Consider the following 288,358-nt stretch of genomic DNA (forward strand, 5'->3'; position numbering starts at 1 on the left):
AGGCCTTGGGATTTGCAGAATGTTTGGCCTATTCTTCTTCTTCATGGTTTGTTGTATCTTGGAGAGCAGGAATAGGTGACTCCAACTTGAACGCGAATGGGCAGTTGCCTCTACTCAATATGGAAACAGAAGATAGCGTTGGACCTTCTGTTGATGAGGAGCTTGATACACTTCTTGCATTTGAGAGGCCAGATGGGTATGCTCTTTATGATGAAAGGGCCCACTCGGGCAGTATTCAGCTAGATCAAGTTGGCCATTCAGGGGGTTTAGAGGTGATATTTGGGCAGAATGCAAATGTTGATTTCGACCAACTTGCAGCGATGAGTGGTCTTGGCAACATATCGGAGCTTGGTGATTGTGCATGGAACTGCATGCCAGGTGCTCTTTAAGGTGGGAGGTCTCTTCATGGCAAATGATCGAATGACAAATGTGCGAGCATGTTCTATGATGGATTATAAGCTAATATCACTTCTGACATTCATGACAGGATGCAATTGTTGACATTGGCGGTGTCGCAGATATTTCAGCAGGGAATTATAACATTGGGTGTTGTAAGCTAAGGGCATGCATGACTGGTAAATCTGTGGTTTTGCATTCATGTAGGTGCACAACAGGTCCTCCCTCACAGGTTGCCCTGCTATTTGTTATGCCTGTAGAATTTGTTTCTTGTTTACAGACATTCTGAGAATGCCTGGTGTTCTACTATGTACTGACTTCGAAGCTTGTGAAATTAAGTATGATTTTCTTTTTGTATAATTATTGTCTGCTCTTTTTTTCTTCACGTGGTGTATATGTCTGCTGCAATAGGGAGAGATTGAAATAAAGCTGTTTTAATCTGCATGGTATGTTTCTTTGGTGTCCAGGGAAGAGGGTTTATGTGTTCTTTCATGTTGATGACATGAGGGGCCTTGTGATTCAGAATGTTGATACTTGAGGTTAATCAGTATCGAAGGAATTTGTTCTTCATGTTGCACGATAATTGTTTGGTCAATGAGGTACATATTAGAATCAGGGGGCCATTATGTCTATAGTGCACCCCACTGGGAAGGATTCAATGGATTGTTGATCTGATTGCCATGATAGAGCTTGATCTGATAGAGCTTAAGAGCTTGTTCGTATGATCAGCTTGGCTGTTTGGTTGTGGGTGATAGGGTGCAGATTTGTCAGCTTTGAAATCTAGTAAGAGTTATTTTTCTTACTTGGGTCAAAGGGTCCTTAGCTTCCATTAGCAGCCAAGCAAGAACAAAGAACCCAAATCAGGACGCACTAAGAAACTAAAAAAAATCATTAGCACGTAAACCTTTATGGGATTTTTGAATATTCCTCCCTTTGAGGAAAAGATAGGAATTGACCTCGTAAGTGTTTTGGAGGTGTAGCTGAGCTCGATAGCCTAGAATTGCAAGTTGTTTTCTGCAAGTTGATTGAGGCATCCCCAAGTGAAAAAGTTGGAGCCCCTCCCATTCAGCAGATCTCCCTCGTCAGCCTGTGCGGCATCTGATCTTTGAGGGCTTTTGGAGGGCCTATGGGGAGGGCTCCCTCATAAGCCCTGCAGATTGGAGGGCTCTTTACATTATGTAGGGCCCTCTGAGTTTGAAGCAGAGCCTCATCTGCCACTGGAAGCCAGAGAGTTAACCTGTGTAGTAGCCAGTTAACTGTGCCATTTCTGTGATGTAAGATGTGTGATATGCTGGAGGCTACCTGCTCCTGCCTGTGAAAAAGCGATTCTCAAATGTAGGGGGTGCTTGCAGCGATATGAAGGTGTATGGGGCTTCGGTTATCTGCTATGAGGGCCCTCCAAAGGCTCCTTCGGAGGGCCTATCGGGGAGGCCTCTTACTTACGCCTAGAGCCAAAGTGTTCATAACTTGTGTATCCCTCCCCTCTCCTGCATCCTTTTCCCCTTCAAAAAACACAGAAGTCTGTCTGAATAGAGCTCATAAAGTGGAGAGTGTGCATGTGCATGTGCATGCTCTTCAACAGTGTAAACTATAGTTGTACTTGATATTTGGGCATGCATGCTTATTTATTCCCCTATGATCTGATGGTCCATGGCGTTTGGAAGATAGTGATGTTATTAGAAGGCTTTGCATTTGTTACTTGGGTGTACATAATTAACTAACCTTAGAAGGCGGTGTCATCACAGATTTCTCATTTGCCTGACGGGGTTTTGGCTGACAGTAGCGATTGCAATGCAATTAGCAACGATTGAGAATGGAAATGAGGAAGAGTAGAGAGGTAGCTTGTACAAGCTTAGAAGGGAGCTCGCTCTATATTAAGTATATCACCATGTGCTTGAATGAGAATATGTTGATGTCAACCTACAGAATTAACAAGGTAGATAAAGAGAGTCCATCCATTGAGGTTGTATTGATGAGGATTCTTGGAGTAGGAAAGGTTATGGAAAGCTTCAGGTTCTTAACCAGATTATGTCCCAAATTGCAGTGCATTCTTAATTTAAAGAAATCCAAATTATGTCCCAAATTGCAGTGCAGGCTATCTCTATGTTGGCAGTCAGTGACAAATAAGTAGTCTTCTATTTCTCCAAGTAATGCGCTACTCCGATTTAGCTGTGTGTATGGTGCTTTAAACCTATGACTGCCCTTGGACATAATGCCTTGCGAAGGTGATTTGGTCTGAGCAAGGATGAAATTGCTGGGATCAGCAGATCAATTTGATTTGCTAATCAGTGGAGACACCTGAGCAAGTCAATATCCCAATGGTAGCACATGACTGACAGAATCATGGTTTATGCATTGTGCCTGAGCTTTGCTTTGTAAGGTCTCAAAATTATGGTACTCCAGTTGTGGTGCGCCTCTTGCTTGAAGTTGCTTGCTTTTTAATGTCCCCTATTGAAACCAAACTCACATAGAGCCTCGATGCTTTTAAATGGGTAGCTTCATTGTTTGAAAAAATGTGTTTTGGTGTCCAATGCAAACGTTTGTTTTTCAGTGATTGTGTGTCATTTTTCTTGTAAAACATTGTCAATGATGATAATTCCTCACAATTCTCCTCTGTACTGAGGGGATTAAAGCCTTATGAAGGTGGTATACTCTTTTGCACGTGCATTGTTGTGATCGATGACTCCTTGTGCATTGTAGATACCATGAATGAGTGTATCAGACCCATCAAGCATGATGTCCTCGTGGTTGAAAATGAGGGACATGAGCTATCATTAACTCGCAAGGATTAGTAATTATAGATGAATCTTTTGACTAAAATGGTCCTTTATAGTAGTTATAGATGGCTAGGCAAATATAAATTACCCACAAACCTATATAGGTACAAGGTTTGGGATGAATCTCTTTATGCAAGTGGTCCTTTGTAGTGTGTTTATTTAACGAATAAAATCATTTAACGCTAGAAATTTTTTTGACAAATACAATTTGAAGAGTAGCCAATAATCATGAACACTCTTCAAAATAGTCTTTGGGTACTAGATAATCCCTATTTGCCCCCCCCTTGGATGAGCCCCAAAATGTATGGTTGATTTGGACTTAATGTATAGTGGAGTCCACATTGTTCAAACAGTGCCACTAATGTAGGCATGTTCGCTTAGTCTCAACATGAATTGAATCACATGCTACAAAATCTTGCTTTGAATTTTTTTTAGAGCATAGGAAAAAGATACTTGATTTGAAAATTGAGAAGCTATTTTGAATGTGCTACAATTTGGGAAATCTTCAAGCATATCATGCTTTGGAATTCTCACAATGTGCGCGTTTGAAGACCATATTTAATGATGGGAATGCAAATAATCCAAATTGAGTGCCAAACAAAAGCAATTCACAACCACTCGAGGTAAGACTCTCCCAAGCACCCAAGTGTAATTGTCTTGAGATAATTTTTTTCCCTCAGCAAGTGTAACTGTAGCTGAATACTCAAAAGTTGTGATGTGGATCGTGGCATCAAGCAAGTGTGCATGATGCCCCTTGTTATGAGCGCATCATATGTATCAAAATCTACATCCTACACTTTAACCACATAAATTGTTTCCACATTTTGTGCTTTGATGTCTTGCATAATCAAATCAAGAATTATTTATTGCAATTGTGGAAAGCAAAGCAAAACTTGAACATGAATATAACAACACAAAATACATCTTGGTTTATTGGCATTGCCCTTCAAGAGAATGGGAGGGTTGAAGTAAAGGTTTTCCGAGCCCTTGTAAAAAGGGCATGTTTTTTTCAAACCTTGCCATGTGAGTGGAAGAATTAGTAAGAGGTTGTTGAAACATGAAGATAGAGGAGATGTAGAGACAAGCAAAACGCCATGTATGCTCTAAATGAGTGAATCTACTTGATCACAAGTCCAGTAGATACAGGTGAGACTTAGTCTAGTTAGGGCGGGATATATATAGCTCCAACACCTCCATGCAAGCAAAGATCTTTAGTGGTGGATGAAAAACGCCTTGGAAGTACAAGGAAAGAATTTGAGCCCCCATATACAAACACGTATAAGGATAATGAAGAAGGACTATGGTGCATGTGTGAAGTGAATATACATATATTTATAAAATGACCAAGAGATCGGAGTGTGGACGTGCATATATGAGGTGTATAGTGCCTACAAAATTACAATGATACTGAATAGTTTAATCTCCAAAGAGTGAATCAACCCTAAGATATGAGCATAAGAGATTGAATCATCATTCACTAACTCCTTTGGTGAAGATATCTACAAGCATCTTATCACTGGGAAAATGTTCAATCATGATTGTGTCTTTTTCACTCATATCGTAGATAATGATAATGCACTGTAATATGTATCAACTGGTTGTCTTGAACATAGTTTTTAGCAGGATTGATGGCACTTTGATTATCACACCGAAGTGATGTATTTGATAGTGAAGGATGACTAATATCTACAAGAATTTTTCGTAGCCATACCAACTCTCAAGATGCTAAAGATGTAGCTACATACTCAGCCTCTTTGGTAGAAATTTCTACACAAAAAGTTGTTTCTTATTAGTTCAAAACACAAAATGACCATTTGATAAAGATGAAAATGACCTTCACATTAGTGTTTCTTGAAAAATGACCATTTCACATGTAGAATCAAATGAGAACTTTCCCAATTTGCATCTCCATATCCCAAAAGATGAAGTGAGCTCATAGACTTGGAGTTTTGTTGTGTCGATAAACCAAATCAAAATCTGCAGTGCCTTTCAAATACTTCAAAACCTGCTCTGTTGCATATCAATGCTGAAGAGATGGAGATGTGAGATGTTGTCTAAGAAAATTTGCAATAAAAGGAATACTAAGACAAGTATTTAATCCAACAGATTGGAGATATCCAACAAGAGTTAGTATAAGGTTGATGTGATGCCAACTCTCTATCTTTTGCACAAATTGAGAGTCTTTCTTAGAACTCACAAGATAAGGAGTATTAGCAAAATGTACAAAGATCAAGCCAAATTTTTCGAACAATGTTCTGAATGAAGTTTGTCTGACGGAGTAACAAAACGCACTTCTCATGATACCACTGGATTTGAATACCAAGGCATGAGTGTATGTTTCCCAAATCCGCCATATGAAATGCGGAAGACAAAACCTTCTTTACTTGTTGAAGAAAATGATAATTGTTGGAAACAAGTATGGTGCCATCCACATATAGATAATGAAGAACAAACGATCATTTCGACATTTGAAATATAAGTTAGAATCCAAGATAAAACCTTCAGATTGAGAAAAAGATCAATCTTTTGATACCAGGGCCCTGAAGCTTATTTGAAACTAGAAAGTGCTTGATGAAGTAAACATACTAAATCTTCCTTACCTTTGGATGTTAGACCTAATTTTCGCCATGAACCTCCAAATCAAACTCGACAATAAATACTAATAAAATCCTAATACTAATAATACGAACAACATGTGAAAGTCTCGTGATAATCAACTCCTGCAATTTGTGTGAAACTTTTGGTATTTTTCCATAACTGAGTTTTGAACTTGTCAAAGGTTTCATCCGCTTTAGTTTTGGTTTTGCAAACCTATTTGCATTTAATAAGAGTATATCTATGTGAAAGCTCTATAAAAATACAAGTATCTTTGGAGAGAAGAGACTCATATTTAGCTTTCATAGCCTCTTGCCATTGATCCTGTTGTGGAGTCTATATTGCATCGCTATAATTGATAGGATCCTCAAACATAGTGAGATCAATATTAAGAACATCATCATCATAAATACGAAATACGATAGGTACCATGCTTGGTATTAATAGGAAAATCAACATAAATATAAACACTTAATATCATCCTCAACCATAATACATGTTTGATGTATATTAACATTTGAAAAGTCAGTATTATCCTTCAAAAAAGCTCACATCACACAAAAGGAAAGCAGCGACTAACAATGACATGGTATCATGAAAAAAATCTATATTCCATGTCTTTCTAGCATTTTCTATAAATCAAGTACTTCCTATGAGTTGTTCATTGAAAATATCATCACAACTTACTATAATCTTTTTTGAAGATAGACCATAAAACTTGTATCGTTTATAATTATTTGAATATTAAATAAAATAACTTTCAAATTTAGGTACATGGATATAAGCAATACACCCAAAGGTACGAAAATGTGAGACAAAAAGAGTTTCACTAGTCCACAGAGTAATCGATATTTTATCAAAAGGAGCAATTATAGGAAGATGATTTTGCACAAATAATGCCATCAAAACTATGTCAGCTCAAAAACATCGAGACAATCTAGAGTAAATGAGCATACACCACGTGGCATTAAGGATAGTGAGATTCTTGCATTTGTGATGCTATTCTATTGAGGAGAATAGGGAATAACATGCTTCTTGATGGATGCTTTGGTCAATACAATATTCTTTGGTCAATACAATATTCATAGAGCTTATTGAAAATATTATCTCCACCATTGTTGCTGAGAAGTTTCTTTACATGATGATCAATATGATATTTTGCAATTTTTTGATATTTCTTGAAAACTGATAAAGCGTCTGATTTATGTTGAAAGAGGAAAACAATGGCAAATTTTAAAAACTCTACAAGCCATAAAATATCAATAATGAGATTTGGTTGGAGGAAAGAGTCCACAAATGTCCATATGAATAATTGCAAGCAATGCTTTCTAATGAGTTCTAGTAGAAATTGGAAAAGGTTTTTGAGAATGCTTATTAGGTACACATAACTCACATATCCCCATATGAGGATGACCTTTAAACTCCATGCCTTGTACACAATCACGCTAATAAATATCAAATAATTTGAAACATTTGAATGCACAAAACGATGATGCCATTTTCGAGAATTAAGATCCCCTCAAACTGTAACAACACTTGCAACATCCTCATTCAAAGATAGTTCAAATAGATTCCTATTCTGGGGAATAACAGCTATAATATGACTGTTTTCGTTGATGTGATACTTTGTATGATCAAAGGTAATAAAGAGGCCAATATTAACGAGCTTTATAACCAAAAGAAATTTCCTTAGAAGATTTTGTAACACTTCACAAAGTTTTAATAAAAAATAAAGTACCCAAATACAAATCACAAATACTTTTAACTTGACATGTTGTGTCATCAACAAAGTAAACCAATTTTATAAATAGGAAGAGGATATAATCATATAACCATTAAAATTGATATGTTATGTTTTGCGTAGCACAAGAATGTTGGAATTAGGGTTGCAGAGAAACGCACACAGCTTGGAGAAGACGAAGGAAGCTCGAGGCACACAATAGAGAGTGTGTTACTTAGTGTGCAATGGAAAGATAGATAGCCCTAGAGTGATGGGCATATATACAATGCTCGGGGGAAAAAACCTCCTAAAGAGGGAAAAAATGCCCCGACGATCCTAGTATGTTCACACACATCACTACCACATGTATATGGTAACAAATCTCCCCTGGAGTGATGCGGTGAACGAGGGCTGGCACATGAGTAAAGGGAAGTGCCATGCCCTGAGGACACGATCAGTCCACAAAGGGGAGTAAGCCCAAAGCTTTGCGGAAAGCTTCAAGCTTCTCACAAGACAATGCCTTTGTGAAAAGATCTGCAAGGGTGTCTTGTGTTGGCACATAAGCCAAGCTGATCTTTCCCGCTAAGATCCTCTCCTTGACATAGTGGTAATGCACCTCAATGTGCTTTGTGCGAGCATGAAAAACTGGGTTCCTCGCAACTACCAATGTGCTCTGACTGTCAGTGTCCATAAGGCGTCTGAGCCATACACACTCAACCGTAGCTGTGAAGACTGTCCTATACTCAACCTCACAACTTGAAGTGGCCATAGTAGGTTGCTTCTTGCTCAACCATGATATACATGAACTCCCAAGCATGAAACAAAAACCACTTGTGGACACTCGCGTGTCAAAACAACCAGCCCAATCTGAGTCCGGAAAAGCATGTAAGTCTGGCGGCAATGATCCCCCCTTGGGATAAAACAAGCCAAGATGTAAAGTGCCACTCAAGTAGCGAAAAATCCTCTTGACAGCCCGTCACAATGCTTTGACCCTGGGCTATGCATAAATCTGTTGACTTGTGAGACTGCAAACTGAATATCCGGCCTCGTGTTGCATACATAAATGAGACAGCCAACAACAGTTTGATAAAGAGTGACATCAGCAGGATCGCCATCATCATGTAGACTCAACTTCAAACCTGTTTCCATGGGAGTGGCAATAGGTTTGCAATCCTCAAGTCCAAACTTACATAGCAATGTCTCTATGTAACTTTCTAACACAAGGAAATACCACCATCACACTGCTTAAACTGTATACCCAAGTAATGATGCAACAGCCCCAAATCTTTCATCTTGAAATTAGCATTCAAATCAGCCTTAAATTCAGCAATATGTCTCTCATTTGGTCCAGTGATCAGCCAATCGACATAAAGAACCACAATGAGAAGTACATCACCCTCACGCTTTACATACAATGTGCTTTCTGTTGGACTGTTACGAAAGCCTCGTTTGACGAAATGAGTGTCAGCTTTCTCATACCAAGCACGAGGATATTGCTTCAATCCATACAAAGCCTTCTTACATCTACACACTTTGTCCTCTTGTCCTTTTATGACAAAACCGCGAGGCTGTGTTACATAAACTTCCTCAAATATGTCACCATTCAAGAAAGCAATAACAATGTCTGATTGATGTACATCCCAACCAAAATGAGCTGCCACTGCACATAGAAAACGCACAGTAGTCATACGACAGTGGGAGCAAAAGTTTCTGCATAATCTATGCCTTTTTGCTGTGCATAACCCTTTGAAACAAGTCGAGCCTTATGGCGATGGATCTCACCATCCGGCTTGCGTTTCAAATTGTAAACCCACTTCGTAGCAATGGCCTTTTTACCAGGAGGCAAATCACATAAAGTCCATGTGTCATTTTATATAAGTGCATCATATTCTGATTGCATGGCAACCATCCAATTTTTTGAATTTTGTGCTTCATCAAAAGACAGAGGTTCCTCAACATCATGTAACCTAGACACAGCCAAAGCATAACAACCTGATGCATAAGATGCATGGTAAGAGCCCGAACGAGTACGATTAGACAAAGGTGCATCCAATTTACTGTCACGCAAAGTGTGCACTAGCCATTTTGGCATACCTCTAGCCTGCTCATTTTCAGCCCTTTCCTCATCAAGTACATCATGTACATCTGCATCAGTAATAGGCTGATTTGTAACATTTTTAGAAACCCCCATAGGCTGTACATTTGCCTCATTGGAACTTACATTCGTATTTCCACCACCAAAAAGGGGCAACAAAGTGTCATACATGTCCTGTAATCTTATATTACTGTCTCTAGTACATGACAACAAGGGTTGAACAAAATCTTCCACAAACACTACATCCCGTGAAACCAGAATACGTTTTGTTTTTGGATGATACAGCCTGTACCCTTTGCTTTAAGCACTATAACCAACAAAAATACATTTGACAGCCTTATCATCCAATTTTCTACGCTGTGTTTGTGGCACCAAAGCATATGCCAAACAGCCAAAAACACGCATGTGCTCAATAGAAGGCTTTGTATAGTGCCATGCTTCATATGGACTAATAGAGTGCAAAGCTTTTGTAGGACACCTGTTTAGTACATAAGTGGCACACATGATGGCCTCAAGCCAAAAAGAATGCGGCAAAGGTTGACTTTTGACCATACATCCTGCCATTTTCGTAAGTGACCTGTTTTTCCTCTTAGCAACACCATTTTGCTGAGGTGTATAAGGCACTGTACATTGGTGTTTTATCCCACAACTAGCCATAAATGCATTGAATCCATGAGACATATACTCCCCCCCTCGATCGGAACGGAGGGTGTCCATAATACATTTTGAGACATTTTCAGCCATAGCCAAAAATTGTTTGAAGCACATAAAAACTTCCGACTTCGCTTTAAGCGGAAATACCCATGCATGCCTGGAGTAATCATCAATGAAAGTCACGAAGTAAAGGTAATTGCCCAAGGACGGAGTTTGCATGGGCCCACAAACATCACTATGCACAAGCTGCAACCTGCATGTGGCCCGAACTGAACCATCCTTTGGAAACTTAGAATGCTGCATCTTGCCCAAATACAGCCTTCACAAACATGTTTGACAGGTGCTTCAAGAGGCGGCAAAGAAGCAACCATATCATATTTCTGCAAACGTAGCAAACTGGCAAATCAGATGACCAAAACGTGCATGCCAAAGTTTTGCATCTGAAATAGCCCTTGAATCTGCAACTGTATCTGCAAAATTTTGTCCACACTTGTCATACAAAATGAGCTTATACAGCCCACGGCACAAAAGCCCCGATGCAACGATTTCATCACCAAAATTGAGATCATGGAGTGTACATTTGTCATCCACAAATTTGACTACAAGTCCAAGTCTAGCAAGTGCAGATACAGACAAAAGATTCTTCTTGATCACAGGTACATAAAGTGCATCAACAAGTGTGAAAGAACTGCCATTAGCAGCAGTAAGCACATTTTTTCCAACTCCCTGAACTGGATAAGAGGCATTGTTGGCACAAGTGACATAATTCCCATGAGGGACAGACTCGAGAGAGGTGAACTATTCACGATGTGAGGTAATGTGCTTTGTAGCACCACTATCGAAATACCACACATGTGAATCTGCAGCAAGTGACAAGCATGCATCATGGACAACAAGAGTGTAAGTGCACTCTGCACTAAAAGTCCATTCTGCATTGACATCAACATCACAGTCTCCTTTCACAGAAGACTCAACAATGGCTGTGGAACCAACATTTACAGTGGAACCACACTCTTTCTTCTTAGCCTCTTTGGCCTTCAACTTAGGACACTGCTTGACCAAGTGATCATTAGCTTTACAATAATGGCAACACATCTTCTTTTTGCCCTTATCACCAGAATTGCCAGACGAGGTGCTGCCAGTAGAAGCATTAGGAACAGAATTTTTGCCACTCGGCAGGCAGAACCATAAGAAGTGGATGCATTGTTGTTACCACCCTTCCTTTGAGAAGCAATAAAAGCCTGTTCAACTGCAGGCTGTCTAGTCCTATTTTTTCTGGAAAGTGACTCTTGCAACAGCAATGTGCATAACGCATCAAACTTGACAACTACTGGATTTCCTTGGGTCATAAGTCTCCAAGTACTAGCAAAAGTCTGGTAAGAATCTGGTAAGGCATCAAGAACAGTCTGCACAAGGGAGCTGTCTGAAATGACTTCACCTGCAGCAATAAGTTGCTCATTGATATCCTTGACACTAGCAAGGAAAGTGTCCATATTATCTTCCTCATGCATAATCTTCGACTCCAGCTCTTTACGCAACAAAGCAATTTTAGCCTCATTGCGGCTTGCATAAAGACCAGCCAAAATATCCCAAGCCTGTTTTGCAGATTTTGCTGAACGGATGTGAGGAACAATGGTGCACTTCACAGACAATGCAATCAATGCATGAGCCTGCGCATCCTTTACATCCCAATGAGCTTGTTATTCCGTAGGCAAAACAACTCTAATAGCAGCAATCCTTGCAGCATCCTCCACATCACCTACATCCTCAAAACCAAGACGTACATCAATGCCCTGCACAATATTCAAGACGCCCTTTGACATAAGAACGTGTTGCATCATATAAGCCCACATAGGGTAATTGTCCCCATCCAACCTGTCCTCAACAACAAATATCTTAAAGACATCTGTGTTGTTGTCAGCCATGGTAATTGCTGCACCTGATGTGAAAACTGCCCAAAAATAGGAGAAACAGAGTGGGATCAACACATGCTATTGTAGAGAAACGCACACAGCTTGGAGAAGACGAAGAAGCTCGAGGCACACAATAGAGAGTGTGTTACTTAGTGTGCAATGGAAAGATAGATAGCCCTAGAGTGATGGGGGTATATACAATGCTCGGGGGAAAAAACCTCCTAAAGAGGGGAAAAAGGCCCCGACGGTTCTACTGTGTTCAAACACATCACTACCACATGTATATGGTAATAAAGAATAATAATAAATAGAGATTCATCACGAACATGAAGTATCCTTTTCAGGGAGGTTGAATAAAGAACACCATTTATTTTTGAAACAAAGTTATCATGTTGAATAGAATTTGCTCTATTACAATTCAGATCCAGTTTTAAAAAAAAAACATTCATGAGTTGTATGATGAGCTTTTCCATAATAGTCACAAAGAGAAGAATTTTGGATAAACGTGGCTATTTGTCCACATGCAATACCATATTCTTTGTCATATTGCTTTGCTCAACAATCATTTTATAGTGTGTCTATTTCTATCATAATAAGAGCAATTTCTATTAGAAAATTTGAAAAAAAAAAGTTACCAGTACGACGACCTTTATGATTAAAGTATGAAAAGAAACATCTTCGAGCAAGTAAAGCTTGTTCTAAATCTTTCTCTGCTTGTGAGATCATAACCGGTTCTTGATTTACATGATGTCATTCATGTTTTTGAAAATACTCAATCAAGGAAATGCAAGCATGATCTGAATCTATATCCACATGTGAGATCATAAATGTTTCTTGATTTGTATGATATCATTCATGTCTTTGAGAACACTCAACCAAGAAAATGCAAGCAGGATCAAAATTAATCCCATCCTTGTTAAACAAGGTGGTAATAATATTATCATAAGAAAAATCTTTTAAATGTAAGTTGTATGACCAATTGTTTGCATATAATAGCATCATCAATAATAGCCAGTTGATTGACAATATTCTTGAATGATTCGTTATGCATTGACATGAGAGTTCTAATGTTGTATTGTAATTTAGTGAATAGACTAAGAAAATAAAGTACTTCTATAACTGACTTTTTTTATAAAATTTTCTAACAAATATACTCATATAGCTTGTGAAGTTGAAAATTCATAGACATCAAGCATAAGAGATTTTTGAAAAGAAAAAAGGATGTATTGACAAGCGGCTTTATCACGTCGAACCCAATTGTTATAGTTGGTCTACCATTTTTCAAAGATAGCTTCTTCAATCATAGGAGTGTTGTTTTTGTTTGCACGAAGAGATTAAGAATGGCATTCATGATTACCAAGAACAAAGGTCATCTCCCTCAAGAATTAGTAGCATTTTTACCTTCCATCCAAGAAATCCTTGTCCTTGAAAGTGATGAACAATTTTTTGTCCAAAAGAAAAACTTTTGACAATACAATTTGAGAGAATATGTTACAATATGAAATCACATAATTTTCACACCATACACGAGATGATGAGATAGTAAGACAGTCAAGTTGTCTTCAAAATGAGTATCAAAACTACAAATATCAATGCTTTGATTATAAAATACTCAAAATCAAGTGAAACACATACAATCCAAAATATGCAAAAAGTAAACACACCATACAAGAGATAATGAGATAGTAGGAGAATTGAGTTGTCTTCAGGATGAGTATCATAAATACAAATATCAATGCTTCAGTTATAATATACTCAACTTCAAATGAAACACGTACAACAAAAAATAAAGCGGTCCAAAAAAAAAAAAAACATATGACAAACGAACAAAATCTATTGCTTTGCTTCTTATGGAAAAAAATGGACGAAGAATTGTCTGATTTTGGCGAAACAACTCAAAAGAGAGTGGTCATGACAAAACCCGTGTCAAAGAAATCTACACAAAAAACAACATAACTTATAGCTCCGAACTCCGTTTTTTACAAATTTGGAATCAAATCGAAAAGCGCAACTAGCTCAAGAATTTTTGACACATGAGATTAACGTAACATGAACTACAATTAATCTTGACCATTTTGAATTTTTGGCACAAGAGATTAATGTAACGGGAGTACCATTGATCTCGACTACTCTACCAAATTATATGAAGAACACTTCAAAAAATTGATTGGAAGTTACGAGTGTCCAAAAACCATTACACATGCACAACGACAATACAACCTGACTACAATCCAATTAGAATGATGACTGAGCAGGGATATTCAAAGCTTGAAATCTATCATATAATATTCTATACATGCACAGTACATAAAACATAAACGTGAGAATTATTATAGAAATCATGAGCATGACAATGACTATGCGTGTATACTTCTTTTTGTCTGCATCATGAGATTGATCATAGTAATTTTGTGGTACCTCTAATACCACTCTGAAATGTAAAAATAGAGGAGATGTAGAGAATTGAGATAATCAAGACATCATGCACAATCCAAAAAACTGAATCATATTGATCACAAGTAATCTATATACAGGTGAAACCTAATCTATTGATCACAAGTCATGTATATACAGGTGAAACCTAATCTAATTAGGGAAAGCTATATATAGCTTCAACAAAGGCATCTCTCTCTCTCTCTCTCTCTCTCTCTCTCTCTCTCTCTCTCTCGTTCATTGAAAGGCAGCGCCATAGTCTATAGAGGCACATGGCTCGTTGGATATTCTTGCAAGAAAAAGAGATTAATATTTATGTCAAGGTCATTTTCTCTAAAAGGACAATGCCATGAAAGAAAACAATCAAAACAAGTACAATTACCAAAACTTGGGTATCCCTTGATGGTAGATGTATCGGCTAATTAATGGATTCTTGAGCTCATGAATAAAATACATCAGAAGTTAGCAAAATGGCACTATAGTGATGAGTGGTCAATTCATACCACGTTGAAAATAATTCAAAATTTTTTGACTTCTCTATAATATCATGTAGTATCGCTATTACTTGATTTCTCTATGATAATGTACTATCACTATTACTTGATTGGAAGAAGTCTCATCTCCAAGTTTTTACTTCTGTGCTTATTAGTTTTATTGGGGCTCGTGTAGCAGGCCATGTGCATTCATTTAGTTATAGTGATGGGGCCTGGGAATTTCATAGTTGCATTCTCGTACTTTGGCTAGAAGATATCCTTTACTCAAAACTTTTTCAAGGGAAATTCGGGCTGATTGTGTTGATAGTTCATTGAAGATGTTGGTGTGTTTGTGGCTAGTGGGTGATGAATAGTAGATGGCTCAAACTATTTTCATATGCATCTCTTTAGCTTTGAACAAGTGAAACTTGAGGGCTTCCCCTACTTATTCTAACATGTATATTGGCCTCATCAAAGTTTGAAATGGAAGTGTGCAAGTGTTTCTTAATCTCATGAAAATATGGATTTTACCTCACACATATATCTTTGTAGTCAAAATCCAAGTTTAAAAATGAACTCAAACCATTGTTGTGAATGCAAAGAATCACTCGAAAGCAAGTGAGCATCTTGGTATGAAGAGTGAAATAAGGTGGGGGTGGGGATAAGCCAAACTCTAAGATTAGCTATCTGGAATAGGACTTGATCCAAAAAAACAAAGGAAAATGGGTGAAGCTAACGAAAAGGGAAATAGACTAAGAACATAAAATTCTAGAATTTACTGGAGAAGCAAGCAAGAACTCCAATCTTGGTAATTACACAACGCTTTTTTGAAGCTGCTAGAAATTATTTAAAGAATTTGGGCATGTTTTTTTGTTATCAAATTGATCTAGAACTAACCTTGAGTATTGTGAATGCAAGAAGCTAGTCAAAAGTAAGGGTATACGTGATGTCGAAGGATGAGATAAGATAGAGATGCTGTTACAAAAAATACTCCCCAGTCCTTAAGTAAGCTGTATGAAGTAGGGTTTGATACACAAAAAAGGGAGATGGGGTGGTGATATGGATTATCACTAATTGCGGTTAAACTAGATTAGATTTAAACTAGAACTTAATTAAGATCCATTGCACAAAGTAAAGAAGGCTACAAAAAGTAGCTTGATTATCATGCATAAAAGTGCATAGCTTGTGCATTCTTGTATAATTAATTTTAAATATTTATTTATGCTCTTGAGAAAGTTGATTACATCTTCAATTTTAGGCATGGTGCTCTTCTCTTTGAGCCATTAGGGTATTTCGGAGGTCTTTTAGAGGGCCTTGTAAGGGGAGAGAATGGACATGTGAAAGAAAGAGAGAGAGAGTTTTCTCAACCAACCAACTTGGAAATGCATTAGATGATTATACAATGGGGGCAAAGGTGTACCTTTATACCTACTTGGGGCTCAAGTTTCCCCATCAACAATTCCCCCTCAACAAATTTCCCGACACAAGATTATGTCAAATCAGTAAAATAAATACATAAAAGACATAATATTTACAATGGGACCACCTAAAGTATTCACTTGAGATGCATAAACTTTAACACACCATAGCATGCATGCACACATATACCCATAATTTTAGAGAGATAATTGTACCTAATCTCCTTTGTTTCTAGAGTTCGGGGTCTCTAAATGGAGCTTGAGTAGAGGGCTACTACAACTCACACTTGGATAGTTGTAATGAAGCGCTAAATTTTTTTTCAATGCGTGTCGTTTTCAAATGCAATGTATAGGAATTTAAAGTTGCAATCACAATGGCTACAAAGTGCCAATGTAAGGAGAATACCAAAGATCTAATTAGAATAGGATTTCTAATTTACCATACTCTCGATACCAATTCATATGCACTAGGGTGGATAGACCAATGATGCATTCATAACTTAATTATAATAGATTAGAGTTACTAGAACTTAGGGCCAATGCACAAAGTGTATATGGTTGCAAAAATAGCTTGCTTATTATGCATAAAAATGTGTACAACGTGTGCTCTTTTGTAGAGCTAGAGGGGGTGGTATAGCTATCACAAATGCAAGCACAGAAGGTGGCTCATTCTAAGCCTTACGTATGATTGGGTTGTTTGGAATTTCCAAAGCACATTTCACATAGCACACATCACATGGATATTTCCTACTAGGCTTACATGTAAGCACATGAGGTGAAGAGAGGTGGGAAATCCCAAAAGGGGCTATATCTCCACATTCATACACCCATGCTTTGGACTCTCCCACCCCCTCCTAGAAAATCAAAGTTATTAAATAAAAAAAGGTGGGAAAAGTTGTGCTCACTAAATCGGTCATATCTCTCTCATAAAGGCTAGATTGAAAAGTAGTGCTCACTAAATTGGTCATATATCTCTCATATAAGGCTAAATTGCAAAATGTTTTTTGAATCAACATCTAGCTCTTTTCAAATTTGTAGAAGAAGTTGAGAGCTAATTCTAAGACTACAAAGGCCATCTTACGAGATTATTCCTTTTCTCTGTAATATACTTGTATTGATTATTCATTGATGCTTTGAAGATGAAGAGAATGACATATGATGATCAAGGAAGCAGCTAAGTTGCTTGGTTCATGGAGATCTTAGCTTCCATGTTCTTATGGATACTCAAGCTTCTCTTTGTTGTAAAGATCTCCAAGAGCATGAATAATGAAAGGCCTTATGAATTCCAACCTTCAATCTTGTGTCATCTCATGTTCATAATTATCTCCTTAATTTTGGTTATGAGTATGATAGTTTGAATACATATGTGGAAATAATGCTAGTTATGTACCCAAAAATGTAATCTATGGGGTCATTCTTATGAAATACGGCCTTCAATCTTGTGTCATCTCATGTTAATAACTTTATCCTTAATTTTGGTTATGAGCATGCTAGCTTGAATATATATGGGAAAATGATGCTGGACATGCGCAAAAAAATTATAGTCTATGATAAGGTGAATTTTTACCTAAAGTAAGCCAAAGCTAATCAAGATTACATTGGTATAAAAAACATGGTTCTTACCACAAGGACTCCTCCTCAAGAACAAGGTTCTCCACAAGGGAGTGAGCATGTTGAGAGGCTTGCTAAATAGAGAGACCTCTTTCTCAAGAAGGACATTTTAATTGCTCTCCTAGCTGTAATGTGAAGAGACAAAGATCTACTTCAAGCGACGACTCTTCTTCCAAGAGTGGGAGAAGTAAAATAGTTCAATTCCATCAAAGGAGGAGAGGATCTCCCTTGCCATCACCAAGTCCTCATTTTGACTCCCTTTTTACCGCCCCAAGAAGCTAGCTCTCATGAAGATAGGTCAAGCACGATGAAACGTCCTTCATAACCATGCAAAATGACGTTTGTGAAAGTAAGATTTTTTTTTTTCAAAAGTTCAAGGAAAGGGTAAGAGAATCACCTTCCTTCCTTTTTATTGGTTTTATGGCCATACAAATAAGGTGCTCAACTTTGTCCAACAGTTTGATGCAGCCTTTGGAGGTGACAGATTCACTCAGAAATCCAAGCCATGCCTTGTAGCTATGTACCTCCAAAAATGTGCTTATAAATGGTGGGCTAGTATGTAAACCCAAGGGACTGACCCAAAGTGCTAGATAGAATGTAGAATTGCTATTATACAACAAAAGTTAGGTGGACAAATCCAAAGGAGATGTGCTTACATTGGGCACGATCTTAAGTTCAAGAAGGGGGAGTCAATTTAAAAGTATGTAAGCAAGTTTTGAGAACGCCATCTCAAAACCACTATCTTCAAAAGAATCCACGTCTTAGAGAAAAAGCAAAAATATTGTGCATGGATTTTTGAGGATATGCACACAAATGTTAATTTGCAAAAGCCTAAGAAAATCTTAGAAGTCATCGACCACTCCATGGTTACTACTACCAATATATTCTTTCCCAACAAGATGTTTTATAAAGATAAGGCATATAGGAAGGGTGAGAAGGCTCCCTAAAATGAGCCCATCCCTCAAGATTGCAGGGTCAACAAAAAGAAGACAGAAAATGGTGTATATAGTGGGCAAAACAATCTCTCACCCAAAGAGCTTGAGAGATGTAAGAAGGAGAATCAATGTTTTATATGTGGAAACCAAGGGTACACCTATTATGAATGTCCCACGAGGAATACCAAGAATGACTCTTGCTATGTTATCCATGTCTCTTGTCCCATAGAGGTCAATCAAGAAGCTACTCAACTATGTTATGCATGGGGTAGCAGGTTATAGATCATAGTGTTTTCATACTTTTTGATCTTTGATCTAGTCGTAAACTTATCTTAGTTGGATTAGCTCCAAAGTTGGGCATAATCATTGAAGAATTGAAACTGGAAATTGATGCATTTGGAGCCTTTAAAGAGCAGCAATTTTTAGTCACACGAAGCTATTCCTCCATGTGCAGGACTACATAGACTAAGACGAATCCTTTTGATCTCCTTTGCTTGACAAGGATGTAATTCTAAGAGCACCATGGTTTATTGCATGGTTGTTCAACTTAAGTTTCTTGATAAAGTCATAAGTTTTCATCATAGAGGTGGAGCTATGAGTCTTAGTCAGAAAAGAAGGTGGGATTCTTAGCTTGAATCATTTCAAAAAAGATTAGGTAGGAAATTAAAGGACGAAATTACGAAGTAGCAGTTGTCATGGGCTTGAGGATGAAATTCTTGAAGTAGAAATTATCACAGGCTGTCATCACAGGTTTGCCACCAATAGTTGAGGGGATAGATTAAGGAGAAACCAACCATACAAGGGGAAGCCTAGAATAGGAGAGAGGGGAGATTTTTTCACCCAAGATAGCAGAAGTTCTGGAAAGAACCCCACAAGTTCTTGAAAGGGTGATCCACCAATTGGTTGGATTTCAAGAAGTCCACCAATTTTTGAGGGCAAAAAGACAATTGCAGTTCACACAACTCGAAGTACCATTACCACCACTAATATCTAGTCCATTAGGAGGTCCATTACCGCCTAAACCACCACCAATGGCTCAACCGCCATCACCACCAAACCCTATAGTAGGGGCATCCAAATTTGGTGGGAAAGAATATCGGGATGCTAAGAGGAATGTGGGGAAATTTGAAACCAGATGGTCTGCAAGTGGGTATGATGTATTGAATAATGATGCTATTAAGAAGGAGCACTTTGCAGCAACATTGGAGGGCAAAGAAATGGCATGACTTATGCAATCTGGCATAGCAACCTTTGAAGATGATGATAATTTAAAACAAATTTATGGAAAGATACAAGGCAAAAAAGACACCTAAAGATGTACTAAAGAAGATCAAGAAAATTAAACAAAAGAAAGTGTTGGTAGAATATTATGCTCAATAATTTAGGAACCTATTGAATAGATTACAAGAAAACGAAAGGCCCTCTTGGGAGTAGCCTAGTGATTAGTTTTGCAAGGGATTGAGAAAGCAATTGAGGAGTGCTGTTGCTGCAGGCCATGCACCTCTAGCTCAACCCCAAGATTTTGGCAACTTGGTAGATATAGCCACGTGATAGATCAGAGAATTTATGGAACAAGTAAATAAAAGAGAAGCAAGAAGAAGAAATCCAAGGAAACTTTGGATTTTGAAGATGAGAAATCTGATGTGATGGCAAAGAGGAAGATTTAGATATTGAAGAATCCTATATTGATGAAGACGAGGAGGATGCATGGAGTGCAAAGAACAAGAAGAAGAGTAAAAAGGACAACAAGTCAAAGAAATAGAAGAGCAAGGGAAGGAAGAAGAGCATGAAATCATGCCTCTTGTATCAAAAAATTGACTCTAGAAAAGTTGAAGAAGGTTCAACCTTCACCATTCACAAATGATTCCAAACCACCATATTGCTAGGTATTCGATATAAATGGGCATGACTATTGTAATTGTTATTATAACCCTAATTTTAGGGGGAGGAGACTACCACACATTTTGGCCAAGATGGAATCAAGAGCAAATGTTGTGGCACCACAAACTTTCACGACGACCATATTTTAGGATACACGTCCACCAAGGACACCTCAACAAGGAGATTGGCTGAACGTACAAAGATATCCACAACAAAACATCCCACGTCAACCATGCACCTATTGTGTCACTTTAGGACATAGGCAAGGGCCTACATGTGAATTATGGTGCAAGCATAGGAATGAAAGAGGCATTCGAATAGTTAATCTTACACCTTGCAATGCAGGAGTCAGTTCCTCCAATGATGGAAGGATGAAACCACTCGCTTACTTAAATACAATGCTTTTGGAGGAATTACTCTCTAAAACCAAAGACTAGAAGAAGCATGTCAAAGGAAAACATCACAAGCAAAAGCTTGAAACCGGACAAGGAAATTTGAAGCAAGAAGAAAGTAGGGATAATCTAAATTCCTTTCAATGTGATTATTCTAAGTGCATTTAAGTAGAAGAGATCCCCAAAAAACCACTAGAAATGGAGATATTGGAAATTACCAAAGCTAAAACAAAGGCTAAAGACAAGCAAGAGGACCAAGACCATGCATTTGAAGGACCTCTTGATTGGGAAGCCCAAGATAGAGCAATGATGGGAGTACTGAAGGATATTGAAACAAAGAAAAGTCTTGCTAAGACCACAAGTCCATGGACATCAAAACAAATGAAGGAGATGTCGAGTAATTTGAGGAAACATACTTAGGAGCCCAAATTTGCAATTCCTTGAAAGGGAACAACAAAAAATAGAATCAATGGCTAGATATTGAGGTTAAGTTTTTGAATCCAAATGGATGTGAAATTGGCTTTCCTTCATGGGGATCTAGAAGAAGATGTCTACATGAAACAACGAGAGGGTTTGGAAGTTAAACCTAAAAAGCCTATGAGGGAAGAATTGGTGTGTAAACTATGTAAGGCATTGTATGGCCTAAAGAAAGGCTCAAAGAAGTGTCACTAAAAATTTGACAAGTATATGTAGTCCCAAGGTTATGTACGGAGCCAAGAAGATCACGGATTGTATACGAAGTTGAATGATGATTCACCTATCATCTTGATACTTTGTGTCGATAATATGCTAATTGCTAGAAATTCTAAAGACAAGATTTTCATCTTGAAGAAGTCACTTAGCACGTATTTTGCTCTGAAATATTTAAGAGATGCAAGTCACTTTCTTGGTATGTGTATCAAGAGGGATACGAAACATGGAATACTAGAGTTATCTCAAGAAATATATATCCATAATGTCTTGAAACATTTCAATATGCAAGGGGGAAGGCTACATTGAGTACCCCAATGCAATCACATGCAAAAATTAGCAAGAATAATGGTCCCAAATTTGATGTTGAGAAAGCAAAAATGGTTAATGTGCCATATTGTTAAGTAGTAAGCAGTCTTATGTACACTATGGTAGCCACCAAACTAGACATTTCTTTTAAAGTGGAAGCAGTTAATATATTTATGGAAAATCTTGGTAGAAAACACTGGGAAGTAGTGAAGCACATTTCGAGATACCTTAAGGGTATAACAAGCATGTGCTTACATTTTGGGAACAATGATACGTCCATAGTGGCTTACACGGATGCGGAGTATGTGGATAACTGAAGATCTATGTGTGTCCATGTATTCCTATTTGGTGGAGCAGTCTTGTCTCCAAGATTTTACTTCATCTTCTACCACAGAGGTAGAGTACATGGCAGTTTGTGGTGCTAGCAAGGAAGCTATATGGTTAGCTCATCTAATGGGAGACCTTGGCATTCATCAGAATCCACTGGTGAATTGTGATAGACAGAGTGCTATTATGTGAGCAAAGAACCTCGTGTTTTACTCCAAGTCAAAACACATGGAGGCTAGGTCTCATGTGATACAAAACATATTGGCTAGCAAGCCCATCAAAATAGTCAAGGTTCATACGGATGTCAACCCCGTAGATGCTCTTAAGAAGAGTTTAGCCTCAGAGCAATTTGCACCTTGCACTGAGATGATGGGTGTAGGGTGAAGCCATTGGAATGCTTCACGGTTGTACATACATAGACCACTTGGGCCATGTTGGCCTTGAAATGGGAGATTGTTGGGATTCAAGCCAACTGGTCGGATGTTTGTTACTAACCCATCATTACTAACTCATTTATTCTTTTACTTGAATATAGAATAAGGAGCGTGAGAGGATGATATACTAAGCTCCACCTACATTGTGTATCTACTCCTCTCCTCCCTTGCACTCTACACACACCGTGTACTCTTCAGGAACTAACACCTTTTAAGGTCAAAATGGCTAACCAAAGGAGGGTACAACATTTGGGAATTCTTGGAAACCAATAAATCAGGATGTCTCAATTGACATTTGTGGTCAATTTGGTAATCTTGAATGAGAGAACACCTCCCTAGGATTTTATGCAAGAATTATACAATTTATAAGTCTATAACAATTTCAATATATATTCAGAATACAGAAGCAATAACATAGGGGAGGAATTCTGAAGGCCCAACCTAGCATGGAGTTCAAGCCATGAGCTAGATTGCATCTAAAGGTACCTAGCAGCTAGTACTACCCCTAAATGTGTATGAATGAAAGTGTTCTCAAGAAAATGACCAAGTGTGGAGGGTGAATATATGTGCATACCATATTGCACGCTTGCGCACGCGCACGCGTACACGTGAGAGAGAGAGAGAGAGAGAGAGAGAGAGAGAGAGAGAGAGAGAGAGAGAGAGAGAGAGAGAGAGAGAGAGAGAGAGAGAGAGTTGGAGGGTGAAATAGAGTGTATAGATGACACAAAAGAATAAAAAAAGAGAGTATGCTTTATCTAAATGAAATAGGAAAATCATGAATTTATGCTATCAAAAAATTGGGTATACCATTATATTAAAATCATAAAACCGGATATACCATAGTATTAAAATCATAAATGACAAGTAGAAGCACTTGACCTTGTGTGGATCAACTGGTCCACCCATTTGTTGGAATTGGGACTGCAAGTATGCATACACAAGTTGGAGAAGATGAAGAGTCTCAAGGCACACAATAGAGGGTGTATTGCTTAGTTCGCGAATAGAGAGATAAATTTGCCCTAGAATGATGGGTGTATATACAATGTAGGGGGAAAAAACCTCCTAGGGAAGGAAAAAATGTCTCATAAATCCTAAGTGTGTTCACACATCACTACCATATAGATGGAAACAAATCCCCCCTAGGAGTGATGCAGTGAATGAGAGATGGCACATAGTGTATAGGGAAATGCCATGCCCTAAGGACACAGTCAATCCACAAAGGGAAGCAAGCCCAAAGCTTTGTGGAAACTCCAATCCAATTGCATGAACCTGAGCATAGTCTTGACTATCATGATCTATGTACATGTCATTGTGTGCATCGCCAAGCATTAGTCAAGCGGAAAGACAAACCTGAGGAAGGTGCCACTTGAAAAAACATTAGTGTTCTTAGGAAGAAAATTCCACTTTTGTTTTTGAGGACAAAAATTCTTCTCAAAAGGGGGAGTAATGTGAGGCCAATGGCTTAGAGGGTAGGAGCTGGTCTGAACCAAGCTTGAGGTTTTGCTTATATAAGGGGCAAGAGGCTAAGACCCCGGGGGATTCATCATGGAAAACTTACCGCACCACGTAAGTGCAGGGGAGGGGGGGTTTTTTTACAAGTTACACAAGTGTATAAGTTAGGGATAGGCCCCCAATAATTTATATCCCAACTTAAAAATAAGGGAGGGGGTATCGTATTTATGGGGTGGGGGGGGGGGAAGAAGCGAGAAAAGGAAAAAATGAGAGGAATCTTTTGTGTTTCAAAATCATGGCTTTCCAAAAGAGTCTACCCTCAAACTTATGAGTCAATAGCTACAAAGATACATGCAAGAACTAACATTTCTTTGAATCAATGGCTTGTTTTGTGATTATAGTTCATTTGTTGAGGGATGAAATCTATTTATAGATGCAAGTTCACATGAAGAACCTAACGCAACTTTATAACCATGTTGCTTAAGTAATTTAGATGGGTCAAAATTGGAGAAATAGCTAAAGTGTAGGCTAAATGGGTACATGGTTTGAAAGTCAAGTGAAGACACATTGAGGATACATCTAATTATCAGCAAAAGTGGTTCCCTAGTACATTGCTAGTCACTATGCTACATGCTTTTTGACTAGTTTCACTCAATTAGATAAGTAAGATAAGGATATGATAGTTTTCTGCATTGATTGTCGTATAAGCGTAGAAAGGGGGGTCATATTCCCTAATATGAATCATATATAGGAGTTTTATCAAAGTTGTCCGCTCGCAGGTGGCGTCTTGTTTTGTATTGTGCATGTATGTCGCACGTGTCAATGCAAGGAACTTGCCGATACACCGTGTGCGAGCCACAAATGGCTCCAAGCACACAACAAGCCTAAACTAGTAAGCTCAAAGAAGGCGATGGTGTGTCACTCACCGCTCTACGCTTGCTTCGTGGAGGATTCCTCGCTATGAAGAAGAAGGAGACGTCGCTACGCCGCGCTCAACCGCTTCACCGCCGTCGTGCCTTCGTAATGCTCGATCGTCCACACACACTCTCTCTCTCTCTCTCTCTCTCACACACACACACACACACACACACACACACACACACACACAAAGAGGTGAAGAAGAAGAAGATGGAGATGGAGATGGAGCAAGAGCACTCTTCTATTGCACAAATGAGAGAATGGGTGAATTTTAAGTTTAGTTGACTTTTATATGAGCTCGTCCCATTCACACTTGGGCGCCCATGCTTAGCCAACTAATCCCTTGAATGTTCCAGTTAGAGTGCGCCTCTCATCGGCGATCACTCTTACCCTTTTCCTATTGGACCGACAAGCCCGGTACCTGACTCTACCAATAAATAATACGATGTCTGCCGTAGGTTACAACGTCCGTCTCGTAGGTGATAGGGTGTCCATGAGCCGTGAGGGTTAACATGCCCCCCTTCCTGATGTAGATTCTGTCCTCGGAAGCTATTGAAGCTCGCTCGTCGAGGTGGAAGAGTATTTGAGATGAATGTCCTTAGCCTTCTTCAGTCACTGCAAAATCAAACAACATTGGCACAGTAATTGCATTCTCATAAGTGATTAAAAAGCATATGCAGTTTTAGGTAGACAAATTGATTGGTAACAGAATTTTAAACAATTTGTCAGCAATAACCATTAAATTGAAATATAATCAAATGCATAAACAAATGTAAAGATAAAAAATTAAACAAGTCTGGGGTCGCTAATTTAACGATCGAAAGGCACTAGAGATCGACTATTAATACCATGGGTAAGCTTCTTAATTTTCTCTGGTCAATTAAGTTGTTTAATCGCGAGAGCCAAGTATTTCATGTTCGAGAGCTGACTAGAGGCTATACCTAGAAGACCTTGTAGTTAAGCTACGATAAAAGGAATTTCTCATGAAATCATCGCCTGACTGATTACCTTTCCTTTGACTCCCCAAAGTCTTTTCACAGTGATTCAATTTTGATGTGTGTGCTTATTTTGTATGCCTTGGGTTTTTTGCTTTTCAAGGAAAAGCGCCCACCTTGGGAACCTCTAGCTGGGCTCTAGTACCATAGGCTATACATGTGAGTGAAGTACCCAATCAAGCTGAGATTTCTCTTCCTGCTTAAGATTTTACATTGTGGCACTTTGATTTTTTGTTTGTTCGTTTTCAACATTTTAATTTTGTAACTTTGGGGGGTCATATAACACTGATACACCTCCCCAGGCTCATCACAAAAGTAAACTCCCTTTATAATACTTAAGTTAAAGGTCAATAGGGACTAAGCCCACTAGAAAGCCCTAGTAAATTTCACACAATGCTGCCTAAATCGGATTAAGAACCTATGTAACCATTGATTATTAGGAAGGCATTCCCCATGGTATTAAGAGAAGATTTGTAACACCTAACTTGGTCAAACTAGCTTAGTCGGACTGCTTGATTTTTAAATCTAGACAAGTGATTATGACAAAAAATGACATTGAATTAAATGTTTGATACTAAGCAAATGTGCTGGATATTATGCTACCAATCACAATCAAAGCAGACAATCATGGATGCAAAAAGATAAGGGGCAATGCTAATGGACAAGAAACACCTGTTTGTGTTGATGGTCGCGCTTGATTTGAAGAGTGAGTCGAGATAAAGATTCCATGAAGGTCCAAATCCTAACAACAGCAACACGCTCCTGTACACACTAGGAAACACAAACAATACCTCTAGGAGGCACATTAGTGGGAAAAAGGAACTTTGCTAATCACTCAACTCTAAAACAAAAACACTCCTATCGTACTAATCTTACCTACTCTCCATCACGCGAGTGATGAGTATCAAAGGTGTTTTATGGCATAGGTTTCTGTTTTAGTGTACCGGATGCGAATGTGTAGGTCTGAGTCAATGTTTTGACTTTTATTGTGCATACTTGTTTGCTAATTGCTCTTGCTCTTTATTATTTTTGTTTTTTGTGAGTATAAGTCTTTATATGTACATTCCCTAAGATTGGGAGATTGAGAGGTCAGGGAGGAAGGTTGAGATGGAAGCAAGTGAATGATGGATGTCAGCAAACACTCCCCCCTTCCTACCGTTTGAAATGAGCTTGTCACCCTTTGAAACCAATTGTTCCAGTTGGTAATAGGTGGGGATTTTTGCCAGTAGTTTTCTATTACCTTAGGTGCCTCGTCGAGTTGCAAGGGTGGTAAGGTACTCTCCCAGGATCGAACTTGAAGTGGTTCATTAGGTGATTCTTGAACACTGGGAGGTGTGGATTCCTTTGTAGCTTCATGGAGGTCCACTATTGTAGGTGGAGGCTGTGTAGAAGCTTTTACCTCTATGGATGTATTACATGAGGAGCTAGAAGCTTTATCCGTTTTTTCTATGGTTGAGTTGAGCAAAACAAGCCTTTCTCGCTTGGGAACCCATACTAGCTCCGGATCCGGTGTATAGTGTTCTGTGATTTTCCCTTTCCCACGATCTTTCATCGGCTTTGTGATCACGGGGTTTGACTCACATGGGTCACATGACAGGTAAGAACACAATCTACGTTTTGGCACCCAGATTTGATCATTTCCTTGATAGTAGCCTTGGGCTTCCAGAAGTCGTTTAGGTATCCACCGCCACGTTTTCTTACATTTCTTGGAGCGTGTGGGACGTTTCTTACAAGGCTTTTGTTTTTTAGCACTAGCTATGGTCGCTAAAGAGGCTTTAGGGACCCACTTGTATGTTTTCTTCGTTCTTTTAGGATGAGTCTTGTCAGAAGCTATATGCATTGCTTGTAGCATATTTAAGGGTACAGGCATTTCATCCCCCTCAGGTGTTACCCAGGTCGTCCCCCTATTTCTCCAAGTGTCTATGGTTGCTGCTAGGTGGACCCAATCCACATTGTCCGACTCAGTCATCCCAGGTAGTACATCCATATAAGGAGAATCTTCCTCAACATCAGTGTCCGCTTTACACGTGTAACAATACTGCAATGGGGTCGAAGGAACTGTGGTGTCAGATCTATGATCGATTATAAACCTGTTTCCTAGAGGATGTGCTCGACCCGTCACAAGATCCACTCGAATGACAAAATCTTGGAACTGCAAGTAGACATGGTTTTTAGACCAGTCATGCACCATTTTTGCTTCCCTCATGAAAGGACGTCCTAAGATCATCTCAAATGCCATAGTGTGTTTGGAGAAATCCATAACAATGAAGGTAACTCTTATTTTATGTCCGAAGACCTTGATCTTGAGATCTTATAGCATCCCAATAGGTTTAACGATAGACCCATTGGCCATCTTCACTACTATGGTTGTGGTCGCAAGGTGAGGTCTTCCCATAGTTTCCCAGAAATTTTTAGTCACAATGCTAACCCCAGCCCCACCATCAAGGATTCCCTTCACAGTTAATCCCTTAGTAGTGATTGGTATAGTCGCATTAGGTTCATCACCCTCAAAGTATTGTCCCAACTTGTTAACAAGTATTTCTATAACAAGGTTCTCATCTAGGTTGGGTTGTGGATCTAAGTGTTCCTCCTCTATTGGCATCTCCCCAGCTCCATCCATCTGTGCAAATTGTGGTAGCCCAAACTTCAGTTCTCCATTGAGGAAGGCTCGAAGAGCTGAGACTAGCTCAGGGTCTTTGTATAGTTTGGACATGATGGTGGTTCTAACTTCTGAAGACATGAAATCCATCAATTTGGCAATGTTTAACGACACCTTTTGGCCTTGAGTCCCTTGACGTGGGGAAGATGGGATCTCTATTTCTTCGATAGGATCAGGTAGTTCCTCTGTAAACATTCTTTCCATCAAGAAATGAGTACGCCCACTTTCCCATGACTTTAAGTCACTTTCTTCTTGGATGACACTAAACATGTCCAAGGGTCTATGGACTTGGTGAGGTTGTTGTTGCGTAGGGAACACGGTGTCTGTAATCTGGATCTTCCTAGGTGCTGGTTCTAGATCCCTTTGGGTACCTTCTACCAAACTCCTTAATTGCTTGACTCGCTCAATCTCCTCTGTAGGGTTTGGGTAAGTTTCTATCTTCTTTTTGGATCCTGGCCATTGTGGCTCATGAAGATCTTCCTTGTTGGTTTCTATGTTAGTGGTCGTTTTGGTCTCCATGGTTTCACCTGAATCAGAATCTTCTTCAGCGTCGTTCATATATACGGGGTCATCACTAGTCCCTATGTTGGTCTTTGAAATGGGGTCTGCCTTCGCTGCTGTTTGCGTTCTCTTTCTTCGTGTTTTCTTCTTTTTGTGAGATTGGAAAATTGATGCCGTGTCTCCTTCCTCAAGAATATAATTTTGTTTTTGGAGCATCGATCGTGTGAGTACGTTTACTGGTACCACGGGTGTACTTGGTGATGGCTCCTCCGTAACTTCAATCAAGTTTAATGGCATGATCTTCGGTGCATTTGGATTATTTGGATATTGGGCAATCAAATGATCTATGCCACATCGATTACACATGAGTATCGGCATTGTAGACGTGCTCGCTTGATTGGTTTGCATTAGTGTGGAGTTCTTTTGTAGCCTAATAGAACACTCGACTACACGATGTGGACCTCCACACTCATAGCATTGAAGAGGTGGTCTCTTAGTGGTGTAATCGATATTTTGGCCTCTTGCCGCAAGAGCAGCTACTTGATATACAGGTTTGACTTGTCCCCAATAGTCCTCCATGTAGTATTGTGGACTTTCTTCAAGCACATCCATCCCATAGGCGATATTAGGATCTATATCTTCCTCATATCCTTCCAAACAAGAAATAGATGACTCACAACCCACTTGATTCACAGAAGTGATTCTCGGATGTGGTGGTTGCGGTCCTACTACTGGAGGTGGTAAGGGTGTTGTTTGAACAACATTTTTGGCCCTAGGGACCATGTGTTGTGCTGTTTGTTCAAGAGGTGGAGCCGGCATCAATGCAGGCACTCGAGGTGTGTTTGTCCATGCTAAGGTTGGTCTATTGGCCATTGCACACTTAAATACTATGCAATCCTTAGCTTGATGACCATACCTCCAACATGCATTGCAGTTCCCATTGAATTTTACTCTAAAAGTAGGGCATTCACTGGTACTATGTGGTCCATAGCATACTGAGCACCATTGTTGCTCCCTTCTTGGATACATATGATTGTTTTGTGGAGCACGATTGTCTCTAAGACTCTCTTGAATAGCCTTGGTGAGATCTGCTAAAGTCATCTCAGATATCTTTGGCTCCTTAGCAATAGGCTTTAGGGTCATTGGCTGATGCCCCGATGCTTGTGAGCTAATAGATTTAGGCTCAACAGACACTCTTTCTCCTTGAATCATTAAATTATCCTCCAATTGGATCGCATTGGTGGTGACTGCTTCCCAAGTGGTGATACCTCTAATGACTAGGCCATTGTAGATATCCTCATGTCGTAATCCCTTAATGAATCTATCAAGAAATTGGTTATTGTTGAAGTGCTCATTTTGATTACAACGAGAATTCAAATGCTTCAAGCGACTTATAAAGTCTCTCACCGACTCTCCTTCCTCTCGTTGGGCTTTCTGGAGCTGAGAGGCTACACCCCAAAGCACTGTTGAGATGTCGAGCTCTACATCTTGAGCTGGCATCCACTACGGGTCTTGGCCGCTTATGACATTTACTCACTGGCGCGTTAGGTGACCAACACGGAGGATCTCTGCCAGTGATTCTACAGCTGGACTACACTTATAATACCAGCCTAGTACGCTTCTAGCGAGTTCACACTTAGTGACCGCATGTACATATGTGCTACTTTTCAGCTTGACTATCATGAGGCCAGACTTGAGCTACACAGTAGGCTTGGAGAGTCAGTTCATGCAGCTTTCGAGGAAGCCACATTTGGATGGAGTACGACGCACACTTAGGTATATGCAAGGGACTCTTGACTACGCATTGTTCTATGCAGCAGATGCACCATTAGCATTGTATGGGTATACAGATGCAGATTGGGCAGGTAGCATTGTTGATAGGAGATCTACGAGTGGCTTCATATTCTCTTTTGGGAGTGCTGCTGTTACTTGGAGTAGCAAAAAGCACCCTACAGTTGCTTTATCGAGCACAAAGGCCGAGTACAGAGGTGCAGCAATTGCGGCGTGCGAGGTAGCTTGGCTACGCACATTACTTGAGGACTTGGGAGTGCAGGTGGACCAGCACATTGTCATTCATTGTGACAACCTCAGCAGCATGCAGTTGGCTAGGAACCCAGTGTTCCATGCTAGGACCAAACACATAGAGGTCCATTACCACTACGTTCGAGAGCGAGTGTTGGCGGGCGACATCGACTTGGTTTACGTCAGCACAGAGGAGAAGATAGCGGATATCTTTACCAAGGCCCTCGGAGCTGAGAAGCTTCGACGTTTTTGGACTATGCTTGGACTCTGCGACATGCAGAGCTCGAGGGGGAGTGTTGAGATGTCGAGCTCTACATCTTGAGCGGGCATCCACTACGGGTCTTGGCCGCTTATGACATTTACTCACTGGCGCGTTAGGTGACCGACACGGAGGATCTCTGCCAGTGATTCTACAGCTGGACTACACTTATAGTGCCAGCCTAGTACGCTTCTAGCGAGTTCACACTTAGTGACCGCATGTACATATGTGCTACTTTTCAGTTTTAACACTTAGTCATTTTGTACTCTCTTTTCTGTGAAGAAGAAGAAGAAGCTTTCCATCTCTATGTGCTTTGTGCTTGTCTTGTGTAGCTCTCTTGCATCCTCATTCTTTACAAGCACTCCCTCTCGTATGTATTCTTTTAAGAACAGTCTCCTAAGAGTAGGGTAAATCGTTTTTTATTCCACTCTTAAGGTTCTATACCAATCCCCAGCCTTTCCACTTAAAGTTAGGCTTAAAACATTGCTCTTATGTAGGTCATTGTGTTCTCCTAGAGAATCGCATATTTGTTCAAACACTTCGATATGCTTTCTCACATCTCCGTCTCCGCTAAATTTTTGTGTGAGCTTGGCTATTTGTACTGCCTTACTTCTAGGCTCTCTATCAGGTGTGTTACACATATTCTCAGCAATAGATCGACCAATAGCTTGAGCAAATGTTGCCAAGTCACCTAAGTGAGCAGGCACCGTGGGTGAAGGTGCTCCAGAGACTACATGTGGAGTAGGTATTGGCATTGGGCTTGGCGCATAGGAAGCCCTTGGGTTCCACGTTGGGTACGATGTTGTGCCATGTGGTGATCCATAGTTCATATGAGTGGCCCTAGGCATAGCAGACATCGGATGTGACATGCTAATGCTAGCCGGTATAGTCCCATGGAAATAAGAACTTGTGTATTGTGGTTGTGGAGCATAGGTAGTTGAAACAATGGGAGGGGTAGGGACTACATGAGTACGTGGACCCATAGGTGCATACGATTGGTTCGCACTTGTAGGTACTATTGCAGGCATTGAGCTACCATGTAGCGGTGCTTTACTAACAAACGAGGTCCATGGTGTGTTTCTTGGCATGCCCATTATTGGGGTAGACATGGTATCCGTGGTGTCATCCAAGGAAAGATGAGCTAGACTTGGAAAAGTAAAGCTATCACTTGTGGGCTCAGATTGCATTGAGACCCCTGGCGAAACAACATATGGGGGATCGATGGGACTCACTGGGGGAGTCTCCATTTGTGAGAGAGTGTGAGAGAGTGCCATTTGTGAGAGAGCCCGTGTCTAAAAATCGCATAGGACCTGTCGAAGGTATGTTTATTCCTCGATTTTGCCTCTCGGACTGGATAATCCTATGGATGACATTGCACATCATGTGTTGTTGTTCCTCTAGACTAATGGCACTAGATGTGGATTGTACAACTTCTAACCAACCCACATGGTATGTATAGCCCATGTATAGGTCGGTCAAAGTCTCCGTGTGTAGGTCATATTACCAATTTTCATTGAGAACTACCCCGTCCAAACTTGGTGTACTAGAGGGTTGCCGTGAGGTGGATGCACTGTTGCTTCCCGTGTTTTGACTTTTAGTCACCGCTACCTTAGAGGCGACTTTGGAAGGTGGTAGCTCGGTAGGGCCCTCATTAAATGAGGTAGTTAGAATGTCCACGTGGACACTCTGAGGGAGTGTGGGGTCTACAGGAGATGTGAATGGTGATTCTACTTCCCCACCCCCTTCGTTTACTTCACTAGCCGTAGGTTCAGAGCGCGTAGCTCTACTAAAAGTTTCCATCAAACGGCTAAAAACACTAGTTCCAGGTTGTTGGGCCCAGCTAGGTACGGTTTCATTTGTTCCCCGGGGCTTTGTGTAAGATGCTCTTCCATAATATCGTAGTCAGAGGAAGAGTCGCTAGCCGCTATATTTGGGTCTTGGGTTGCACTACCTTGGGTCCTCGCCGAGGGTGTAGACCCTAGCGAGGAAGGATAGCGAGTACCCTCGTAAATCGAAGCACTAGCTAGTTTTTCGGACTCTAGCACACGACCAGAGCATAGATACATGTTCTTTGGGTGCCCTACAAGTGTCGGAAAGTACCCTCAAAGGTTACTTGCTTTGTTTTGTACCCCGTTTTCTACTTGATTTTTTCTTGTTTTTGATGTTTTTTGAATGTTTTTTAATGTTTGGTTTTTTTGATTAAAGTGTGTGATAGCTCGAAATGAGCATATCACTTAGAGGGTCGCTGTGTGATTTACAACACAATTTTCGGGTATCTGACGTTCCGTTGGTCCTCAAAAAATCAATTTTTAGCTACGTGTGAAGCTAAAATTAGTTTTTTTAAAAGGCGACTGAGGCCTAAGCTTGTGAGCGTGAGCTTGGGCTTGGGTCTGGGCTTGGATCTGGGAGATATTCTCGATCCCGGTCCTACCTTTAATTTTTTTTAAAAAAATAATAATAATAAAAGATAAGGCCGCTGCGGCCTGCGCGAGAGGACACACACACTCTCTCTACCTACTTCTAACTAATACACCTACTCTTACACACTAACACACTAACACACTCTATTAACTCTCACTAATACACCTACTCTTACACACTAACACACTCTATTAACTGTCACTAATCTACTTCTTACTTACTGTACGCAGAAAACTAACTACCTTAATACACAGAGAATAAACACAGAACCTTTGAAACCTCCATTAACAAAGAAAACTAACTACCTTAATACGTAGAGAATAAACACAGAACCTTTGAAAACTCCATGAACAACAAAAACACACAGTATAACACCAAATCCCTCTTCTCAACACACACACACTCCTTCCCTACCTTTCCTACAATAGAAATTGCACCACGGAGAAGCACAGAGTGCTACTCGAGCTTCATGTATGGCATTCCTTGGTAGCGGCGCCAAAAATGTGCGCGTATGTCGCACGTGTCAATGCAAGGAACTTGCCGATACACCGTGTGCGAGCCACAAATGGCTCCAAGCACACAACAAGCCTAAACTAGTAAGCTCAAAGAAGGTGATGGTGTGTCACTCACCGCTCTACGCTTGCTTCGTGGAGGATTCCTCGCCACGAAGAAGAAGGAGACGCCGCTACGCCGCGCTCAACCGCTTCACCGCCGTCGTGCCTTCGTAATGCTCGATCGCCCACACACTCTCTCTCTCTCTCTCTCTCACACACACACACACACACACACACACACACACACACACACACACACACACACACAAGGAGGTGAAGAAGAAGAATATGGAGATGGAGATGGAGCAAGAGCACTCTTCTATTGCACAAATGAGAGAATGGGTGAATTTTAAGTTTAGTTGACTTTTATATGAGCTCGCCCCATTCACACTTGGGCGCCCATGCTTAGCCAACTAATCCCTTGAATGTTCCAGTTAGAGTGCGCCTCTCATCGGCGATCACTCTTACCCTTTTCCTATTGGACCGACAAGCCCGGTACCTGACTCTACCAATAAATAATACGATGTCCACCGTAGGTTACAACGTCCGTCTCGTAGGTGATAGGGTGTCCGTGAGCCGTGAGGGTTAACATGTATATAGAGTGAATCCTTCGGGGCTGGGAGGTGAGGGGAGGCTATAGACTCCCCACTCTCACATAATTCCTCAAATACATCACCATTCAATCAAGCAATAGCAATGCTTGATTGACACACATTCCATCCAAAATGAGCTGCCAATGCACATTAAAAAAAAAAAAAGTCATAGGACAAGGTGAAGTAAAAATCTCTTCATAGTCAATGCCTTTTTGCTATGGAGAACCTTTTGCAACGTCTGGCCTTGTAGTGATCAATCTCACCATTTGGCATACATTTCAACTTGTGAACCCTCTATATCTTTAATAGATAATTGACTCTTACTTTGGTATTTGGATTTGTCTTTAGGCTTCCCACTTTTGATAGAAGCAGTTTTTGTACCAATATTCAGTAGTGCACGTATCTGAAAAAGCACTCTTCACTCAATCATCTCGTGGAAATGAATTTACAATGATTCTAATGAATTTTGTTGCAGGATGCATTTTCTTCAAACACAATCATTCAATCTGTGCAAGAGAATAATTACATCGTGCATGCAACAGCAGAGAGCTGATGGCGCATGCATTTAATATTTTGCCTGGAAGGAATAACTGCACGTGGCATTGAAAAATGAGAAAATTAAGTTTGGAAATTGAATAGGGCACTGAACCGACAACCATATCATAAGTTAATGCTTTTCAAAAAGAATCTCCTGGGACTCCTCGGCTTTTAATTGGGAGGAAAGTGTTACTTGCTATTTTTCACTCACCTACTCACATACTAGCTCTATATTAAAAAAACCCAATTACTTATGGGTATACCTCTTGAGATTCCCTTGCATCCCCATATGTCCCTCCAACCCGTTGCCCGCGTCATGTAATGATCAATACAATAGTCCCTAGCTGCCATCCTACACATTGCACAGCGCATGCACCCTCAACCTCCCCTCATGCAGCTCCCTTGCCTTGCACCTCCTGCCAGCCTTGCTAGCCATGCCTCCCCCCTTTCCAAGTCAGGTTTTGACCTCCGAGCCCTCCCCAAACTAGAGAGAGAAACTGGCGTGCAGAAACCCCCGTGTGCCTCCCCCCCCACTTGCAGTGGTAGATGCTTGCAACTCTAGTAGAGAGAGAGAGAGAGAGAGAGAGAGAGAGAGAGAGAGAGAGAGAGAGAGAGAGAGAGAGAGAGAGAGAGAGAGAGAGAGAGAGAGAGAGACTCCATGCATGAGCCCCTTGGCTGCCCTGCAGACCCGTCAACCTTCCTCGAGAGAGAGACAAAGAGAGAGAAAGAGACAAGGGCTCTCCAGAGCTGACCCTATGGGTACACCTCGTCCCCCGCAGACACGACACACACAGAGTCACACAAAGAGAGGGCAAGTTGCTCATGCCCCTGCTCGGCAGACCAGTGCTCATTTGTGGCTTAAGAACTGTCACCTACCGCCCTTCAGAGGCTCCGACACAGAGAGGGAGAGATAGATAGAGAGAGAGACATTTGTCGAAGGGCTCAGCTCCACCAAGTATTGGAGAAAGAGAAAAAAAGGGACGTGTCACACAGAGAGAGAATAAGAAGAAGAAGGGGAGTATTTTCATGTCATAGGAAACATTAGCATTTTTAAAAGATTCTCTCCATTTGCGCTTTTTAGCATTGACCACACATACTCACCTCACTATGTTGAAAAATAGCAAGATGCTTAGGACATGAAAATAATCCTCTTGTTCTTCTTGCTCTCTCTCGCTTTGTGCGACATGTCTCGCTATTTCTCTGACTCTGCGACACCGGGTGGAGCTTAGCCCATTGGCAAATCTCTCTCTCTCTCTCTCTCTCTCTGTCTCTCTCTCTGGAAGCTTTTTAAAGACTCTGAAGGGCGGTAAGCGACACCTCTTTGAGGCTTTTAGGCCAAGAATGAGCACTGGTTTGCAGAGAAGGGGCACAAGCAACTCACCCTCTCCTTGTGTGTCTATGTGTGTGTGTGGTCTACGAATGAGGTGTACCCGTAGGGTTAGCTCTGGCGAGCCGGTCTCTCTTTATCTCTCTCTCTCTCTCTCTCTCTCTCTCAAGGTTGACGGGTCTCTGCTGGGCAGGCAAGGGGCTCGTGCACAGAGGGTCTCTCTGTCTCTCTCTCTCTCTCTCTCTCTCTGCCTCTGTGCTAGAGTTGCAGGTGGCTACCACTACAGGTGGAGGAGGGAGGCAGACAGAGGTTTCTGCGTGCAAGTCTCTCTCTCTAGGTTGGGAGGACTTGGAGGTCAGAACCTCACGTGGAAAGGTGGGAGGAATGATTGGAAGGGCTGGCTCAAGGCACAAGGGGAGGGAGCTGCTTGAGGGGAGGTTGAGGGTGTATGCACTGTGCGGTGTGCAAGATGGGAGCCAAGGCCAATTGTATTGAACATTACATGATGGGCGACAGGTTGGAGGGCCATAGGGGGATGGAGGGAATCTCGGGAGGTATCCCCATAAGTAATTGGGTTTGTATAATATAGAGCTAGTATGTGAGTAGGTGGGTGAAAAATAGCAAGTGAAACTTTTCCTCCCACTTACATCAGCCAAAGTCGGGGAGTCCCAATAGATTCTTATTAAAAAGCACTTACTTATGATATGGATGCCGGCCCACTGACCTATTCGATTTGCAAACTTAATTTATCGTTTAATGCAATGTGGAGTTACTCCTTCCAAGCAAAATATTAAATGCATGCGTCGTTAGCTCTCTACTGCTGCATGCGCGATATGATTATTCTCTTGTCCTGATGAATGAGCGTGTTCAAAGAAAATAGGTACTGCAAAAAAATTAATTAGAACCCCTTTGTAAATTCATTTCCACGAGATGATTGAGTGAAGAGTGCACTTTCAGATACGTGCGCTATTGAATATTGGTGCGAAAACCATTGAGACATCAAAAGAAAAGATCACCTACCCGTTTCAAGAACTCCTGAGGTATTTTCACTAGAGTGCATGTAGTGCACATCAGAGAACTATGGAACATGCAGTGCAGTTGAGAGAGCTATGGAGCAGTGCAATTTAGAGATTTAAAGAGCTATGGATTATGTAGACCATTTGACAGCGTATTGTCACTAGAGTGATGTAGTGCAGGTCAGAGAGCTATGGAGCACTGCAATTTAGAGATTTAGAGAGCTATGAAGCATGCATCCCAGTTGATGGAGCATGCAGCAGTAGAGAGTTGACGGCGCATGCATTTAATATTTTGCTTGGAAGAAATAACTCCACGTGGAATTGAAACATGATAAAACTAAGTTTGCAAATCGAACTTGATAGCCATATCATATGTTATTACTTTTTAATAAGAATCTCCTGAGATTCCCCAACTTTGGCTGATGTAATTGGGAGGAAAAGTGTGACTTGCTATTATTCACCCACCTACTCACATACTAGCTCTATATTAAACAAACCCAATTACTTATGGGGATACCTCCTGAGATTCCCTCCATCCCCCTATGGCTCTCCAACCCGTCGCCCGTCATGTAATGTTCAATACAACAGGCCCTGGCTTCCTTCTTGCACACCGCACAACGCATGCACCCTCCACTTCCCCTCGTGCAGATCTCATGTCTTGCGCCTAATTCTAGCCCTGCCAACCCTACAAGCTATGCCTCCCCTCTTTCCACGTTAGGTTCTGCCTTCGAGCACTCCCCAATCCAGAGAGAGATACTTGCATGCAGAAACCCTCGCCTGCCTCCCCCCTCCATCTGCAGTGGTAGCCTTGTGCAACTCTAGCACAGAGAGAGAGAGAGAGAGAGAGAGAGAGAGAGAGAGAGAGAGAGAGAGAGAGAGAGAGAGAGAGAGAGCCTTCCATCGATGGGCTGAGCTCCACCAAGTGTCACAGAGAGAGACAAATAGAGAGATGTGTCGCACAGAGAGAGAAAAAGAAGAAGAAGAGGAGTATTTTCATGTCCTAGGAAACCTAAGCATTTTTAAACGATTCTCTCCATTTGCACTTTTTCGAGGATTGACCAGACATACTCACCTCACTATTTTGAAAAATAGCAAGTAACACTTTTCCTCCCAATTACATCACCCAAAGCAGGGGAATCCCAAGAGATTCTTATTAAAAAGGACTAACTTATGATATGGCTATAGGGCCGTTGCCCTATTCAATTTGTAACTTAGTTTTGTCGTTTTTCAATGCCATGTGGAGTTATTTTTTCCAAGGAAAATATTTAATGCATGCGCCGTTAGCTCTCTGCTGCTGCATGCGTCGCGTGCTGCTCCATAGGTCTCTTGACTGTGCTGCATGTTCCATAGCTCTGTGACTTGTGCTACATGCACTCTCGTGACAATACCTCAAGAGTTCTTGAAAGGGTAGGTGATCTTTTCTTTTGATGTCCCAACAATTTTTGTAGCAATATTCAGTAGTGCATGTATCTAAAAGTGTACTCTTCACTCGATCATCTCGTGGAAATGAATTTCCAATGGTTCTAATTAATTTCGTTGTAGTACGCATTTTGTTCAAACACAATCATTCAATCCGCACAAGAGAATAATCATATCGCGTATGCAGCAGAAGAGAACTGACGATGCATGCATTTAATATTTTGCTTGGAAGGAATAACTCCACGTGGCATTGAAAAACGACAAAATGAAGTTTGCAAATTGAATAGGGCAGCAACCCCGATAACCATATCATAAGTTAGTGCTTTTTAATAAAAATCTCGTGGGACTCCCCGGCTTTGGCTGATGTAATTGGGTGGAAAAGTGTCACTTGCTATTTTTCACCCACCTACTCACATACTAGCTCTATATTAAAAAAATTCAATTACTTATGGGGATACCTCCCGAGATTTCCTCCATCCCCCTTTGGCCCTCCAACCCCCATCGCCCGTCATGTAATGTTTAGTACAACAAGCCCTAGTTGCCATCCTGCACACTGCATGGTGCTTGCACCCTCAACCTCCCCTCGTGCAGCTCCCTCGCCTTGTGCATTGTGCCACCCATGCCTTGCCCCTTTCCACGTTAGTTTTTGCCTCCAAGCCCTCCCCAATCTAGAGATAGAGACTTGCATGTAGAAACCCCCACCTGCCTCCCCCCTCCACCTGCAGTGGTAGGCGCCTGGAACTCTAGCACGTAGAGAGAGAGAGAGAGAGAGAGAGAGAGAGAGAGAGAGAGAGAGAGAGAGAGAGAGAGAGAGAGAGAGAGAGAGAGAGAGAGAGAGAGAGAGAGAGAGAGACGGGCTTGCTAGAGATGACCCTACGGGTACACCTCGTCCGCAGACCACACACAAACACAGACACACAAAGAGAAAGCGAGCTGCTTGTGCCCCCCCTCTGTCGACCAATGCTCATTCGTGGCTTAAGAGCCTCAAAGATGTGTTGCCTACTGCCCTTCAGAGGCTTTGACAAGCTTCTAGAGAGAGAGAGAGAGAGAGAGAGAGAGAGAGAGAGAGAGAGAGAGAGAGAGAGAGAGAGAGAGAGAGAGAGAGAGAGAGAGAGATCAGAGGATGGACTGAGCTCCACCAAGTGTCGCAGAGAGAGAGAGAAATTGAGAGACGTGTCGCACAGAGAGAGAAAAAGAAGAAGAGGTGTATTTTCATGTCCTAAGCACCTTGCTATTTTTCAAAATATTGAGGTAAGTATGTCTGGTCAATGCTCGAAAAAGCGCAAATGGAGAGAATCTTTTAAAAATGCTAAGGTTTCCTAGGACATGAAAATACTCCTCTTTTTCTTGTTTTTCTCTCTCTCTCTCTCTCTCTCTCTGTGCGACACTTCTCTCTGTTTCTCTCTCTCTGCGACAATTGATGGAGCTTAGCCCATTGGTAGATGTCTCTATCTCTCTATCTCTCCCTCTCTCTAGAAGCCTGTCGAAGCCTCTGAAGGGTGATACTTGACAGCTCTTTGAGGCTCTTAATCCCTGAACGAGCACTGGTTTGCAAAGGACGGGCACAAGGAGCTCACCCTCTCTTTGTGTGTCTGTGTATGTGTGTGGTCTATAGACAAGGTGTACCCATAGGTCAGAGCTCAGGAGAGCTCATATCTCTCTCTCTCTCTCTCTCTCTCTAGGAAGTTTGATGGGTCTCTGCAGGGCAGCCAAGGGGCTTGTGCATGGAGGGTCCCTCTCTCTCTCTCTCTCTCTCTCTCTCTCTCTCTCTCTCTCTCTCTCTCTCTCTCTCTTCTCTCTCTCTCTCTCTCTCTCTCTCTCTCTCTCTCTCTCTCTCTCTCTCTCTCTCTCTCTCTCTCTCTCTCGTGCTAGAGCTGAGGCGGCCATCACTGTAGGTGGAAAAGGGAGGCATGCGGGGGTTTCTGCGCGCAAGTCTCTCTCTTTCTCTGGATTGGGGAGGGCTCGGAGGTCAGAACCTGACGTGGAAAGGGGGGAGGCATGGCTGGTAGGAGGTGCAAGGCGAGGGAGCTCTACGAGGGGGGGTGAGGGTGCATGCGCCATGCGATGTGCAGGATGGCAGCTAGGGCATATTGTATTGAACATTACATGACGCGGGCGACGGGCTGGAGGGACATATGGGGATGGAGGGAATCTCGGGAGGTATCCCCATAAGTAATCGGGTTTTTTTAATATAGAGCTAGTATGTGAGTAGGTGGGTGAAAAATAGCAAGTGACACTTTTCCTCCCAATTACATCAGCCGAAGCTTGGGATTCCCAAGAGATTCTTTAAAAAAGCACTAACTTATGATATGGTTGCCGAGCCACTGCCTTATTTGATTTGCAAACTTAATTTTTTCGTTTTCAATGCCACGTGGATTTACAAGAAAAATATTAAATGCATGTACCGTCAGCTCTCTGCTGATGCATGCGCGATATGATTATTCTCTTGTGCAGATCAGTGAATGGTTGTGTTTGAAGAAAACGTGTACTACAACAAAATTAATTAGAACCATTGTAAATTCATTTCCACGAGATGATCGAGTGACGAGTGCACTTTCAGATATGTGCAGTGCTGAAAATTGTTGCAAAACCTGTTGAGACACCAAAAGAAAAGATCACTCAAGAACTCCTAAGATATTATCACTAGAGCGCATGTGTGCCGGTCAGAGAGCTATAGAACATGCAACACAATCGAGAGAGCTATGGAGCAACACAATTTAGATATTTAGAGAGCTATGGAGCATGCAGCCCAGTTGACGGCGCATGCAGCAGAAGAGAGCTGATGACGGATGCATTTAATATTTTGCTTGGAAGGAATAACTCCACGTGGCATTGAAAAAGGACAAACTTAAGTTTGCAAATTGAATAGGTGAGTGGCCGGACAACCATATCTTAAGTTAGTGCTTTTTAATAAGAATCTCTTGGGACTCCTCGGCTTTGGACGATGTAATTGGGAGGAAAAGTGTCACTTGCTATTTTTCAACAAGCACTAGTCTACAGAGGAGGGGCACGAGCATCTCTCCCTCTCTTTGTGTGTCTGTTTGTGCATGTCGTCTGCAAATGAGGTGTACCCGTAGGGTCAGCTTTGGCAAGCTCGTCTCTCTCTCTCTCTCTCTCTCTCTCTCTCTCTCTCTCTCTCTCTCTCTCTCTCTCTCTCTCTCTCTCAAGGTAGATGAGCCTCTTCACGACAGCCAAGGGGCTCATGCGCGGAGGGTCTCTCTCTCTCTCTCTCTCTCTCTCTCTCTTTGTGCTAGAGTTGCAAGTTGCATGCGCGGAGGGTCTCTCTCTCTCTCTCTCTCTCTCTCTCTCTCTCTCTCTTTGTGCTAGAGTTGCAAGCGGCTACGACTCCAGGTGGAGGGGGGAGGCACACGGGGGTTTTTGTGCACATGTCTCTCTGTGTGGATTGGGAAGGGCATCGGAGGTCAAAACCTGATGTGGAAAGGGGGGAGGCATGGCTGGAAGGGTTGGCAAGAGGCGCAAGGCGAGGGAGTTGCATGAGGGGAGGTTGAGAGTGCATGCACCGTGCGATGTGCAAGATGGCAGCTAGGGTCTGTTGTATTGAACATTACATGACGTGCGCGATGGGTTGTAGGGACATATGAGGATGGGGGGAATCTCGGGAGGTATCCCCATAACTAATTGGGTTTTTTTAATATAGAGCTAGTATGTGAGTAGGTGGGTGAAAAATAGCAAGTGAAAATTTTCCTCCCAATTACATCAGCCAAAGCCGGGGAATCCCCAAGAGATTCTTATTAAAAAGCACTAACTTATGATATGGTTGTCGAGCCACTGCCCTATTCGATTTGCAAACTTAATTTTGTCGTTTTTCCATTCCTTGTGGAGTTATTTCTTCCAAGCAAAATATTAAATGCATGCGCCATCAACTCTCTGCTACTGCAGGTGCCGTCAACTGGGCTGCATGCTCCATAGCTCCCTAAATCTCTAAATTGCACTGCTTCATAGCTCTGTTGACTAGGGTGCATGTTCCATAGCTCTCTGACCTGCACTCTAGTGGCAATACGCCGTCAAAACTGGGCTGCATGATCCATACCTCTCAACTAGGTTGCATGATCCATAGCTCTTTCAACCTCTAAATTGAACTGCTCCATAGATCTCTCAACTACGCTGCATGTTCCACAGCTCTCTGACCTCGGCTACATGCTCTCTAGTGACAATACCTCATGAGTTCTTGAAACGGGTAGGTGATATTTTCTTTTGATGTCTCAACAATTTTTGCACCAATATTGAGTACTACACGTATCTGAAAGTGCACTCTTCACTCGATCATCTCGTGGAAATAAATTTACAATGGTTCTAAATAATTTCTTTGTAGTAGGAATTTTCTTCATACACAATCATTCAATGTGCACAAGAGAATAATCATATTGTGCATGTAGCATCAGAGAATTGAGGACGTATGCATTTAATATTTTTCTTGGAAGTAATAACTCCATGTGGCATTGAAAAACGATAAAATTAAGTTTGGAAATCAAATAGGGCAGTGGCTCGGCATCCATATCATAAGTTAGTGCTTTTTAATAAGAATCTCCTAGGACTCCCCGACTTTGGCTGATGTAATTGGGAGGAAAAGTGTCATTTGCTATTTTTCACCCACCTACTCACATACTAGCTTTATATTAAAAAAACCCAATTACTTATGGGGATACCTCCCTAGATTCCCTCCATCCCCGTATGGCCCTCCAACCTGTTGCCCGTTATGTAATGTTCAGTATAATAGGCCATGGCTGCCATCCTGCACATCGCATGGCGCATACACCCTCAACCTCCCCTCGTGTAGTTCCCTTGCCTTGCGCCTCCTGCCTGCAATGCCTCCCCCCTTTCGACGTCAGGTTTTGACCTCCTAGCCCTCCCCAATCTAGAGAGATATACTTGCATGTAGAACCCCCCCCTACCTTCCCTCTCCACCTGTAGTGGTAGCCGCTTGCAACTCTAGCACGGAGAGAGAGAGAGAGAGAGAGAGAGAGAGAGACCTCCTCTGTGCACGAGCCCCTTGGCTGCCCTGTAGAGACCCGTCAACCTTCCTTGAGAGAGAGACAGAGAGACAGAGAGAGAAAGAGAGACGGCACGCGCTCGCCAGAGATGACCCTACGGGTACACCTTGTTTGTAAATCACACACACACACAAAGACACACAAAGAGAGGGCGAGCTTCTCGTGCCCCTCCTCTGCAGATGAGTGCTCGTTCGTGGCTTAAGAGCCTCAAAGAGCTGTCACCTACCGCCCTTCAGAGACTTTGAGAGGCTTCCACACACACACACACACACACACACACACACACACACACACACACACACACACACACACACACACACACACACACAGAGAGAGAGAGAGAGAGAGAGAGAGAGAGAGAGAGAGAGAGATCTGCCGATATGCTGAGCTCCACCGAGTGTTGCAGAGGGAGAGAAACAGAGGGACGTGTTGCACAGAGAGAGAGAAAGAAGAAGAAGAGGAGTATTTTCATGTCCTAGGAAACCTAAGCATTTTTTGAAGATTCTCTCCATTTGCGCTTTTTTCAGCATTGACCAGATATACTTACCTGATACAAATCACCCCCACATTTTCACCCCCACCCTTGTGAAAATTAAAAATCAATTTCTACTCCCTTAGTCACGTTTATTATATAATTTTCATTTACTTGCATACTTTTTCCTCCTTCACCCAAAATAATACAAAAGATGGACTATATCATATGATTCCAATATCTTTTTCTATATCCATAATTCTTCCATATTTTTTCATTATGTACTCATTATTCTAATATGATGTGCTCATTGAGTTAAAATCCATGAATAGTCCGTACACTAGTCCCACCATGTATATATTTCTTTATTCACCAATAATCCTCCTCCATGCATCTGCAAAGATAACTTGGATGCTTTGTATCATGATATGACACAGGAGGGGCTCACTCTTGGATGCATTGTGCAAATTCAACAAAGGAGGGGCCCACTAAAAGACCTTTGCAGGCATAAAAGACAGGCTTTTGGTGAATTTTTTGGCGCCTATCTTCGTTCGGAATTTGAAGAAGCGACCAACAGACAAAATGTAGCTTACAAGCTCAATAAACACTAATTTTTGGAGCTACCATCTTTCTGGTGGACCCCAGTCTACCCACTTTTTCTCACAAGTCATCGTAGTCTTCTCTCACTTCTCTTCACACTTTTACACACACACACACACACACACACACACACACGCACACACACATTTCTCTCCATCCCTCACTCAAACCTGCAACTTTCATGGTTTCTTTCATCTTCTTCACCATTTCTATCTCTCCCTTACTCCATAGCTAAAAAATTATAATCTCTACACACATATAACTCAATTCCTCTCTCTAGAAGCAAATTCATATTAACATAGCCTCTTTATCCTTTCACAAAAAGAGAAAAAATTAGCAAATAACCAAGCTCACTCAACCTCTACAAAAGGAGGAGTATGATCATGGAAAATTCAACTTTTCCATGGTCACAAGAACCTACAACCGCTTCATTCATTGGAGGAGATAGGTGAAAAATTCTCTTTCCATCTTGTGGTTTCCATCAAATTGCGTATATTCTAATCCTTCTCTTACTTTATATCATTGTATACATCATATAATGCACCTTGAGTGCATATGCCATGTAATTTTACCCCATCCTACTAACTACAAACTACTAGCACTAACTGCTAACCCTTTCTTGTAAATTACACCCACTGTACTAAGGAATCCCAAACCTCGAGCAAGAATTTCCAAGCAATCCCTAAACCGAGCAAGACAAGGCAAGGTACACTATTTAAAACCCAAAGTCAAACAAGATTTTGAGATGATTTCAAGAAAGGAAAACGTTACTCAATCCTAGACCTCTACCCAAGGGTTAAACCACGAGCCTTATGCTAAAAAAAGTAACGCTCTTGCCACCAATACAAATCTCAAGACTAAGTAGAGAGGAGCCTGACCTTCTCTTCACTTCTTCTTCTTCTTAATTCTCCTTTGTCTCTCTCATTCTCCCTCTCTCTAACGTAAGTTATTGTGATTTTATGTACAATAAGTTGTTGTATAGATCATGGTGGGAACTTTGGAAGAATTCTATTGCAATGTGAGAATTCTTTTAAGAAAATCCACATCATCGTATATATTGAGGTTTGCATCAACCCATCATATATAGCTTGTCATCGAAGGGGGGGGGGGGGGGGGGGGGGGGGGGTAGGGTTATTGCAGTGATTTGATAGAAGAGTCACCAAGGTTGATAGTCATGATTGATGTACGAAGGAAAAATTTGTACCTCTTAGTATTGTTTCTTTTGAGCACGAGCCTAGAATCTATAGAGATATCTTCCATAGCCTCAATCCATTTTCCTCACACAAAGGTTGATCTTGTACAAGAGGCTCAACTACTGAGCACATCTCTCAGAGCCTAGTGCTCCATTGTCACTGCAGCCCTCTCTACTACTTACTAACGGCATTTTTGCTAACGAATTCTGATACTAGCATATCGAGGCAGCCACAAGAAGATCCTCCCACTTCTGTGAGAAGCCCACCCATGCAAACACCTGCACAATGCCTGCAGCTATCGCAACGAACCTAGTAATAGTTCTCTTGGCGGGTCTGCAGTGAGCCCAACCATTTCTTGCTGCTAACCTTGACACTGTGGTTAAATTCGTCCAAGCAACACTTGTTGCAGGCATGACCAACCCCAACGCATCCTTGCATGCTTCCGCTCAATTTCTTGGCATTTAAGCTCAGGGTGTTGCCACCTCCGCTGAGGACCCTCTCTCAAATGACCTTCCTCTCACGGTGAAATCCACCCAAGCCCGCCCTGCCCCTACAGGCAATGCCAACCCGGTCAACTTATGGAAGTCAAAGCGAACAACATCATCATGGAAGCATTTGTTGCTTCATTAGATGAGCTTTGCTCAGCACTGCACGATGATGCTGTTTCCCATCAGGTGGCAATGCGGAAAATTACCTTGCAGATAACGTAGAAGTTGAAATCAAAGCTCTTGTGCCACCCTCCTAGCCCCTTGCTGAGGATGATAATGCTCCTACTGCGACCGGTCTCCCAAGCAACCATGACCTTGCTACTCGAGTTACCGCACCAGTCCAAGTGACACAATCTACACAAGTCCTTTAAGGTGGTCCACACCTTCCATGCGATCTGCTTGATGACAACAACAGAGACTCTCCAGACACAATCCAACAAAAAGCAGGTCAAGCTCATGGAGACCCTCACCATCCTACACTCGGTGCACCCAAACTTGCATCTGCTCAAGGCTACCAAAATACCTCTCTCCCTGGCGCCAGAAGCCAATCTCAACAAGCCCTTGGGGATCACTCTTTATGTGCTGTAGATCCTGCTGTGGCTCAACACCACTGCAAGCTGGTACCAACCCCTTCTGGCGCACCCATACCTTGCTCCTTCCACGAGGCCCTTCACGATGACATGGCTTATAGCCTGCGATACTAATTCCCCTTCTTGCGATACTTCCTGTAAGATGACATGGCTGCACGATCTTAGCTGCACCCTGCGAGGTTGCCCATAGTGAGGTTTCCCATAGCAATATCATCATCCAGTTCCACCCACCCTCTAGAATGCATCATGAACTTGAAAAACCTCTCAGGCTGTCTCTAGCCATCCGCACCGGCGTTGATCGCTAGAGGGAGATGGATTGCACCCTATGAAGCTACGTACAAATATTGTCATCCACCTTTTCCCACCCTCTAATATACAAATTGAACGTGGAAAAACTCTCTCTACCCATCCGCGCCGGTGCGGATGTCTAGAAGGAGAGTTACGCAGAGTTAGGACTTTATGAAGAGCTGGATCCTGCCTAGGGGGATTGGAAATAGTGGGGAAATAATCACCCTACTATAATGGGGTCGCACTTAGGCAAGAATTTATCGTAGTTCTAGAACTCTCACTACTACCTTGTGAAAGTGGAAACAGTAACCAAAGTTCATGGGTAGATGCCCGTCCACCCCAACTTTCCTTGCCTTTAACATGTAGATACCCATCCACCCCAACTTTTCTTGCGCCATCTTGGCCTACCTTGGCATACTACTGTCTGCAAGATTCCCTAATTTCCAAAATTTATGGGCACATTTTCTAAACCCATTGGGATGCGGCCTGCTTTTAGGGGAAGTAGCTATGTAGCTTTGAAGGAGTACGAGCGGAAGTGTGACGCGAGAGAGAGAGTGCGAGAAGAAGAACACGACGATATGGTGAACTCGCTCTACTGTAATGTGTAGAGCATAGTGAGTTCTTATTAGGTTTTTACAAAAGAACATGTGTACATACTTGGTGGCCCGCCCACTTACCTGGGCGACCACATTGGGCTTTATACCCCAACAACCTCCCACTTAAAGTCCAATGTGGTACTTTAAGTGTGAGAGAAGCTACTATACAAGCTAATATACAAGAGATGTAGAGAAGTGATGTACTACCCTACACCTAACTGCTTGCAAAAATACGCAAAGCTCTCTGAGGGAAGTCCTTTTGTAAGTAGATTAACAGGATTTTCTGTGGTGTGAACTTTGACAAGCTGAAGTTGCTTATCCTCGAGCATTTCCCTGATGAAATGATACTTCACATCCACATGCTTTGTCTTTGAGTGATAAACTGGATTGCGAGCCAATTGTATAGCACTTTGACTATCACAATATAACACAGGCATCTCTTCTTTGATTCCCAAGTCTGTTACTAGTCGATTAAGCCAAATTGATTCTTTGCATGCCTCTGATGCTGCAACATATTCAGCCTCTGTAGTAGACTGAGTAACACAATCTTGTAATCTAGAACGCCATGATACTGCTCCACCATCTAATGTAAAGACATACCCTAACGTAGACCTTCGGTTGTCTAAGTCACCTGCATAATCTGAGTCTGTAAAACCCTTTACACTTAGCTCCTGACTCCCATAGCATATACGCATACTCTTTGTAGCTTTCAGGTATCTCAATATTCCTTTCACTGCCTCCCAATGTTTCTTGCCTGGGTTTGACATGTATCGACTTACTACTCCCACTGCAAATGCAATGTCTGGGCGAGTAGCAATCATTGCATACATCAAACTACCCACTGCAGATGCATATGGAATCTTATCCATTTCAGCCCGTTCTTCCTCAGACACAGGACAATCTTGTTTGCTTAGTTTCACATATGGTGGCAATGGAACACTCAGTGCCTTTCCCTTCTCCATATTGAAACGTTGCAAAACCTTGTCAATATACTTTGTTTGAGATAACCAAATCAACTTCTTTGATCTGTCTCTCTCAATGCGCATACCAAGTATATGACTTGCCTCACCCATGTCTTTCATGTCAAACGATTTTTCCATCTTTGACTTCAAAGCTGAAATTTCTTCCAAGTGCTTGCCAGCAATCAACATGTCATCCACATACAAAATAAGGATCAGCCAACTACCATCCTTAGCCTTCTTTGTATATAGACAGTGATCGAACTCACTACGTTTGTAGCCTTGAGAAAGCATAAACTTGTGGAATTTATGGTACCATGCCCTCGGTGATTGTTTTAAGCCATAAAGACTCTTTAACAACTGGCATACCCAATCTTCCTTGCCTTTCTCAACAAACCCTTCTGGCTGCTGCATGTAAATTTCCACATCTAAATCACCATGCAAGAACGCTGTCTTGACATCCATTTGGTGCAACACCAAATCTAATATGGCAACCAATGCAAGAAAGCATCTCAATGTAGTCATCTTGACCACCGGAGAGAAGAATTCATCAAAGTCAATGCCTTGTTCTTGCTTAAAGCCCTTGGCAACAAGCCTTGCTTTGTACTTTGGCTGACTATCATGAGGGGTGATCTTATACCTGTAAACCCATTTACAAGGTAGAGCCTTTTTGCCCTGTGGTAATTTAACTAGCTTCCATGTCTTGTTTTTATGCAGAGCTGTCATCTCTGACTGCATGGCCAATTCCTGGAGTCCTTCATTTGCACTGCTTCCTTGTAACATGAAGGCTCATTGCAATCAGTCAACATGACATAGTTCATAGATGGAACAAACCTATCAGGAGGTCGCATGACACGTCCAGATCTACGCACAATAGGTGGCTCAAGCTCAGCCACAACCTGTGGTTCCAATCTATCCTGTCCTTGCTCCTCTTGAGCCCTGACATTTTATCTTGCACGTGCAGGTCCATCTTCTTGGAAGAAAACTCTTCTAATCTCCTCAACTGTCTCTGGTTTAGAATGATATTTGGCTTCATTAAAGTGAACATCATTGCAACGGATAACCTTTCTGGATTCGGGATCCCAAAGTATGTACCCCATCTCACCAGAATTACCATAGCCTAGAAAGATGCACTTTCTACTCTTTGGCTCAAGTTTGTTCCTAAATTCCTTTGGAACGTGAGTATATGCCTCACAGCCAAAGACTCTGAGATGCTTGTATGAGGGCATTTTGCCTGACCATACCATCTCTGGCACTGAATCCTTCTGCAAAACCTTGCTAGGAGATCTATTTACAAGATGAACAGCTATTGATACAGCTTCAGCCCAAAACCCATTTGGCAACTGTGCATTAGACAACATACTTCTGACCTTCTCTTGTATGGTCCTATTCATCCTCTCAGCAACACCATTTTGAGGAGGATTGTAAGGAGTAGTAAGTTCACGTTTTATACCTTTTGACTCACAAAAGTCCTGAAAGGCCTTTGAAACATACTCTCCACCATTGTCAGTGCGTAAGCATTTAAGCTTCTTGCCACTCTGATTCTCCACAAGTGTCACAAACGTTTTGAAAACACTAAACGCTTCATCCTTGTGCTTGAGAAAGTAAACCCATACTTTCCTCGAGTAATCATCTATAAATGTCATAAAGTCCACACAAATCACTATGAACAAGTGTCAACTGTGTATCTCTTCTACTGCTTCTATGCTTATGTGGCTGCTGTGTTTGCTTACCATACAGAAAATGTTCACAGAATTCAAAATCACTAAATGAAAAGCCAGGCAAATAACAAGAACGAGACAAGATTTCCATTCCCTTCTTGGACATATGTCCTAACCGGCTATGCCACAAAGAAACGTTCGGCTGCTCGGTTACATTGATTACATTTTTAGAGACATTTGATACATAAATCATGTAAAGTCCTCCAGACTTTACTCCATGTGCTATTGTCATAGAACCCTTGGATATCTTCCACATGTTCTGTCCAAAAGTGGTGACGTAGCCAGCATCATCAAGTAAACCTGTGCTGATCAAGCTCTTTGTAATTGTGGGAACATGTCTCACATTCTTCAGCGTGAAAGAAGAGCCATTCTGAAACTTCAATTGAACATCTCCAACACCTAAGATCTCACATGTTTGCCCATTGCCTAGCCGAACATGATCTTTAGTGGTCACATAAGAAGTAAACCACTCCTTGTTTGGAGACACATGAAGTGATGCCCCTGAGTCTATAATCCAGTCACTCGGTGCATTTCAATCAGATGCTGTAAGAAGAGCTGAGTCCATTGTATTCTTCAAGAAGTAGATGTCTCCTGACACTAGACTGTCATCCTCTGCAACAGTGTTTGTCACATTTATTTCTTGAATCTTCACTGAGGACTTGTTCTTCTCACCATGGTCTTCAGCTTTCTCTTTGCCTTTTTCTTCTTTCCATTCTCTGCAGTCTCTTTTCATGTGACCCTTCTTGCCACAATGATAGCATTCTATGTCACTCTTGCCTTTAGCACTGCGGGACTTGCTACGAGACTAATTCCTCTTTCCACCTTTGTACGTTTCTTTGGTCCTTCCCTTGACAACTAAGGCTGTTCCTTTGCCTTTGTCCATTGTCTTTCTATTGGTTTCTTCAGTAAGCAGACTTCCTTCTACACCTGCTATGTTCAAACCATCTGGAGGTGCAGAATTACTCAAAGCTGTGCGAAAAGTGTCCCAACTTTCTGGCAATGTGATCAACAGGAACATAGCTCTAACAGGTTCATCAAACTTGACATCTTGAGCTGACAACTGACTATAGATTGTGTTGAATTCATTCAGATGATTGGACATAGGTGTCCCTTCTTTCATCTTCAAGTCAACAAGCTTCTTAAGCCAGTATACCTGTGAAGCTGCACTCTGCTTCTCATAAAGATCACTCAGCTTTAACCATGCTTGATAAGCCGACATCTCGTCTGCTACATTGAAGTAAACGCTTTCTGCCAAAGTCAGCATAATGGTAGAAAGTGCTAATTCATCCATTTCGCTCCATTCATCTTCGTCCATATCTTCTGGTTTTATCCCCTTGAGCTTTATAGGTTTTATTTGCTTCTTTTGTACCAACACGTGCCAAATCTGCTTCTTCCACAATGGGAAATTGGTTCCATCCAGCTTCTTGATATTGTAAAGAGCAGTGTCCTGTGATCCAGCCATAGCTACGCTTCACAGTAGTTTACTTTCTTGGGAAAAATTCGGCAGAGTTTCCCTTGTAAACTGACCTCTGAACCACTATCAACCTGTCAAATGAACCAAGAAAGCTTCAGATTCTGCATAAATTTCGGCAGAGTCTCCTTTGTAAAATGGCTCTGGTGTACTAAAAACAGACCAAAAAACAGCTCAAAAAACCACTGTCTCTCTAACACTATAAGCTGTGGGTAAACCTGTACTGCACCTGTACTATCTCTGACTATCCTGTAAGCATAGACTGCGACAATGCGTCAGCGGCAGTAAAGCAAAGATGCAATCCCAACTGCCTAACTCACAGCAATACATCCTAGCTGCCTATCTAAGGGTGCTCGAGGGATCGCTCCAAGACCTGTATCACCGAAAGGATCTCAACATTCGAGAATCCTCCAGCTCAATAAAACCTCACTCGACCCTCAACAAAGGCTGCAGTAAATCTGACAGTACATAGACTTCCCACAAAGTCATACATCCACAAATTTCCCACTGTATGCTGTAACCGCTGCGGCAGTTGTTTGATGCGTGACTCACAGCCAACAAACCCTCAACAGACATACATCATCTCTGACAATACATCCCATGTGGAAGTACCTGCAATGTCAAGATGAAATCTGGAATATCAAGCAGCAAACACAAGCTACTTGATCAACTAGTGGATGTCGTCTACAGTCTGTGTGTAGATGCGCCCGTGTCGTATGTGACACGCCTCCAAGAACTGTGAGCCGTCCTTCGATGTGTAGACAGCGACAAATCAACACTCTGGGAGTGTCGATATCCTCAACATCTGTAGTCGTAGGCCAAAAACCCCAAATTTGCAGAGTCGGATCTGCACCCGTCGAGACCACGTAGTCGAAAATGGCCTGCACAGAAATTTGTCGAAGCCGAACGGTGACCGAGATGACCTCAGAATGAAATTCTGACAACACCAAGCCCTTCGAGCTGTCCCATGAGACTTGGGGCCGTGTCTTCGCCTGTCGAATTTCACTCCAATCTGAGCTGGTGACTCTAGCCTCCTGCAGTGCTGCCCCGAGCCTCGATCTGAGCTTTGATACCAGTTGAAGGAGTACGAGCGGAAGTGCGACGCGAGAGAGAGTGCGAGAAGAAGAGCACGACGATATGGTGAACTCGCTCTACTATAATGTGTAGAGCATAGTGAGTTCTTATTAGGTTTTTACAAAAGAACATGTGTACATACGTGGCGGCCCGCCCACTTACCTGGGCGACCACATTGGGCTTTATACCCCAACAAGCTTCACAGGCATGACTCAATGTGTGCATTCATATTGTGTGACCAAGGAGGCTTCACATGGTGCAATCCATCTCGCCACTACCCCCATGCATGAAAACGCGTGCATTTATATTGTACATGCCACAACACCCCAACATCAAAATTCCTTTTTCCAATATCCTCGCATTTAGACTATTGTTGTAATGTCTAGGTACAAAAGAAAATGTCAACTTTTAAAGCAACAACTGAGATACAAGCTTGTGATTATGTGATTCGCAACTACAGGTGAGGGTTAGAGATCAAACCCTTGTCTATATTTTGCACCAAAAAGTACCAAAGTTGCCTCTGTTTTGAGGGGAATGGCACCCCTCTAGTGGGTCCCAAAAATGAGTGCCTTGTTTTGAACCAATGGAGGCTTTCCACCTCGATTGAGGGTATGAAGGTCTAGGTAGTTCGAACCCCCCTAAAATTTATTGCATGGATAGCCAAGTTGGACCTTTCTCTCTCTCTCTCTCTCTCTCTCTCTCTCTCTCTCTCTCTCTCTCTCGCAAGCCGTGCGAGCTTCATTGGCTAAAGAGAGATTGGCCTTCAACCTAACTACCCTTTATTGCTCTAAATCTACTCCTTTTAAATTGCATGTCTTGAGGTGAAGAGTCGTTGGATAAATCTTTAAGGTCACTTGGATTGTTTGTACCACATGAGAGATTCACTTTCCTTCTCTCTCTCTCTCTCTCTAGATACACACACATGTGTGTGTGTGTGTGTGCAAACATATGTATCTATACATATATTATAGGCATGGTTAGAGATAGGTGCAAAGGAAAAATAAAAACCAATGTACTTGACAATGGAGAATTTTGAACATCACCGTACAAAAGACCAACGCATCATGGAGTGCAAATTAATAAATTTGAAAAGCTAGAGTTGAGCCAGATGCTTATAGATGCATACTAATATTTTCTCGGTTTTGTCTTTGCTTTGAAAAACTCGCTCGGTGCATGGTAAGACTCCACTCTACTCTACCTTGGAGTACGCAACCTCACAAAAAATCACTCACCTCTCTAGAATCTTTTCTATTTCACCTCAAAAATTCTCTCCTGTTGAGCCAACATCCATGTGACTCAAGAGACAAGAGAGCCCCACTCTCATAAGAATATAAAAAAATAATCATAAACATGGTTTTATATGTAAATATATTAGGAGATAATCCTAATAAGAACTCTCCTCACCTATAAATAGAGCTTTTTTCTCTTTGTAAATAGCATGATCTCTACACTATTGCTCACTACTTTGAGCATACCATTCTCCATCTTAGTCATAGGGAGAGAGAGTGAGATCTCTATACACCATCACTTGTGGTGTATAGGAAAGCTTCTTTGAGCTAGTTGTAGCATTGCAAGGGAGTGAGTGATTCATAACTTCCAATCAATTGTACCTACTCTTGCACATCAATTGAATCAATAAGTTGGGTGTAACCACAGTTCAAAACTCTTTGGAGTCTCTCCAATTCACGCTTGGCAACCTCATTGGTTTAAGGTGATGCGTTTTCATTTTGAGATTCTTTTGTAGTATTTGCTTGTATGTGACTCAAGATCTTTTGTGTTTGTTTTGTTGCTTGGGAAAACATTATAAGAGGGTTGTATGGTGAGAGGGTTCCCATAACCCTAAGATAATGTGTAGATTGCAACATCATCAAATATAATTGTGTCTCTTGACTCTCCTCCAAGCTGTTTATACACCTGTGTTAATCATTTAAATTGAAGCTTAATTCTTGTCCAAACTCTGTGTGTGTGTGTGTGTGTGTGTATTCGTAGCATTGATATTAGTGATAGTGTACCCTTCCTTCTCGCTTGTATTGCTAAAGGATTCTCCTCTTTTGCATCCTAGTTCACTCTATAACTAGGTGGTGCCCCTTCACTTGTCTGGCTGTGGGTTTGTTGTTGTGGTTTTTTGCTTGTGTTTGCCTCAACCCCAATTGAGCAGCATGGGAGCTTTGAGGGGTGTTAAGAGGTTGCCTCTCTTGTTGCCCACCTCGGGCTGCCTCAATTTTGGTGCCCCCACTGAGAACGGCTTGTGTATGTTTTTGTGTAGGTTCAACCTTTAGTACAATCAAGTAGTTTGCATGAATCACGAGAATTTGTACGATCCTTTCATTTCCATTGCAAGGAAAAAGGTACACGTAATTGTTAGTTCTAAGTTGCAATTGCAACATGTAATTCGTAGAATTTTAGGTCCTCTTAGGTTGGATGAGATAAACGCTTTGGTAAATCCTTTTGTTTTGCGTTTCATTAGGTACGACCTTAGTTTGGACGTCTATATTTTTGTTTTGTTTTAAGCATTAGGTCATGCATAAACCATGAATAATGACCCATGAATAGAGGTTTTCCCCCTTCCATTTTACTCCACACATTAGAATAAATGTTGATAGAAAGATCCATTTTTAGCAATGTATGGTCTTCATGTATGGTGCTCAACGAGTAGGAAAAATTCTTGCGTCACCAAACCCTATCATCGTGCCTCTTGTTGACTATCATAGATCATTTGATGTGCATATTTTTATTTTGTTGTAGAATAGATTGCAATTTAGAAAACATTATTGTGTAAATCTTCAATAAAGAAGAAAACATGTTGTCACTTTGAAATTGATTCAATGAAGGCCCAACGCCAAATGTCAAAAAATGGATTGTTGCATAAAAAGAGTGATAGGAGATGAGGAACGCTTAGAAATGTTTGAGGTAGTTCTGAGGAAGGATGGTAGCACTTGGTTTGACTCTCCATCTCAAGAGGTTAAGGAAAACTATAACAAAGTCATTGATCATTTCAAGAGATACTTCTTTGACCCCCAAAACACTCAAAAGTTATGGCAAGATATCGTTTCTCACAAGCAAAAAGATTTAGATGACTACTACATGTATAAACAGAAGTTTCTACGTCTTTGGGTTGTATGGGTGAGAAATGTTGCTAACCTTGGTGATGGTGCAGAGTTCCTAAAGTGCATTTATAGCTCAAAAACATTACATCTGCAAAAGGTAGAAGAGGGTTTGAAGAAACTCTACGACATGGGAGGTCAACTCAACCCCGACAAGTGCCACATAGGTGAGGATGAAGTAATATTGCTTGGTCATAAAGTTTCTTACAAAGGCATTGAAGTGGATCCTTCAAAGGCAAAGGCTCATATTGAGTTACCATCACCCAAGTGTCTTAAGGAGGTCATCTCATTCATTCAAAAGGTGAAGTATATGTCACGCTGCATTCACTTAGCTTCAGAGTTACTTCACCCTTTGCAAAAGTTGACATAACAAGTAGAATTTTTATGGTATGGTGAGCTTGAAGAGTACTTTTGTAACATTAAAGTAATTTTGTCAGAGCTACCAACACTCATGTCTCCTTGTTGAGAGTACACATTGTTTGTTAGCTCTAGTGTTGGGAAGGAAAAAATTGGTGTAGTTTTATTACAATAAATCCCCAAAGAATCATGATGCGACCCATCTACTTTGCTAGTAGGGTCATGAATGTTTTGGAGAGAGGCCATACGGAGGCAGAACTCATGATACTTTCTCTCAAGTTTGGAGTGAGGAAGTTTAGATCCTACTTGCTACCAAAACCTTTTGTAATTCTCACAGTAAAAAATTTGTTCCCTTGGGTGTCATCTCAAATGAATCTCAGTACTAGGATCTCAAAGTGGATTATGGAGTTGCAAGAGTTCCAATACTCTTTCAAGGTAGAAGATAGTGTGCGTGCACGATTGACAGAGATTCTCACTTATAGGGGGTACATGAGAAGGAGATTAAGGTGCTTGAAGTAAAAACCTACCATTGCCACCACGTAAAAATATTCCTAATGCTTTTACCTTGTTCTTTAATGGAGCTTTTTGATGAGCCATAGGAAAAACAGGGGGAGGGCTAGTGTTGCTCAACCCAAGTCGAGAGGTGGTCCTAAAAGAGAAGGTCAATCTACCAGGTTCAACTATCAACAATGAATCAGAATACAACACACTACTTCATGGTTTAAAGATGTGCATTGGCCAAGGTATACAACGTCTCATGGTAAAAGGGGATGCACTTCTTATTGTGAAGTAGATTTTAGGCATTTGGGCATGCAAGAATGAAAGCGTAAGGAGAAAAGTTCATGCCATTCGTAGGTTGTTTAATCGATTTGAAGAAGTGCAACTATATCATATTCCTAGAAAATAGAATGAAGATGCTGATTTACTTGCCCAAAAAGCTGTTGCATGTGTTAACAAAGAAGTGCATATTATCATGGTGGCAACAATGGTAAAGCAGCCAAGGTACCAAGGAATTGAATCCTTCATTCCCATTGTGAGCTACATTCTAGAAGGCGAGTTTCCACAAGACTTCGCAAAAGCTCAGAAGAAGAGGAGACTCATTAAGAAGGCAAGTTTCTATCTTCTTAGAAGGATCCCTCTATCAAAGAGGGAAGGATCAAGTGTGCAGAAGAGTACCAACTATCAAGGAAATTCTAAGCATTCAAAAAGGTTTGGATGAAGAAGTATGTGGTGGTCATTTTGCCCAAGAGTTAACTGCTGTGAAGAAGATTTTTCTTGCGGGGTATGTTTGGCCAAGCCTTCTTGTGGATGTCGAAAATTGGTTAAAAGATGTCACAATTGTCACGTAATTGGAAATAGAAGATTAGTACATGGTCCAAGGCAAATCGTGCTTGCAAATGGACCCTTTGAAAAGTGGGGCATTGATGCTATGGGTCCTCTACCGAGAACAAAAAATGGTAAACTCTACATTCTAATGGCTGTAGATTACATGACTAGGTGGGTAGAGGCTCAAAATGTGGCAAGGGTAAATGGAAAAACAGTGAGCAGGTTTGTCAACACTAATATTTGTTGCAAATTTAGCATACCTTTGGAGATTGTTTCTGATAATGGTCCAGGGTTCACGAAGGGTTTACTCACGGAAGTTTGTGAAGAGCTTCACATTTTACATCGTCATAGCACACCCTACTATCCACAATCAAATGGTTTGGTGGCGAAGACTAATGGTGTCATTGCAGGCATCTTAGGAAGATGGTGAAAAACAAGACAAAGTTGTGGGATGACTTCTTGGATGGTGCCTTGTGGGCATATCAAACCACATATAGGGACGCCACGGAGTTCGCACCATTTCACTTGGTCTATGGTCAAGAGGCTTTACAGCCAATCGAGCTCAACATCCCAAGGATGCGGCTTCATAGTAGAGGTGCACAAGATGATCAAGAGGTATGGATGGATCAACTTCTTACATTAGTGGAGCTTGAGTGTAAAAGAGAAGCAGCCTATGAGTGCTACAAGAGGAAAGCTACACAAGCAAAGGAGAAGCTTGACAAGAAACTTAATGAAAAAGGTATCAATGAAGGAGATCTTGTGCTAAGGTATGAAAATCGACTCGATAATCGTTTTGATGCCAAGTTTGAAACTAGATGGCAGGGGCCATACATAGTCAAGAAGGCTTTCAATTCAAGTTACTATCAGCTTATGGACTTGAATGGTAAAGAGCACTCCAAGAAGGTAAATGGGTATAGGCTAAAGCCTTATTTGAGTTTCCTTCTACCAAAGGATCTACCAAAGATCTGTCAAAAGGCAACCATCTCATGTAAGTTTTGTTGCATGAAGTATGGGTGTAACTCAAGCCAAAATGCCAAGGGGCCAAACAATGAAAATCTTGTCAAGGACTCAGAAGCACTCTCTTTGGTTTGATGCTTTATGATGGTACATGAATATACCATCATTCTGGGGGAGGGCTAATGATAGCCATTTTTTGGCTATTCAAAATTGCCATAGTGAGCTACCTCACCCTATCAAATCACTCAAACACTGTGGTTATCCTCACCCTTTCACTGTACACAGACATGTGTGATTTAGGGGACTTTTTCCATATCTCCTAAAAAACCCTCAATTAGCTAGTCACTGGGCTAAATGATGGTTCTAATTAATTTTGTTGTAGTACACATTTTCTTCAAACACAATCATTCAATCTGTGCAAGAGAATAATCATATCGCGCATGCAGTAGCAGAGAACTGACGAAGCATGCATTTAATATTTTGCTTGGAAGGAATAACTCCACGTGGCATTGAAAAACCACAAAATTAAGTTTGCAAATAAAAAAGGGTAGTCGCTCGACAACCATATCATAAATTATTACTTTTTAATAAGTATCTCCTAGGACTCCCCAGCTTTGGATGATGTAATTGGGAGAAAACGTGTCACTTGCTATTCTTCACACCCACCTACTCACATACTAGCTCTATTAAAAAAAAAACCAATTACTTATGGGGATACCTCCCGAGATTCCCTCCATCCCCTATGGCCCTCCAACCCGTCGCCCGTCATGTAATGTTTAGTACAACAAGCCCTGGCTGCCATCCCGCACACCGCATGGCGCATGCGCCCCCAACCTTCCCCCGTGCAACTCCCTTGCCTTGTGCCTCCCGCCAGCCCTGCTTGCCATGCCTCTCCCCTTTCCATGTCAGTTTTTGACCTCCGAGCTCTCCCCAAAGCAGAGAGAGAGACTTGCACGTAGAAACCCTCGCCTGCCTATCCCCTGCACCTGCACTGGTAGTCGCCTACAACTCTAGCACACACACAGAGAGAGAGAGAGAGAGAGAGAGAGAGAGAGAGAGAGAGAGAGAGAGAGAGAGAGAGAGAGAGAGAGAGAGAGAGAGAGAGAGAGAGAGAGAGAGAGAGAGAGAGAGAGCCTCTGTGCACGAGCCCCTTGGCTGTTGCGCAAAGACCCATCACCATTTTGAGAGAGAGAGACAGAGAGATAGAAAGAGAGAGGGGCTTGCCAGAGCTAACCCTACGGGTACACCTCGTCCAAAGACCACACATACACAAAGACACATAAAAAAGGGCGACCGGCTCGTGCCACTCCTTTGCAAATTAGTGCGCGTTCGTGGCTTAGGAGCCTTAAGGAGCTGTTGCCTACTGCCCTTCAGAGGCTTTGACAGGCTTCTAGAGAGAGAGAGAGAGAGAGAGAGAGAGAGAGAGAGAGAGAGAGAGAGAGAGAGAGAGAGAGAGAGAGAGAGAGAGAGAGAGAGTTCTATTATCGTCCTCGGAGGTCAAATATGACCTATGGGACCATATGAACATGTCACATGGTGTGAGTGGAGGTCATAAGTGAGTTTCGATGCTAAAAAATGGCTGAAATGAGCGTCGCAATAGAGCGTCCACATCGTGGTTGGGAGAGGAAGGTATGTAGGGAGAGCTCATGGCTGAATATATGGGGAAAAGAGGACCTAATGTGGTCAAAATCTGAGCAGTCAAGTAGTGTGTGGTACTCACTCTCTCGCACTTGACGAGGACATAAGGTGCAAAGTCGATGAGACTCCTCGCCAGTGCCCCAACGTCCTGTCTCGTAGCATAGAGAATGCGAGCTAAGACGAATGGAGGCAATGGTGCGGATCGCACTCAGTGGGATGGGCTCAAGGATGTAGGGATGGGTTCGGTTACCGCGCTCGGAGAAGAAGAGAGATTTGTAGTTTGGGGCAATCTGTGTGGTGTAATGGCTGAAGCGAGAACCTCCGGGTTTCTCCCAAGCTGTGATACATTGGTGTTGTAAGAAGGCCTCCTTAACTTGGGAGTCGATCGACACATCCTTGACCAAGTGACATGCATCCCATCTTCCAAACCCGAACTTAATATTTGCTCTTGCATGTCTTTTGGACCTTTTGACTTGCTTAATATGCGATTCTAGGAAGTCGATACAAAGGGCTACGTTGTGTCTTAAGCATGTACTTCACAACCCTTTGCATGCCCAAGACCTCAATGGGAAGCGATCCGGACTCAAGAAGTAAGAGCATGTAGGGTGTTTGTGTCTTGACTTGGAAAAAGTTGGTGAGAAAACGCTTTTGGACATTCTCAAACTCTTTCCAAGTAGATTTCCCGACGCTACCACCCCACACCTCCACTCCATAAAGAAGCACCGGTGTCACCAATGTGTCAAAGAGGTACTTTTTGAGAGCCCAACACTTGATCTCTCCTGCATTGCACATGTTCTCAAATGCATAATAAGCCCTCTTTCCGGCTTCCAAGCGACGCATTGCGCAATTCTTCCATCTATGATTGGATGGAATCTCAAGGCCAAGGTACTTGAAGCTAACTACCACTTCAAGTTGCTCATTGTTATATACAATGCATGGATTTTCATCATTGAGGGTCTTTACAAGCATAACCTTGATTTTGGATCCATACACGATCAGCCCGCTATGTAGGCAAAAGCGTTCCAAGACACTCATAAGCTTTTTTACATCTTCTAAGGTATGTGCCAAGAGCACTACATCATCGGCATAAAGCAAAAGCATGATCACCGCATTTCCGATCTTAACCTCTTCTATGCCTTCTTGTTGCATAAAATCAAGAACCATGCACTCCAATTCATCAATGCGTAGCCCAAAGAGGGTTGGGGAAAGTGGGCATCCTTGTTTGACACCAATGGTGCTTCCAAAAAAATTTGAAATTCCATCTCCCATACGTGGTCAACATATCACTTTTTGGTAGACGCGAAAGACTCCATGCATAAATTCTATCGGCACTTGAAGGCTTTGCATACGTCTCCAAATATTTCCTTGTGGTACCATGTCAAAAGCTTTATTGAGAGAGAGAGAGAGAGAGAGAGAGAGAGAGAGAGAGAGAGAGATTTGTCAATGGGCTGAGCTCCACCAAGTGTTGCAGAGAGAGAAATAGAGAGACGTGTCGCACAGAGAGAGAGAAAAATAAGAAGAAGAGGAGTATTTTCATGTCCTATGAAACCTAAGCATTTTTAAAAGATTCTCTCCATTTATGCTTTTTCCAGCATTGACCAGACATACTCACCTCACTATTTTAAAAAAGAGTAAGTGACACTTTTCCTCCCAATTACATCAGCGAAAGCCGAGGAGTCCCAGGAGAGCTGACGGCACATGCATTTAATATTTTTCTTGGAAGGAATAACTCCACATGGCATTGAAAAATGATAAAATTAAGTTTGAAAATTGAATAGGGCACCGAATCAACAGCCATATCATAAGTTAGTGCTTTTTAATAAGTATCTCTTGGGGCTCCCCAACTTTGGCTGATGTAATTGGTAGGAAAAGTGTCACTTGCTATTTTTCACCCACCTATGCACATACTAGCTCTATATTAAAAAAACCCAATTACTTATGGGGATACCTCCTAAGATTCCCTCCATCCCCGTATGGCCCTCCACCATCATGTAATGTTCAGTACAACAGAGCGTGGCTGCCATCCTACACACCGCACAGTGCATGCACCCTCGACCTCCCCTCGTGCAGCTCCGTCGCCTTGCACCTCCTGCCAGCCATGCCCCTCCCCTTTCCACGTCAGGTTCTGACCTCCGAGCCCTCCCCAATCCAAAGAGGGAGACTTGCATGCAGAAACCCCTGCCTGTCTCCCCCCTCTACCTGTAGTGGTAGACTCTTGCAGCTCTAGCACGGAGAGAGAGAGAGAGAGAGAGAGAGAGAGAGAGAGAGAGAGAGAGAGAGAGAGAGAGAGAGAGAGAGAGAGAGAGAGAGAGAGAGAGAGAGAGAGAGAGAGAGAGAGAGAGAGAGAGCCCCTTGGCTTCCCTGCAGAGACCCGTCAACCTTGCTCGAGAGAGAGACAGAGAGAGAGAGAGAAAGAGAGACGGGCTCGCCAAAGCTGACCCTACGGGTACACCTCGTCTACAGACCAAACACACACACAGACACACAAAGAGAGGGAGAGCTGCTGGTGCCCCTTGTCCCCTCTGCAGACTAGTGCTCGTTCGTGGCTTAAGAGCCTCTAAGAGCTCTCGCCTACCGCCCTTCAGAGGCTTCGACATGCTTCCTCTGTGTGTGTGTGTGTGTGTGTGTGTGTGAGAGAGAGAGAGAGAGAGAGAGAGAGAGAGAGAGAGAGAGAGAGAGAGAGAGAGGCATCTGTCGATGGGCTGAGCTCCACCGGGTGTCGCAAAGAGAGAGAGAAACAGAGAGACGTGTCACACTGAGAGAGAAAAAGAAGAAGAAGACGGGTATTTTCTTGTCCTAGGAAACCTAAGCATTTTTAAAAGATTCTCTCCATTTGTGCTTTTTCCAGAATTGACTAGACATACTCACCTCACTATTTTGAAAAATAGCAAGTGACACTTTTTTCCCCAATTAGATCACCTAATGCCAAGGAGTCCCAGGAGATTCTTATTAAAAAGCAATAACTTATGATATGACTGCCAGGGCCGCTACCCTATTCAATTTACAAACTTAATTTTGTTGTTTGTCAATGCTATGTGGAGTTATTCCTTCCAAGAAAAATATTAAATGCATGCGCCGTCTGGGCTGCATGCTTCATAGCTCTCTAAATCTCTAAATTGTGCTACTCCATAACTGTCTGGATTGCGCTGCATGTTCCATAGCTCTCTGACCTGCACTACATGCGCTCTAGTGACAATACCTCAGGAGTTCTTGATATAGGTAGGTGATTTTTTCTTTTGATGTCTCAACAGTTTTTGCACCAATATTAGGTAGTGCACGTATCTAAAAGTGCACTCTTCATTCGATCATCTTGTGGAAATGAATTTACAATGGTTCTATTTAATTTTGTTGTCGTACGCATTTTCTATAAACACAATCATTCAATCCGTGCAAGGGAATAATCATATCGTGCATGCTTCAACAGAGAGCTAACGGTGCATGCATTTAATATTTTGCTTGGAAGGAATAACTCCACGTGGCATTGAAAAACGACAAAAATAAGTTTGCAAATCGAATAGGACGGTGGCCCGGTAGCTATATCCTAAGTTAGTGTTTTTTAATAAGAATCTCCTAGGACTCCTCGGCTTTGGCTGATGTAATTGGAGGAAAAGTGTCACTTGATATTTGTCACGCACCTACTCACATACTAGCTCTATATTAAAAAAACCCAATTACTTATGGGGATACCTCCCGAGATTCCCTCCATCCCCCTATGGCCCTTCAACCCGTCGCCCGTCATGTAATGTTCAGTACAACAAGCCATGGAAGTCATCCTGCACACCGACGAAGCATGCACCTTCAACCTCCCCTCATGCAGCTCCCTTGCCTCGTGCCTCTTGCCAACCGTGCCAACCATGCCTCCCCCCTTTCCACGTCAGGTTCTGACCTTTGAGCCCTCCCCAATCTACAGAGAGAGACTTTCATAGAGAAACCCCCGCCTGCCTCCCCCCTCCACTTGCAGTGGTAGCCGCTTGCAACTCTAGCATTGAGAGAGAGAGAGAGAGAGAGAGAGAGAGAGAGAGAGAGAGAGAGAGAGAGAGAGAGAGAGAGAGAGAGAGAGAGGGAGAGACCCCTTCCGTGCACGAGCCTCTTGGCTGCCCTGCAGAGACTCGTCAACCTTCCTCGAGAGAGAGATAGAGGGAGAGAAAGAGAGGCGTGCTCACAAGAGCTCACCCTATTGGTACACCTCCTCCGTAGACACCACACACATAGTCACACAAAGAGAGGACGAGCTGCTTGTGCCCCTGGTCTGCAGAACAGTCAGATCAATGCTCATTCATGACTTAGGAGCCTCAAAGAGCTATCGCCTACCGCCCTTTAGAGGCTTCGACAAGCTTCTAGAGAGAGAGAAAGAGAGAGAGACATCTCTCTCTCTCTCTCTCTCTCTCTCTCTCTCTCTCTCTCTCTCTCTCTCTCTCTCTCTCTCTCCGTGCTAGAGTTGCCGACGCTACCACTGCATGTGGAGGGGGGAGGCAGGAAGGGGTTTCTGTGCGCAAGTCTCTCTCTCTAGATTGGGAAGGGCTCGGAGGTAAGAACTTGACGTGGAAAGGGGGGAGGCATGGCTGGCAAGGCGTGCAAGAGGCGCAAGGCAAGGGAGCTACAGGAGGAGAGATTGAGGGTGCATGCACCATTCGGCGTGCAGGATGGCAGCCAAGGTCTGTAGTATTGAACATTACATGACGGGGTGATCGCTTGGAGGGACATTGGGGTTGGAGGGAATCTCGGGAGGTATCCCCATAAGTAATTGGGTTTTTAAAAATATAGAGCTAGTATGTGCATAGGTGGGTGAAAAATAGAGCTAGTATGTGCATAGGTGGGTGAAAAATAGCAAGTGACACTTTTCCTCACAATTACATCAACCAAAGCCAACCAGTCCTAGGAGATACTTATTAAAAAGCACTAACTTATGATATGGCTGCCGGGCCACTGCCCTATTTGACTTGCAAACTTAATTTTGTCGTTTTTCAATGCCACGTGGAGTTATTCCTTCCAAGCAAAATATTAAATGCACGCGGCGTCAGCTCTCTGTTGTTGCATGCGCGATGATTATTCTCTTGCGCAGATTGAATAATTGTGTTTGAAGAAAATGCGTACTACAACAAAATTAATTAGAACTACTGTAAATTCATTTCCATAAGATGATCGAGTGAAGGGTGCACTTTCAGATACGTGCATTACTGAATATTGGTGCAAAAATTATTATGACATCAAAGGAAAAGATCACTCAAGAACTCCTGAGGTATTGTCACTAGAGCCCATGTAGCGCAGGTTAGAGAGCTATGGAACATGCAACACAATCGAGAGAGCTATGGAGCAGTGCAATTTAGAGAGTTAGAGAGCTATGGATTATGCAGCCCTGTTGATGGTGTTAGGAAATAAGACGTAGCTAAATAGATAATTGAGTAGATTACTTAATGGAGAGAGACAGATTTATATACACGAGATTATAGAGTAGAGAGAGAGAGAGAGAGTACACACGATATACGTGGTTCACCCAATGTGGGCTACGTCCATGAGAAAGCAGCCACTCAATGGCTTTAGTACTTCAAAACAAGAAGTAGTTTACAAAGGGATTATACCCTTAATGGAGCTCCCGCCTTGCTTCACTCTCACCACCTCACACTCACCTTGTTGCATCAACTTCACACTATGAAATGTGTGTAGAAATGGCCTCCTTTTATAGGCCAAAAGGATTGCCCTCTCTTATGAGAGACAGCCATGTGTAGCCGCCCTTGTGCGAATAAGTCCAAATCGGACCTTCCAATCCGCCCATGTGTGGCCGCCCTTGAGAAGACAAGTCCGCTTTTGAATTCGGCCACCGGCCACCGGCCATTGACTTCCGACCACCGGCCACCGGCCATTGACTTCCGACCACCGGCCATCGGCCATTGATTACCGGCCACCGGCCAACCGACCGGTTGTTTTCCGACCACTTTCCGGCCGCCGTCCGGTCATAATATTCCGGCGAAAAAAAAATCTCGGGGGCGGCCTTTAAAAAGTTGCCCCTGATTCTTGTCCGTTAAAATTTTGGTTTCCGGTGAGTGATTTTCCTTCACGCACGATGGCTTCTCCTCATAATGGGGGCCTTACAAATGTGCGCTTTTACCACAGAAAATTACAAGGGTAAATCAGGCTCCATACTTAACAATCTCCCACTTGGAGACTGATCTCCAAACCAAACCTGTGACTGCTTTCCATTCTGGCTTCTTATCCTTGAATGCCGATTGAAGATGAGCAAAAGCTCAACTTCTCTTTGTTGACCACCTTTGTAAACATGTCTGCAGGATTTTCACTTGTATGCACCTTTCCTAGCTTTAGTTGTCCCTCTTCCAAAAGAGTGCGTATGAAGTGATATCTCACCTCAATGTGCTTTGTCCTTGAATGAAAGGCTGAGTTCTTCGCAAGATGGATAGCGCTTTGGCTATCACTGTACAAGACACAATTGTCTTGTTTGAATCCAAGCTCTTCTAAGAATCTGTGAAGCCACAGAATTTCTTTGCTTGCCTCCGTCATTGCTACATACTCTGCTTCCGTGGTAGAAAGTGAAACCACTTTTTGCAGCTTTGAAGCCCAGCTTACTGCTGTCCCTCCAACCGTGAACACATAGCCAGTAGTGCTCCTTCGAGTATCTTTGTCACCTGCCATATCTGCATCAGCATACCCTTCTAGAAAAATATCAGTTCCTCCAAAATACAAAGCATTTTTTGTTGTCCCTTTTAGATACCTAAGTATCCACTTCACAGCTTGCCAATGCTCTTTACCTGGGTTGTCCATGAACCTACTCACAACTCCCACTGCATGTGCAATGTTTGGCCTTGTCCAGACCATAGAATACATTAGAGAACCTACTGCTGCAGCATATGGAACTTTAGACATATAGGCTATCTCCTCTTGTGTCTTTGGACACATATCCTTCGTTAGTTTAAAATGACCAGCCAAAGGTGTAGAAACTGGTTTTGCATTTTGCATTGCAAACCTTTCTAGTACCTTCTTAATGTAATCTTCTTGAGATAGCTTTATTGTCTTCTTCGTCCTGTCCCTTGATATTTTCATACCAAGTATCCTCTTTGCAGCACCTAAATCTTTCATTGAAAAAGATTTGGACAGCTCCTCTTTTAGGTCTTTGATGTCCTGCATGTTAGCACTTGCAATCAACATGTCATCAGCATACAACATTAGGATGATGAATTTCCCAGCTCCCAAATTCTCCGTGTAGACGCAGTGATCCGAGTTGCATCTTGTGAATCCATGATCCAACATCCATCGATCAAACTTCAAGTACCATTGTCTTGATGCTTGCTTTAAACCATACAAGCTCTTCTTTAATCTGCAAACCATTTTCTCCTTACCTTTTACTTCATACCCCTTTGGTTGAAGCATGTAGATTTCCTCCTCTAAGTCACCGTGAGGGAATGCCGTATTTACATCCATTTGCTCGAGATTTAGATCATGAGCAGCCACAAGGCTTAAGACAAGCCTAATTGAGTTCATTTTTACAACAGGAGAAAATATTTCATTGAAGTCAATACCTTTCTTTTGAGAAAAACCTTTTACCACAAGCTTAGACTTGTACCTTTTCTTCCCACCTTCTTCTTCCTTGAGCTTGTACACCCATTTGTTTTGAAGTGCCCGCTTACCTTTAGGCAACTCAACCAACTCCCATGTTTGGTTGCGATGTAGTGAGTCCATCTCCACTTGCATGCTCTTCGTCCATTCTTCTTTGGATTCATGTTGCATAGCTTCTTCATATGATTCCGGCTCTCCAGAATCTGAGATCAAGAGATGGTTGAAGGAAGGAACAAACCTTTCTGGAGGTCTACTTGCTCTTGTAGATCTTCGGGGAATAGGTTGAGGCTCGTCATTTGGTTGACGTTGTTGCACATTGTCACCGTTTGCAGTCCTTGAGTCTTCACCGTCCTCAAGCTCCATGTACTCATCACCTGTTTCTTTTGTTTGTTTTCTTTCCAAGTAATCTTTGTACATATTTTGTTCGTTAAAAATTACATCCCTACTCCTTAAGATTTTACCATCTTCAGGATTCCATAGGCGATACCCAAAGTCTCCTTCTCCATAGCCAATGAAGAAACACTTTTTGGACTTTGCATCTAACTTTGATCTTAGGCTTCTATCTATGTGCATGAAAGCCTCACACCCAAACACTTTGAGAAATGCATAATTCACCGGTTTACCTGTCCATGCCTCTTCTGGAACTCCCCCATCCAATGCCGTTGAGGGTGACCGATTGATTAAGTACACAGACGTACTTACAGCTTCCACCCAAAGCTCAAGCGGTAGGCCTGCATGTAGCCGCATGCTTGAGGCTCGTTCCATGATTGTCCTGTTCATCCTTTGCGAAATCCCATTTTGTTGAGGTGTCCTTGGGGTTGTCCTTTGCCTTCGAATGCCATTGCTAGCACAAAAGCTTTCAAAAGCTTGGCTGCAATATTCGCCTCCATTGTCGGATCTGAGGCATTTAACCTTGGTACCTGTTTCATTCTCCACAAAGGCTTTCCACCTTTGAAATATGGAAAATACATCGGATTTATTCTTCATGACATAAACCCATGTTTTTCTAGTCGCATCGTCTATGAATGTTACATAGTACAATGAGCCACCAAGTGATGGTGTACTTGCAGGACCCCAAACATCAGAATGAACCAACTCAAGTTTTTTATTTTTTCTTTCATTTCCCGATTTTTGAAATTTTACCCTCTTTTGTTTACCATAAACACAATCTTCACAGAACTCTAAGTCCACTTCTTTCAAACCTGGTAGAAGCTTCTTTGTTTGAAGGATTTGCATTCCTTTGGCACTCATATGCCCAAGTCGGTAGTGCCACACCCCACTGTCAACTTCTGTAGTTGCTGCACAAGATGAAGGTTGCGTGCTAACAGTACACAAGTAAAGTGTACCGACTTTTTCTCCCTTGGCAACCACCAAAGATCCCTTTGAGATCTTCCACCGTTTGTTTCCGAATGCAATGTTGTGACCTTCATCGTCCAATTGTCCTGTAGAGATCAAATTTTTGCGAAGAGAAGGAACATGCCTAACATCTTTAAGCTTCCATTCATTTCCGTTAGCAGTTTTGACAGAAACTGTACCTTTGCCGACAATCTCACAAGCTTCATCATCTCCCAAGTATACATACCCAAAATTACCTTTGGTGTAGTCTTGGAAATGTTGCTTGTGTGGTGTCGCATGGAATGAAGCCCCGGAATCTACTATCCAAGAATTAGACACATTGTCTAATGAGAGAATTAGAGCATCTTGCTCTACTTTACCTGCCACATTGGCCTCCGATGTTGGCTTGTTGTCTTGAGACTCTGTCTCCTTCTTCTTCTTGGACCATCAATCCTTCTTGACGTGGCCCTTCTTGCCGCAGTTCCAACATTCAAGAACTGACTTTGTGCGTGACTTGCTCCGCCTTGAGCGATCACGCCCCTTTTGGTTTTTGAACCTCTCCTTAAGCCCTCCTCTTGTTTCCACTGATAGTGCAGCACTTGATGATTCTCCTGTGCTTCTCCTTCGCATTTCCTCGCTTAGGAGAACACCCACAACATCATCAAACTTAAGAGTATTTGTGCCAGAGATAGAATTACTTACAGCCATCACAAGGATGTCCCAACTATCCGGTAGAGATGATAGTATAAGGAGAGCTCTCACTTCGTCATCGAAATTGATTTTCACTGATCGAAGTTGACTTATGTTTGTGTTAAAGTCATTTAGGTGTTCTGCAACTGAACCATTCTCTGTCATCTTTAGATTGAACAAGCGCTTCATAAGAAATACCTTATTGGATGCCGATGGTTTCTCGTAGAAGTCGTCAAGTGACTTCATCAAGTCCTCCGTGGTCTTCATCTCCGAAACATTGAAGGCCACCGTTGACGCCAAGCTTAACCGGATTGTTCCCAGTGCCTTTCGATCAAGGACAATCCATGCTTCATCTGCCATTGTTGCGGGCTTCTTTGCAAGACCGCCTAGTGGCAAATAGAGGTCCTTCTGGTAGAGATAGTCTTCAATCTGCATCTTCCAATGTTGGTAGTTTTTGCCGTTGAACTTCTCAATCTTGAGCTTCCCTTCCTCCGCCATAACTCCCACTCAATTCAAGGAATCCTTTCCTTGAGATAATTTAGCTACGAGCAAACCTTGCTCTGATACCAGTTGTTAGGAAATAAGACGTAGCTAAATAGATAATTGAGTAGATTACTTAATGGAGAGAGACAGATTTATATACACGAGATTATAGAGTAGAGAGAGAGAGAGAGAGAGTACACACGATATACGTGGTTCACCCAATGTGGGCTACATCCACGAGAAAGCAGCCACTCAATGGCTTTAGTACTTCAAAACAAGAAGTAGTTTACAAAGGGATTATACCCTTAATGGAGCTCCCGCCCTGCTTCACTCTCACCACCTCACACTCACCTTGTTGCATCAACTTCACACTATGAAATGTGTGTAGAAATGGCCTCCTTTTATAGGCCAAAAGGATTGCCCTCTCTTATGAGAGACAGCCATGTGTGGCTCCCTTGTGCGAATAAGTCCAAATCGGACCTTCCAATCCGCCCATGTGTGGCCGCCCTTGAGAAGACAAGTCCGCTTTTGAATTCGGCCACCGGCCATTGACTTCCGACCACCGGCCACCGGCCATTGACTACCGGCCACCGGCCAACCGATCGGTTGTTTTCCGACCACTTTCCGGCCGCCGTCCGGTCATAATATTCTGGCGAAAAAAAAAAATCTCAGGGGCCTCCGCCCCCGAGGCCTTTAAAAAGTTGCCCCTGATTCTTGTCCGTGAAAATTTTGGTTTCCGGTGAGTGATTTTCCTTCACGCACGATGGCTTCTCCTCATAATGGGGGCCTTACAAATGTGCGCTTTTACCACAGAAAATTACAAGGGTAAATCAGGCTCCATACTTAACAGATGGCACATGCTGCAGAGCAGAGAGCTGACGGCACATGCATTTAATATTTTTCTTGGAAGGAATAAGTCCACGTGGCCTTGAAAAATGACAAAATTAAGTTTGCAAATCGAATAGGGTTGCGGCCCCCGCAGTCATATCATAAGTTAGTGATTTTTAATAAGAATCTCCTGGGACTCCCCGACTTTGGCTGATGTAATAGGGAGGAAAAGTGTCACTTGCTATTTTTCAAAATAGTGATGTGAATATGTCTAGTCAATGCTGGAAAAAGCACAAATGGAGAGAATATTCTAAAAATGCTTAGGTTTCGTAGGAAATGAAAATAATCCTCTTCTTCTTACTTTTCTCTCTTTGTGCGACACATCTCTCTGTTTCTCTTTCTTTGCGACACCTACTAGTGGAGCTCAGTCCATCAACAGATGTGTGTGTGTGTGTGTGTGTGTGTGTGTGTGTGTGTGGAAGCCTGTCGAAGCCTCTGAAGGGTGGTAGGCAATGGCTCTTTGAGGCTCTTAAGCCACAAAGGAGCACTGGTCTTCAGAGGAGGGGCACAAGCAGATTTCCCTCTCTTTGTGTGTCCATGTGTGTGTGTAGTCTTTGGACGAGGTATACCTATAGAGTCAGCTCTGGCGAGCCCGTCTCTCTTTCTCTCTCTATGTGTCTCTCTCTCGCCGGAAGGTTGACGGGGCTTTGCAGGGCAGCCAAGGGGCTCGTGCACAGAGGGGTCTCTCTCTCTCTCTCTCTCTCTCTCTCTCTCTCTCTCTCTCTCTCTCTCTCTCTCTCTCTCTCTCTCTCTCTCTCTCCGTGCTAGAGTTGCAGGCGGCTACCACTGCAGGTGGAGGGGGAGGAAGGCGGGGGTTTCTGCGTGCAAGTGTCTCTCTCTCTCTCTGGATTAAGGAGGGCATGGCTGGCAAGAGGCACAAGGCGAGGGAGATCCACGAGGGGAGGTTGAGGGTGCATGCACGGTGCGGTGTGCAGGATGGCAGCTAGGGCCTGTTGTATTGAACATTACATGACGGGAGCGACATGTTGGAGGGACATAGGGGGACGGATAGAATCTCGGGAGGTATCCCCATAATTAATTGGGTTTTCTTAAATATAGATCTAGTATGTGAGTAGGTGGGTGAAAAATTGTAAGTGACACTTTTCCTCCCAATTATATCAGCCAAAGCCGAGGAGTCCCAAGAAATTCTTATTAAAAAGCACTAACTTATGACATGGCTGTCGGATTGTTGCCCTATTATATTTGTCAACTTATTTTTTTCATTTTTTAATGCCACATGGAGTTATTCCTTCCAAGCAAAATATTAAATGCATGCATCGTCAGCTCTCTGCCGCTGCATGTGCGATATGATTATTCTCTTGCACAGATTGAATGATTGTGTTTGAAGAAAATGCGTACTACAACGAAATTAATTAGAACCCTTGTAAATTGATTTTCACGAGATGATCAAGTGAAGAGTGCACTTTCAGATTTGTGCACTACTGAATATTGGTGCAAAAACTGTTGAGACATCAAAAGAAAAGATCACCTACCCGTTGCAAGAACTCCTAAGGTATTGTCACTAGAGCGCATGTAGTGCAAGTCAAAGAGCCATGGAACATGCAACGGAGTCGAGCGAGCTATGTAGTAGTGCAATTTAGAGATTTAGATAGCTATGAAGCATGCAACCCAGTTTGACGACGCATGTAGTAGTAGAGAGCCGATGGCGCATGCATTTAATATTTTTATTGGAAGGAAAAACTCCATGTGGCATTGAAAAATGACAAAATTAAGTTTGCAAATCGAATAGGGCAGCGGCTTGACACCCATATCATAAGTTAGTGCTTTTTAATAAGAATCTCCTGGGACTCCTTGGCTTTGGCTGATGTAATTTAAAGGAAAAGTGTCAGTTGCTATTTTTCACCCACCTAATCACATACTAGCTCTATATTAAAAAAACCCAATTACTTATGGGGATATCTCTTGAGATTCCCTTTATCCCCCTATGGCAGGAGGGGAGGTTGAGGGTGTGTGCGCTGTGCGGTGTGCATGATGGCAGCCAGGGCCTGTTGTACTGAACATTACATGACGGGTGACGGATTGGAGGGCCATAGGGGGGAGGAGGGAATATCAAGAGTATCCCCATAAGTGATTGGCTTTTTTAAATATAGAGCTACTATGTGAGTAGGTGGGTGAAAATTAGCAAGTGACACTTTTCCTCCCAATTACATTAGCCAAAGCCGGAGAGTCCAAGGAGATTCTTATTAAAAAGCAATAACTTATGATATGGCTGCAAGGCCGCTGCCCGTTTTGATTTGCAAACTTAATATTGTAGTTTTTAATGCCACGTGGAGTTATTCCTTCCAAGAAAAATATTAAAGCATGCGCCGTGAGCTCTTTACTGCTGCATGCGCCGTCAACTGGGTTGCATGCTCCATAGCTCTCTATATCTCTAAATTGCGCTGCTCCATAGCTCTCTCAACTGCGCTGCATGTTCCATAGCTCTCTGACCTGCACTACATGCGCTCTAGTGAGACGATACCTCAGGAGTCCTTGGAATGGGTAGGTGATCTTTTCCTTTGATGTCCTAACAGTTTTTGCACCAATATTCAATAATGCACATAGCTGAAAGTGCACTCTTCACTCGATCATCTCATGGAAATGAATTTACAATGGTTCTAATTAATTGCATTGTAGTACGCATTTTCTTCAAACGCAATCATTCAATCTGCGCAAGAGAATAATCTTATTGTGCATGCAGCAACATAGAGATGACGACGCATCTAATTTAGATTCAAGAACCCTGTGCCCTCAGCCATCCTTTAATGTTCATGGAAATGATATGTAGCAAGTCCCCATGCCTAATTCTCAAGATTCACACCAATTCTTTTCTGTGCAGTTTGCCTATTTAGCAGTAAGCCGGGCATAATCGAAAAGGAGTGGTTATATTTCATAGATCATCGAGCTAGAGGGTAGTTCGGATGCTTGCTGACAGATATTTCGTGCGATCAATCAATGGAAGAGGTCTATTCTAGTGCTATTGAAACAAAAGATACTCACATTTCAATCGATGATCAGTTGGCCTAATTTGGAACCGAACCACCAAAACTCATTGCCTTCGCAGGCCTGTTTAACACATTTTTTTGTTGATGCTATCAGGGTGTTGGCGATGCAGACGGAAGAGGCCGAAGAAATGGAAAGAATAAATGTTGAAGTGGACATGAGGGCAAAAAAGCTTAGCAGGATCAATCACACCGAAGCTCATGATGGTTATCCTCAAGTAATTAAGCAAGCGGCTTTAGTGCTAGTTGCTTGAACTTTTAGCAGAGAGTGTGAGGGGATTAGTGGAAAACAGCTCAATGTTGAGGGAAAGGCATTGGGGAATATTTCCACTAGTGCAAGTCATGGTATGATGAGCTGTTGACTTCGCACTCCTTGTCCAACTCTGTTGATAGCCTATCTAAAAATTTGATGAGGCAAGCACTTCAAAACGATCTGCAGACAAACAGAAACATCTCTCATGACCAATTAAACGCAAAATATGGTGTCCGCGGGAGTTGGTTAATGTGTAGCTCTAAGGAGCTACTGAGGTTCAATTGTGTACCCAATCGTTTAAACACAGCTCTCCAAAAGTGACTATTAAAGTTGGGATCAAGTTCATTGACAATGTTACTTGAAAAACCATACAATTTGTATAGATTGTCCACAAATAACTTGGCTAGTTCTGGTGTCTTAACCGTTGATTTGGTTGGAATAAACTTACATAGTTTAGTCAACCGGTCTACGACCACCCATACCGAGTCATGACCTTGTGCAGTGGTTGGTAGACCCACAATAAGTCCATAGAGATGCTTTCCCATTTTCCATTGGGAATCTCCAAAGGATGTAAGAGTCGTCCTACTTTCAGGCACTCTGCTTTAACTAGACATTTTTGGCAATGCAAGACATAAGCTTGAACAAATCCATGTATACCTGGCCAGTAAAACTTTCGTCGTACGAGAGCATAGGTTTTTCTAATACCCAGGTGCCCTACACTTGGACTATCATGACATTCATAAAGAATTTGGCGCCGAATGTCTGTGTCCATCGATACACAAACTCTCCCCTTATGGAGTAGGTACCCATTGTCAATGGTGAAATGCTTCCATCGCTGTAGTTCATCACTCGATAGAGTAGAACTAGGTGTGGAGGTTAACGGGACACTACCGTCATTGGAGTGAGAAGGATCCCTCTTTTGAACATGGCTCCACACTTTGGAATTGAAAATACACCTCTTCTTCTTATTTCTCTCTCTCTCTCTCTCTCTCTCTCTCTCTCTCTTTGTTCGACACGTCTCTCTGTTTCTCTCTCTTTGCGACACCTGGTGGAGCTCAGCCCATCGGCAGATGTCTCTCTCTATCTCTCGAAGCCTGTCAAAGCCTCTGAAGGGCAGTAGGCGACAGCTCTTTGAGGCTCTTAAGCCATGAAGGAGCACTAGTCTCCAGAAGAGTGCCAAGAATATATCGCCCTCTCTTTGTGTGTGTGTGTGTGTGTGTGGTCTTCAGACGAGGTATACCCGTAGGGTTTGCTCTGGTAAGCTCGCCATCTCTCTTTCTCTATTTGTGTCTCTCTCTCGAGGAACATTGACGGGTCTCTGTAGGGCAGCCAAGGGGCTCATGCACGGAGGGTCTCTCTCTCTCTCTCTCTCTCTCTCTCTCTCTCTCTCTCTCTCTCTCTCTCTCTAGAATTGTAGGCGGCTACCACTGCAGGTGGAGGGGGAAGGCAGCCGGGGGTTTCTGCATGCAAGTCTCTCTCTCTGGATTGGGGAGGGCTCGGAGGTCATAACCTGACATGGAAAGGGGGGAGGCATGGCTGGCAAGGCTAGCAAGAGGCGCAAGGCGGGGGAGTTGCACGAGGGGAGGTTGAGGGTGCATGCGCCGTGTGGTGTGCAAGATGGCACCCAGGGCGGCTTGTTGTATGGGGGCGACGGGTTGGAGGGACATAGGGGGATGGAGGGAATCTCGGGAGGTATCCCCATAAGTAATTGGGTTTTTTTAAATATAGAGCTAGTATGTGAGTAAGTGGGTGAAAAATAGCAAGTGACACTTTTCCTTCCAATTATCTCTCTCTCTCTCTCTCTCTCCATGGTAGAGTTGCCGGCGGCTACCATTTCATATGGAGGGGGGAGGCAGGAGGGGGTTTTTGCGTGCAAGTCTCTCTCGTTGGATTGGGAAGGGCTCGGAGGTAAGAACCTGACGTGGAAAGGGGGGAGGCATGGCTAGCAGGGCGTGCAAGAGGCGCAAGGTGAGGGAGCTACACGAGGGGAGGTTGAGGGTACATGCACCGTGCGGCGTGCAGGATGGCAGCCATGGCCTGTAAGATTGAACATTACATGATGTGGCGATCGCTTGGATGGACATAGGGGTTGGAGAGAATCTTGGGAGGTATCCCCATAAGTAATTGGGTTTTTAAAATATAGAGCTAGCATGTGCGTAGGTGGGTGAAAAATAGCAAGTGACACTTTTCCTCCCCAATTACATCAGCCGAAGTCTGATAGTCCCAGCAGATACTTATTAAAAAGCACTAACTTACAATATGGTTGCCGGGCTGTTGCCCTATTTGACTTGCAAACTTAATTTTGTCATTTTTCAACGCCACATGGAGTTATTCCTTCCAAGCAAATTATTAAATGCATGCCGCGTCAGCTCTCTGTTGCTGCATGCGCGATACGCTTATTCTCTTGCGGAGATTGAATGATTGTGTTTGAAGAAAATGCGTACTACAACGAAATTAATTAGAACCATTGTAAATTCATTTCCACAAGATGATCAAGTGAAGAGTGCACTTATAGATACGTGCATTACTGAATATTGGTGCAAAAATTGTTGAGACATCAAAAGAAAAGATCACTCAAGAACTCCTGAGGTATTGTCACTAGAGTGCATGTAGCATAGGTCAGAGAGCTATGGAACATGCTGCATAGTCGAGAGAGCTATGGAGCAGTGCAATTTAGAGATTTAGAGAGCTATGGGGCATGCAACCCAGTTGACGGCATATGCAGCAGCAGAGAACTGACGACGCATGCATTTAATATTTTTCTTGGAAGGAATAAGTCCACGTGGCCTTGAAAAACGACAAAATTAAGAAATCAAATCAAATAGGGTTACGGCCACCCATATCATAAGTTAGTGCTTTTTAATAAGAATCTCCTGGGACTCCCCGACTTTGGCTGATGTAATTGGGAGGAAAAGTGTCACTTGCTATTTTTCAAAATTGTGAGGTGAGTATGTCTATTCAATGCTGGAAAAAGGGCAAATGGAGAGAATATTTTAAAAATGCTTAGGCTTCGTAGGAAATGAAAATACTCCTCTTCTTCTTACTTTTCTCTCTTTGTGCGATACATCTCTCTGTTTCTCTCTCTTTGCGACACCTACTAGTGGAGCTCAGTCCATCGACAGATGTCTGTGTGTGTGTGTGTGTGTGTGTGTGTGTGTGTGTGTGTGTGGAAGCCTGTCAAAGCCTCTGAAGGGGTAGGCAATAGCTATTTGAGGCTCTTAAGCCACGAAGGAGCATTGTCTTTAGAGGAGGGGCACAAGCAAATTGCCCTCTCTTTGTGTGTCCATGTGTGTGTGTGGTGTTTGGATGAGGTATACCTGTAGGGTCAGCTCTGGTGAGCCAGTCTCTCTTTCTCTCTGTCTGTCTCTCTCTCGCGGAAGGTTGACGAGTCTCTGCAAGGCAGACAAGGGGCTCGTGCACGGAGGGGTCTCTCTCTCTCTCTCTCTCTCTCTCTCTCTCTCTCTCTCTCTCTCTCTCTCTCTCTCTCTCTCTCTCTCTCTCTCTCTCTCTCTCTCTCTCTCTCTCTCTCTCTGTGCTAGAGTTGCAGGCGGCTACCACTGCAGGTGGAGGGGGAGGAAGGCGGGGGTTTTTGCTTTGCAAGTCTCTCTCTCTGGATTAAGGAGGACATGGTTGGCAGGGCTGGCAAGAGGCGCAAGGCAAGGGGGAGCCACGAGGGGAGGTTGACGGTGCATGCATCGTGCGCTGTGCAGGATGGCAGCTAGGGCCTGTTGTATTGAACATTACATGACGGGGGCGACATGTTGGAGGGACATAGGGAGATGGATAGAATCTCGCGCGATATCCCCATAAGTAATTGGGTTTTCTTAAATATAGATCTAGTATGTGAGTAGGTGGGTGAAAAATTGTAAGTGAATTTTCCTCCCAATTACATTAGCCGAAGCCGGAGAGTCTAAGGAGATTCTTATTAAAAAGCACTAACTTATGATATGGCTGCGAGGTCCCGCTCTTTTTGATTTGCAAACTTAATATTGTGGTTTTGAATGCCACGTGGAGTTATTCCTTCCAAGAAAAATATTAAATGCATGCGCCGTGAGCTCTTTACTGCTGCATGTGCCGTCAACTGGGCTGCATGCTCCATAGCTCTCTAAATCTCTAAATTGCGTTGCTTCATAGCTCTCTCGATTGCGTTGCATGTTCCATAGCTCTCTGATCTGCACTACATGCGCTCCAGTGGGACAATACCTCAGGAGTTCTTGAAACGGGTAGGTGATCTTTTCTTTTGATGTCCTAACAGTTTTTGCACCAATATTCAATAATGCACGTAGCTGAAAGTGCACTCTTCACTCGATCATCTCTTGGAAATGAATTTACAATGGTTCTAATTAATTGCGTTGTAGTATGCATTTTCTTCAAAGACAATCATTCAATCTATGCAAAAGAATAATCTTATTGCGCATGCAGCAACAGAGAGATGACGACGCATCTAATTTAGATTCAACAACCCTGTGCCCTCAACCATCCTTTAATGTTCATGGAAATGATGTGTAGCAAGTCCCCATGCCTAATTCTCAAGATTCACACCAATTCTTTTCTGTGCAGTTTGCCTATGCAGCAGTAAGCCGGGCAAAATCGAAAAGGAGTGGTTATATTTCATAGATCATCAAGCTGGAGGGTACTTCGGATGCTTGCCAACGTGATGAGCATTCTCAAAGATCAGATATTTCGTGCGATCAATCAATGGCAAAGGTCTATTCTAGTGCTATTGAAATAAAAGATAATCAGATTTCAATCGATGATCAGTTGGCCTAATCTGGAGCCAAACCACCAAAACTCATTGCCTTCGCAGGCCGTGTTCAACACGTTTTTTTGTTGATGCTATCAAGGTGTTGGCGATGCAGACGGAAGAGGCCGAAGAAATGGAAAGAATAAATGTCAAAGTGGACATGAGGGCAAAAAAGCTTAGCAGGATCGATCTTATCGAAGCTCATGATGGTTATCCTCAAGTAATTAAGCAAGCGGCTTTAGTGCTAGTTTCTTGCACTTTTAGCAGAGAGTGTGAGGGGATTAGTGGAAAACAGGTCAATGTCGATGAAAAGGCATTGGGGAATATTTCCACTAGTGCAAGTCAGGGTCTGATGAGTTGTTGACTTCACACTCCTCGTCCAACTCTGTTGATAGCCTATCTAAAAATTTGATGAGGCAAGCACTTCAGAACGGTCTGCAGACAAATAGAAACATCTCTCATGACCAATTCAATGCAAAATATGGTGTTCGCAGGAGTTGGTTAATGTGTAGCTCCAAGGAGATGTAGCAGGATTGCAATGGAAGTCAAGTAGTCAATCATGCAGGTGCCTACGTTGCCGACCAGGATCAAAAGAATTGTCAAAGAGTAGAAGCGGAAGCTAATTTTTTTTCTACACAAAGAGCTTTGATGATGGAGAAGCCAAAGAACAAGGACTGCAGAGTAATGGCATTTTTGGAGAGAGGCATACCAATATGTCAGCACCTATTTGTTAGACAAGGGGAACTACAACCTAGGAGTCCACCACCCAACCACCCACTATATAGCATAGCCCCTGGCCCTTTGCCCTAGTTGGACTCCCTTTCCACACTGCCTAGCCCGACCTTGCCCTTGTCTAGTCCAGCCTGGCCAGTGTCCTTACATTACTCCCCCCTTAAGAAGAGTTTTCGTCCTCGAAAACAAAAGTGGGGAACTTCTTCTTAAGAACACTAATGTTTTTCCAAGTGGCACCTTCCTCAGGTCGGTCTTTTCACTTGATTAAGGCTTGTTGACGTACATGATGATGTGTACGTAACTCATGATAATCGAGAACAGGTTCAGGTTCATGCGGTAAGGTAGGAGGTTCAATGAAATCAACTAAAATCTGTTGGTCAATGACATTGTTGTCCCTATGTAACCGCTTACGTAAATGGCTTACATGAAACACCGGATGAATATGAGAATGTGAAGGTAGCAATAATTTGTAGGCACGATCACCTACTCGCTTGAGTATTTTTCAATGCCCACAAGATCGGGGAGATAATTTAGATGTTGGCACCGTTTTCAGACTTTTTGAATGTTCTGGCACACGTAAAAATACTTTCTCCCCTTCTTCGAAGGTAACTTGCCGCCGACGTTTCTCATCAGCGTACTTCTTATACCGATCCTGTGCTTGTCGGACATTCTGATGAGCAAGTTTCAGCATATCCATGTGGTCTTGGAGAAAATCCTTAACCTGTTGGAGTTTTTCGGTTGGCAATCCCACCGTAACTGGTGACCTAGGTTGAAACCCATACATGAGCATGAAAGGACTAAAGCCCGTTGTGACATGCTTAGCACTGTTGTAGGCAAACTTGAGAATAGGTAAGTATTTTTCCTACTCTGACTATTTTTTGCTGATGTATGCTCTTAGCATATCCTCTAGCACCTGGTTGACTCGTTCAGTCTGACCATCTGTTTCTGGATGATCGGATGTACTGAGGTTCAATTGTGTACCCAATCGTTTAAACACAGCTCTCCAAAAGTGACTGTTAAACTTAGGATCACGGTCACTGCTGACTATGTTACTTGAAAAAGCATACAATTTATATAGATTGTCCACAAATAACTTGGCTAGTTGTGGTCCCCAAAGAGTTGGTCTAACGGTAAGGCTTTGGCCTCTCAACCTATGGGTTGTGGGTTCAAATCCCCCGTTGGGTCACACTCTAGAGGGACACCTTGTGCTCACCTGGTGTTCACGTTGCTAGGGCTCTTGCCCTTGGACACTCGAGTGCATCCTCCTCCTGGGGTGGGTCACCCGAGGAGGAGGTTCCTAGCTGGTTGCTACGAGTTCTCTCCGCCATTCCCAGCATGTGGTGCATCAATTAGGTGGCCATGGTGATGCCTACGCGTGGCTCTTGCCCGATGGTACGCGGCCCTTGCCCGACCATGTAACATGGCTAATATTTGGAAGGGATAAGCACCTCCCCCTGTGGGCCCTATGGTGTGTCGAAAAAAAAAACTTGGCTAGTTGTGGTGTCTTAATTGTTGATTTGGTTGGAATAAACTTATAGTTTAGTCAACCGGTCTACAACAACCCATACCGAGTTATGACCTCGTGCAGTGGTTGGTAAACCCACAATAAAGTCCATAGAGATGCTTTCCCATTTTCCATTGGGAATCTCCAAAGGATGTAAGAGTCCTCCTGCTTTTAGGCGCTCTGCTTTGTTAACTTGACATTTTTGGCAATGCAAAACATAATCTTGAACAAAGCCATGTATACTTGGCCAGTAAAACTGTTGTCGTACCAGAGCATAAGTTTTTCTAATACCCGGGTGCCCTGCACTTGGACTATCATGACATTCATAAAGAATTTGGCACCGAATGTCTGTGTCTGTTGGTACATAAACTCTCCCCTTATGGAGTAGGTACCCATTGTCGATGGTGAAATGCTTCCATCGCTGTAGTTCATCACTCGATAGAGGAGAACTAGGTGTGGAGGTTAATTGGACACTACCATCATTGCAGTGAGAAGGATCCCTTTTTTGAACATGGCTCCACACTTTGGAATATGCTTCATCATGATCATATTTGCCTTTGAGAGAATCTAAAAATTCACTTTACGAAGTTCCGTGAACAAGAGAGAATTGATCTCTGGTATACGACTTAGAGCGTCAGCCACTACATTATATCGGCCTTTACGATACCTTAACTTGGCGTCATATTCCTGAAGAATCTCGGCCCACCTGGCTTTTTGACCCTTCAAATCCGTTTGTTGTGTAAACCATTTGATGCTTTCATGGTCAAACACAATCTCAAACTGAGCACCATACATATAATGCCGCCATGTTTTTAAGGTAGACACTATTGCATAGAGTTCGCGCTCATAGGCACAGTAGTTCTGTTGAGCTACATCAAGCTTCTTGCTTTCAAATGCAATCGGCCGTCCGTCTTGTAACAGGACTCCTCCAATAGCACGGTCACTGGCATCCGTTTCCAAAACTAATGGTTTCAAAGGATCTACAATAGCCAGTATGGGAGCTGTAGCTAATGCATCCTTGAGCATATCAAAACTCTGTTGTTGAGCAGATCCCCACTGAAAAGCTTTGCCTTTACCTTTTAGTTGATCCGTCATGGGAACAACAATATTAGCGTAGTTTTTAACGAACCTTCGATAAAAACTTGCAAATCCCAAAAAAATCTGTAACTCTTCCAGATTTTTAGGAAAAGGCCATTTTCGGATGGTATCCACTTTGCATTGATCCATATATAGCACATTTGTTGAAATAACATGCCCTACATAGTGAATTTTGTCTTTTAGAAAATGACACTTAGATTCCTTGGCATATAATTTGTTTGTGCGTAACAACTCAAACACCTGCTTGAGATGTTGTAAGTGTTCTTCTTCAGAAGCAATGTAGACTAGTATGTCATGGAGGAAAACAATGAAAAATTTGCCCAAATATGGCTTCAAGACTCTATCTATAAGTATCATGAATGTTGTGGGCGCATTGGTTAACCCAAAGGGCATCACCAAGAACTCGTAGTGTCCAAACCATGTTCACAATGCAGTTTTGGGTATATCGACAAGTCGAATACGGACTTGGTGATATCCTGACCGCAAGTCTATTTTCGTAAAAATGCGAGCATGAGTGAGTTTTTCAAACAACTCATCTACTCTGGGCAATGAGTATTTGTTCTTAACCGTCACCGCATTTAAGCCACGGTAGTCTACGCACATGCGCATACTGCCGTCTTTTTTTTTCACTAATAGGATAGGAGAGTCCCATGGTGAAGAACTGGGTTGTATATACCCTCTGCTAAGGTAGGCAGCAAGCTGACTTTCCACTTCAGCAGCTTCAGAGTAACTCATACGGTAAGGTGGTTTACTGACAGGTTTACAGCATGCAGCCACGTCGATGCTATGTTGCACCGATCGTGTCGGCGGTAATTCTGGTGGCTAATCATTAGGAAAAACATCTTGAAATTCCGTTAGTAAGTTTTGTACATCACAAGCAACGTTTGCTTGTTTAGAATTAGCCATTGGTGGAAGAGATGAGAGAGAAGCATGCGGCGTTGAGGAATGTTCAACAGTTTCAATGTTAGAAAGAAAATGAGACAGTGAGTAACACAAGAAAACTTGATCTATTTCATTATCAGAAACGAGCTGCATAAGCTCAACGGTACAAATCAATGGTGATGAAGGTATATCCTTCTCTCCTAACAACAACACATCTGCGCCATGGGATTCAATCATCAAGCGGTTGTGCTCATAGCTATGCTTCAATGATGGTCCTAGGCTATGAAACCACTCCCTACCAAGAACCACATCTACCCTTTCCATGTTCATAACCTGAAAATCCAAGCATGTGGAGTAACCTTGTACTTCTAACGGAATAACTCGGCATTGAGTATCCGAGATTTCGGTATCATATCCATTCATCATTGCTACCTTGTAGCGGTGGGTACTCGGAGTCTGAGGCAATTTGAGTTTTTTCATCAATCCATAATTGATGAAATTATGAGTAGCACCGTCATCTACCAATATGCGCACCTTGTGGCCTTGCAGAGATCCGTGCATACGTACTAACTCATGTGGTCCAAAGGTTTGTTGCCACATGGAAGCTGTGAGACAACATTCATGTACCACCTCTGTGTGTGTTACTTCCAATGTAGAGAAGCGTGAGGAAGACTCAAGAGGTAGCACTTGCACCGTATGCATTGCTTTCTCCTTGCCATGAGCAATAGATTTCCCCTTGGGACAATCCTTTTTGCCATGACTGCTTCCCAAACATTGAAAACATAATTTTTCTTTCTTAGCTTTATCAAAGTCCTCAGGAGAGAGAGGACCCCTGAACCCCTTGGGTTTTTTTGATGCATCTGAATTGGCAACTATAAATTTTCTTTTATTGTGCCCATACTGAGTGCGTGTATTACCATGTGTATTAGCAGGCACGTGACTATTATGTGCTTTCTTTTCATCTGGATCATCATGAATATGTGCTTTCACTATGGCTTCCTCAAGTGTTTTAGAATCTTGGGTCTTGACGTGCTTCTTAAGCTCTAGTGTCAGACCTCTTACAAACCCCCGTACTTGTTGAAAGTTATCTAAGCCTTCTAATTTGAGGATAACATCCCGATAGTGAGAGATATATTCAAACAATGGTGGGTGTTGGCGCATGGAACATGTGTCCCAAGCCGTCCAATTTTGATCTGCCTCATTTGTAGGAAAAAATTCTTTGCTAGAAGGGCCTTGCCCTTGTGTAGCAACATGCTCATGCATGTGCGTGTCAGCAGGACCCTTGGACTGCTGTTGCATTAATTGAATTACTAATATGAATAGTTTAGTAACATTTGCATTTAAAGCTTTAAAATTTTCATCCATGACTGTCATGCGTGTCTGAAGTGCACGAAATTCTTGAATATCGAGCAATTTGTAAGTGTCATCACTTGCCGTAGCGTCGCAGGTACTCTCCTTGAGAGGATCCGGCCGCGGGTCATCATTGGCAAGATTAGGCGTACTTTTCTCAAAATCAAATGTCATATTGATATCCGAATCCATAGCGACACAGTGCGGTGCAAGGAGTAGTCAGAAAAAAATACCTGAGATTGAGAGCACTCGCAAAGTGTAATTAGCCTTGCTAATTCCGTCAAAATCAATAGTATCCCGGTGGAAATCGATTCGAATTGTCCGCCGTATAGAGAATTCCACAAGTCCTTGGTAGCCGAATCAATTAGACTTGCAATCGTTAATTGATTTTGCAAATTATTTGTACTTTGAACTCCCGTCGGAATGTACTTCTTAAATCTTTGAGTTGCTGCCGGTAATACGTAGAGAATGTGGCTCGAAGTTTGTGTCGGCAGTGTCGAGATGCCGCACCCCTTCGGGCCATTTCGAATCCGCACACGAGGAAGGGGGTGGGGTACCCCACTGTGGGTACCGCCCCTTAGTGTTGAAAATTGGGCGTGGCCACTAACCCCCAAGGGGGTTGGGCGTCCGTGTAGTGGGAAATAAACTTCACACAGCGGCTATGGCCGCTTAGAGTAGCGCGCGAGCAAGTGAATCCGCCATGGGCGTCACCGTGGTGAGCTAGGGGCTTCGGTCTAGTGTCGTGAAGTGCTCCCCCGCCTAGCGCGCAACTGTAGAGCCCGCGAGGGGTGCTGTTGACGCAGGTCCGCCTCGACGGCTCCTCCTTGCAAGGGGGGTTTCCCACGGACTGCTTGCCCTGTCGTCCTCCTCACATGAGAGGTGTTCCACGACTTGGTGACCCCGACATGCAACTTGCTCATGCAAGGTTGTGTGGCTCCCCTCCTCCACGGCTGTGCCTTTCCCCAAAAAAGAACCAAGCTCTTGATACCAATGTTAGACAAGGGAAACTAGAACCTAGGAGTCCACCACCCAACCACCCACTATATAGCATAGCCCCTGGCCCTCCCGAGGCGGTCACTTTTAAGAATGTGTATGATATCACGTGAGTTAACCGGAGAGGATTATTAAAAGACCAAAATGTATAAAAATGTATACATACAGAGGGGAGTGGGGGTTTTTTAAATAGGCTCACAGTGTAAGTATAGTATGTATATTGGGGTATTATTAATTACCTCTTGAACGCACGTGATATAGGGGTCTTTTGATAAGTGACTGCCCCGGGCTGGCCCTTTGCCCTAGTTGGACTTCCTTTCCACACTGCCTAGCCCTGCCCTGCCCTTGTCTAGTCCGGCCTTGCCGGTGTCTTGACACTATTAGCCTCCAGCAGTAGTTCACTGTTGGCTATTCAACATCTGGGTGGGATAGCAAAAGTTTTATAGACAGTATGGCCAATATTGCGGCCTATAAAGAGATTCTCTTTCTAAACTGCATGCAGGCGGCAGCCAATGCGGCCGCAGTTGAGATTAGCAACAATAATATACTACAGTGTTTCTCTTCAATAGATGCATATGAAGCAGGAAATGCTGGTGGTGTGGATTTGAACGCATAACAGTTACTGCTTCGGAGCTCCCTTCTTGCCAATAACCACGATTTGTTGGCGGATCCCATGAGCAAAGGTCCATGTATGCAACAGCAATCAAATCAAGTTTAGATGGTTGCAAATGCAAACATCAATTTGGTATTGATACATAACGCAGGTTAGTCAACAAGGAGGCAAGAAGACAAAATTGTTGATCGAAGCAGCTTACAACTTTGAGAGAGAGAGAGAGAGAGAGAGAGAGAGAGAGAGAGAGAGAGAGAGAAGGTAATATTGATCATAGGATATAAGTTACATCTGCATGTTTTGTGTATGGCAGGGAGGACATATATTCACAACATTGCACGCTCCAATTGCACAAGTGCGACTCTAGCTCGACAACATTGCAAGGTCCGTTATCTGCTTCCAATTTTCCATGCGCATATGTTTGCTTGGCGCAACACATAAACGCTACGGGGCAGGGCACGACTTTCGTTTCTTATAATTTTTTGGAGAGACCATAGTGCCGGCTCTCCACCATACTTTTGTATGGCACCTCTGTATGACGTGCACAATATACTTTGCACTTTCAATAGACGTTTCATTGCAAGACGATATGTAACTATTCACATTGCTTTTTTGTAGCTTGACTCACATATCGGCTTGTAGATTAGACAACCAAAAAGCAAGAGTACAACATTGTATGTCGTTAAAGCACCTCATTTATTGTTGCAGTTCATTCATGCTTTATCTACTTGCTTGTTTTAGAATTTTCCACAGTTCATTTACGATTCCACAGAGAGAGAGAGAGAGAGAGAGAGAGAGAGAGAGAGAGAGAGAGAGAGAGAGAGAGAGAGAGAGATCTATCTATCGATGGGTTGAGCTCCAGCAGGTGTTGCAAAGAGAGAGAAATAGAGAGACGTGTCGCACAGACAGAGAAAAAGAAGAAGAAGAGGAGTATTTTCATGTCCTAGGAAACCTAAGCTTTTTTAAAAGATTCTCTCCATTTGCACTTTTTCCAGCATTGACCAAACATACTTACCTCACTATTTTGAAAAATAGCAAGTGACACTTTTTCTCCCAATTACATCAGCCAAAGCCGAGGAGTCCCAGGAGATTCTTATTAAAAACCACTAACTTATGATATGGCTCTTGTGCCGCTGCCCTATTCGATTTGTAAACTTAATTTTGTCATTTTCCAATGCCACGTGGAGTTATTCCTTGCAAGCAAAATATTTCAAGTGGCATAATGTTGTCCATAACTAGTTGCGTCTGTAGAAACGAGTTGAGTAAGGTAGTTGAAGTTGGACATAATGTTCAGCTAGCCACTAGGTCTTGTTGCACACAAAGCTCCTATGATCGCTCAGGCTTATAATTAGGTATTGATTCTAGGGAACCTGTAAATTGCTTGTGGAGAAGATCGAACTGCTTCTGTACGAGAGCAATTGAGCAATGCAAAGCGGTTTTTTAATTCTATTCACTTGGTAGCTTTTAGCACGGAGGTTTTAGAGCTTTTCATGGGAGTCTTTAAAAAAAATAAAAATTAAATCTAATGCCACGTGGTGGCTTCTGCGTTCAAATACCGCCGAAAGAGCCTTACCAAGTAAAGTAAATAATTGCATGCGCAGCCGTCAAGTGGCTGAGCGCAAGTAAATAATTGCATGCGCCGTCAACTGGCATAGTTCTCTAAGTCTCTAATGGCGCTGCTCCGAGTTGCGCTACATGTTGCTGTTCCATAGCTCTTTGCTCCGAGTTGCACTGCATATTCCATAGCTCTTTGACTTGCGCTACACGCGCTCTAGTGACAATACCTCAGTGACAATACCTCAGGAGTTCTTGAAACGGTATGTCTCAACAGTTTTTGCACCAATATTCAGCAAGACACATATCTGAAAGTGCACTCTTCACTCGATCATCTTGTGGACATGAAATTTCGTTGTAGGACGCATTTTCTTCAAACACAATCATTCAATTTGCGCAAGAGAATAATTATCCTTTAGAATGGAGAATAATTTATCCTTTGGAATGCCCAACTACAAGCTCTCCTTAAACCATAAGGATCTGTGGAGGGTCTGTATGGATGATTTTGTGATTAAAATATATGTGTACCTCTAATTTGATGTTCTTGTTCAATCATCGAATACACAAAGTGCACTAAGATATCAAGGTGTATCTATTAAAATAATTTTTGTGTCCGATTAGACGTGTATATGACTTTACAAGCTCGTGACATTTCTGTGGTGCCTGTGTGTTTTATAGTTAAGTAATGTGAAGTTTTTTATAATTTTGTTTCTTCAACCTTCAACATGCTCCCTAAGCTTAGTCACGTAGGAAGACAATTAGTAGAGTCCAAGGCGTTTATCTTTCGATGTCGGCTTTGTCAAAAAATCTACCCATTGTTCATCAATAGGTGTATTGAGAACTTCACAGGTTTTCTCCTCTACAAGATCCTGTATGAAGTATGTCTTGGAGACTATGTGCTTTGTATTGTCGCTTTCCTTATGCCGATGTGTCATAAGGATTGCTGACTTATTGTTGTAGTTGAGCATATAAACGAGTTGATAGAGCAGATCCTTGTTTCTTGAAGAAATTGTATGATCCATATACTGTGCCATATACTCAACTTTTGTAGATGATTGAGCCATTGATTACTTTGCCACGAAACAACTCATCTTGCTAGTCTAAAAGCATTGTCAGACTGCTTGTTGTCGACATCGTTCCCTAATCGGCATCATTTCAACCAAGAAGGGGGGGGGATGAAGCTGGTTATCTTTGTATACACCAGACTGAGATCTTTAGAGCCATTTATATAGAAAAATAAGTTTCTTTACCTACTGCCAATATGCAAGGGCTAGATGTTGCATGAAGTGGGATAGGTAATTTGTAGCTTGGCAAATATTGATACGAGTTCCTGTAATAAGATAACACATACCACCAATTGTGTTGCTGGAGGGAACGGCTACCATGAGATGTTGCTTAGATAGAGACTCTGGACCTGTGATTGAAGACCAGAGATTATTCATTGCAAGTGGAGTATGTATGCCACTACAAGATTCCATTTCGAAGCGAAATAATAAGAGCTCAGCATCGCAGCATTGACTGAGATATAAAATGCTATTAGCTTGATCATGGTGGATCTATATGCCAAGATGTACTTCAAGTCACCCATGTCATGTCATAGAAAAAGCAGCAACGAATTTTATAGTTTTCTTATATGGCAAACTAAGCGGTAAACACACGCGAGTATAAAATTTTGTTTCTAGCATGTTTTAAGACGGGTTTCTAAAACATATGTGACCCAATATTGTAACACAAGTAATATTCTCTCAAATCATTTAAGCATAGATAGACATAAAAAATGCTATGTATACCAAATCATTTAAGCATAGATAGACATAAAAAATGCTATGTATACCTACAAAAGCACAAACACGAAAGAAACGAATCGTAGAGTATATGCACAAACTTCACCTGTCGCTCCTAGTATGAAAAAGCGACCTCCACATTTCGGCTTCTCGGGATCAGTTGTTTGCGACTCTGACACAACAGAGTTTCCTTGTGCTAGCACTAGCAGGATTGGCAGGAGAGAGGGCACTAGTGTTGCTTTTATAGGCTTTGGAGGGCGGTAAGAATAGCCTCCGGTGAAACCCCTGCAACACTAGCAGGCGCAAATAGCGTTGGAATAGCTGGAGGAGAGAGAAATAGCTAGTGGTAGCAATTGTAGAGAGAGGAGAGGGAGATCTTTGTTTTCAGCCTAATAGGGTGGCGCCTCCTCTATTATGCTTTATTTTTATTAAGTGGTTGCTTACTTATTAAGTGGGTGGTCGGCACTTAAATAAAAAATGTGAATCTGTTTAAAAACTCAAACAAAAACTTTGAGCTGAAAACTGATGCTACACAACACTCCCAAGTATCCTTGAATGCAACTTCATGTACAGATGCAATGCAAAGATAATTTTCCTTGCAAAAAAAGCATTTGCTTTCCCGGAAAGCACTTAAAAACATCTTTCTTTTTGTCAAAAGCTTCACAAAACCCATCTTTATTCTTGCGTCTGCATCTTTACGCGTAATCCTTTACCTAGTTTCCTAGATCAATGAAATATTTTCTATCCGATGCTCCCTTTCTCCACATTGGGAATATCCATTCCCCGGTGTCTTCTACTGAACTTACGGAACAACTCCTTCACGATGCTTAATGTCACCCATCATATGACACATCAAAGTTGTCTCTTCCTGATGGCTTTTATCAATTCCAATAGATCTACAATTCATTAATTTAACAATTCAAGTGGACACATTTAAATATCCTAATTTCATTAGAATAGAACTTACTCATAAAATAGTCCATTTAGCAACATTCCTCTGCTCCTAAACAATTGTTCTCAACTATAATGCTTGTACATATCCTTCCAGAATCTTGCGATAAGATGCTAATTTTCTCTTGGTCATCCACTAAGCGTTCACGATAGAATAGTTCTTGAACTTTACCAAATACTTCCATGTAATCTTTCCGGATTTTAGAGGCCGCTCGTGATGATGAATAATTCAAGGTAGAATAGTTCTTGAACTTTACCAAATGCTTCCGTGTAATCTTTTCTGACTTTAGTAGCCCCTCTTGATGATAAACACTGCTCTGGGTGGAGTATTTCTTTTGTTTCCACAACCTCAAAATCTTCCACTGTAATAAGTTCACTTGGAGGTGGTCCCACAGATGGCTTGAGTAAACTAACATGGAAAGCATTATGGATCCTCTAATTAGGCGGTTGTCACAAACTGCTGATGTGTCAAGTCAGTAGAGAGCAGAACCAATCTTCAGATCACGGCCGAGGGGCCTAAACCCTAAGAAGAGTAAGCAACAGCAAAAGAAGAAGAAGTCCTACCAACTTATGGGACCCCGTCCGATGGGGCCTCGGTGACATACAGGAATTAAAATAAAGCATGATCCATACACACAGAGAGCTGATGATGTGGCAACCGTACCGACGCTCGGGATTTTCCGTTGACATGATGATGTGACAGACTGTATGAATTTCCGCACTTTGCGTTGACTGCTGACATGGCAGTTGTACGGATTTTCGTGATTTACGCTGGCAGCTTTTGGGCATTGCTTTTGGACCAAATGTTTTTGAGTTTGAAGGCTTTTCACTGTAAACTGCTTTTGGGGCCTAGGGCCTTTAAATATGAGGCCATGGGCTCGTTCTCGGGCATGCTTCCTAGAGAAGGTGCAGAGTCTGGAGTACCGGCTTGTACTGTGTTGATGCAATATAAAGAAATACCGAAAGGGGCGCCAAGGTTTGGGGCCAATACTCTGGGGTGGAATTCCACCACACTCTCTCTCTCTCTCTCTCTCTCTCTCTCTCTCTCTCTCTCAGTTGTTATTGAAGTGATAAAAGTCTGTTCACTCTGTTCTTTTCTATTGGCACGTGGTGCCCGTCTTGTGACAGTGATATCAGAGCATCAAGCGTGTGCTTTTCTGAAAGCATACCGGTCCTACAAAAGAGTAGACCAAGAAAACCAAAGACTACTGGAAATTGTTATTTGAAGTATCTTCGTGCTCCGACCCCGGACTTACTAGCCACTCCCACCCTTACTTCATTGCGCATCGGACACACTCCCGTCTTCATCGCTCTATCTTATAGGGCATAAGCCATAAAGAACCCAAGACATAGAGTTCACGGATTCAGCAGAATATCTGCAGTTTTTGCTCGACGAGCTTCACGACATTCTTTCACAGCATCCTCGACAGAATCTTCCGATGCTGCAAGTCTTGAACAATTTTTGAACTACATGTTACCCCTCTGATGCCTCAAGTGGTACCTCCTCCTCCGGCACCACAAAGTACGAGAGCTTTAACAGGCAATCTTCTCAGCTGTCTGTTTCGATCGGGGGAGTCTTCAGGAATATGGTGCAGCCATCTGACCTTGATCCAATGCAACCGCCTTTGCCACCGCCATTGCCCCCACCTCCACCACCACCACTGCCACCAGGCTACAATGGTTGGAGCCCATATGGATACCCTTATTATCCATACCCGGGATATGCGCCTAGCCAACCCAAAGATTTCAAAGATGGCGGCACGACAATCAAATTTTTCCGGGATGAAAGATCGCAAGAAAGCATTGCAGTTTCTACAACAATTCGACAACTATTATGATTTGGGGAACTATACAGAAGAGTCCAAGATTTCTCGAGCAGCGGGATTTCTTAAAGATAATGCTATGTAGTGGTGGAGTTCAATTGCGACACAACCGCATGCTCCAAGGACCTGGCAAGCTTTCAAGACAGTTTTTGCACGTAGTTACATGACTAGATGTTTGAAGTCCGGATTTTGGTAGAGTGGGGCAACTTGAAAATGCTTGCTACCGAAACCATGGATGACTATAACCAAAGGTTTCTCGACGTGTACCTTCCGTCCTTTAAGTTCATTCCCTTGGAGGACCAGCGTGAGCGCTACACCATTGGACTACCATCACCATTGTAGGAATATTGTCTCTCCAAGCAATTCTCTACCATGCAAGAGCTTATGGACCATGCCGCGGTCGGCTACAAGCTCATGAAGGGAAAGTTGGAGTTTACCACAGACGAACCTCCGGCCACTAACCATAACTCCCGGCAACAATGAACAAATTCTCAAGAATCCCGTGAAAAGCAACCTCAACGGCCTCGTCTGACACACCGTCAACAAGACGCCTTGTTACAAGAAGGCTGATGCTTCGATCGTTACCAAAGAGGGCATATGTTCAATACATGTCCTGAGCGAGCCTCGACGTCCTTAGTGCAACCTTCTGCTCCCACGTCAGACAGATCCCCGGGGTCACCTCCGGCCAAGAGGACTAGACCTGCTATTGGACTAGTACCTGATATTTATGGTATACGCCTCGAGAGTTTTAATGAATTATGCAGAGCTTATGGAAAAGTCAATGGCTTGAAAGCCCTTATTTTCTTTGACCCCGGAGCTATGGAGAACTTCATCCATCCAAAATTCTTGACAGCCCATAATAACGATTGGAGAGTTCTACTAATTTTCCCTTATGAGTCGCTTGTTTCTTTAGTTTTGCCTTCTTAAACTTGAGTAAGACTAATCAACCGATTGTTAAGTCCAAATTTCTTATTTGCTTATCTGCAACCTACTTATGTTTTTCCTAAAAGCGTAATATTGCTCTCTTGACTTGCCCATAGGCAGTGTCCATATCTCATACAACATTTGCTGCAAATATCTTATTCTAAGTTAAAAGGATTGGTGGAAGCAAAGGCTTACCATAAAGAATCTCAAAAGGTGCCTTCCTCGTAGAAGAATGTACGATATTGTTATACATGTACTCGACAAGGGACAAATAATTTTCCCGGTTAGACTATCTGTCTGCCAACACATAGTATTTCAACATATCCAATATTGTAGAATTGGCGATCTCACTTTGTCCGTCTGTTTGGGGATGGTATGTAGAAGAAAAATTCAACTTTGTTCCAAGGTTGTTAAACAAGGCACTTCAAGAATTTCTTGTCATGCGAGGATCTCGATCACTCACAATAGACTTGGGCATCCCATGATGCTTGAAAATCTGTGCTAGAAAAACCCTAGCCATATGATCCTGTTCACAATGGTCTAGATCGCATTTTTCCAATCTGAGTCTTAGGGAAATCTATAATAAAATCCATTGCAGTTCTCTCCCAAGGTTAATCGGGCACGTACAAAGGTTGGAGTAACACAGGCGTTCTATGCCAATCATACTTAACTTTTTAGCAAACCAAGCAGTTCCTAACATTGTTGCTAAATTAGCTTTATCTGACAGAAAAATAATTCTAAATGAATTATTGGATCTATAAGTGAGAGGGTTTTCTCGCTAATGAAAATGGTGTTCAGAGGAAACTTTGAGATAAAAAAGATGCTTTCTAAGAAAGCGGGTTGCTTTTCGGGAACGCAGATGCTTTTCCCTAAAGGGGTCTATGTTAGTATTACATCTATGCATAAGACTGCATCCAGGGACACCTGGGTTGTGATTGTGTAAGCATTATTTTCAGCTTATAAGGTTTTATTGAAGTTTTTAACAAGTTCATACCATTTTTAAATTAGGCCAGCTGCCAACTATATAAATGGGCAACCACCCTTTAAAAAGGAGACAAAAAAAGAAACAGCGCTACCTCTCCCTTGCAGCCCACAATTCCTTCCTCTCTATATTTGGCACAAGGAAATCTATCTGCCCCAATCTGCCCTACTGATGGGAGGACATTCTCCTATTCCTGCTGGCTACCATGAACCATAAAAATCAAACTCTCTCTCGCTCTCTGAAGAAGAAAAAGCCAGTGCTAGGGAAAATGAGGAGTTGCTGCAGATTTTCAGCCGTCAAGATGCCACCGCCGGTGTCCCCCATAGCTGCTGCCCCATGTGCACGAGAAGCCGCCAGGACCAAATAGGCGAGCTCCATCGCGAAGAAGTGCCTACGGAGAGTATTTCCACCGTGGAAAGTTGCTCTTTTTCTCCATTTTCCAGCCCATAAACGTCGTAGATGGGGCTGATTTATGAGAAAGAACCCGAGAACACACCTCTTCAGTGTGTAGGATTGGAAGAGAAGAGACGAGATCTCTTTTGCGAACTCGCTTTTCGAGAGCCGAGTTGCGTTTTGAGTGTCGAGACTTCAAAGGCGACGTTTTTCTTGTTTTGATCTCTGAGTATTTGCTTGGAGAATAACTCCTCTTCATGAGGGAGTAGGAGAATAGGAAGGCTAGAACCTTTGCAGGAGAAAAGCTCTTTGAGGAACTAGAGCTAGATCAGCCCAAGGGTTTCATACCTTGAGTTTGGGTGTAGATCCACAGATCTGAGAGCAGGAGCTTAAGATTCCCAAGGAAGGCCGTTGCGTTCAGGAAAGCAGAGTTGTTGCTAGGATTTCTACGGAAGAGGATTGTGAGACCGGATTCAGATGGGGTCCCATAAGTAGGTATAAACTTCTTCTATTGTTGCTTCTTCTACTGCTTCTAAGGTTTAGGCCCCTCGATCGGGATCTAGTGGTTGGCTCCGTTCTTCAGTGGCTTGACACGTGTCACAAAATGATGACGTGGCACTGTTCCACTAAGAAACTGATCACCAGTTGTTCCAACTTATGGTATCCCCTTCGAAGGGGCCTAAAGGGACAAAAAGGATAAAAAGAATGCACAACGATGCTGACGTGGCTGGCTGTACAGACGCCCGCAAAATGCACCGCAAATTACATTGGCAGCTTTTGCGCGCGCGCGAGAGGATGCTTTTGGAGACTTCAAGATTTTCATGTAATTGCTTTTAGTCCATGGGCCTTTATAAGCACTGCCAGGGCCACTCTTCTGTCAGTTTTGCTTGAGAGCACTGAGCAGAGAGGACCTCGAACTTTGTATTTTGCTCAAGATATAATATAAAAACAAATACCGAAAGGGGCGCTAGACTTTAGGGCCAATACCTCTCGATTCCCGACTTGGAGTGTCAAGTCTGTTATAGTGGTATCAAAGCTCAGTTGATTTTTCCTTCTATGAAGAATCCGATCCCTTCTACCGTGACACACATGGATCCAGTCGACGAATCCCGCAAGGATCAGAACAAGCCACCTAACAACTCAGGATCGGGTGAGAACACGGAAGATTCAAATGGACGACGGCCACCTTCTGTTGATCCAGAAGAAGAGTATGGGTCCCCTCGGGCCACGAAGTATGTGATCGGCTGATGCTCCAGTATTCTAAAGATCCTCAATACGTAAAATTTTTGACCAGGCACCCAATTGACGAGATGCATTCTTGATGGCGTACGGCTATCGATTCACCTTTGAAGTCAGCTTTGAAGAATGCAAGGGGGCCAAATTCCAATCCTAGGACAAGTACCTTGTACGTTGAAGATGAACTTGAGGACGTACTCGAAAGACGAGTCAACCGACCAAGAAGCATTCAAAGAAACACAGTAGATCAGCAGATTACCCTGGGTACTTGGGTCATAAGTCTAGTTTGTCCTCATCCTCTTCTGATAGTTCCCACAACTCTTCCTCCTCTGATTCTAATGATGAGGATAGAAAGGACAAGAAACGAAGAAAGACCCAAAGACATAGAAAGAACAAGAAGAAGGCTAAGAAGAGTAGATCCCACCGAAGATCCCGGAATCAGATAGCTCCGAGGAGGATTCATCCTCTTCTAAGAGTTCGGACTCCGATGAACCGATGTTTTATTCTAAAAGGAACCATTTTTACAGAGCCAACCAATGTGACTTTCTCGAGGACAAGAGCAAGAAAACCAAAGATTTCAAGGAGGGTGGACAAGCACTAAAGTTTGATACTTTTTCAGGCTTCCAAGATACCCACAAGGCCCTCATCTTTATTCAACAGTTTGACATAGCTTATTCGGGAGGGTGCTATTCAGAGCACTCCAAGATCCGGAGGACAACATCCCTTGAAAGGGAATGCACAGACTTGGTGGTCCACTCTTTTGTTACGAAAGGAAGCATCGACAAAGTGGCTACAGTTTAAGCGGCTTTTTACTTCCTCATGGCTCACTCAAGAGTACGAACGTGATGTGGTTACCGCTTGGAATCATCTTCGGTTATCAAGGAAGATACATTGGATAATTATTTCCAGAGATTTTGCCTAGGCCTCTTATTTTAAAAAGATCACTTTTAAGGAACAGATCGAGCGGTTTCGCTGTGGTCTACCCAAAGAGATACGAGATTACTGCTTGCTACAGAAGTTCGAGTCCATACAACAACTTATGGTACATGCTGAGCAAGAGTTTCCTATGCATTCGAGCAATCTTACTTATTTGATTGATCAACTTTTGACAACAAGGACCGAAAAAAATTCGACCAATGGTAACAGAAGAAGAGGGAAGTTTCAGAAAAAGAAGGATACACGTCCCCAATTGACTGATGAACAACAAGCTGAGTATCTCAACTCTGGGAAGTGCTTTGACTATGGAGAACATGGACATGTGTCAGCACAGTGCTCCAAAAAGGCACCCAGAAGACAATCATAAGACATGCCAGAGAGTTCCAGAGCAGCCGAAGAGTGCGGGAATGACAAAAGCAGGACTGGTACTAGATTCTGTGGGGACCGACCTTGATCAGATGGATGAAAGCATTGAACTTTTCTGCACATGGAAAAAAGTAGGAGATGAAGAAGCCCTAATCTTCTTTGACGGAGGAGCCAAGGCCAACTTTATTTCACCTGAATTGGCAACTCGACTTGGAATTACGCCCGAGAAAATGCGGCCACAGGCAGAGGCTATCCTAGCGACGCCCGGCCGGGATGTTGCCATTACACTTGTCATCGGAAAACTTCGTATACATTGTCAGGGGCATCTAGGGCACAAGGTCTTTTATATCATGCCTTTGAATGGGTGTGATGTCCTCCTATATATCCCTTGGTTCCACAAGAAAAGCGCCGTGGTCGATTGTAGAGCAAGGAAAACTACTTTGAAGAATGAAAAGGGCCGAGAGATTGTACTTGATGTGAAGAGCGAGTCCGTCCCACTTGTATCAAGTTCAGCTGTTTCCAAATTAATGAAATCTGGTCTGTTTGTTTCCTCGATTTTCTTGAAAGAACTGAATGATGAACAAAGATCAAATATGTCTGATCTAGAAAAGGAACGGCAAGATTTTCTACAAACGCAGGTTGACTGTTTCTCTGAAGGCCTACCAGGCGAGTTATCTGCTTCTCGTCCTGAAGATCACACGATTGATTTGATTCCCGGTAGTACACCACCGAACCGGCCACCTTACCGAGTTAGCCAAGCCCAAAATGAAGAAATAATGAACCGGGTAAAAGAACTTTTGGAAAAGGGTCTCATCCAACCTAGCACTTCACCTTTCTGTTCACCGGTGTTGCTAGTACTAAAGAAAGATGGATCTTGGAGAATGTGCATTGACTATAAAGTTCTCAATAAAATAAGCATCAAGAACAGATTTCCTATCCCAAGGATCGATGATATACTCGACACATCAGGGGTCCACTTATTTCAACAGAACTGATCTAAAGAGTGGATATCATCAGATCCAAATTTCTCTTGGGGACGTCTACAAGACAACTTTTGTCACAAACTAGTGACGTGGCTGCCCTGTACACACACACACCTTCGCCTCGGGAAAGCTGGCCGAAATGGTGACGTGGCAGATTTCGCGATGCAGGCTGACGTGGCACTGCTGTACGGACCCCCGTTTATCACGCCGCAAAAAGCGCTAGCAGGCAGTACGGAAATTCGAGCTTTTTGCGATGAGAAAAAATCAGGGAAATTTCTATGCAAAGCTTGATGGGAGAAATTCTACGCAAGTTGCTTTATTTTGCAAAGCTTGTGAGATAAAATTGCTTTATTTTAGGCTTTTGATTTTGAAGCTTTTGGGGCTCTGCTTTTAGCATCCCTTGTAACCTTTATAATGAACCCAAGGGAGCTCCCTCTGCAGAGCATCTGGACGTAGAGTTTGAGTCGGAGGGCGAGCACCTGTGGGAGTTGTACTTTGCTCGAAGATTAAAATAAAAAGAAATACCGAAAGGGGTGCCAGTCTTTGGGGCCAATACCTCTTGGCATGGAACTCCACCGGGCCGTGTCGAATCAATTGTGAATTGTTTTGAAGTGAATTTGTGTTGTGTCGCGGTAGAATCTTGACTTGGAGTGTCCAAGTATGTTACAGTGGTATCAGAGCGCATAAAGATTCTTCTTCTATGAAGGATCTGAGCACACACAGCTTTTGGGAAAGAATCTTCGTGCCCCGACCCAGGACTTTTTAGGCACTCCCACCCTTCATACATCGTGCATCGGGCATGCTCCCGTCTTCATCGCTCTGTCTTACAGGGCATAAAGCCATTAAGAATCTTAGATTACACATGGGTTCTCATGAAGAATTTGATAGAGATGACACCTCTTAGTGGGAAGGCAAAGAAAAGTTGAAGATCCGGTGCGGAAACTGCAGAAAAGAATGAAGATTTGGGCAAAAAAAAATTCGGACAAGTTGCCAAAAAAGGAGTACAAACGTCAACTGCAGATTGGCATATGTGTGATTAGATTGATTAAGTACTCCAGGGACCCGAGATTAGTAATTTACCTGAAGAATTGCCCGATTAATAAGATTTACTTGAGATGGCGTGTGGCCATTGCTTCTCCTCTCAAGTAGGGAGTAAAGCCGAAAAGACAGACGAGTGTAGAAAAGTAGAACCTGTACTCGCAGAAAGACATGGACAAGCGAAGCAAAAAGAAAAGCTTCGGAAAGGGCAAGAAAAAGGCAAAGAAGCCTAAGTTTTGCTAAGTTTTGCCCAGTTTCTGATAGTTCTACAGAGGACTCGTCTTTGGATAGTTCGGACTTCGACGATCACAGATTTTATGCAAACAAGAAGAATTTCTATAAAGCCAACCAATATGACTTCCTCGAAGACAAAAGCAAGAAAGTAAAAGAATTTATAGAAGGTGGACACTCGATTTGAATCCTTTTCTGGGTTCCGTGACGCTCGAACATGGTGGTTCACTCTTCTACTGAGAAAGGAAGCTCCGGTTAAATGGTTGAAAGGCTTTTTATTTCTTCTTGGCTGACTCGAACGAGATATACGAACTGCTTGGAATCATCTTCGGATGACCAAGGGAGATTCTTTGGACGATTATTGCGAGAGATTTTGGAACTCTTTTCTACTAGCCTCTTCATTTACGAAGATCTTGTGTAAGGAACAGATTGAGCGGTTTTGCTGCGGACTTCCTACAGACATCCGAGACTACTGCTTGGAACAGTAGTTGAATCATTCTGAAGAATTGATGGGTCATGTGAAACGGGGTTTTGCGATACATTCGGGAAATTTGACTTTACCCACTGATGAGATCTTGACTCAGAGAACCCAACAGACCTCTCCCAATGAAAGTAGAAAGAGAAAGAGTTCCCAAAACAAATAAAAGAAAGATACATGTCCCCGACAGACTCTTAGAGAAAGGGTTATCCATCTCAAAGAGGGGAAGTGTTTTGGATGTGGGGAACATGGGCACATCTCCGCAAAGTGCCCCAAAAAGACACAGCAAGAACAGACTGCAGACAAGCCAAAGAGTTCTAGAGCAGCAGAGGAATGTGGCAGATAAAAACAGAACTAGTACCACATTGCGTGGGGCCCGAACCGAATCAGATGAACGAAAGTACAAACTTTGCCGCACCTAGGAAAATTGAAAGAACAAGAAGCCCTCATTTTCTTTGATGGAGGAGCCAAGGCCAACTTCTTTTCACTTGAATTGGCGGCTCGATTTGGGATTACGCCCGACAGGTTGAGGCCACAGGCGAGGTAGTTCTAGCGGCACCTAGATGGGACGATGCCATTACACCGATCATTGGCAAACTTCGTTTGCAATGTCAGGGGTATTTAGGCACAAGGACTTCTACGTAATGCCCTTGGGAGGTTGTGACGTCCTCCTCAAAATCCCTTGGTACCATAAGAACAATACCGTGGTTGACTATTAGGCTGAGAAAGCGACTTTGACAAATGAAGGGCACAGATATTGTACTTGATGAAATTCAGCTTCTCGATTTTCTGAAGAGAACTGAATAAAGATTGAAGGTCGAATATGTTTTGACCTTGATAAAGAACGCCAGGATTTTCTCCACACTCATGCCGATTGCTTTTCAGAGGGCCTGCCAGGCGAGTTGCCACCAGCTCGTCCTGAGGATCATACCATTGATCTGATACCTAGAACCACACCACAGAACCGGCCACCTTACTGTGTGAGCCGAGCCCAGAATGAAGAAATTATGAACCAAGTGAAAGACCTCTTGGAAAAGGGTCTTATCCAGCCGAGTACTTCACCTTACTGCTCTCCGGTATTGTTGGTTTTGAAGAAAGAAGGATCTTGGAGAATGTGCATCGATTATAGAGCTCTCAATAAAATCACCATCAAGAACAGATTCCCGATTCCTAGGATCGATGATATTCTTGACTGACTACAGGGAACGTCGTGTTTTAGCAGGATTGATTTGAAGAGCGGATATCATCAGATTTGAATCGCGCCAGGAGATGTCCACAAGACAGTTTTTCGGACGACTTTTGGGTTATTTGAGTTTGTTGGTGATGCCTTTTGGCCTAATCAATGCTCCCGCTACATTTAACCGGATGATGGACATGATTTTTTGAGAGTACAGACTATTTGTTGGCACTTTCGTTGACGACATTGTTGTTTTCTCCAAGGATGAGGCAGAACATAGAGAACATCTCGAAACTTGTCAATCTGTGAAGTCTTTGGAGTGCTCGCTACCCCCCCCCCCTGTCTTCCTCTTTCCCGAAGTTGCCCTGCAATTGGCTCTGGCATCATTTTTTCTTTGGACAGTGCTCGGCGCGCTCGGTTGCAGAGTCTCTTCTCTGTCCGCTTCTTCGCCACAGCAGTAGACACAGATGGAGGCTCCAGCTCCGCCACAGAGGGACTCGTCCGAAGCCCCCTCGCCCCACCCCGCTGAGCCCACCATTCGACTTGCTCTTTCACTGATAGAGCAAGCGAGCCTAGCCGCAGAGGTAGACCGCTTGCAGGGGACTTCTGTCATCTGCAAGATTCTCGGCACCCGACCTAGCAGAGGAGAGCTGCATGACCTTCTCCAGGCCCGCCTTCTCGCAGAGGTGGGCAAGATCTTGGACGTACAGATACTCGGACGAGGGGTTACTATCAGATCGAGTTTGAGACCTCCGAGATGGCGTCCAAGGTCATCGCCATGAGTCCATTGACCATCCGAGCAGCACGAGCCCACTTTCGACAGTGGAGACATGGTTTCGACCCTACTTGAGATGTTCTAGTAGAGGAGGCAGACATCCCCATCTCCGTTTGCTTTCCGGGTTTGCGGAGGGAGTACTTACCACTTTTGTCCAAGATAGGCTTAGTCATTGAGATTGTCCTGGAGACACCTCGCATGGCAGCCTCAGTAGTTGCCAAGGCGGCTGGCTCACACGCTCCCGAAGGTCATTCTTCTACCTCGGGTGAGTGGAGGTTGGTTTAGACAGAGAGTGGAGTATTCGGGCCTCTCGAACCAGTGCTTCATTTGTCGATAGATGGGCCATCTTGCGAAGGCCTGTCTACGGAGGAGACCTCGATCTACACCACAGACTCAGCCCCAGCCTACAAGGGCTGGCCAGCAGCCACAAACAAAGACACAGCGCACACATGCAGAGCCACCCTCTGAGCCTGGGGCTCCAGCGAAGGAGGGATGGCAGCAGGTCCGTAGTCGACGACGACAGGGGCCACAACGACAGCCTGGCACCCAGAGTGGTCCTCAGGCGCCTACTCAGCAGCAGTGGGTTCCCACGGGGAACCGATTTGGTCCTCTTGAGCAGGATGAGGTCCCTGCTCCAGCCCCCCACCCTAGCTTCACCCTCGACAGCCCCTCCCCCCCCAGAGTTCTCCCCCTCCTCATCATCCTCCCCCCAGTCTCCTGCTCCCGCTGCCTCTTCCCCTCGCCCTTCTACCTCTGCCGCTCCCCCCTGCCCCTCTTCTCCACCGCTCCCCCCTGCTCCTTCTCCCCCCCCTCCTGCTTCAGTTCCACAGTCGACCCAAGGGACAGGGCCTTCTCCGGCTGCTAGGAGATCTCTTGGCAGCACCTTTGCCACGAGTCGCTTGGCGAGAGAGGGACAGCCTTTCTTGCGGCCCCCTCTACAGGTACAGACGTCTCCCCTTGTAGCTATCCCTCGTGGTGGGGATAGAGGCCTTGGACTCTGCAGTTGGCTTCTCCTTTCCCCTTTGCGGCAGGGACCAAACTGAGTGGACTCTCGACTCAGTGTTGGGATGGCTGCACACACAGGTCCTACATGGGAGAACTAGGAGTTACAAACATGCTTCAGACTTTGTGGCCATTGGCCAAGTTTGCGGTGACACCTCCAGATACAGCATGATGTGTACACATTGTGGTTTACTTCTTTGCCGATACACAGTGCTTGCCATGCTATGTACACATTCATGAGGACTCCTGGACAAAGGAGGTTGCTTTACGTACGGCTCGCTCTGCTTGGGCTTGGGCCAGGCACTCGTTGCAGTCACGCCTATCTAGAGGACGCTCGGATGCGGATTTCTCTCCATCCATGCCAGCCTCGAAGATAGCCCGTCTAGCTGCTGCGGCAGCATCTGTTCTCTCTCGCTTCCCATGAGGATCGTCTCATGATGGCCCCAGTTTCAGCGTCAGCGGGGCCGGAGCTTCAGCGCCGCCTTGTGGGAGGAGAGATTGATCTCCTTATGCTTCAGGAGCACCATCTGTGTGAGAGCCGCATTAGACGTTGTGGTCAGCTCTTGCATGGACGATATGATACTTTTTGGTCAGCTGCTTTTGGACCTTGAGGCATCCAGGGTCGGGTATGTATGACTATTGCGGACTCTTTGCAACAGGTCATTGTGGGCTGAGGGATTATTGTGCCACGCAGGGCTCAGTGGATTATTATGCAGGTTCAGGGTTGCTTAGTGGGCTTCTTGAACATCTATGCGCCCAATGTGGCGAGTGCTGGAGCAGAGTTTTGGTCACAGATAGTTGAGTCTCTGTGATTCCCATAGTGGCAGACAGGCAGAGGAGTGGGAGCACGATGCTTCGCATCCCAGAGAGGGTCTTGTTGGACTCTGCACTCAGACAGCGAGTAGAGGCTCTCTAGAAAGAGAGCTTGGACAGGCAGGATTCTCCTGCTGACAGAGTGGCCTTAGGATTAGCTCAGATTAGCGGTTTCTTTCTCCAGGAGTCTTTGGCTCACCGGGCTTCAGCGAGAGAGGAGGAGCAGCGTCTCGGACGGGGCATTGCTTCGTTACAGAGGATGCAGGAGCAGCATCCAGACAGTCCTTGGTTGGAGGAGCAGCTACAGTAGGCTCGACAGGAGTTTGTTAGCACAGAGGAGAGGCAACATGAGTTTGCTTTCCATCGACAGGCATCTCAGTGGACCTAGGTGGGCGACAGAGTGACTGGTGCTTTCTTTGAGGCAGTGGGACCTCGGCATTCGCATGCCAAGGTCAGTCAGTTGCGGAGGCGTGACGGGTCTGTTGCTTCTGAGCCCGAGGATATACCTGCAGTTGCTACTGACTTTTACCGTGAGTTACTGTTTGTAGAGCCCCAGTCAGAGCGTCATGATGCATGCAGGGAGAAGGTTTGGGCACAGATGCCTTGTCTTGCAACTGAGGAGATGCGTTAGAGGCTTGAGCTGCCACTTCTGCTTGAGGAGCTGCACACGGCTCTTAGGGCCCTTCCCCGTGGTAGCTATCTAGGTGAGGATGGACCGACTCCCAGTTTTTTCTTGGAGTACTGGGACCTGCTTGGCCTAGATCGTTGTAGTGCTTTTCAGTACATTTTGCACACAAGAGTGATGTCTGACAGCATGAGTGAGGGCTTGATCTACCTCATTCCCAAGGAGGGTGGCTCCTTGGATGAGATTCGACAGTGGTGCCCCATCACCACCCTCAACTCAGCCTACAAAATTCTTCCCAAGGCTCTGAGTTTGAGGATCCAGCCACTTCTAGAGAGCCTTATACATGGGACTCAGACAGGTTTTGTCAAGGAACGCAGTATCCTTGACAACATCTTTACTTTTTGGGAGGCTTCTGCCCTAGCACGGCTCCGTGGTGAGGACCTAGTGATTCTTCTTCTCGTTTTTGAGAAGGCATACGACAGAGTTGACTTGGACTTTCTAGAGGGCACTCTACGCAGGACCGACTTCTCAGATGGTTGGATCATAGGCACAATCAGGTACTTTTGCCAGGAGGTAGAGGTGATCGCTTCATGCTCACACGTTCGGTCAGACAGGGCTGTCCTCTTGGACCCTTCCTCTTTCTGTTCTATGCGGAGGAGATGAGTAGGTTCTGGTGTCGCAGCAGGTTGGTCTATGGGGCTTAGCACTCCCTATTCCGGGAGATGAGCTACTGGACGCTGAGTTTGCTGACGACTCAGCCTTGTAGTTAGATGGCCAGGAGGCCAACCTTCACAGGTGTGAGCAGGCTCTCGAGACCTTCTGTTGTGCATCGGGCGCACTGATCAACTGGAGAAAGACAGTGGCTTTCTCGGTAGGTAGTGCTCCTGTGCCCGATTGGATGCCAGAAGAGGGTTTTAGGTGGATACCCCCAGGGACTGCAGCTCGGTACTTGGGTTGTCAGGTTGGTTTGAACTTGTCCCCCGAGCAGCAGATTGGTCCCCACCTCCTGTCTATCAAGAGGAAGTTGTTACATTGGAGCTCAGCACGACTTTCTTTGGCTGGCAGAGTAGTCGTGGCCAACCAGGTGTTGTTGGCGACTATGTGGTACATCACTTCTTGCTGGATCTTCTCGAGTTCTTGTATCAGCCATGTAGAGAGGCTGATCAGGAACTTCCTTTGGTTAGGACGTGACACTCACATAGCCCGAGCCAAAGTGGCTTGGCAGGTCATCACTCTTCCTTGTTCACAGGGAGGGCTTGGGATCATTGACCCAGCACAGCAGAGCAGAGCCCTTATTGGGAAGTTCATCGTCAGAGGACTTCTTCCAGGTGAGCAGCGCTCGAAGGAGTTCTTGCTACAGCGGCTTTGTGCTAGGGTGCCTCAGGTAGGAGGCCCCTCGCAACCTTCGACCAGATGGATCTTCACAGAGATGTCCAGAGTTGGTTTGAGCAGGAGACTAGAGGATCGCTTCGCTGTGAGTTTGCTTCGATCTTGGGAGCTCTTGCGGCGAGGCCTGGAGCAGAGACAGCCTACTTGCATGGAGGAGCGCCTACTCCAGCCTCTTGTCTGGAACCCCATGGTCAGCACTCAGAGAGGCCACTTGGTTGGTAGTCTGCCTCATGTTTCCTGGGGTCTCATGGCAGCGGGTCCAGCGCGCTCTTTAGGTGATTGGTTAGAGTTCACAGGCTTGTCAAAGGAGGTGCAGTGTTTCCAGCTACACGGCATGAGAGGGGTGCAGAGCATGTGTCGGACATCTCAGAGGCAGTTCTAGCTGAGTGGCTCACGCCTCTCCAGCCAGTAGCACCCAGGTGGATGGGAGCCTTCACACGACTAGAGGTTCTCATCTCAATCAGGGCCTGCTCGGAGACTGTTCCATCCCTTTTCTTCGAGCTTCAGGGTGGGGGATGCTTACAGCGAGTTGCAGTAGAGGCCCCGTAGGTGGAAGAGTGCTGTTTTCAGAGGATCCGAGTAGTGGGCATCTGTGGGAGGACTTGTGTCATCGATCCTGACCCAGCAGCTCTTGAGACTGGACACAGGAGGCTGTGGGCTTGGGAGTGTTGTCCATTGGCACGAGTACAGTGGGATCATAGGTGAGTGGATCTGGAGGGACCCTTTCTCTTCTACAACACCCAGGTGTCCCATTCTTTCAGTACACTGTTCGATTGGGACGTCATATACTAGCAACACAAAGAGAGGCCCACCCCGCTGCAGCACCTCATTGGCAGGAAGAGGGTCTCACAGCTGAGTTCTTGGCAGCCTTCTGGGAGAGGTTGTGGGACTCCAGACAGCCGAGGCGAGTCACCTTGTTTCAATGGCTGGTTGCACACAGAGCTACAGCAATTGGGAGCTGGCTAGTGCATAGTGGTCTCTCGGTCGCGTGTGCAGCTTGTGACCATCTTGTGGAGAGTCAGCGTCACTATCTTTGGGACTGTCCTTCGGCCCAGCAAGTGTGGCTACGAGTTCTTCGGCTGATGCTTGCGCTCTCCACGGCTCGCCAGTACACTTGGGGAGCAGCGGCTTGGTCCACCCTCATGGGCTCGGCACTTCAGTTTAAGCTATCTTCCACCAGCAGGATGATAGTGATGCAGGAGGGGCGACCTACACTCCAGCCTGCTACTACAGAGCTTACTCCACAGGAGTGGTGCAGTGAGAGAGGAGTGTTGGGAGCTCATCAGTGGCCTGACACTCTGGTTCATCTGGCGGGCCCGTTGCTTCCGCATCTTTGAGGCTCGCCCTGTGCCACCAGCAGAGACTGTTTAGATTTTTAGCTAGAGCTGATCCACACTCTTACAGGACAGCGCGAGGGACTACAGGGCAGCTCCGACTGCATGCGGGAGCGCAGAGAGGCTTTCCTTCGACTCTGGCGTGCTGGGCCTTTCTACACCATGGTCCAGGGTGTACTTCGATGGCACTACCAACCACCTGTGTGGCTTTTCCCTCCTCCCATATCTTGATTTAGCCCCATTGTACATATGCTGGTTTTTTCATTGGGAGAGTCTCCCACCATGGTTGTTGTAGCCCTCTTTTGAAGAGGTGGTTGTAGCCCTATGGGCAGTTTCAGTAACTAATAAAAGGATTTTTTTCTCGAAAAAAAAAAAAAACATAGAGAACATCTGCTACAGGTCTTTCAAGCATTACGAGATCACAAGTTGGTGATTAATACGAAGAAAAGTGAATTTTTCCTACTAGAGATACACTTTTTGGGACACATTGTCTCAGCAGCAGGAGTGCAGATGGACCCGGCCAAGATAGACACTCCAAGTCAAGTTTCTACTGTGACACGACAGGAATTTTACTTCAAAACAGTTCAAAGTTCACAATTGATTCGACACAGTCCGGCGGAGTTCCGTGCCTAGAGATATTGGCCCCAAAGACTGGCGCCCCTTTCGGTATTTCTTTTTGTATTAATCTGTTGCACAAAGTACACGGGAGTGGCTGGGTCTCACTCTCAGACTCTGCGTCCAGATGCTCTGAGAAGTGGGAGCCAAAGCCACACTTAAAAAGAGTTACAAGGGATGACAAAAGCAGAGCCCCAAAAGCTGAAAATCAAAAGCTTTCAAAAATAAAGCAAAGTCCTTTCACAAGCCCTTTTGGGGAATTAAAGCAACTGCTAAAAAGCTACCCAATAATTTGCGTGAATTCTTAAGCCTTGCATTCAGTAGAGAAAAAGCATGTCTCCATACAACTGCCACGTCAGCCAGCCAGCGAGAAGGTGTGTGTGCTTTGCTCTGCTGCTCCCCATGTCCAAGGCCATGCCTGACACAACACGTGGGGTGTGTGTCTTGCCGAAATGGTTGTCACGTCATTGATTTGTGACATACCCCCCTCTTGAAAGCATTGTAATCGCTCTCGATTACGTCTACAAACAGACAGAGGCCATAAACTGTCTTAGCAAACAATGACTGTTAGTACCGACGCACTAGGAACGCACATCTAGCACATTTATCAATCGACGGTCACATCACAGGACAACACATGACAAATCACATTCAAAATTCATTCGGATCTCAGACCATGATTTATCGGCAACGTTATTAGCAATCGCATCTAGATCCACTCAGGACCTCACAGATGCCCGATTGACTAATCTCAAATAATCTCAAATGGCGCCTTCCCCGTCGAAGAGTGTATCGTATTATTGTAGGCAAATTCCACCAAAGGTAAATACTTTTCCCATTGAGTCTTCTGATCCGAGATGTAAGACTTTAATAAATCTAGTACCACTGAATTGGCAATCTCAGATTGCCCGTCAGTCTACGGGTGGAACGATGACGAGAACTGCAACGCGTGTCAATGTCTCCCAAATAGCCTTCCAAAACAAACTCGTGAATTTGGGGTCTCTGTCGTCACAGACAATCATCTCAGGCATGCCATGTAATCTGAAGATCTAGGCCACAAACAGTCTCGCTAAGTGATCCCGGCTTGATTGTTTTCTTCTCACTTGAATGAAATGAGTCTGCTTGCTAAATCTGTCAATAACAGTCCAGGTACCATCGTGACCACTCTGTGTTCTCGGGAGATCAAAAATGAAATCCCTTGCAATACTTTCCAAGGGGCGGGTGGGTATGGGTAAAGGCTGTAACAATCCCTGTGCTTTATGCCTGTCAAACTTGACTTTCTGGCATACCAAGCAACTGCACACAAAATCGTCCACATCCTTCTTGAGTCTCGGCCAGAAGAAGTATCTCTCTACCCCTTTCAAGGTGGTAGCAATGCCGCGATGACCCGTAAAAGGTGGACAGTGACATTCGGTCATAACCTTTTCCCTCAACAGCTGTGTAACGCACAACATGGTTTCCCTCATCAAGCAGCCATCCCGAATGGAATATCCCGCTATTATCTCCTTATTTGTATCCGAGTGAAAATATCTGCAAAATCTGTATTTGTGGCGTACTGATCGACCATATCCTCGAAGCTCCTATGATGAATCGCGGAAATAGCCAGAACCAATGGCTTCTCGGTTAAAGCATCGGCCATCAAATTCTTCTGTCCTTGTATATGGACAATTTGGAAGTGAAACTGTGACAAGATGTTCGCCCACTGCATCTGCTTTTCCGATCGATGCTTCTGTGACAAGAAGTAGCGTAAACTCTGATGGTCTGTGAAGATAGTAAAATGCGCTCCGAGTAGGTAATGTTGCCACTGATTAAGAGCATGGATAACCGCCAAAATCTCTTTCTCATAAATTTGTGCTGTCAATTCCGGCCTTGAGAACAATCGGCTCTCGTAGGCAATGACATGGCCTTCTTGCATTAAGACCGCACCCAGATTACGACTACAAGCATCACAATATACTTCAAATGACTTTTGCAAGTCCGGCAAAGTCAAATCTGGTCCCCACGAGAAAGGGACTCCTTTTTGCGTCAACAAATGCAAAGGGGAAGCAACCTGTGCAAACTTTCTAATTAACCGCCTTTAGTACAAACACAAACCCAAGAAGCTTCCAACTTCATGGGCATTCTTCAAATCGGGCCAATCACTGATAGTCTCTATCTTTGGCCGGGTCCATCTGCACTCTTGCTGACACAATGTGTCTCAAAAAGTGTATCTTTGGTAGGAAAAATTCACTTTTCTTCGCATTAATCACCAACTTGTGATCTCGTGAGTTGCAAGTCCAGCAAGAGGTCTCTCTCTCGATCTTCAAGTCAGGACACCCTGAGACTGGCTCGCTGCTGCTCGCACCTCTCCCCCCTTGCGCCATCGCCCTCCCTCACTCCCTCGCGCTGCTCTCCCGCTTGTCCACCTCGCGCTGCCCCCTTCCCCTCGCGCTACCCCTGCTGCTGTCCGCTGCACTGGCAGCCCGCAGCTGCCCGCTGCCCAGCTCAGCCAGCTCTCCCCCCCCCCCCCCTCGCGCTACCCCCCGTTGCTGCCTGCTGCCCAGCCAGCCCGAAGCAGCTCCCGCAGTCAACCTCGCCAGCCCGCCCCCTCCCACTGTCCGCCCCCCTCGCTTGCTTTTTACCGTTAGCCTTCTCCCTCTCCATTCTTGCTTGACGGGCGTCGCCAGCATTGACGTGCTCGGTCCAACAGGTCTTCCCCCCCTTTCTTTCGTCGACGATCCTCCGCCTTTTCTTTACCAGTAGCAGACACAGATGGCGGCTCATGCTCCACCGCAGAGGGACTCCAATGAAGCCCCCTCGCCCGACCCCGCTGAGCCCACCATTTGACTTGCTCTTACGCCGGCAGAGCAAGCGAGCCTTGCCACAGAGGTAGAACGCTTGCAAGCGACTTCTGTCATCTGCAAGGTTCTCGGCACTCGTCCTAGTAGAGGAGAGCTGCGAGACCTTCTCCAGGCCCGCCTCCTCGCAGAGGTGGGCAAGATCTTGGATGTCCAGATTCTCGGACGGGGGTACTACCAGATTGAGTTCGAGACTTCCGAGATGGCCTCCAAGGTCATAGCTATGAGTCCATTGGCCATCCGAGCATCACGCGCCCACTTTCGACAGTGGCGACATGGTTTTGACCCGTCTTCGGATGTGCTAGTAGAGGAGGCGGACATCCCCATCTCAGTCTGCTTTCCGGGTTTACGGAGGGAGTACCTTCCACTTCTCTCCAGGATTGGCTCCGCCATCGGAACTGTCCTGGAGACACCTCGTACGGCAACATCAGTAGCTGCCAAGGTGGCTGGCATCCCTTCAGTTCGAGTTTTGGTCAGAGATACCCACACGCTCCCGAAGGTCATCCTTCTGCCTCGGGTGAGTGGGGGTTGGTTTAGACAGAGTGTGGAGTACGCTGGTCTCCCGAACCAGTGCTTCATTTGCAGACAGATGGGCCACCTAGCGAAGGCCTGTCCACGGAGGAGACCACAACCCGCACCCCAGCCTCAGCCCCAGCCTGCCAAGGTTGGGCCGCAGCCACAGCCAGCGACACAGAGCACAGATTCAGCGCCACCCTCCGAGCCTGGGGCTCCAGCGGAGGAGGGGTGGCAGTAGGCCCGTGGCCGTCGACGCCAGGGGCCACAGCGACAGCCTGGCACTCAGAGTGGCCCCCAGGTGCCTACTCAGCAGCAGTGGGTTCCCACGGGGAACCGCTTTGGTCCTCTTGAGCAGGAGGAGCCCCCTACGCCAGCCACCACCTCCGCTTCACCCTCGCCAGCCGCTCCGCCTTCCGATCTCCCCTCCTCCTCCTCATGCCCTCCCCCGCCCTCTGCTACCGCTCACTCCCCACCTCGCCCCCCCCATATCTCTGCCGCCCCACCCCGCTTCTCCTCTCCCCCACCCCCCCCAGCCCCTTCTCCCCCTCCTCCTGCTTCAGTACCACAGTCGGCTCAGGAGACTGGACCCTTGCCGGCGGCCAGGAGATCTCTTGGTAGCGCCTTCGCCACAAGTCGCCTAGCGAGAGAGGGTCAGCCCTTCATGCGGCCCCCACTGCAGATTCAGACTTCTCCTCTTGCAGCTATCCCCCGTGGTTTGACGAGCTTTGACCTCCGACGCCGCTGGGATTTCTTCGATTACGGGTTTACTCGTTTTCTTGGCGATTCCGCAGCAGACCACGAGGCAGCCTGCTTCAGAGTCCACGCTTTGTTCCTCGCCGCTAGGGGGACAGAGGCCTTGGACTCGGCAGTTGGTTTCTCCTTCCCCCTATGTGGCAGGACTGAGACAGAGTGGTCCCTCGACTCAGTGGTGGGATGGTTGCATACACAGGTTCTCGAGTTCTCTCACCACATGGGAGAACTTGGCATTACAGATTTGCTGCAGACTTTGTGGCCACTGGCCAAGTTTGCGGTGACACCCCCAGATTCTGCAGGATGTAGACACATTGTGGTGTACTTTTTTGCTGATACGCAGTGTTTGCCTTGCTATGTATTCATTCATAAGGACTCCTGGACAGAGGAGGTTGCTTTACGCACGGCTCGCTCTACTTGGGCTTGGACCAGGCACTCACTGCAGTCTCGCCTATCTAGAGGACGCTCGGATGCGGATTACTCCCCATCCAAGCCTGCTTCGAAGATAGCTCGTCTTGCTGCTGCGGCAGCATCTGTTCTCTCTCGCTCCCCATGAGGATCGTCTCGTGGAACTGGCAGGGACTAGGTGGGCCCCAGTTTCAGCGACAGCGGGGCCGATTGCGTCAGGAGCTTCAGCGTTGCCTTGTGGGAGGAGAGATTGATCTCCTTATGCTTCAGGAGCACCATTTGTCTGAGAGCCGCATTCGGCGATGTGGTCAGATCTTGCGTGGACGCTATGATACCTTTTGGTCAGTTGCTTTTGGACCTGGAGGCATCCAGGCTGGAGGCATCCAGGGTGGGGTATGTATGACTATTGCGGACTCATTACAGCAGGCCATTGTGGGCAGAGGGATTATTGTACCAGGCAGGGCTCAGTGGATTACTATGCAGGTTCAGGGTAGCCTTGTGGGTTTCCTGAACATCTATGCGCCCAATGTGGCGAGTGCTCGTGCAGAGTTTTGGTCACAGATTGTTGAGTCTTTGCCACAGGTTGACCAGTGGTGTGTAGGAGGGGACTTCAACATGTTGGAGGACCCTTCTGACAGGATCGGAGGCAGCCATGCTACTTTGCATGGAGTCGAGTTAGCAGCTTGGGAGAGGTTTTGTATGACGTTGAGGGTCTCGGATACATGGCAGCATTCTGGCTTTGTGAGGCCTCCAGAGAGTCTTGCCTTCTCTAGATCGGACCGCAGAGTGGGAGGAGTGAATCTATCGCGCATAGATCGCTTCTACACTAGTGACCACTTCAGTGACTTGGGGGGATCAGTGGGCATCCTGGCAGGGACATCCTTCTCGGACCATGCACCAGTGATCCTCACAGTGGCAGACAGGCAGAGGAGTGGGAGCACGATGCTTCCCATCCCAGAGCGGGTCTTGTTGGACTCAGCACTCAGAGAGAGGGTCGAGGCTCTATGGACAGAGGGCATGGACAGCCAGGCTTCACCTACAGACAGAGTGGCCTCAGGCCTAGCTCAGCTTAGCCACTTCTTTCTCCAGGAGTCTTTGGCTCGACGGGCTGCAGCGAGAGAGGAGGAGCAGCGTCTCAGACGAGGCATTGCTTCACTACAGAGGATGCAGGAGCGGCATCCAGACAGTCCATGGTTGGAGGAGCAGCTACAGCAGGCTCGACAGGAGCTTGCTTGCACAGAGGAGAGGCGCCATGAGTTTGCCTTCCACCGACAGGCATCTCAGTGGACTCAGGTGGGTGACAGAGTGACAGGTGTTTTTTTTGAGACAGTGGGACCTCGGCACTCGCATGCCAAGGTCAATCAGTTGAGGAGACCCGATGGGTCAGTTGTCTGTGAGCCAGAGGATATGCGTGCAGTTGCTACTGACTTTTACCGTGAGCTACTGTCGGCTCAGCCCGAGTCAGAGAGACAGGATGCATGCAGGGAGCAGGTCTGAGCACAGATGCCTTGTCTTGTGACTGAGGAGATGCGGCAGAGGCTTGAGTTACCTCTTCAGCTTGAGGAGCTGCACACGGCCCTCAGGGCCCTCCCTCGTGGTAGCTGTCCAGGTGAGGATGGGCTGACTTTCACCTTCTTCTTGGAGTACTGGGATCTGCTTGGCCCAGATCTTTGTAGTGCCTTTCAGTACATTCTACACACAGGAGTGATGCCGGATAGCATGAGTGAGGGCCTGATCTACCTCATTCCAAAGGAGGGTGGCTCCTTGGATGAGATTCGACAGTGGCGTCCCATCACCATTCTCAACTCAGCCTACAAAATTCTTGCCAAGGCTCCGAGTTTGAGGATTCAGCCACTTTTGGAGAGCCTTATACATGGGACTCAGACAGGTTTTGTCAAGGAACGCAGTATCCTTGACAACATCTTCACTTTTTGGGAGGCTTCTGCCCTTGCACGGCTCCGTGGGGAGGACCTTGTGATTCTTCTTCTCGATTTTGAGAAGGCATACGACAGAGTTGACTGGGACTTTCTAGAGGGCACGCTACGTAGGATGGGCTTCTCAGAGGCTTGGATCAGAGGGGTGTCAGCTTTGTACAGGCAGGCCCACAGTCAGGTGCTTTTGGCAGGAGGTAGAGGTGAGCGCTTCATGCTCACACGATCGGTCAGACAGGGTTGTCCTCTTGCCCCCTTTCTCTTTCTGTTCTATGCGGAGGCGATGAGCAGATTTTTGGTGTCACAGCAGGTTGGTTTGAGGGGCTTAGCACTCCCTATACGGGGAGATGAGCTTCTGGACGCTGAGTTTGCCGACGACTCAGCCTTGTACTTAGAGGGCCAGGAGGCCAATTTACACAGATGTGGGCAGGCCTTGGAGACCTTCTGCTGTGCATCGGGCGCACTGATCAACTGGAGAAAGACAGTGGCTTTCTCAGTTGATAGTGCTCCTGTGCCAGATTGGATGCCAGGAGAGGGTTTCAGGTGGATTCCTCCAGGGACTGCAGTTCGGTACTTGGGTTGTCAGGTTGGTTTGGATTTGTCCCCCGAGCAGCAGATTGCTCCTCTTCTCCTGTCCATCAGGAGAAAGCTGTTACATTGGAGCTCAGCACGACTTTCGCTGGCTGGTAGAGTAGTAGTTGCCAACCAGGTGTTGTTGGCGACTATGTGGTACATCACTTCTTGCTGGATCTTCTCGAGTTCTTGCATCAGCCAGGTAGAGAGGTTGATCAGGAACTTCCTTTGGTCTGGTCGCGACACTCAGATTGCCCGAGCCAAGGTGGCTTGGTCGGTCATCACACTTCCTTGTTCTCAGGGAGGGCTTGGGATCATTGATCCAGCACAGCAGAGCAGAGCCCTTCTTGGGAAGTTCGTCGTCAGAGGACTTCTTCCAGGCGAGGAGCCCTGGAAGGAGTTCTTGTTGCAGAGGCTTCGTGCCAGGGTGCCTCAGTCGGGAGGCCCTTGGCAACCTTCGACCAGATGGATCTTTACAGAGTTGCGCCGAGTTGGTTTGAGCAGGAGAATGGAGGACCGATTCGCTGTGAGTTTGCTTCGTTCTTGGGAGCCATTGCGGCGTTGCCTAGAGTAGCGGCAGCCGACGTGCACGAAGGAGCGCCTACGGCAGCCCCTCGTCTGGAACCCCATGGTTAGCACTCAGAGAGGCCACTTGGTCGGAAGTAGGCCTCATGTTTCTTGGGGTCCCATGGCAGCAGGTCCAGCGCGCTCTCTAGGTGACTGGCTAGAGTTCACAGGTTTGTCAGAGGAGGTGCAGGTTGTCCAGCTACAGGGCATGAGAGGGGTTCAGAGCATGTGTCAGGACATCTCAGAGTCAGTTCCAGCTGATTGGCTCACGCCTCTCGAGCCAGTAGCACCCCGGTGGATGGGAGCCTTCACACGACTGGAGGTTCTCATTTCAGTCAGGGCTTGCTCAGAGACTGTCCCAGCCCTGTTCTTCGAGCTTCAGGGTGGGGGACGATTACAGAGAGTTGCAGTAGAGGCCCCGCAGGTAGCAGAGTGTTGTTTCCAGAGGATCCGAGTTGTGGGCATCTGTGGGAGGACTTGCGTCATAGACCCTGACCCAGCAGCTCTTGAGACAGGACACTGGAGGCTATGGGCTTGGGAGTGCTGTCCACTGGCACGAGTACAGTGGGATCCTGGTGAGTGGCTATGGAGGGACCCATTCTCTTCTGCAGACCGCCCAGGAGTCCCTTTCTTTCAGTACATTGTTCGGCTTGGACGTCATATACTTGCAGCACAGAGAGAGGCCCGCCCTGCTGCAGCACGTCATTGGCAGGAGGAGGGTCTCACAGTTGAGTTCTTGGCAGCTTTTTGGCAGAGGCTGTGGGACTCCAGACAGCCGAGGCGCGTCACCTTGTTCCAGTGGTTGGTTGCACACAGAGCCACAGCAGTAGGGAGCTGGCTTGTACATAGTGGTCTCTCGGCCGCATGTACAGCCTGTGACCAGTTGGTGGAGAGTCAGCGACACTGTCTTTGGGACTGCCCCTCGGCCCAGTAGGTGTGGCTACGAGTTCTTCGGCTGATGCCTGCCCTCTCCACGGCTCGACAGTACACTTGGGGGGCGGCGGCTTGGTCCACCCTCACGGGCCCGGCACTTCAGTTTGAGCTATCTTCCACCAGCAGGATGATAGTGATACAGGGGGGTCGACCTACACTCCAGCCTGCTACAGACCTTACTCCACAGGAGTGGAGCAGTGAGAGAGCGGAGTGTTGGGAGCTCATCAGCGGCCTAGCTCTCTGGTTCATCTGGCGGGCCCGTTGTTTCCGCATCTTTGAGGCTCGCCCTGTACCACCAGCGGAGACTGTTCGTGACTTTTGGCTTGGCTAGAGCTGATCCACACTCTCAGAGGACAGCTTGAGGGACTACAGGGCAGCTCCGACCGCATGCGGGAGCGCCGCGAGGCTTTCCTTCGTCTCTGGCGCCCTGGGCCGTTTTACTCCATGGTCCAGGGGGTGCTCAGATGGCACTATTGTCCACCTGTGTGGCTTTTCCCTCCTCCCATCTCTTGATTTAGCCCCATTGTATATATGCTGTTTTTTCATTGGGAGAGTCCCCCCATCATGTTTGTTGTAGCCCTCTCTTGCAGAGGTGGATGTAGCCCTATGGGCAGCTTTCATTAACTAATAGAAGGATCTTTTTCTCGGAAAAAAAAAAACTTGTGATCTCGTAATGCCTGAAAGGCTTGAAGTAGATGTTCTCTATGTTCTGCCTCATCCTTGGAGAAAACAATGATGTCGTCAAAGAAAGTTCCAACAAATAGTTTGTACTCTCGAAAAATCGTGTCCATTATCCGGTTAAATGTCGCAAGAGCATTGGTTAGGCCAAAAGGCATCACCAACAACTCAAATAACCCAAAAGTCGTCCAAAAAGCTGCCTTGTAGACATCTCCCGGCACGATTCGGATCTGATGATATCCGCTCTTCAAATCGATCCTGCTAAAACATGAGGATACATGTAGTCGGCCAAGAATATCATCGATCCTAGGAATCGGAGATCTGTTCTTGACGGTGATTTTGTTGAGAGCTCTATAATCGATGCACATTCTCCAAGATCCGTCTTTCTTCAAAACTAACAACATTGGAGAGCAGTACGGTGAAGTACTAGGCCGGACAAGACCCTTCTCCAAGAGGTCTTTCACTTGGTTTATAATTTCTTCATTCTGGGCTCGGCTCACACGGTAAGGTGGTCGGTTCGATGGTGTGCTTCTAGGTATCAGATCAATGGTATGATCCTCAGGACGAGCTGGTGGAAACTCGTCTGGCAGGCCCTCTGAAAAGCAATCGGCATGAGTGTGGAGAAAATCTTGGCGTTCTTTATCAAGTTCAGACATATTTGTCCTATTCTCATCATTCAACTCTCTCAAAAAGATCGAATAAACAAACAGACTGGATTTCATTAATTTTGAAACGGCCAAAGCCGATACAATAGGGACAGACTCGCCCTTAAGTTTTACATCAAGTACAATGGTTCTGCCCTTCTCTATAGTCAGAGTCGCTTTTCTCGTCCGATAGTCGACCATGGCGTTGTTTTTGTGGTACTAGGGAATTCCCAAGAGGACATCACAACCTTCCAAGGGCATTATGTAGAAGTCCTCATGCCCCAAATACCCCTGACAATGCAATCAAAGTTTGCTAATGATAGGTGTAATGGCTACGTCCCTACCGGGTGCCACTAGAACTGCCTCTGCTAGTGGTCCCATCCGATTGGGTGTGATCTCGAGCCGCGCCGCCAATTCAGGTGAAATGAAGTTGGCCTTGGCTCCTCCATCAAAGAAGATCACGGCTTCTTGGTCTTTCACTTTTCCCCAAGCTCGGCAAAGTTCTGTACTCTCATCAATCGTGCTTGGGTCAGTACCCATGCAATCTGGAACCAGTCCTGCTTTCATCTTGCCTTTTCGTCCACGTTCCTCAGCTGCTTTCGAACCCTCTGGCCTGTCATTATCCTTGTCGTTCTGTTCTTTCGGTGCCTTTTTAGGGCACTTCGCGGAGATATGTCCAGTTTCCCTGCATCCAAAACACTTCCCCTCTTTGATATAAGGAGCTCTCTCTCAAAGAGTGAGCTTGGGTCGTGCATCCTTTTCTTTCTTTTTTGGGTTGCTCTTCCTCTTTCCACTTTCATTGTTCAAAGTCTGTTCGGTCCTTTGCGTCATGATTTCATCTGTGGGGTAGGTCAAACTGCCTGAGTGAATGGCAAAACTCCGTTTCGCATGACTCATCAGTTCTTGAATGGAATCTGACTTTTGCTCTAAGCAGTGATCTCGGATCTCTGTAGGAAGTCCCAAGGTAAAACCGCTCAATTTGTTCTTTGAACGAGATTTTCTTAAATGAAGAGGCTTGTAGAAAAGAGCTCCGAAATCTCTCGCAATATACGTCCAATGTATCCTTCTTGGTCATCCGAAGATGGTTCCAAGCAGTTCGTATGTAGTGTTCGTACTCCCAAGTCAACCAAGAAGAAATAAAAAGCCTTTTAATTTCAGCCATTTAACTAGCGCCATCTTGTTCAATAGAAGCGTGGACCACCAAGTTCGAGCATTTCCCTTGAAGTAAGAGGTAGCCCTCTGAATCTTGGAGTGCTCTGAGTAACGCCCTCTAGAGAAAGCTATGTCAAACTGCTGAATGAAGGCCAAAGTTTTCAAAGCAATCCGATATCCAAAAAACGTGTCAAATTTAATTGACTGTCCACCTTCTTTAAACTCTCGGACTTTCTTGCTTTTATTCTCCAGAAAGTCATATTGGTTGGCTTTTTAAAAATTCTTCTTCTTTGCATAAAAGCTACTGTCGTTAGAGTCCCAACTATCCGAAGACGAGTCCTCTGTAGAACTGTCAACAACTAGGCGAGATTTAGGCTTCTTTACCTTTTTCTTTCCCTTTCCGAAGCTTTGCTTTTTGCTTCGCTTTTTCACTTTTCTGTCTTCTTCGCTCGAGTCAGACGAGCTAGAAGAACTGTCTGAAGAAGAAGAAGAAGAAGAACTGGGTACTCCTTCAAATCGCACATGCTTCTTCTACTTTCTTGCCGAGGCAAATGTAGACTGACGACCCAAATAACCCAGAAAGTCAGTGCCTTTCTTCTGCTTTTTTTCGTGCTTTTTGGCTTTGTTCTGCGCGTCAAAAGGTTTGCTAATCCGTGCATCAACCACCTCTTCTAATTCTTGCTCTGTAAACGTCCTTGGAGTAGGAGGTTTCTGGAGTACCGGTTTGAGGGGTGGTTCTGCGGTTTGCCGCCATTGTGCGCGTCCCTCGTCGAAGGAGGTCTGGCTCATAAATTTTGCAAATTTCGGTTATTCGTAAAAATTAGCATCATCTTTGTTGCATCGTCAATCAATCGTTGACACTCCATCTCTTCAAGCTCCGCCTGAGTAGGCCAAGGCGGGCCATACTCCTCGCGTGAATCTTCTTCGTGATCTCTTCTCGCATCTCCGGATGCAGAGGAAGTCGACTGATCTCTGTCTGAATCCATAACTGCCGAGTAAAAGGATCGGATTTCCCGGTAGAAGAGAAATCAACCGTGCTCTCATACCACTGTAACAGACTTGGACACTCCAAGTGAAGGTTCTACCACGACACGACAAGAATTTACTTCAAAACAGTCCACAATTCACAATTGATTCAACACGGCCCGCCGGCGGAGTTTCGTGTCTAGAGATATTGACCCCAAAGACTTGCGTCCCTTTCGGTATTTCTTTTTGTATTAATTTGCAACTCAAAGTACAAGGGAGTGGGAGGCTCTCACTCTCAGACTCTGCGTTTAGATGCTTTGAGAAGTGGGAGGCCTGCCCACACTTATAAAGGTTTTACAAGGGATGCCAGAAGCAGAGCCCCAAAAGCTGGTAAATCAAAAGCCTTGCAATAATAAAGCAAAACCTCTCTCTCTCTCTCTCTCTCTCTCTCTCTCTCTCTCTCTCTCTCTCTCTCTCTCTCTCTCTCTCTCTCTCTCTCTCTCTCTGTGTGTGTGTGTGTGTCTCTCTGTGTCTCTCTTCTCTTATGCCTTGCGTAGACAAAATCAGGCCCAAAAGCTGCCGTACGGAAATCTGCCACGTCAGCCCTGGAGCGGGAAATTAAGTCGGAATTCGCGCCGCAATTCACAGGCCAGTCTGTACGATGCTGCCATGTTAGCACTACCCTACTGTGCTGGGACTGCTGCCAGCCGAGGGCGGGTGTGTGAGTACTGGGTAGCCACGTCACCAGTTTGTGACAAAAAGCATCCCAAAATCTCTCTCAATAAGTATACAAAGCATCTGCCTTGGCCATACACAAATGATTCCAGGCGGTAATCACGTCACGTTCGTATTCTTGAGTGAACCACGAGGAAATAAAAAGTCTTTTAAACTTTAGCCACTTTGTCGGGACCTCATAGATATCCGATTGACTAATCCTTATTGCAACCATGTATATCGAGATCGTTTGGACCAAAATGCTGCAGTCATTTTGTCTATCAGTTCTCGCACTCAAACAAGTCAAGAACAAATTAATATCACATTATCGGGAATTCTAGTGCATAAAGTCATTACAGCAGAATACTCTCAGCTCACAGTATCCGTGAAACTCAAAAGAGACATCAGTGACTTTAATATCAAAAATCGAGGCAATCTGTTGACAAAGGAGTGGAGCGACTCTCCTCTTGTGCATACCCGCTGCACCAGATTCCGCCCAAGCTGAGTTCGGGGTTCTATCTAAAATAGACTATGCTAATCCAAATGCTTCAAGGTAAAGATTCACAACTGAGGAGTATCTGCTAGGTCCTCCTCCATCCACTTCGCATCCAATGCAGGATAGTTCTTGAATTTAACCAAGAACTGCCTTATCACTTTACCCTTAATCTTTCTATCTTTATGTGCCAATATTTGTTCTGGAACAAGGATCTCCTCGTTTTCTTCCACTTCGGGTTGCTCATCAGAATCCCCATCTTCGGGCACATCTCCTTTAAAAGGCTTCAAGAGACTCACATGGGGTCGACGGTTTAGGGTTGGACGCGTTGACTCACATGAAAAGTATTGTGAATTTTCCAAGTATCAGGAAGCTTCAATCGAAAGGAGCTTTTCGGAGATCTAGAAAGGTCCGTAGTATCGGATACTAAGCTTTGGAAAAGGCCTCTCCTTTCCCTTTTTCTTTCTCAAGCGTGACTTCTCAAAACGTAAGAGCACCCAATCGTTCTCCTTCAATTTCAAATCGCGAGACGATGGCGATCTGCTTCCTTTTTCTGTCTTTCTTGAAATTTCTGCAAAGCCTCGCGGACCTTGGCAAAAGCTGTGTCCAAGTCACGCATGTACTTATCGGCTTTCAAAATCTTATCTTTCGTGCTTAGGAAGGGCGGAACCTTCGTAGCACCTTCAAGAATCTCAAATGGCGCCTTCCCCGTCGAAGAGTGTATCGTGTTATTGTAGGCAAATTCCACCAAAGGTAAATACTTTTCCCATTGAGTCTTCAGATCTGAGATGTAATAATTCAGTTAATCTAGTACCATTGAATTGGCAATCTCAGATTGCCCGTTAGTCTACGGGTGGAACGATGACGAGAACTGCAACGTGTGCCAATGTCTCCCAAATAGCTTTCCAAAACAAACTCGTGAATTTGGGGTCCCTAACGGAGACAATCGTCTCAGGAATGCCATGTAATCTGAAGATCTGGCCACAAACAATCTCACTAAGTGATCCGGCTTGACTGTTTTTTTCACTCGAATGAAATGAGCCTGCTTGCTAAATCTGTCAATAACAGTCCACGTACCATCGTGACCACTCTGTGTTCTCGGGAGATCAAAAATGAAATCCCTTGCAATACTTTCCAAGGGGCGGGTGGGTATGGGTAAAGGCTGTAAAATCCCTGTGCTTTATGCCTGTCAAACTTGACCTTCTGGCATACCAAGCAACTGCGCACAAAATTGTCCACATCCTTCTTGAGTCTCGGCCAGAAGAAGTATCTCTCTACCCCTTTCAAGGTGGTAGCAATGCCGCGATGACCCGTAAAAGGTGGACAGTGGCATTCGGTCATAACCTTTTCCCTCAACAGCTGTGTAACGCACAACATGGTTTCCCTCATCAAGCAGCCATCCCGAATGGAATATCCCGCTATTATCTCCTTATTTGTATCCGAGTGAAAATATCTGCAAAATCTGTATTTGTGGCATACTGATCGACCATATCCTCGAAGCTCCTATGATGAATCGCGGAAATAGCCAGAACCAATGGCTTCTCGGTTAAAGCATCCGCTATCAAATTCTTCTGTCCTTGTATACGGACAATTTGGAAGTGAAACTGTGAGACAAGATGTTCGCCCACTGCATCTGCTTTTCCGATCGCTGCTTCTGTGACAAGAAGTAGCGTAAACTCTGTTGGTCTGTGAAGATGGTAAAATGCGCTCCGAGTAGGTAATGTCGCTACTGAGTAAGAGCATGGATAAGCGCCAAAAGCTCTTTCTCATAAATTTGTGCTGTCAATTCCGCCCTTGAGAACAATTGGCTCTCGTAGGCAATGACATGGACTTCTTGCTTTAAGACCGCACCCAGGACCACAAGCATCACAATATTCTTCAAATGACTTTTGCAAGTCCGACAAAGTCAAAACTGATCCTGTAGTCAATTTCTCTTTCAATGTCTGAAAGGCAGTCACCTCTGTGGGTCCCCACGAGAAAAGGACTCCTTTCTGGGTCAACAAATGCAAAGGGGAAGCAACCTCTGCAAACTTTCTAATGAACCGCCTGTAGTACGAACACAAACCCAAGAAGCTTCCAACTTTATGGACATTCTTCAAATTGGGCCAATCACGAATAGTCTCTATCTTTGGCCAGGTCCATCTGCACTCTTGCTGCTGACACAATGTGTCCCAAAAAGTGTATCTCTGGTAGGAAAAAATCACTTTTCTTTGCATTAATCACCAACTTGTGATCTAGTAATGCTTGGAAGACCTGAAGGAGATGTTCTCTATGTTCTGCCTCATCCTTGGAGAAAACAATGATGTCGTCAAAGAAAGTACCAACAAATAGTCTGTACTCTCGAAAAATCCTGTCCACCATCCGATTAAACATCGCAGGAGCATTGGTTAGGCCAAAAGGCATCACCAAAAACTCAAATAATTCAAAAGTCGTCCGAAAAGCTGTCTTATAGACATCTCCTAGCACGATTCGGATCTGATGATATCCGCTTTTCAAATCGATCCTGCTAAAACACGAGGATCCCTGTAGTCGGTCAAGAATATCGTCGATCCTAGGAATCGAAAATCTGTTCTTGATGATGATTTTGTTGAGAGCTCTATAATCGATGCACATTCTCCAAGATCCGTCTTTCTTTAAAACCAACGACAGTGGAGAGCAGTACGGTGAAGTACCAGGCCGGACAAGACCCTTTTCCAAGAGGTCTTTCACTTGGTCCATAATTTCCTCATTCTGGGCTCGACTTACACAGTAAGGTATAGTTGGTTCGGTGGTGTGGTTTCAAGTATCAGACCAATGGTATGATCCTCAGAACGAGCTGGTGACAACTTGCCTGGCAGGCTCTCTGAAAAGCAATCGGCATGAGTGTGGAGAAAAATTGTGACGTTCTTCATTCAGGTCAAAACATATTTGACCTTCAATCATCATTCAGTTCTCTCCAGAAAATTGAGTAAAGAAACTGAAGTTCATCAAGTACAATCTCCTTGCCCTTCATTTGTCAAAGTCGCTTCCTTGGCCCGGTAGTCAACCACGGCGTTGTTCTTGTTGTACCAAGGGATTTCGAGTAGGACGCCACAAACTCGCAAGGGAATTGCGTAGAAATACTCGAGCCCTAAACACCCTTGACATTGCAAACGAAGTTTGCCAATGATCGGTGTAATTGCAACATCATGTCTGGGTGCGTTAGAACTATCTCTACCTATGGCCTCAGCTTGTCGGGCGTAATTCCAAATCGAGCCGCCAATCCAAGTGAAAAGAAGTTGGCCTTTCATCCAAGAAAAAAAGGGTTTCCTGATCTTTCACTTTGCCCTAAAAGCGGCAAAGTTTTGTACTTTCATTCATTTGATTCGGTTCGGCCTCTGCTTTCATCTGCCTTTTCTGCCACATTCCTCAACTGCTTTCGAACTCTCTGGCCTTTCTTCATCCTGTTCTTTTGGTGCCTTTTTAGGGCACTTCGCGGAGATATGCCTTGTTTCCCCGCATTCAAAGCACTTCCCCTCTCTGATGTAGTTAGCTCTCTCTCGAAGAGTGAGCTTGCGTCGTGTATCCTTTTCCTTCTTTTTTGGGTCGCTCTTCTTCTTTCTATTTTCATTGTTCAAAGTCTGTTCGGTCCTTTGCGTCATGATTTCATCTGTGGGGTAGGTCAAACTGCCTGAATGAATGGCAAAACCCTGTTTTGCATGACTCATCAGTTCCTGAATGGAATCTGACTTTTGCTCGAAGCAATGATCTCGGATCTCTATAGGAAGTCCCAAGGTAAACCGCTCAATCTATTCTTTGAACGAGATCTTCTTAAATGAAGAGGCTGGTAGAAAAGAGCTCCAGAATCTCTCACAATATATGTCCAATGTATCCTTCTTGGTCATCCGAAGATGGTTCCAAGCAGTTCGTCTGTCGCATTCGTACTCTCGAGTCAACCAAGACGAAATAAAAAGCCTCTTAAATTTCAGCCATTTATTTGGTGCTTTCTTGTTCAATAGAAGCGTGGGTCACCAAGTTTGAGCATTTCCCTTGAAGTAAGAGGTAGCCCTCCGAATCTTGGAGTGCTCTGAGTAACGCCCTCCAGAGAAATCTATGTCAAACTGTTGTATGTCCACCTTCTTTAAACTCTTGGACTTTCTTGCTTTTATCCTCCAGGAATTCATACTACTTGGCTTTATAGAAAGTCTTCTTCTTTGCATACAATCTATGATCATCGGAGTCCGAACTGTCTAAAGACGAGTCCTCTGTAGAACTGTCAAAAAATTGGCGAAGTCTAGGCTTCTTTGCCTTTTTCTTGCCCTTTCCGAAGCTTTGCTTTTTGCTTCGCTTTTTCCCTTTTCTGTCTTCTTCCTTCAAGTCAGAGGAGCTAGAAGAACTGTCAGAAGAAGAAGAAGAAGAAGAAGAACTGGGTACTCCTTCAAATCGCACATGCTTCTTCTGCTTTCTTGCCGAGGCAAATGTAGACTGATGACCCAAATAACCCGGGAAGTCAGTTCCTATCTTCTGTTTTTTGTCGTGCTTTTCAGCTTTTCTCTACGTGTCAAAAAGCTGAGAAATCCGTGTATCAACTACCTCTTCTAATTCTTGCTCTGTAAACATCCTTAGACAAGGAGGTTTCTTGAGTGCTGGTTTGAGGGGTGGTTCTATGGTTTGCCGCCACTGTGAATGCACCTCGTCGAAGGGGGTCTGAGTCATAAATTTTGCAAATTTCGGGTCCTTCGCAAAATTTAGTATCATCTTTGTTGCATCGTCGATCAATCGTCGACGCTCCATGTTGGACGGATACGCCGCGACGGACGTCAGCACAGCGAGAACTCACCTAACAAGTAATGTCAGCTAAGGACGAAGCTCGACCCGCAGGCGCGTGGAAGCAAGCATAAGGTGTCAACTTACACTCGACCGACTCCTAACTAGTTCCTACAGAGGCCCCTACCAATTGTCTAAGTCACAGTCTTCAAGAGAACAAAAGAGGATGCTTCCTACAACGCTTGCTAGAGCCGAACACCTATCAAACACTTCGGAAACACCACAGAACTTGAAGGAGACCCTACGAATACCTATAGGCCACTCTTCCTAAGGTCTGTGATTCAAAGTCACGACCCAAAACACTCGGTGCAGAAACACGTAGGATGTCTAGCCGAAATCTGCAGGTCTTCGTTTTCGAAATCTGAAGTGCCTAATGTGTGGTTCTACTCAATGTGAACGTTTGGATATGCTGCAATGCAAAATCAGACAACGTATGCTCACCCAAACAGCCGATGAAGCTCGTGGAAGAAGCTCCCGAAGCCGGACCGTATGCGCGCAATGTTGGTATCGGCTCGTAGCTCTAGTCGGGGGCAACACGCTGCACTTCTCCGCACTCGATTCCGACCACCGTAGCACACGTAGCGTCAAGACAAAGCTCACTCTCTCTCTCACGTACACAGTACGCTCACTCACAAACTTAAACTTGTTTAAAATGACAAAAGGTCCTTCATTAAGGTCAAAAAGTGATATATATACCTTACAACTTCTCAAACCCTAAAGTTCCAAAATCATCCATCTACTCCTTCTAACTATCAAAACTGGGATACAATCTGGAAACTTCTGTAAGTCCCAATATTTACAAGGTGAAAAACCGGGTTTTCCTCAATGAATGACTAATTACAAAAAATAATAATCCGCCGAGTAGTTAGATGCCGTGGGGTGTGTCCAGCTTCTAACATCCCCCCCGTCCTTGTTCATGTCGTCCCCGACATGGCCTTGAACTTTTTGCTTCACCTTATGGTCTCCCGCATCTTTAGCAACGATTCGTACCGTGCATGTAGATTCAGCATTGTTGGCCCAAAGATGTCTGTATGCATGGTAAAGAACCCCGTGTAGAAAGCTTCTTCAAACGCCTGGAGGTGATAAGATGGGAGAAACATGATTCTTTGATATAATGCATGTATCACCTCCTTGGAAGGTTGACCTGACATCTCATACGCACTTTTGTATGTGTCCTGGAAGAAGAATATGCTGTCAGTCACCTGTCCTGGCTTGAAGGTTTCAAACACTGCTAGGATGGTCCTGCAGATTTTTCTCATCATGATGCATGTAAGGTCAGGTGAGCCAGTGAACAACTTTATGGCGCCCGTTAGGGTTTTCACCATGTATTGTACACTTATTCTCTCACCTGCCTTCACGCCTGGCAGCTTTGGGTAGTTCAGCCAAGTGGGTTGGCTTCTCTGTAAGATTTCGTGTGCTTTCCACGTCCTAACCCTTGGTAGAGGACAGAAGCTGAGATTGTCCCTAATGTGTTTAGGTGCCTCTACCAAGTGTATTAGGTACTGCGGGTACTTGGTAAGCCAAGCTTTCCTCCACTTGGACTGAGAATCTACTATCAGCCTTACTCCTTCTGGCCTCGAGGTGTCTGCGTTGTAGAGAGGGACCGTTGGTTCTTCTCTGATCCGCTGGATTATTGTTGCCGCTTCATATTTAAGCAATGGATATGGGAGAGAGGGTTGTAGCCATTCACGCCTGAGATTGCTGGCGTCGATTTTCTGAATTGTCATTGATTTGAAAACCCTCTGTTCCCATTCCAAGGCCTCTTTGGTGCTCTCTCTGAGCTCTGCCTCTATTGCTTTTCGCAATTTTTCCTCTTCTTCTTGTGTTAGATCCTGGGGCTCTTGAGAGGAGCCTGCTATGCTTTCCTCTGGCATGGGTGTGTCCATAGGATCCGACACATTGTCGAGGTCAATCCCCTCATTGGCAGCTGGCCCTGAGCTCTCTGGTTCTGCTTGTTGTCGGCTTTTCAACTCCTCTATTTGCGTGAGGAGTGTCTACTTCTCCGCTTCTGCTTCGCCGCCCATAGTCACGAGGAGGTCATTGAGTTCAGCATTTACTTTTTCTGCCTCCTCGAGCTTTATCTTGATGTTCGTCAATTCTTCTTGTAGGGCCTTTTGGCTGTCCTCCAATCTGGTTTGCATTGCAATAGAACCTTCAGCCATGATCACCCTCTGCTTCTTCTCGAGAGTCAACTGCTTTTGGAGTTCTTGCATTTGCTCTTCATACATTTGACTCTCCGAAATAATTTGAGTTGAGCTTGTAGCTCTAACTCGCGCAGGCGATGCTCTCAGCCTCTGAATGGTTTGATCTTTGACTTTTAATTGGTCCTTGAGCTCAATGACTTCATCTAGGCTTGCTTCTTGTTCTATTTCCGCCTTCTCCTTAGCATTCTTCAAGGCCTCTACTTCTTTTGTTTCTTCTGCTAGCTAGACTGTCAGATTATCCCTTTCTTTTTCTGCATCTCGCAATGACTTGCTGAGTTGCACGCACTCCTCTTCAGCTGCTTGCAATTTCTTTGCCGCTGCCTCATTTGCTTCTTCCTTTGTTTGGCAGTTTTGTAGAGCAGTGGCTAGGCTGGCCTGGAGGTCAGCTTCTCTTTCTATGTGTCCTTGGCTTTTTGCATGCAGTAGATCTCTTTCCATTTTGTTCTTTACTTCAGTGGCTCTTAGAGTTATCAACTCTTCGTCTAATGCCACAGATTGTGCCCTTATTCCAGCTAGCATTGTCATCACCACATCCCAATCATTCGAGGGCGGGTGCAGGTCTACCGTGTCGGTAGCAATCTCCTTAAGTTCAACTAGCCGGATGCCTGGCAGCTGTTCTTCACTTCGTGTCCTTGCCAAGTCGAATGCGACTGTGGCGGCTTCTTGCTTTGAATAGCCTGCAGCTAGCAGGTCCAAAAATGCATAGTATGCTTCCTCGAGATTTTTTTGTTCAGATGCAGGCTTGGCTTCTTCTTTGTGTTCAGGTTCTGTCCTGTGCTCTTGCTCTTCATCCTGGTGTTCTTCTTGCTTGTCTCCGGCCTTCTGATCTTCTGGAGGAGGGCTGCTAGGAGGTGGTGATGGCGGTGGGCTAGGTTTAGGGCTACCTGGTAAAGCTGTAGGTTTGCCCTTGAAATCCCTATCTGCTTTCGTCTTTCTTTCTCTTTCCTTGTTCTCTTGTTCATCTAGCAACTTTTGCCGTATTTGCTCCACTTCTTCCTCGGTGAAAGGGATGTGTGGAATGTTTTCCGCCGTAGCATCAAGAATCTCGAAATTCTTGATATAGTCTTCGAAGCGGTCCCTCTGCACTCTTCTTGAGGATCCGGACATCAACTCAAGGGATGGCTTCCATAATTCGTTTAGATCGCCCTTGAGGGCTCTTTCTGCTTGGAAACTCTCCATTAGCCTCTCGAGTCTAGCCGCTTTTTGTGATCGAGTCTCTTTGGCTGGCATTTGAGGAGATTCTTTTTTGCCTTTCTTCTGCTCAGGTTGCTCCTCTTCCACTGGCTCCAGTCGTCTCTTCAACCTTGTAGCCACCCTTGGTGCTCGTTGTGGCTCGTCTTCTTTGTCTTCCTTTATCCTTAGCCAGTCATTCTGAGATGGGGGGTCAGGCCACCTTCCGTTGGCATGTAGTGCTGCATAAACTACCTTGGTTATCATCTCTCCTGGCACTATGTAGGTTGGCTTTTTGTTTCCCATCTTTACCAGGCTGTCTTGTATGTATGCCGCATAATTGATTATCTTTGGGGTGCCCTTCGTCATTGCCCAAGTAAAGGTTGTGACAATTGCACCTGGCGGCATCCTGTACTTCTGCGGCCTCTTCGTGCACATGTGGAAGTATTGGTTGTACAATTGGCTCATGATCGCCACCTTTGGGTTGGCGATGTCTTCAAAAGTGTAATTAGCCTTTTTCTCTTTGTACACCTTTACTTTATCCCTTCTCTTTGTCACACTGTCTCCCTGATTGGAGAGATCTAGTGTATGGGCGACAACCCTTTCCGTAATAATGATCTTTGTGTTGGGTCTGCCGTGCAAATCCGTCACCTTGGCCACTCCATCTGCTGGTCACAAACTCCCATACTCTTTTGACGTCCACCCTTGCTGGGATTGCTTCAAAATAGTTATGGAGGTCAATTTTCTCCAAGTAGCCGGCCATTTTGCTCCGGACAAATTCATTGAGCTCCCTTGGCAGCATTGGCAACTCTATTATATTTCCGTCGTTGTCTTTGAATACTCCTTGGTAGATTTTTAGGTTGTTTGACTCTAGTAGATCTTCCTGTATCCAGGTGCTTGTAGGCTTTAATGTTCCCTGTGGAATGACAAATGGTTCCACCTCGTCCAGATAGTCTTTGATTGTCATTCTCTTCTTCTTTGCCGGTGACTTCGAGGTTGCCATAGACCCTGTTGTACTCAACAATCCAAAGTTTAGCGTTTTTTTTTTTTTCTTTTATCAGCTGCTAAACTGAGTTTTACTTATCTAAATGACTTGAAAATTGAAATCATAGCTCAAAAGGAACTTGTGAAGCTGTGCATGTGTCCACAGTGCAAATTTGACCAAAAAAATCCATCTAGACATTCTACGCGTAGGATGTTTTTTTCTTCAGAACTGGTTCATACTTGACTTGTAGGTAGTGTAAGGCTCATGGAACATGGTTATAAGCTTGGATTTAAATTTGGATATCAAAAAGTGAATTTTAGGGTTGATTTAGGCTTTAAGTCACAATTTTGGTAGATTGTCCATCATAGGAAGCAATTGATGTCCAAATGGGTTGAAACTTGGCATATGGGCTCAATGCATCATGGTATTAGCTCTTATGATGTCATTTTCTTGCACAGAAGTCTAAATCTAAGCTTAAGACATCCTACGCGTAGGATGTCTTTTTCTTCAGAACTGCATGAAACTTGATCAGTGGGTTGTCCTTGACCTGTGGAACATAGCCATGTTCTTGGATTTGTATTTGGATAATATTTGATGCCTGTAAGGCTCTATGAGGTGTTTTTGGGCTCAAAAAATGTATCTTGAAGGTGTTGGGGGTCAAAAGTGATTAGAAGGGCTTCAAGCTTGACATATGGGCTCTTGTTGATGAGGTTATTACTTCTGAAATGACAAAACTTCTCCTTCATGCCCAAAAGGTCCATTAGACATCCTACGTAGGATGTCTTTTTCTTCATTTTTGCTCCCAGACCACATAGAAAGTTAGCTGATGTGTATGTGAATGTGTTGTGCAAATTTCATGAGATTTGGAAAAGATTTGGTAGGTTAATGGCCCTTTAGTGCCTTTATGCCCTATCTTTGCGTTTTTCCATGCATATGAGGTCCAATCTCTTCCAAAGGTGATGAAATTTTGTGTAGGGCTTGTGAATATCATTCAGAACATGTGCATGGCAAGAATTGTTGGGTTTTGTGCCAAGAATTGCCCTTGAGACATCCTACGCGTAGGATGTCTCCTGGTGATTTTTCTCTTGTTAGTGCTCCCAGTGCTTGCCCTTTGCTCCCCTAAGTCCCTTTTAAGCCTAATTTCAACAAAAAAAGTCAATTGGGTAAGTAAAAACTCCCTGTGTGGACTTCAGAGCCTCTGAGCCCTTTTCTGACTTTTGGAGTGCTTTTTGGCGATGAAATTCCTCCATGTTGGTCTTCATAGCTTCTAAATCCTTTGGGGATCCTTGCCGTATGATTTTTGTCGACTTTGGCTTCACCAGAGCTTCATTTGGCAATTTGTCGCTCTAGAAGCACCCGTGGAGGCGTTTACATACCTTTGATGATTTGTGGTGGTCCACCACCATAGGACTTGGTTGTTGATGGTCTAGGAAAGCCGCTCGTGAAGTTTGGTGGCAAACGGACTTGCGGTTTGGCCACAAGTGCATTTTGACGCTTTGTCTGTCTGATGTCGTTTCTGAGGTTTAGTGCCACTTCGGGTCACTTTTTGGTCATGCGGGTCATATGGACTTGTCGAGCATGTCGATATGCTCCTACCCGTAAATTTTGGTAGCATTTGATCGCCGTTTCGCCGATTTTCCATTTGGTGGCCTCTTGCGGGTTTCTGGGAATTAGGGTTTTTCCCGATGTTTTCCCACTGCCATTGGCTATCCAGGAAGGGTCTCCTAGACTAGGGTAAGCTGCTGATGAAGTCTTGTTGCTTTCGGGTTAGCCGTTAGGCCGCCATTTCTACTTGTAGGTCTCTACCGCTCGCTTTGTGTGTGACCTCTACGCTAGTTTTCGCGACAGAATGACAAACATGCGCGAAAAGCTCAAGGTGGTGAGCCTACCTCTCATGTCTAGAGTTGGTCGAGTAGACGTGCGCGTCGTAGAAGCTGCTGGAAGGTCGATCCGCTCTAGGTGGCAGAAGCTCTCTCCACAAGGTCAATAGTGAGAATGAGCTAAAAATGGGGTGAAAAATTCTTATAATGGAGGTCCCCGAACCATTTTTCATGAAATTTGACATGTGCTCCTATCTTTCTGCAAGATGCGGTTTAGGCTCAAAAAATTCTTGATTTGGACTCCATTTGCTCTGTTTCCGCTTTCCGCTTTCCGATTTGGCCAAAACACACTTTCCGCTTCCGTCTCATAATTGCACCCCCACTGTACCGTAGGTTGTTCTTTAGTCACTGGTCATCCCCATATTTTTTGTTTTTCATTACGACTGTTTTTCACCTGCTTTTTGTATTTTTGAAGTTTTTCTGCCGAAAATTAGCAAAATTAAAAGGAAAATAGCAAATCAAACCCAGAAAATCCCCATAATTCATAATAGATCACAAACATCACCGCAACACATTATATACGCTCTCATGCAATTTTTGTGGCCAGATTTCTACGTTTTACCAATATTTTGCCTGAAAAATGGCTATTTCTACATATATACACACACCTAGGGGCTTAATTTGGCGTTTGGCCCCATATTCCTATAGCTTCATGCTGTATAAGGGCATATATACTTGGGTTACTCCAGAAAATTTCGCAATCAAACGTCAACCCTGAAAATAGTCGAAAATTGTGCCCTTCTTTGCTATTTCTGTTATTGGTTCCGCATTGAGAATGCCTCCCCCCTCCTAGTCGGAGTCCTCCTAGACGACAAGGTTTCGCCTCGGAGTATGTGTCATGCATAGGTTGAAAAAGTCGTGCTAATACGTGGCCGATTAATGTGGCCCTATTTTATGCATACTCGGTCAATGCATGGAAAAATTAATGCTGTGTAAGAGAAGGGAATAAGCAAGATGCTTATTGGCATTCGTCGTCGAGGTTTCCTATTTTCTTGGCAAGTAGCAGCTGTAACTCTACTGCTCTTTGTTTAATGGTCTTTTTGGTCAGAGGCAACTACGTTGCCGACACTATTGATGGAGTCGTAGCTATTTCGGAGGATGTGATAGCTATGGGCCGTATGGCCTTGGCTTTCCATTGGTAGTGTGGTGCGGCCAACTTTGCCCCTTGTTGGTTTGTCATCGGCACCCACTTAGATTTGTTTGCCCGGTTGACCTGTAGATGTCTACTTTCCATCGTTGCTTGTACCGTAGGTATTTGCTTTGTCTTTTGCTTTGTTATCCAAATGTGAGTGACATGAGGGTTTTGGCTAAGCATTTTCTTTTGAATCCATATCTGCTTGGTTACCTTGGTTTTTGGTTGCACCATCTGCTTTGTTAGAATTCGGTTGTCACATTGTGTTTTCCCCCTCATGGCGTTTCTATCCTTCCGCATCCATACTTGTTTACCTTGTTGTGGTAGTCTAGATTTTTGCAGTGTAGTCGGTGATTTCAGCTGTCTGTGATGAGCATGGTTGGCCGTTAGTTGGTAGTTGGTCTCAGGTTTCGTGTTGATCGTTGAGGGTATTTGTTCTTTGGTATTTGTTTCCAGTGATTGCATGGCTTGCATTTGATCCGGATGTTCCTTTTGAGCAAAAGCTACCACCTGCTGTTCGTTTTCGTGCTGGATTTTGACCGCCTGTGCTTTCCAGTCTATTTGGACATTGTATGCTTTTTGCCAAGGTTGCCCTAGCAGCATTGGTTGTTGTGTGCTTTCATCTGTCACCACATAGAATTTGTGTGGGTAAATATATTGATGTAACTGTATATGCAATATAATCCACCCTAATGTTTTCAATGGATGTGATGTGCTACTTTCCAGCACTTGGGGAGTAGGATGAAGTTGATGTGCGACCTGGAGCTGTTGGTATAATCCGTAAGAGATCAAATTTGCTTGAGCACCCGAATCGAGCAAGGCTGATTCGGGTAAGGCTGGTGATTCAACTTGATCATTGCCCACCTTGACTGTAATTATTGGCTCGACTGTGTCTTCTTCCAAGTTCATGAGTCGAATGGCATTGATTCTCAATGGTGGTTTACTTTGTTGTTGTTGTCGCAGAAGCCGTCTTTTTGCAATGCGTTCTTGTGCTTCGGTTTGAGCTTCCTCCCGTACTCTCTCTTTTTCTTTCATTCTTTGCTTTCCTTGATGAATTTGTTGGAGCATCTCCTGTGTGAGTGGAAGGTGATATCTCCATAGTCGACACCCACTAATCCAGTTGGGCATTTCTTCACCTGCTAATGTAGCAAGCTTGACGGCCCCACTTTGTGATAGATCATGAATCACAAATGGTCCCATCCCTCGCTTTTTCAGTTTCTTGGTATGTTGCTTCAATGTATAAACAAGTACGTAATCTCCTGTTTTAAACTCTTTGGTACGCACATGTTTATCAAAAAACTCCTTTTGCCTTTTCTTTTTAGCATAGATCGAAGCGACCGCTCGTAAGCGGAGTTCATCTAGCTTTTCAAGATCATTAATTCTTGAAGAGAGTTCATGCCCTGTCCATTCCAAGTTTGTTGCTACGCGTAGAGTTGGGATTAAAAACTCTATGGGTAGTATAGCGTTTAGCCCAAACACCATGTTGTATGGTGTTGTTCCCCAGTCGGTCCTTGAATGTGACACTATTTTAGTGAGGATCGTGCATAGTGTTTTATTTGTGGCCTCCGCATGCCCATTGGCCTGTGGATGATATGGTGCTGATTTTCGATGTATGACAATGAAATCCTCTAGTAGATATTCAATGACTTCATTGAGGAAGTGTGTTCCACGGTCACTGACAATTTCTATCGGTAACCCGTAACGTACAAAAACATTCTCATACAAAAATTGAGCCGTGGTGCGTGCATCAGCTTTTTTGTGTTGCTTTGGCTTCGATCCACTTTGTGAGATAATCCGTAGCCACAATAATATATTGGGTATGGGTGCGATATGCAGGGGGTGATATAGGTCCCACAAAATCAATTCCCCACTTTGCAAATGCCCTTGCCCCCATCATTGGCCTTAATGGCATCTCATCTCTTTTGATTGGTACCTTGGTGCGTTGACATGCATCACAACGTTTGACAAACTCTTCGGCATCCATGTGCAATGTAGGCCACCAGATTCCTGCAGTTAAGACAATTTTCGCCGTCTTATCGCCCGAAAAATGGCCTCCACTTACTCCGCTATGTGCATGTTCTAGAATCAGCAGGTATTCGCTTTCACTTGCACAGATTCGGAGTTGGTTGTCCTTGCCCCGTTTATAGAGTTGATTTCCAATTAACTAAAAGTCACGAGCTTCCAGCTCTATAGCTTTCTCCCGTGCTCTTGTAGTGTTCTCAGGGAATGTTCTGGTGGTTAGAAAGTCAATGATATATGGACTCCATGCAGGTGCTATGTTCACCCGAAACAATGTTGCGTGATCCACTGGTCGCTTGGCACTACATACTGTACAATTGGTAACGTAAGAATGTGTATCCGCATACATAGTTGGCCAATAAACTCCTAATTGTTTCAGTCTTTGGTGTGTTTTCACTGTTGAACAATGAAATGCACAACCTTGGACATGAGCCTCTTCCAGGTAGCACTTGAATTCTTCCGGATTTATACATAATCGTAGGATTAGGTCAGATTCAAGATGATACAGCCGTCCTGCTATCAACTGGAAGTTTTTTGTTTGTAGAATTGTTCGTTGTTTGTTTCTACATTCTGTATTATCAAACTCACTTCCAAAGGATAGAATGCTAACTATTTCCTGAGACCATTTGGGTACCATTTCGATGTTGAAAAGATAAGCATCTGGTATGTCATCATCTACCCCTTGAGGGGCTTCTCCGTTGTTTATTCTTGAAAGATGATCACCTCGAAGATGAGTTTTCCCCTTTTTGACCACCACTGTGAAGTCAAATTCTAGCAATATAATAAACCAGCGTACGATTCTCCCTGTATTGCAAGGTTTATTTACTAGGTATAAAAGAGCTTGATGATCCGTGAAGAACACAAATTTGTTTGCAAGCAAATAATGCCGAAATTTCTTCACAGCATAAATCATTCCTAACCCTTCCCTTTCGGTGGTTGTGTAGTTCTTTTCTGCACTGTTTAACTGTCGGCTCGCATAGCAAACTGGAAAATCCATTGTTCCGTCTCCAGGTTGAGCTAGAATGCTACCAATGGCATATGCCGAAGCATCAATGTGCACATGGAATATCTTGTCCCAATCTGGTGCCTTTAGCACAGGTGCGGATATAAGGTTTTCTTTCAGCCTTTGGAATGAAGTCTCACACTCATTGGTCCATTCGAAATTGACTAACAAACGATACAAAGGTTGTGCGATAACCGCATACATGTATATGAATCTTCGATAATATCCACAGTACCCCATGAAGGATTGCACTTGTTTTGCATTAGTAGGCATGGGTAGGTCTACAATGACTTTGACTTTGTCCAGGTCTGTGGTTATGCCGTTTCTTGAGACAATGTGTCCTAAGATTCGTCCTTGCTTAACCATAAATACACACTTTTCCGGGTTTAGACAGATTCGATATGTTCTGCACTTTTCAAAGACTTTTTGCAAATGGTCAATATCTTCTTCTCGCAGAAGAGAGTGTACACATAGGTCATCCATGTAAATTTCTAAGAATATTCTTAGGTATTCCTTGAAAGCGTGAGTCATTAACCTCTGGAAAGTGGCTGGTGCATTTGTTAGGCCAAATGGCATAACTCGATATGCATAAATCCCCCATTCTGTAGCAAAAGCTGTTTTGTGTTGATCCTCCCTTGCTATTGCCAATTGGTTGTATCCTGAAAACCCATCCAGAAAGGAATAAGCCCGTTTCCCGGCCACTCGCTCAAGGACATGTTCTGTAATTGGCAAGGGATAATTATCCCTTACGTTTGCCGCATTCACCTTTTTGAGGTTTACGCACACTCGCAGTTTTCCATTCTTCTTGGGAACGACCACAATGGGTGAAACCCAGTCTGTATGTTCAATTTCATAGATGAACTCTACGTCCATCAGCTTATCAATCTCTTCTTTGATTCGTTTGGCAAATGTGTCATTATATGTATAAGGACGTTGTTTGCTAGGTTTTGCATTTGATTTTAAAGGAATTGTATGTTGGCATATTAATGGATCAACTCCTTTAAGGTCTTTATAGGACCAAGCAAACACATCTTTATATTTCGTTAGAAGTTGTATAAGCTGTGCTTCCTCCTCAGGCTCTAAATCATTAGCTATATAGACCGGCTGAGGCTTTTCACCTGGTTCTGCGAGGTCTATTCTTTTTGCGTTTTCAGGTCCGTCGTAAGATTCTTGGTTGGTTCTCTCCCTGATTGGTGATGTCAAGATGATTTTTCATAGTAAATTTCCTATAGTGAGGTGGTACGTTCATGTTGCCCTTTTCTGACTCCCCTTTACCATCACTATCCTCTTCAATGGTCCAGATCTCCCTCAAAGACCGTTTCAGTTCTTGGTATTTCTGTTTACTCTCTAGTTTGGTCCACTCTTGGTATTTTGTTGGTTCTTTTTTTGTTTTTTCAGATTTTTGTGATTTTGTTTGAGCCCGAGCTTTTCTTTCCCGATTCGATTGTTCTCGCGTTCGTTCTTTTCGATTTTCTGAGAATTTTCCTGATATTTGATCTTTCACACAATCCTCTGCTTTTACAAGCATCAAATAGTGAGTTTTTCCTTTTATCCTGGGCATCAGGTTCTGTCTCACTTTATTTTCGGCTCTTTTCTTCCTATAGCGTTCTTGGCGTCTAGGGTGTTGATTAGCAAAATCATAAAACTTGATATTCTCTGCTTCATTCCCACGCTCACTGGAGGTGTCCGAACACTCATTATCTGCCTCATCATTTACTTCCACTTGCTCAGAAGAGTTGTAAAACTCTTCTTGTTCTGGAGGTGCTACCGTCTCTTTTTCTGGCATCACGCTTACCATGTAATAGGGTAGCACATCGTAACCATCCTTATCGCAAAATTTTGTTGTTGGACTGTCGGTAATGGTACATACATCTAACGTTGCCAGTATGTGTTCCCATTCTAGAGGCTCCAAGGCATCTTCAGGGAATGGCTCCGGAATATACTCTTTGTCTTCAATTGCTCTTTCTAAGATGCAATCCTCTTTTCTTAGGCTTCCACAATGTGAAGCTCCGCACATCCATAGATCTTTTGGTTGCCCCAATAATGCTAGTAGTTCTGATCTTGCTATTGTAGCCGAATCAAACTCTTCCACAGGTGTTTGGTTTACATTCTTGTAACTATAATCTTTCAAGTGTATTTTAGTTGTCGTCTCGCCATGTCTGAGGTATATGTGGTCATAACCCCAATCTTGGACCATCTTCAGTTGTCGCATGAATGGTCGTCCCAAGATTATCTCATAATTGTTCTTTTTGTCGAAATAGACTATTGTAAATGTATGCTCATACTCGATCCCGCACGAAGTGACAATTACCTTTCCCAAGAGTCCGAGAGGCTTCTCCATGAAACCATCTTCCAACTGCAGCTTCATTCGGGTAGCCCTCAGAGCTGGTATTTTCCAATTTTTTCCAGACTTCCTTCGTGGCGATAGCAACTCCCGCTCCACTGTCAAGAATAGCTTTGGAAACCACTCCTTGGAATTCTACAGGTAGCGTTGTGTTTCCGTCTTCTCCCTCACAATATTCTCCAACCTTATTCAATGGTACCGGCCTAGTGTTTAGATTAGGCCTGTCCAACTCCCTGATTCCTTCTTGTAGTTTCAAGGTGGGGTTTTTTACTCCAAATTTTTCCAGGAATTTTTCTACTGTGGTCCACATGTTTGGCCTTAGCTTTAGGAGTTCTGCTAACGTGATTGTGCATGCCACCGGGGTGGCTAACAGCTCAATCAATCCTTGTGAGTCCATCACCTTGTTAGAAGAAAATCTTTGAGATAGAATTGCCCTCACTTCCGACTTAGCTTCGTATTCTCCTAGGTAAGAGGGTAAAGTTCTCAAACAGTCTGGTTGGCTGTGTCCCGAACTAATAGATCCTTGGTCTCCCCCTTGTGAATGCACCTCAAAGTTTATTTGTGATCTTGCCTCAAATTCTTCAATAGGAGGTAGGATCACATTCTTTTCTTTTCTCGTGCTATTCATGTGGTCATTCATTTTATTAGCCTCGTTTGCCTCTCTGATTTGCTTCCACAGATCATCTAGACCATTACTGTCCTTTCCCATCTCTGCCGATATTCTAGGACGGACCCCGTCACTTGCCCCTTCGGTGGTATTGGGTACTATGATAGGCTCTCCTCTGGACTCATATTCATTAGTGAGTCTTTCCTTTGTTTCCTCATGTTTCTCTATTGTTGGTTGGATAGGGGTTGGAACTGGCACATCATGGCAATTTGCCGGTTTTCCCAACGGGTCTTCCATCAATGATTGAGCCGTCTCGATCATCTTTTTACACATATCCAACCTTTGTTTTTCTATTTCCGCATATGGATATGTCATCCATCTTTGCTCCTGGGTCTAGTTTTTTTTAAGCCGAGCTTCATAAGCTCTTAGAAGCGCATCCAGCTGCTCGTTTACTTTGTCTGCTAGCACAGATCCTCCTGATCCTGCACTTTTGGGCTCAGCTATTTCCTTTGGTGCTATGGCTGCTGTGGTGTGTGAGCTTAGGCTGGCTAGATCTTCTAACCGCTCCAACCTGTTCTTTGTATGTTTCAACTCATCGGATAGGGCGGTTTGCTCTCGTTCTTTCCTGGCTTTCCTACGTGCCTTTCTTGCCTTCCAAGTGCTTCTCGGATTTTTCGTTTCTGAACTTTGGGCATCCGTCTTTGGTTCTTCTATTATGGGTTCATTCGTCCTTCTTTGGGATTGAGCCCGTGTCACCGCCTGAACAGGTATGACTGTTTCACTTTCTGATACTCCACTGGAAGGTACTGTTTCCAACAGGTTCAAGGTGGTTTTTGCTCCTTTACTCGGATTTTTAGGGCAATCGGGAATCAAATGAGTAATTCCACATTCTGGGCAATACGCATTGACTCTAATGATTTCATCATGGGGACAGTCTCTCAGCCAATGGTCTCCACCACACTTGTAACAGGGGCCCTTGGGTTGTTGAGGTGCTCCTTGAGCTCCCCGTTGCTGGTAAGTCTGTCTCTGTCCGCCCATGCCTCCATTGGCTATGAACAACAATGTTCGTTCATCTAAGTTATATCTTCCTTCTCCTGCGGCCTGTGTAGCAGTTGGAGGTCTTTGATTCCCCATCATGCTCCATGGATCTGGTGTCAAGGGTTCCTTCGGTGGATAATAGATAGGGTTCGCCGCATATCCATTGGGATCCTCATAGTATGCATGCATAGGCACCAAAGCCTTTTCTTCTGGTTCAGTTACCGTTGGGGTGTATCTTACACCAACTGATCGTAATCCTGGTAGGGGTGGTTGTTGCCCCAACACCGGTTGTGGTCTTTCTACACCTACAGGTCCTGGCAAGTTTCCTGCTTGATATCTAGGCATAGGTGGAACTTGAGGGGAAGCTACAGGAGCTTGGGGAGCATAAGGTCTCTCCCTCACATATCCCTTGTTATAGTAACATTCCTCAGTCCCATGGTTTGTCCATTTTTGTTCAATAGCACACCACTTGGGCGGTTTAGCCTGGGGTTTGGCGTACAAGTTGATCTTTTTTAGCACTTCATCTACAAGCTGTTCTTGGTTTACCGCTATTTCTCCTTTCAGTGTTGTCTTGGAGGACTTGCTCCCACTTTGCTGTGAAGATGAATCGTCATCAAGGTCCTTGAACTCCCCTTCTTTGTAAACTGTACAATTGTCCACAAGGTACAAGGCTTCCTTGGTCAACTCATTCAACGTAGTGCTCCTCTTCATATGTAAGTCTTTTTGGAGATCTGCATTCCTTAGTCCTTGAATGAATATCAGCATAAGTCTGGACTGAGTTGGCAGTTCTTCAACAGGACAGAACTTAACATATCTCTTTACTCTTAGGGCTGCCTTACGTACAGATTCTCCATCTTTTTGTTTGAATTTATGGATTTGTGAGACGGTATTATGAGCTATTCCCCTTTGAGAGAATTCCTCAATAAACTCGTGTCAAACACTTCCTCCATCGACTCAAAGTCTCTACGCTCTACAGAGTCAAACCAAGTTGCAGCATCATCCTCTAGGGTTAGTCCAAACCCTGCGAATTGGGTAGGAAAGTCTAACACCTCTTCAGCTCTAATCACACGTACAAAGGCTGCCACATGATCTCTTGGGTCTCTGTTTCCTGTGTATTTCCTGTTTACCCATTTTTGCACTTGAGAAGGTCTAATTTTGCGATGGTCTACAAACCTCATCATGGGATCACCCCTTCCAAGTCTATACCCCTCCTCAGGCCTTCTGTAACAGGCTGGTTCCTCGCCCAACGGTGCTCCTAAGCCATAATTTCTAAAGGTTCTCGCCAGAGGTGGTCCTTCTCTTCGAACTCGTTCCATGGGTGGTCCTCCAAGTTCGGTCGACCCTTGTGTCTTTGGCTTACTCTCTACTTGATACCTTGAATAGTGTGGTGGTTCTTGCAAATCCCTGAGCCCTCGAGCCGCTGGATAACTCTCTTGGTTTCTGTCTGGTTCCATTGTCGCACTTTGTCTAAGCCATGCCTGCAATGATGGCTGGTTTACTGGTTGGTCTTGGTTGTTGAATGCTCGCGGTCTAGGGGAATGTGATGTAGCGTCATACTCATCTGAGAATGGATTCGTTCACTTGCTTGGGGTGTGGACGGCTCTCGGCATTTCCTCAGGGGCATATGCTGATGCTCCTGGACCTGTTGCTCTTTCTACTTCCTCTGGGAGAATACGTTGGTATTCTCGTCTATATCTATCAACAAAAACGATGCCCTTCCCCGTAGCAGTTTCATAAGAGAATAAGTAAAGAACTTTGTCTTTGCTTAGTTCGTCTACGTATGGTTCTTTACTGCGAAAGTAAGAGACAATACCCTCGCTCTCGTGTTTGTAGATTCCCACATTTTTGTTATACGTTGGAACCCTGATTGTTTTCTTATCGTACATGAAAATAGCTCCATGCCGATCAATGTTTGGTGGAGGCTCTTGAGTTTCTGAAATCATTTTCCCTTTAGCCACGTTGTCTCCATATCTGTTGTACTCTTCAGGGTTGCTAACTATTAAATAGTGGTTTCCCTTTTCATCTCTGAATCTATCTCCATCATCATACACGTGGATTATCTCCAATCTTTGTGCTGGCCTCTCTTCAATACAAATGCACTTGCGACCTCGACAGTCATAATAGACTAGGGCTTCTCTTGAGTTTGTTCCCTCCAAGAAGATCACAGTAAGCCTGGAATCATTCGAAGGATTTTGGGAGGTACTTCCTCCTCGCATAGGTCCCTCATAGGCGAAACTTCCTGGCTGTTGGCTCCCCATCATGAAGAAATATTTGTCTGACGATGTGTCAGTATCACTACCTTCCTCAATAATCGGTGCCAGCGGATCTAACCTTGCCTGAGTTACACTCTCTTCAGTGGACACTACACTAGCTTGGTCACCTGCCACTTTCTAGTCTCTAACAATGTATCTTCCTAATCTTAAATTCATCAAACTTATCAATGCAACTTATCACAAGTTCAACCACTAACCTGGCAATGGATCAGTTTCTGCATAACGTCTTGCTTTGTTACTGAATATACCTCTACACAAGAGTTTTAATTTCGGCAATTGGATCAACGCATTTATCCGCTGGAGGTGATCTTAGTAAGGATTGGTATAACTGGAGAGTTAATCTCAACCACTACTGTATTCTATACATTGTTGATGTTCCTGATTAGGTTGCTAATCTGAAACAGTACCCTTCCTTGATGTTGGCCAATTTACGTGAAAAAGCTTGAATTCAGTATTTGCTTTGTCAAATGGGCAATCACGGTCCAATTTTACCTCTGAAAGAAGTTCTAGAGCCCTTAAGCTAAATAGAACCTCATTGTCTAGGCCAAGTCAAATTTTCTCTCCAGAATGCCCCAATAGACATCCTACGCGTAGGATGTCTTATGCTGCATTTAGCCTGTATTTCTGCACTGTATTTTCCCCTTGTTGTGCTGAGCTTACAGCTGTTTTTACTTTTTGATTTGGACTTCTAGAAGCTGGTCAATGAGTCAGAAATCTGTTCCGACGGCCTGATGATGGTGTTGATCAGTCTAATCAACTCCAAGTTGGACCAAAATTGACTAGCAGGATTTCCTTCGGCTATATAACCCCTTACAATGCTCAAAGTCCAATTATGGATTCACTTTCTTGCATTAGACATACTACGCATAGAATGTCTTTTTCTTCAAAATGGCTTTAAACTCAAGACTTCAACTCTTATTGAGCTGTTGATCATCTTGGTATACTCAGATTTCAGTTTGGAGTCCTAAATCACTCAGTAGACATCCTACGTGTAGGATGTCTTTTTGGCCTGCTTGACCCCAGATTTGTTCCACAGCTTCCCCCTGATGTCAGTATCCCAGTGGTATGCTTAGATCTTAGTTCCTTAGGTAGGTGACCGAGACTAATCCTTGAGGATTGGGATTTTTGGCTTGCCAAGAGTCTCGCTTTACATTTAGATAGGATTAGAGGGTGGAGGACTTTCTAGGTCTTAGAGGGAGTTTAGGAAGCGTGTGTCTGGCCTAGATCCTTTGACTGAGGTAGAGGAGGTACACTTAGGAAGTTTTTTAGTTAGTAGTCGAGTTCTAGAGTAGGAACAGGGAGTGGGAGAAGCGGTGTGAAGAGAGCTCGAGAGTCCGGAGAGGCCAAAAGGCAACCAAAAACACCAACTATCACCATTTCTTCATGGTAGGTAGGAGTAGAGTAAGTAGAACATCATGATTCAGATCTAGAGCATTTCATGCATGTATACTTGCTTGGTAGAATCATTACAAGTTTGTAAAAGACGCAAAAGTGTGGTTGAAAGCCTAATCGAAGTCCAAAGAATACTGTGAGTGTTTCTGATAGGCCTAAAGAGCATCAGCAGCATTCCTGTCAGGAAAAACTATAATTTTAAGCCAGGAGACATCCTACGCGTAGTATGTCTACAGGCCAATCTGGGAGGAATTTTGGAATTTTGAGGTGTGTGTTCTGAAGGTAGGGTTTACCCTAATTTCAACTGCAAAGGGGAAATTTGGCCATCTCTTGACAGGATAAGGCCAGATAGACTGAAATTGCTAGACATCCTACCCAATTAGTGCAAAAGCATCAACTTGAAACCAAAACCTTAAGATGGCTGCATGAGTGTGCCTTGCATGATATATTGAGTGACTGAAAAGGTCTTCACTTCATTCGGGTAAGAAAATTGGCTTCAAAGTGGACTTTAGCACTTTTGACTAAAAGAAGAAAAAGAGCAGAAGCACACTTTTTCTTTAAACCGTAATATCTTGAGCACCAGGGCTCCATTTGACAAGCCGTCTGGACCAGCTTCTAGAGCACACTAAAGACCCATTCTAGCACATAAAACCCACATCTCGGGCACAGAAGGCCACCAACCTGCTTGGCTCTTTGCAGCACACCTTTGGCCTAAAAAATCGCTTTGAGCATAAACCTCCGCTATCCTTGGGTTGCCTAGGGCTTTGGTACCTGCCCTAGCCTTCTACACTGCACTCATCTCTGTTGCCTCTGCCTGGCATAGACCATCTCCTAGCTTGGACCAACTTTGGTTGCACCACCGACGAAAAGGAATATTCCGACGAAGGAAAAAAAAGTATCGACGGCTTCCGCCCCCGAGGCCCCTAAAGTTGCCCCTGAATTTTGAAGTAATGTCAGCTAAGGACGAAGCTCGACCCGCAGGCGCGTGGAAGCAAGCATAAGGTGTCAACTTACACTCGACCGACTCCTAACTAGTTCCTACAGAGGCCCCTACCAATTGTCTAAGTCACAGTCTTCAAGAGAACAAAAGAGGATGCTTCCTACAACGCTTGCTAGAGCCGAACACCTATCAAACACTTCGGAAACACCACAGAACTTCAAGGAGACCCTACGAATACCTATAGGCCACTCTCCCTAAGGTCTGTGATCCAAAGTCACGACCCAAAACACCCGGTGCAGAAACACGAAGGATGTCTGGCCGAAATCTGCAGGTCTTCGTTTCCGAAATCTGAAGTGCCTAATGTGTGGTTCTACTCAATGTGAACGTGTGGATATGCTGCAATGCAAAATCGGACAACGTATGCTCACCCAAACAGCCGATGAAGCTCGTGGAAGAAGCTCCCGAAGCCGGACCGTATGTGCGCAATGTTGGTATCGGCTCGTAGCTCTAGTCGGGGGCAACACGCTGCACTTCTCCACACTCGATTCCGACCACCGTAGCACACGTAGCGTCAAGACAAATCTCACACTCTCTCTCACGTACACAGTACGCTCACTCACAAACTTAAACTTGTTTAAAATGACAAAAGGTCCTTCATTAAGGTCAAAAAGTGATATATATACCTTACAACTTCTCAAACCCTAAAGTTCCAAAATCATCCATCTACTCCTTCTAACTATCAAAACTGGGATACAATCTGGAAACTTCTGTAAGTCCTAATATTTACAAGGTGAAAAATCGGGTTTTCCTCAATGAATTACAAAAAATAATAATCCGCCGAGTAGTTAGATGCCGTGGGGTGTGTCCAGCTTCTAACACTCCATCTCTTCAAGCTCCGTCTGAGTAGGCTGAGGCGGGCCATACTCCTCGCGTGAATCTTCTTCGTGATCTCTTCTCGCATCTCCGGATGCAGAGGAAGTCGACTGATCTCTGTCTGAATCCATTAGTGCCTTTCAGACATTGAAAGAGAAATTGACTACAGGACCAGTTTTGACTTTACCGGACTTGCAGAAGTCATTTGAAGTATATTGTGATGCTTGTGGTCGTAGTCTGGGTGCGGTCTTAATGCAAGAAGACCATGTCATTGCCTACAAAAGCCGATGTTTTCAAGTACGGAATTGACAGCACAGATTTATGAGAAAGAGCTTTTGGCGATTATCCCTTCTCTTACTCAGTGGCGACATTACCTACTCGGAGTGGATTTTATTGTCTTCACAGACCATCAAAGTTTACGCTACTTCTTGTCAGAGAAGCAGCTTTCGGAAAAGCAGATGCAGTGGGAGAACATCTTGTCACAGTTTCACTTCCAAATTGTCCATGTGCAAGACAGAAGAATTTGGTGACAGATGCTTTGTCCCAAAAGCCATTGGTTCTGGCTATTTCCGCGATACATCATAGAAGCTTCAAGGATATGGTCAATCAGTATGCCACAGATACAGATTTTGCAGATATTTTCACTTGGATACGGAATGGGGAGGTAGTAGCGGGATATTTCATTCGGGATGGCTACTTGATAAAGAAAAACATGTTGTGCGTTACACAACCGTTGAGGGAAAAGGTTATGACCGAATGCCACTGTCCACCTTTTACGGGTCACCGCGACATTGCTACCACCTTGAAAGGTGTAGAGAGAGACTTCTTTTGGCCGAGACTGAAGAAGGACGTGGACGATTTTGTACACAGGTGCTTCGTATGCCAGAAGGTCAAGTTTGATAGGCATAAAGCACAGGGATTGTTACAGCCTTTGACCATACCCACCTACCTCTCGGAAAGTATTGCAATGGATTTCATTTTGATCTCCCAAGAACGCAGACCAGAGTGGTCATGATGGTATCTAGACTGTTATTGATAGATTTAGCAAGCAAGCTCATTTCATTCCAGTGAAGAAAACAGTCAAGACGGATCACTTAGCGAGATTGTTTGTGGCCCAGATCTTCAGATTACATGGCATGCCTGAGACGATTGTCTCCGACAGGGACCCCAAATTCACGAGTTTGTTTTGGAAGGCTATTTGAAAGAACATTGGCATGCGGTTGCAGTTCTCGTCATCGTTTTACCCGCAGACAGATGAGAAATCTGAGATTAGAAATTCAGTCGCACTGGATTTGTTTCTTCGTTGGATTCGAAGACTGCATGGGAAAGGTTTTTACCTTTGGTGGTATATGCCTACAGAAACACGATTAACTCTTTGATGGGGAAGGTGCCATTTGAGATTATTGAATTTTCTATAAAGGTTCCATCCTTCCTTAGCACGAACGATAAGATTTTTCTTTGAAGCCAACCAGTTTACGAGGAACTCGGACTTGGTCCGGAAGGCTTTGGAGAAATCTCAGAAAAAAGGCAGCAGATCGACATCGTCGCGATTTGAAATTGAAGGAGAACGATTGGGTGCTCTTACGTTCTGAGAAGGCACGCTTGAAAAAGAAAAAGGGAAAGGAGCGGCTATCTCGAAAGCTTAGCATGAGATACTATGGAACTTTCCAAATTTTCCAAAAAGATAAATGATGTCTACTTTGGACTAAAGTTGCCCAATACTTGGAGAATTCACAATGTTTTTCATGTGAGTCTATTGAAGCCATTTGAAGGTGATGTGCCCGATGATGGGGAGCTAGGTGAGCAACCCAAAGTAGAGGAAAACGAGCATATAGTCATTCCAGAACAGATATTGGCACAAAAAGATAGAAGGTAAAGTGATAAAAGACGGTCCTTGTTTAAATTCAAGACCTACTCCGCATTGGATGCAAAGTGAATGGAGGAGGAGGACCTAGCAGACACTCCTCAGATTGTGAATCTTTACCTTGAAGCATTTGGCTTAGCATAGTCTATTCTAAATGGAACCCCGAACTCAGCTTCGACGGAATCTGGTGCAGTGGGTATGCACAAGAGGGGAGTCGCTCCGCTCCTTTGTCAACAGATTGCCTCAATTTTGGATACTAAAGTCACTGATGTTTCTTTGAGTTTAAGGGATATTGTGAGATGACAGTATTCTGTTGTAATGACTTTATGAACTAGAATTCCCAATAATATGAGACTGGCTTGTTCTTGACTTGTTTAAGTGCAGGAACTGATAGACGAAATGACTGCAGCATTTCGGTCTGAAAGATCTCGATAGACGTGATTGCAATAAGGATTAGTTAATCGGGCATCTATAGGTTCCGAGTGGATCTAGATGCGATTGCTAAATACGTTGCCGATTAATCATGGTCTGAGATCCGAATGAATTTTGAATGTGATTTGTCATGTGATGTCCTGTGATGTGACTGTCGATTGGTACATGTGTTAGATGTGTGTTCCTAGTGCGTCAATACTAACAATCAGTGTTTGCTAAGGCAGTTTACGGCCTCTGTCTATTTTGCAGGCGTAATCAAGGGCATTACAATGCTTTCAAGAGGGGGGTATGCCACAAACTGGTGACATGGCTGCCCTGTACACACACACACACACACACACCCCCCCCGAGAAAGATGGCCAAAATGGTGATGTGGCAGATTTGGCGATGCACGCTGACGTGGCACTACCGTACGGACCCCCGTAAATCATGCCGCAAAAAGCGCTGGCAGGCAGTACGGAAATTCCAGCTTTTTGCGATGAGAAAAAAGTAGGGAAATTTCTACGCAAAGCTTGATGGAAAAATTTCTACGCAAGTTGCTTTATTTTGCAAAGCTTGTGAGATAAAATTGCTTTATTTTAGGCTTTTGATTTTGAAGCTTTTGGGGCTCTGCTTTTAGCATCCCTTGTAACCTTTATAATGAGCCCAAGGGAGCTCCCTTTGCAGAGCATCTGGACGCAGAGTTTGAGAGCGAGTACCCGCGGGAGTTGTACTTTGCTCGAAGATTAATATAAAAAGAAATACCGAAAGGGGCGCCAGTCTTTGGGGCCAATATCTCTTGGCACGGAACTCCGCCGGGCCATATTGAATCAATTGTGAAATATTTTGAAGTGAATTTGTGCTGTGTCGTGGTAGAATCTTGACTTGGAGTGTCCAAGTCTGTTACAGCTTTCAGGACAACTTTTGGTTTGTACAAATATTTGGTGATGCCATTTGGCCTTATGAATGCTCCAGGCACATTCAATCGCATGATGGATAGGATTTTCAGAGAGTATCGATCATTTGTGCGCACTTTCTTTGAAGACATCATTGTCTTCTCCAAGAGTGAGGCAAAGCACCGACACCATCTGCTACTGGTTTTCCAGGCACTACGGAAACATAAATTGGTCATAATTGCAAAAAAGAGTGAGCTTTTCTTGCTAGAGATACACATCGTCTCAGCGGAAGGTGTAAAGATGGACCCGGCCAAGGTTGAGACCATTTGTGATTGGCTTGATTTGTATAGTGGGCGGCCATATTATTGGCGGTTCATTCGGAAATTTGCAGAGATATCTTCTCCCTTTCATATGCTGACTCAAAAAGGAGTTTCTTTTACTTGGAGACCGACAGAGATTGCAACCTGTTAGACTCTCAAGGAAAATTTGACAACAGGACCAATTTTGGCCTTGCCGCAAAATCCATTTGAAGTTCATTGTGATGCTTGTGGTCGCAGTTTAGGAGCAGTCTTGATGCAAGAAGACCATGTCATTGCTTATGAGAGCAGGATGTTTTCACGTCCTGAATTGGTTGCACAGGTTGGCAATTATCCATGCTCTTACATAGTGGTGATATTTTCTACTCGGAGCTAACTTTACTGTCTTCACAGACCATCAGAGTTTACACTACTTCTTGTTGCAGAAGCAGCTTTAGGAAAAGCGGATGAGATGGGCTAACATTCTGTCACAGTTCCATTTCCAGATAGTCTATGTTCAGGGATATAAGAATTTAATTGTAGATGCGTTGTCTAGAAAGCCCTTGGTTTTGGCTATTTCCGCGATAGACCATCGAAGCTTCGAGGATATGGCAGATCAGTATGCCACAGATCCCGATTTGCAGATATCTTTCACTGGATACCGAGTGGGGAGATAGTTGCAAGCTAATCCATATGGGACGACTATTTGATGCGAAAAACGATTGTAACAAAGTTGGACACCCCAAGTCTGGAATCATTCGCAACACGAGAGAGAATCACTTTAAACACTTCACAATCAAAGCACAATACAATTGAGTCGACACGGCCCATTGTAGTTCTGTGCCCAGAGAAATTAGCCCCAAAGACTGGCGCCCCTTTCGGTATTTCTTTTCGTATTAATAATTGAGCAAAGTATAGCTGCCCTTGGGTCACCTTTGCTCACTGGATCGTCGCACAAAAAAATGAGCGAGAGAGAGCTCAAGGGGCTTATTTAAAGGCCTAGACCTTGGAGAAAAGCAGTTCATGAAAATCTTGCAACTCAAAAGCACTCGCCTCCCAAAAGCTAGCGTCCAAATCAGCCAGCACAAATTGTGTTATTCCGTATGGTCTGCCACGTCATCTCAATCAGCGTGAGATGCGAAAATCCGTGCGGATAGCCACGTTAGAAGTGCAGCGTGAATTGCGGAAAATCCGTACAGCCAGCCGCTCCCCACTTTTTAACAGTCCTAGTGTCCCTAGGGCCCTGCCGGTAGGTGCCCATAAGTTGGGACACTTATTAGTATGCCACGTCATTAGTTTGTGACATATCCCCCTCTTGAAAGAGTTGTGTAATCGCTCTCGATTACGCTTGCAAAAAAAGAAGAGGCCATAAACCAGTTCAGTAGACACTGACTCTAAGTACCGATGCACTAGACCAACACACATCTAGCACTTGCACAAGGCGACTCAATCAATGCACATTCACATCATATCAATCACATAGAAATTGATTCCAGATCTAAGACCATGATTCCTAGAAACGCATTTAGTAGTCGCATCCAGATTCATCTTGGACCTCACTGATGCCGGATTAACTAATCCTTATTGCGATCATGTCTATAGATTCTCACGATTGAAATGATGCAGTCATTTCATCTTTCAGTCCTGCACTCAAACAAAATTACATGAGAGAAAACACATCGATCAGGTTCAAGTTCCGGAATTCCCATATTCAATATTCATAAAGTCATACAGTAGAATATCGTCAGCACAGCAGTATCTGTCACAAGGCGGGTGCCACGTGCCAATAGAAGAGAACAGACTGAACTGACTTTTAGCACTTCACAAGGCGGGCACCACGTGCCAATAGAAAAGAACAGACTGAACAGACTTTTAGCACTTTAATAACAACTGAATTGTAAGAGAGGGAGACGACACGCGACACGGAGTGGCGGAATTCCACCCCAGAGAGTATTGGCCCCACACCTTGGCGTCCCTTTCGGTATTTCTTTATATTACTGTTGATTCGCAAAGTACAACAGTTGGGGAGCATCTGCTCTGCAATCTGCGCACTAAAAAGTGCCAGAGAGGGCTCCCAAGGCTCATATTTAAAGGCCCAAAGCCTAAAAGCATCAAATATGAAAAGCTGACCCCAAAAACTCACTTTTCTAAAATTTCGGGATTTCCCTAAAAATCCGCCGCGAATTCCGGAACATCCGTACAGGTGCCACATCATCATATTTTGATGTGCAAAGTCTTTTGAGTGTGTTCTGCTTTATTTTTAATGCCTTTATGTCACTTGGGGCCCCATCGGACGGGGTCCCCATAAATTGGTAGGACTTCTTCTTCTGTTACTTGTTCTTCTTAGGGTTTCTAGAATTAGGGTTTGCAGGTTTTAGGGTTAGGGTTTCCAAAATTAGGGTTTGCAGGTTTTAGGGTTAGAGTTTCCAGAATTAGGGTTTTAGCAGTTAGGGTTTTTGGCAAAAATTAGGGTTAGGGTTTTTGCTCTTGGGCAACCACGTCAATCACTTTGTGACACTTCTTCTGTTACTTGTTCTCCTTAGGGTTTAGGCCCCTCGGCCGGTAGCTCCGTTCTTCAGTAGGTCGACACGTCAGTAGTTTGTTACATCTCCCCTTAATGAAAGAGAGTAATCGTCCTCGATTACAGCATATCTGCAAAACAACTCAAGTTAGCTCAAAAATTTCCGAGGGACTTTCCGAGGGACAATCAGTTTGCTCTTTTGATCAAGAAGTTAGCTTCTCCTTTCTGCTCTTTTGATCAAGGAGTTAGCTTCTCCTTTCGGCTGTTTTGATCAAGGAGTTAGCTTCTCCTTTCTGCTCTTTTGATCAAGGAGTTAGCTTCTCCTTTCGTCCAGATCGGAACTCTTGATATTCCGGCTAGTAAAATTAGCCATCATACCCAGACCGTACTGATCTTCCACGGGTGTCTTGATGCACTAAAATCACATACCCAAGCAATCTCATCCAATTAGGAATATTCAATAATTGACACACCACAATGCAACACAAATGCTCACATATGCATGTTACAAGACACAACAAACAGCGCCGCTGAGCACTCCTCCGAGACAAACGGTCTGCGGTATGAAGCTACTCAACGACCACCTCGACACTCCCCCCGCAAATAACCTAAAAAGGTCCAGGCCATGAGCTCAGAGGACTGTACAACCAAACGCTCCCCAAACCGCAGTCTACGTCGCTTGGAGGTTCAAGCATACAACCAAATGCTCCCCAGGCATTGGCCTGCGTCGTTCGGAGAATTTTCTAGCATACAATGGAACGCTCCCCAAGCATCGGCCAGTGTCGTCCCGAGGTTTTCAAACATACAACGAAACGCTCCCCAGGCATCGGCCTGCGTCGTTCCGAGGTTCAAACAAAAACAATATTTCTCACTTCTCCAACCGGGAGTAAAATCACCAATCATTGAAACCAGTATCAAACTAGACTCAAACAATTCAAATCGGCAATAAAACAGGTTCAAAACAGATACCATCCATTTCAAACAAATTCCAAACAGGATCACCAAACAAGTTCAAACAGAACTCAAACTTAAAAAGCAATCTCGACACCAGTCGAGCTCGAAAAGTCGACTGACTTTCCATCCTGAAACCTGCACCAAAAATTTGGGTTAGGTTCATTCCATAAGGTCGTAGCCAAGCACAGCATGGTCCATCAGCTCTTGGACAAACAATCTTGCTTTGGCGGCGATGGTAGTCCCAAGATAGCAATCGCACTAAACCTCCAAGGTCATCTGCTCGTGAAGAGACATCTACTGAGAGATGTCGAGAAATTTCAAGATATAATCTACTAGGGTTTCCATGGCAAGCATTTCAGGATACCCCACTCTACCAGAAGTTGCACTCTGAAGGAAGATGTCAGAAACCATATAACTTCGGGAAATTTTTTATTATCTTGAAAGCTTGCCAATTACTTGGAGTATGCTGCTTGGTAGCTGTAGACATCAACATCTGCATGGCACTGCTTCTGAGAAAAACAGTGACTTGAAATAAATCTTGGATCCTTCTTTTGCAAGTGATTTTAATGGCTTATGCCCTGTAAGACATGAGCGGTGAAGACGGGAGCGCGCTCGATGCGCGATGAAGTGAGGGTGGCAGTGGCTAACAAGATCCCTCAAATAAAATTCCAATGATCCCTCAAATAAAATTCTAATAGCTCTGTCTACTCTTTTGTAGGACCGGTATGCTTTCAGAAAAGCACACGCCTAATGCTCTGATACCACTGTCACAAGGCGGGCACCACGTGCCAATAGAAAAGAACAGACTGAACAGACTTTTAGCACTTCAATAACAACTGAACTGTAAGAGAGAGAGACGACACGCGACACGGAGTGGCGGAATTTCACCCCAGAGAGTATTGGCCCCAAACCTTGGTGCGCCTTTCGGTATTTCTTTATATTACTGCTGATTCGCAAAGTACAACAGCCGGGGAGCATTTGCTCTGCAATCTGCGCACTAAAAAGTGCCAGAGAGGGCCCCCAAGGCTCATATTTAAAGGCCCAAAGCCTAAAAGCATCAAATATGAAAAGCTGACGCCAAAAAATCACTTTTCTAAAATTTCGGGATTTCCCTAAAAATCCGCCGCGAATTCCGGAACGTCCGTATGTCACAAAGTGATAACGTGGCGGACGGCAAAAACCCTAATTTCTGCCAGAAACCCTAAAAATTCTTGCAAACCCTAATTTTTGCCAAAAACCCTAATTTCCGGAAATCGCGGAGGTGGAAAAAGCAAAAAAAAAAAAAAAAAATTCTGGGGATATTTTCGAGCGACGCAAATCTCAGCTGTTGGCTAAAAAGGCATAATTGCTTTTTGTTTCTCATTGAGAGAGAGAGAGAGAGAGAGAGAGAGAGAGAGAGAGAGAGAGAGAGAGAGAGAGAGAGAGAGAGAGAGAGAGAGAGAGAGAGAGAGAGAATTTGCTTTTGCTTTCAGAAGCTCTCTGTGAGAGAGAGAAAAGAGCTTTTGCTTACAGGCTTTTGCTTTCAAGCTTTTGGGGCTCTGCTTTTCGGCATCCCTTGTAACCTTTAAATAAGTGGTGAGGGTCTCACTTCTGAGAGCATCTGGACGCAGAGTCTGAGAGTGAAACCCTAACCGCTCTCTTGTACTTTGATGATTGATTAATACAAAAAGAAATACCGAAAGGGGCGCCAGTCTTTGGGGCCAATATCTCTAGGCACGGAACTCCGCCGGGCCAGTGCAAATCTATTGTGATCTGTGAATTGTTTTGAAGTGGTTATTTGGTGCTGTCACGGTTGATTCTTGACTTGGAGTGTCCAAGTTTGTTACAGTGGTATCAGAGCACGGCCGATTTCTCTTCTACGAGAAATCCGATCCCCGAAATTTTTTTTTCCGTGGCACCTATGGCTTCAAGCAATGATCAGTCGACTCCCTCTGCATCTGGAGATGCGGGTAGGGATCACAACGAAGATTCCGGCAGAGAGTATGGCCCGCCTTGGCCTACTTAGGCGGAGCGGCGAGAGATAGAGCGTCGCCAGTTGATCGGCCATGCAACAAAGATATGCTCAATTTTGCCAAGGACCCGGAGATGGCAAAATATATGAACCAGACCTCTTTGGAAGAGGTACAGATGGAGTGGCAAAGAACCATAACACCACTCCCGAAACCCGCTCTCAAGAAACCTTCTGCCTCCAAGAAAATATACAGAGAAGGAACTGGAGAACGTGGTTGATGCACGGATTGCTCAGCTTTTCGACGTGCAAAAGAAAGGCAAAAAGCACGGCAAAAAGCAGAAGAAAGGCACTGAATTCCAGGGATATTTGGGTCGTCGGTCGACATTTGACAAGGCAAAGAAATTGAAGAAGCGCGTCAAGTTTGAAGACCTACCCAGTTCTTCTTCTTCTTCTTCTTCTGACAATTCTTCTAGCTCTTCAGACAGTTCGCCCATCTCGCCCAATGAGTGACAGTTCTACTGAGGACTCGTCTACAGACAGCTCAGATTCTGATGATGAAAACTTTTATGCGAACAAGAAGAATTTTTACAAAGCCAACCAGTATGACTTTCTCGAAGATAAAAGAAAGAAAGTCCGAGAGTTTAAGGAAGGTGGCCACTCGATCAAGTTTGATACTTTTTCAGGATACTCAGATGCTTCGAAGGCTTTGCCTTTTATACAGCAGTTTGACATCGCTTTCGTGGGAGGACGCTATTCAGAGCACTCCAAGATTCGTAGAGCTGCGTCTTACTTTAAGGGGAATGCTCGTACTTGGTGGTCCACGCTTCTTTTAAACAAGACTGCGCCAGTTAAATGGCTGAAATTTAAGAGGGTTTTTATTTCTTCTTGGTTGACGTAAGAATATGAACGAGATGTACGAGCTGCTTGGAACCATTTTCGGATGACCTAGAGCGATACAGTAAATACTTACTGTGAAAGATTCTGGAGCTCTTTTCTACCCGCCTCTTCATTCAAGAAGATCTCGTTAACAGATTGAGCGGTTTACCTTGGGTCTACCTACAGAGATCCGAGATCACTGCTTGGAATAGAAGTCAGCTTCTATTCAGGAGTTGATGAGTCATGCGAAGCGGGGCTTTGCCATTCACTCTGGCAGTCTGACCTACCCCACAGATGAGGCCATGACACAACGAGCCGAACAGACTTCTAGGAATGAAAGTAGAAAGAAAAAGAGCAAACCAGAGAAAAAGGATGCACGACCCAAGCTTACTCGAGGAGAGAGCTCGCTTCATCAGAGAGGGGAAGTGCTTTGGATGCAGGGAACATGGACATATCTCCGCGAAGTGCCCTAAACAGGCACCAAAAGAACAGAATGATAAGAACAACGACAGGCCTGAGAGTTCGAGAGCAGCTGAGGAACGTGGCAGAAAAGGCAGATAAAAAGCAGAACTGGTACTACATGGCGTGGGACCTGAACCGAATTAAATGAATGAAAGTACAAACTTTGCCGCTTTTGGGACAAAGTGAAGGATCAGGAAACTCTTTTGAAGGAGCCCAGGCCAACTTCTTTTCACTTGGAATTGGCGGCTCGATTTGGAATTACGTCCGACAGACTGACGCCACAGGCGGAGGTAGTTCAACTGGCACCCGCATGGGATGTTGCCATTACACCGAGCATTGGCAAACTTCATTTGCAATGACAGCGGTGTTCAGGGCATGCGAGTGACGTTCTACTCGGAATCCCTTGGTACCACCAGAACAACGCCGTGGTTGACTACCGGGCCGAGAAAGTGACTTTGATGAATGAAGGGCTCAGAGATTGTACTTGATGAACTTTAGTTTCTTACTCGTTCTTTTGGAAGAGAATTGAACGATGGATAAAGGTTGAATATGTTTTGACCTGATCAAAAGAACGCCAAGATATTTCTCCACACTCATGCCGAATGCTTTTCAGAGGGCCTGAAGATCATATCATTGATCTGATACCTAGAAGCACGTCACCGAATCGGCCACCTACGGTGTGAGCCGAGTACAGAATGAAAAGATTATGAACCCAGTGAAAGACCTCTTGGAAAAGGGCCTTGTCCAGCCTAGTACTTCACCATATTGCTCTCCAGTGTTGTTGGTTTTGAAGAAAGACGGATCTTGGAGAATGTGCATCGATTATAGCACTCTCAACGAAATCACCATCAAGAACAGATTTCCGATTCCTAGGATCGATGATATACTCGACAGGTTACAGGGATCCTCGTGCTTTAGCAGGATTGACTTGAAGAGTGGATATCATCAGATAAGGATAGCGCCGAGAGATGTCTACAAGACAGCTTTTCGGATGACTTTTGGGTTATTTGAGTTTTTGGTGATGCCTTTTGGCTTAACCAATGCTCCTGCGACATTTAACCGGATGATGGACAGGATTTTTCGAGAGTACAGGCTATTTGTTGGCACTTTCTTTGACGACATCATTGTTTTCTCCAAGAATGAGGCAGAACACAGAGATCATCTGCTTCAAGTCTTTCAGGCATTACGAGATCACACGTTAGTGATTAATGCAAAGAAAAGTGAATTTTTCCTACCAGAGATGCATTTTTTGGGACACATTGTGTCAGCAGCAGGAGTGCAAATGGACCTGGCCAAGATAGAGACTATCTGTGATTGGCCCGATTTGAGGAATGTCCATGAAGTTAGAAGCTTCTTGGGACTGTGTTCGTACTACAGGCGGTTCATACGAAAGTTTGCAAAGGTTGCTTCCCATTTGCATACCTTGACACAGAAAGAAGTACCTTTTTCGTGGGGACCCACAGAGGTGACTGCCTTTCGGACATTGAAAGAGAAATTGACTACAGGACCATATTTGACTTTGCCGGACTTGCAGAAGTCATTTGAAGTATTTTGTGATGCTTGTGGTCGTAGTCTGGGTGCGGTCTTGATGCAAGAAGGCCATGTCATAGCTGACGAGAGCCGTTTGTTCTCTAGGCCGGAGATGACAGCATAGATCTACGAGAAAGAGCTTTTGGTGGTTATCCATGCTCTTACTCAGTGGCGGCATTACCTACTCAAAGCGGATTTTACTGTCTTTACAGACCATCAGAGTTTGCGCTACTTCTTGTCACAGAAGCAGCTTTAGGAAAAGCCGATGCGGTGGACGAACATCTTGTCATAGTTCCACTTCCAGATTGTCCATGTGCAGGGACAGAAGAATGTGGTGGCAGATGCTTTGTCTTGGAAACCGTTCGTTCTGGCTATTTCCGCGATACATCATAGGAGCTTCGAGGATATGGTCGATCAGTATGCCACAGATACAGATTTTGCAAATATTTTCACACGGATACGGGATGGGGAGACAGTAGCAGGATACTCCCTTCGGGAAGGCTACTTGATGAAAAAGACTATGTTGTGCGTTACACAGCCGTTGAGGGATAAGGTTATGACTGAATGCCATTGTCCACCTTTTACGAGTCACCGCGGCATTGCTACCACCATGAAGGGGGTAGAGAGATACTTCTTTGGGCCGAGAATCAAAAAGGATGTGGAAGAGTTTGTGCACAGTTGCTTGGTATGCCAGAAGGTCAAGTTTGACAGGCATAAGGCACAGGGACTGTTACAGCCTTTACCCATACCTACCCACCCCTAGGAAAGTATTGCAATGGATTTCATTTTTGATCTCCCGAGAACACGGAAAGATCACGATGATTTTTCGATTACATGGCACGTCTGAGACGATTGTCTCCGACAGAGACCCCAGATTTATGAGTTTGTTTTGGAAGGCCATTTGGGAGAACATTGGCACACGGTTGCAGTTCTCGTCATCGTTCCACTTGCAGACTGATGGGCAATTTGAGATTGCCAATTCAGTGATTTTAGATTTATTGAAGTCTTGTATCTCGGATCAGAATACTCAATGGGAAAAGAACTTAGCTTTGGTGGAATTTGCCTACAATAACAGGATACACTCTTCGACGGGGAAGACGCCATGTGAGATTGTTGAAACTGCTGCGAAGGTTCCATCCTTCCTGAGCACGAAAGATTAGATATTGGAAGCGGATGAATATTCGTGAGATTTGGATACGGCTTTTGCCAAGGTTCGCGAGACTTTGCAGGAGTCTCAAGAACGACAGAAAAAGGCAGCGGATCGCCATCGTCGCGACTTGAAACTGAAGGAGGATGATTGGGTGCTCTTACTTTTGAGAAGGCACGCCTAAGAAAGAAAAAGGGAAAGGAGAGGCTTTTTCCAAAGCTTAGTATGTGATACTACAGACCTTTCCAGATTACTGAAAAGATAAATGATATCTCCTTCCAATTGAACCTGCCAGATACTTGGAGGATTCATAATGCATTGCATGTGAGTCTCTTGAACTCTGTTAAGGGTGATGTGCCTGATGATCGGGAGCCTGATGAGCAACCCGTAGTGGAAGAAAACGAGGAGATCCTTGTTCCTGAACAGATTTTGGCACATAACGATACGAAGAAAGGTAAAGTCCGAAGGCGGTTCTTGGTTTAGTTGAAGAACTTTCCTGCATTTGATGCGAAGTGGATGGAGGAGGAGGACCTAGCAGATACTCCTCGGATTGTGAAACTTTACCTCGATGTTTTGGTTTAGCATAGTCTACTCCAAACAGAACCCAGAAATTCAGCTTGGCCGGAGATCTGGTGCAGTGGGATGCACAAGAGGGGAGTCACTCCGCTCCCTTGTCAACAGATGCCTCGATTTTGATACTAAAGTCACTGATGTCTCTTTGAGCTTCACGGATACTGATAGCTGACAGTATTCTGCTGGATGACTTTATGAAATGGAATTCCTGATAATGATACTGATTTGTTCTTGACTTCTTGTGAATGCAGGAACTGATAGACGAAATGACTGCAGCATTTTGGTCTGATTGATCTCGAATAGACATGGTTGCAATAGGGGTTAGTCAATCGGGCATCGATGAGGTCCCGATTGGACCTAGATGTGATTGCTAGCTTCATTGCCGATAAATCATGGTCTAAGATCCGAATGAATGTTGAATGTCATGTGATGTCCTGTGATGTCGTGTGATGTGACTGTCGATTTTGTACATGTGTTAGATGTGTGTTTCTAGTACGTAGGTACTAACAGTCAGTGTCTGCTAAGACGGTTTATGGCTTTTGTCGGTTTTGCAAGCGTAATCGCGGTGGATTACAATGCTTTCTAGAGGGGGGTATGTCACAAAGTGATGACGTGGCGAACAACAGAAACCCTAATTTTTGCCAAAAACCCTAAAAATTCCTGCAAACCCTAATTTCCGGAAATCGCGGCGGTGAAAAAAGCAAAAAAAAAACTTTTTTTTTCTTTTTTCTCGGGGATATTTTCGAGCGACGCAAATCTCAGCTGTTGGCCAAAAAGGCATAATTGCTTTTTGTTGCTCTCATTGAGAGAGAGAGAGAGAGAGAGAGAGAGAGAGAGAGAGAGAGAGAGAGAGAGAGAGAGAGAGAATTTGCTTTTGTTTTCAGAAGCTCTCTGTGAGAGAGAGAAAAGAGCTTTTGCTTTCAGGCTTTTGCTTTCTAGCTTTTGGGGCTCTGCTTTTCGGCATCCCTTGTAACCTCTAAATAAGTGGTGAGGGTCTCACTTCTGAGAGCATCTGGATGCAGAGTCTGAGAGTGAAACCCTAACCGCTCTCTTGTACTTTGATGATTGATTAATACAAAAAGAAATACCGAAAGGGGCGCCAGTCTTTGGGGCCACTATCTCTAGGCACGGAACTCCGCCAGGCCAATGCAAATCTATTGTGATCTGTGAATTGTTTTGAAGTGGTTATTTGGTGCTGTCGCGGTTGATTCTTGACTTGGAGTGTCCAAGTCTGTTACACCGTACAGGTGCCACATCATCATATATTGATGTGCAAAGTCTTTTGAGTGTGTTCTGCTTTATTTTTAATGTCTTTATGTCACTTGGGGCCCCATCGGACGGGGTCCCCATAAATTGGTAGGACTTCTTCTTCTGTTACTTGTTCTTCTTAGGTTTCTAGAATTAGGGTTTGCAGGTTTTAGGGTTAGGGTTTCCAGAATTAGGTATTCAGAAGTTAGGGTTTTTGGTAGAAATTAGGGTTAGGGTTTCTGCTCTCGGGCAACCACGTCAATCACTTTGTGACACTTCTTCTGTTACTTGTTCTTCTTAGGGTTTAGGCCCCTTGGCCGGTAGCTCCGTTCTTCAGTAGGTCAACACGTCAGCAGTTTGTTACAGTATCCTTGAAATCCAAAGGGAAACCAGTGACTCTATTCCATACAGGTAATTTGTGACAAAGGAGCAGAGTGACTCTCCTCTTCTGCAGTTTTGTCTATGCCAAATTCAACTATGTTGATCCGCGGTATCTTTCGGAGTAGAGGGAGCTAAGCCGAAAGCCTCAAGGTAAAGTTCCAAAACCTGAGGAGTATTTGCTGGGTCCTCCATCCACTTTGCATCTAATGCCGCATAGTTCTTAAATTTCACTAAGAATCGCCTCTCACTTTTCTTTCCTTACGTGCCAGAATCTGTTCTGGAACGAGTATCTCCTCGCTCTCTTCCACTTCGTGTTGCTCATCAGGCTCCCTATCAACTGGCATCTCACCCTTAAAGGGTTTCAAAAGACTCACATGAAACGCATTGTGAATCTTCCAAGTGTCTGGCAACTTGAGTCTGAAGGATACATCATTTATCTTTTCTTGAATCTGGAAAGCGCCATTTCATATATCTATGCTACCAATCCTGGCCGTGAAAACATCCTGCTTTCATAAGAAATAACATGGCCTTCTTGCATCAAAACTGCTCCTAGACTAAGACCACAAGCATCACAATAAACTTCGAATGGCTTTTGCAAGTCCGGTCCAGTGGTCAATTTTTCTTTAAGTGTCTGAAAAGCAGTCACCTCTGTCGGTCCCCACGTGAAAGGGACTCCTTTTTGAGTCAGTAAATGCAAAGGTGAAGCGATCTACGCAAACTTCCAAATAAACTGCAGATAATAAGAGCACAAGCCAAAAAAGCTTTGAACTTCGTGAATATTCTTTAGGTCAGGCCAATCGGGGATAGTCTTGATTTTGTCAGGTCCATTTGTACTCCTTCTGCTAAGACAATGTGTCCCAAGAAATGTATCTCCGGTAAGAAAAACTTGCTCTTCTTGGCATTGATAACCAATCTACGCTTCCGCAACGCCTAAAAGACCTATAGCACGTGATGTTTGTGCTCTGCTTCATTCTTGGAGAAAACTATAATGTCGTCAAAGAAAGTGTTGACAAAAGATCGATACTCTCGGAAAATCCTATTCATCATTCGGTTAAATGGTTTTGGAGCATTCGTGAGTCTAAAAGGCATCACCAAATATTCATATAAACCAAAAGTTGTCCAAAAGGCTGTCTTGTAGACATCTTCCAGAGCGATTCGGATCTGATGATATCCACTTTTCAAACCAATTTTATTGAAACAAGAAGATTCTTGAAGTATGTCGAGAATATCATCGATCCTTGGGATAGGGAATTTGTTCTTGATGGTGATTTTATTGAGAGCTCTATAATCAATGCACATTCTTCAAGATCCGTCTTTCCTTAGTACTAGGGATGAGACCCTTTTCTAGAAGTTCTTTTACTTGGTTCATTATTTCTTCATTCAGGGCTCGGCTAACTCGATAAGGTGGCCGGTTCGGTGGTGTACTTTCAGGAATCAAATCAATCGTATCGTCCTTATCCAATTCAAACATATTGGTTCGTTGTTCATCCTTCAATTTTATTTTATTTTTCTGAGAAAAAGATCCTTCCATTAGTTAAGAAAACTGCCCATAGGGCTACAATCACCTCTACGAGAGAGGGCTACATCTACCATAGGGGTGACTCTCCCAATGAAACAAACAACATATGTATAATGAGGGCTAAATCAAGAGATGGGAGGAGGGAAAAGCCACACAGGTGGACGGTAGTGCCATCTGGGCTCACCCCAGACCATGGTGAGAAAGGCCCAAGGCGCCAGAGTCGTAGGAACGCCTCTCTGCGCTCCCGCATGCAGTCGGAGCTGCCCTGAAGTCTCTCGAACTGTCCCATGAGAGTATAGATTAACTCTAGTCAAAAGTTACGAACAGTCTCCACTGGTGGGACAGAGCGAGCCTCGAAGATGCAGAAGCAACGGGCCCGTCAAATGAACCAGAGTGTCAAGCCGAACTCCCAACACACCTCTCTCTCACTGCACCACTCCTGGGGGTAAGATCTGTAGCAGGTTGAAGTGTAGGTTGAACCCCCTGGATCACTATCATCCTGCTAGTGGAAGATAGCCTAACTGTAGTTCAGGGTCTGTGAGAGTGGACCAAGCAGTTGCCCCCCAAGTGTATTGTCGCGTTGTGGAAAAAGCTGGCATCGGCAGAAGGACCCGAAGCCAAACGTGTTGTGTCATAGGGCAGTCTCATAGACAGTGACGTTGACTCTCCAAAGGATGGTCACAAGCTGCACATGATGCCGAAAGGCCACTATGTACTAGCCAACTCCCCACTACTGTAGCTCTGTGTGCAACTAGCCACTGGAACAAAGTGACTCGTCGCGGCTGTTTGGAGTCCCACAACCTCGCCCAAAAGTCTGACAAGAACTCAGTTGTGAGACCCTCTTCCTGCCAATGAAGTGTTGCAGAGCAGAACGAGCCTCTCTCCGTGCTGCCAGTATGTGACAGCCCAGTCGACGAACAGTGTACTGAAAGAAAGGGATCCCTGGGTGGTCGGCTGAAGAGAAAGGGTCTCTCTAGAACCATTCTCCAAGATTCCACTGCACTCGTGCCAGAGGGCAGCTCTCCCAAGCCCAAAACCTCAAATGGCCTATCTCAAGAGCTGTTGGTCAGGATCTATGACACAAGTCCTCCCACAGATGCCCACTACTCTTATCCTCGGAAAGTAGCACTCTGCAACCTATGGAGCCTCTACTTTGAGACTGTGCAGTCGACCCTCGCCTTGGATCTTGAAGAACATGGAGAGTACGGTCTCTGAGAAAGTGCAGACTGTGATGAGGGCCTCCAGTCGCGTGAAGGCCCCCATCCATTTGGGAGTTGTTGTCTCTAGAGGAGTGAGCCACTCAGCTGGTAAAGCCTCTGTGATGTCCTGGCACATGCTTTGCACCTCTCTCATGCCCTACAGCTGGACGCTTTGTATCTCCTCTGGCAAACGTGAGAACTGAAGCCAGTCGCCTAGAGTGCGTACTGGACCCTCTGCTATGTGACCCCAAGAAACATGAGGCCTACTACCAACCAAGTGGCCTCTCTGAGTGCTAACCATGGGGTTCTAAACAAGTGGCTGTCTCAAGCGCTCCTCCGTGCAAGTGGGCTGGTGCTGCTCCAGGCCACTTTACAGCTGCTTCGAAGATCGAAGCAGACTCGCAACAAAACGATCCTCCAATCTCCTGCTCAGACCAACTCTGCGCATCTCTGTAGAGATCCAGATGATGGAAGGTCTCCAAGGGCCTCCTCCATGAGGCACTCGAGCTCTAAGCCGCTGAAGCAAAAACTCCTTCTAGGGCTCCTCCCCTGGAAGCAGTCCTCTGACAACAAACTTCCCAAGAAGGGCTTTGCTCTGCTGTGTTGGGTCTATGATCCCCAACCCCCCCTAAGAACATAGTAGAGTGATGACTTGCCAGGCTACTTTGGCCAGGGCTAGCTGGGTGTTGCGTCCTAACCAAAGAAAGTTCCTGATCAGACTCTCTAACTGGCTGATGCAGGAGCTCGAAAAGATCCAACAAGATGTAATGTACCACATATAGCCAACAACACCTAGTCGGCCACTACAACTCTACCTGCCAAAGAGAGCCGTGTCGAACTCCAATGTAGCAACTTCCTCCTGATGGACACGAGGAGGAGAGCAGTCTGCTGTTCAAGGGACAAGTCCAAGCCAACCTGACAATCCAAGTAATGAACTGCAGTCCTTGGGGGAATCCATCTGAAACCCTCACCCGGCGACCAATTAGGCGTAGGAGCACTGCCAACCCATAACGCCACTGTCTTCCTCCAGTTGATCAATATGCCTCATGCACAACAAAATGTCTCTAGAGCCTTCTCACACATGTGCAGGTTGGCCTCCTGGCCCTCCAAGTACAGAGCTGAGTCGTCAACAAACTCAGCATCCAGTAGCTCATCACCCCGAATAGGGAGCGCTAAGCCACGCATACCAACCTACTGTGAAACCAAGAATTTGCTCATCGCCTCAGCATAGAACAAAAAGAGGAAGGGGGCAACCCTGTCTGACTGGACTTGTGAGCATGAACTGGTCCCCTCTACCTCCTGCTAAAAGCACTTGACTGTGTGCACGTCTGTAGAGAGCTGACAACCTCTGATCCAAGCGTCTGAGAAACCCATCTTGTGTAAAGTACCCTCCAAGAAGTCCCAGTCAACTCTGTCGTAAGCCTTTTCAAAATCGAGAAGAAGTATCACCAGATCCTCACCTCAGAGGCGCGCTAGGGCAGATGCTGTAACAAACTGCTGACGTGTCGAAACCCTAATTCTGCTGAAATCGTACCCTAAAATCAGAAACCCTAATTCTATCCAAAACTCTAACCCTAAAATCAGAAACCTTAATTCTGTTGAAACCCTAACCCTGATTTGCTGCCATGGCGAGCTGACACGTGGCCTGCTATACAGACACCAACGAGATTTACGAAAAGCTGGTAGCTTTTGGCATTGCTTTTTGGACCAGGAGCTTTTGAGTTTTGAAGGCTTTTCACTGTAATTACTTTTTAGGCCAAGGGCCTTTAAATATGAGGTTAGGGCTCATTCTCTGGCATGTTTCGCTGGAGAAGGTGCAGAGTCTGTTGGAGTACCGGCTTGTACTATGTTGATGCATTATAAAGAAATACCGAAAGGGACGCCAAGGTTTGGGGCCAATACTCTCTGGGGTGGAATTCCGCCACTTCGTGTCGCGTGTTCTCTCTCTCTCTCTCTCTCTCTCTCTCTCTCTCTCTCTCTCTCTCTCTCTCTCTCTCTCTCTCTCTCAGTTCAGTTGTTATTTGAAGTGCTTAAAGTTGTACAGTCTCTTCTTTTCTATTGGCATGTGGTGCCCGTCTTGTGACAGTGGTGTCAGAGCATCAGGCGTGTGATTTTCTGAAAGCATACCGGTCCTACAAAACAGCAGACGGAGCTATTGATGGAATTTTTTTTGACGGACCTATTGGCCACACCCACGCTTACTTCATCGCGCATCAGGCGTGCTCCCGTCTTCATCGCAGTGTCTTTCAGGGCATAAGCCAATTAAGATCACTTGCAAGAGAAGGATCCAGATTTCTTTCAAGTCACTGTTTTTTCTCAGAAGCAGTGCCATGCAGATGTTGATGTCTACAGCTACCAAGCAGCATACTCCAAGTACTTGGCAAGCTTTCAAGAAAATTTTTGCCCCAAGTTACATGGTTTCTGACATCTTCCCTCGGAGTGCAACTTCTGGCAGAGTGGGGTATCCTAAAATGCTTGCCATGGAAACCCTAGCAGATTATAACTTGATATTTTCTCGACATCTTTCAGTAGATGTCTCTTCACGAGCAGACGACCTTGGAGGTCCGGTACGATTGTTATGTCTTGGGACTACCATTGCAGCCAAAGAAACACTGTTTGTCCAAGAGCTGACGGACCATGCTGTGCTCAGCTATGACCTCATGAAAAGAACCTAACCCTAATTTTTGGTGCAGGTTTCAAGATGGAAAGTCAGTCGACTTTTCGAGCTCGACTGATGTCGAGATTGCTTTTTAAGTTTGAGTTCTATTTGATCTTGTTTGGTGATCCTGTTTGGAATTTGTTTGAAATGGATGGTATCTGTTTTGAACCTGTTTTGGTGCCGATTTGAATTGTTTGACTCTGGTTTGATACTGGTTTCAATGATTGGTGATTTTACTCCCGGGTGGAGAAGTGAGAAATACTGTTTGGTATTGTTTGAACCTCGGAACGACGCAGACCGATGCCTGTGGAGCGTTTTGTTGTATGTCTGAAAACCTCAGAACGACGCAGGCCGATGCCTGGGGAACGTTTGGTTGTATGCTTGTAAAATAATTGTTGTTGTGACTCCCGGCCCGGACCTGGATGGTTATGCGGGAGGAGTATTAAGAAGTCTGAGGAGTGGTTACTCTCAGCACCTCCAAACGACGCAGGTTGCGGTATGGGGGGCGTTTGGTTGTAAAAGGCCTCTATATCTCCCGGCCCGGGCCTTTTTAGGTTATGCAGGAGGAGTGATGAGGGAGTCGTTGAATATCTCCCGGCCCGAACCTTGTTAGGTTATGTGGGAGGAGTGTTCATCGGCGGCTTTATGTTTCTATGTCTTGTAACATGCATATGTGAGCATTTGTGTTGCATTGTGGTGTGCCAACTACTGAATATTCCTAATTGGATAAGATTTCTTGGGTATGTAATTTTAGTCCATCAAGACACCCATGGAAGATCAGTACGGTCTGGGTGTGATGGCTAATTTTACTACACCGGAATATCAAGAGTTCCAATCTGGACGAAAGGAGAAGCTAACTCCTTCATCAAAACAGCCGAAAGGAGAAGCTAACTCCTTGATCAAAAGAGCAGAAAGGAGAAGCTAACTCCTTGATCAAAACAGCCGAAAGGAGAAGCTAACTTCTTGATCAAAACAGCCGAAAGGAGAAGCTAACTCCTTGATCAAAAGAGGAGAAAGGAGAAGCTAACTCCTTAATAAAAAGAGCAAACAGATTGTCCCTCGGAATGACCCTCGGAAATTTTTGAGCTAACTTGAGTTGTTTTGCAGATATGCTGTAATCGCGGACGATTACTCTCTTTCAAGAAGGGGAGATGTAACAAACTGCTGACGTGTCGAAACCCTAATTCTGCTGAAACCCTACCCTAAAATCAAAAACCCTAATTCTGCCATAAACCTTAATCCTAAAATCAAAAATTCTAATTCTGTCCGAAACCCTAATTCTGTTGAAACCCTAATCCTAAAAACAAAAACCCTAATTCTACCCAAAACCCTAACCCTGATTTCCGGACGTGGCGGGCTGACACGTGGCCTGCTGTACGGACACCAGCGCGATTTACGAAAAGCTGGCAGCTTTTGGCATTGCTTTTTGGACCAGGAGCTTTTGAGTTTTGAAGGCTTTTCACTGTAATTGCTTTTTAGGCCAAGGGCCTTTAAATATGAGGTTAGGGCTTATTCTCTGGCATGTTTTCCTGGAGAAGGTGCAGAGTCTGGAGTACCGGCTTGTACTATGTTGATGCAATATAAAGAAATACCGAAAGGGGTGCCAAGGTTTGGGGCCAATACTCTTTGGGATGAAATTCCGCCACTTCGTGTCGTGTGTTGTCTCTCTCTCTCTCTCTCTCTCTCTCTCTCTCTCTCTCTCTCTCTCTCTCTCTCTCTCTCTCTCTCTCTCTCTCTCTCTCTCTCTCTCTCTCTCTCTCTCTCTCTCTCTCAGTTCAGTTGTTATTTGAAGTGCTTAAAGTTGTTCAGTCTGTTCTTTTCTATTGGCACATGGTGCCCGTCTTATGACAGATGCCTCCCAAAAAGTGAAGATGTTGTCAAGGATACTGCGCTCCTCGACAAAATCTATCTGAGTCCCATGTATAATGCTCTCTAGAAATGACTGAAACCTCAAGCTCAGAGCCTTGGCTAGAATTTTGTAGGCTGAGTTGAGGATGATGATGGGCCGCCACTGTCGAATCTCGTCCAAGGAGCCTCCCTCCTTGGGAATGAGGTAGATCAAGCCCTCACTCATGCTGTCAGGCATCTCTGGTGTGTGCAAGATGTACCGAAAAGCGCTGCAAAGATCTGAGCCAAGCAAGTCCCGATACTCCAAAAAAAACTGGGAGTCAAACCGTCCTCACTAGGACAACTACCTCGGGGAAGTACTCTGAGGGCCTCATGGAGCTCCTCTAGCTGTAAAGGCAGCTTAAGCCTCTCAATCAAAAGACAAGGCATCTATGCCAAAGCTACTCTTTGCATGCATCTTGACGCTCTGACTGAGGCTCTTCTGACAGCAGGTCACAGTCATAGTCAGTGGCAACTGCACGCATATCCTCTGGCTCTGAAGTAGCTGACCCGTCGGGTCTCCTCAAATGGCTGACATGGTGTGCGCATGACGGGGTTCCACTGTCTCAAAGAATGCCCCAATCACTCTGTCACCCACCTGGGTCCAGTGAGACGCTTGTCGATGGAAAGCAAACTCATGGCGCCGCTCCTCTGTGTTGGCCTGCTCCTGACGAGCCTGTTGCAACTGCTCCTTCAACCAAGGACTGTCTGGGTCCTGCTCTTACATCCTCTGCAAGGAGGCAACGCCCCATCGGAAACACTTCACCTCCTCCCTCACTACAGCCACGTGATCCATAGACTCCTGGAGGAAGAAGCGACTAAGCTCAGCAAGTCCAAAGGCCACTTTGTCAGCAGGGTCGAAGCCCTCTGTCCAAAGAGCCACCACTCGCTCTCTAAGCTCGGAGTCCAACAAGATCCTCTCAGGGATGCATAGCATCGTGCTCCCTCTCCTTTGTCTGTCTATCACAGTGAGGATCACTCGTGAATGGTCCAAAAAAGATATCCCAGACAAAATGCAAACAGATCCACCCATGTCATAGATCTGCGATCCGAGCGAGAGAAGGCCAAGCTGTCTGGGGGCCTCACAAAGCCAGAATGCTCGCAAACATCCGAAACCCTCAAGGTCATACATAGCCTCTCCCAAGCTGCCAACTCAGCCCCGTGCACAGTAGCATGGCTACCTGCAATCCAGTCAGAGGGGTCCTCCAACATGTTGATGTCAGCCCCAATGCACCATTGCTCTGCGTGCAGAAGAGATCTACAATGTGAGACCAAAAATCTGCATGTGCACTTGCCACATTGGGCGCATAGATGTTCAGGAAGCCCATGAGGCAACCTTGAAGCTGTATAGTAATCTATTGAGCCCTGCCAGGCACAATAATAATACCTTTGTCACAATGGCCTACTGCCATGAGTCCGCAATAGTCATACATATTCCTCCCTGGATACCACGAGGTCCAAATGCAGCTGACCAAAATTTCTCATATCGACCATGCAAAAGCTGACCACATCGTCTAATGCGGCTCTCACAAAGATGATGCTCTTGCAGCATAAGAAGATCAATCTCTCCGCCCACAAGGCATTGCTGAAGCTCCTGACGCAATTGACCTCGCAAGCGCTGAAACTGGGACCCACCTAATCCCTACACGTTCCATGAGACAATCCTCATGGAGTACGAGAAAGAACCGATGCTGCAACAGCAGCTAATCGCGCTATCTTCGAGGTTGGCTTGGATGGGGAGTAATCCGCATCCGAGCGTCCCCGAGATAGGCGTGACTGCAAAGACTGTCCAGCCCAGGCCCAAGAAGAGTGTGCCGTACGCAAGGCAACCTCCTCTGTCCAGGAGTCCTCATGTATGTATACATAGCATGGTGGGCTCTGCGTGTCAGCAAAGAAGTGTACCACAAGGTGTCTACATCCTACCGTGTCTAGAGGTGTCACTGAGAACTTGGCCAATGGCCACAAAGTCTATACCAGATCTGTAACCCCTAAGTCTCCCGTGTGGTGTGAGAACTCAAGGACCTAGGCCTGCAGCTAATCCATCACTCAGTCCAGAGTCCACTCAGACTGGTCCCTGCCACATACAGGAAAAGAGAAGCCAACCGCTGTGTCCAGAACCTCTATCTCTCTAGCTGCAAGGAACACTACAAGAACTCTGAAACAAGCCGCCTCAAAGTCTGGTGAAGAGTCACCGAGAAAACGTGTTAAGTTGTAGACAAAGAAGTCCCACCTACGACGGATATCGAAGCTCGTCAGTCCACAAAGAACTGCTGCAAAGGGAGACGTCTGCAGCAAAAGGGGGTTCGCAAGAAAGGTTGTCCCTCGCTCACTGTCACAAAGTGATGACGTGGCGGATAGCAGAAACCCTAATTTTTGCCAGAAACCCTAAAATTCCTGCAAACCCTAATTTTTGCCAAAAACCCTAAATTTCGGAAATCGCGGAGGCGGATTATTAAAAATAAAATAAAATTTGGAAAGTGATGAGCGACGCGAATTTTGCTTTTGTTTTTTTTTATCAAAAAAAGAGAAAAGACTCCCTAAGAGAGAGAGAGAGAACTGATGCTTTTGATTTTAAAAGCTTTTGGGGCTCTGCTTTTGGGCATCCCTTGTAACCTTTAAATTAGTGGTGAGGGCCTCACTTCTCAGAGCATCTGGACGCAGAGTCTGAGAGTGAAACCCTAACTGCTCTCTTGTACTTTGATGATTGATTAATACAAAAAGAAATACCGAAAGGGGCGCCAGTCTTTGGGGCCAATATCTCTAGGCACGGAACTCCGCCGGGCCAGTGTAAATCTATTGTGATCTGTGAATTGTTTTGAAGTGGTTATTTGGTGCTGTCACGGTTGATTCTTGACTTGGAGTGTCCAAGTCGGTTACAGTGGTATCAGAGCACGGCGGATTTCTCTTCTACGGGAAATCCGATCCCCGAATTTTTTTTCCGCGGCACCTATGGCTTCAGGCAATGATCAGTCGACTCCCTCTGCATCTGGAGATGCGGGCTGGGATCACAACGAAGATTCAGGCAGAGAGTATGGCCCGCCTTGGCCTACTTAGGCGGAGCGGCGAGAGATAGAGCGTCGCCAGTTAATCGGCGATGCAACAAAGATGATGCTCAATTTTGCCAAGGACCCGAAGATGGCAAAATATATGAACCAGACCTCTTTGGAAGAGGTACAGACAGAGTGGTAGAGAACCACAACACCACTCCCAAAACCCGCTCTCAAGAAACCTTCTGCCTCTAAGAGATATACGGAGAAGGAACTGGAGAACGTGGTTGATGCACGGATTGCTCAGCTTTTTGACACGCAAAAGAAAGCCAAAAAGCACGGCAAAAAGCAGAAGAAAGGCACTGACTTCCCGGGATATTTGGGTCGTCAGTCGACATTTGACAAGGCAAAGAAATTGAAGAAGCGCGTCAAGTTGAAAGACCTACCCAGTTCTTCTTCTTCTTCTTCTTACAGTTCTTCTAGCTCCTCGGATTCGAGCGAAGAAGACAGAAAAAAGCAAAAAGCGAAGCAAGAAGCAACGCTTTGGAAAGGGCAAGAGAAAGGCAAAGAAGGCTAAATCTCGCCCAGAAACTGAGAGTTCTACTGAGGACTCATCTACAGACAGCTCAGATTTCGATGACGGAAAGTTTTATGTGAACAAGAAGAATTTTTACAAAGCCAACCAGTATGACTTTCTCGAAGATAAAAGCAAGAAAGTTCGAGAGTTTAAGGAAGGTGGCCACTCGATCAAGTTTGATACTTTTCAGGATACTCAGATGCTTCGAAGGCTTTGTCTTTTATACAGCAGTTTGACATCGCTTTCGCGGGAGGACGCTATTCAGAGCACTCCAAGATTCGGAGAGGTGCCTCTTACTTTAAGGGGAATGCTCGTACTTGGTGGTCCACGCTTCTATTAAGCAAGACTGTGCCAGTTACATGGCTGAAATTCAAGAGGCTTTTTATTTCTTCTTGGTTGACTCAAGAGTTTGAGCGAGATATACGAGCTGCTTGGAACCATCTCCGGATGACCAAGAGCGATACAGTGAATTCTTATTGTGAAAGATTCTGGAGCTCTTTTCTACCCGCCTCTTCATTCAAGAAGATCTCCTTCAGAGAACAGATTGAGCGGTTTACCTTGGGTCTACCTACAGAGATCCGAAATCACTGCTTGGAACAAAAGTCAGCTTCTGTTCAGGAGTTTATGAGTCATGCGAAGCGGGGCTTTGCCATTCACTCTGGCAGTCTGACCTACCCCACAGATGAGGCCATGACACAACGAGCCGAACAGACTTCTGGGAATGAAAGTAGAATGGAAAAGAGCAACCCAGAGAAAAAACGATGCACGACCCAAGCTTATTCCTGAGGAGAGAGCTCGCTTTATCAGAGAGGGGAAGTGCTTTGAATGCGGGGAACATGGACATATTTCCGAAAAGTGCCCTGATAAGGCACAGAATGATAAAGACGACGACAGGTCTGAGAGTTCGAGAGCAGCTGAGGAATGTGGCAGAAAAGGCAGATAGAAAAGCAGAACTGGTACCACATGGCGTGGGACCTGCACCGAGTCTAATGAATGAAAGTACAAACTTTGCCGCTTTCGGGGCAAAGTGAAGGATCAGGAAGCTCTTTTGAAGGAGCCAAGGCCAACTTCTTTTCACTTGGAATTGGCGGCTCGATTTGGAACTACGCCCGACAGACTGACGCCACAGGCAGAGGTAGTTCGACTGGCACCCGGATGGGATGTTTCCATTACACCGAGCATTGGCAAACTTCGTTTTCAATGACAGGGGTGTTCAGGGCACGTGAGTGACGTTCTACTCGGGATCCCTTGGTACCACAAGAACTACGCCGTGGTTGACTATCGGGCCGAGAAAGCGACTTTGATAAATGAAGGGCTTAGAGATTGTACTTGATGAACTTCAGTTTTCTTACTCATTCTTTTGGGAGAACTGAACGATGGATAAAGGTTGAATATGTTTTGACCTGAAGAAAAGAACGCCAAGATTTTTTTTCTCCACGCTCATGCCCATTGCTTTTGAGAGGGCCTGAAGATCATACCATTGATCTGATATCTGGAAGCACGCCACCGAATCGGCCACCTTATCGTGTGAGCCGAGTACAGAATGAAAAGATTATGAACTCAGTGAAAGACCTCTTGGAAAAGGGTCTTGTCCAGCCTAGTACTTCACCGTATTGCTCTCCAGTGTTGTTGGTTTTGAAGAAAGACGGATCTTGGAGAATGTGCATCGATTATAGCACTGTCAACGAAATCACCATCAAGAACAGATTTCCGATTCCTAGGATCGATGATATACTCAACAGGTTACAGGGATCCTCGTGCTTTAGCAGGATTGACTTGAAGAGTGGATATGATCAGATTAGGATAGCACCAGGAGATGTCTACAAGACAGCTTTTCGGACGACTTTTGGGTTATTTGAGTTTTTGGTGATGCCTTTTGGCTTAACCAATGCTCCTGCGACATTTAACCGGATGATGGACAGGATTTTTCGAGAGTACAGGCTATTTGTTGGCACTTTCATTGACGACATCATTGTTTTCTCCAAGAATGAGGCAGAACACAGAGATCATCTGCTTCAAGTCTTTCAGGCATTACAAGATCACAAGTTAGTGATTAATGCAAAGAAAAGTGAATTTTTCCTACCAGAGATACACTTTTTGGGACACATTGTGTCAGCCGCAGGAGTGCAAATGGATCCGGCCAAGATAGAGACTATCCGTAATTGGCCCGACTTGAAGAATGTCCATGAAGTTAAAAGCTTCTTGGGACTGTGTTCGTACTATAGGCGGTTCATACGAAAGTTTGCAGAGGTTGCTTCCCCTTTGCATATCTTGACACAGAAAGGAGTACCTTTTTCGTGGGGACCCCTAGAGGTGACTGCCTTTCAGACGTTGAAAGAGAAATTGACTACGCGACCTATTTTGACTTTGCCGGACTTGCAGAAGTCATTTGAAGTATTTTGTGATGCTTGTGGTCGTAGTCTGGGTGCGGTCTTGATGCAAGAAGGCCATGTCATAGCTTACGAGAGCCGTTTGTTCTCTAGGCCGGAGATGACAGCACAGATCTATGAGAAAGAGCTTTTGGCGGTTATCCATGCTCTTACTCAGTGGTGGCATTACCTACTTGGAGCGGATTTTACTGTCTTTACAGACCATCAGAGTTTGCGCTACTTCTTGTCACAGAAGCAGCTTTCGGAAAAACAGATGCGGTGGGCGAACATCTTGTCACAGTTCCACTTCCAGATTGTCAATGTGCAGGGACAGAAGAATGTGGTGGCAGATGCTTTGTCTCGAAAACCGTTGGTTCTTGCTATTTCCGCGATACATCATAGGAGCTTCGAGGATATGGTCGATCAGTGTGCCACAGATACAGATTTTGCAGATATTTTCACACGGATACGGGATGGGGAGACAATAGCTGGATACTCCATTCGGGAAGGCTACTTGATGAAAAAGACTATGTTGTGCGTTACACAGCCGTTGAGGGAAAAGGTTATGACTGATTGCCACTGTCCACCTTTTACGGGTCACCGCGGCATTGCTACCACCATGAAAGGGGTAGAGAGAGATTTCTTTTGGCGGAGACTGAAGAAGGATGTGGAAGAGTTTGTGCGCAGTTGCTTGGTATGCCAGAAGGTCAAGTTTGACAGGCATAAGGCACAGGGATTGTTACAGCCTTTACCCATACCCACCCGCCCCTGGGAAAATATTGAAATGGATTTCATTTTTTTTAATCTCCCGAGAATACAGAATGATCACGATGATTTCCCGATTACATGGCACGTCTGAGACGATTCTCTCCGACAGAGACCCCAGATTTATGAGTTTGTTTTGGAAGGCAATTTGAGAGAACATTGGCACGCAGTTGCAGTTCTCGCCATCGTTCCACTTGGAGACTGACGGGCAATTTGAGATTGCCAATTAAGTGATTTTAGATTTATTGAAGTCTTGTATCTCGGATCAGAAGACTCAATGGGAAAAGAACTTACCTTTCGTGGAATTTCCCTATATTAACACGATACACTCTTCGACGGGGAAGACGCCATGTGAGATTGTTGAAACTACCGCGAAGGTTCCATCCTTCCTAAGCACGAAAGATTAGAAATTTGAAGCGGATGAATATTCGCGAGATTTGGATACGGCTTCTGCCAAGGTTCGCGAGACTTTGTAGGAGTCTCAAGAACGACAGAAAAAGGCAGCGGATCGCCATCGTCGCGACCGGAAACTGAAGGAGGATGATTGGGTGCTCGTACTTTTGAGAAGGCACGCCTAAGAAAGAAAAAGGGAAAGGAGAGGCTTTTTCCAAAGCTTAGTATGTGATACTACGGACCTTTCCAGATTACTGAAAAGATAAATGATGTCTCCTTCCGATCGAAACTGCCAGATACTTGGAGGATTCACAATGCATTGCATGTGAGTCTCTTGAAACCTGTTAAGGGTGATGTGCCTGATGATGGGGAGCCTGATGAGCAACCCAAAGTGGAAGAAAACGAGGAGATCCTTGTTCCTGAACAGATTTTGGCACATAACGATACGAAGAAAGGTAAAGTCCGAAGGCGGTTCTTGGTTAAATTCAAGAACTTTCCTGCATTTGATGCGAAGTGGATGGAGGAGGAGGACCTAGCAGATACTCCTCGGATTGTGAAACTTTACCTCGATGTTTTGGTTTAGCATAGTCTACTCCAAACGGAACCCATAAACTCAGCTTGGCCGGAGATCTGGTGCAGTGGGATGCACAAGAGGGGAGTCACTCCACTCCTTTGTCAACAGATGCCTCGATTTTGATACTAAAGTCATTGATGTCTCTTTGAGCTTCAGGGATACTGAGAGCTGACAGTATTCTGCTGGATGACTTTATGAAATGGAATTCCTGATTATGATACTGATTTGTTCTTGACTTCTTGTGAGTGCAGGAACTGATAGCCGAAATGACTGCAGCATTTTGGTCTGATTGACCTCGAATAGACATGGTTGCAATAGGGGTTAGTCAATCGGACATCCTTGAGGTCCCGATTGGACCTAGATGTGATTGCTACCTACATTGCCGATAAATCATGGTCTAAGATCCGAATTAATGTTGAATTTCATGTGATGTCCTGTGATGTCTGGTGATGTCCTGTGATTTCATGTGATGTCATGTGATTTTGTACATGTGCTAGATGTGCGTTCCTAGTACGTAGGTACTAACAGTCAGTGTCTCCTAAGACGGTTTATGGCTTTTGTCGGTTTTGCAGGCGTAATCGCGGTCGATTACAATGCTTTCAAGAGGGGGGTATGTCACAAAGTGATGACGTGGCGGACAGCAGAAACCCTAATTTCTGCCAGAAACCCTAAAATTCCTGCAAACCCTAATTTTTGCCAAAAACCCTAAATTCCGGAAATCGCGGAGGCGGATTATTATAAAAAAAAAAATTTTGAAAAATGATGAGCGACGCGAATTTTGCTTTTGTTTTTTTTTTATAAAAAAAAGAGAAAAGACTCTCTAAGAGAGAGAGAGAACTGATGCTTTTGATTTTAAAAGCTTTTCGGGCTCTGCTTTTGGGCATCCCTTGTAACCTTTAAATTAGTGGTGAGGGCCTCACTTCTCAGAGCATCTGGACGCAGAGTCTGAGAGTGAAACCCTAACCGCTCTCTTGTACTTTGATGATTGATTAATATAAAAAGAAATACCGAAAGGGGCGCCAGTCTTTGGGGCCAATATCTCTAGGCACGGAACTCCGTCGGGCCAGTGCAAATCTATTGTGATCTGTGAATTGTTTTGAAGTGGTTATTTGGTGTTGTCACGGTTGATTCTTGACTTGGAGTGTCCAAGTCGGTTACACTCGCCAATCGACTCATGGAAAATGCGCTGCCAAGAGATCTCCAAGCAGCCGAGGAAGGTCCTGCCCCATGGGCCGGATGTGGGGTAGGAGCGAGAGGAGATGTGGAAGCAGAGAGGCTAGTGGGTGGGGATAGAGGAGGGGGGGGGGGGGGGGGGGGGGGGGGGGACTCGAGGGGAGAAGGGGTTGTCGGTGGTGAGGCTGAGGTGGAGGGTGGAGCTGGGGCCTCGTCTTGGTGAAGAGGATCGAAACGGTTACCTGTGGGAACTGTCACAAAGTGATGACGTGGCGGACAACAGAGACCCTAATTTCTGCCAGAAACCCTAAAATTTCTGCAAACCCTAATTTTTGTCAAAAACCCTAAATTCCGAAAATCGCGGAGGCGGGTTATTATTATAAAGAAAAAAAATTTTGGCAAATGATGAGCGACGCGAATTTTGCTTTTGCTTTTTTTTGTAAAAAAAAGAGAAAAGATTCTCTAAGAGAGAGAGAGAACTGATGCTTTTGATTTTAAAAGCTTTTGGGGCTCTGCTTTTGGGCATCCCTTGTAACCTTTAAATTAGTGGTGAGGGCCTCACTTCTCAGAGCATCTGGACGCAGAGTCTGAGAGTGAAACCCTAACCGCTCTCTTGTACTTTGATGATTGATTAATATAAAAAGAAATACCGAAAGGGGCGCCAGTCTTTGGGGCCAATATCTCTAGGCACGGAACTCCGCCGGGCCAGTGCAAATCTATTGTGATCTGTGAATTGTTTTGAAGTGGTTATTTGGTGCTGTCGCGGTTGATTCTTGACTTGGAGTGTCCAAGTTTGTTACAGTGGTATCAGAGCACGGCCGATTTCTCTTCTACGGGAAATCCGATCCCCGAATTTTTTTCTGCGGCACCTATGGCTTCAGGCAATGATCAGTCGACTCCCTCTACATCTGGAGATGCGGGCTCGGATCACAACGAAGATTCAGGCAGAGAGTATGGCCCGCCTTGGCCTACTTAGGCGGAGCGGCGAGAGAGAGAGCGTCTCTAGTTGATCAGCGATGCAACAAAGATGATGCTCAATTTTGCCAAGGACCCGAAGATGGCAAAATATATGAACCAGACGTCTTTGAAAGAGGTACAGATGGAGTGGCAGAGAACCACAACACCACTCCCCCAACCCGCTCTCAAGAAACCTTCTGCCTCCAAGAAATATACGGAGAAGGAACTGGAGAACGTGGTTGATGCATGGATTGCTCAGCTTTTTGACACGCAAAAGAAAGCCAAAAAGCACGGGAAAAAGCAGAAGAAAGGCACTGACTTCCCGGGATATTTGGGTCGTCAGTTGACATTTGACAAGGCAAAGAAACGGAAGAAGCGTGTTCTATTTGAAGGAGTACCCAGTTCTTCTTCTTCTTCTTCTGACAGTTCTTCTAGCTCCTCGGATTAGAGCGAAGAAGACAGAAAAAAGCAAAAAGCGAAGCAAGACACAAAGCTTCGGAACGGGCAAGAAAAAGGCAAAGAAGGCTACATCTCGCCCAGATACTGACAATTCTACTGAGGACTCGTCTACAGACAGCTCAGATTCCGATGACGGAAAGTTTTATGCGAACAAGAAGAATTTTTACAAAGCCAACCAGTATGACTTTCTCGAAGATAAAAGCAAGAAAGTCCGAGAGTTTAAGGAAGGTGGCCACTCGATCAAGTTTGATACTTTTCAGGATACTCAAATGCTTCGAAGGCTTTGTCTTTTATACAGCAGTTTGACATAGCTTTCACGGGAGGACGCTATTCAGAGCACTCCAAGATTCGGAGAGCTGCCTCTTACTTTAAGGGGAATGCTCGTACTTGGTGGTCCACGCTTCTATTAAGCAAGACTGTGCCAGTTACATGGCTGAAATTCAAGAGGCTTTTTATTTCTTCTTGGTTGACTCAAGAGTTTGAGCGAGATATACGAGCTGCTTGGAACCATCTCGAGATGACCAAGAGCGATACAGTGAATTCTTATTGTGAAAGATTCTGGAGCTCTTTTCTACCCACCTCTTCATTCAAGAAGATCTCGTTCAGAGAACAAATTGAGCGGTTTACCTTGGGTCTACCTACAGAGATCCGAGATCACTGCTTGGAACAGAAGTCAGCTTCTATTCAAGAGTTGATGAGTCATGCGAAGCGGGGCTTTGCCATTCACTCTTGCAGTCTGACCTACCCCACAGATGAGGCCATGACACAACGAGCCGAACAGACTTCTGGGAATGAAAGTAGAATGAAAAAGAGCAACCCAGAGAAAAAAAAGGATGCACGACCCAAGCTTACTCCTGAGGAGAGAGCTCGCTTCATCAGAGAGGGGAAGTGCTTTGGATGCGGGGAACATGGACATATTTCCGCAAAGTGCCCTGATAAGGCACAGAAAGAACAGAATGATAAAGACGACGATAGGTCTGAGAGTTCGAGAGCAGCTGAGGAATGTGGCAGAAAAGGCAGATAGAAAAGCAGAACTGGTACCACATGGCGTGGGACCTGCACCGAGTCTCATGAATGAAAGTACAAACTTTGCCGCTTTTGGGGCAAAGCGAAGGATCAGGAAGCTCTTTTGAAGGATCCAAGGACAACTTCTTTTCACTTGGAATTGGCGGCTCGATTTGGAACTACGCCCGACAGACTGACGCCACAGGCGGAGGTAGTTCGACTGGCACCCGGATGGGATGTTGCCATTACACCGAGCATTGGCAAACTTTGTTTGCAATGACAGGGGTGTTCAGGGCACGCAAGTGACATTCTACTCAGGATCCCTTGGTACCACAAGAACTACGCCGTGGTTGACTACCGGGCCCAGAAAGCGACTTTGATAAATGAAGGGCTTAGAGATTGTACTTGATGAACTTCAGTTTCCTTACTCATTCTTTTGGGAGAACTGAACGATGGATAAAAGTTGAATATGTTTTGACCTGAAGAAAAGAACGCCAAGATTTTTTTTCTCCATGCTCATGCCGATTGCTTTTGAGAGGGCCTGAAGATCATACCATTGATCTGATATCTAGAAGCACGCCACCGAATCGGCCACCTTATCGTGTGAGCCGAGTACAGAATGAAAAGATTATGAACTCAGTGAAAGACCTCTTGGAAAAGGGTCTTGTCCAGCCTAGTACTTCACCGTATTGCTCTCCAGTGTTGTTGGTTTTGAAGAAAGACGGATCTTGGAGAATGTGCATCGATTATAGCACTCTCAACGAAATCACCATCAAGAACAGATTTCCGATTCCTAGGATCGATGATATACTCGACAGGTTACAGGGATCCTCGTGCTTTAGCAGGATTGACTTGAAGAGTGGATATGATCAGATCAGGATAGCGCCAGGAGATGTCTACAAGACAGCTTTTCAGACGACTTTTGGGTTATTTGAGTTTTTGGTGATGCCTTTTGGCTTAACCAATGCTCCTGCGACATTTAACCGGATGATGGACAGGATTTTTCGAGAGTACAGGCTTTTTTTTTTGGCACTTTCTTTGACGACATCATTGTTTTCTCCAAGAATGAGGCAGAACACAGAGATCATCTGCTTCAAGTCTTTTAGGCATTACCAGATCACACGCTAGTGATTAATGCAAAGAAAAGTGAATTTTTCCTACCATGGATACACTTTTTGGGACACATTGTGTCAGCAGCAGGAGTGCAAATGGACCCGGCCAAGATAGAGACTATCCGTGATTGGCCCGATTTGAGGAATGTCCATGAAGTTAGAAGCTTCTTGGGACTGTGTTCGTACTACAGGCGGTTCATACGAAAGTTTGCAGAGGTTGCTTCCCCTTTGCATATCTTGACACAGAAAGGAGTACCTTTTTCGTGGGGACCCCCAGAGGTGACTGCCTTTCAGACGTTGAAAGAGAAATTGACTACGGGACCTATTTTGACTTTGCCGGACTTGCAGAAGTCATTTGAAGTATTTTGTGATGCTTGTGGTCGTAGTCTGGGTGCGGTCTTGATGCAAGAACGCCATGTCATAGCTTACGAGAGCCGTTTGTTCTCTAGGCCGAAGATGACAGCACAGATCTATGGGAAAGAGCTTTTGGCGGTTATCCACGCTCTTACTCAGTGGCGGCATTACCTACTCAGAGCGGATTTTACTGTCCTTACAGACCATCAGAGTTTGCGCTACTTCTTGTCACAGAAGCAGCTTTCGGAAAAGCAGATGCGGAGGGTGAACATCTTGTCACAGTTCCACTTGCAGATTGTCCATGTGCAGGGACAGAAGAATGTGGTGGCAGATGCTTTGTCTCGAAAACCGTTGGTTCTTGCTATTTCCGCGATACATCATAGGAGCTTCGAGGATATGGTCGATCAGTGTGCCACAGATACAGATTTTGCAGATATTTTCACACGGATACGGGATGGGGAGACAGTAGCTGGATACTCCCTTCGGGAAGGCTACTTGATGAAAAAGAGTATGTTGTGCGTTACACAGCCGTTGAGGGAAAAGGTTATGACTGATTGCCACTGTCCACCTTTTACGGGTCACCGCGGCATTGCTACCACCATGAAAGGGGTAGAGAGAGATTTCTTTTGGCGGAGACTGAAGAAGGATGTGGAAGAGTTTGTGCGCAGTTGCTTGGTATGCCAGAAGGTCAAGTTTGACAGGCATAAGGCACAGGGACTGTTACAGCCTTTACCCATACCCACCCGCCCCTGGGAAAATATTGAAATGGATTTCATTTTTTTGATCTCCCGAGAATACAAAATGATCACGATGATTTTCCGATTACATAGCACGCCTGAGATGATTGTCTCCGACAGAGACCCCAGATTTATGAGTTTGTTTTGGAAGGCAATTTGGGAGAACATTGGCACGCGGTTGCAGTTCTCGTCATCATTCCACTTGCAGACTGACGGGCAATTTGAGATTGCCAATTCAGTGATTTTAGATTTATTGAAGTCTTGTATCTCGCATCAGAAGACTCAATGGGAAAAGAACTTACCTTTGGTGGAATTTGCCTACAATAACACGATACACTCTTCGACGGGGAAGATGCCATGTGAGATTGTTGAAACTACTGCGAAGGTTCCATCCTTCTTGAGCACGAAAGATTAGAAATTTGAAGCGGATGAATATTCGCGAGATTTGGATACGGCTTTTGCCAAGGTTCGCGAGACTTTGCAAAGTCTCAAGAACGACAGAAAAAGGCAGCGGATCGCCATCGTCGCGACTGGAAACTGAAGGAGGATGATTGGGTGCTCTTACTTTTGAGAAGGCACGCCTAAGAAAGAAAAAGGGAAAGGAGAGGCTTTTTCCAAAGCTTAGTATGTGATACTACGGACCTTTCCAGATTACTGACAAGATAAATGATGTCTCCTTCCGATTGAAACTGCCAGATACTTGGAGGATTCACAATGCATTGCATGTGAGTCTCTTGAAACCTGTTAAGGGTGATGTGCCTGATGATGGGGAGCCTGATGAGCAACCCAAAGTGGAAGAAAACGAGGAGATCCTTTTTCCTGAACAGATTTTGGCACATAATGATACGAAGAAAGGTAAAGTCCGAAGGCGGTTCTTGGTTAAGTTCAAGAACTTTCCTGCATTTGATGCGAAGTGGATGGAGGAGGAGGACCTAGCAGATACTCCTCGGATTGTGAAACTTTACCTCGATGTTTTGGTTTAGCATAGTCTACTCCAAACGGAACCCAGAAACTCAGCTTGGCCGAAGATCTGGTGCAGTGGGATGCACAAGAGGGGAGTCACTCCACTCCTTTGTCAACAGATGCCTCGATTTTGATACTAAAGTCACTGATGTCTCTTTGAGCTTCAGGGATACTGAGAGCTGACAGTATTCTGCTGGATGACTTTATGAAATGGAATTCCTGATTATGATACTGATTTGTTCTTGACTTCTTGTGAGTGCAGGAACTGATAGCCGAAATGACTGCAGCATTTTGATTGGATTGATCTCGAATAGACATGGTTGCAATAGGGGTTAGTCAATCGGACATCGATGAGGTCCCGATTGGACCTAGATGTGATTGCTAGCTACATTGCCGATAAATCATGGTCTAAGATCCGAATGAATGTTGAATGTCATGTGATGTCCTGTGATGTCTGGTGATGTCCTGTGATGTCGTGTGATGTGACTGTCGATTTTGTACATGTGCTAGATGTGTGTTCCTAGTACGAAGGTACTAACAGTCAGTGTCTGCTAAGACAGTTTATGGCTTTTGTCGGTTTTGCAGGCGTAATCGCGGTCGATTACAATGCTTTCAAGAGGAGGGTATGTCACAAAGTGATGATGTGGCGGACAACAGAAACCCTAATTTCTGCCAGAAACCCTAAAATTCCTGCAAACCCTAATTTTTGCCAAAAACCCTAAATTCCGGAAATCGCGCAGGTGGATTAGTATAAAAAAATTAAAAAAATAAAAAAATTTGGAAAATGATGAGCGACGCGAATTTTGCTTTTGCTTTTTTTCTTTAAAAAAAAGAGAAAAGACTCTTTAAGAGAGAGAGAGAGAACTGATGCTTTTGATTTTAAAAGCTTTTGGGGCTCTGCTTTTGGGCATCCCTTGTAACCTTTAAATTAGTGGTGAGGGCCTCACTTCTCAGAGCATCTGGACGCAGAGTCTAAGAGTGAAACCCTAACCGCTCTCTTGTACTTTGATGATTGATTAATATAAAAAGAAATACCGAAAGGGGCGCCAGTCTTTGGGGCCAATATCTCTAGGCACGGAACTCCGCCGGGCCAGTGCAAATCTATTGTGATCTGTGAATTGTTTTGAAGTGGTTATTTGGTGCTGTCGCGGTTGATTCTGGACTTGGAGTGTCCAAGTTTGTTACAGGAACCTACTGCTGTTGGCCTGAAGCCTGGCGACTACCCGGAGGGCCAGGCTGACATGGTGGCCCCTGTCGACGCCGACCACGGACTTGCTATCAACCATCCTCTGCCTGAGCCCCAGGCTCGGAGGGTGAATCTGCCTGAGTACCCTGTGTCTGTCTGCTGATACTGGCAAGCCTTAGGAGGCTGGGGCTGAGTCTGAATTGAAGGTCGGGGCCTCCTCCATGGATAGGCCTTCGCAAGATGGCCCATCTGTCAACAAATAAAGCACTGAATCGGGAGCCCAAATACTACCACTCATCCGAGGTAATAGAATGACCTTCGGGAGGGTGTGGGTGTCCCGAACCAGAACACGTACTGTGGGTATGCCAGCTGCCTTGGTAGCTACAGAGGCTATCGTACAAGGTGTCTCCAGGACAGTCCCAATCTCTGAGCAAATCTTGGGCAGGAGCGGAAGGTACTCTCTCCTCAGGCCGGGGAAGCAAACTGAGATGGGAAGGTCTGCCTCCTTGACCAGAACATCGGTAGCTAGGTCAAAACCATGGCACCACTATCGAAAATGAGCTCGAACTCCTCGGATGGCCAGAGGACTCATCGCAATGACCTTGGACGCCATCTCACATCCGAGAAGTTGAATGTCGAGGATTGTGTCCACCTCTGTTAAAAGGTGGGTGTCACTAACGGGAGCGCATAGAAATATAAAATATGCTCTGATAAATAGAATTTCACTTAATACTGAAGCCAAAGGACAGAGAGAGAAATAGATAGAGAGCGAGAGAGAGAGAGAGTGAGAAGATCGACACAGTACTGGGGACCAGAAGATGGGCTGGTCCCCTCCCGTAATAGTATCTTTATTACTGAGGATAAGTCTATACAAGCACTTGAACTGACGAACGTATTACCACGTTCGTTCTAGAATAAGACTTGATTGTTCCTGGAAGCCTCGGCTTCCTGTTCCTAGGGCAAAACTCTATTCCAAGAAACTTCCGTTTCTTATTCCAAATCCTCAATCTTACCTTCTAGACTCAGGGCATGGCATCCCTGCAACTCTTTTCCGACTCGGTTTCCAATGTCCTCTTCCTGCAGAATGTTGGGTATTCAAGCCCAAATTATGTCTGATGTCAACTAGTGGGAACAGGCCCCTATAGCATGCAGGATAACCTCAGTTAGAGTTGAGTCTCTTTTGCATGGCAAGTATGCCTATATATGTAAAAGGCTACACATCGATCAAATAAGTAGAAGAATAGCGTTATTTTTACTGTGTCGAATCTCTCTCTCTCTTTTTTCTCGCTTCTACAGCTGCTCATCATCTCGCCATGGCCCTCAGGCTACATCCCCCGTAGCCTCAGGTTCCAACAACTGGTATCAGAGCTTTGGCTCGCCTCGGCTTGAGTCGAATTGGCGCGGGAGCAACCGCTTATGCAGAGAATTGGGAGCTATCGACCTGCGTTTGTTTTTGCTCAAACTCAGCATCTATTGAATCGCCCTGCCATGTTGACGCTATTTCGACACTTGAGCAACTCCTGAATTGGCGTACACAGTCTGCTGCGAGTTAAACAAACCTCACAGCATTGTCGTCGTCTGTTGCGCCTTCTCTACACAGAGAATTTGACCTTTTCTTTTAAATTTGAGTTCACACTTTAAAAAAAGCGGCCATTATTTTTGAGCCTTGCTCCTTAGAGGGTCTTCACACCCCCCACGTGTCAAATCTTGAAACACTCATTTTGGTGGTGTCGCAGGCAGGAGCTCAACCTGTAGGGCATCTCAATATGTTGTTTACACAGGCAACATCTTAAAACGTAGTCAATAGCTTGGTGGAAGTTCTGCCATATCATTTTGAGATGCTCAAAGGTCTTGTCCTTGACTTGGAAAAGCATATCAAAATGCATGCAAGAACACACGAAAATTGCTTGGCTACATCAAGAATTTCAAAATACCATTGGCGGTATGTGCGACGTACCCAAGGGCTTCTCAACATGCCGTCCTGCATGGACAAGATTCAAATGCATGCAAAGCAAGCTTTATCACTAAGGAAATTTCCGACTCTTTTCAAAGAAGATTTTCTTCAAAGCACTCGGCATATCAACAGATGCAACACATATTGGTATGTATGCAAACTTTCATTGTTCAAGAATTACGAGACATTGATGCTCACAACAACCAAGACATATTTCCTTCGAGATGAATTTACACCGACATGTTTGGTTTTTCAAAACCGATTATCATCATCGTTATTTGTTTTGTCCTATTTTATGTCAGTTTTTCTACAATCTATTGTCAAAAAAACAATCATATATTTCCTGTCAAAAGCCTTGTAGTTGATTATTGTCATGTTGTTTCACTGTCATGCCAAATTTTGTACGGGATATAGACACTGCCATCCATAAATGGTAAGACCTCCCATTTTTCTCAGTTCTCAGCCTATTTTTATCACTTCTCATGAGGTTATTGGGTACACCATAAACCCAAGGTTTGGCAGTGAACCAAAAACTCAAATATTTTTGGTAGCTAATTTTTGATCTACACCCTATGTGTTCAAGGGGGGGTTACTGTTCTAGCACCAGGTTATGGATACACCAGAAATCCTTTGGTTGTGAGAAAACCTAAAACTCACAGTTGACGAGTATACCAAAAACTCGAGGTATCATGAGATGCTTGTCCAGTTTGGGCTTGAGGGGGGGATTGTTGGGTATTCAAGTCCAAATTATGTCTGATGTCAACTAGTGGGAACAGGCCCCTATAGCATGCAGGATAACCTCAGTTAGAGTTGAGTCTCTTTTGCATGGCAAGTATGCCTATATATGTAAAAGGCTACACATCAATCAAATAATAAGAAGAATAGCGGTATTTTTACTGTGTCGAATCTCTCTCTCTCTCTTTTTTCTCGCTTCTGCAGCTGCTCATCATCTCGCCATGGCCCTCAGGCTGCATCCCTCGTAGCCTCAGGTTCCAACACACAATAACTCTGCTTTCCCGGACACGAAGTCCTTCCCTTGGGAATTTCAATTTCCAGATCACATCTCGAGAGTTTACCACTCTCGGATCCATGGATCTACTTCCCAATCTCGAGTACGAAACCCTTGGGATGATCTGGCTCTAGTTCCTCAGAGCGCTTTCCTCCTACAGAGCCTTTTTCCTTCCTCTGCTCCTACTCCCACGTGAGGAGGAAGTACACCTGCAAACACACACAAACACGGGACAACAAATCGTATGGCAAATCCACAATTGCTACCTCTCGCCACGGCAGGAATAGCTGAGCGCAGGCTACCCACGTAGAGATTGCGGCGGAATTTGTTTATTATTATTATTTTTTGGCTCTTCTGCCAGAAAAAGCGAGATTTCAGATGGCTGTCCACTTAGTAAGTGGGCGGCCGGCATATTTTAGTATTGGTCTGAATCTGTCCAAAAAAACTCAATAAAACCTTATAAGTTCAAAACAATGCTTTCACAGCACTTCCCAGGCGTCCGTGGATGCAACCACATGCACAGATGCAATGCAGACATAGACATCCTTGCGAGAAAGCATCTGCTTTCCCAAAAAGCAACCTAATTTCTTAGAAAGCAACTCTCTGAACCCATTTTCATTCAAGTGCTTGCTTTTCCTTTTGCACAATTCTAACACAGTTCGGAATTTCCTCTCGACTATGGATCCTTTCCGATGCACCCGTCACCCACCTTGTGACGCATCAGGAATACCCATCACCTAGTCCTTTCCTACTGAACTTACGATACAATCTCCTTCGTGATGCTCTATGTCACCCATCCTATGACGCATCAGAGATGTCTGTTCCCGGATGGTCGTATACTTCTTCACGATGCTCCCTGTCACCCATCTGATGTGACGCATCAAAAGTATCCGTTCTGGTGGCCTTACAGATATTCCCTTCACAAAGCTCCCGTCATCACTTTGAATGGCGCACTAGAAATATTTGTACTCGGATGTCTCCAATGAGAAAAACCCTCTCACTTAAAATTCCAATAATTCATTTAGAATTATTTTTCTATCAGAGAAAGCCAATTTAGCAACAGCGGGCCTGGAGGAGATCACGCACCTCTCCTCTGCTAGGTCGGATGCCGATGATCTTGCAGATGACGAAGGTCTCTTGGAGGCGCTCCACCTCTGTTGCAAGGGCTCGCTTGCTCTGTTGGCGGCGAAAGAGCAAGTCGAATGGTGGGCTCTGGAGGGTCGGGCGAGGGGGCTTCTTAAGAGTCCTCTGGGGTGGAGCATGAGCCTCCATCTATGTCTGTTACTGTGATGGAAAGGGGCTGAGTGAAGACAACCTTCTGAGAATCTCCGGCGAAAATCATTCAATGCTTTCAAGTAGATCGAGTAAACAAAAAGACTGGATTTCATTAATTTCGAAATGACCGAAGGCGATACAATAGGGACGGACTCGCCCTTAAATTTTATATCAAGCACAATTTTCCTGCCCTTTTCATTCGTCAAAGTCGCTTTCTTAGCCCGATACTCAACCACGGCGTTATTCTTGTGGTACCAAGGGATTCCTAGGAGGACGTCAAACCCTTCCAAAGGCATGATGTAAAAGTCCTCGTGTCCTAAATACCCTTGACAATGCAAACGAAGTTTGCCAATGATAGGTGTATTGGCAACATCCTGTCCGGGTGCCGCTAGAGCTGCCTCCGCCTATGGCCCCATCCTGTCGGGCATAATTCCAAGTCGAGCCGCCAATTCAGGTGAAATGAAGTGGGCCTTGGCTCCTCCATCAAAGAAGATGAGGGATTCCTCATCTCTTACTTTGCCCCATGCTCGTCAAAGTTCTGTGCTTTCGTCCATCTGATTGGGGTCAGTCCCTATACAATCGGGTACCAACCTTGCTTTCATCTTTCCTTTTCTGCCACGTTCTTCAGCCGCTCTAGAACTCTCTGGCCTGTCTTCTGATTTTCCTTGTTGTGCCTTTTTAGGGCACCTTGCAGAGATGTGTCCTTGTTCTCCCCAGTCAAAACACTTCCCCTCCTTGAGATAATCTGTTCTCTATTCCTCAGTCAATCGAGATCGTGCATTCTTCTTTTTCTGGAACTTCCTCTTTCTTTAGTTATCATTTGTTGAATTATGTCCGGTCCTTGGTGTCAAAACTTGATCAGTGGGGTAAGTCAAGTTACCCAAATGCATAGCAAATCCCCCCCATCAATTGTTGTATGGACTCGAACTTCTGCTCAAAGCAGTAATCTTAGATCTCTTTGGGAAGTCCACAACAAAACCGCTCGATTTGCTGCTTAAAAGTGACCTTCTTGAAAGAAGAGGCCGGTAGAAAAGCATCCCAAAACCTCTCATAATAAGCATCCAAAGTGTCAGTCTTGGTCATCCGAAGATAATTCCAAGCGGTCATCACATCGCGTTTGTACTCCTGAGTCAACCAAGAAGAAAAAAGAGCCGTTTGAACGTTAACCACTTGGTAGGGGTTTCTTTCCGTAAAAGAAGAGTGGACCACCATGTTCGTGCATTTCCTTTTAAGAATGATGCTGCCCTCCTGATTTTATAGTGCTTTGGATAGCGCCCTCCAGAGAATGCAATGTCAAACTGCTGAATAAAGGCTAAAGCCTTACGAGCGTCTCGGAATCCTGAGAAGGATTCAAACTTCACTGACTGTCCACCTTCTTTAAATTACTTGGTCATTTTGCCCTTTTCCTCGAGAAAATCATATTGATTGGCTCTGTAAAAGTGTTTCTTCTTTGAATAGAACATGTGATCATCGGAGTCCGAACTCTCAGAGGAGGATGAATCCTCATTAAAACTATTAGAAACAGGTCGGGATCTGCTCTTCTTTGGCTTCTTGTAGTTCTTTCCAAAACTTTGATTCTTTCTGTGTTTCTTGCCCTTTCTGTCCTCTTTGCTCGAATCGGAAGAGGAAGAGCTGCTTGAGCTATCGAAAGAAGATGAGTTGGACAGTCCTTTGAAGCGTACATGCTTCTTCAGTTTTCGTGCACTAGCAAAAGAAGATTGGCGGCCCAAATAACCGGGGTAGGCAGTCCCCTTGTTGCGCTTCTTCGATTGTTTCTTCGCTCTTAAAAGTTGATCGACTTGCTTTTCAACAACGTCATCAAGTTCTTCAATAAACATCCTTGGAGTAGGAGGTTTCTTGAGGGCTGGTTTTAATGGTGAATCAATGGCTTTTTGCCAACGCGTATGCACTTCGTCAATCGAGTGTCGGGTCAAAAATTTGGCATATTGTGGATCCTTTGCAAACTGGAGCATCTGCTTTTCACACTCATCAACCTGCTGTTGATGTTGTATCTCCATTACCTAATATTGCGTAGGCTGAGGTGGCCCGTATTTGTGATTTGCTAATCCATTCGAATTTTCCGTGCTGCCTCTCGTTCTCAAGGATGCAAGAGAAATGGTCTGATTCTTGCCAGAATCTGTGTGTTGCGAGAAAAGGGATCGGATTTCTTGGCTGAAGAGAAATCGGCTGAGCTCTGATACCACTGTAACAAACTTGGACACCCCAAGTCTGGAATCAGTCGCGACACCATAGAGAATCACTTTAAACACTTCACAATTAAAGCACAGTTCAATTGAGTCGACAGGGACCGACGTAGTTCCGTGCCCAGAGAGATTGGCCCCAAAGACTGGCGCCCCTTTCGGTATTTCTTTTTGTATTAATATTGAGCAAAGTACAGCTGCCCTTGGGTTGCCTCTGTGCACCGGCTGTCAGCACAAAAAAGTCAGCCAGAGAGAGCCCAATGGGCTTATTTAAAGGCCCTAGGCCTTGGAGAAAAGCAATACATGAAAAGCTTGCAACTCAAAAGCATTGACCTTCCAAAAGCTAGTGTCCAAATCAGCTAGCGCAAATTGCGTTCTTCTGTATGGTCTGCCATGTCATCTCAGCCAGCGCGATATACAAAAATCCGTACGGATAGCCACGTTAGCAGTGCAACGTGAATTGTGGAAAATCCGTACAGCCAGCCGCTCACCACTTTTTAACGGTCCTAATATCCCCAGGCCCCTGTTGGCAGGTGCCCATAAGTTGGGACACTTATTAGTATGCCACATCATCAGTTTGTGACAACGATGTTGTGTGTTACACAACCTTTGAGGGAAAAGGTTTTGACAGAGTGCCATTGTTCACCTTTTTTGGGCTACCACGGCATTGACACCACCTTGAAGGGTGTTGGGCGTTACTTCTTGTGGCCAAGGCTCAAAAAGGATGTGGACGATTTTGTTCACAGTTGTTTGGTATGCCAAAAAGTCAAGTTTGATAGGCATAAGGCACCGCGACTTCTACAGCCTTTACCCTACCCTCCCGTCCCTAGGAAAGCATTGCCATGGACTTTTTTTTTAATCTTCTCAAGACTCAAAGTGGGCATGATGGCATTTGGTGAAACCGGCCCGTAGGGCGGTAGGCTTTGGCTTTCACCCACACACACACAGAGCACTTTGCAAAGGTAACCTGCGACGGGAATTAGCACTTAAGCACACACACGGTTCGGAAGCTAGAATGCTCCGAGCAGACGCCGACAACCTGTAGGTCCTAAAATTGGCGCCCCTTTCGGTATTTCTTTATACTTTAAGAGAGTAAATTACAAAGTAGAGTCCTGGGAATTCTTTACCTGTATCCAGCTAGATACCACCTGTTTTGGCAAAATTTTGACAGCATAACAGCCCCAAAACTTGCCCGAAACGAATTCCCATGCTGGAACTCACTTCCACTGGCATAAACCCTCTAATTCTTGCCCAAAAATAGTAAATTCAGCACACTGTATTTACTAGTTTTTTCCCTGTAGTGGGGCACTATTCCCAAGGTTTTTCGTGTCCATATGGCTGAATAATAGTCAAAATACAGCACATAACCAACGCTGAAATCGCACTTGTACGGTGAGGTTATCATTCTCACCGGTGTCTGCTTTTGGAGCAGCAGTCAGCTACTCCTATTCCTGCTCAGGGAGGCTCTTGCCTCAGCAAAAACGCATGTAACCACACAACTGTACATGAGTCAACTGAAGAGCACACTTGTGGGGCATCACATTATTGCACGTAGGGAAGAGAGAGAGCAGTGTGGGATGTGCAGGATATGACTTCTTGCACCACACTGTACATGAGAGGGAAAGCTTGCAGTCAATAGCTCTTAACCTGTGGGGGCAGCTTGCAAAACGAGGCCTCTCAGCTACAAAAATCAGCACCACTTCTTCTTGCATGAGGAAAGTCCACCATTTTGTGCCACTTGGCGCATTTACAAGCAATTTCCCGTTTCGGGGTTAACGCCTAAAAATATCCCGATCGGTTGCCCAATTGACTTTGCAATAGAGTTCTAAAATGTTCCCCTTGTCATTCCAGAGGTAATGACGCGAACAGATTTCATGGCCCAAAATAGCAGTTCCCTAATTTTTAGAGATATTTCGTTGGGCTCCCACTAGTCTTCTGACCATCTATCCCCATTGGGACCGCATCCATAAATGCAATGTGGCCCAACTGTCGAGTACTTTCCTTTGGTGACCCCACCTTGGCTTTATGCCTTTATTGAGTTCACTTCCTAGTATCCACCAACTTGCCAAGTGCGACGGGGGGACCTACATGATCTTGAACTGAGCCTAGACATCCTCTTACTATACGAATTCCAGTGCCGACCAACTTCCCGTCTACGGGTGAAACTACTGTTCACATTGGCCATACAATGTCCAACCATTTGCAACTTCAAAAAGAGGGTCTCAAAAATAAAACAAAATCATTGGAAAGAAACCAATAACTAAGGTTAGCAGTTGCCATGTCCTCGTGACATAGTTAACGGTTGCCATGTCCTCGTAACATACCCCCCTCTTGAAATCGCAAACGTCCTCAATTGCATACCATAAATACACTCCATTGATGATTTTGTGTTGTTAGCACTCTTTTATCATCGCATGTATCCGCAAGAAAGGTCGTAATTCATAGATACAAATGACTTAATGAGACCTTCATACTTTGTCATTTCCATTTATTACACTAAATTCATATGTACATTTGATGTGCTAGCTCTATCATTACTCCTCCTTTGCACACGTTGGGTTGGGGCATACATAGACTATAACCCAAAGGCTTCAAGGTAAAGCTGCAATACATTTGGTGACTCTGACAGTTCATGCTCTTCCATCCACTTTGCATCCATAGGCGGATAGTTCTTGAACTTCACCGAATAAGGTAGCTACCTCGAGAGCAAGGACCCGATAGCGTGCTCGCTACTGCCTGCGCCCCCCCCTGCTGCGCCATCCCTGCCCCCCCCCCCCGCTACCTTCGTGCTGCCCCCCGTCCCCCACCTATCCTCGCGCGCGGCAGCCTTGCCCGCCCGCCCGCCCGCCCCACCTGCTGCGCGTACCCGCCTGCTGCCCCCTCTCGTGCCGCCCCACCCCCGCCCGTTGCCCTCTTGCGCCGCCCACACCCCCCCCCCCGCCCGCTGCCCTCTCGCGCCGCCATTTCCCCGCCCGCTGCCTCTTGAGTTCCCGCCCCCTTGCCCGCCTTATCCGCTCCCCCCCCCCCCGTCTTCCTCTTTCCCGAAGACTCCTGCAATTGTCTCTGGTAGCATTGTTTCTTTGGACAGTGCTCGGCGCACTCAGTTGCAGAGGCTATTCTCCGTCCGCTTCTTTGTCATAGCAGTAGACACAGATGGAGGCTCCAGCTCCGCCACAGAGGGACTCGTCCGAAGTTCCCTCGCCCAACCCCGCTGAGCCCACCATTCGACTTGCTCTTTCACCGACAAAGCAAGCGAGCCTAGCCGCAGAGGTAGAGCGCTTGCAGGCGACTTCTGTCATCCGCAAGATTCTCGGCATCCGACCTAGCAGAGGAGAGCTGCGTGACCTTCTCCAGGCCCGCCTTCTCGCAGAGGTGGACAAGATCTTGGATGTACAGATACTCATACGAGGTTACTATCAGATCGAGTTTGAGACCTCCGAGATGGCGTCCAAGGTCATCGCCATGAGTCCATTGACCATTCAAGCAGCAAGAGCCCACAGTGGAAACATGGTTTCGACCCTACTTTGGATGTTCTAGTAGAGGAGGCAGGTCTATCCCCATCTTCGTCTGCTTTCCGGGTTTGCGGAGGGAGTACTTACCACTTTTGTCCAGGATCGGCTCAGCCATTGGACTGTCCTGGAGACACCTCGCACGGCATCCTCAGTAGCTGCCAAGGCGGCTGGCATTCCCTCAGTTCGCGTTTTGGTCAGAGACACTCACACGCTCCCGAAGGTTATTCTTCTGCCTCGGGTGAGTGGGGGTTAGTTTAGACAGAGTGTGGAGTATTCGGGCCTCCCGAACCAGTGCTTCATTTGTCGACAGATGGGCCATCTAGCGAAGGCCTGTCCACAGAGGAGGCCTCGACCTACACCACAGACTCAACCCCAGCTGGCAAGGGCTAGCCAACAGACACAGACAGAGACACAGCGCACACATGCAGAGCCACCCTCTGAACTTGGGGCTCCAGCGGAGGAGGGATGGCAGCAGGCCCATGGTCGACGACAACAGGGGCCACAGCGATAGCCTGGAACTCAGAGTGGTCCTCAGGCGCCTACTCAGCAGCAGTGGGTTCCCACGGGGAACCGGTTTGGTCCTCTTGAGCAGGATGAGGTCCTGCTCCAACCCCCACCCCAGCTTCACCCTCGACAGTCCCTGCCCCCCAGAGTTCCCCCCCTCCTCATCATCCTCCCCTCAGCCTCCTGCTCCCGCCGCCTCTCCCCCCCGCCCCTCTTCTCCACCGCTCCCCCCTGCTCCTTCTCCCCCCCCCCCTCCCGCTTCAGTTCCACAGTCGACCCAGGGGGCAGGGCCTTCTCCGGCTGCTAGGAGATCTCCTGGCAGCGCCTTTTCCACGAGTCGCCTGGCGAGAGAGGGACAGCCTTTCTTGCGGCCCCCTCTACAGGTACAAATGTCTCCCCTTGCAGCTATCCCTCGTGGTCTGACGAGCATTGACATCCGGCGCCGATGGGACTTCTTTGACTACGATTTTACCCGTTTTCTCGGCGACCCCTCAGCAGACCATGAGGCAACCTGCTTCAAAGTCCATGTTCTGTTCCTTGCAGCTAGGGGGACAGAGGCCTTGGACTCGGCAGTTGGCTTCTCCTTTCCCCTTTGCGGCAGGGACTAGACTGAGTGGACTCTCGACTCAGTGTTGGGATGGTTGCACACACAGGTCCTAGAGTTCTCTCACCACATGGGAGAACTAGGAGTTACAGACATGCTTCAGACTTTGTGGCCATTGGCCAACTTTGCGGTGACACCTCCAAATACAACAGGATGTAGACACATGGTTTACTTCTTTGCCGATACACAGTGCTTCCCATGCTATGTATACATTCATGAGGACTCCTGGACAGAGGAGGTTGCTTTATGTACGGCTCGCTTTGCTTGGGCTTGGGCCAGGCACTCGTTGCAGTCACGCCTATCTAGAGGACGTTCAGATGCGGATTACTCCCCATCCAAGCCAACCTCGAAGATAGCCCGTCTAGCTGCTGCGGTAGCATCTGTTCTCTCTCGCTCCCCATGAGGACGTCTCATGAAACGTGCAGGGACTAGGTGGGCCCCAGTTTCAGCGTCAGCAGGGCCGACTGCGTCAAGAGCTTCAGCGCTGCCTTGTGGGAGGAGAGATTGATCTCCTTATGCTTCAGGAGCACCATCTGTGTGAGAGCCGCATTACACGTTGGGGTCAGCTCTTGCGTGGACGATATGATACTTTTTGGTCAGCTGCTTTTGGACCTAGAGGCATCCAGGGTGGGATATGTATGACTATTGCGGACTCTTTGCAGTAGGCCATTGTGGGCAGAGGGATTATTGTGCCAGGCAGGGCTCGGTGGATTACTATGCAGGTTCAGGGTTGCCTAGTGGGCTTCTTGAACATCTATGTGCCCAATGTGGCGAGTGCTTGAGCAGAGTTTTGGTCACAAATAGTTGAGTCTCTGCCGCAGGCAGAACACTGGTGCATAGGAGGGGACTTCAACATGTTGGAGGACACTTCTGACAGGATTGGTGGTAGCCATGCTACTGTGCATGGAGTTGAGTTGGCAGCTTGGGAGAGGTTTTGTATGACTCTGAGGGTCTCGGATGTTTGGCAGCATTCTAGTTTTGTGAGGCCCCCCGACAGCCTTGCCTTCTCTCGTTCGGACCACAGAGTGGGAGGAGTGAATCTATCGTGGATAGATCGCTTCTATACTAGTGACCATTTCAATGACTTGGGAGGGACAGTTGCCATTTTGGCAGGGACTTCCTTCTCGGACCATGCACCAGTGATCCTCACAGTGGCAGACAGGTAGAGGAGTGGGAGCACGATGCTTCGCATCCCAGAGAGGGTCTTGTTGGACTCTGCACTCAGAGAGCGAGTAGAGGCTCTCTGGACAGAAAGCTTGGACAGGCAGGATTCTCCTGCTGACAGAGTGGCCTTAGGATTCGCTCAGATTAGCCGTTTCTTTCTCCAGGAGTCTTTGGCTCGCCGGGCTGCAGCGAGAGAGGAGGAGCAGCGTCTCAAACGGGGCATTGCTTCGTTACAGAGGATGCAGGAGCAGCATCCAGACAGTCCTTGGTTGGAGGAGCAGCTACAGTAGGCTCGACAAGAGCTTGTTAGCACAGAGGAGAGGCGACATAAGTTTGCTTTCCATCGACAGGCATCTCAATGGACCCAGGTGGGCGATAGAGTGACTGGTGCTTTCTTTGAGGCAGTGGGACCTCGGCATTCGCATGCCAAGGTCAGTCAGTTGCGGAGGTGTGACGGGTCTGTTGCTTCTGAGCCCGAGGATATGCGTGTAGTTGCTACTGACTTCTACCATGAGTTACTGTCTGCGGAGCCCCAGTCAGAGCGTCAGGATGCATGCAGGGAGCAGGTTTGGGCACAGAGGCCTTGTCTTGTGAGAGGAGATGCATCAGAGGCTTGAGCTGCCACTTCAGCTTGAGGAGATGCACACGGCTCTTAGGGCCCTCCCCCGTGGTAGCTGTCTAGGTGAGGATGGGCTGACTCCCAGTTTTTTCTTGGAGTACTTGGACCTGCTTGGCCCAGATCTCTGTAGTGCTTTTCAGTATATTTTGCACACAGGAGTGATGCCTGACAGCATGAGTGAGGGTCTGATCTACCTCATTCCCAAGGAAGGTGGCTCCTTTGATGAGATTCGGCAGTGGCACCCCATCACCATCCTCAACTCAACCTAAAAAATTCTTGCCAAGGCTCTGAGTTTGAGGATTCAGCCACTTCTAGAGAGCCTTATACATGGGACTCAGACAGGTTTTGTCAAGGAACACAGTATCCTTGACAACATCTTTACTTTTTGGGAGGCTTTTGCCCTAGCACGGCTCCGTGGTGAGGACCTAGTGATTCTTCTTCTCGATTTTGAGAAGGCATACGACAGAGTTGACTAGGACTTTCTAGAGGGCACTCTACGCAGGATGGGCTTCTCAGATGCTTGGATCAGAGGGGTGTTAGCTTTGTACAGACAGGCTCACAGTCAAGTACTTTTGGCAAGAGGTAGAGGTAATCGCTTCATGCTCACACGTTTGATCAGACAGGGCTGTCCTCTTGCCCCCTTCCTCTTTCTGTTCTATGCAGAGGCTATGAGCAGGTTTTTGGTGTCGCAGTAGGTTGGTCTACGGAGCTTAGCACTCCCTATTCGGGGAGATGAGTTGCTGGACGCTGAGTTTGCCGACGACTGAGCCTTGTACTTAGATGGCCAGGAGGCCAACCTTCATAGGTGTGAGCAGGCTCTGGAGACCTTCTGTTGTGCATCGGGCGCACTGATGAACTGGAGAAAGACAGTGGCTTTCTCGGTTGGTAGTGCTCCTGTGCCCGATTGGATGCTAGGAGAGGGTTTTAGGTGGATCCCCCCAGGGACTGCAGTTCGGTACTTGGGCTATCAGGTTGGTTTGGACTTGTCTCCTAAGCAGCAGATTGCTCCTCTCCTCCTGTCTATCAGGAGGAAGTTGGTACATTGGAGCTCAACACGACTTTCTTTGGCTGGCAGAGTAGTAGTGGCCAACCAGGTGTTGTTGGCGACTATGTGGTACATCACTTCTTGCTCGATCTTCTCGAGTTCTTGTATCAGCCAGGTAGAGAGGCTGATCAGGAACTTCCTTTGGTCAGGATGTGACACTTAGGTAGCCCGAGCCAAAGTGGCTTGGCAGGTCATCACTCTTCCTTGTTCACAGGGAGGACTTGGGATCATTGACCCAGCACTGCAGAGCAGAGCCTTTCTTGGGAAGTTCATCGTCGGAGGACTCCTTCCCGGTGAGGAGCCCTGGAAGGAGTTCTTGCTACAGCGGCTTCGTGCTAGGATGCCTCAAGCAGGAGGCCCCTGGCAACCTTCGACCAGATGGATTTTCACAGAGATGTGCAGAGTTGGTTTGAGCAGGAGACTGGAGGACCGCTTCGCTGTGAGTTTGCTTCGATCTTGGGAGCTCTTGCGGCGAGGCTTGGAGCAGAGACAGCCTACTTGCACGGAGGAGCGCCTACGGCAGCCCCTTGTTTGGAACCCCATGGTTAGCACTCAGAGAGGCCACTTGGTTGGTAGTCGGCCTCATGTTTCCTGGGGTCCCATGGCAGCAGGTCCAGCGCGCTCTTTGGGTCACTGGTTAGAGTTCGCAGGCTTGTGAGAGGAGGTGCAAGGTCTCCAACTACACGGCATGAGAGGGGTACAGAGCATGTGCCAAGACATCTCAGAGGCAGTTCCAGCTAAGTGGCTCACGCCTCTCGAGCCAGAAGCACCCAGGTAGATGGGAGCCTTCATACGACTGGAGGTTCTCATCTCAGTCAGGGCCTGCTCGGAGACTGTTCCAGCCTTTTTCTTCGAGCTTCAGGGTGGGGACGCCTACAGCGAGTTGCAGTAGAGGCCCGCAGGTGGCAGAGTGTTGTTTTCAGAGGATCCAAGTAGTGTGCATCTGTGGGAGGACTTGTGTCATCGATCCTGACCCAGCAGCTCTTGAGACTGGACACTGGAGGCTGTGGGCTTGGGAGTGCTGTCCACTGGCACGAGTACAGTGGGATCCTGGTGAGTGGCTTTGGAGGGACCCTTTCTCTTCTGCAGACCACCCAGGTGTCCCGTTCTTTCAGTATACTGTTCAACTGGGACGTCATATACTTGCAGCACAGAGAGAGGCCCGCCCCGCTGCATCACCTCATTGGCAGGAGGAGGGTCTCATAGCTGAGTTCTTGGCAGCCTTCTGGGAGAGGTTGTGGGACTCCAGACAGCCGAGGCGAGTCACCCTCTTTCAGTGGCAGGTCGCACACAGAGCTAAAGCATTTGGGAGCTGGCTAGTGCATAGTGGTCTCTCGGTTGCATGTGCAGCTTGTGACCATCTTGTGGAGAGTCAGCGTCACTGTCTTTGGGACTGCCCCTCGGCCCAGTAGGTGTGGCTACGAGTTCTTCGGCTGATGCCTGCTTTCTCCACGCCTCGACAGTACACTTGGGGAGCAACGGCTTGGTCCACTCTCACGGGCTCGACACTTCAGTTTGAGCTATCTTCCACCAGCAGGATGATAGTGATGCAGGAGGGGCGACCTACACTCCAGCCTACTATAGAGCTTACTCCATTGGAGTGGTGCAGTGAGAGAGAGGATTGTTGGGAGCTCATCAGTGGCCTGACACTCTGGTTCATCCAGCGGGCCCATTGCTTCCGCATCTTTGACGCTCGCCTTGTGCCACCAGCAGAGACTGTTCTCGATTTTTGGCTAGAGCTGATCTACACTCTCAGAGGACAGCTCGAGGGACTACAGGGCAGCTCCGACCGCATGCGGGAGCGCAGAGAGGCTTTCCTTTGACTCTGGCGTCCTGGGCCTTTCTACACCATGGTCTAGGGTGTACTCCAATGGCACTACCGACCACCTGTGTGGCTTTTCCCTCCCCCCATTTCTTGATTTAGCCCCATTGTACAGATGCTTGTTTTTTCATTGGGAGAGTCTCCCAACATGGTTGTTGTAGCCCTCTCTTGAAGAGGTGGTTGTATCCCTATGGGCAGTTTCAGTAACTAATAGAAGGATCTTTTTCTATAAAAAAAAAGTTCTTGAACTTCACCAAGTAGCGTCTTGCAACTTGCTCAGGTAACACGATCTCATCAAGTTCCTCAACTTCTGGCTGATCCTCATCTGGCATATCTTCTGGCACATCACCCAAGAAGGGTCTTAGAAGACTCACGTAAAACGCATTATGAATCTTCCATGCATCAGGCAATTTCAGCCTATAAGCCACATCGCTGATCTGGTCAAGCACTTGAAAAGGCCCATAGTAACACATGCTGAGCTTAGGAAACAGCCGTTCCTTGCCCTTCATCTTCTTTAACCTTGCCTTCTCGAACCTTAACAGAACCCAATCACCAGGTGATAGCAGCAATTCACGACGGTGACGATCAACAGCTTTTTTTTTGCTTTGCCTGAGTCTTCTCCAAGGCAACTTTAATTTTCTTGTACATCTCATCCATGTTTTCAACATATCGATCTACCTCAAAGATCTTATCCTTTGTATGCAAAATGGGAGGAACTTTCTTGCCACCTTCAACAATCTCAAAAGGTGCTTTTCCAGTTACGAATGCACCGTATTATTGTACGCATACTCAAGCATAGGCAAATATTGTTCCTACTTGCCCTTATTATCTGACATATAGCATTTCAGCAATTTAACACAATAGAATTAGCCTCTTCTGACTGTCCATCAGGTCAGCCAAGAAGAAATAAAGAGCCTTTTGAATTTTAACCACTTGACTGGAGCTTCTTTCCCCAAAAGAAGAGTAGTTTGTGGATGAAACAAAGACGAGAACTTGAGCGTAGTGCCCATGTTCTCAAACAATCCTCTTCCAAACAAACTTGTCATGCAAGGATTGCGATCATTGACAATCGATTGTGGCATACCATGGTACTTAAACACATTGTGCATGAACAAGCGTGCCATCTGATGAGATTTTATCTTTTTCCTGACAGGGATAAAATGAGCCTGCTTGTTGCTGAACCTGCAAATAATTATCCATATACTATCATTCATTGTAACAACCCTGGTGCCTTTTGCCTGTCAAACTTGACCTTTTCGCAAATCATGCATGCTCGCACAAAGGCATCCACATCTCTTCTCAAGGTAGGCCAATAGAAGAATTTCTCTACCGCTTTAACTGTCGCATCAATACCACGATGCCCTGCATAAGGTGGGACATGACTCTCTACCATGACCTTATGTCGCAATGGCCTAGTGACACAAAGTCTGCCATGCATCATCATAAAACCATCTCTCAGGAGGTAGTGCTCATGATGGTTCCTATCTTGCAACTGTTCAAAGATCCTTGCAAAATCTTCATCAGTAGCATATTGTTCCTTCATGTCATCCAGCTCATGATGATAAGGCCTATTTCATTCTGGTAAAGAAGACAATTAAGCCTGATCATTTGATGAGATTGTTTATTTCACACATTTTTCGGTTACATGGCATGCCTTAGTCCATAGTCTCGGACAGAGACGCCCTAATTTGCTAGTTTGTTTTGGAGGGAAATTGGGGAGAACATTAGCATGCTGTTGCAGTTCTCATCCTCTTTCCACCCATAGGCAGATGGGAAATCTGAAATAACCAATTCAGTAATTTTGGATTTATTGATTGAAGTCTTATATTTCGGATCAAAAGACTCAATGGGAAAAGTATTTGCCTGATACTTGGAAAATTCACAATGCTTTTCATGTGAATCTCTTGAAACCAATCAAGGGTGAGGTGCCAGTTGATAGGGAGCCTGAGGAGCAACCTGAAGTGGAAGAGAGCGAGGAGATAGTCGTTCCAAAACAGATACTAGCCCACAAGGAAAGGAAAGTGAAAGGTAAAGTGATACGGTGGTTCTTAGTGAAATTCAAGAACTATCCGGCATTAGATGCGAAGTGGATGGAGGAGGAGGACCTAGCAGATACTTCTAAGATATTGGAACTTTACCTTGAGGCTTTCGGTCTAGCTTCAGCTATTCCAAGAGATCCCACATATCAGTAGGGTTGAATTTGATGCAAACAAGAATGCACAAGAGGGGTGTCACTCTGCTCCTTTGTCACACGTTACCCAGATGGAATAAAGTCACTGATTTCTCTGCTGGTCAAGCTTGGCGGTCCCCACAAAATCTGATACCAGTCCTGCTTTTGTCTTTCCTTTTCTTCCGCGCTCGGGTGCTGCTCTGTAACTCTCTGGCTTATCTTCTGGCGGCCCTCCGGTTCATCTTCTTTTGAAGATTTCTGTCTAGCTCTTTCTGCGAGTACAAATTCCGCTTCTTCTTTTTTTTTGCACTCATCTGTTTTTTCAACTAGCCATCTCGAGTAAATCTCATCAATCGGGTAATTCTTCAGGTATTTCGCAAATCTTGGGTCTTTGGAGTACTTGATCAATATTTTCACACATGTATCAACCTGCAGTTGATGTTTGTATCCCGCTCTCACAACCTTTCCGCCAAGAATTTGTCCAAATCTTCATTCTTTTCTTAAGATCCCGCGTCAAATTTCAACTTTTCTTTGTCTGCCCACCGAGAGGTTTTATCTCTGTCAGATTCTCCACAAAAACCCATGTGTAATCTGGGGTTCTTTATGGTTTATGCTCTATAAGATAGAGCAATGAAGACGGGAGCATGTCCGATGCGCGATGAAGTAAGGGTGGCAGTGGCTAATAAGTCCAAGGTCGGAACACGAACATTCGACACAAAGATACTTTAATAAATTTCCCAGCACAAAGATTCTTGCTTTGTCTTCTCTTTGGTAGGACCGGTATGATTTCAGAAAAGCACACCAACTTATGGGACCCTGTCCAATGTTGCCCAAGGAGCTCCAATCTGGAATGAGAATATACTCCTTATTGGATGAGATTTTTTGAGAAGTATATGTTGTAATCACAGTCGATTATTTTCTTTCAAGAAGTGGGGATGTCACAAACTGCTGACATGTCAAGCCACTAAAGAACGGAGCCAACCTGCAGATCTCGACCGAGGGGCCTAAACCCTAGAAGCAACAGAAGCAGCACAAGAAGTTTTGCCAACTTGCAAAGTCTTGTCGAGAGGCCTATTTTTAAGAAGAGTTCCCACCAACTCATGGGAACTCGATGGGGCCCAGTGGACCTAAAGGTGTTAGTGATGTGGAAATTGTACGGACGCCCACGTTTTACGCAGATGATGTGACAGGTTGTATGGACTTTCATAATTGTACGGAATGACCAAATTTCATGATGGCTGCTTTTGGGAGACCAAATGCTTTTAAAATTGAATGCTTTTCATGTAAACTGCTTTTAGAAGCCAAGGGCCTTTAAATATGACCCATGGGCTCTCGCTTTGGCAATCTACGTGCGGGAGATGCAGAGTAGATCCATGGGAGTTGTACCTTGTTTGATGCAATATAAAGAAACACCGAAAGGGGAGTCAGTGCTTTCTTGGATGGAACTCCGCCACTCCTGGTCTCATGTGTCGTGCATCTCTTTCAGTTCAATGTTATTTGAAATGCTTAAAGTTGTTCAGTTTACTCTTTTCTCTTGGCACGTGGTGCCCATTCCCGCTACAAGGAGAAAAGCGATCTGAGGAACTAGAGCCAGATCAGCCCAACGGTTTCGTACGCTAAGTTGGGGTATAGATCCACGGATTTGAGAGTGGTAAACTCTCTAGTTGGGATCAAGAGCTTAAGATTCTCAAGGAAGAACTTTGCATCCAGGAAAGCAGAGTTGCTACTACGATTTCTACAAAAGAGGAAGGGGGTTGGGTGTGTGTGTGGTGATTTCGAAGTACTTTGGGGACAGAGTCGGAAAAGAGTTGCAGAGATACCATGCCCTAAGTCTGGAATGTGAGATCTAGAGGCGAGAACCTTGGTTCTTGAAGATACAGAATAAGAAACGGAAGTTCCTTGGAATAGGGTTTTGCCTTTAGAATAGAAAGCTCAACTTCCGAGTACCATCGACTCTGATTCTAGAACGAATGTAGTAATACGTTCGGCTCAAGTGCTTCTATAGACTTCTCCCCAGTACTAAAGATACTTTTACAGGGGAGGACTTGCCCATCTTCTAGTCCCAGTAGCGTGTTGATCTTCTCACTCTTTCTCTCTATATCAATTGGCACGAGGAAAGCAATCCCTCTATCTCTAGCCCTCGGCGCCCCAATCTGCCCTATTATTTCTAGGAGGATATCCTCCTATTCCTGCCGGCTGCCTTGAACCATAAAAAGCGAACTCTCTCTCACTCTCTGAAAAGAAAAAGGCAGCGCTAGAGAAAAGGAATTGCTGTAGATTTTCAGCTGTCAAGATGTCACAGCCGATGTCCCCCATGGCTGCCCCAAGTGCACGAGAAGCTGCGAGGACCATATAGGCGAGTTTCATCGCAAAGAAGTGCCTACACAGAGTATTTTCATCACGGCAAGTTGCTGTTTTTCTCTATTTTCCAGCCTATGAACGTCATAGATGGGGAGAAGATACTCCAAATAAGATTCCAATAGACTTTGGAAGCGCCAGTTTGCTTTGTCTTCTCTTTTGTGGGACCGGTATGCTTTCAAAAAAGCATGTGCCTGATAATCTGATACCACTATCACAAGCCGGTACTCCATCCTTTGCACCTTCGTCCAAAAGCGTGCCAGAGACTGAGCGCTCTACACTTATTTAAAGGCCCTTGTCCTTGAAAAGCAGTTTACATGAAAAGCTTGAACTAAAACAACTAGCCCAAAAGCTAGCGTTGAAAATCAGGCAGCACGTTTTGTAGAAATCCGTACAACTACCATGTCAGCAGCGCAAATCGAAAAAATCCGTACAGGCTGCCATGTCTGCGTGTCAAAGCAATTTGCGGAGCATCCGTACTGCTGCCACGTCATCAGCTGCTTTAGTTTGATGTCTTTGGGTTACTTGGGCCCCATCGGACGGGGTCCCATAAGTTGGCGGGAACTTCTCTATAAAAATAGTCCACTCAATAAGACTTTGCAAGTTGGTAAAACTTCTTCTGCTGCTTTTGCTTCTTCACTTAGGGTTTAGGCCCCTCAGCCGGGATCTGCAAGTCGGCTCCATTCTTCATTGGCTTGACACGTCAGCAATTTGTGACATAGACTCTCCACTTGGGATGAAGAGCGTAAGATTCCCAAGGAAGGACTTTGCGTCCAGGAGATATTATTGCTACTAGGATTTCTACGGAAGAGGAATCTAGAAACACAGTCGGAAAAGAGTTGTAGGGATTCCATGCCCTGAGTCTTCAAGGTGAGATCTAGAGGTGAGAACCTTGGTTCTCAAAGATACAGAATAAGGAATGGAAGTTCCTTGGAATAGGGTTTTGCCTTTTGGAAGCCAAGACTCCCGTTTACCATCGAGTCTGAATCTAGAACGAACGTGGTAATACGTTCGGTTCAAGTGCTTGTACTGACTTCTCCTCAGTATTTAAAGATACTTTTACGGGGAAGGACTTGCCCTTCATTCTCTCGATTTGTCTCTATATCAACTGGCACAAGGAAAGCGATCCCTCTATCTCCAGCCCTAGGCACCCCAGTTTGCCCTACTCTTGCTAGGAGGATACTCTCCTATTCCTGCCGGCTTCCATGAACCAAAAAAAGCGAACTCTCTCTCCGTTCTCAGAAGAAGAACAAGCCAGTGCTAGGGAAAAGGAGGAGTTTCTGCAGATTTTCAGCCATCAAAGATGCCATCGCCGGTGTCCCCCATGGCTGCCCCAAGTGCACAAGAAGCCATGAGGACCAAATAGGGGAGTTCCATTGCGAAGAAGTGCCTTCAATGGTAATGTTTTTCTTGTTTTGATCTCTAGGAGCAGAGGAAGGCACGAGCCGTTGCAAGAGAAAAGCTCTCTGAGAAACTAGAGCCAGATCAGCCCAAGGGTTTTGTTACATAAGTCTGGGTGTAGGTCCACAGATCTGAGAGTGGTAGACTCTCTAGTTGGGATGAAGAACTTAAGATTCGCAACGAAGGACTTTTTGTCAAGGAGAGAGTGTTTTTCTTTTCAACACACCAGAGGGCCCACAGGGGGAGGTGCTCATCCCTTCCAAATATTAGCCATGTTACATGGTCGGGCAAGGGCCGCGTACCATCGGGCAAGGGGATTTCTACAGAAGAGGACTTTGGGAATAGAGTTGGAAAAGAGTTGCAGGGATACTATGCCCTGAGCTAGAAGGTGAGATCTAGAGGCGAGAACCTTGGTTCTCGAAGATATTATATAAGAAACAAAAGTTTCTTGGAATAGAGTTTTGCCTTTAGAATAGGAAGCCGAGGCTTCCAAGTACCATCGAGTCTGATTCTAGAATGAACGTGGTAATATGTGCGGTTCAGGTGTATAGACTCCTCCCTAGTAATAAAGATAGTTTCACGAGGGAGGACCTGCCCATCTTTTAGTCCGAGTAGTGTGTTGATCTTCTCACTCTTTCTCTCTGTATGAATTGGCACAAGGAAAGCAATCCCTCTAACTCCAATCCTAAGTGCCCCAATCTGCCCTATTCTTGATGAAAGGATACCCTCCTATTCCTGCCGGCTGCCATGAACCATAAAAAGCGAATTCTCTCTCGCTCTCTAAAGAAGAAAAAGCTAGCGCTAGGAAAATTGAGGAGTTGCTGGAGATTTCAGCCATCAAGATGACATTGCCGGTAACCCCCATGGCTGCCCCAAGTGCATGAGAAGGCACCCAGACCAAATAGGCGAGTTCAGTGCATACGAAAAGTATTTCCATCGCAGCAGGTTTCTGTTTTTCTCTTTTTTCCAGCCCATAAACGTTCTAGATGGGGCTGATTTACGAGAAGGAACCCGAGAACACACCTCTTTTGTATGTAGGATTGGAAGAGAAGACTGTCTGCCACGAGATCTCTTCTAGGAATTTGCTTTTCGTGATGCCCACAACTCGAATCCGTTGAAAGCAACACTCTGCAACCTCAGGTGCCTTACAGGAAACTTTGTGAAGTCGACCCTCTTGCTGAACCTCAAAGAACATGCAAGGGCCTAAGTCGGGGCAGGCCCGAACTGAGACAAGGACCTCTAGGCGAGTAAAGACCACCATCCAGCTGGGAGCCACCACCTTGAGAGGAGTATGCCATTCGACTGGAATAGCCTCGATGATGTCCTGACACAAGCTCTATACCCCTCTCATGCCGAGTAGCTGGGTGCTTTGACTCTCCTCGGAAAGTGCTGAAGACTGCAACCAATCTTCCACGATGCAGCCAGTACCCTTTGCCATGAGACCCCATGAGACACGGGGTCTAGTGCCAACCATGTGACCTCACTGTGTACTGACGAAAGGATTCCATGTAAGGAGCTGTCTCAAGCGCTCCTCTATGTATGTGGATTGGTGCTTCTAAAGTCCCCCACTCAGCTGCTCCCAAGACCGAAGCAAGCTCAACATCAAAGGGTGCTTCCATCTCGTGCTCATGCCCACTCTACGCATCTTTGTGAAAATCCAACGGGTGAAGGGGCTCCATGGGCCTCCTGTTTGTGGAACTTTGCCTCTGATTTTATGTAGCAAGAGCTCTTTCCAGGGCTCCTCCCCTGGAAGAAGACCCCTGAAAATGAGCTTCCCAAGGAGGGATCTACTATGTCCAGTCCCCCCTGAGAACAAGGTAAGGTGGTGGACCTGCCATGAGACTTTGGCCCAAGCCGACTATGTGCCTCTTCCTGTCCACAAAAGATTCCTGATCAGCCTCTCTAACTTGTTGATATAAGAACTCGAGAAGATCTAGCAAGATGTGATGTACCACATGGTGGCCAAAATCACCTGGTTGGCCACAACAGCCCTGCCAGCAAGAGAGAGCCTCACCGAGCTCCAGTGTAAAAGCTTCCTCTGAATGGCAAGGAGGAGAGGGACAGTCTGCTGCTCTAGTGACAAGTCAAAGCCAATTTGGCAGCCCAAGTAGCGAAGAGGCATCCATGGAGGGATCGTACGAAAGCCTTCACAAGGCATCCAGCCAAGTGTGGGAGCATCACCAACCCAAAAAGCAATTGTCTTTCGCCAATTGATCAATGCTCCCGACGCACAACAAAACACCTCCAAAGCCTACTCACACCTGTGAAAATTGGCCTCACAGCCCTCCAAAAACAAGCCTAAGTCATTAGCAAACTCAGCATCCAGAAGCTCCTCTCCTCGGATGGGTAGTTATAGGCCAGTAAACCAACCTTCTGTGAGGCCACTTGCGTGATTTCATCTTCTTGGCTTATTCTTAACAACCCGGTGTCCCTTGGGCCCCGTCGAAAAGGGACCATAAGGTGGGACAACTTATAGAGGCATTTTTTATCTGTTAGGATCTTGCCATGTCATCACTTTGTGACATACCCCCCTCTTGAAAGAATTGTAATCGCCCTCGATTACACCTGCAAAATCAAACGCAAGCCACAAACTAGTTCAGTAGACACTAACTCTAAGTATTGGTGCACTAGACGACACAAATCAAGCACTTGCACAAAGACGACAGTCACTGAACATTCACATCACATTCTAATCATATCACATAAAATCCATCCAGATCTAGGACCTTGATTCCTTGCAACGTGTTTAGCAATCGCATCTAGATCCACACTGGACCTCGCTGATGTCGGGTTAACTAATTCTTATTGCGATCATGTCCATAGAATCTCAAGACTGAAATGCTACAGTCATTTCGTCTTTCAAACCTGCACTCAAACACAATCACATGAGTGAACACAAAAAATCAGATTCATTTTTGGGAATTCCAGTTTCAAAGTTCTTCATTCATTGAACATGCAGTTCACAAATCACACACTTGGTTCATATTGAACACAGTGTTTCAATCATTCAGTCTAGTCATCTCATCCGTCCAAAAGTCTTGATGCACCTAGATCATTGTGTATCCATCTCATCCCTCTGGAAATTTTGATGCGCTCACCACAGTATCCAATCATCTCATTCATATGGGAATCTTGATGTACTAGAATCATTCATCATCATCATTCATTCAAATTTCAAACAAAATTCATGATTCTTATCTTGAATCGTGATCGGGTTCATTCTTGAGCCGTCATTGCTCCCAATTTCATTCATATGAAAATTCCTCACTATCTCATCCTCGATTTCACCTAAAAAACAGGCAAAATTTCAAGGAGATGGCTTACCTCGTTGCAAAAGGGTGGATGTCTAACTCCATGCTTCCCAATGCTTACAGATGCTAGTTTCTTGCTCCTATTACCTGTTATCTGTACACAAATAACAAGATCTTCTAAAAACATTAATTCCACGCATACTGAAATTTTTGCAAAAACCGTAATTTTCCAAAGTTGTTGGATATAAAGTCTGTTGATGTCAATGCGTAGAGCTTGTTGAGAGAATCAAATTTTCCTTCCATCGCATATCCAAATTCTCAATCGTCGAAGAGATTTTTAAAGGTCTCTGCAACACAGAAAAGCGTAAAAAAAAGAACTCCTTTTTCCCTAACAAGTGGTGTTGAATTCCTTATGGCTTATGCCCCGTAAGACAGAGCGATGAAGAAGGGAACGTGCCCAATGCGCATTGAAGTAAGGGTCACAATGGCTACTAAGTCCGGGGTTGGGACGCGAAGATTAATAATAAAAAAATTTGTTAAATCCCTTAGCGTCGTCTTGCACTTTCAGAAAAGAGCACGCCTGAAGCTCTGATACCACTGTAATAGACTTGGACACCCCAAGTCAGGAATCTGGCACAACACACGAGAGAAACACTTAAAACACATCACAAACTTTATCACAATTTAAATAAAAGTCGACACGGCCCGGCATAGTTCTGTGCCTAAAGGTATTGGCCCCAAAATCTGGTGTCCCTTTCAAGATTTATTTTTATATTAATGCTTGAGCAAAGTTCAAAGTCCGAGGGTCCTCTCTGCTTAGTTGCTCGTCAGCAAGTTTGAGTGCAAGGGGCCCTCTTCTTATATATTTAAGGGCCCATGGCCTCTCACAAAAGCAATACATGAAAAGCTTCAAACTCAAAAGCTTCTTGGCCCAAAAGCTGCGAATGCAAAACACGGAAATTCATACATTGTGCCACGTCAGCACCTGTAGCCACATTTTGCGGTATGTCCGTACAACTGCCATGTCAGCACCTCTTGCGCGATTTCATCTTCTTTGCTTATTTTTAATAACCTGGTGTCCCTTGGGCCCCATCCGGGAAAGGGACCATAAGTTGGGACAACTTATAGAGTCATTTTTCATCTATCAAGGTCTTGCCACGTCATCACTTTGTGACAATGTTGGCATAAAACATTCCCCTCGACCTCTTGCTAGCAAAACTTGACTGTGAGTACATCTGGAAAGAGCAGACACCCCTCTGATCCATGCATCTGAGAGACCCATTCTATACAAAGTGCCCTCCAAGAATTCCCAGTCAACTTTGATGTAGGCCTTCTCAAAGTCGAGAAGGAGCACTACAAAATCCTCTCCTTGTAGGCGGGCAAGGGCAGTTGCCTCCCAAAAGTAAAGATGTTGTCAAGGATATTACGCTCCTTGACAAAGCCCGTCTGAGTCTGAAGCTCTCAAGTAGTGTCTAAATTCTCAAACTCAGAGCCTTTGCAAGAATTTTGTAGGTTGAGTTGAGAATGGTAATGGGTCGGCACAGCTGAATCTCATCAGGAGATCCCCCCTCCTTGGGGATAAGATAGATCAACCCCTCGCTCATGCTATCAGGCATCTCCCCAGTGTGCAAAATGTGCTCGTATGCACTACATAGGTCCAATCCAAGCACCTCCCAATATTCCAAGAAAAAGTTGGGAGTCAAACCATGCTCTCTAGGGAAACTACCATGTGGGAGTGCTCTAAGAGCCTCCCGAAGCTCCTCTGGCAAGAGAGATCGTTCAAGCATCTGTTGCATCTCCTCAGTGGCGAGGCAAGGAATCTATGCCCACACCTACTCTCTGTATGCATCCTTGTGCTGTGATTGTGGCTTAGCTGAGAGCAAGTCTCTATAAAAGTCAGTAGCTACTACCCGTATGTCCTCAGGCTCTGTTGCTATTATCCCATCCTATCTCCTCAATTGGGCGGATGCCCGAATATGCATGTCGGGAACCCACTATCTCAAAGAACTCTCCAATAACTCTTATCACGTGCCTAGGTCCACTGAGATGCCGGCCAACAAACTCATGGCTCCGCTCCTCAATGGTGATTAGCTTTTGTCAAGCCTGCTACATTTGGTCCTCCATCTAGGGGCTACCTGGGTGTCGCTCTTGCATCCTCTACAAGGAGGCAATTCCCCGACGTAGTCGCCGCTCCTCCTCTCGAGCTACAGCGAGTTGTGTTGTCAACTCCTAGAGAAAGAAACGACTAAGCTCTTTGATGCCATTGGCCACTCTAACAACAAGGTCCCCCTCAGTATCCAGACTCTCAGTCCACAACGTATCCACCTGCTCTCTGAGCTCTGTATCTAGCAAGATCCTCTCAGGAATGCGTAGAATAACACTACCACTCTGCTGCCTATAAGCTAGAGTAAGGATCATTGGCGTGTGGTCTGAGAAGGTAGTCCCTGCCGAAATGCAAGCTGAACCACCTAGGTCACAAAAGTGCTCAGTAGCATAGGAGCAATCCACTCTGTGGTCGGATCGGGGAAAAGAGAGACTGTCTGAGGGCCATACAAAGCCAGCATGCTGCCAAACATCCATGATCCTCACGGTCATACATAGCCGTTACCAAGCAGCCAACTTAGTCCCATGTACAGTAGCATGACTACCCCCAACCCTATATGAGGAGTCCCTAATGCACCACTGCGCTGCATGGGGTAGAGATTCCACCAAATATTTCCAAACACAGTCCGTGCACTCGCATAGTTGGGCGCATAAATGTTCAGAAAACCCACAAGGCAGCCATGTAGCTATTTGCTACAGTTCAGAGTACTTTCTGAGAAGACTCAGGGCATGCAATTGCGAGACATGAGAAGGATGCAAAGCATACGTCAATATAGTGTAGAGGCTATGCTTGCAAAGTGACACACCCCGATGGAGTCGACAGCTCCCTACTGGATGGCTCTCATGCGACTAGAGATCCTCGTCTCAGCTAGGGTTTTCTCAGACATGGGTACCTACATGTTCTTCGAGGTTCAAAGGGAGGGACACCTCCACAAAGTCATTGTCGAGGCACCAGAGGTGGTCGTGTGCTGTTTTCAATGTATTAGAGTTATCGGGCATGAGTGGGAGGATTTGTGTCATAGACCTCAACCTGTCATATCTTGAGTCAAGAAACTAGCGGCTTTGGGCTTGGGAAAGCCGTACTTTGATGCGAGTGCAGTGGGACCCGGGGGAGTGGTTTGGGTGGGATCCCTTTACTCTAGTCGATCACCCAAGGATCTAGTGCATAGCTCAGCTAGGTTGCCACATATTGAGAGCGTGGAGGGAGGCTCATCCTACTGCCGCGATTCACTGGTAAGAGGAGAGTCTCTGTACTCAGTTCCTGGCGGGAGCGTTTGTGGAACAGCAAATAGTCGAGACGAGCCACCATGTTCCAGTGGCTTGTTGCACATCGAGCTACTGCAGTCGGGAGTTGATTGGTGTGCAACGGCACCTCGGCAATATGTGCCGCTTGTGACCACCTGCTTGAGACTCAGCATCAGGGTCTGTGGGATTGCCCCATGACACATCAAGTTCGGCTTTGGGTTCTTCAACTGCTACTTGCACTCTCCACAGCTAGCCAGTACACTTGGGTGTTGCAACTTTGTCCACACTCAAGGGCCCAACACTTCGTTTTGAGATGGTTTCAGTCAGCAAGATGATTGTGATACAGGAGGGTCAGCTTACACTCCAACCAGCCACAGAGTCCCTCACGAGTGGAGTAGAGATAGAGAGTGGTGTTGGAAGCTAATCTGCAGCCTGACACTGTGATTGATCTAGCAAGCCTACTGCTTCCGCATCTTCGAGGCTCGACCAGTCCGTGACATTTGGCTAGAGCTAATCCACACACTCAAGGGCCAGTTTGAGAGACTTCAACATAGCTCCAACAGCATGCGGGAGTATCTCGAGGCCTTCTTGCAATTTTGGTGCCCAAGGGCCCTTCTACACCATGGTTCATGGCGCGCCCAGATGACAGTACCATCCACCAATGTGGCCGTTTCCTCCTCCCATCTCGTAATTTGCCCTTATTGTACATATTTGTTCTTTCATTGGGAGAGTCTCCCCACATGCTGATGTAGCCTTCTCTAACAAGGGCACTTCATAGCCCATAGGGCAGTTTTATTAACTAATGCAAGGATCTTTTTCTGGGAAAAAAAAAGAAACTGATGCTTTTGGGCTCTACTTTTGCGCATCCCTTGTACTGTTTATAAGGACCCTTGGGGCCTCATTCTCAAAGAGCATCTGGACGCGAAGTCTCGAAGAAGAGGATCCTCGGGAGTTGTACCTTGGTGAAGTAATAATAAAGGAATACGAAAAGGGGCTCTAGTCTTTGGGACCATTGCGTCTTGGCTCGAAACTGCTTCGAATATATCTTTACTTTCATTCAGAAAGAGAGAGCGTGTCTTTTTCTTGGCCTTTGTTCTTCACAGTCCAATTGTTTCGATCCAGAGATCCCTTGTGCACTTCTGCCTCGATTCTTGTTTCCTCTTTCTGATTGTCACTTTTGACAGTGCTTTCCTAATGCCCATCGATATCCTTCTCTTGGGGCTTCTTGAGATCGTCCAAAACCTTTTGGTGCATAGCTAGCAGAGTAAGGAGGAGTTGTAACTCTGCAAGTTGAGTTTGTACTTTCGGAAGCTCTTCTTCGGTAGTTCTCGCTTGACTCGTCATGGCTCTTCCCGTATCTACTCGAAAGCGTCCTCGAGAGGAGACCTTGCTCTGATACACTATCACCAACGGGAGCCACACAATTAACGGGAGCGCACACAAACGATTATTTTTTTTCCGACACACCAGAGGGCCCACAGGGGGAGGTGCTTTTATCCCTCCCAAATATTAGCCATATTACATGGTCGGACAAGGGCTGCGTACCATCGGGCAAGAGCCACGCATAGGCATCACCATGGCCACCTAATTGATGCACCATGTGCTGGAATCGACAGAGAGAACTCGTAGCAACCAGCTAGGAACCTCCTCCTTGGGTGATGCACCCCACAAGGAGGATGCACTTCCAAGGGCAAGAACCCTAACAATTAATAGACTTACAAAAATAAAATATAGAGAGAGAAAAGGGAGAAGATCGACACAGTATTAATCGACCTGAAGATGGGATGATCCCACCCCTTTAAAAAGAATCTTTGTTATTGGGGATAATTTTTTACAAGCATAAGGACTGGAGAAACCCCTTCGTTGTAGATCTCAAACTCACTAGTGGTTTCTTTCCAGTTCGAAAACTCGAGAGCCGGAGCTCTCTACTCAACGATCCTCCAGTTTGCTCTTAGAGCACAAGGACCATACAAACCATTTCGGATTCCATTTCATGAATTTCTTGAGCTTAGGCCAAAGCCTCCTTTGCTCAGATCTCAGAGACGTAGTACCTGCAAAACATAAACACAGTAGTAAAAACTACTAGTACTCAAACACAAATCATCACCTATTGCTCCCAATGGGGAAACCAATCTCCGATCCAAACTCATCACATAAAATTGCTGAACTATCGTGGTAGAAACGCCTCAGCTCCTTCTCGGAGCAGGGGTGCCTTGTTTCTAGTTGCATCTGAACTGCAACCTGGGGGTGCCAACAGGTGGTTTTATAGGTGCCAGAGGCTAGGGATGCCTTCCTTTTTTCTTGTGGGGGGGGGGAGGGAGGTCTTGAAATAGGGAAACCAGATTTTGCTGCTAAAAAGAGAGAAAATGGGATCTCTCATTCTCAATTTTAGCAAGAGAGGGGGTGCCTAGTTCTTTGATAGGCATAATTTGCAAATGGCTGCCAATTAGTAAGTGGGCGGCCAGTTAATTTTAAAAATAGTCTGAACTTGTTCAAAACTCAATGAAAACTTATGAGCTGAAAACTATGCTTTCACAAACACACCCGAGGTATCCGTGGATGCAGTCTCATACACAAGTATAGACCCCTTCATGGGGGAACGAGAACGGAGCAAGAAATCTTCGTAGTACTGATTGTCTTTAAAGAGGAGCTAGTAGTAGAAGCAAGTAGAGACTTGTAGGTATTGAATCATTTGATGAATTTTATCTCACAAGAGCTTTGCATATCTCTCTCTCTCTCTCTCTCAAGCTTGCTTTACTACGTTACGATCATGCCTCATATCAGCTTCGCATCAAGATCTGGTAACCCCGTTATTTGTAGCGTTCAATCAATATTAAAAAATCTACAAGTTGCCTTATTGGGTCTCCCCAATCTTGAAAATCAAAAATCCTTTCAAAACATCTTGAGTGCATAAGTGAAGGGTGAGTTTAGGAAATGAAAAGGCCGTGGAGGTGGAAAGTCAAAAGACTTTTTGTGTGTATATAAATAGAGATAGTTAAATGCACGTTATACATTTGTGTTTTTCTTCTTAATTTTCTTTCCTTTATCGTTTTCAAGCCATTAAGAAAGCCTTCTTATTTGTAGAGCTCAATTACGGTTAAAGATAACTTGCAAATTTTTAGACAACCTTTTTATGATTTTTTATGCAATAAATTTGATGGTAGGCTCTTCATGGTGAGCTCGCTTGCTTTTGGGCTCATTCATTGACATGGAAGGAGGCCATAACGATGCATCGAGTTGCAGTACCGCGGCAAGCGAGCAATCTGGTAATCTCTAAACGTTTTTCCTAACCAACATTTATCATACTAATAGCAAACAACTAATTATTTAGTGGATCACTGTAAATTTCTCACAAAGCAGTAATATATTCTTACCTAGCTTTTATGAGGTGATTGCTAGATAGAAGAAAACGGCCTAGTTCCGATGGTGATGAGGATCCCAACTTCAAACCTTACGAGTGTCGCTTTTGTCCCATGAAATTCGCAAAATCGCAAGCCCTCGGTGGACATATGAATAGGCATAGACAAGGTATATTTTATCGCCCTCCTTTTTCTTCTTGGCTATCGTATTAGGCTCACTATATGTGCAATCATATGATGGTTTAAAGAAGGCTTTTTAAAATCATATTCGAGACTTTTTGGCATCTAACGTGCAATCAATCATATGTAGAGAGGGAGAGAGAACAAGTCATAAACGCCCAGCAGCTCCTCATGAAACAACAAGATTTTTCGCCTACACTTACGTAAGAACCTACTTCTAACAAGGTCTTTTCCAATTCTTGAGTTTTTGTCTACTCCCATATCAAAGTATACATACTTTTAAGGAGATCTCTTTAGGTACATGAGTTTTTGAAGTGTATGATGTATGCAATGGTGATAAACTAAAAAAACAATAACATGTAAAGTTGTATGAAATTAAACACACAGTAGTGCCTTTGAGAACTTTATGTGCATCTAAATTCATGAATTTTTAGTATGTAATTAGAAGATTTCCTACTAATATACATGTTTACTGACTCATTTTTTATCCTTTTCTCCTAAGGATGTCAGGTCAAAGCACTCAACCATCCCTTCCAAAGCTTTTCCACCCTCATCTACAAAGATCAGGTAGCGACAAGTCTCTTAAAGATAGCATTCGCATGGGTGGTTCTCCGCTCATTAGTCCAGTTGGTAGAGGATTTTTACAATCTAATCCCTTCAATCAATGTCTCAACTCCCCTTGGAACCACCAGCTTGAAAGTGGACCGAGCTCCTTACAAGCAACATTCAACTTCAATGGGATGGTCCCATATCAAGGACGTCAACAGCCGTACTCAACCACTAGCTTGAATAGTAGCGTACTATCCTTTATGGCCCAACAACCTCTTAATCAAGCACAGGATCATATGATGGTTTCTGCATCGTCCGACAAATCAAGACAACTATCAATGTTTCCTATTGATTCCAACAATCCGATGCTACAACGAGGTGAGAAGTATCAAACTACACAACAAAACCTGTCACAGGCACAAGAAGGAAATTGTATTTTGACAAACTCTCCAGGTAAGCCAAATTTTTTGTCAGCAACAAATCGAAGCTTTCTTCATCAAAGAAGCAATGAGTTGACGCATCAATCCGAGTTGTTCTTACTACAACCAGAGGTGTGCAATAATCTTAACTTTATTCCTTTTTCAAGCGGTGAGGAGGGGGTAAGGACATCCTTGCCCACAACTCAACCCATAGAGTTCAGTTTAGGCTCAGAAAATATGTTGGATGGCACATCATGGCTAAATAAATCAAATCAAGCTTTGAACACACTCTTATCTTCTACCAGCAAGGATTTTCAGCAAGAACTTGAGAATGTGGAGACAAAGATTGATGGAAGTTTGATAAATATTGGTAGCACAGAGCCAAAGCCGATAAGATGGGACCTTGAAATACAAGCAATGCCATATCCAGATGATATCAAGATGGGGAGTAAAGAAAGCAAACCTACTTCTATTGTAGAAGGAGCATCAACATCACCCTTTGAAGATGACTTTTCAAATGCCACAAGCAATTTGAATGCCCAACCTGACTTCAATAAATCTTCTCCAAGCTAGAGGTAAGTGCTCTTTCTTTAGAAGCACTACTAACTAGTCTTGCATTGAAGGGACTTTCACAATTACAAAATTTGATTAGGAACTATGGCATCATCATGTCCATTTTATTGTAATTGGGAGATCTCTCTCTCTCTCTCTCTCTCTCTCTCTCTCTCTCTCTCTCTCTCTCTCTCTCTCTCTCTCTCTCTCAGTGCTTGAGGATCTCCAGTAAGAAAAGAAAAGTATTCCAGCATCATTGAATGGAATCTCAACTTAACATTGGTGGTGTAGAAAAGAATTTAGCTGATTTGAAAAGTGATCATTGTGTTTTATTTAATGATATTGGTACCTCTAAAACAAATCTTATTTTCACTTTTTTTGAAATTGCTATTATTTAGTCACCTTTGAAAGTTTTTTATTTTTAACAAATAGATTCCTTTCACCTAGTAGCCAACAATGCATCAAAGTCCATACCTTTTAATATCCTCAGTAGTACTCATCACCTCATGGACATTGGAAACGAAAATATTCTCTCATTCAATGTTTGCATTAATCTCCTTCAAAGTGCCTTAATGTATTTCAAAGTTGTTTTAGGGCAATGATTTTTTAAAGTTAAAAAATATAAATTACTCGTTAATCACCATACTCTTTACACCTTTAATAAAGTAGTTTTCTTAAATTGCCTTGTATTATTGTTCTCATCGGGTGGGCTCGTTTTTCTCTAAGCACTGGCTTGGTGTATCGTGCTGGATTCAGGATCTAAAAGTGCTAAGAGATAAGTGTAGAGCCATTTCGGTCTCTAGGAACAACATATTTTTGTATGTAAAATCTTGGACTGTACAAATATTGTGTTATTGTTAGCCTGTTTTGTTTTAGTGAGTAGGTTGTGATTTCTTGCTAGGACGTGAATGTTTTTTGCAGTTATCTTTTCCAAAACTTTGGCAATCTTCATTCAAACTTCACTAAAATTCACCAATAAGCTTAGGATAACATTGTATGCAAGTGCAAGAGTTTGTAGGTCAAACTAAGGAAAAGGTACAAAATTGCGACCCAACAATTTTCACCAATTTGACTTTTAATGATATAAGTTGGATCCCAATGTTGAATGGGTTTTAGGGGCATCACTTTTGTGTAATCTGAATCACTGGTTAAAAATTTGAGCCCTTTCTTGCAAATTCTAGAGCCCACTTTTCCTAGGGGTGCAACTTTTGAACTTTGGAGAGAGAGCAAAATCTATAAGGGATCACACTTTACAGCAAATCTGTGCATTCAGTTTTGGATTAGAGCATGTATATGGATCACGATCCAACAATTTTGGGCTTTTGGGTTGAGACTCAAGCACTTATTTCTAGCTCAAGTTAAAGAAGTTAGATGCAAATTTGAACTTAAACAGCAAGAGTTAGTCCCACTTTTGTATTTCTAGCCAAATCTTTACATCTTTTGTATCGACTCTAGGTAGTGGTCTCCCTTTAGTCATGAGTGGATCACTTTACACTTTCCTCTACTAGATGTCCTAGTCTCCATTATGCACGTGTGTTAAAGCTTATTTTGTTTTAGTTTGCAGGTTATCATTTGGATTTCCGATTTCCTTGACATGTGTGTCGAAAAGTTAATGGTTTTTTCCAAGCAATTTCTAGCAATGCTAGTGTTAGTAGGAGCCTTTTGTATGTTTGATAGCTCTTCTATGCTAATTATACACTCTTTTGGACGAGCTTCCATCTTTCCATTGAGTGATGGTCAAGTACATGAATGGCGACCCATGATTTTTGGTCAAACTTTACCTAACTTGTACTATGCATTCATTGGGCCTTGGAGGTTAGATCCACCTATAGTGTAATCAATTTTCAGACCTGGGACTATGGTTGCCCCAAACTATTGGTGTTTTTTCCCAAGTTTAACTTAAATACCCTTAGCACTCACTTTGTCTTCAAATTTTGTTGAGGTACATGCGGCACGATCCATGTTGTTAAAAATTAACTTTTACAGTTTGTAGGTGCTATGGAGAGCTTCCTTTTAATGATTGGTGAGCCTGATTTGGGCAAGCCTAACTATCCCATACATGGATTTTCCCTCTGTGATTGAGGTGATCCATCCCATGATGGGTCGGAGTCCTACTACCTATGTATGTATTTTAATCATTTACAAGCATATGACATCATATTAGAAGAGTACATGTTTGATCTAGTGGGTAACAATTTCCCGGGCTGGTCCATAGCAAAAAGGAAAACGAACCTCTTAAGGCACAAAAGCTCTCTCTCTCTCTCTCTCTCTCTCTCTCTCTCTCTCTCTCTCTCTCTCTCTCTCTAACTTGCAAATGAGCCTAGAAAAAGTCCCTCTTTCTCTCAATCATTACCCTTTAATTAGAAGTCATTTCATGCTTTCCACACTTTCAACTTTCTTTCCTCTACATTTCTTGTTGCCCAAATGGTTTGCAGTTTGAACAATTGATGGTTGTATACTGTAATTTTGATTGTTCGTGCTAGATTTCGTTAGAGCTCAATTTTTGGCGTCCTCCAATTTTGCCATATTGGATATACTTGGAAGTGCATTCTTTGTAGATTTGTCATATACTTTCAAAGGTTTTAACGGTTATTTATTATCATTATGAAAAACATGAGAAAATTAGCCCAAAAATTATTATTTTTGACACAAAAATTAGCCAAAATTATTCTCTTGCTTTCTCGCTACTTTAGCTTGTATTGACTTTCTAATAATGGAGTTTTTGCTATTTTGATTCATTATTATCCAAAAACAAGCAAAACATTTAAAAAAGTTACAAAACACACTTTTTATACTTTGTGTACTTTGATTTTATGATTTATTGGTGTTCCTTTATTTTCCTCGTATTCAAAGTCCTCGTGAATTAGGGAGTTAAGGGTGGAGCGTTTGCATATGCTATAGATCTATGCAAGGCTATGTAATATGGCCCTATTATGCAAATAAAGTCAATGCATAATATAAAACGATGTGGTACAATGATACGGACCCCGAAGAAGGCACTTGGGAGGGACGTACTTAAAAGAGAAGTTGTCGTAACTGTGTAGCACGTTGTTTAATGGTGAAGGTGATGTGTAATTTAGTGTGGCATGGAGTGTGATTTTTTGGCGAGCATTTCACAGTGAGCGTTTTTAGAGAATTCAACAATCAAATTTCAAAGATTCCCTTTGTTTGAGGTGGATCACTATTCACTTTGCATCACACATACGAACTCATCATAAATGACACTTCACAATGCCGAAACAAGTTTCTCTCATGCGCTCAATCTAAAAAGAAAACTTGTACAAGCTTTAATATATAACAGAATTTGTAAAGAACATAACATTAAAATGAGTGAAATATACCCATATACTAATGTTGAAAGACTTTAAAGTTTACATTTTATTTAAACAATATTAGCAAAAGGATGAGTATTGAATGAAAGCAACCATTATTGTAATACGAGAAAACTTTAAGCATATTAAAATAACATTAGCATAAAGTGGTGAAAATTAGGTGTCTCTGTTGTTGCTAGTGTCATTGACGTTATTATTGTCATTGTCGTTTCCATTGTTTGCTCCATTAATATGTCCTTGTGAAGCAAAGTGTGAGCTCCACCCTTGTGTACAACCTTCACATGCCTCTCAAAGGTTGCACAATCACGGAGGATATTTTCTTGCGAGCGATTTTTTTAAATCCGACGGGTAAATTTCAAAAAGTTTCTTTCCTCTCTTCTCAACTTTATTCTCTCTCTCTCTCTCTCTCTCTCTCTCTCTCTCTCTCTCTCTCGTGCAATAGGGCTCATCCTTGATGTGCACCTCATATCCGCACATGCCGATCTGCTACGTGATGCTCAACCTTGAAGACTTCATGTGCTTTGTCTACAATGCATCTCTCTTCAATCACCTTAGCCTTTAAACAAAGAGCGAGACCAATTTTCTCACTCTTTTGTTCTTCTTCAAGACAACACATGCCTTGTTTGCGTTCTTGTGATGGTCGTTATTGTAGTAGTAGTGCTATCAAGAGAGCATTCATCTCTCTCTTCAATAGAGAGTACATCACTTAGCATACCACGTACACCTTAGAGATCTCACATGAGTAAAATCCTAACAAAGTGTATAAGACTAGGGATGGGACATCGGTTATGGATAGAGCTAGAAAGACCATGACATAGAGTTTGACAGCTCTGTACGGTGCACTTTGGATACTCACTATAACACGTGATGCAAAAATTGACGCTTATACCGAAGCAAATAAACGAGTTCTAAAATTTTGAACCATCGATATAAGCGTTGGAGTTATATTGTTAGTATAGATGTCGGTAAAATAATTTTCTTTACCGACACCTGTAGAGACGCATGTACTGACATCCATATCGACGCCTACACAGACACGTATACCGACACTTGCACTTGTTTTAAAAAATTGAGTAAAGATTAGTGACGTTTGTTATTGTATGTGTTGCAATAACAAAGGAAACACCTCTCTACTCAAAAGAAGAATGCAAAAGGAATCGCACTTTGCCTTAAGATAGATTGATATTGCATCATAAAACAATAAAGAAGTGTTAAGCAAATGACCATAAATATGAAACAGTCAATATAAAAAATGTAATAACCATGATAACCATTACTATTGCCATAAAAACCCCAAAATTGTAAGTATAACTAAATGATAACCATAAGAAAAACCATTTAAACATAATCATTGCAATTCTCATTGTGCTAACCATAAACAACGCTATAACCTTAACCAATTCCAATGGCATAATCATTAAAAAAAAATTAAGCATTGCCACTATCATAAACATAAGCATAAGCACGACCATAAAAAGGTATAAAAACCATAACCATTGCTACTAACATAGCCCAAAAAAAACAATAACCATAAGCGTTGCCAAAACCATAACTATTATCACTAGCATAACAAAAAATAAACCATAACCATTATCAGTGGTATGATAAAAAAATAAACCATAACCATAAGCATTATCAAAATTGTAACCAATACCTTCGTAATAATCATAAACATAAGCATAACAAGAAAACTAGTATTAAAATCATAAACATTGCCATTATCTTAACCATAAGCTTACGCATAACTATAAAAAGTGATTATGTGTGTGTGATTTTGCATGTCTGTGATCATGTGTGGTTATGAATGTGTGTGTATTTATAGTGTATATTTATGTGTTTATGTGTGTGAATGCATGCATAAAAACAAAAGAAAGAGCACTCACATTTAAAGAATGCAAGTGTGCGAGGAGTACGAAGAATCGAGAAAATACCTGCAAAAACAATGCATAAACATGAGGTTACCTACACATACAAACACAAATTTTTTCACACATATACAACAAAAATATATACCTTCTTTGTGTAGAAATATGTGAAAGCATAGATCAGAGGTTAGAAGAGGCAACTCCACAAACGTCTGCAACACGAGAGAAAGAGGTGGAGAGGAGCTATGGAGCCGGTGTAGAGAAGAGACAAAATGCAAGAAATGATCTCTCAACAATTGTAAAACAGTAGGTAGTTGATGCATGTGTCTTTGTAGACATTGATACAGACGTCAGTACATGTGTCGATAAAGGCTATGTCGGTATACTTGTTGGTATTAGCATTGATATAGACGTCGATATACGTGAAGAAAAATTAATTTTGAATTTTGAATTGAGCAGTGTTTCCCTCCATCTTTATCAACGCTTATTCCGACACCCGCCAATGACGAGCGTCAATAACCAAGTGATCCATTGTATTGAGGTTCAAAATCTAGAGAGGAAGAATTATATCATTGAGACCATTCATAGAGTGTATAGACCAGCATATGGGTATGATCCAGTCTCCAATGACTAGATCATGATTATGGCTATTATGACAATTTCACATTGTTGATCAGAGACGAGACAGGTACAAGAATAATGAGCCAATGCCTACATGATTGGATGTAGAGAGTGGATAGGGATCACATAAGAGACGCAAAAACATCTTGACAAGTTCCAACAACAAAGAGATGCAATTAAAGTACGTCTAGAGTCTATAGGATCATCTTATCTTGAGAGTGGAAGCTACGAGATTTATTGACATAAGTTTGCAAGTATTATACACTACTTAAATAGCATATATGCATATGTTTTTCTATTATTTATGTTATAGTTAAGTGTTTATCTTACAAGAACTTGCCATGAAGTATCTTCCGACACGTCGAAAAGACAAGTATAGATTCAAGCATGGATTGTCAGCTCTTTTATGTCAGCTTCATGATAAAGAAGAGACCGTCGACTAGAAGGTATTAGTTTGACAAATATAGTTCATATATATGTTTTCATTGAGTATAGCTCATGTATAGTTAGTTATGGTTATGATTTTGGTTTATGTATACTGAGATGTCAGCCATGATTCTGATCATGAATATGTTTTTATTAAGTTATATTCATTTATACTCAAGTTTGGTTTTGGTTATAATTATGGACATTGTTATGGTTATGATTGTGATTGTAATCATGGTTATAGAATTGCTTTTTGATTATGACTTTAGAATTTTGTTATGGTTATGGTAAAGGTTTCAAAATCTTGTGATGGTGGTTATGATTTTGAAATCATGTTATTGGTATGATTATAGTTTTGGAATCGTGTTATGATTATGGTTTTGGAATCCACTCAAAATTATGGTTATGGTTTAAGAGTCATGTTATGATCATGGTTATGGAATTGCTCTTTGGTTATGGTTTGATAATCTTGTTATAGTTTGCAAATCTTGTTATGGTTAGGGTTACGGAATTTTGATATGGTTATGGTTTGTGAATCTTGTTATGGTTATGGTTTCGAAATCTTGATATGGCAATGATACAATGTCAATCTGTACTCACAATACTACTCAATTTTTAGTCAAAATGTAAGTGGAATGCGGTTGCTTTTGCACAATTCCTTTCAAGGAGAGAGGATTATTTTTTTGGTGCTGCAATATATGCACCACCAATCTTGCCAATCTACTTTACAAGTTTTGACATCGATATAAACATCAGTGTGAAAAATTTACAAGTTTCGACGTCAATATAGGCATCGATGTGGATGCTAATATAGACATCAATATGCACGTCGATATTGGTGCTTGTACTCTCCAATATTGCAACACCACATATACCGATGCCTGTGTTGATAGTACGATTTTGATGCCTATATCAATCCGCATACCGATGTTTTAAATTTTTATTACCCATCTATTTGTGTCGGTTTAAGCATTGATTTTTATGCAACATATTGTAATGTTGTGTTGTGCATCCAATTTATCTCACAACCCCTTTTATTGTAATTAAGATAGCACATCATTTCAAAAAGGCACATCCTTTTTATTATCCTCTCTCTCTCTCTCTCTCTCTCTCTCTCTCTCTCTCTCTCTCTACGCACACTTTTACATGAGTAGCTTTCTTTTCTTTCTAGGCATCTCAAGCGTATGTAGCATGTAAAAATTTGGCTAATCTTGTGTTGACCTCGAAGAAAGAAAAAAAATGTGTTACAGCTTCATTGAATGGACCGTAACTTGATGTTGATGGTGTAGAAAAGACTGTAGTTGATTGAAAAAGTGACCATTGTTGTTTGTTTAATGGTAGCACTGCATTTAGAACAAAGCTTTTTTTCACATCTCTTGAAATTACTTTATTAAGTCGATCACCTCTGAAAGTTCTCCATCCAGTTCAACCCCTTTTGCCTAGAGAGGTTCTATTGCAGCTCTACATAACAAAGACATGGATTGCACTTAGCGAGCCTCTTCCCCCAAAGATGATGTATTATAGTGAGCACTTCTTGACCATGCTAGACAAGGGGTTCATCTTGAGATCACGCTACATAGACATATTACATGCCACATAGTTCAAGAGGGCGATTGGTCAACTCAGGGTATCATCACATTGGCTAAAGATAGGGAGAGGAAGAGCCCGGGGGGGTTCCCTTATACTCTTTGGGGGATGTCACTCCATGCAACTGCATAAGTAAAACCCCATATTTATCTAGATAGCCAAACCACCCCCTATCCTTATCTCTGAACCCCAACTAGACTATTTTGGAAGTATTGATGGAGCACAGACCATGAGTAAATTTCTACAGGTGCATTTGTGACTGCTCCTCGATGTGCCATATCTCCTAAAGCTACCGATGCTATTCTTGTTGTAAGGCTGTACAAGAGTAAGCATTTTTCAAGCAAAGAGAAGTTTAAGTGCTCTACTTCCCATTTTCAAAATCAACAAGGGCATCCTTGATGCATTACCACATTCCATCCAAATTTGCTTCTTTGACTCCCATGTTGGATACGGTTAATTGTGCTTAGACTTCTTTTCTATAAAGATTTGTGCTGCCATCAGCTGCATTTGTTTCTCTTTTCTTCTCGCAATTCTTCTTGTGTTGCAATTATTTATCAGAAATGCATCTATCAGAGCCTTCTCATCTAGAGTCTTCCTTGCATCAAGGCAGATTGTAATAGGGAGTTCTCAAATTCAAAACGCTATGGAGACTCTACTCCAATACTCATAAAAACATATGGAAGGCAAGAAGAGAATGTAGACAAAAGCTTCTAGAACAGAACAAATAAATTTGCAGCCAAAAAAGTTAAGATAAGCTTTGAGCTTGCTAAAACTCTTACCAATCACAGTCCATACCATAACCCTTGTTCAAGGGTACTTCTAGAGCAATGCAGTCTCCTGTTCCCCCTGTGGATTATGCCTGTAAGGAAGAACTCGAAAAAGTCACCCTTTGATAAATTCGAAATCAAGGGAGCACAAGAGCATAAGAAGTATGAGATACAGTACAAGAGTGCTGATTGTACCCATCAACTTCCATTTTTGTAACGATGAATGTTGCCGCCTGAAAGTGTGAGATTACACTGCAATCTAGCGGTTTACAAAGCCCAAAATCTGAAACTTTTCATGTGCCCATGTTGATTAAGAAATTGTCAGGTTTGATGTCCCTGCGAAGAACAAGCCACAAAGAAGACTTATGAGGCAGCAAGATTTACAAGTTTGTGAATGCAGCAAATCACAGGCACATCTTGAGTGTATCCTTTCATCTTAGTTCAGGACCTCACAGCAAGGAACTGTGCATCAAACTATGTTGAATCAAAGAGATTGAAAACATTTTTTTATATGCAAAAGGCCGAAAGGACCTGGGAAACCAAAAAAATAAAACTTCGCAAGAAACCCTTCACATATCAATGCTAAAAATGTAAACAAACAATTGAACTAGTCGAGCAAGATTGTAGCATATCTTAGTCTCCTTAGTGGGCTGGCATTGAAGACACCATCAAATAAAAGCTCTCACAAATCATTGTATCATGGCATCAACTCATCCTCTATGAAAAAGGGACAAGGGCACCAAGATCTTATAATCTCTGTAGCTCCGGTGCATCCTATGGGACCTATTCTAGAACATGTCAAACTCCATAATAAAGCATATGTGCACACCTGCATGACTCTCGCAAGGAAAAGCCCAAGGCATCCCCAATTAGTGCAATCCATCACCTTTTGATAGAGGTGTTGAAAAGACGACGACATCCTCCTCATATCGCATAAGATACTGGGCACCAACATATGTAATGCTCCTCTATCTCTGGCTCTAAATTGCATAGTTATCTCTCTTAAAGTATATATAGATATCTCTATTTTCAATGTAAGCAAGGAGGTGTGAGGCTTTCCTATCACATCTCAAAGCCTGTGTGAGAGGTGTGGATCCAAGTATCTAGGCTATGAACAACGCTTTCACCTTCCAATATAATATTTTGACACAATCCTGTGCAAATTTAGAACAAAACAAACAATAGTTGCTCGAGTCCACGAGAGGTGATATCAAGGACCATTTTGATATATGGTGAATCTCTATCTTATGGAAAGTCCTCAGGGAAAATACCTTCTAAAATAGCCCTAAAAACTACCTATGGAAAGGTATGAACTATCCATGCTCACAAACCATTACCTCAGAAAAACGACGGCATCCATTGCCATGAGCCTCTCGTGACTGACAAAAACATTCCAACCTGTTGTTCATAGATGTCTGCAAGGATGGCCTGAAATGTGCGGCAAAGAGAGTAAACCAAATTGGCAACTAGAATTTGTGTTAAATAAATTGTCAATACAATCACCATGCCTTAATTTCTCTACACCTACCATGATATGTATGTTTGAATGGCCATATTTCCATGCCATGGAGGTCCCTAGCAACCAGATCTTGGGTTGGAGAACCCTGACCCATATCCTTCACAAAATGAACCAGAAGCAAGAAGCTGCGATAAACCAGTCTTGACAGTTAGCAAAGGGGCAAGCAATCTTGCTTGCATAAAACATAAAATCTTCGTATCACTTTGGCGTACCTCATGTGCATCATGAAGGGAACTCCCACTGTCTTCTATGCAGAGAAGGCCAGCAGGCTCTGGCCATCTCTAGCTAAGGTGAGATGGAAAGTCGGGCTGTGAGAACTAATAAGAAGAAGGCCTGAGGCTGCTGAGCTCCTATGGACGGTGCGCGTCCGACGTACCAGCAGTTTCACACGGGCAGCAGTGCTCGAGTATGAAACTTGGCAAATGGAATCTACGTAGATGCTCTCTCTCTCTCTCTCTCTCTCTCTCTCTCTCTCTCTCTCTTAAGTGTGGTAGATTGGTTATGCCATTTCCCTCTTGAATAACAGGTCTTGAGTTCAACTCCTCGTCGGCTAGATCGTCAAGGTCTCTTGGGATAGTTTCCTACGACGTTAAAACTCTCTTCTTCTTCTTCTTCTTCTTCTTCTTCTCATTGGTTGCAGACCACATGCCGGTGGAAAGTGAAGGCCTTTCTCAAATGCAACTGCCTATGCTTTCACCTTGAACGCCTATGTGCTTCACATGACGCAGACGTGGTGTAGAGAGCAGGGAAGGAGTCTCTCTCTCTCTCTCTCTCTCTCTCTCTCTCTCTCTCTCTCTCTCTCTCTCTCTCTCCCCTAGCCATGTGAAGTTAACCGCACAAAACGGTGAGGACAAGATGGCACAGAATTTATCGAACTCTCTCTCTCTCCCCCCCCCCCATAGCCATGTGAAGTTAACCGCACAAAACAGTGAGGACAAGATGGCACAGAATTTATCAAGTTCGATTTGGTGAGGGAAAATGATGGGAGAAGTCGAGGTTTTGGGGATGGATCGGAGGCAGCAAAGATGCAAGGCTGAGGCGATGAGGCCCGAGGGCAGGAGAAGGTGAGGGCAAGGAAATGAGGCAGAGGGAATCTTTGCGGCATCTTCTAGCTAATACATTTTATTTTATGTCTTACCAGTATCTACCAGTCTGTATATGAGATGAGATGAGAAGTTCTAGAAGTAAATTGACTATTCATATGCAATCGGTTATGCTTGCATCTTGAAAGCTTCTGGCCTTCCAAAAGAGAGTGACATGGGTTAGAGAATTCATGATTTTATTGCTAGTCACGGGTTGCTAGAGAAAAATATCATTTTTGGTGGTGCTTTGCTCATACCAAATGTGGCACCCTCATGAAAGCCCGAAAGTTTCTTGATGGGCATCATATCTCGGACGTCATCTCTTGGAGCGCGTTGATTACAAGATATGCCCCAACATGGCTGTGGTGGCAAGGAAGCTATGGGTTGTTTTAACCATTTGCAAAGGGAACACATCAAGCACGCATGGCCTTCACCATGACATTGCTACTCAAGGGCTATTGTAGAAACATGTTGTGCTTGCGGCAATGCTGGTTATTTTAACCAGATGTAAAGTAAGGGTTTCTCACCAGATGAAGTCTCTTGAAATGTTCTTCTAGGAGGATATGGGCAACAACGGTTGACCGAGGAAGCTCTGAATTGTTTTTGTTGGTTGCAACAGGACTCCAAGTCCCTAATTGTAATCACTTGTCCTCACAAAACCACAAAAAGCTATTGATGAGCTTTCTATCCAACAGGTTCACTTGGAACACGTTGATAGTAGGATATGTATGACATGGCTATGGGAAGGAAGATCTGTGGTGTTTTCGTTGGATGTGAAGGGAGACCTTTCTCTAGATGCAATCACGTATGCTTGCACCTTGAAGGCCTAATGCAAGACCGTTGACATGGGTGAGAAAAGCCATGATGTGAATTCTAGTGAGGGGCTGTTGGAGAAAGATGTTCTTGTTGGTGCTTTACTCGATATGTATGTCAAAAGCGGTTCCCTCACAAAAGCACAAAGGCTCTGGGCATCCTCTCTACGATTAGGTCTCTTGGAGCACGTTGTTTTCAAGATATGTAGAACATGGGTATGGCAAGAAAGCTTTGGGAAACCGTGGGATCTTACATGGGTTTCTTAATTTTATGGAATTAGAGGCTAATTTGTATAGAAAGCAGGGGACAAGGTGAATAAATGTACCTCTGCTTCTACCCTTTTTATCTTACTGGCTTTTTTTCTAGTTCCAAGATAGGTCCCTTAGCTCCGAAGCTTAAACTTTAAATTCAGAGTCATCTCTTTCTCTCTCTACTTTTTTAGCTTGAAGGTGGATAGAGCTTAATAGCTCGCTTGCCACTTAAGCAAAAACATGGATATTGGGGGCTCAAAAAATCACTTTTTAAAAAATTGTTCAAAATGATCTTGTTTCCCTCTAAAAAGGGGTCCGATTGATTTTATGTGTGTGTGTGTGTGTGTGTGTGTGTGTGTGTGTGTGTGTGTGTGTGCGCGCGCGTGCGCACGCGTGCATGTGTATGTGTCTCACAAAAACTCACTTTCTCACTCTATTTTCCAATCAATCATTGTTGTCCTTGCAAAAAAGCAATCAGTTTGGATTTTCCCTCCAAAAAACATTCATCGCTTGCCACATAAGCCAAAACGTGGGTGAGAGTTAGCCAAAAAAGAAGTCATTTTTCAAAATTTAAATAAATTCTTCTCGTTCTCTTTAAAAACCTCTCTAGTTGTGTTATGTTTTGGCCCAAGCTATAGCAGGAAGCCACTAAACGATATCATCAATCTTTCAAAATCATCACGTTCCTCTCAATGCGATGGAATACACTTTTGTTTTTGTCAAAGGATTATGTGCCGATACCACAAAATGCTCAAGGGGCAATTGTTTCGATGAGAGATTGTCGAACTACAGAGCATACCAATGTGGACCTATGGGTGGAAGGTTCTTTCTATCTTAATAATCATGCTCTTAGCATGTATTCGCCATTTACCAACCTTTCAACATTCCTTCAATACATCGGTAAAACGGAGATCGAGAGCTCCTTTGCTATTGTAAGAGGCTATTAATGCAAGCAATAAGCAAGATACAACTTCTCGCAGGCCATTTTCAAAACAATGAATAGTAGTTTACATGAGCTCCATCAAAGGTTCTTACACTATGAGAGCAAGCTTTATCAAGTGACAACAACTATTGAAGGAAAAGATACGTCAATGGCAAAGCTACAAGAAACAACATTGCACATGAAACATGCATTGTTGAGTAGCCCTAAAATGGAAGCAGGTCCTTAATTCTATCGCAACCCTCGTCCTTGGAGGCGGAGCTCGCAAAAGGAGGGTCACTACGGCAAGGGATAATTTTTTAGTTTGGCCATTGGGGTACAAAAGAGATGAAATGCTCTGCTTTAATATCTTTTTGTTGGGTTTTTTTAATAGGAACTTTATCTAAGAGGCATGTGGAAGTTCTCCAATTCAGGATCGTGAAAACCTTGTCCATCCTCTTGCACCTTAAGTGATATCAATTAAAAAGAAAGTCACTAAGCATGTAATACATACTTTCTCTAATCTTATGGCACATTTTGACGCACAGAGGTTGCCATAACATCAAAGGGTTAATAAGCAATCCACCATCTCATCAGGATGTTCTTAGAAAGGGAGGAGTGACTGAAAACTTCTTTTGAGTGCTTCATAAGGTTGCCCTTGCAAAGAAGGTTAGTGACACAAACATAGTACTTTGCATAGGTGAATATTTGCATATTGAAAATATAATGTGGCTATCCGACTCCACCGATCGACCTTGTGGCAGGAAGCAAAGTCAGGTGCACAATGGATTTTCAAAAGCTCAAGGACCTACCAAAGACAAAGGGTTTCCTTACACAAGATTCAACAATATTTTTGTTGTTTTGCAAAAACTTCAGCAAGCAATGGTCTTCCTACCAAAGGTTAATATAAATATTATGTTGGTAGTTAGGTTTTATCTTGGCATGGATTTTTGGCCTTGTGTTTATATTGTAGTGCTTGGGAACAACTTTTTTTGTCCTCATATTGTGAAAGGTTGCACGATCGAGCGGATGTGTGTCACTTTAATGAATGAGGATCTCTATTATGCAAAGGGGGGATATTTCTAGGCGAGCACTTTTTGGCGAGCACTTTTTAGGAATCAAGTGAGCAGATTCCTAAAAAGATTCTCTCTTCCTCCTTGTGGACTCTTTCATCTTTTTCATATCTCTATCTCTCTGTGAGAGAGAGAGAGAGAGAGAGAGAGAGAGAGAGAGAGAGAGAGTGTTGAGACATAGTCAAAGATATGGAAGCTAAACAAATTGTTTCAAAAACAATAGAGACAAGGATACTTAAAACAAGAACACCCATTAATAATAAAAAAGTTACATTTTATTAAACTTGCATTACATAAGCAAGAAGTGTTCATCTTCTGGAAGGCCCGGTTTTAGGTGTTGATGTGCTCCCTTCGATTGGCATATTAAGATTCACCACGTTGCCTAGCTACTGCTTCATTTCCTCCTAACAAGAGAAAGAAAATTGTCCTGTCTCGTTCAAATTGATTAAGCTCCGCATATTGAGTTCCTTGCAGCATCGATAGAGGCGATACACATTGATGGTTGCCTTTAGAGCCTGACTAAACCAGTCGGCTCCATACAATGCCTCTCCGTTTGGAATGGCTTCCATGGCATCCCACGCAGACTTGATTTTACTCTAAAGATCATCGGACATCGTGAAAGAAAGAGAGGTGTGCTAGGAAGCTAGTGGACGCTTTCACAAAAATAACTCAAGCTATGGCAATTTATAGCCACTGTGGTAATATTATATTACTTTTTGCACGATTTGACACATAAACAACCAGTACTCAAATATGAAAAATAGCTGCAAATGAATGTATCCAAATGTGGCCATCCAAAGATAAAATTAGAAAGTAGTACAGTTGTCTAGCTAAAGCATACTAAGAAAAAGTGAGTATTGACAAATGCTATGCATCCATGCCTGGATAAGTCCGGCTTCGACTTAGTGTCCTGAAGATATCAACATCTGCCAGGATTGGTTGATGGATAAACATGTTCTCATTTTGGCTTAGCCCTAGCACACGCAGATAAATAAAATACAAATGTTTACATGCAAGATATGGTTTTTGCTTTGACACCCGTTCCATGAAGTCTGGACATGTGCACAATGGCTGGTTGCTAATACAAACTTTGTACATCCCAACATGACCATCTTCACTTTTCGTCTCTACTTTGAAGACCTCACTAACACCATCTGCTGCACATATCTCTTCTACGACCTTCGCTCTCAGGGCTAGTGCTAGACTGATCTTACGAGCAGCATCCTCAGAAATGGAAGTCCGATATCGTACACACAGACCATCATGTGTGTGTGTTGAGAAGCTTGCACCACATACTTCATTGTGTGTTGATTCAAGCTTTGCTTCCAATGGAAAAGACAAGAACTCTCTCGGCTGCTCATTGTATTGGTCTTGTTACCACCATTGAAAACAATTCGAACTGCATTCCAATTTGCTTGAGCTTCATCAGCCATGTAGCCAAATAAATTAGCTTTGTCACACCCACATGATATCATTACATCATTGAGGCACTCCCAAAACAAACATTGTGTTTCCATGTCTTCCTGTTTCATTTCACAAGTTGCAATAGTCAAAAGGTCCTGCATGCTGCAAACAAATTGTTTTAAGGAGAGTAAAAGGCAAGCCACAAAGCTCTTAAGGTGCGCCATGTACCTTGGATCATAGACATGATAGGCCATAGTCACCCAATCGTTAACACGTCTGGTGTGATCAAACTGGATCCACGCACGTCGAAGATCACCATCCCGATCTTGTCTCATTCATTTCACTAGATCCACACTGGATGCTGGACCAATTGTGGAAATTTTGAAGACATAACATTTCTCCCCCTCCATACCTTGACCAGGAAACCACCTTCCATGGAAAAACTCATATGTGCACAGTCGCTTCAGTTTTAGGAGTGCATCTATGCCAAAAGATTATTTGTCAACCCCTCTACGTAAAATAGATACTAACCTCCGAAACCTTTCAATGTTAAAAGTGTTTAGATAAGAAAATAATTTAGCATAGAGTTTTGCATCGAAATAAGAATCTAGGAAATGCTTATACCAGTTATCTTGCACCAATGGCCCCAACTCCTTAGCGATTGCAAATAGCTGTTGCTCGCCTAAAATACCTTCGTTGGTGTTGTTGCGAAGAAGTGTTGTACTTATAATTTCTTTTGCCAAACACATTTGAACCTTCCTGGCTCCTGCGTGTGGGTCAACAGTCAAAACCCTTTGCACCATCAACTTGGTGTTGTCTGTTAGTGTTTTGGATGTGCCGCTGCGCACATCGTGTTGATGTGTGCCACGATGAATCATGACTCTAGTGGCAGTCTCATCGGATGGCATGACATAGTATACTACACAATCACATGTTGCAATACAGAAAGCAATTGCCTTACAAAAGTGGCATGTAAGGCTCTTATCTCCAATCTTACAATATTCCCCGGGTGCAGTTGCCTTTTGTATGTACCCGTTGAAATGACTTGTATTGGGAATATGATAATTAACCAAGCGGACACATCATTCATTCATGCACTTGAGAGATCCTATGCAATGACTAAGACGCACTACACCTGGAAAAACAATATTGGATGTAGTAGGCTTCGACCACAAATGAGGATCATGCTTATGCTCCATCGCATCCATATGGTGCAACTTTCCCATGGTAGGTGGAAATTCTAGAACAAGATCTCCATTGTAAGACCTTGGAATCTCTGTAACTTGTTCCACTTCTTTTATTTGCATTAACAGCTTTGTCAATGTGCCCTTCTTTTCGGCCTGTAAGAGTTTTTGTCTTGTACTCCTTTTGAAGCTGTTTGAGGGCAAAACTCGAGGGGGGGTACATAGATCTATTAACTCCTTTTGATCGAATTGCATCTTTGACGGACTATCTACAATGGCAATGGGAATCATGCTAGGTGAGTCGGCATACTGTGTTTGATGGGATACGTTGACTTTGTATTTACATGAAAGCTGCTCATCCAGTACATAGATGAATTCACCCAAATTGTTAAGAGTCCTCTCAAGAGCCAAATTCATTTCAATATCACCTACTTCGATAACAGCATCTAAAGTTGTAAATTGCATTGGAGAAATTAATTCTAAAAGAAATGATTCAGATATTAAAAATTTACCATTGTAAAAAGGATAAGGAAACTCTTTACCCATGAAAAATAAAGAGCAAGCCATAATAATATGCTAAGCAAATAATTAAGCACAAGATCACATTGTATAAACTAAAACAAATTGTTTATATACTCACGTCTAATAAATAGCCGTTATAAATTTAAAATTAATATTTTATTAATTTGAAAAATTAATGTAAAAAAATACCAAATATTTTGTTTAAAAAAATTTGTTACAAAATATTTGTTTGTGACTGTGTGATCACGTGAATTTAATTATTTTAATATCTTTTTTTAATGTTTGTGTAAAAGAGATGTGTGAATAATCGGATGTTCTAAGGATAGAGGAGCGCTATCTATCGGGGGGAGGGGGAAGGGGCGCGGAGGCGAGCGGGTGGGCCGGGCCGGAGCGTTTTGCATGGGCGGGAGCAGGGCACTAACGCAAGGGGGGCGGAGGGGGGGGAGGGTGGGGCATTGGCAATGGGCGGCAAAGCGCCCATGGCTAGCTCGTTGGCCATGGGCGGGCATACGCTCCCACACGGGGCCGAGCGAGTTTTGCGTGCAGGGCCGCCAGTTGGGGCGGAGGCGGAGGTTGGGTGGGGACGAAGGAGCGCTATCTATCGGAGGGGGGGGCGGGCGGGGCAAGGGACAAGGGGGCGGAGGCGGAGGAGCGCTATCTATCGGGGGCGAACGGGGGGAGGGGGGGGGGGGGGGGGGGGGTAGGCGGGGCAAGGGGCGTGGAGGCCAGCGGGCAGGCCAAGCCGGGGCCAGAGAGTTTTGCATGGGCCGGGCGGGGCACTAACGCAAGGGGGGCAGAGGGGGGGGAGGGCAGGACATTGGTAGTGGGCGGCCAAGCGCCCATGGACAACCCGTTGGCCATGGGCGGGCACACGCTCCCACACGAGGACGTATGCCAGCCCATGGCCAACGCGCTGGCCATGGGCGCATGTGTCTACTCTGCCTCTGGCCACGTGTTGGCCAGAGGCAGAGTACACACGCGCGCCCATGGCCGTGGCAGTCCACGTGGACACGCCGATCGTCGCGTGTCCACGTGGACTCGTCACGTGTACCATCACTCGACGATAATACACGCAGCCATGCCACGTGGCCGCCGTGCTGCCTGCGTGGCAGTGCGCGTGGCCACGTTGCCGGCCACGTGTACTCTTGGTTGACGACTGTACATGTGGCGAGTCCACGTGGACACGCGACGGTCGACGTGGCCAGCGTGTCCACATGGACTACCACGTGTATGTGTCCACACACACACACAAACGCCCACACACGCACCACGGAGGCGCGTATGTGTGCACACACACACAAAAGCACACACACACGCGCATGTGTGCAGCGTGTGTGTGTGCGCATACACACACACAAATGACAACGCATGCGTGTGTGTGTGTGTACACACACACACACACACACACGCATAGGCGTGCACGCGCACACACACAAGTGCACGAGCACATACACACACACACACACGCCACCACACACACACACACGTACATGCCAACACACACACACATACTTGTCTCTCACACACACACACACACAAGGACAAAATAATATAATTAAAAATTTAAAATTAATAAAAAAAATATGAAAGCTTTATAAAGTGCATTGATCTTCTCTTTTCACTTTCTTCTTCTCTATTTTCTTCTATTGCACAGATCTCTTTCTTTCTCTCTGTCAAGTTTCCTTTTGTTCACATCTCAAACTCTAACCTACAAATTCTCATAAATCATCCTATATCTATTTCTCATAAATTATCATGTATCTATCTTCTTTATCGCAAGCATGAGAACAAGAAATCAAACAAAAAATACCGGTGCCATGGGTGAAGTTGATGTTACTACGTCACAAGAAGTACCTCCATTATGCACACAAGATACCCAACAATCTCAAGCCTTGAGTTCTTTAGATCGCATTGTGTCCATCGTAACTGGAGTGGATGGAACATCACAATCAAGCGTCGGACCCAGTCATCGTGTGGAAACAGGTACCGCTATTGAAGATGTAAGAGATGAAGCATTTGGAAACGTTGTCGACAAGCACATTTCATTGGGTTGGGTGGATTCTCATAGAGTACCATACGATGGTAAACTTCCATGATTGCCTCTATGTCGTCTTCTTTCAAACCCCGCCATCCGCACACATGATGACCATGTGGCCGATTTGCAACTCTCCATTGCAAACAAAAGCTACCAACCAACCATGGCAAGATTTATTGTTAGTGAACGGATTCCTGGGGAGGATCACAAACAATTTACTCTTCGTGGTCACGCTGCGAGGGATCTTGCAATGTCATATGATTTGGATGAGGAGCTTTGCCAAATCCCCGAGCTTAGTCACATGGTCGAGAGGTACTTTGTGGTTTGGGATGGTATCACCGATTGGAGGCATGGATGCGGTGGATGAACAAGAGTGACATTCCAATTGAGAAGGCACCAAAGGTGGAGCGCGTTTTAGTTGATTTTCAGCCCCATGAGACAACGGAGTTTCTATTGGTTTTGGGTATTATTAATAGGTGAGCCCTTTTTGTTTTTTGCGAATGTAAATGCATCTTATTTTTAAACTATATAAATTACAATCGATTGTTAAACAGGGCCACGAGGGTTTCAGTGCCTTACACAATTGCTCATGATATTTTCATGATGAGAAAGCTAGGGTTGGAGGACCCTACTTCACTTTTGTAAAAATTTCCTGAAAGAGTGCGTTTGGCAGCAGAAAGGGCTTTGAATTTTAGTGGTCCAAACAAGTCAAAGCCAAACAAGTCAAAGTGGCTAAAATTGCCAATGGCTGTCCTTGCGCAACTACTTTGGAAGGTATGCTTTAAACCAATGGTAAATGAGAATATGTTTTGATTGCGAAATCTTATTATGTGTATTTTGATTGAGTCCTTGGAAAATGATAGGAAGAGTTCGATCATATGTTTAGTAGTAAAACGGAAGGGCTGCCATCAAAAGGGAGTTTTGACTATGAGTTGGCACCTGACGCATACGAGGAAAGCATCAATCTAGCGCTATCTCAAACGGAGCAATACTTTACGCGCAAAGGGCTTGAGATAGCCACCATTGCAAATCCAGAGAATGGCAGCGATTTTTTCCAGAAATGTATATCATTTACAGGCTGGGGCAAGAAGACCACGAAAATGACACCCTCGAGAGTGGCAGAGGTTGCGCGTGCACGCATTAGCCTGACAGAGTAAGTAAAAGTCATTTAAATCATTGGATATATTTCTCTTTTTATTATGTAGCAATATAAAATAAGTCTCTCTTTTCCTTTGATAGGAAGTGCCACTTGCTTGATTTGCTCCAAGGCGGTGATGCATCCTTGAAGGAGAAGGGCATCGGTTTGACGAAGAACGCCTTGATCCAGTGGCTTTGATATCATGTGTACTGGTGGCAATTGGAAAGGTTAGATTTAGTGAACATCTGCACCAGCTAGCAATTTGTTGATAATGTAACTTGTGACTTATTATTTGCTGCTGCTGCAGGAGAGTGCTTGAGATGGCCGAGAAAATGGAGGCCGAGAATCATGATGTTGCTATCCAACATGAGAAGGTTGAAGGTAGGCATGGTTGCACACTTGCCCACACATTATTGACATACAGACGCAAGCACTTTGAGAAGGCCTTCAAGAAGTGGAGTGCTCGGATCAAGTCCACACAGGAACCCGAAGAGCAACCCCATTTTGCTTGTATGGCACGGCGCTTGTTGTACAGGTTTGGCATCTTTAATTGACAAATTAAGAATGTAGTAGGACACACGAATCTTGCTCTATGCAAATGAAAACATTGTGGTCTGTCTTGTAGATGGTGGAGAGATGCTCTTGTCTTTCCCATTCCCAAGCACCCCAGTGATGCATGGTGCAGGTCGGAGAGAGAGGAGACAGGCTTATATCCTGACGAGTGGATAGACGACTTGCGGCCAAAGGGAGCGTGGCTCAAGTGTCCTTGGTCGCTGGACTACCCAGACAAGGAGTACCCACCCGAAGAGGAAGAGCTATACATAGGTATGCCTCTACATAGTTTTTACCTTTGCCATGAAGCAATAGAATATGGGCTCAATAACTCTTCTTCTTTTAATTAATAGCGGAGCATAGTGCGTCACGAAAGAAAGCGGTTGTGATAGAGGATGCTCTATCTCCAAACACATCAAAGAAACCGGAGAAGAAGAAACAGACCTCAAGGAAAGACTCACAAGCACAATCAGCTGACAAGCAACGTGGGAAGAGAAAGAAGAGGGCTGTAGTTTCCAGTGACAGTGAGAGTGAGCATGTGGTTGCGGAGTATTCTGTAGAAGTCAGCGATAGTGCTCATAGCCTTGGTGCTATGAGCCACAGTGTACCGACACTATCCTTCACTCCAAGACCAGTGGGGGGCATCCAGGAGTCCCCTCCATGTTCACCATCACATGGTAGGGCTGCAAAGGACCTATCAGACATGGCTAGAGATGTGGGAGATAAACATCCAGGTACGTGAAAATGGTTAATGTTGTGTTGTTATCTTTAGCATTGCTTGAAAGATATATTTGATCTTATGTTGCTACATACAGATATGCATGTAGAGCCACACCACCTTGCAGTGCATGCTAGTGCCAAAGAGTTGGCAAAAGCTATTCCAGATGTGTTGTGCAATGACAGGTAAGCCACGCTTATTTACAATCATAGTTATGTGCACAATTTTAGTGCTAACATATCCCACTTTCACGGCCCCAGTTTTGGCATGGTGTGCAACTAGACCGTCTCCCAGTGCGTTCATTGCCTCCACATCTGAGGCTCCGCCCAGGGTTGATCCATTGCCTCTTTCACTACCTACAGCCCCCCCCACATATAGTTCGTACCCTCTGCCATTTGGAGGAGTTCCCCCACCATTTGGTGCACTGCCCCCATTGGCACGACCTTTGTTTCCTCCCAGAGCATATGTCCCCCCACTGCCCTTCTTTCCTCCACATCACCCATGATGTATCACCCCCCATATGTATTTACTTTTGATGCAATGGAAGAGATAGATTTGGGGTTTGCTATTTGAAATAGACCGTAATTGTGTGTAAGGAACTTCAATTTCTCGTATTAATAGTGTATTGAATGATTCCATGGTGTTTTTTGTTTGAATGTAAGTTGGTCGTGAAATGACAATCAACTTTTAGTTGAAAAGAGAGAGAGAGAGAGAGAGAGAGAGAGAGAGAGAGAGATTGTCCCTTCTTTTGGGAATCCGCTCGCCCGATTCTTAAAAAGCGCTTGCCAGAAATTGCTCGCCCAGAAATCGCGTCCTATGCAAAGAGAACTTCTTATGAGGTTGAGATTCATAATCCATCTTTCAGTGTGGAGTTGGGAAAGGAGATATGGTGGCTTGGGCCGATCAAGATTCCAAAGAAACACATGAAGTGCTAGATTGGATCTTCTCACGGATTTCATGGATTACACAAGTCATCAATGATCAAATAGAATGTGAAGAACCAACCCAAAAGTAGACATGGGACTTTACAACAACATTGCTATGAGACTTGTCCAAGAAAAGGCAAAGAAATATGCGACATTCATATCTTGTCACATTCCATCCTCCAAAAAAAACCAAAAAATAAATTTTAAAAAAAATTGGCATAACTTGCAAACCCCCTAGACTGTTAAAGCATTCATGCTCATCAACACATTATCTTTTCTAAACATCAACACTCAGGGTATACCCATTATCTACAAGAAAACATAGCCCTCAACTCCTGATATCTAACGGCCATAGCAAATAACATCCACAAATATAGACAAAAGCATGCATCCACCTTGGTAAAATGCAGAATTCTTTGAGGCTACCAATCACGTGCTACTTACATGCTCCAAGATCCTTGAGGGAAAGAGCATGTTGTTTAAGCAACATACCCAGATGTATCCACTACTTTACACAAGTATAAGCCTTCACCATCTTATCAAATATCACATCCATCTAAGCCTTCATTATCGCTATGGATGCATGCATATCTATATCTCTCTTCTCCCCGAGAGGAGGCACTCGATCTCGTCCATGCAAACCACTCATAACACTTTTATCTTCTACCTTCTTGGTAAGTTGTGTCAAGATATTTTTTTAAAATGGAATTTTTGGGTTATCTTAGAGGATGGTTGATTATAAGATATACTTGTAAATGTTTCATGTCACTTTGCCCTTCCTTAGTCAAGTCTCATGGCAATATTAAGTTCCATCTACTTTTGACATCTGCGTTTTGATGTCTATCGATTCATGAGGTAGGGGCTATCATTAAATATCTAATATCTAGCCAACCCAAATGATTTTCTCATATTAAACTGATCATTTAATATGGGATAATAAATGGGAACAAGGGTTAGAATATAGACATGTGCTTATGGATCTATCTCAACACGGGGCCAATGGTAAAGGGGCCCAAATGAGGGATGGTTTGTCAAAGAGCAAGGTTAACTAATGAAGCTTAAAATACCTTAAGGTTAGCTTCATTAAAGACCTCCAATGGTTAGTGTTAAAAGTCCTTTGACCTTAAGGAAACTAGGGTTGAGCTTGAGGTGGAAACCCGACCTAAACTTAAGCAATCTAGGGTTGTGCTTGAGGTGGGAACCTTAAGCAAGCTAGGACTGTGCTTGAGGTGGGAACCCGACCTAAAATTAAGCAAGCTAGGGCTGTGCTTGAGGTGGGAACTCCACCTAAGGTGCTTGTCATACTTGATGACTAAGGTACTTGAGGTACTTGTCACATTTAATGAGGAAGTTGCTTGAGAAGCTTCCTATGCATGGGAGGTAAGATGCTTGAGTCAAAAAGAGAACCTACACACTTAATGAGGAAGTTGCTTGAGAAACTTCCTATGCATAAAAATCTCAAAGTTAGGGGAAATCTAAAAGAGCACATGGGACACATGTCAGACTCTCACTAAGCTTAACCACATGGTGTGCTTGAATGCTATTGGTTGGGCTAAAGAGGGGTCCAATGAGATTCTACTTCCATCTAACAAATATCTAGATATTTTCAAGCTCTCTCTCTCTAAGGGGTAAGGAGGACACTTGTCAAAAGACTACCCATGTACTTGACTGCATGCTGCATGTGATTTTGGCTAGGGGGAGAGGGGTCCAATGAGCTTGCAACATGCAGAAAGGTCACCACTAGCCCAAAGCAAGGAGGGGGGTTGCTAGGGGTATATACTCCACACACACACACACACACTCATTTTAGAAATACATTCTCACTTGGTGAAAGTTGAGGAACACCACCTCCTTCTCCAAGCTTGTGAGAGTGAGAGCCTACACCAACACTCTTGGCTATGGAATGCAAGTCCAACCAAGAGTCATGCTTCAATGCTTAAGCTTGCCATCTTCTCCATCTTCATTACTATGCTATTATGTATGCTAGCAAGAAGAGTAATGATAAGTGAGAAAATATTTCTTTCTCCTATGGAATGTTTCTTCTTCCTCTTCCCTATCCTCATTCCCCGCTAGCTCTCTCCACCTTCGAAGGTGTTTGAGGCCTTGGGACTGAGGCTTGGGATAGTTAATGCTTTCTTCAAGTTTATGTTATGCTTGTGATGCATAAAGCTTTCCATATTCATTGCATCACCTAGGTTACAAGGAACACAAAGATTGTATTGTACCAAGTCTCTCTTGATGGGAGAAACTATAATACAAATGCCTATTGGAGGGGGGACCGGCTCCATATGAATCCAGTCCTCAACTATTGTCATGTTCTCTAAACTCCTCTCTTGCAAAAGTATTGTTCATGCCAAGTTAACTAAGTACCATGTTTATGTTGCTACCATCAATTAAGTTCAACCGCTATGTTCACAAAGAATCTCTCAAAAGTGCTTCACCTAAATTCCTAATTTCGCTACTCTCAAAGTTCATAGGCAATTTCCATTACAGGGGCAATACTGATCCAGACTAAAAATTGAATGAAATTATTTTCATATTCAAACTTTTGGAATTGCCCTAGCCATGGAGTGCTATGGGAATACCGTCTCTCTCCATGACATGATGACCATACACTTCCATGAGGCATACATGCATGCATACATCCATGACCCATGAAGACTGTCTTAAATGAAGACCAAAGACTACATTAAAAAAGGTCCATGACTTCTATGCTTTTAGAAGCCTAGCATTGGGCTATAAGAGCAATATGTATCTTAGCTCATTTACAATTTAATGCATTGATGTCTACAATTGCATACACATTAAATCTATGTCTTGTTGTAATTATATCCATTATACGGATTGCCCCATGAATGCCACTCACCTATTTGCCTTAACCAAAATCATATCACATGGTATCAAAGTGCTAGCATGTAGGTAGTCTCTACCTACACGAGATCCATCATTAGAATTCCTTTAATCCACATACGTATAGGATTAATCACTTGTATTTAGCATCTTATTAATCTCATCTTGCATTAAAAAAAAATATCCAAATTTCTTGCATTCATTCATGTAATGTTGTCCTCTAGATTAGCATAAGTTAGTATTTTTCCCACAATCATCTTTAGTTAGAGAGGAGCTGACTCGGGTCGTGGTAAGGTTAAGAGTAATTGAGAACCTAATTTTGGGAGGCTAAATTTAAGGAGTAGTTCCTTTTCTTGTAAGGGGATTTGATAGGCTGACGAGTTGAAAAGAATTTTGAGGCTTTATCTGGTGATGCACGCATATGGTCTCCTTGGCTACTATAGCTCGCCATTGAAGAAGGACCTTGACCTCGTCCCATCACCAATCTGCACCTGCCTGGGCATTTAATGTTGCACCAAATCTATAAATAAAGCTCGCCTAGCAGCCACTCACTTTGTTGCTTGCTCTGATAAATCAAATAAGCCTTGAGGGTTGAAGTTGCTCTATACATGCCCACTTAGATACTGAGCTGACCACTTTAGAGATGATTTCATTTCACTCACATGCCATTGACTAGTAACATTGCTTATCATGTGCTCCCAACTCCACAAGCTCCAACAGGTGCTACTTAAATGCTCAATTTCCATCCCTACAGTGTACTCAGGCCGAGCATGCCATCCACAAAAAAACGCTACAGTGCCTAGCCGCCATTGCTCAATCCAGGTGCTCAAACCTCAACCATAATACCTCAGCTATTATTCACTCAAGGCTCAACCCGTGCTGTGCTTGTCCTCGCATTCTCCATCCACTCTGTAATCTCATTCTCAATTGCTCTTACTCTTGTGTGATCCTTTCTTACTGTGCAATCCCTAGACTTCTCAGATTAGTCCACTTTGGCCTCAACTTCAATTTCTTTGCTCCCATCAATGTATAAGTTCTTTATATCCAACAGTGCTTGAAGTCGCGTCCATTTGTCTTGCAAACTACTCAGCACCGGCCCTCAACCTGCACATCCTCGGCTACCCTCAACTCTCATCGTGCTCACACGGTTTTTGGCAACAAGTTTTTGGCAACCAATGTAAATTTTTCCATTTTTGACATTTTTTAAAAATCTTAGCATCTTGGCCCCTTGTCCCGCGTTGGAGCTTGCCTCAAAAGAGTGATCCTTGCCTAGATCTTCTATCCCAAGCTTCGCCCTCACAAGGGCTTCAAATCATCATCCTCTTGGCCCTTTGCAAACAAGGTCCACATTGCTAGTAAATCATTTTTTTATTGCAAGATAGTAAGTAAATAAATAAATTCAATTCCCATTCATTTAACCCAAACCTTTGAATCTGAATCCCTCTTCAAATATTTTTAATTCTTATTAAAAGGGTTTCAAAAACCAAAATTCTACACTACAAAGGGTTTCAAAGAATTACCATGCTTTTGACTCTTAATCAAGAGCCACTCAAGGGGGAGTATTTCTTTAAACAATTGTATTTGTGCTTGCACTAATGCTCTACCATTGTAATGGGTTAGTCATTGACATAGAGGATACTATCCCTATTGTTAAGACCCCCATTGCATACCTGCATAAAATCTCTTAGAATTTCCATCATTTGCATAATAAGCATGAGCCTCATTCTATTTTACAAAGATGGAGTTAATGTTACCATATACATGTGGTAGTGATGTGTGTGAACACACTATGACCGCCGGGGCATTTTTTCCCTCTTTAGGAGGTTTTTTCCCCCGTGCATTGTATATACGCCCATCACTCTAGGGCTATCTATCTTTCCATTGCACACTAAGTAACACACTCTCTATAGTGTGCCTTGAGCTTCCTTCGTCTTCTCCAAGCTGTGTGTGTTTCTCTGCAACCCTAATTCCAACAATTGGTATCAGAGCAGGTCACGTCCTCCCGGGCTTAGTCGCCAGCTGCTCCGGCACACGCCTGCTCACTTTCTCCGATTTAAGTGAGCTTTGGCGAGCGTTCGCAGGTCGACAAAAAATTTTGGGGCAGCTCAAAGAGCTTGGTCTGCTCATAATTTTGATTTGGGCTCATTTCGGCCTCCGTTTCCACTACAAGCAGTACTGCACAGGCTATTTCGTCATTTTGTGCAGAATTTTTGTCAGTGTCGTTTTTTGCATAACAGGTGCCTTATAGTCTTCTACGGTTTGTGCTATATAGCACAGGTTGTTCCTGCTCCATTTCTCCTATTTTCGGACAGTTTTCACATCAGGTCAGCATTTACCATGGCTGACAACAACAACACAGATGTGTTCAAGATGTTTGCTGCTGAGGACAGGTTGGATGGGGACAACTAGCCTATGTGGGCTTATATGATGCAACATGTTCTTGTGTCAAAGGGTGTATGGAACATTGTTCAGGGCATTGATGTACGTCCTGGTTCTGAGGATGTAGGCGATGTTGAGGATGTTGCAGGTCTTGCTGCAAGGATTGCAGCTGTTAGAGTTGTTTTGCCTACGGCAGAACAAGCTCTTTGGGATGTTAAGGATGCGCAGGCTCATGCATTGATTGCGTTGTCTGTGAAGCGCACCATTGTTCCTCAAATCCGTTCAGCAAAATCTGCAAAACAGGCTTGGGATATTTTAGCAGGTCTTTATGCAAGCCGCAATGAGGCTAAAATTGCTTTGCTGCGTAAAGAGTTGGAGTCGAAGATTATGCATGAGGAAGATGATATGGACACTTTCCTTGCTAGTGTCAAGGATATCAATGAGCAGCTTATTTCTGCAGGTGAAGTCATTTCAGACAGTTCCCTTGTGCAGACTGTTCTTGATGCCTTACCAGATTCCTACCAGACTTTTGCTAGTACTTGGAGACTGATGACCCAAGGAAATCCTGAAGTTGTCAAGTTTGATGCATTATGCACATTGCTGTTGCAAGAGTCACTTTCCAGAAAAAACAGGACTAGGCAGCGTGCAGTTGAACAGGCTTTTATTGCTTCTCAAAGAAAGGGTGATAACAACAATGCAGCCACTTCTTATGGTTCTGCTGCGAGTGGCAAAAATTATGTTCCTAATGCTTCTGCTGGCAGTACTTCGTCTGGTAATTCTGGTGATAAGGGAAAAAAGAAGATGCGTTGCCATTATTGTAAATCCAATGATCACTTGATCAAGTCGTGTCCTAAGTTGAAGGCCAAAGAGGCTAAGAAGAAAGAGGGTGGTTCCACTACAAATGCAGCCATTGTTGAGTCTTCTGTGAAAGGAGACTGTGTTGCTGATGTTGATGCAGAATGGGCTTTTAGCGCAGAGTGCACTTACAATCTTGTTGTCCATGATGCATGCTTGTCAGTTGCTGCAGATTCAAATGTGTGGTATTTCGACAGTGGTGCTACAAAGCACATTACCTCACATCGTGAATTGTTTACCTCTCTCGAGTCTGTCCCTCATGGGAATTCAGTCACTTGTGCCAATAATGCCTCTTATCCAGTTCAGGGAGTTGGAAAGATTGTGCTTACTGCTGCTAATGGCAGTTCTTTCACACTTGTTGATGCACTTTATGTACCTGGGATCAAGAAGAATCTCTTATCTGTATCCGCACTTGCTAGACTTGGACTTGTAGTCAAATTTGTGGATGACAGATGTACAGTTCATGATCTCAGTTTTGGTGATGAAATTGTTGCATCTGGGCTTTTGTGCCGTGAGCTGTATAAGCTCACTTTGTATGACAAGTGTAGACAAAACTTTGCAAATGCTGTTGCAGATTCAAGGGCTATTTCAGATGCAAAACTTTGGCATGCACGTTTTGGTCATCTGAATTTTTCCAATTTGCTGCGTTTGCAGAAATCTGACATGGTGGCTTCTTTGCCACCTCTTGAAGCACATGTCAAACATGTTTGTGAAGGCTGTATTTTGGGTAAGATGCAGCGTTCTAAGTTTCCAAAGGATGGTTCAGTTCGGGCCACATGCACGATGTATGGTCAAAAGTCAAGCTTTACCGCATTCTTTTTGGCTTGAGGCCATTATGTGTGCCACTTATGTACTTAACAGGTGTCCTACGAAAGCTTTGCAGTCTATTACTCCATATGAAGCATGGCATGATAGAAAGCCTTCTATTGAGCACATGCGTGTTTTTGGCTGTTTGGCATATGCTTTGGTGCCACAAGTGCAGCGCAGAAAATTGGATGATAAGGCTGTCAAATGTATTTTTGTTGGTTATAGTGCTGAAAGCAAAGGTTACAGGTTGTATCATCCGCAAACAAAACGTATTTTGGTTTCTCGGGATGTAGTGTTTGTGGAAGATTCTGTTCAACCCTTGCTGTCATGTACTAGAGACAATAATGTAAGCTCACAGGACATTTATGACACTTTGTTGCCTCTTTTCAGTGGTGGAAATACGAATGTAAGTTCCAATGAGGCAAATGTACAGCCTATGGGGGTTTCTGAAAATGTTTTAGATCAGCCTATTACTGATGCAGATGTACATGATGTACTTGATGAGGAAAGGGCTGAAAATGAGCAGGCTAGAGGTGTGCCAAAATGGCTGGTGCACACTTTGCGTGACAGTAAATTGGATGCACCTTTGTCTAGTCGTACTCGTTCAGGCTCTCGCCATGCATCTTATGCATGAGATTGTTATGCTTTGGTTGTGTCTAGCTTACATGATGTTGAGGAGCCTCTGTCTTTTGATGAAGCACAGAATTCAAAAAATTGGATGGCTGCCATGCAATCTGAATATGATGCACTTATAGAAAATGACACATGGACTTTATGTGATTTTCCTCCTGGCAAAAAGGCCATTGGTACGAAGTGGGTTTACAAGTTGAAACGCAAACCAGATGGTGAGATTGATCGCCATAAGGCTCGACTTGTTGCAAAAGGTTATGCACAGCAAAAAGGCATAGATTATGAAGAGACTTTTGCTCCCACTTGTCGTATGACTACTGTGCATTTTCTATGTGCATTGGCAGCTCATTTTGGTTGGGATGTACATCAATTAGACATTGTTACTGCTTTCTTGAATGGTGACATATTTGAGGAAGTTTATGTAACGTAGCCTCGCGGTTTTGTCATAAAAGGACAAAAGGACAAAGTGTGCAAATGTAACAAGGCTTTGTATGGGTTGAAGCAATCTCCTCGTGCTTGGTATGAGAAATCTGACACTCATTTGGTCAAACAAGGCTTTCGTAATAGTCCAACAGAAAGCATATTGTATGTAAAGTGTGAGGGTGATGTATTTCTCATCGTGGTTCTTTATGTTGATGATTTGCTAATCACTGGACCAAATGAGAGACATATTGCTGAATTTAAGGCTGATTTGAATGCTACTTTCAAGATGAAAGATTTGGGGCTGTTGCATCATTACTTGGGTATACAGTTTAAGCAGTGTGATGGTGGTATTGCCTTGTGTCAGAAAAGTTACATAGAGACATTGCTATGTAAGTTTGGACTTGAGGATTGCAAACCTATTGCCACTCCCATGGGAACAGGTTTGAAGTTGAGTCTACATGATGCTGGCGATCCTGCTGATGTCACTCTTTACCAAACTGCTGTTGGTTGCCTCATTTATGTATGCAACACGAGGCCGGATATTCAGTTTGCAGTCTCACAGGTCAGCAGATTTATGCATAGCCCAGGGTCTAAGCATTGGCAAGCTGTCAAGAGGATTTTCCGCTACCTTAGTGGCACTTTACATCTTGGCTTGTTTTATCCCAAGGGGGGATCATTGCCGCCAGACTTACATGCTTTTTCGGACTCAGATTGGGCTGGTTGTTTTGACACGCGAGTGTCCACAAGTGGTTTTTATTTCATGCTTGGCAGTTCATGTATATCATGGTTGAGCAAGAAGCAACCTACTGTGGCCACTTCGAGTTGTGAGGCTGAGTATAGGGCAGTCTTCATAGCTACAGTTGAGTGTGTATGGCTCAGACGCCTTATGGCTGATTTGGGTGTTGGACAGGACACTGCCAACACTATCTACATTGACAGTCAGAGCGCATTGGCAGTTGCGAGGAACCCAGTTTTTCATGCTCGCACAAAGCACATTGAGGTGCATTACCACTATGTCAAGGAGAGACTCTCAGCAGGAGAGATCAGCTTGGCTTATGTGCCAACACAGGACAACCTTACAGATCTTTTCACAAAGGCATTGTCACGTGAGAAACTTGAAGCTTTCCGCAAAGCTTTGGGCTTACTCCCCTTTGTGGACTGATCCTGTCCTCAGGGCATGGCACTTCCCTTTACTGATGTGCCAGCTCTCGTTGACCGCATCACTCCAGGGGGGATTTGTTACCATATACATGTGGTAGTGATGTGTGTGAACACACTAGGACCGTCGGGGCATTTTTTCCCTCTTTAGGAGGTTTTTCCCCCGTGCATTGTATATACGCCCATCACTCTAGGGCTATCTATCTTTCCATTGCACACTAAGTAACACACTCTCTATAGTGTGCCTTGAGCTTCCTTCGTCTTCTCCAAGCTGTGTGTGTTTCTCTGCAACCCTAATTCCAACAGTTAATGAAGACGTAAAAACCAAGATCAATGATATAAGTAAAGAAGAGCCAGGTATACACCATAAAAAATGAAAAAAAAGTCACGGAATCAAGCATGAAGAAGATGATTACTACACATGAAGCAAATGGAATCAAATGGCCACTGTAAGATCCCCAATTTTTGGGTCTCTTTTAAAAATAAGAAAAATAGATTCCAATATCCGCTTCGTGAAATTTTGGTCTACAATACTTGTTTGACAGTTTCTTGAGGCTTTAAAATGAAAAGCAAGGTCATTTTCATGTTCCAGTAGGCCACATGGGCGTTTGGTTCAGTTTCAGAAATTTTAGTTTTTTTTAAGCTTTTTCATGCTTTTTGTGCTTTTCGGTGGTTTTTTGCAAAAATCAGGGCTGGATCCTTAATCTACGAGTCTCGGGAAAGTTATGGTTCAATTTTGTAAAAATCTGCTTTTTAGTCGCTTTTCACATTATTTTTAGCTTTTCATGATTTTTAGTGTTTTTTTTAGTGAAAAGCGAGTCTGCTTTCTATTCTGATGGACAAGGGGAACATTGGTTCAATTTTAGAAAATTTTACTTTTTTTCTTTCTACACTATTTTTAGCTTTTTGTGTTTTTTGGTGTTTTTGAAAAGAAAAGTCCCTTTTAGGATTACCTAAATATGAAAATATTATTTTTATCACCGCCGGGTATAAGAACGACTATCCGATGAAGAAATGAGATCAAATGGGATTTTTATAGGTATTATTCTTATAAAAAGTAGGATCGTAAATACATCGGAGAAGTATGGGAGAGTCATAGTTATGTTGGGGGATCACGATGCAGCATAGTTTAGTCATAGTTACATTAGTTGCCAGGATACTGTTCAATTAATCAATTTTACTAAAACTTAAGGGAAATAGGGGGACCACCAAAAGTAAAATCCTTGTTTTTAGTGAAGTTCAAAAAGCTGTGGGGTTATTTCTAGCAAAGGGGGCGCTAGCTACTGCCTTGGGACACACTCTTGCCTCATCCAACACCTATAAGTTTCTATAGAGTGCTCAGTTTTCAGTGCCGAGAGTTGTGTCTACTACTGCACGGTAATACATACGTATTATACAAAGTGGTGCAAGCTCTCCATCACCATCTCCATAAGATCTCTCTCGTTTGCGGGAAGAAGAAGAAAAAGAACACACTCTCTCTACTTGCTTACTATCTTCTCTTCCCTTTTCATGGTGTGCGCATTCTCCAATGACTTCGTGCTGAAAACCTCTACGTAGCTCTCATCGCCACTCTCTTGCAACAAAGCAAGAATATTTTTGACAGCCGATAATCATGCCTAAAACATGGTAAGAAGCTTTAAGCTCCATAGTCAGCATCTCTTTCTCTATGTACTCCGTTTTTTGAGTAGCTACTCTCTTGGTGGTTTCTTTTTTGTATACAAGGGCATATATAGGCTTATTATATGTGTACAAGGATTCTCCATGCTTGTTTTTTCATGTTTAGCACGTTGAATTATGCACACGGTGTGTTTATGGTCACATATGTACATAAAAATCTCTTTTCGTTTCACGTCATGTAGATGGTAGGAACACGGTTTTGACCATATCTCTTAAACCGCTATGAATAAGATCAAACCCTTTAAACCAAAGATTAAACATATCATTTAGAACATTTTTTCTTCGTGTGTCATGTGAAAATTCCACAAGAGTAAAGAGTTATGGTCAAAACTGTCATAAAAACTAATAACCAATCCAAATGATTTTTTCATATTAAACTGATCATTTAATGTGGGAGAATAAAGGGGAACAAGGGTTAAGATATTGAGATGTGCTTATAGATCTATCTCAACACGGGGCCAATAGAAAAGGGCCCAAATGAAAGATGGTGTATCAAAGAGCAAGGCTAACCAATGGAGCATAAGACCTTAGGGTTAGCTTCATTGAAGACCTCCAATAATGTGTGTAAAAGTCCTTTGACCTTAGGTAAGCTAGGGTTGAGCTTGAGGCGGGAACCCAACCCAGCTCGAGGTGCTTGTCCTGCTTGTCATGCTTGATGACTAAGGTGCTTGATGATTGAGGTGCTTGAGATGCTTGAGGTGCTTGATGATTGAGATGCTTGAGGTGCTTGACATGCTTGAGATGCTAGGGTTGTACTTGAGGTGAGAACCCAGCCCAAGCTTAAAGTGCTTAAGGGCCAAGCTTGTGGTGGGAACTGGGCCTATGCATGAGGGGCTTGAGGTGTCAAAAAGTCAAATATTCAATCCCTACAAGGAGAGGGCGGGCCCTACATGAGGGGGGATTAGAGAGAACACCCACACACTCACACAAGGCATGCATGGTACAAAGAAAGCAAAAGGGACACTTGGTCAAGTTCCTCCTCATGTTGCCCTCATGGTGTGCCTGAAGCGTATTGGTTGCCACTCAAGGGGTCCAATGATAATTTAGGAGATTTAATTAATTGATTTTAAATTTATCAAGTCCTCACTCTCAAAGGGGAAAGGGGGATACTTGTCCCAAGGCTACCCTTGCTGCTTGTAATACCTCCTGCTTGTGGTTGGCTAGGCCTGGAGGGGTCCAATGAGCTTCAATCATGAGCTACAAGGGGGGTCGACCCAAGCAAGCTAGGGGGTTGCTTAGGGGGTATACTCACCCACGCACACTCACAAACACTCTCATGGTGTGCTATGCAAGGTGCAAGAGCTCCATCTCCTTCTCCAAGCTCATTGAGAAGTTGAGAGCCTACACCAACACTCTTGGCTATGAAGTGCAAATTCAACTAAGAGCTATGCTTCAATGCTTAAGCTTGCCATCTTCTCCATCTTCATTACTATGCTATTATGTATGCTAAGCAAAAAGAGTGATGATAAGTGAGGAACCATTTCTTTCTTCTATGGAATACTTCTTCTTCCTCTTCCCTACCCTCATTCCCTGCTAGCTCTCTCCACCTTCGAAGGTGTTTGAGGTCTTGGGACTGAGGCTTGGGATAGTCAATGCTTTCCACAAGTTTATGTTATGCTTATTTCAAGAAGGCTAATGGTTTATTGCAAGTAGATTAATTGTATTGCAAGGTAGATTAATTGTTGCTTTAAACACAAGTTGATGCATAAAAGTTCACATCTTCATGCACCCAAATGATTTAGGGAACACAAGGATTGATAATGCTCACAAGCTCTTGATTGTTTTCAAGCTAAGATTGATTGTTGCTATTAAGCAAAAGCTTGGTGTATGAAGCTTTCATCTTCATACCGCCAAAGAGGTCTCAAGGAACACAAAGATTGTATTGTACCAAGTCTCTCTTAATGAGAGAATCTATAATACAAATGCCTTTTGGAGGGGGGACCGGCTCCACATAAATCCGGTCCTCAACTGTTGTCATAGTCTCTAAACTCTCTCTCTTGCAAAAGTATTGCTCATGCCTAGTTAATTAACTTCTATGATTAAGTTGCTACTACCAATTAAGTTCACCCTCTATGCTCTCAAAGTTTCTCACTCTAATTCTCTTAATTCCGCATTCTCTAAGTTCATAGGCTATTTCTATTACAAAACACAGCTTGCTGCCCATTGCACAATCAAAATTTTGGCCCTATGCTCCTTGGAGAACCACTGGATAGATTCATCAAAAGAACAAACCCACTTAACCCAACCAAAACCTTGATCAAATTTATTGATAAATGTATTTAGATCACTAATAACACTTTGTGAGGGCGAGTTATTAATTGTTCTTTGTACGGGATTACCTACTCGTGTAGGGGTGCTACCACAAGGGGGAGTACCATATGACCTTGTGAGTTGGACAAGTGGTTCACATATGTTTTATGGTTTGTTTTGGTGAGTTGATTTCAAGTGTTTGATGTCCATAAAATTATTTGGGAAATATGATTAGTCAATCCAAACCGTATGGGAAAATATGAATACGATGGCTTTCTTCTTGTGTCATGATAGTTTGCATAAGTTTCATGTGGGCAAAGTGATGTGATAAGATGTTAGTTTATATTATGGATCTGATCTTGAGGCATTTGGTTTGAGGTGAAATAATTTCATTTGCCTATTATGCATGCACCCAAAAATGACAAAAAGTTGTTTTTCGTATATATGTGATGTTATGGTATATGGTTGATCAAGGTGACGGTAAGATTGATGGGATGATTTCATGTGATGTATGTAACCTCATGGATGGATGTGGACACCTCATGTACATGCATATATTGCTTTTCACCCTTCTAGGCCAAAACTAGCTCTATGTGCTAGGGTGTGAGGTGCGGTCATAGTGCATCATTTGTGCATGGTTAAGACATTGTCAAAATTGGATTTTGAAGTCATGTTTAGTCGACAGTTGGACTTCTTTTATGCATAAAAAGTTCATGTCTTAAGGGCCATGTATGTGGGCTCAGTTTGATTGAAGTGGATATGTCGAGCTCCAAGTGTGGGAGTTGGTTCAATATGGGTCATGGTCAAGGGTTGAGACCCCTCATGGATTATGGTTGTGATTTGGTTGTGGAAGCGGGTATGGCTCTTGGATCTTTTTTTTGGGATATGGTTGTGCTGCTATATGTTTTGCAGCCATGTTATGAGCTAAAATAGTTTTGCAAGATTGGATGTGCATCACCCTCAGGTGGGTGGAGTGCTCACCTATGTGATGGAATTGAAGTATGCTTTATGATTTTTGGATTGAAACATAAAGTGATTTTGATGGTTTATGGTGGATGTGTAAGGGTAGAGACCCTGTACATTCCAATTGCTTGGAAAAGATTGTGTGTGCATATGGAAGATGCTATTGTGATTGGAATCATGTATTATGTTCTCATGGCAGCGTAGCTACAAGAATACGATCACCTACATCACTTAGCCTTAAACAAAAAGGGTCGATGACCTGCGGCGATCGCTGGATCGAGAGTATTGCCTAGGTCTTATTTTATTGTTAGGCTTGTCTACACGGTTAGTGCATCGGGGGTTGAATGCCCTACACGACTAATGCGTCGGGGATCTTGCCTTGCCTTTGCCTAAACACCTGATGATGGGTATCAAAGAGGCGTGGCAAGTAAATTGGCATGGTTGGTGTTGATACCCTATCACCTATTGGTATTTAAGATCCTTTCAGATCTTGGATTCATGGAGGGAGGCAAAGCGGCCTCAGCCTATGTCTAGCTCATGTAGGTTGGAGGTATTTTGGCTTGCTCCTTGCAAAGTGAAATTCTCTCTGTCCGTAGTATATTTTATTATGTTTATTGTATAGATATGTGGGCTCATATGAGTTTGAGTTTAAACTAAGTTATAGTGTAAAGGGATGAATTCAATTCTATTGCAAAAAGGCTTTGAGTCCATGTCTATAAGAGATAAGGTATTTTTGGGTGAGGTATGCTCTTTGTAGGGTGATGAATCATGAGCTAGGGCTTTCCATGCTCATGTAACTCTTGATTCTTCCAAGAAAATTCTTTTTCTTTCTTATTAGTTTACTTTGTTCTTGCAAGTTTTAATGAGTGCATGAGCGAGTAACTCCTTTAGGGTGAAAGAAAGAGAGGAGAGAGATTTAAGTTAAGACTTATAATGAAAATATAAAATTATTGAAAAATCAGGGGAGAGACATGGATCATAGGAGAGGGGAAAGATAGGTGGGGTGGGGGTTTTCATGGCAATCTTGCGTAAACACCAAACATGTTTCACTTTGTGATTTCTCATCACTAGTGCTTCATTAGGTGGTTGCTATTGCCTAATAAATGAAGATGTGTTGCTATTCATGCAAGTAGTTGAATACCACTAATGGGCTTGATATGGGATCATTGCACCAAATTTGTACATTGTTGATAAGGACCATGGTCCACTTTCAAGATGGTAGATCCAAGGGGAGTTAGGCTATTGACTTAAGGGATTAGATTGTAAAAATCCTCCATCAACTAGACCAATGAGTGGAGAATCACCCATGCAAATGCCATCTTTGCAAGCTTGGTTGCTAGCTAATATTGTAGGTGAGGGTGACCAAGCTTCAAAAGGGCTGGTTGAGAGTTTTTGACAAGACATTCTTAGAAGTAAAAGATAAAAAAGTGAATCATCGCACATGGATATAATCTGAAAACCTTTTGATTATGAATTAAACATGCTCAATTTTGATGTACATAAAGTTCTCAAAGACCTTAGTGCTTATTCTCATACAATTATCTTACATGTTGTTGTTTTCTTAATTTACTAACAATGCATACATAATAGGCCTCACAAACAGATCATGCACTAAAAAAGACCCTCTTTAGAGTATGTACTCTTTGATAATAGGAAAGACCCAAAAAAAAAAGAAATGAAACGGACTTTGTTTGGAGTTGGTTTTCTTTACACAAGTGTAGGCAAAGAAAAGTGTTATTGTTGCACCATGAGGAGTTTCTGTGCATTTATGATTGGTTCTCTCTCCCTCTGTACAAATTGATTGGTGGTTAAATGACAAAAAACCTTGAAATATGATGAAAGAAAAATGGAGGGTCTAAATTTTTTAATCACGTGGTCCATATGACTACGTATAGTGAACTTAATATAAAATCCAAGAAGCAAACGGAGGATGAACAAATGTACCTTGTCTATGCCTATTCATATGTCCACCAAGGACGGCTTGCAGTGTTCGAATTTGATGGGACAAAGGTGACACTTGTAAGACTTTAAGTTGGATCCTCATCATCACTATCAGAATTAGGTCATTTTTTCTATTTATAAAACACCTCATATAAGTTAGGTAAGAATATAGTAGCACTTTGTAAAAATTCATAAGGATCAAGTAGACAATTAGTTTTTTGTTGATAGTAAAGAAAATATTGGTTAGGAAAATATTGAGTGATTATCAAATTGCTTTCTTATGGAAATTTTACAACTTGATGCATCATGATGGTCTCCCATCATGTCGATGAATGACTCCGCAGTTGTCGCAAGCGTGCAATCCGATAATATTTAAATGTTTTCCTAACCAAAATTTATCTTACTTGATCTTTGCAAGTTTTTACAAAAAACTAATGTCTGTCTTACCTAGCTATATGAAATGATTTCTAGATAAAAGAAATTGACTTTTTTCCGAAGGTGATGAGGATTCGAACTTCAAGCCTATAAGCATTAGCGGTTAACACATCAAAGATTATGCATAACTAAAATATGTGTAGTATATTTTTTTATGTTTATTGTATAGATAATTGGGCTCATATGAGTTTGAGTTTGTAGTAAGCTATAGTGTAAAGGGATAATTCAATTCTATTGCAAAATCCACGTCTATTAAAGAAGCCTATGCTAAAAAAATAAGGTATTTTTGGGTGAGGTATGCTCTTTGTAGGGCGATGAATCATGAGCTAGGGCTTTCCATGCTCATGTAACTCTTTGATTCTTTCAAGAAAATTCTTTTTCTTTCTTATTAGTTTGTGTTCTTTCAAATTTTAATGGGTGCATGAGCGAGTAACTCCTTAAGGGTGAAAGGAACAAGGGAGAGGGATTTAAGTTTATACTTTTAATGAAAATAGAAAATCATTAAAAAATCAGGGGAGAGACATGAATCATAGGAGAGGGGAAAGATAGGTGGGGTGGGGGTTTTTGTGGCAATCTTGCGTAAACACCAAACATGTTTCGCTTTGTAATTGCTCATCACTAGTGCTTCACTCGTTGGTTGTTATTGCCTAATAAATGAAGATGTGTTAATATCCATGCAAGTAGTTGAATACCACTAATGGTCTTGATATGGTATCATTGCACCATATTTATACATTATTGATAAGGAGCATGGTCTACTTTCAAGATGGTGGATCCAAGGGGAGTTAGGGTATTGACTTAAGGGATTAGATTGTAAAGATCCTCCATCAACTAGACCAATGAGTGGAGAATCACCCATGCAAAGACCATCTTTGTGAGATTGGTTGCTAGCTGATATTGTAGGTGAGGGTGACCAAGCTTTGAAAGGGCTGGTTGAGAGTTTTGACAAGATATCCTTAGAAGCAAAAGATAAAAAAGTGAATCATCGCACATGGATATTAGTTGAAAACCTTTTAATTGTAAAGTAAACATGCTCAATTTTTATGTACATACAATTCTCATACAATTATCTTACATTTTGCTGTTTTCTTAGCTCATTACCAATGCATACATAATAGGCCTCACAAACGGATCATGCACTAAAAGAGACCCTCTTTGGAGTATGTATTCTTTGATAATAGAAAAGACCCCAAAAAAAAGAAATTGAAACGGACTTTGATTGGAGTAGGTTTTCTTTACACAAGTGTAAGCAAAGAAAAGTGTTATTGTTGCACCATGAGGAGCTTGTACTAAGTTATAGTGGAAAGGGATGAATTCAATTCTATTGCAAAAAGGCTTTGAGTCCATGTCTATTAAAGAATCCTATGCTAAAAGATAAGTTATTTTTGGGTGAGGTACGCTCTATGTAGGGTGATGAATCATGAGCTTGGGCTTTCAATGCTTATGTAACTCTTGCTTCTTGCAAGAAAATTCTTTTTCTTTCTTATTAGTTTACTTTGTTCGTTCAAATTTTAATGAGTACATGAGAGAGTAACTCCTTGAGGGTGAAAGGAAGAGGGGAGAGAGAATTAAGTTTATACTTATAATGAAAGTAGAAAATCATTGAAAAATCGAGGGAGAGAGACATGGATCATAGGAGAGGGGAAAGAGAGGTGGGGTGGGGGTTTTTGTGGTAATCTTGCGTAAACACCAAACATGTTTTGCTTTGTAATTGGTTATTACTAGTGCTTCATTTGGTGGTTGCTATTGCCTAATAAATGAAGATGTGTTGCTATTCATGCAAGTAGTTGAATACCACTAATGGGCTTGATATGGGATCATTGCACCAAATTTGTACATTGTTGATAAGGACCATGGTCCACTTTCAAGATGGTGGATCCAAGGGGAGTTAGGCTATTGACTTAAGGGATTAGATTGTAAAAATCCTCCATCAACTAGACCAATGAGTGGAGAATCACCCATGCAAATGCCATCTTTGCAAGCTTGGTTGCTAGCTAATATTGTAGGTGAGGGTGACCAAGCTTCGAAAGGGCTGGTTGAGAGTTTTTGACAAGACATTCTTAGAAGTAAAAGATAAAAAAGTGAATCATCGCACATGGATATAATCTGAAAACCTTTTGATTATGAATTAAACATGCTCAATTTTGATGTACATAAAGTTCTCAAAGACACTAGTGCTTTATTCTCATACAATTATCTTACATGTTGTTGTTTTCTTAATTTACTAACAATGCATACATAATAGGCCTCACAAACCGATCATGCACTAAAAGAGACCCTCTTTGGAGTATGTACTCTTTGATAATAGGAAAGACCCAAAAAAAAAGAAATGAAAAGGATGTTGTTTGGAGTAGGTTTTCCTTACACAAGTGTAGGCAAAGAAAAGTGTTATTGTTGCGCCATGAGGAGTTTTCACGCGTTTATGATTGGTTCTCTCTCCCTCTCTACACTTGTATTATTGGATTGCATGCTTGCGACAATTGCGGAGTCATTCATCGTCATGATGGGAGACCATCATGTCGATGGTTTCCCATGATGGGAGACCATCACGATGCAGCGAGTTGTAGAAATTCCATAAGGAAGCAATCTGATAATCACTCAATATTTTCGTAACCAATATTTTTTTTACTATCAACAAAAAACTAATTGTCTTCTTGATCCTTATGAATTTTCACAAAGTGCTAATATATTCTTACCTAACTTATATGAGATGTTTTATAAATAGAAAAAATGACCTAATTCCAATAGTGATGATGAGGATCCAACTTAAAGTCTTACAAGTGTCACCTTTGTCCCATGAAATTCGAACACCGCAAGCCGCCCTTTGTGGACATATGAATAGGTATAGACAAGGTACATTTGTTCATCCTCCGTTTGCTTCTTGAATTTTATATTAAGTTCACTATATGTAGTCATATGGACCACGTGATTAAAAATTTTAGACCCACCATTTTTCTCTCATCATATTTCAAGTTTTTTTGTCATTAACCACCAGTCGATTTGTAAAGAGGGAGAGAGAACCAATCATAAACGCACAGAAACTCCTCATGGCGCAACAATAATACTTTTCTTTGCCTACACCTGTGTAAGGAAAACCTACTCCAAACAAAGTCCGTTTCATTTTTTATTTTTTTGGGTCTTTCCTATTATCAAAGAATGCATACTCCAAAGAGGGTCTCTTTTAGTGCACGATCAATTTGTGAGGTATATTATGTATGCATTGTTAGTAAACTAAGAAAACAGCAACATGTAAGATAATTATATGAGAATAAGCACTGTACCGTCTTTGAAAACTTTATGTACATCAAAATTGAGCATGTTTAGTTTATAATTACAAGGTTTTTACCTAGTATCCATGTTCAATGATTCACTTTTTTATCTTTTGCTTCTAAGGATTCTTGTCATAACTCTCAATCATCCCTTTCGAAGCTTTGTCACCCTCACCTACAATATCAGCTAGCGACGAGTCTCTCAAAGATGGAATTTGCATGGGTGATTCTCCACTCATCGGTCTAGCTGGTGGAGGAATTTTACAATCTAATCCAAAATTTACAATCTAATCCCTTAAGCCAATACCCAAACTCCCCTTGGATCCACCATCTTGAAAGTGGACCATGCTCTTATCAACAACGTACAAATTTGGTGTGATGATCCCATATCAAGCCCAATTGTGGTATTCAACTACTTGCATGAATAGAAACACATCTTCATTTACTAGGCGATAGCAACCACCGATTGAAGCACTAGTGATGAGTAATTACAAAGCGAAACATGTTGGTGTTTACGCAAGATTTCCACAAAAACCCCAACCCCACCTCTCTTTCCCCTCTCCTATGATTCATGTCTCTCTCCCCTGATTTTTCAATGTTTTGTTATTTTCATTATAAGTATAAACTTAAATCTTTCTCCCCTCTCCCTTTCACCCTCAAGGAGTTACTCGCTCATGCACTCGTTAAAATTTGAAAGCACAAAGTAAATTAATAAGAAAGAAAAAGAATTTGCTTGAAAGCATCAAGATTTATATGAGCATGGAAAGCTAGGCCTAGCTCATGATTCATCACCCTACAAAGAGCATAACTCACCCAAAAATACCTTATCTTTTAGCATAGGCTTCTTTTATAGGCATGGACTCAAAGCCTTTTTGCAATAGAATTGAATTGATCCCTTTACAGTATAACTTAGTATAAATTGAAATTCGTATGAGCTCAAATATGTATACAATAAACATAAAAAATATATTGCACATCTTTTACTTATGCATAATCGTTGATGTGTTAACCGCTGCTGCTTATAGGCTTGAAGTTCGGATCCTCATCACCATGAGAATGAGGTCATTTTCTTTTATCTAGAAATCACTTCATATAGCTAGGTAAGACACACATTAGTGTTTTGTAAAAACTTGTAAGAGATCAAGTAAGATAAATGTTGGTTATGAAAACATTTAAAGATTATCAGATTGCACGCTCGTGATAGCACTGCAACTCGATGCATCATGATGGACTCTCGCCATATCAATGAATGAGTCTGTAAGAAATTGAACACTATCAAGATCCTACCATAAAGAGAAAAATTTAATTTCAAGGCATATATCAAACACATAAAACTAAAATTATATTACAAAAGTAATGAACACTTGCATTGATCATACTTACTACATGACATATATGTTAATCTATATAGATGGTGAGAACAACTTTAGTCCAAAAGAAAAATTTACTCTACATGTATATGATTTCTTTGATTACTACTTAGAAAATTATTAAAAGGTTGTCTCATTTAAGAGAAAACTCACAAAGCGGTCTTCATGATTTTGATTTGAATCCTCTAGATACTAACAAAATTTGCAAGCAGTCTCATTTCTAATTCGATGCTACAAATAATGGACTTACCAAATTTTGGATCAAAATTCACTAGGCATGATAAGCATGATATTGAAGCAACACACACACACACACACACACACACACACACACACACACAGAATAGATATGGTATTTTGAGAGATTGATTATAAATACAAAATGGATTGAAAGATCACCACTCAAGCTGTAATATACATGATGGCGTATGAGGCGGACACACATAGAAGATCACCCTTAAATGTGAGCCTTTCAATTGTCTCCAATCCTGATTCACCATACCACCCTCGCTTAGTCTGCTTGTTGATCCACACCTTCTCAAGCCCCAATATCTCTACGGTAGCCTCATGTTGCATTCACAAGCTTTTGTCCACAAAACCGTGGAGATATTGAGGCTAGACAAGGCTATGAAGAAACAAGAAAACCAACATCGAACGTTATGGTGAATCGGGATTAGAGACAATTGAAAGGCTAACATTGTGAGTTTATCTTCCATGTGTGCTTTCTTCATTCATCATCTTGCAGCATGCAATTTGGATGGTGATCTTCTCATCCATATTTTTATTTACAAATGATCTCCCAAGACACCATACAAAAATCCATTTTTCAAATCATGTAATACAACAAAATTTGCACTAAAACTTGATAAATACATTATTTGTAGTGTTCGACCAATAATCACAGCACTTGCAAATTTTGTTAGTATTTATAGAGCTCAAATCAAATTATAAAGAGTACTTGCAAATTTGTTCTTGAACGACACAATCTTTAAATGATCTTTCATGGAGTAATCAAAATTATTTTAAGCATATAGAGTAACTTTTTCCTTTGAATTGAAATTGTTTTCAACAAATATATACATTAACATATACCTTATGTAGTAAGTAAGACCAATGTAAGTACTAATGATTTTTGTAATGTAATTTTATTCTAATGTGATTAATATACGCCTTGCAATAAAATTTTCTTTAAATGGTAGGATCTTCATGGTGCTCGCTTGCTTGCGGACTCATTCATCGACATAATGGAGACCATCATGATGCATCTAGTTGTATAATTGTCATAAGCAAGCAATTTGATAATCTCTATATATTTTCCTAACCAATATTTTTTTTAATCTCAACAACAAAAAACTAATTGTCTACTTGATCCTTATAGATTTTCACAAAGTGCTAATATATTCTTACCTAACTTATATGAGGTGTTTTTTAAATAGAAAAAATGACCTGATTTCGATAGTGACGTTGAGGATCCCAATTCCAATGTTACGAGTGTCATCTTTGTCTCATCAAATTCGCACACTGCAAGCCCTTTGGTGGTCATATGAATAGGCATAGACAAGGTACATTTGGTCATCCTCCGTTTGCTTCTTGGATTTTATATTAGGTTCACTATACGTAGTCATATGGACCAGGTGATTAAAAAATTTAGACCCACCATTTTTCTCTCATCATATTTCAAGCTTTTTTGTCATCTAACCACCAGTCACTTTGTAGAGAGGGGGAGAGAAAAAATTATAAACGCACAGCAACTCCTGATGGCACAACAATAACACTTTTCTTTGACTACACTTGTGTAAAGAAAACCTACTCCAAACAAAGTCCATTTCAACTCTTTTTTTTGGGTCTTTCCTTTTATCAAAGAATACATGCTTCAAAGAGGGTCTCTTTCAGTGCATGATCAATTTGTGAGACATATTATGTATGCATTGTTAGTAAACTAAGAAAACAACAACCTGTAAGATAATTGTATGAGAATGAGCACTTGAGAACTTTATGTACATCAAACTTGAGTATGTTTAGTTTATAATTGAAAGGTTTTAAGCTAATATTCATGTTAGACGATTCATTTTTTTATATTTTCCTTCTAAGGATGTCTTGCCAAAACTCTCAATCAGCCCTTTCAAAGCTTGGTCACCCTCACCTACAATATCAGCTAGCAACCAATCTCTCAAAGAAGGCATTTGCATGAGAGATTCTCCACTCATTGGTCTAGTTCGTGGAGGTTTTTCACAATCTAATCCCTTAGAATCAATACCGTAACTCCCCTTGGATCCACAATCTTGAAATTGGACCATGCTCATAATCAACAACATACAAACTTGGTGTGATCATCCCGTATTAGGCCCAATAGTGGTATTCAACTACTTGGGAATAGCGTGGGCTTGGATCCAAGCTAGCCGCTTAGGATTAGCGGCTTATAGTTTGGATGTTAGGAGTTCGTCGTGTAAAGCAGGTTCAGTTTGTCCGCTCTAAATCGGCTTATGGCTGCATTGGTTTGGTTGTTTCACTCCGTTTAAGGGATAGCCACATGGCTTTTGGTTTGGCCTTGTAAAGTCGTGTAAATTTGGATGCTCTAAATCAGGTTAGGGTGGTGTTTGGCTATCGCAATTCGCTTAGGGCTAGCTCCTTAGGGTTAGTGGATTTCGGTTTGGTAGCTAAGAATTGGTCTTGTAAAGATGCTTAGGATTAGTTGTGTAAAGGCAATTGAGATTGACCGCTATAAACCGGCTTAGGATCGCATTAGCTCGGTCATTTCATTCCGCTTATAGCTAACCACTTAAGCTTATGGTTTGGCCATTTCAATCTGCTTAGAGCTAGCCACTTAGGATTAGCGGTTTCTGGCTAGCCACTAGAAGTTAGACGCTAAGGATTGGTCTTGTAAAGGCGCTCAAAATTGGCAACTCTAAACTTAGGATTGCATTAGTTTGGTCATTTCAATCCGCTTAGGACTAATCATGTGGAGTTATCAGCTTATAGTTTGGCCATTTCAATCCGCTTTGGACTAGATGCTTATGACTAGAGGATTTTGGTTTGGCCGCAAAAAATTGATCGGGTAAAGCTGCTTAGAGTTGGTCGTATAAAAATGCTTAAGATTTATCGATTTAAACCAACTACATGCATTGTCATGTAGACGTAGATGTGTATGTATGTCACACCTCCCCCTATGAATATAGGCATTGACCAACCAAGACGAGATTATAGCTTAGTGGTCATGATCTTCGTGCACCTCTAGACCGATTTGTATGGAGATCAAACATGGCTAGAGAATGTAAGGTAATTTACACTAGCTCTAAAGGGATAGCGATTTTTGATTTGGATGCTAATAGTTGATCATATTTTTTTGCTTAGAGTTGATTGCTTAAGGTTAGCGGCTATTGGTTTGGCCGCTTTAAACTTGCTTAGTGTTAGCGGCTTTTGGTTTGGCCACTCTAAATCGGCTTAGGGTCGCATTAGTTTGGTCTCAATTTAAACCCAATGAAAAATATGCTATTCCAAAGGCTCTATCGGTTTTGATTTGTGGAGAGGAGCAACAAGTGAAGAATATCATATCTTCATTCAAAACTCATATTGGGTGCATGTGATGTTTAAAAACGGCTTTTACTAGAGATGACAATTTTAGTGGTCTTAAGTCTCATGATTGGCACAAATGTTTACACTTTATCTTACCAATAGCCACAAAGGATTGTCTAATTAATCACATTAGAAACACAATTTATGAAATTTGTGAGTTAGTGCGTTGGATCTTATCAAAAGAGATAAGAAAAGACAACATAGATGCAGCTTGCTTGAATACTATATAGGCAATGTGTATGGTGAAGAATTATTTTCCAACAAACATTCTTACTATCCAAATGCATTACTTGTGCATATGGTAGATCTACGAAGTTACAGTTGCGGGGACGGTCTTCTTAAAGAGATCCATGAAGACTTTAAAAGGGTTCATTCGTCAAATGGAAAACTTGAATGCTTTGGCTATATCCTAAACATCTTAGAAATTAGCTTTAGACAGTTTGATATTTTTATTTTTGATGTAAAGTGGTTCAAGATTATTACTAATGGTCTCAATGCAGCTATTGTGAGATTGAGGAAACTAGAGCCTGCAACTCTCCAGCCGGCCATGCCCTATAGAGGCTTTTTCTTGCTAATAATAAGGCCTCCTTCACTGCATGGCTCCGTCCTAGCCCTTGGCCTGCCCGGTTTTACCCTAGGCCTGACATTACTCTCTCCTTGGAGAAGCATTTTTGTCTTCAAAAACAAAAGTGGTTATATCTTCATAAGAACAGTAACATTTTCCACAGTTGGATCTTGAACTAGAGCCTACAACTCTCCACCCAGACATGCCCTATATAGGCCCTGCCTTGTTATTAATAGAGTCCCCTTGCCCTTGGCCTACCGCCCGGTCTTACCCTATGCCTGACAACTGTGCACAAAGATAGGAAGAGACTTATTCAAGTGAACTCTAGGCGAGTATGGATAGATGATCAGGATACATTTGTACTTTCGCAACATTGTGAACAAGTTATGTTTATCACAAATACACTATGGAATGAAGAAGATGCAAATGATTTCACTAAATCGTGATGGCTCTCTGTGGTCCAAGGTTCTCCACGGAGCTAACAAATTTGTGAAGGATTGAAGGTTGAGGACAAAGAGACACATGAGCAGCGCGCACAATTTGTGGATGATGTGGATGAGGATATTGAGCTTGAAGTCAGTGCTCTTGGTGAGTAGATACATGAATTGGAGATGAGCGATCAGATAGCAGAGATAAATGTAGCCGTGGTGCTTGATGACAAACATTTAGAAGTTCAAATTGAAATAGATGTCTTTGGTACATCAACTCTCATAAAAGATTAGAACTTGACTAGTGACTCTTATTAAGAACTCTCTTGTAATGTATAGTTATGATTAGTGGATTATAATTATTGTCCAACATTGAATAGATAGTGATTTATACTACTGAAGCTGTTTATTTATGGTTAAGTGAACTGATATATTGTATATATGTTTTCAAATTAGTTTTTGCAATATGGCAAATGACAAAGAGCCATACTCTCTGAGCTTTACTTGTCCTATTAATACGATCACCATGTCACTTGAGCAAATGGCCACATCTTTCTCACAATTTTTCCTTGAGGAGTATGCGCAGACATTTCAGAGAGTTGGTCCTTCCAGTCCAGATATAGCTACTTCGACTCCTACAAGTGTGGCAGTTACACAGACATGTGGTATCACTTCTATGAAGTGTGCCAATTACACTGACGGGTTGAGCTACACCATAGACCACACTCTCTCGTTCTTCTTCAAGACAACACAAGCCTTGTTTATTTTCTTCAGGTGGTGGTTATTGTAGTAGTAGCGCTATCGATGCGTCCACACCACGAGAGAGCGTTCATCTCTCTCTTCAATATAGAGTGCATCACTTCGCATACCACATACACCTTGGGGATCACATGAGGATAATCCTAGCAAGGTGTTCATGACCAGAGATGGTACGTTGGTTATGGATAGGGTCAAAAAGACCATGTAACAGAGATTTCAACAGCTTTGTACGGTGCAATTTGGACACTCTCACTACAATACATCATGAAAAAATCGACATTTATACCGACGCAAATAAACGAGGTCTAAAATTTTTAATCGTCGATATAAGTGTCGGATTCATATTGTTGATATAGACGTCGATATCATAATTTTCTTTACTGACGCCTGTAGAGACGTCTGTACTGGCGCATGTACAAACATCCATACCAACGCCTATACAGACACGTATACCGACAACTGCACCTACAAATGTTTTTTGAGCAAAGAGTAGTGCCATTTGTTGTTGTATGTGTTGCAATAACAAAGGAAACACCTCCTTGCTCAAAAGAAGAATGCAAAAGTAACCTATCGCTAGATAGATTTATATTGCATCATAAAACAATAAAGAAATATTAAGCAAATGACCAGTCTAAGCACAACTATATACTGTATGCAACATGGGAGTCAAAGAAGAAAATTTGGATGGAATGTGGTAATGCACTTTTTATATTGAGTGTTTCATATTTATGGTCATCTGCTTAACACTTTCTATATTGACTGTTTCATATTTATTCTTTTTCTATAAAGGTTTGTGTTTCCATTAGCTGCATTTGTTTCTCTTTTCTACTCGCAATTCTTCATGTGTTAAAATTATTCACAGAAATGCATCCATCAGAGCCTTCTCATCTAAAATGTTCCTTGGATATAAGGAGATTGGAATAGGGAGTTCTCAAATTCAAAACGCTATGGAGACTCTACTCAAAAACTCATAAACACGTATAGAAGGTAAGAAGAGAATGTAGACAAAAGCTTCTGAACAGAACAAATGAATCTGCAGCCAAAAAAGTTAAGGTAAGCTTTGAGCTTGCTAAAACTCTCACCAATCACACTCCATACCATAGTGAGAAAATTCATGATGTGATTTCTAGTGAGGGGTTGTTGGAGAAAGATGTTCTTGTTGGTGCTTTACTCTATGTCAAAAGCGGTTCCCTCACAAAAGCACAAAGGCTCTTGATGGGCATCCTCTCTACGGTTACGTCTCTTGGAGCAGGTTGTTTTCAAGATATGTAGAACATGGGTATGGCAAGAAAGCTTTGGGAAGGGAAGGCCTTTCTCTCATTAGGAAACCGTGGGATCTGACATGGGTTGCTTAATTTTAAGGAATTAGAGGCTAATTTGTATTCAAGCAGGGGACAAGGTGAATAAAGGTGAATTTGTTCCAAGATAGGTCCCTTAGCTAAGAAGCTTAAACTTTAAATTCATAGTCATCTCTTTCTCTCTCTACTTTTTTTAGCTCGAAGGTGGATAGAGCTTAATAGCCCGCTTGCCACTTAAGCAAAAACATGGATATTGGGGGCTCAAAAAATCACTTTTTTAAGAATTGTTCAAAATGATCTTGTTTCCGTCTAAAAAGGGGGTCCGATTAATTTTGTGTGTGTGTGTGTGTGTCTATATATATATATATATATATATATATATATATATATATATATATATATATATATATATATATATATATGTGTGTGTGTGTGTGTATGTATGTATGTATGTATGTATGTGTGTCTAACAAAAACTCACTTTCTCACTCTATTCTCCAATCAGTCATTGTTGTCCTTGCAAAAAAGCAATCAGTTTGGATTTTCCCTCCAAAAAACATTCACCACAATCACTTGACCTCTTTTTTTCAATTCTTGAACTTATTTTTAGTTTCTTTTAAAAAACTTCATCTCTCCTTTTCATTATTAATCAACCTCTCTAGTTGTGTTATGTTTTGGCCCAAGCTATAGCAAGAAACCGCTAAAAGATATCATCAACTTTCAAAATCATCACGTTCCTCTTAATCCGATGGTATACACTTTTGTTTTTGTCAAAGGAGTATGTGCCAATACCACAAAATGCTCAAGGGGCAACTGTTTCGATGAGAGATCGTCGAACTACAGAGCATACCAATATGGACCTATGGGTGGAAGGTTCTTTGTATCCTAATAATCATGCTCTTAGCATGTATTCGCGATTTACCAACCTTTCAACGTTCCTTCAATACATTGGTAAAACGGAGATCGAGAGCTCCTTTCCTATTGTAAGAGGCTATTAATGCAAGAAATAAGCAAGATACAACTTCTTGCAAGCCATTTTCAAACAATGAATAGTAGTTTACATGAGCTCCATCAAAGGTTCTTACACTATGAGAGCAAGATTTATCAAGTGACAACCACTATTGAAGGAAAAGATACGTCAATGGCAAAGCTACAAGAAACAACATTGCACATGAGAGCAATGTTCTCACACTATGAGAGCAAGATTTATCAAGTGACAACCACTATTGAAGGAAAAGATACGTCAATGGCAAAGCTACAAGAAACAACATTGAACATGAGAGCAATGTTCTTACACTATAAGAGCAAGTTCTTACACTATGAGAGCAATATTTATCAAGTGACAACCACTATTGAAGGAAAAGATACTTCAATGGCAAAGCTACAAGAAACAACATTGCACATGAAACATGCATCGTTGAGTAGCCCTAAAATGGAAGCAGGCCCTTAATTCTATCGCAACCCTCGTCCTTGGAGGCGGAGCTCGCAAAAGGAGGGTCACTACGACAAAGGACTATTTTTTAGTTTGGCCATTGGGGTACAAAAGAGATGAAATGCTCTGCTTTAATATCTTCTTGTTGGGTTTTTTTAATAGGAACTTTATCTAAGAGGCATGTGGAAGTTCTCCTATTAGGGATCATGAAAACCTAATGATTAGTTGCCTCAAAAAGAAAAAGATATTTTGTCCATCCTCTTGCACCTTAAGTGACATCAATTAAAAAGAAAGTCACTAAGCGTGTAATACATACTTTCTCTAATCTTATGGCACATTTTGACGCACAGAGGTTGCCATAACTTCAAAGGGTTAATAAGCAATCCACCATCTCATCAGGATGTTCTTAGAAAAGGAGGAGTGACTGAAAACTTCTTTTGAGTGCTTCATAACGTCTCCCTTGCAAAGAAGGTTAGTGACACAAACATAGTACTTTGCATAGGTGAATATTTGCATATTGAAAATATAATGCGGCTATCCGACTCCACTGATCAACCTTGTGCCAGGAAGCAAAGTTGGGTATGGATTTTCAAAAGCTCAAGGATCTACCAAAGACAAAGGGTTTCCTTACACAAGATTCAACAATATTTTTGTTGATTTGCAAAAACTTCAGCAAGCAATGGTCTTCCTACCAAAGGTTAATATAAATATTATGTTGGTAGTTAGGTTTTATCTTGGCATGGGTTTTTGGCCTTGTGTTTATATTGTAGTGCTTGGGAACAACTTTTTTTGTCCTCATATTGTGAAAGGTTGCAGGCTCAAGAGGATGTGTGTCACTTTAATAAACAAGGATCTCTATTATGCAAAGAGAACTTCTTATGAGGTTGAGATTCATAATCCATCTTTCAGTGTGGAGTTGGGAAAGGAGATATGGTGGCTTGGGCTGATCAAGATTCCAAAGAAACACATGAAGTGCTAGATTGGATCTTCTCACAGATTTCATGGATTACACAAGTTATCAATGATCAAATAGAATGTGAAAAACCAACCCAAAAGTAGACGTGGGACTTTACAACAACATTGCCATGAGACTGGTCCATGAAAAGGCAAAGAAATATGCGACATTCATATCTTGTCACATGCCATCCTCCAAAAACAACCAAAAAAGAAATTTCAAAAAAATTGGCATAACTTGCAAACCCCCTAGAATGTTAAAGCATTCATGCTCATCGATACATTATCTTGTCTAAACATCAACACTCAGAGTATACCCAATATATACAAGAAAATATAGCCCTCAACTCTTGATATCTAACGACCATAGCAAATAACATCCACAAATATAGACAAAGCATGCATTCACCTTGGTAAAATGCAGAATTCTTTGAGGCTACCAGTCACGTGCTACTTACATGCTCCAATTGCAAGATCCTTGAGGGAAAGAGCATGTTGTTTAAACAACATACCCAGATGTATCCACTACTTTACACAAGTATAAGCCTTCACCATCTCATCAAACATTACATCCATCTAGGCCTTCATTATCACTATGGATGCATGCATATCTATATCTCTCTTCTCCACAATGGGAGGCACTAGATCTTGTCCATGCAAACCACTCATAGCACTTTTATCTTCTACCTTCTTGGTAAGTTGTGTCAAGATATTTTTTTAAATGGAATTTTTGGGTTGTCTTATCATATGATATATTTGTAAATGTTTCATGTCAGTTTGCCCTTCCTTAGTCAAGTCTCATGGCAATATTAAGTTCCATCTACTTTTGACATCTGCATTTCACATCTATCGATGCATGAGGTAGGGGCAATACTGGTCCAGACTAAAAATTGAATGAAATTATTTTTATATTCAAACTTTTGGAATTGCCCTAGCCATGGAGTGCTATGGGAATACCCTCTCTCTCCATGACATGATGAACATACACTTTCATGAGGCATACATGCATGCATACATCCATGACCCATGAAGACTATCTTAAATGAAGTCCAAAGACTACATTAAAAAAGGTCCATGACTTCTATGCTTTTAGAAGCCTAGCATTGGGCTATAAGAGCACTATGTATCTTAGCTCATTTCCAATCTAATGCATTGATGTCTACTATTGCATACACATCGAGTCTATGTCTTGTTGGTAATTATATCCATTATACGGATTGCCCCATGAATGCCACTCACCTATCTGCCTTAACCAAAATCCTATCACGTGGTATCAAAGCGCAAGCATATAGGTAGTCTCTACCTACACTAGATCCATCATTAGAATTCCGTTAATCCACATACATATAGGATTAATCACTTGTATTTAGCATCTTATTAATCTCATCTTGCATAAAAAAAAAATCCAAATTCCTTGCATTCATTCATGTAATGTTGTCCTCTAGATTAGCATAAGTTGGTATTTTTCCCACAATCATCTTTACTTAGAGAGGAGCTGACTCAGGTCATGGTAAGGTTAGCAGTAATTGAGAACCTAATTTTGGGAAGCTAAATTTAAGGAGTAGTCCCTTTTCTTGTAAGGGGGTTTGATAGGCTGACGAGTTGAAAAGAATTTCGAGGCTTTATCTGGTGATGCACGCATGTGGTCTCCTTGGCTACTATAGCTCGCCATTGAAGAAGAACCTTGACCTCGTCCCATCACCAATCCGCACCTGCCTCGGCATTTAATGTTGCACCAAATTTGTAAATAAACCTCGCCTAGCAGCCACTTAGCTCGCTGCTTGCTCTGGCACTCGAATCAAATAAGCCTTGAGGGTTGAAGTTGCTCTTTACATGCCCACTTAGATACTGAGCCGACCATTTCAGAGCTGATTCCATTTCACCTACATTCCATTGGCTAGCAACATTGCTCATCATGTGATCCCAACTCCACAAGCTCCGACACGCGCTACTAAAATGCTTGATTTTCCATCCCTACAGCGTACTCAGGTCGAGAATTCCATCCACACAAAAAGACGCTACAGTGCCTAGCTGCCATTGGTCGATCGAGCTGCTCAAACCTCAACCGTAATCCCTGAGCTATTATTCACCCAAGGCTCAACCCATGCTCTGCGTGTCCTCACATTCTCCATCCACTCTATAATCTCATTCTCAATTGCTCTTACTCTTGTGTGATTCTTTCTTGCTGCGCAATCCCTAGACTTCTCAGATTAGTCCACTTTGGCCTCGACTTCAATTTCTTTGCTCCCATCAATGTATTGTTGCTATAAGTTCTCCATATCCAACACTTGTGAGCACGATGAGAGTTGAGGGTAGCCGAGGATGTGTAGGTTGAGGGCCGGTGCTGAATAGTTTGCAAGACAAATGGACGCAACTTCAAGCAACCAGTTTTTGGCAACCAATGTAAATTTTGCCATTTTTAAAAAATCTTAGCATCTTGGTCCCTTGTCCTGCATGGAGCTTGCCTCAAAAGAGTGGTCCTTGCCTAGATCTGCTTTCCCAAGCTTCGCCCTCACAAGAGCTTCAAATCGTCATCCTCTTGGGCCTTTGCAAACCAGGTCGACATTGACAGTAAAGCATTTTTTTAATTGCAAGAAAATAAGTAAATAAATAAATTCACTTCCCATTCATTTAACCCAAACCTTTGAATCTAAAGCCCTCTTCAAATCTTTTTAATTCTTATTAAAAGGGTTTCAAAAACCCAAAATTCTACACTGCAAGGGGTTTCAAAGAATTACCATGCTTTTGACTCTTAACCAAGCGTCACTCAAGGGGGAGTATTTCTTTAAACAATTGTACTTGTGCTTACTATCCCTATTGGTAAGACCCCCATTGCATACTTGCATAAAATCTCTTAGAATTTGCATCATTTGCAGATGGAGTGAATGAAGATGGAGTGAATGAAGACGTGAAAATCAAGATCAATGACATAAATAAAGAAGAGCTAGCTAGACACAAGAAAAACTCAAAAAAAAGTCACGGAATCAAGCATGAAGAAGATGATTACTACACATGAAGCAACTTAACTTTTACCCCTTCTATGATTGTGATGTACTTTAGAATTGAACCTAGGCATGCCATCAAATGGCCACTCTAAGATCCTCAATTTTTGGGTCTCCTTTAAAAATAACAAAAATAGATTCCAATATCCGCTTCGTGAAATTTTGGTCTAGTATACTTGTTTTGACAGTGTTGTGAGGCTTTTAAAATGAAAAGCAAGGTCATTTTCATGTTCCAATAGGTCACATGGATGTTTGGTTCACTTTTGGAATTTTTTTATTTTATTTTTATAACTTTTTCATGCTTTTCGGTGTTTTTTAGCTTTTTGTGCTTTTCGGTGTTTTTTTACAAAAATCAGAGCCGAATTCTTAATGTACGAGTCTCGAGAAAGTTATGGTTCAATTTTGTAAAAAATCTGCTTTTCAGTCGCTTTTCATATTATTTTTAGCTTTCATGATTTTTAGTGTTTTTTTGGTGAAAAACGAGCCTGCTTTTTGTGCTAATGGACAAGCGGAACAAGTAATTCAATTTTAGAAAATTTTACTTTTTTCTTTCTACACTATTTTTAGTTTTTCGTGTTTTTTGGTGTTTTTGAAAAGCGAAGTCCCTTTTAGGATGACCTAAATATAAAAATATTATTTTTAATCACCGTCGGGTATAAAAACGACCATTCGATGAAGAAATGAGATTAAACGGGATTTTTACAAGAATTATTTTTATAACAAGCAAAATCATAAATACGTCAGAGAAGTATGGGAGAGTCATAGTTATGTCGGGGGATCACGATGCATCATAGTTTAGTCAGAGTTACATTAGTTGTCAGGATATTGTCCAATTAATTAATTTTACTACAAAAACTTAAGAAAAGTAGGAGGTGTTGACCACCAAAAGCAAAATCCTTGTTTTTAGTCAAGTTCCAAAAGCTGTGGGGCTATTTCTAACAAGAAGGGGGTGCTAGCTACTGCCTTGGGACACACTCTTGCCTCATCCAACACCTATAAATTGCCCTAGAGTTCTCAGTTTTCAGTGTCGAGAGTTGTCTCTACTACTGCACGGCAATACATACATATTATACAGAGTGGTGCAAGCTCTCCATCATCATCTCCATAAGATCTCTCTCGTTTGCGGGAAGAAGAAGAAGAAGAAGAAGAAGAACACACTCTCTTTACTTGCTTACTATCTTCCCTTCCCTTTTCATGGTGTGCGCATTCTCCAAAGACTTCGTGCTGAAAACCTCTACGTAGCTCTCATCGCCGCTCTCTTGCGGTAAAGCAAGAAGCTTTTTGACAGCCGGTAATCATGCCTAAAGCATGGTAAGAAGCTTTAAGCTCCATAGCCACCATCTCTTTCTCTATGTACTCCGTTTTCTGAGTAGCTACTCTCTTGGTGGTTGCTTTCTTGTATACAAGGGCATATATGGACTTGTTGTATGTGTACAAGGATGCTCCATGCTTATTTCTTCATGTTTAGCACGTTGAATTATGCATGTGCGGTGTGTTTATTGTCACATGTGTACATAGAAAGCTCTTTTCGTTTCACGTTACGTAGGCTAAACCGCTATGAATCATATCAAACCATATCATTTAGAACATTTTTTCTTCGGGTGTCATGTGAAAATTCCGCATGAGCAAAGAAACACAACTTGCTGCCCATTGCACAGTCAAAATTTTGGCCCTATGCTCCTTGGAGAACCACTAGATAGATTCATCAGATGAACAACCCACTTAACCCAATCAAAACCTTGATCAAAATTATTGACAAATGTATTTAGATCACTAATATCACTTTGTGAGGGAGAGTTATTAACCGTTCCTTGTACGAGATTACCTACTCGTGTAGGGGTGCTACCACAAGGGGGAGTACCATATGACCTTAAGAGTTGGACAAGTGGTTCACATATATTTTATGGTTTGTTTTGGTGAGTTGATTTCAAGTGTTTGATGTCCATAAACTTATTTGGGTTATATGGTTAGTCAATCCAAACCGTACAGGAAAATATGAATACGATGGCACGATAATTTGCATAAGTTTCATGTGGGCAAAGTGATGTGATAAGATGTTAGTTTATATTATGGGTCTAATCTTGAGGCATTGATTTGAGGTAGAATTAATTTCATTTGCGTGTTATCATGCACCCAAAAATGACAAAAAGTTATTTTTCGTATATAAGTGATGTTATGGTATATGGTTGATCAAGGTGACGGGGCTGTCTTGCATCATGGTAAAATTGATGGGATGATTTTATGTGATGTATGTAACCTCATGTGGACACCTCATGTGCATGCATATATTGATTTTCACCCTTCTAGGCCAAAACTAGCTCTATGTGCTAGGATGTGAGGTGCAGTCATAGTGCATCACTTGTGCATGGTTAAGACATTGTCAAAATTGGATTTTGAAGTCATGTTTAGTCGATGGATGGACTTCTGTTATGCATAAAAAATTCATGTCTGAAGGGCCATGTATGTGGCCTTAGTTTGATTGTAGTGGATATGTCGAGCTCCAAGTGTGGGAGTTGATTCAATATGGAATATGGTTTATGGTCAAGGGTTGAGACCCCCTCATGGATTATGGTGATTGTGGATGTCGGTATGGCTCTTGGATATTTTTTTTGGGATATGGTTGAGCTGCCAAAATTTTTACAGCCATGTTATGTGCTAAAGTGGTTTTGCAAGATTGGATGTGCATCACCCTCAATTGGGTGGAGTGCTCACCCATGTGATGGAATTGGAGTATACTTTATAATTTTTGGATTGAATCATAAAGTGGTTTTGATGGTTTATGGTGGATGTGTAAGGGTAGAGACCCTGTACAGTCCGACTGCTTGGAGAAGATTGCTTGTGCATATGGAAGGTGCTATTGTGATTGGACTCATGTGTTATGTTCTCATGGCAACGTTGCTACAAGACTAGGATCACCTACATCGCTTAGGCTTAGACAAAAGGGTCGATGACCCGTGGATTTGCTAAATCGCGAGTATTGCCTAGGTCTTGTTTTATTGTTACTCTCATCCACACGGTTAGTGCATCCGAGGTTGAATGCCTTACACGACTAATGCGTCGGGGATCTTTCCTTGGCTTTGCTTAAACACCTGATAATGGGCATCAAAGAGGCATGGCAAGTAAATTGGCATGGTTGGTGTTGATACCCTACCACCTATTGGTATTTGAGATTCTTTCAGATCTCGGGTTCATGGAGGGAGGCAAAGCGGCCTCAGTCTATGTCTAGCTCATGTAGGTTGGAGGTGTTCTGGCTTGCTCCTTGCAAAGTGAAATTCTCTCTGTCCGTAGTAGAACAGAAGTGAATGGGTGGACCGGTCGATTCCTACATAGGGTTCAGTGCTCTCCTATCATTTATAATTTTTATTATATGGTATACACAAATTTTGTTATTGCATTAATTCATGGTTGCCTGTTTCATTTAGATGGAACATTTAAAGGTTCTCTTTTGTCATTCTCCTTTGTCTTTGGTACTCTATTTCACCCTCCACTCTCTCTCTCTCTCTCTCTCTCTCTCTCTCTCTCTCTCTTCTCGCAATGCGGTGTACACTTATATTCACCCTCCACCTTGTTATTTTTCTTGAGTACGCTTTCATTCATAACAACCAACCATTCACAGGTAGCACTAGTCACTAGGTGCCTCTGGCTCATGGCCTAAACTCCATGCTACGTCGGGCGCTAAGAACTTCTCCCCTATGAAAACGCTTCTGCAACTCTAGCGTATATTGAAATTGTATAAAAGTGTAAATATGGACTTTTCACAGTCCATATCAAAAAATTTAGAGATTAAATCTAGTCTTGTGTATGCTTAAGGGGACAAACGAAATTTATTAAGCTATTTTTCCAATGGCTTCTTTAGCCTTTTTTAGGCCCTTGAAGGGAGTGGACGTAAAGGGCTCTTTTATCTCTATACCTTTTCAAATGTGAAGGAGAAAACGATGGTGTGGCATCAATGCACATTAGTAACGGAAATTTTTTTTCTTCAAAATTTTCATTTTCACATATTTTTAAACTAAAAGTTCTCTCCAACCCGCTTTTTCTTCTTTTTTCCCTCCCAAAAAATTTATCCAACTCCCTTCCCCCCCCCCCCCCCCCCCCCCCCCCCCCCCCCCCCCCCCCCCCCCCCCCTTAAAAACGCCACTCTATTTCTTTTTTTGCTTCCTTGGAATCTGCTGCCATGCTAATGCAAATATTGTTCAGAGGACCCAAAAGAAACCATGGGTAGACATACACCATGCTCCTTGTCCACATCTGGCTGCCAAACAAGTCAAGGAGAGGGATCCTCATAACATCTACAATCAAGGGCAAGATAAAACAAAGAGTTAAGATATGGAGAGATAAATAGAGCTCTATAGATAAAGGCGACAAGACGAGAGATGATTCACATGAGCCAAAATAGGAGAACACACACTACAAGAAGGCCAAGAAACAATGAGCAGTGTGAAGTGTGACGAATTAGACACACAGGTGTCGATCATGGGTGCATGTGAGGACATTCCATGCACTCATCGTGTGGCAATGGGAGACAAGACTATACTAGCATGCAAGACACTACCATGAGGATTGGGGCCTCTACCAGCATAGCAAGACTAGAGAGGAGAGACAAGGAGTGTGAATGAAAAGCAATATTCACATGAGCCACTTGAGCATGTCAACCATGGAAAATTCAATTTCTTCAAGACAACACGCTATGTGCAACATGATTTTCAAGTGCCCCCTTGACAACCTCAATATCACCATGTTGCAAGGGCCTTTGCGAATATAGGGCACTAGCAATAGACAATAGAGTAGTTGACTTGTCGAGTCCTCTTTACACACACACGATGAAGGAGGTGCTATAGATCTATGGCTTGGAGTACCGCATGCAAGACATGGCACTAGAAGCCTTATAAAAAGCTACAAAGTCCCACCTCATTTTGTTGCTAGAGGATGCAAAATTGTGTTCCACCATGCCAAGAGAGTGGCTATCCAACCTAAGGACATGCATCTTGCACGCTATTGAAGCATGATTTTGAGCAATAGACACTTGTATAGTCTTTATAATTGCACCTTCTAACTTTTGAATCTTGATATGATCTAAACGATTATTACAATCTATTCATTGTTTCAAAATGGCCCGCGCGAAGTTGTATCTTGCTTATTTCTTGCATTAATAGCCTCTTACAATAGCAAAGGAGCTCTCGATCTCCGTTACCAATGTATTGAAGGAATGTCGAAAGGTTGGTAAATGGCGAATACATGCTAAGAGCATGATTATTAAGATACAAAGAACCTTCCACCAATAGGTCCACATTGGTATGCTTTGTAGTTCGACGATCTCTCGTCGAAATAGTTGCCCCTTGAGCATTTTGTGGTATTGGCACATACTCCTTTGACAAAAGCAAAAGTGTATTCCATCGGATTTGGTTGATTAATGATGAAAAGGAGAGATGAAGTTTTTTAAAAGAAATGTAAAATAAGTTCAAGAATTGAAACAAGTGATAAAATTTTTATCACAAGGCCTGCCATTGGTAATGTATATCTACACCAAATCAAGTACAATTTTTTCTATTTAACGATGTTGCTCAACTTCCAAAATAATAGAGTATCATAATCATAATCTCTTCATATCTTCATATAGACTAATGTTTGACAAAATAGAAAATAAACAAGAGGGAAAGTGAGATGTGGTGCGTCCTCATGAAAATGAGAGAGAGAGAGAGAGAGATTTGGGAAAATTACCAAAATACCTCTCTAATTTGTTAAAATTCTCAAAATACCTTTCAAATTTTAAATGTTCCCAAAGTACCCCCGATATTTTTGCATTAATTCCCAAAATGCCCTTCAAATTTTTCAAATTATCCAAGATACTCTTCGTTGTGAGATCAAATTTCTCCAAAAAAAAAAAAATTTGTAGCTTTTTCATAAGAACAATGATCGTCTATCAAATCAAGATGCATATCTAGAATTTGAGTTGGCTTTGTAGGCTTTGGAGATGATTTGCTTCATTATTTTTAGGTATAAATTGTCCTTTTTTGGAGGTAATTTGTGGCAAATTACATCCCTAGCAATGGCAAGCACTCAGAAACGGATCTCATTTGTCAAAAAGGAATAAAGTTTAGAAAACAACGCACAAAGGCATTTCGGGAAATTTTGAAATTTGAGTATTATGGGAATTTGCACAAATTAAAGGAGTATTTTGGTAATTTTTCCTCTCTATATATTTTTTATGTTGCTTCACATCAGGTGAAGGTGTAGTGAGAATGGGAGATTGTTCGTGATTGCTTATCAAAGCATGATGAGAGAGCTAAGAATGGAAGTAACCTCACAATGTGGAGCTCATGCCGTTCTGTTGTGGTCTAGTTCATTGAAGCAGGAGACATCGATCAACTTGTATTGAAGGTGTCTACGATGAAACTAAGTGCCGATATTTTGTGTGTGTGATGCTTGGCATATGAAGCACAAGAGAAGATTGAGGAAGGTGTGAGGTGAAGACACAGGAAGGTACACATCTTTTCCTACATCGAGGGATGCAAAAACAGCGGGAGAAGCATCCTATGCAGGGCTCTCTCTCTCTCTCTCTCTCTCTCTCTCTCTCTCTCTCTCTCTCTCTCTCTCTCTCTCTCTCAAAATTGCAAATGTTAATACTTTATCAAGAATTGTAAGCATGCAGAAAAAATGAACCTCTAGGCTTTGCCTATGTTACATCAAAACTCAATAACTTTTCATGTAATCAAGCCTATTTAAAGGCTCTTCTAATGAGCTGACATACATCAAATTACATCAACAAGGCGATATGGTTATCGATTCATGATGCTTCAATTCCTCCTCTCCCTTCTTGTGCCCCCCAATGTAAAGCCAATCTCTCTCTCTCTCTCTCTCTCTCTCTCTCTCTCTCTCTCTCTCTCTCTCTCTCTCAAGTGTGATCAATCACCATACTTTAGCGAATTGGATAATTCCAAGACATGTCAGATTGATATCCAAACATTCAAAATGAGATGAATATCAACTGTAATTTTTTTATCGCGTTCGTACAGATACAAAAATGGGAATTACACCATGCAGACACTGAAGGAAGATATCATGTATGCAATAGCACTGTCACACTTCGTTGCCTGCACTCATTAAATGCAAAGTTTGTTAGTCATCTCAAAGGCATAAAACACCTACCAATTCTTTTGCGGATTAGGTCCATCCATGTAGCTGTCAAGCTTTCTCACCACGCAAATGTGGCCGCAATCTACAAGCTGCACAAAGAGGGTATAGGATGGTAGTTTCCCAATTTATTGGCTTGTGAATAGCTCAGGAGTGTTTGGGTCACATATCCGACACTTCGTGGGGCACGGCTCACCACACATCCCAATACAAGGATGACCACATTTTAGAGCTTTGCCACAAGGTGTGTCACATCAAGGCCTTGTGCATATAGAACTGCAAGGAAGACTACAAGAATAGTGTTCACACATCCAGGGACATGGCAGTAAGCATTGGACACAAGGTTTCTCACAAGTATGGGCACGCTCATGCACACAACGATTAAGGCATGGTTTCTTGAGGCCACAGGGCTTGCATGGTGCACCACATGGCGACTTGCATCTGTGGAAACAGGGCAAGGGAATTGCACATGAGTGGTTGCAAATGCTCACATGCTGCTCACCTTGGCACCTTGCACACGTACCACCGCAGCTATGCCCACAAGGCAACTTATGAGAGCAAGGGTAGGAGCAAGACTGCCACAATATTGAGGTTAGTCGATGGCATTGTATAGTAGCTTTATGGCCGCAGAGCAAGTTCGCATCGACCATCGAACGGCATTGTATTGAGGAGATATGTTCCGTTGGACTGCATACCACCACTTGAATGTGACCACATTGCAAAGTTTGGTGTACCTTTGGATTGCAACTTATAATTTTTCTCTTACTGCATTTTGCTTCTGCGACATGACCGGAAGGCATCTGCATGCTGAGAGAGAGAGAGAGAGAGAGAGAGAGAGAGAGAGAGAGAGAGAGAGAGAGAGAGAGAGAGAGAGAGAGAGAGAGAGAGAGAGAAAATATGCATTGAGCCGTTGCAACTCTAGCTCGTCATTGCCCTATCCCTGCATAACAAAAATACATATAGCCTATGCTCATAACGAGCCATGGGTGCACCAAGATCCAAGCAGAGCATACCATTAATAGTCCATACATTGGGGGCTTTTTACAAGGAAGCCCATAACCTTTACAAAGGAGCTACCATAGTACATAAACTCCATACAGGAACTAACAGGACTGCCATGTGTGCCACCTCCTGGAGAAGACTGCCACTGCACCCCAAGAAGCACACGACCCAGACAAACAAAGAGAAGCTGCAACACGAGCATAAGCATAACAAAAACCAACCTGCAAGACCCCAACACATCGATCAATGCACAACTGAACCTTGGAGGCCACCATTAAGGACACCCTGCCATGACCATCCCCAATCACCAAGACTCCTTGCCATCATTAGCACACCAACTGGGACCACCTTCCACGACCACATCAACCTTAACCGAACGCGAACAGGCTTTGGGGGGGCCACTTCCCTACTGAGGAAGATCGACGGAGCTGCCCTGGCAGCACGCCTAGGCACAGGAAGCAGCCATTGAACCTCCGGAAGGAGGTGAGGGAAGCGGCAACTCTCCTCGCCAAAAATAAGGGCGGATGGCAAGGGCACAGGGCCACACCATGGCTGGAGCTGTTGGGTCTCCTACCCCGAGAAACCCCACTCCTTGGCTGAGCCCGCCACAGAGAACCACTGCGCCAACACCTTCAGACATAACCTTCAGACGAGGTGTGTACAGAGGGCATGATGGCGATTGCTCAGTGCCCCCTTCCTTTCCTTCCGATTTCCAAAATTCCCTACAAATCATTGCAAAAGAAGGCTCATGACTTCGAGGCACGGTCACAAGTCCCATGAATGTCTCTATTCACAGTCCAATAAAACAACAGATAACTCTGTCCAGTTTTTAAATAATACACATCAGTCATCTAAATGAGTGCCCACTATCTTATTTCGACCAATCAACATTTTTGACCTATAAAAAAATGCTTGAAAATACAACTTCATTTTTTTTCTATGTTAGTCAGCAAAAAGAGAATGCATCACTATAGCCTTGCCCTTTGGGCAGGCCAAAAAAAGAGGTCAAGTGATTTTTTGATATAGATATATGTTGGGGAAACTTTTGAGAGAGAAAGAGAAGAGTTTATTTAAATTTTGAAAAATGACTTTTTTTGGCTAACTCCCACCCACGTTTTGGCTTATGTGGCAAGTGGTGAATGTTTTTTTGAGGGGAATTCCAAACTGATTGCTATTCTGAAAGGACAACAATGATTGATTGGAAAATAGAGTGAGAAAGTGAGTTTTTGAGAGACACACACACACACATCTATACTCTTTATAATGCAGCTTAAATTTTTCAAGGAAGGAGAGACCTTCCATGTGTCACTCACTGCTTCACTTAAGAGAAAACCTCTCCAAAATGCAAAAGGGAGAGTAAGATTGTAAGAAGCTTTTCAGCTTTTGTCAGAATGTAAAATCAAAAGAATTTCTTTTCCTTTGGTAGTATCTTGTAAGAGGTCTCAAGTCATCTAGCCAGCAGAGTTTGTGGCGTGGTCCACTTTTTTTGTATCAGAATCATGTCATTATTTTCTCTCTCTAATATAAATCTTCTCACGCCCTTTATGGAAAAAAAAAAGTGCTTTAGTTATAGAAATTCAAATTCTTTTTCTTCTACAAAGAATAACTGTATTGGTTAAAATGCACATAGCAAAAAGGAGATAAATTTACTGGAGATTTTATTATTTAATGAAAATTTAATTTTTGAAGATTTATTCGGTTTTTTCTTTTCAAGAGGTTTTTTTCAAGACCAATATATATTGGCCTTATTTTTTAAAAAACTCTTTATTTCTTTAAAGAGATTGAAAAAGAAAGTAAACAACTCGTGTGGTGTCGACTTGGGGTAGTTTCACTTTGAGAAAATACATGCAAATGAAAGAGTAGTTATCCATGTTATTGAAAAAGAGAGAGAGAGAGAGAGAGAGAGAGAGAGAGAGAGATTTTTCTTTCGAGCTCATAGGGCTCCATCTCACCAAGGCCACCCTTTAAGCCCTTCAAATTTCGGAGGGGGGGGGGGGTCACTTAATATTTATGGGACTATCACGTAAATACAATAGAAAGGTTTTTTTTTCCTCACATTTTCACATACAAAAAGATACTATAAAATATAATTGAATTTTTTTTATATAGACTGAATTGGTTATAAAAAATTCACAGATAAGGAGTTTAAAATAGTCCTTGAGCGCACGTGATATACAAAATTTATATTAAGTGACACACCAAGTCAAATTTCCAAGATAATATGGTTTTCTTAGAGTAATAGTGTATTTTCAAAAGGGTAGCTAACATTTTTCACCCATAGAAAATAAATAAAATTCCCAACAAAAATCAACCCTCTCAATTGGCATCCCAAATAGGGAGAGAGATTGTCCAGTTAACGTACCTTTTACCAGTTCTTGGATATTTTGTCCTTTTTGTTTTTAAGAGTTAAACCGTGGAAAATGCTGTAAAATCAATAAATTCTCTTAATTTTGATAGGCAAAGGTGCCTATCAAAAATCAACCCCACACATGCACGCACACATAGAGAAAAATATTTTAGCGTCGAGCAAACAACGTAGCAAGTAGAAGGGAGAAGAGGAGAAAGAGAGAATAAAATGTTTAAGGGTGTAAGGACAATCTAAAAAAGACGCTAAAGTTACACAACAAGTCACTTGAATATCTATGGAAGAGAGAGAGAGAGAGAGAGAGAGAGAGAGAGAGAGAGAGAGAGAGAGAGAAGAAGAAGAAGAAGAAGAATAAATTTTTTAATCCCATAGGAACAATCCCAGAAGATATATATATGGCAACTTGGGTGAGAATAAAGTTAAATTTATTATTATTATTATTATTCTTCTTCTCTCTCTCTCTCTCTCTCTCTCTCTCTCTCTCTCTCTCTCTCTCTCTCACACACACACACACACACACACACACACACACACACACACACATACGCACACACGTGTGCGCACACACACGCACATGTCTTGAAAAAGAAAGAATTTAAAATGTTGTAGGAGCGATCCAATGAGATCTCAAAGATCTATTCGATGGTCTCAAGTTCAAGACCTTAGAGAGAGAGAGAGAGAGAGAGAGAGAGAGAGAGAGAGAGAGAGATTTTCCTTTCGAGCTCATAGGGCTGCGTCTCACCAAGGACATCCTTCAAGCCCTTCAAATTTCTCGGGGCAGTCACTTAATATTTATACGACTATCACGTGAGTACTGCAGATTGGTTTTTTTTTCTCACATTTTTATATTCAAACAGATACCATAAAATGTAATTGAATTTTTTTTATATAGATTGAATTGTTTATCAAAAATTTATAGAAAAGGAGTTTAAAATAGTCCTTGAAGGCACGTGATATACAAAATTTATATTTAGTGACACACCAAGTCAAAGTTCCAAGATAATATGGTTTTCTTAGAGTAGTAGTGTATTTTCAAAAGGGTAGCTAACATTTTTCACCCATAGAAAATAAATAAAATGCCCAACAAAAATCAACCCTCTCATTGGCACCCCAAATAGGGAAGGAGAGAAAAGTCTTTAACACTTGAATATCTATGAAAAGGAAGGAGGGAAAGAGAGAGAAGAAGAAGAAGAATAATAATAATAATAATAATAATTTTAATCCTATAGGAACAATCCCAGAACATATATATGGCAACTTGGGTGAGAATAAAGTTATTTTTGTTTCATCTTCCAACTCTCTCTCTCTCTCTCACATACACACACACACGCACACACACCCACACACGTCTTGAAAAAAGAAGAATTTAAAATGTTGTAGGAGTGATCCAATGAGATCTCAAAGATCTATTCGATGGTCTCAAGTTCAAGACCTTAGAGAGAGAGAGAGAGAGAGAGAGAGAGAGAGAGAGAGAGAGAGAGAGACCAATCATAGCCATCTATACTTTTCTTTACAGAGATTGAAAATAGAAGTTTGCTCATCATTTTCATGCATTGACTTGAGGTCATCACTTCAACCGCAGTGCCAATTTTTCAACTACTATACCACGATGACAAGTCATATGTGTATGCACACATGAGCTCCATGAAAACTGCTATCCATCTAATATGTGTGTGTGTGTGTGTGTGTGTGTGTGTGTGTGTGTGAGAGAGAGAGAGAGAGAGAGAGAGAGAGAGAGAGAGTTTGGGGGGGCTGGGGGCATAAAAGTTTTGAATGTCATAGTTATTGTACTATAGCAACAACAAGAGGCTTCAAGATCTATGTGACAAATCTTTGATATAAGAATATATATATGTACACACACACACACACACACACACACACATACATAACATACATATATATGTATATATGTATATCTATATATATAGACATATATATATATATATATATATATATATATATATATATATGTATGTATGTATGTATGTATGTATATATATATATATGTGTGTGTGTGTGTGTATACACACACACACACACACACACACAAATACACATATATACATGTATGTGTGTGTGCGTGTGCGTGTGCGTGTGTGTGTACTCACTAGGGTATGATACTCACATTCTCAAATTTTCAAGGAACCTAATGTGTACACAAAAAGAGGATGTCCTACATTGCCTCAATGTCCAATCACACATTTAATAGAGCAACAATTAAGCCAAATGGTTGGTATAGTATAGATTGTGTGCAAGGAAACAGGCTCAAGTTGGTTGAATACAATCTGCTCTCTCAAAGAGGAATATGGTTTTGTAATTACAAGATAAAGATAGATAGAGATTAATGGCACGCATTATTTTAGTCACAACGTCAATTTTACACCACGTCCTTCAGTTTAGCATGATGGCCAAAACTCCCACAAAAATAAACAATTGAGCAACCTTACTTTGCTTTCATTTCTATCACGTTTTAAGATGCAATGATGTGAAAGTGTACATGAACAAATAGTGTGCACCTTATCATAGTAAGATGCTTATGTATTGTTGTGATTCGGTGATGACGTAAACCATTACCATGCTTGTGAACTTAGATAGGGATCCAAGAGAAGCATCTAGAGAGCAGCATGGATGTAATCACATTCTTAATATTAAAAGAACGTCACCTCATCTCTTTGAAACTTGAAGCTTTCTTGGTACATTGGAAACTATGAGCCCTTATATTTTCACAACTCTACTCTTAGACATGAACAGTTTCATAATTACACATTGTAGAAATTATGGGCCTTCATCTTTAAAAACTTGCTGGCTTACCCAGTTTATACTTTTCACCTTTGTAGCACTTTTGTCAACTCTAGGTAGAGGGAAAGATGGTCTTCTTGCGATATAAGAACTTATGATGTACACTTCTACCATGTCTTGCTCATAAGAAAGACGCAAGGATAGAAGTAAGTAAGAGAGTGGAGTAGAGAGATATTGAATTCAATTGTGTTCCTATTGTTGAAACCAATTATAGAATGCACTCCATTTTCAAAACAAGCTTTATTGTTACATTGATTCCAAACGGCTTTCACCTCTTCATACCATGCTAACTTACCTAATCTATATAATCAACATTGGTAGCATTGGTAAACCAAGATACACCAGAAGGAGGAGACTCTCTCACTCTCTCTCTCTCTCTCCCCCCCCCCAAATAGAAATAGAGCAATTCTAAGTTTTTTGAACAAGGGCTAGCATCTTATGAAAAACAATGTTTATGAGAAGCTCCCAAGCTTGGTATCAAAGAATGCTTTGTATAATCTTACATATATTTATGTTTGTTAGAATCTTCAAGAGGTTGTGTAATGCATTACTTTTAGAAATGCAGTAGAATATACATGTAGGAATAGGGTATTGATAGTGTTTCACTTGGAAGAGAAGATATCCCTACAAGATTAGAAGCAATGTTTTTTTGGTCGCAGCAACGCATAGGTCACTTACTAGAATATATATATATATATGTATATATATGCGCGTGCGTGTGTAAATCAATCAGACCCCTTTTTAGAGGGAAACAAGATCATTTTGAACAATTTTTAAAAAAGTGATTTTTTGAGCCCCCAATATCCATGTTTTTGCTTAAGTGGCAAGCGGGCTATTAAGCTCTACCACCTTCGAGCTAAAAAAGTAGAGAGAGAAAGAGACGACTCTAAATTTAAAGTTTAAGCTTCTTAGCCAAGGGACCTATCTTGAAGCTTGAAAAAAAAGCCAATAAAAAGGGTAGAAGGAGAGGTACATTTATTCACCTTGTCCCCTGCTTGAATGCAAATTAACCTCTAATTCCTTAAAATTAAGAAACCCATGTAAGATCCCACGGTTTCCTCATGAGAGAAAGGCCTTCCCTTCCCAAAGCTTTCATGCCTTGAAGAC

The 288,358-nt window shown here is 43.5% G+C and overlaps 2 protein-coding genes and 1 long non-coding RNA gene across 14 annotated transcripts in view; 2 read left to right on the forward strand and 1 right to left on the reverse strand.

Moving 5' to 3' along the window:
• Positions 1-756, forward strand: part of LOC147440562 (uncharacterized) — a 3,295-nt gene extending 2,539 nt beyond the window's left edge. Inside the window, exons 4-6 of one of the 2 annotated variants that reach the window (XM_086530287.1) lie at positions 70-272; positions 379-390; positions 488-756. In XM_086530287.1, the coding sequence (XP_086386413.1) occupies positions 70-272; positions 379-390; positions 488-685 (413 nt within the window). In that variant the 3' untranslated portion in view covers positions 686-756. Of the gene's footprint in view, positions 1-2; positions 273-378; positions 391-487 lie in introns of those variants that run through there. The other variant, XM_086530286.1, reaches the window with a different exon arrangement.
• Positions 757-25,657: 24,901 nt separating this feature from the next.
• LOC147440563 (uncharacterized) lies at positions 25,658-228,717 on the reverse strand. Of its 11 annotated transcripts, XR_015190413.1 has the most exons (9): positions 228,529-228,717; positions 228,326-228,441; positions 228,135-228,225; positions 226,993-227,133; positions 226,810-226,889; positions 223,545-223,608; positions 223,415-223,462; positions 90,608-90,670; positions 25,658-27,189 (listed from the first exon to the last, which is right to left on the reverse strand). It is a non-coding gene; the product is annotated as an uncharacterized LOC147440563 (long non-coding RNA). The 11 variants fall into 11 exon arrangements; XR_015190418.1 differs by lacking the exon at positions 223,545-223,608; XR_015190416.1 differs by lacking the exon at positions 223,415-223,462 and having other exon boundaries at positions 228,529-228,716.
• Positions 89,287-218,399, forward strand: LOC147440564 (uncharacterized). Its single transcript, XM_086530288.1, has 5 exons — positions 89,287-89,519; positions 216,305-216,406; positions 216,540-216,668; positions 216,810-216,882; positions 217,182-218,399. The coding sequence occupies exons 2-5, from the start codon at positions 216,349-216,351 to the stop codon at positions 218,218-218,220; spliced, it is 1,299 nt and encodes a 432-aa protein (XP_086386414.1). The 5' UTR covers positions 89,287-89,519; positions 216,305-216,348; the 3' UTR covers positions 218,221-218,399.
• Positions 228,718-288,358: the final 59,641 nt, after the last annotated feature.

Source organism: Adiantum capillus-veneris, chromosome 15, assembly GCF_014529385.1.
Source record: "Adiantum capillus-veneris isolate H3 chromosome 15, ASM1452938v2, whole genome shotgun sequence".
Taxonomy (NCBI): domain Eukaryota; kingdom Viridiplantae; phylum Streptophyta; class Polypodiopsida; order Polypodiales; family Pteridaceae; genus Adiantum; species Adiantum capillus-veneris.

Coding starts and splice junctions, on each gene's coding strand:
- LOC147440564 (XM_086530288.1), top strand. CDS start 216,349: ATGGAAGGAGGCCATAACGATGCATCGAGTTGCAGTACCGCGGCAAGC. Junction 216,407..216,539: donor CGCGGCAAGCGAGCAATCTG/GTAATCTCTAAA, acceptor GGTGATTGCTAG/ATAGAAGAAAACGGCCTAGT. Junction 216,883..217,181: donor GATTTTTCGCCTACACTTAC/GTAAGAACCTAC, acceptor TTTTCTCCTAAG/GATGTCAGGTCAAAGCACTC.